The sequence below is a fragment of the Heloderma suspectum genome, chromosome 10, assembly GCF_057233095.1.
Source record: "Heloderma suspectum isolate Gila_16-S chromosome 10, 16-S_ref, whole genome shotgun sequence".
Classification (NCBI taxonomy): Eukaryota; Metazoa; Chordata; class Lepidosauria; order Squamata; family Helodermatidae; genus Heloderma; species Heloderma suspectum.
In genome coordinates this window covers 13,042,157-13,329,164 of record NC_139467.1, presented here as the reverse complement: position 1 = coordinate 13,329,164, position 287,008 = coordinate 13,042,157, and the positions used below count along the sequence as shown (strand labels likewise).

General features: G+C 47.8%; 5 protein-coding genes across 7 annotated transcripts; all 5 read left to right on the top strand.

Annotated features, from left to right (window-relative positions):
• The first annotated feature begins 19,109 nt into the window (after nt 1-19,109).
• Nucleotides 19,110-35,578, top strand: LOC146337728 (phospholipase A2 inhibitor and Ly6/PLAUR domain-containing protein-like). The gene is made up of 5 exons (XM_084815180.1): nt 19,110-19,367; nt 23,442-23,558; nt 29,025-29,177; nt 33,979-34,122; nt 35,270-35,578. The coding sequence occupies exons 1-5, from the start codon at nt 19,319-19,321 to the stop codon at nt 35,416-35,418; spliced, it is 612 nt and encodes a 203-aa protein (XP_084671306.1). The 5' UTR covers nt 19,110-19,318; the 3' UTR covers nt 35,419-35,578.
• Nucleotides 35,579-47,513: 11,935 nt separating this feature from the next.
• On the top strand, nt 47,514-94,267 carry LYPD8 (LY6/PLAUR domain containing 8). Of its 2 annotated transcripts, none has more exons than XM_084815178.1 (6): nt 47,514-47,646; nt 73,002-73,119; nt 78,967-79,086; nt 83,363-83,533; nt 90,390-90,530; nt 92,126-94,261. In XM_084815178.1, exons 2-6 carry the CDS (start codon nt 73,074-73,076, stop codon nt 92,344-92,346), a joined length of 699 nt encoding a protein of 232 aa, XP_084671304.1. In that variant the 5' UTR covers nt 47,514-47,646; nt 73,002-73,073; the 3' UTR covers nt 92,347-94,261. The 2 variants fall into 2 exon arrangements, with proteins under 2 accessions (XP_084671304.1, XP_084671305.1); XM_084815179.1 differs by lacking the exon at nt 47,514-47,646 and adding an exon at nt 64,188-64,295 and having other exon boundaries at nt 92,126-94,267.
• A 20,259-nt stretch (nt 94,268-114,526) lies between these two features.
• LOC146337726 (phospholipase A2 inhibitor NAI-like) lies at nt 114,527-123,707 on the top strand. Its single transcript, XM_084814349.1, has 5 exons — nt 114,527-115,289; nt 116,220-116,345; nt 118,658-118,810; nt 121,346-121,495; nt 123,280-123,707. Exons 1-5 carry the CDS (start codon nt 115,241-115,243, stop codon nt 123,447-123,449), a joined length of 648 nt encoding a protein of 215 aa, XP_084670475.1. The 5' UTR covers nt 114,527-115,240; the 3' UTR covers nt 123,450-123,707.
• Nucleotides 123,708-126,902: 3,195 nt separating this feature from the next.
• Nucleotides 126,903-145,422, top strand: LOC146337725 (phospholipase A2 inhibitor and Ly6/PLAUR domain-containing protein-like). 2 transcript variants are annotated; one of them, XM_084814348.1, is made up of 6 exons: nt 126,903-127,304; nt 135,233-135,358; nt 138,833-138,985; nt 143,552-143,701; nt 144,995-145,167; nt 145,293-145,422. In XM_084814348.1, the coding sequence occupies exons 2-5, from the start codon at nt 135,292-135,294 to the stop codon at nt 145,162-145,164; spliced, it is 540 nt and encodes a 179-aa protein (XP_084670474.1). In that variant the 5' UTR covers nt 126,903-127,304; nt 135,233-135,291; the 3' UTR covers nt 145,165-145,167; nt 145,293-145,422. The 2 variants fall into 2 exon arrangements, with proteins under 2 accessions (XP_084670474.1, XP_084670473.1); XM_084814347.1 differs by having other exon boundaries at nt 144,995-145,422.
• An 18,555-nt stretch (nt 145,423-163,977) lies between these two features.
• On the top strand, nt 163,978-194,923 carry LOC146337724 (phospholipase A2 inhibitor and Ly6/PLAUR domain-containing protein-like). The gene is made up of 5 exons (XM_084814346.1): nt 163,978-165,031; nt 184,274-184,399; nt 188,164-188,316; nt 191,986-192,135; nt 194,493-194,923. The coding sequence occupies exons 1-5, from the start codon at nt 164,983-164,985 to the stop codon at nt 194,660-194,662; spliced, it is 648 nt and encodes a 215-aa protein (XP_084670472.1). The 5' UTR covers nt 163,978-164,982; the 3' UTR covers nt 194,663-194,923.
• Nucleotides 194,924-287,008: the final 92,085 nt, after the last annotated feature.

Sequence of the window (287,008 nt, the reverse complement as noted above, 5' to 3'; positions counted from 1 at the left end):
CGAGTCTCGCCCCGCCCGCGGCGTTTTTCCAGCGCGTGCGCTCTGGCTGCTTCTCGGCCGCCGCTGCAGAGCTGCGAAGTTATGTTACGCTGTTGCGGCGCGAGGCTGGAAAGGCTTTTAAAATGGGCACTGCAACATACTGTTCCTGGAAAAGGAACAATAAAGAAGGAATGGATCGTTATTAAGTGAACAATAATAACAATACTAATAATAATAATAATACTTAAATTTATTAAGTATTAAATTTATTTTAAATAATAAATTATTTTATATATCTTATATATTTAAGAGCGCTTCGGCTATTGGGCGGTATAGAAATGAAATAAAATAAATTTATTAATCGCCCATCTGGCTGGTCACCCAGCCACTCTGGGCGATGTACAGCATACAATAAAACCATTTAAAACAATAAAATTCTACAATAAAAACATTTTCTAAAGCACCCTAACCCACCCCAATAATTAATTATCAATACGTTAATAATTTGTGTATTTGCATTTTATTTATAAAATAAATGTTGTTTATTCGGTCAGTCGCTTCCGACTCTTCGTGACTTCACGGACCAGCCCACGCCACAGCTTCCTGTCGGCCATCGCCACCCCCAGCTCCCCCAAGGTCGAGTCCTTCACCTCCAGAATATCATCCATCCACCTTCCCTTTGGTCGGCCCCTCTTCCTTTTGCCTTCCACTTTCCCTAGCATCAGCACCTTCTCCAGGGTGTCCTGTCTTCTCATGATGTGGCCAAAGTACTTCAGTTTTGCCTTTAATATCATTCCCTCAAGGGAGCAGTCTGGCTTGATTTCCTGGAGGATGGACTGGTTTGATCTTCTTGCAGTCCAAGGCACTCTCAGAATTTTCCTCCAACACCACAGTTCAAAAGCATCTATCTTCCTTCGCTCAGCCTTCCTTACGGTCCAGCTCTCGCAGCCATAGGTTACTACGGGGAATACCATTGCTTTCACTATGCGGACGTTTGTTGTCAGCGTGATGTCTCCGCTCTTCACTATTTGATCAAGATTTGTCATTGCCCTCCTCCCAAGAAGGAAACGTCTTCTGATTTCCTGGCCGCAGTCAGCGTCTGCAGTAATCTTTGCGCCTAGAGAGACAAAGTCTGTCACTGCCCCCACGTTTTCTCCCTCTATTTGCCAGTTCTCAATCAAGCTGGTTGCTTGATATATGGTTGTTTATTTAATAAATAAATAAATAAATAAATGCAATTAATTTGTTTTAAGTAACACCAATGTAATGCTTAATTTATTGTGAATGTATGCATTTATGGTACATTTATTCAATAAATAAAAATAATCATCTTTTAATGATGATGATGACAGGAAATGGCTTTTTATGATGTATTAAGCCATAGTTTCATACAAGCCTTCCCCAACCTGGTGCTGTCCAGATGTTTTGGACTACAGTGACCATCATGGCTGGCCATTGGCTATGTCGGCCGGGGCTTTTCTTGGTAGCAGCTATGTTGTCCAGGTACTACACCGATCGGACCTAAGAATCCCCGTATTTGTCTGCTGTCACAAAGTGTATATCCAAATTGGCTTTCTGGACTCGGTCAGCATCTAGGCTAATTTCCCTTGGCTCATCCACCCCTACGGTTATGCAGTTACTGTTGTAACAGGCTTCAGCTCAACTATTTGGCCAGGCTCCGTGCTTCTGCACTGGAGCCCTTTCAAAGTCTGACTCCAAGCTTGTCCCCCAGAAATAGCATTCCAGCGTTTGCCTCTTTGGCCATTACTTTTGCCAGAACTCCAATTAAGAACAGAAATTGGAAGCAATCCTTGCCATGACTCAGTAGCTGTGTGTCTAATTTCCATTTTCGGGCATGTTTGTGGAGCAGTGATGGCTTCTCAGATCCAGTGGTCTTGCAGGATACTTTTCATTTGGATCCATTCCAATCTGGGTTCAGGCCTGGTTTGGAGGACAGTAATAGGCTTGGTCACCCTGGTGGATGATTTATGCTGAGAAACGGACGTGGGGAGTGTGACCCTGTTAGTTCTGGATTGCACAACAACTTGTGAGGATGTGGAGTCGTGAGGATAATACTCCTCACAAAAGAATCTCATCATGAGAATCTTCACGTGACCCATTTTGTGGCCTTGTTCCAACCGCAAGGCATATTAAATTAGAGCATAATAAATATCACTTCAATTTGTCCAGTAATTCAAATCTCTTACAAAGGACAAAAGTGTTGTGGAATGTCTTATTCCCTCACTCTCTCAGGATTCTTCCTGGTGGTCACTTGAGAGGCATTTGGGTATTGTCTTTAGGAGCACATGTCCTCTTCTAAAAAAATGGCTTCCAGTGCCGAAAGAGGCCTGCCAGTAAGTTCCCTTGCTAGAATGTCACAATTAGTGTATTAAGTAGCATTGTAATTTTTCAAAGTCATTTAGGAAGTCAATAAACTCTGCCTGCGCAGACACACGTAACCACCAGACATAGGCTGTAGTGTTAGATAAAAAGTCCTTGCTTTTGGTTTAGAAGAAAAGAATGCCAGGCAGGCAGCAGTGGATCCAACACTATTTTATTGAACGTTTTGCAAAACGGGTGCAGAGCAGTCTGGACCCCGAGACACGTGTGCAAAAGCCTTTTATATCATATCGCTTCTATTGTTCTCACCAGTAACCAATGAAACAGTTAGTACATCGGCTCACTAAGTTAATATCCAATAAACAGTCACTATCAGCTTACCAAGCCGTTAGTCATGAGTGCGTCAGTATGATTCCCTTTTTGCTCCGCCTATATTTTCCCGCCACTCGGGCTCTTACGTAACTTGAGACGCCAATGGTTATGGAGTCTCCTTTTTCTAACAATTCCCTCCTTTAAGTCTTTATTCACGTCTTAAAGCATTTAAAACGGAGTTTCTTTATCAGCACAATAAAGCAAGAGCATCTGTTTTGACAGAGCGGTTTCAATTAACCGCTGGGATAAGCCTCTAGCGCAGGGGATAATGCAACAACCAAATAACACTAAAACTCCTATCATTACTACAAGCGAAATAAGGATTGAGGCTGCTAGGTGTTTCCATTTTCCAAACCATCTCTCCAACCAGTCAGTCACGGGGTTGTTAATCCCTGAATTCTCGGCTAATTCTTCAGACAAGGCGGTGAGACCCTGCAAAGCCCTTGTTACCGTGCCATCTGGGGCAGTGTTGTTAGGGATGAAGGTGCAACACCGTCCACCTAGCATGACACAAACCCCTCCTTTTTCTGCTAACATCATATCAAGAACACGCCGATTTTCCCAAGCCATTTGGCTGGTGGCATCTAGCTGCTCAGCCAATCCTTTTACAGCATCTCGAGTATAGTTTATAAACCTCTGCTGATTATAATAAACGTAATTGATCCAATCTACATTTTTGTTAATGGTCACCCACCAAAACAGGGTAGATTCAAATCCTGCAGAAATTTGATTTCTTCCTTTGAACTCATCTGGCACTCCCCTTGGTACTCCTATGGAGTCAATATATATTTGATCATCAAAAGGGGTTACTGATCGTTTCTGCCGGGGTTGGCCAGTCTTCTCTGCTGGATGGTATGCAATTGAAAAGGGGACTGCCAACTGAACTAACCCACAAGCTCCGGACCAATTGGAGGGCAATACCTCATACAACTCTAGGCCACCACAATACCACCAGAGATCAGCTCGTGGGATTGAAAGGGAATTATTCCTAAAGCGAGTAGAATTAACACATCTTACTTTACTCGTCAGGTTCCCTATACGCCCCTCTGTGTCTGCAAGGTTTCGGTGTATGCATCCGGTATGGTTTCTTCTTTGCAGGAAGACTGTGGAAGGTCTGACACGATCCTTTGATTTGAGTGGGGGGTATAATTTATTGAGGGTTTGGCATTCCTCCTCTCCCCATGCATCAGGGTGTTGGAACAAACGGATCACGCAGGTGAGGAGGGAAGGAGTGTCCCATCCCAGTGGAAAGGGCAGCACCTTTGCCACAGATCTCCCTGTGGCACAAACAAAACAGTCAGACTTATTTAAAGACTTGGCTGTATACTTTATCCACTCTAACCACACATTATCAGTTTCCTCTGTTATTGGGATCCCTAACCTGGTTCTCCAGGGACGCCTCTCTTTCTCAGGGATCTGTACCAGAAGTGGTCTGAGGGGTGTTGGTGTGACATTTCGGGGTTTTATCTTAAAGCTGTCAAGCCCAAGTCCTTGAGGTATCACCATCCACGTTAATATTTCTTTAACCAACATTACCAACACCACCCACAATACTTGCTTCATATTACAAGTTTTTTGTAATTCGAACCCGAGCTTTTCCCAGATGTTGTGACTTGTATATTACAGGCGATTGTGGCTCCTGGATGGCTTCTTCGCCTGTGTCCTTGGCAGCTTCCAGAGGGGTGCCAGGGAGCAAAGGACCGTTGCCTGTGTCCTCCTGTTCTTTCCAAGTGACAGAAGGAAGCGAGGGTCGCTTAAATGGCTTTATCCGGCTGCAATGTGTCCATTTACTAGAACCCACAAGCTTTACACACGAGTGGCTGGTTGGTCCCACCAAATAAGGCCCCTCCCACCCTTCCTTTAAAGCTTCTTTATTCCACTTTTTCAGCAACACCTCGTCTCCCGTCTGGAAGAGATGGATAGGTGCATCTAACGGCAGTCTCTGAAACGGAACGGAATAAGCTCGTAGCTGTGAAAGAACAGACTGTAGAGAAGTCAACTGATCCCTTAGCATCTGATCACCCACCTCCCACTTGACTTCCTCCCTCCTTCCGCAGTGTACCCGAGGCGGGAACCCAAACATCAGTTCAAAGGGGGACAATTTTATGTCCTTTCTTGGCATCCTTCGAAGCTTCGTTAAAGCTATTGGCAGAGCCTCAACCCAAGTGAGCTTCACCCCTCGTTGGAGTTTGGTTAAAGTCTCCTTGAGGCTCCGATTGATTCTTTCAACCTGCCCACTTGCCTGGGGCCTCCAGGGGCAATGTAAATGCCACTCTATTCCCAGAGCTTGTGCCAGCCCCCGTGTAATAACTGAGGTGAAATGTGAGCCCTGATCGGACTCTATAACTTCGGGCAGGGAGAACCGGGGCACCACCTCCTGTAACAATTTAGCAACAACAGTTTTAGCTTGGCAGTTCCTACATGGAAACGCCTCTACCCACCCTGTCATTTGACATACTATTACAAGCAAATACCTGTAACCCCTACATGGTGGCATCTCAGCAAAATCAATCTGCACCCTCTGGAAAGGATAGTAGGCCCATGGTCGCCCTCCTTTTGGAGGAGGGGGTGCCCTGGGAGGGTTGGTTTTCTGGCAAACTTCACAGGTTGCGGCTAGTCGGTGGGCGCATACAGTTAAGCCAGGGGAGACAAACAGCCTCTTGCAATAGTCGATCATGGCTGATGCTCCAGGGTGTCCAAGAGAATGGTGAACTTGCTCTAGAACAACCCTCTGCAGGGTCTGTGGAAGAAGCAGTCTTCCATCTGTCATCTGGATCCATCCGTCATCACAGGGACTTATTCCGTGTTCTTGTGCCATTCGTAACTCAGCAGGGGAGTATGTGGGGCGCTCTTTTCTTTTGGGTAGAATGAGGAATGTTCCTTGGATTCCCTCTCTGGCTGCTCTTTTTGCGGCCTCATCTGCCTTCTGATTTCCCTGTCTCCATTTTTCCTCTTTTTCTTTCCCATGGGCTCGGACGTGGACAACAGCTACTTGTGAGGGTAGCTGGAGGGCATCCAGAAGATCCACTATTAGGCCGCCATTAGCCACTGGAGATCCGTTTGCTGTAAGGAATCCCCTCTCTTTCCACAGTTGCCCATGAGCATGCACAACGGCGAAGGCATTTTTGCTATCGGTATAAATATTTACTCGCTTTCCCTTGCTGGCTTGCAGGGCTCTTGTCAGGGCTACCAGTTCAGCGGATTGGGCGGAGAAATGAGGAGGCAGCCTTTCCTCACGCACATTCTCCTCTAGAGTAACGACAGCCGCGCCTGTGTAGCGCCTTCCATCCAGCATATAGCTAGATCCATCTACAAACAGATCTCTGGCTCCCTCTATTGGTTCATCCTCAAGGTCCGGTCGGCCTTTGGTGTCCAGGTCTAATACTTCAAGGCAGTCATGATCTGGGAGTCCTGATCCGTTTGTGCCCAGTAATGTTGGCAGCAGTGTGGCGATATTAAAGCTGGAGCAAGCCTTAAAAGTGAGGTTTTCGTTTGTTAGTAAACCTATTTCATATCGGGAATGCCGGGCTGGGTTGAGAAATTTGCTTCCTCCTCCTGATCCCAAAATTTGTGGCACTCCATGCGGCACCCAAATTTCAATGGGTCCTCCCATTGTCAATTTCTCCGCTTCAGCGCAAACCAGAGCCGTTGCCGCTACTGCCCTCAGGCAACTTGGCCATCCTCGCGCTACGACATCTAGGACCTTGGAGTAATATCCCACTGGTCTCCAAGAGGGCCCTTTTCGCTGGCAAAGCACTCCCGAAGCTATGCCCTTATTTTCATGCACATAAAGTCTAAATGGCCGGCTGGGATTTGGTATGGCTAGAGCAGGTGGTGACACAAGAGCAGCTTTAAGACTGAGAAAAGACTTATTCATTTCCTTAGTCCATTTCCATTTATCCAGTCTATCTTTCTGCAGCGCCTCATACAGCGGCCGCGCTGTCTCCCCATAGTTTGCTATCCATAGTCGGCAGAATCCGGTCAGCCCCAGGTAGGCCCTCAATTCGCGGGGGGACTTAGGGACAGGAGTGTCACGGATGACTTCAACTCTTTCTTGCCCTAGGCTCCGAGTCCCCTTAGTTATGTGGTAGCCTAGGAATTTTACAGTTGGTTGGGCCAACTGTACTTTTTCTTTTGACACTTTATACCCCCCCCCGCTAGATAGTTGAGGAGGGAAACCGTCCCACTCAGGCACGCATTCTTGGCCTTGGCTGAAATCAGGAGGTCGTCACAGTACTGGAGGAGATGCACCTCTGAGTGCTGCTGGACCCAGGGTTCGAGATCCTTTTGGAGCTGCTGGCCAAAGACCACCGGTGAGAGATTCAGCCCCTGAGGGATGACTGTCCATGCTAATTGAACTTTTGACCCCCCCCCCCTGGGCTTTCCCATTCAAAGGCGAACAAAGGCCTTGAATCAGGGTGGAGGGGGATGCTGAAAAAGGCGTCTTTTAGGTCTATGACAGTGAACCAGGCGTGCTCTTCCGGAATTCCTACAAGGAGGGTGTGTGGGTTGGGGACCACAGGATGGGGGGCCTCGATCTGCTGATTAATGAGCCGGAGGTCTTGCACTAAGCGGTAGCCCTGGCCCCCCCCTCCCCTTTTTGGCACAGCGATGATGGGCGTGTTATAGGGAGACATTATCTCAATGAGCCGGCCTTCTTCTCGGAGCTTTGTTATTACTGGTTGTAGGCCCTCCTTTCCTTGGCGGGAAAGGGGATACTGTTTCACATGAACAGGCCTTGCTCCCTCCTTGAGGGGAATTTTGTATGGTGCTGCCGACTTGGCACGAGAGGCCCCTCCAATCCCGGCCCAAGCTAGAGGGTTGACTCTGTTTTCTATTAAGCTCCAGTCCTCGGTGGCCTCTGGGATGGACTCTTCTGCAACCTTCAAAAGGGCCATTTGGTAGTTACTACTCTGCTGTTTAGGGAGCCGTATCTCCATCCTTTCGTCAGGAGTAAAAGCAATCTCAATTTGGAGTTTAGTCAATAAGTCCCTCCCTAGCAATGCCACCGGACAGGAGGGGGTACAGACAAATGCATGTTCTAGGTGTGTTTTCCCAACCTTGGTAAACAGGGGACGAGAGAGGGGCACTTGAGTTGCCCTTCCCTCGACCCCCATTATGGTGGTGAACCCCCCACCTCCCGTTGGGGGCTCACTGAGGGGGAGGACGGACAGGGCGGCCCCTGTGTCCACAAGGGCTTTGTAGGAGTGGCCCCCAACCTTTATTTTGACCATGGGGTCCCGTCTTGCCTCAGAGACGGCTAAGAGGGGGCCGGGCCCTGGTCTGTCCTAATCTCTTTCCTGTTCATACAGAACTCTCTGCACTTCTCCCGTATTTTCCCCTCTCTCTTTCTGCTTCAAAGCCTCACAGTCACGCTTCCAGTGCCCCATTTTCTTACAAAAGGCACATTGATCTTTCCCCAGGGGAGATCCTTTCCTTCCCCCTTTCCTCCCCTTCCTAGCTCCCTCCTTGTCAGGTTTAAGAACCGCAGCAAGGAGCTTGGCCTGCCTCTTGTCTTTTTCTTTTCCTTCTTCTTCTTCTCGCCTCTCATAAACCTTTTGAGCTACTTCAACTAAAACTCCTAAGTCAGCTGCCAACCCTCCTTCAACTTTTTGCAACTTCTTTCTGATGTCCTGGCAGGTATTTCCCACGAACTGAGTCGTGAGGATCCTTAAATTATTTGGATCATTCAAGTCAATGTCAGTATATTTAGCGAAGGCTTCCCTCAGCCTTTGGAGGAACACAGCAGGAGGTTCGTTTTTGTCTTGCTTTAGAGTCAGGACTTTTTGCAAATTGGGGGCCCTTCTCGCGGCTTGCTTCATGCCTGCTAAAATGAGTCGAAAATAGTCAGCATGTAAGCGTCTATGTGCCGCTGTGGCCACCCCCCAATTGGGTTGCCCTGTGGGCAGAACCTCCACCGTCTCCTCCTCAGTTGCTTGGGGATTTTCCTCCCTATACTTGGCTCGTGCCCCTGCAAGGATGGTTGGCTTTTGGCTGAGAAAACAGGTGTTCAATAGCATTTGTGTATCGTCCCATGTGGGGTTGTGAGTAAGCCTCACATTCTCCATCAGAGACAGGAGTGGCCCGGGATCCTCTTCAAAGGAGGGGTTAAATTGTTTCCAATTATACAAATCAGATGTTGTGAATGGGACATAAACAAACATCGTCCCTTGAGGATGTTGGGCGGTAGGGTCGGGGACTTCTCTAATGGGGAAGGTGAACTTCACTGGTGGTTGGGGGTCCTTTCGCAGGTTGTAGTTAGGTCCCCCTTTTGCCTCTCTCTGTAGGACCTCCAATTTTTCCTCTAGGGAATATAGACGATCTTGGAGAGTGTCCTGGCGTTCAACTAGAGGGGTGGGGTCCTCTGGTACTATTTCATGAGAGGGGTCCTTCTCGGGGGCATCTAACCGCTGGGCGGGCCCCTCAGGAGAGGGTGGTGGTTGCAACGAGCGCCCTGCGACGGCTGTCCCGTAGGGAGGAGGAAGCAGTAGGTCCTCCGGTGCCGTGGCCACGACCCTGGGTGGTCCTTCTTTTGGTGGTTTCCTTTTGACCACCATGGGAAGGGCAAGGGACATGCATTTAACAACCCACGGAGCAGGCCTGCCGCCAAGGGGCACACAAGTTGCCCACGAATCAATATAAGGGAACTGGTCCCAACTTCCCCTCTGTGCTACTATTGTTCGCACATCAGATACCAAGGTTGGGTCAAAAGACCCCTCGGGTGGCCATTTGGGTTCTAATATTGGCCATTCCCGGGTGCAAAAAAAGACAAGACGATCCTTTGTCATCTTAGTTCCATAATCCTGCTTAAAATGTGACCAATTGCGCAAACAACACTCCAAGGGCGTATGGAACTTCTTCGCAGACTTAGATTGGGACCCGCCCATGACGGTGGGAATTTCAGTCAGCAATTCTTGCGCTTCGCCCTCCTCTGACCTAGCCCGTCTCCGGGGTAAGGAAATGCAGATCGGGGCTCCTCACTCGCTTCGCCCATAGGCGTCTCACACAATCACAAACACACCACCATCCTGCGTTTATCCCCTGATGTAAGCTGTTTCACTTACCCCAAAAGCCTCTTCTGTCCCGCCCACAGCTGCGTCCAGCTGCTTTATTGATCCACTGCCGGTGCCTAAAAGGAGTGATCACGTCTCCCTCTTCCTCTGGCGTTGGTCCCCAGGCACTTCTGCCGCCACCGTCGTGAGGAGAAGGCAGTATAAAACAACCGCCTGTGGCCACTTCTCCTCCGCGGCCCCTCGGCTCAGCGCGAAGGGGACGCGCCCCGAAGCAGGATCCGAGTCACGGCACCAAATTGTTAGATAAAAAGTCCTTGCTTTCGGTTTAGAAGAAAAGAATGCCAGGCAGGCAGCAGTGGATCCAACACTATTTTATTGAACGTTTTGCAAAACGGGTGCAGAGCAGTCTGGACCCCGAGACACGTGTGCAAAAGCCTTTTATATCATATCGCTTCTATTGTTCTCACCAGTAACCAATGAAACAGTTAGTACATCGGCTCACTAAGTTAATATCCAATAAACAGTCACTATCAGCTTACCAAGCCGTTAGTCATGAGTGCGTCAGTATGATTCCCTTTTTGCTCCGCCTATATTTTCCCGCCACTCGGGCTCTTACGTAACTTGAGACGCCAATGGTTATGGAGTCTCCTTTTTCTAACAGTAGGGCCCAGGCCTGTCAGAAAATCCCCTTGCTGTAAATTTTAATTCCCCACACCTCTTTCACCTCTAGCATGGCTACTGGAGTTTCTTGGGGGCGGGGGGCAGGATTTGAGCCGGGCACCTTCAGTTGCTGATCCCACTGTTAAGTCAGGATCCAGATTTGAGGACCTCCCCAGCAAAAGGCCCTATATGGTGGCCTCCCTCTTATATAGGTCCCTTCCCCAGTGGGCTCTCCCGCTGGTGGCAGCAAGCAGCTCTGCAATCTGTGTCAGGCAGCTGCAAGCCAGTCTCCATTTTAATTATCCCAAATGCCTCTGCCATAGCGTCGCCTTAGGGCCTTGTGGGTAATTAAAATGGTGGATGGCTCCCAGACTCAGCTGCTTGTTGTGGGTGCCTTGTTGAGGCCTTAGAAACTGCCCAAGGATATTGGATGCTGATTCCGACTGTGCCCCGTTGTAGGATTTATGGAATTCCTAACCACTAGTGTTTATTTATTTAAAAAAACCTCTTGGTTGCCTTTCAGGGCAGAAGCCTTCCCAAGATGGCTTACAGCAATAAAATACATAAAAACAGCTCAACTATTAAAAGCGATAAAAACATAAGCACAATAAAATAGCAATAAAACCCGACAATAAAACGAGCAACAACAATGGCAATAGCAGCAACAACAGCTATCTCTTCTATCAAGAAAAGGCCATGGTAAAAGTAATATGTTTTCAAGGCCTTCTTAAAAGCCTGCAATGATGGAGCATTGCGGACTGTCGATGGCAACTTGTTCCAACAGTGTGGGGCCACTGCAGAGAAGGCCCTCTCATGTGTGGTCACCAACCTGATTGTTCTCATGGGTGGGCAAATGGGAAGGGCCCCTCTTTCTGATCTTAAAGTGCAGGCAGGCTGATATGGGTGAAAACGGCCCTTCAAGTAACTTGGTCCCAAACTGTTTAAGGCTTTAAAGGTCAAAGCCAGCACTTTAAATTGGGCTCAGAAACCCTGGTAACGAGTGCAGCTGGTGCAGTATAGGCATTATGTGAGCGAATCACCTCACCCCCACCAATACTCGGGCTGCTGCATTCTGCACCAGCAGAAGTTTCTGAACCATCTTCAAAGGCAGCCCCACGTACCGTGCATTACAGTAGTCTAGCCTGGATGTGACTAGTGTGTGGATAACTGAGGCAAGGTCCATGCTGGTAAAATGCACCTGGGCTTCCCCAGTTAGCTCAGAGTCCAGGAGGACTCCCAAACTGCGCACTTGGTCTTTCAGGGGGAGTGCGACCCCATCTAAGACCAGTTGTAAACCTCCATCCGAAGTAGTTGGTTTCCCAACCCACAGTACCTCCATCTCGTCTGGGTTAAGTCTCCACTTGTTCACCGTCATCCATCCCCAGACAGCCTCCAGACACTGGTTCAAGTGTTTCAGATCTCCTTCAGGGATTCTTAAATCATGTTTGCATTAATACTCGGCTAACTTTCATGTTTGAAAGGGACATCGTCTTGTTTAGAGGAAGCCACCTCTTCTCTTGATGGCTGCCCGTGGTGATGCTTCATCGCCATCATTCGTCCTAAAACAAGCTATACCCTGACAGCTCAAGCCAGCCAGCCATTGGAACCTCTCCAGCTTCCATGCCTAACAACTGGGTTCTTTATACTTTTACCTGAGTGCATATATTTGCTGTGCCTGAGCCATTTCAAGATAAGTCAACACGCCAAGGTTTTACACAGCACAGCCACCACTATGAACCGGGCATCACCTTCCCTCGGAAAAAGGCTATTGGCTCCAACCGCCCTGTGAAGAGGAGGAGAAGCAGATGAGGTGAACTGTCTCCATCACCATCAGCTGGACAGGGCTACTCCCTCGCATAGCTTTTTAATTAACAGGTCTACGTTTTTTTAATCTTCTGTTTTATTGTATGTATCTTATGCATATTTTTATGATAATAAACTGATGCGGGGGGGGGGGCAGTTAAGTGCTGAAAAGCCTGGATGTTTTCAATGCTTTCATAGCAGGCTGCCCATGGCAAATGGCCATGGCAGAGAAATACTGAAAATAGCTCAAGGCAAAGTCAAAATTCCTGTTTTTGATAAACTATGGCAAGATTTTATTGTATATACAAATCAGGGACACATACAGCAATATTTGTCAAAGCCTTTCCTAAGATTATGGTAAAGAGATGAATCGGGCGCAATCCTATGCATGTTTAAACAGAAGAAAGTCCTACAACTCCCAGCATTCCCCAGCCAGCTGCTGGCTGGGGAATGCTGGGAGTCGTAGGACTTTCTTCTGTCTAAACATGCATAGGATTGTGCCCTAAGGGAGCAATCCTATGTCCCCCTAGACCTCGGAGCCCAGAAACCACGGTCCCTGCCCACTCGTATCTGGTGTGGCTCTCTCTACGTCTCTGCGCTCGGAAACAGAGTGCGGAGATGGGGAAAATGAGGCAGGTTGGGAAGGAGACCACTGAAGCTGTGTTATGCGGCTTCCTATGCACTGCGCAGCCTCCCCCCTCCCACTCTGAAGCTCCCTGGCTAGACAGGTGAAATTGTCTGTCCAGCCAAAAATTCAGGGTGGCCAGAGCACAGAGGAGACGATCGCCTCCATGCTGTGGCCACCCTGCATTGGATTAGTTGTCAGCCTCCAAACTGTCTCCATATGATTGTGCCCTAAATATAATTTGTTATTAAGAAGAATCATAAAGAAAACCTCCAAGTAGCCAATGGATTCCAGCTACATTTTTGTCTGTAAAGTAAAGGGGGGGATGTAAAATGTACTATCCTCGGTCAATAACCAGATTTAAATTCAATGTGTTTATTTGTCATTTTAATTTTAAAAGAAATAGCAGGCTATTTAAGGACTGTGTATGACCTCCAAAAAGTATGGGAGGGAAGGGAATTCCAGAATTCTTCCTCATTTACTTTTTGTTGTTGTTGTTGTTCAGTCGTTCAGTTGTGTCCGACTCTTCGTGACCCCATGGACCATAGCACGCCAGGCCTTCCTGTCCTGCGCTCTTTCCCGGAGCGTGCTCAAGTTCATATTCATTGCATCCGTGATGCTATCTAGCCATCTCATCCTCTGCCGTCCCCTTCTCCTTTTGCCTTCAATCTTTTCCAGCATCAGGGTCTTTTCCAGAGAGTTTTCTCTTCGCATTAGGTGGCCAAAATATTGGAGCTTCAGCTTCATTATCTGTCCTTCCAATGAGCACTCAGGGTTGATTTCCTTTAGGATGGACTGATTTGACCTCCTTGCAGTCCAGGGGACTTGTAAGAGTCTTCTCCAGCACCACAGCTCGAAAGCATCAATTCTTCGGCGCTCAGCCTTCCTTATAGTCCAGCTCTCACAGCCATACATTACTACTGGGAAAACCATAGCTTTGATTAGACGGACCTTTGTCGGAAAGGTGATGTCTCTGCTTCTTACTATGCTGTCTAGGTTTGCCATAGCTTTCCTCCCAAGGAGCAAGCGTCTTTTAATTTCATGGCTACAGTCACCATCTGCGGTGATCTTGGAGCCCAAGAAAGTAAAATCTGTCACTGCTTCCATTTCTTCCCCTTCTATATGCCAGGAACTGATAGGGCCAGATGACATGATCATAGTTTTTTTAATGTTGAGTTTCAAACCAGCTTTTGCACTCTCCTCTTTCACCCTCAACAAGAGGCTCTTGAGATCCTCTTCGCTTTCTGCCATTAGGGTGGTATCGTCTGCATATCGAAGGTTGTTGATAATTCTCCCGGCAATCTTAATTCCGACCTCTGATTCATCCAACCCGGCATTTCTCATGATGTACTCTGCATATAAGTTAAATAAGCAGGGTGACAATATGCAGCCTTGTCGTACTCCTTTCCCAATTTTGAACCAATCGGTTGTTCCATCTCTGGTTCTTACTGTTGCTTCTTGACCCTCATACAGGTTTCTCAGGAGACAGGTAAGGTGGTCTGGTACTCCCATCACTTTCAGAATTTGCCACAGTTTGTTGTGATCCACACAATCAAAGGCTTTAGCGTAGTCAATGAAGCAGAAATAGACGTTTTTCTGGAATTCTCTTGCTTTCTCCATGATGCAGCGAATGTTGGCGATTTGATCTCTAGTTCCTCTGCCTCTTCTAAACCCAGCTTGTACTTCCGGTAGTTCTTGGTTCGCATACTGCTGAAGCCTAGCTTGTAGGATTTTGAGCATCACCTTGCTGGCATGTGAAATGAGCGCAATTGTACGGTAGTTTGAACACTCTTTGGCGTTGCCCTTCTTTGGAAATGGAATGTAAACTGACCTTTTCCAGTCTTGTGGCCACTGTTGAGTGTTCCAGATTTGTTGGCATATTGAATGCAGCACTTTAACAGCATCATCTTTTAGGATTTTAAATAGCTCGGCTGGAATACTGTCATCTCCACTAGCTTTGTTGTTACTAATGCTTCCTAAGGCCCACTTGACTTCACTCTCTAGGATGTCCGGCTCAAGTGCAGTGACCGCACTATCATGGCCATCAGGGACATTCAGATCTTTCCTGTATAGTTCTTCTGTGTATTCTTGCCACCTCTTCTTAATCTCATCTGCTTCTGTTAGGTCCCTGCCTTCTTTGTCCTTTTTCATGCCCGTCTTTGCACAAAACGTTCCCTTGAGATCTCCAATTTTCTTGAAGAGATCTCTAGTCTTTCCCATTCTGTTGTTTTCCTCGATTTCTTTGCATTGTTCATTTAAGAAGGCCTTCTTGTCTCTCCTTGCTATTCTCTGGAACTCTGCATTCAGTTGGGTATATCTTCCCCTTTCTCCCTTGCTTTTCGCTTCCCTTCTTTCGTGAGCTACTTGTAAAGCCTCATCAGACAGCCACTTGGCTTTCTTGCATTTCTTTTTCTTTGGGACGGATTTCGTTGCTGCCTCCTGAACAATGTTACGGACCTCCGTCCATAGTTCCTCAGGCACTCTGTCTATCAGGTCTAATCCCTGAAATCTATTCCTCACCTCCACTGTATATTCATCAGGGATATGATTTAGGTCATACCTGAACGGTTTAGTGGTTTTCCCGACGTTCTTCAATTTAAGCCAAAATTTTGCAAGAAGCAGCTCATGATCTGAGCCACAGTCAGCTCCAGGTCTTGTTTTTATTGACCGTATGGAGCTTCTCCATCTTTGGCTGCAAAGGACATAATCAATCTGATTTCGATATTGACCATCTGGTGACGTCCATGTGTAGAGTCTTCTCTTGTGCTGTTGGAAAAGAGTGTTTGCTATGATCAGCATGTTCTCTTGGCAAAACTCTATTAGCTTTTGTCCTGCTTCATTTTGTACACCAAGGCCATGCCTGCCTGTTATCCCGGTGATTTCTTGACTTCCTACTTTAGCATTCCAATCCCCTATGATGAAGAGGACATCTTTTTTTGGTGTTAGTTCTAGAAGGTGTTGTAGGTCTTCATAGAACCGATCAGCCTCAGCTTCTTCAGCCTCAGTGGTTGGGGCATAGACTTGAATTACTGTGATGTTGAATGGTTTGCCTTGGATTCGTACTGAGATCATTCTATCATTTTTAAGATTGTACCCCAGTACTGCTTTTCCCACCCTTTTGTTGACTATGAGTGCTACTCCATTTCTTCTAAGGGATTCTTGGCCACAATAGTAGATATGATGGTCACCTGAATTAAATTCGCCCATGCCTGTCCATTTTAGTTCGCTGATTCCCAAGATGTCGATGTTCAATCTTGCCATCTCATGTTTGACCACCTCCAGCTTACCTTGATTCATTGATCTGACATTCCAGGTTCCTAAACAGTATTGTTCTTTACAGCATCGGATTTTCTTTTCACCGCCAGACACATCCACAGCTGAGTGTCCTTTCGGGTTTGGCCCAGCCGCTTCACTCTTTCTGGCGCTACTTGGAAATACCCTCTGCTCTTCCCCAGTAGCATATTGGACACCTTCCGACCTGAGGGGCTCATCTTCCGGCGTCATCTCTTTTAGCCTTGTGATACGTTCCATGGGGTTTTCTTGGCAAGAATACTGGAGTGGGTTGCCATTTCCTTCTCCAGTGGACCACATTTTGTCAGAACTCTCTGCCATGACCTGTCCGTCTTGGGTGGCCCTGCACGGCATAGCTTATGGCTTCACTGAGTTACGCAAGCCCCTTCGCCACAACAAGGCAGTGATCCATGAAGGGGCATTTACTTTTAGTATTTGTGTATTTGTGGTCTCAGGATTGGGGGGGGGATAGATTTATTTATGTATGTATTGCATTTATATCCCACCTTTTTTCCTCTTGCAAGGAACCCAAGGCGGCTTACATTATCCTCACAACAACAACCCTGTGAGGTAGGTTGTGCTGAGAGATGTAGAACAATGTGTTGTGACTGCTTTGTTTTGGGATAAGGGAATGACAGCAATAAAACAGATGTTAGTGACAGAAAAGAATAATTATTTTTTTTATCCCCCCTCCCCTTGTTCCTTCCAGCTATCCAAACTTAATACTTTGTGAGCCATTTAGAAACAGAGATGGATACCAATGGAAGTTCTGTAAGATGACTTGCAGCTATGGGATGAGGCAGGGCATAAATACAATAAGCAGATTAAAATAAACAAATTATGGACTTGATTCCCCCCTTCCAATGATTATTAGCAGGATGAAGCCATATCTTGAATATACTAGTGCAGTAAGGCCCAGCATCGTTCTAGGAGTTAAAGATAAAACCCTAGAACAAGCAGTTTGAGGTAAAATGGGTAGAGCTGAGCTGAAATTTCTCAGAAGGGATTTTTCTGAGAAACGTTCTCAGAATTTTCTGTTTCTCCCCCCTCCCCCCGCTAGAATATTGGCCAAATATTCTCCACCATTTTGTCTGGGGCAGCTGCCATCCCCCCCCCCCCCAGTGAAGCTGGGGGGAGGTTTCTCCAAGACAATGGAAGGAGAAGCGAATGGAGGACTACCTGGATTTTTTCCAGGAATTGGCTTTGGTGCACTTTGGTCCGTGCAGGGCTCCTCCAGTGAGTACACCGCACCGGTGTAAGTCGCTTCACAAAACATTCTTCCGAGTTGGGGGGTGGGGGATTGGAGTAAACATCATCAGACTGGCAGGGGCTGCTCAATGAATAAGAGAGTCTCCCCCACCCTTCCAGGTTTTCCCTTCTCCTTCCGCTGATACTCCCGTAATGCGATCGATCGAAGCTTAGCACTAGTTAATTCCTTGCACCAGCAAAGCAAACAGTAAAGAAACACAACTGCAGATCCTTTGTTACTCAATAAAATCCTGGGAGGTTTCCTCCCATGAAATGGCCTTGCAAAAAATCAATCTCTTTCTTTCTCCCCCCGCCCCCATTAATTACATCCTTTCAACAAAGCAAACAGAAAAGACACACAGCATGGATATTTATGGAACAAGCGTCATTGACCACAATGGGAGTTGCTTCTGAGAAGACGCCTGTTTCCCCAAGCTATGCCCGATTCTGCCAATTTCTTTCCCCCCCTTCCCCTCTAAAAGCCCTATCTCACTTTGTCACTAAGCGTGCATTTGTCCAGCAACACGTACACCCCCTATCTCGCTATGCCATTATCACGCATTTGCTCTATTGCACAATTGTGTGATAGAGCAAATGCGTGATAGAGGCTTAGTGAGATGGAAGAAATCATCCATCGTGAAAGGAAGTTCTTAAACAAATCACACCTACAAAAGGGTTTTGAATGTCACTGTGTCACTATCACGCATTTGCCCAGCAATACCTATACCCCCCATCTCATTATTTCGCATTTGCCAGCTATTCCTGTACCCCCTATCTCACTGTCTCACACTATCATAAAATAGTGTGATAATGAGATAGCTAGATAGTGAGATAGGGGGTATAGGTATTGCTGGACAAATGCACAATAGTGAGAGAGTGAGATGGGGGTGTACGTATTGCGGACAAAAGCGCTATTTTGCTTTAATGCTTTACTTTTTTTAAAAAAAAGTTACCAACTGCCTGGAGCATACCTATGCTTTTGAGGGGATAGCCACCAGAATTTAGTGGTAGGCAAGGTGAAGTAAATACCACGAGGTAGCTCAGCACTATGACAGCCAGCCGTGAAATGGTGGAAACATTGGGGAAACACCCCTTGACGGGGGTCAGTGAAGTCACAGCCAGGTGAAAGATGCACCCCTGGGCAGGGCTATCATGCTGGAGTAAATGAGGAGGGTGGTGCACATGACATCATGTATACCTAACAACCTCCAAATGCAGCCAGCTCAAAGTAAATAGCTCGTGGAGACACCCCCTAGGTCTTGGCATTGTGGAAGATACAAAATGGTGGCCAAACTGCCAACCCAGTTGCCAGTGTGCTGCTTGCAGCAGAAGCAAAACATAAACCTTGGGGGGCGGGGAGGTAAATCCACTCCCCAGACAACTGTTGGAGAAACCCCTGGACAATACTGGTTGAAATGGACCTCCCCATTTCACTGCCCATGAACAGGGTGGAGAATTTTGGGAGGTCATTTTTGCTGAATGCAGTCTTGGTGACAGAGCCTTCAACAGGCTGCTCTACAGTGCCAAAACTGTAATGAAAACGCAACTCACTGGGACATGACCCCACAGAAAAATGGGAAATGGCTGCCAGAAGGCCCTTTCTGTGGGGAAAAAAAAGCAAGCTGGCTTTTAGACAGGGAAGCATTCCTTTTTTCCCCCATGGTCTCTTTGCATTCCATGAGTTGAACTCAAAGCTCTCTGCTTCCTTGCCAAGAGCAAGAGAGGGATTTGGGAAAACAAAAAGTGGGTGTGTTCCCTGGTGCACAAAGGGACTCCTTGAGGCATTCAATAGACAAAGAGAATCAGCTATCAAGGTTACTCAGGGGCTGCCCAGGAGCCTGAGTGCCTCTCATCTAATGCCACAAGCCCAATGCCAGGTATTTACTTGCTCACTCTTACGTAAGTGGCCCGGCTTATAACTTCCACCAGGTCTGCTTGTCGCCTCAGAAGCTACAGCTCCCAGGAGATCTTGCCTCCCACCACTACGATGACTCTGGTCAACCTCTGCCTTCTCCTGGCTGCTTTTTTGGCTGGAGGTGAGTCCATATCAATCTTTTATGGGCAATTCTGTTTTCCCTATCCAAGAGAGATACTAGGGTTAAGGCGGGGGGGGGGGGATGTTGTAGTTGGGATCCAGAGACCAGTCCAGGCTGCTTGCTTATATGGTGGGTATATTGCAGCCTTCCCCAACATGGTGTCCTCTAGAGAAGAACATAATAATGCCCATGCTGGATCCGACCAAGGGTCCATCTCATCCTGCATTCCATTCGCTCAGTGGCCAACCAGCTGCCTGTGGGAGACCTACAAGTAGGATATGAGTGCAATAGCACCCAGTCATGTTGCCTAGCAACTGGTATACAGAGGTAGCTGATACTGGAGGTAGCATATGGCCATCAGGACTAGTAGCCACCGATAGTCTTCTCCTCCTTGAATTTTTCTAACCCCTTTTTAAAGCCTTCCAAATGGGTGGCCATCACTACATCTTGTGGTAGCGAATTCCACAGTTTAACCATGCGCTGTGTGTGAAGAAGGACTTCCTTTTATATGAATCTCCCACCAACAGCTTCATGGGAGGGCCCCAGGTTCTAGTATTATGAAACAGCTAGAAAAATGTCTCCCTATCCACGTTCTCCACATCGTACATAATTTTGTACACCTCTGCCACGCCTCACCTTCTTTTCAAAGTTAAACAGTCCCAGACGCTGTAACCTTTGCTCACTTGGGAGTTGCTCCAGCCTCTTAATCATTTTAGGGCGCAATCCTAGGGCCGCTAGACAGCGGCTAGACGGCCATAGGATTTTTCAGGTTTTGGGAACCGGCCTTGGAGCCCGCACTCCAAGGTCAGTTCCCAGACAACTGCCTCCCCACCCCACCACCTCGTAAGAGGCACGGCTTGTCCTGGGCTCCGCGCTTGTAAGAGCAGCACAGAGCAGGGGAAAAGGGGGCGTTCCTGGGGGCAGGGAGGGGCAGGGACAGTGGAAGCATCATTACAACGCTTCCTATTTGCCATCCTGACACCCCTGCCCCCCCCCCCGCTCCAAAGCGCTGTAGCTAGACAGCCAAAATTGGCTGTCTAGCCACTAATGCAGGGGGGCTGGAGCACCGAGAAGATCCCCTCCACCCACCCAGCATTGGATAGGCAGTCACATCCGAGTTCACCTATCCCCATAGGATTACTCCCTGCACTTTTTCCAACTCCATGGTATCCTTTTGGCTGGCTTGAGGATGCTGGGAGTTGTAGTCCAACACATCTGGAATGCACCAGTTTGGAGAAGGCTGGTGTATTGCATGGGGCCCTTTAATTGCAAGAGAAAATCTTCCTTGTTACAGATACTACCGGTTTCAGAGGCTGTTGACTCCAGGTTATTACCCTGGATCAACAACCCTCGTTTACAGGGGCAAGGAATTCCCATTTGGTTCAGCCAGCCCAACCATTTCTTCTCATGCTGCTACATCTCAGGTGAGCCAGAAGCCATTGTGTGTTGTTTGCAGGACAAAATCTTGCACTCTGCATGCCAGGGTTAACAGTCCTGCTATTCTTGTCTATCACTGTTATGCTCTACTTTGGTCTTCCCAGCGACATCTGGCTGGCCATTATTGGAGACAGAGAGCAGTATGCACACACTAACCAGAATGTACCCTCCAGATGATAGGCATGAAGGGGGAGTGTAAATGCTTGCATGTCCCCAGCATGCTTCCAGCATGACATATGACGTGGCCATATGTAAGGCTGCATGCTTGGTGTGCTCTTCCCTTCCTTTTTTTCAGGGGCAAAGATCATCCAACTTGGGCAGCTTTAAAAGGGGGGTAGATAAATTCGTGGAGGAGGAGAAGGCTATCAAGTGCTAGTAGTCATGACGGCTATATAATGCCTCCAGTGTCAGAGGCGGCATGCCTGTGTATGCCAGTTGCTGGGGGACATGAGCAACAGGATGCTATTTAGCTCATGTCCTGCTTGTAGACTTCCCGGGGGCCTCTGGTTTGCAACTATGGGAATAGAATGCTGACCTAGACACCTTTGGTCTAGCAGGGTTCCTCTTACGTGATTTATTTATTCATCTGCAACATTTATATACCACCCCACGTCTAAGCAGATTCCGGAGCGGTGAACAATAAAAGAGAAAAGGAATAAAGCACAATATTAAAAGTTTAAAAAACAAAACCAGAATACCAATAAAAACCGTGGCTGGTCAGTCGGGGAAGGCCTGTCGAAATAAAAATGTCTTCAGCAGGCTGCGGAAACAAAACAATGTTGGTGCCTCCCTGACATCCAGAGGCGGGGAGTTCCAATGAGAGGGAGCCACCACACTGAAGGCTCTACTCCAGGTGGATTCCAACTGGGCCATAGGTCCATGTGGAACCATCAGTAAAACCTCTTCTGATGACCTCAGTGACTGGGTAGGTTGGTAAGGGAGAAGGCACTCTCTCAAGTTGTTGTTGTTGTTATTTATTACATTTCTATACCACCCCATAGCTGAAGATCTCTGGGCGGTTTACAAAAGTTAAAACATTAAAATACAACACACAAGTTTAAAAGCCATTTACATAAAAGCATATACAAACAACATATAACTAAAAACAGCTTTGAACTAAAAAGCATTTAACCAAATAAATCCATCAATAAAACAACACAGCTTAAAACAACACAGCTTAAAACCAGTGTACAAGAGCCAGCAAAGGGAAGAAGAGTTCTCAAAAGGGAAGGCCTGCTGGAATAACAGAGTCATTAATTCCTGCTTAAAAACCTTCAAAGAGGTCAGCAGCAGGTGCATTTCAACTGGCAGGTTGTTCCACAACTGAGGGGCGGCAAAGGAGGAAAAGTTGTAGGCATGGTGGTGTTGCACAAGCAGTCACACTTCCCCAGCACGCCTACCACAGGCCAGTTCCAGTAACTGTGTGAACTGGCCCACGGGGCTGAATGAGATCTAGCAAGGCAACGATAACGATTGCACTGAAGTGATATGTACATGATGGAGAAAGCGCCTGTTTTTAACAAGACGTCTTATCCTTTAACTCACTTTAACCTCGGATTCACCCTGGTAAGGAGAGGTTGGATGTGCACCGGCAATGAAAGCAAATGGCAGAATGTGTCTAGCCCAGTTGATTTTAGATGAGATTTCGTTTTAAATTATTAACAAAGTAACTTAACGATGGATACAGAAAATAGGTTTGAGAAGATACAGTTAATTAATAGTAATAGAGGGTTAAAGGCAAACTTCTGTAGAAAGTTAATAAGACACAGAATTAATAAAGTTAATAAAAAATAATGGACAGAGCAATCATATATGCTACCTATGCAAAGAGGGTACGGTTATACATCCCTGCTACTCTAGGGGAATGGCTGCTGTATTCCTGCTTGCTATCACTAGGGGGCAGCAACAGTACAGGTCTTGTGATGTTTGTTTGTTTGATTGATTGATTGATTGATTGATTGATTGATTGCATTTCTATACCACCCAATAGCCAAAGCTCTGTCTGTTGGATCTGTCTGAAAGGGCATTAACTACATCCAACTAACCTCAGGTCAGGCGATGATGCCATCGGCTTGCACAAGGCCCTAAAGACCTCTGAACACGTCTCTTACACACTCTGTGACATTTCCCTCAGCCGTTGCACTGACCCGAACTATTCATATTTTCTGCATTAAAACATGTGCAGGTCATGCTCAGGCTTGATTACTGTAATCTGCTTTACATGGGGCTGTCCTTGAATACAGTCCAGAATCTATAACTGGTGCCAAATGCGGCAGCTAGAGTTCTGGTAGGAGCTAAGCATCACACCTATGCAGTTGACTCCAGGCCCAATTAAGAGTGCTGTTATTAGCTTTCAAAGCCCTAAAATGGTTTGGAATCAGATTATCTGAAGGAGTGCCTTCATTCATAGAAGCCTACCCAAGCTTTAAGATCAGGATCTGAGGCCCTGTTCACCACTGAAAGCTGTGAGATTGGAGAGTGGAAGGGACAGGGACTTTTCCGTGATGGCTTCAGCTCATCTTCCAGGTTAGGGAGGATGTGGCTACTACCAGGCAGACCTGACACCCACATACACCTTCATATGTAGAAATGTAGAACTCCAGTAAAATCCTTGTCTAATTTCATTCCCTTTCTCAGTCTCCTGCCTGATCTGTGAGACCTGTATCAGCCCCAGCGAAGGCTGCACTGGCTTGTCTCGTCCCTGTGGATCGAATGAAGACACCTGCCTTACGATGGTGGGAATGAACTCTTTGGGTGAGTGAAACAAAGATGAATCCACATGTCTTGTCTTGGCCCAGCAGCGGGAGAAAGGGAACCCAATTCCCATAGATTTCAAGCCTTTATGCAAGTGATCTTTTGCACATGGAAGGCGTATGTATTCCTTGGAGGTGCACCGTCCACAGATCTTCTCCCAAGGTTGCACACTTGTGGGTACACTGCATTTTCTAAGCATTGGAAGCGCGATATTTTGAACCTGGGAAAAAGATGATACTTTGAGAAAAGGGTCAGGTGTTCTAAATAAATATGGCACACTGTTTAAACTGCTTTATTGTTTTAGATTTTCTAATTGGTATTAGCTTGTTTAATGGTATTATAATAGCTTTAGCTGTTTAAATTATTTATTGTTTTATACTGTTTAAATTGATTTTATCTGTACACCACCCTGAGATCTTTTTTATTTTTTAAGTCAGTTTTATTGTGAATTTTAATAAAACAAACAGGAAATATAACAAAACAAAATAAAAAATAAAAATATAACAACATATTCTAAAATCCTCAGCTTCAAATATTACAATATTCTAGAAAGATAAAAAAGGAAGAAAAATGGGTTACACATAAACTTCGGTAAAAGCAGGCCAAATATCTACATACAAGTCCATTTGCAAGTTACGCCTATATACCACTCTTTCAAATGTTGGTAGCATTGTTAAGTCTTCAATCCATTGCATTATAGGCAGTGAGCTTTTACCCTTCCAGTATCGTAGTATCAGTGTTTTAGCAACCAAAAGGGCACAAAAGCTCCATTTACACTGACTATGTGTTACATTCCAAGAAGCAGGTAAAGTAATTTAAAAGAACATTTACATCAGTAAATATTAAAGAGCTTTCCAATACAAAATATATCAGTATAATAACTTCCTCCCCAAAGGCGGCAACCATTGGACATTTCCAAAACATATGAATAAGAGAAGCATTGACTGCATTACACCTCCAACAATTAGCCAAATTTGACAAACCTTTATTAAAAAGACGTTGTGGCGTCCAGTAGACCCGGAACAAAAGTTTTTGCTGAATAAGGTGTAACCGAAGATCCGTTGAAATACAGATGCCACGACGGTGGTGCATTGTTTAAACAAAATAGGATGTTCCAATTCCCTGTGCCATTCCTGCTGTAAACCACATGTATCATATTTATTCACTTATAATAAATATTTATAAACATGAATTGAAGGTCGATATATCTGATCAGCTTCAATGAGTATTTTCAGTAGGGAAGGAAATAGCAGGACCAAATCAAGCAGTAAAAGCAGCAGGACCAAATCAAGATACCAACAAATGTTTCAGTTGCAAGTACTGCCATTCCGCTGTAGCAGGCAAAACAAATTTATCTTGCAAAGTTGAAAATAACAAGAAATCATCATCAACCCCCACTAATTGATCCAGGGTAAAGATAATTTTATCTGTCTGGGTCCGCCACAAGAACATTCTCTTTCCAGTTCTTAAATTTGGATTTCCCCATAAAGTCAGTTTGGCATGGGAAAATGGGTCAAACTGTAACTGACATGACATTACACGCCACACTTCTCTAACTGCCAAGATTGTGGGAGGAGCTCTGTCTGCCTTAATATTGTTGTTGTTGTTCAGTTGTTCAGTCGTGTCCGACTCTTTGTGACCCCATGGACCATAGCACGCCAGGCCTTCCTGTCCTGCGCTCTCTCCCGGAGCGTGCTCAAGTTCATATTCATTGCATCCGTGATGCTATCTAGCCATCTCATCCTCTGCCGTCCCCTTCTCCTTTTGCCTTCAGTCTTTCCCAGCATCAGGGTCTTTTCCAGGGAGTTTTCTCTTCGCATTAGGTGGCCAAAATATTGGAGCTTCAGCTTCATTATCTGTCCTTCCAATGAGCACTCAGGGTTGATTTCCTTTAGGATGGACTGATTTGACCTCCTTGCAGTCCAGGGGACTCGTAAGAGTCTTCTCCAGCACCACAGCTCGAAAGCATCAATTCTTCGGCGCTCAGCCTTCCTTATAGTCCAGCTCTCACAGCCATACATTACTACTGGGAAAACCATAGCTTTGATTAGACGGACCTTTGTCGGCAAGGTGATGTCTCTGCTTCTTACTATGCTGTCTAGGTTTGCCATAGCTTTCCTCCCAAGGAGCAAGCGTCTTTTAATTTCATGGCTACAGTCACCGTCTGCGGTGATCTTGGAGCCCAAGAAAGTAAAATCTGTCACTGCTTCCATTTCTTCCCCTTCTATATGCCAGGAACTGATAGGGCCAGATGCCATTATCTTAGTTTTTTTAATGTTGAGTTTCAAACCAGCTTTTGCACTCTCCTCTTTCACCCTCAACAAGAGGCTCTTGAGATCCTCTTCGCTTTCTGCCATTAGGGTGGTATCGTCTGCATATCGGAGGTTGTTGATAATTCTCCCGGCAATCTTAATTCCGACCTGTGATTCATCCAACCCGGCATTTCTCATGATGTACTCTGCATATAAGTTAAATAAGCAGGGTGACAATATGCAGCCTTGTCGTACTCCTTTCCCAATTTTGAACCAATCGGTTGTTCCATGTCTGGTTCTTACTATTGCTTCTTGACCCTCGTACAGGTTTCTCAGGAGACAGGTAAGGTGGTCTGGTACTCCCATCACTTTAAGAATTTGCCACAGTTTGTTGTGATCCACACAATCAAAGGCTTTAGCGTAGTCAATGAAGCAGAAATAGATGTTTTTCTGGAATTCTCTTGCTTTCTCCATGATGCAGCGAATGTTGGCGATTTGATCTCTAGTTCCTCTGCCTCTCCTAACCCAGCTTGTACTTCCGGTAGTTCTCGGTTCGCATACTGCTGAAGCCTAGCTTGTAGGATTTTGAGCATCACCTTGCTGGCATGTGAAATGAGCGCAATTGTGCGGTAGTTTGAACACTCTTTGGCGTTGCCCTTCTTTGGAATTGGAATGTAAACTGACCTTTTCCAGTCTTGTGGCCACTGTTGAGTGTTCCAGATTTGTTGGCATATTGAATGCAGCACTTTAACAGCATCATCTTTTAGGATTTTAAATAGCTCGGCTGGAATACTGTCATCTCCGCTAGCTTTGTTGTTACTAATGCTTCCTAAGGCCCACTTGACTTCACTCTCTAGGATGTCCGGCTCAAGTTCAGTGACCACACTATCATGGCTATCAGGGACATTCAGATCTTTCCTGTATAGTTCTTCTGTGTATTCTTGCAACCTCTTCTTAATCTCATCTGCTTCTGTTAGGTCCCTGCCTTCTTTGTCCTTTATCATGCCCGTCTTTGCACAAAACGTTCCCTTGAGATCTCCAATTTTCTTGAAGAGATCTCTAGTCTTTCCCATTTTGTTGTTTTCCTCGATTTCTTTGCATTGTTCATTTAAGAAGGCCTTCTTGTCTCTCCTTGCTATTCTCTGGAACTCTGCATTCAGTCGGGTATATCTTCCCCATTCTCCCTTGCTTTTCGCTTCCCTTCTTTCGTGAGCTACTTGTAAAGCCTCATCAGACAGCCACTTGGCTTTCTTGTTTTTCTTTTTATAGAATCATAGAATCATAGAATAGTAGGGTTGGAAGGGGCCTACAAGGCCATCGAGTCCAACCCCCTGCTCAATGCAGGAATCCAAGTCAGAGCATCCCTGACAAATGGCTGTCCAGCCTCGTCTTAAAGGCCTCCAGTGTGGGAGAGCCCACCACCTCCCCAGGTAATTGGTTCCATTGCCGTATTGCTCTGACACTCAGGAAGTTTTTCCTGATGTTCAGCCGGAATCTGGCTTCCTGTAACTTGAGCCCATTATTCCGTGTCCTGCACTCTGGGTTGATCAAGAAGAGATCCTGGCCTTCTTCTCTGTGACAACCTTTCAAGTACTTGAAGAGTGCTATCATATCTCCCCTCAGTCTTCTCTTCTCAAGGCTAAACATGCCCAGTTCTTTCAGTCTCTCTTCATAGGGCTTTGTTTCCAGTCCCCTGATCATCTTTGTTGCCCTCCTTTGAACCCTCTCCAGCTTGTCTGCATCCTTCTTAAAGTGTGGTGCCCAGAACTGGACACAGTACTCCAGATGAGGCCTAACCAGCATTTTTCTTTGGGATGGATTTCGTTGCTGCCTCCTGAACAATGTTACGGACCTCCGTCCATAGTTCCTCAGGCACTCTGTCTATCAGGTCTAATCCCTGAAATCTATTCCTCACCTCCACTGTATATTCATCAGGGATATGATTTAGGTCATACCTGAACGGTTTAGTGGTTTTCCCGACGTTCTTCAATTTAAGCCGAAATTTTGCAAGAAGCAGCTCATGATCTGAGCCACAGTCAGCTCCAGGTCTTGTTTTTACTGACTGTATGGAGCTTCTCCATCTTTGGCTGCAAAGGACATAATCAATCTGATTTCGATATTGACCATCTGGTGACGTCCATGTGTAGAGTCTTCTCTTGTGCTGTTGGAAAAGAGTGTTTGCTATGATCAGCATGTTCTCTTGGCAAAACTCTATTAGCTTTTGTCCTGCTTCATTTTGTACACCAAGGCCATGCCTGCCTGTTATCCCGGTGATTTCTTGACTTCCTACTTTAGCATTCCAATCCCCTATGATGAAGAGGACATCTTTTTTTGGTGTTAGTTCTAGAAGGTGTTGTAGGTCTTCATAGAACCGATCAACCTCAGCTTCTTCGGCCTCAGTGGTTGGGGCATAGACTTGAATTACTGTGATGTTGAATGGTTTGCCTTAATATGCCGAGAACCTAACGCCATCCATTTAGAGAGAGGCTCCAAACAAGAAGATTCCAACACTGACCAAGGTGGAAAATCTAATATGAGTGGAAAAGACCAAAATTTAGTACAGGTCAGCAAATAGGCCCAATGGTACATAGCTAGATCTATAAAACCAAACCCTCCTTCATTAATTGAAAGTTGCATCCTTTTGAAAGATATTCTGGGCAGGATACAAATATTTTAAATAAATGACTGAAATGTTACCTCAAATTAGGGATGGCACTGGCGCCCAATTCCATCTGGGAATCCGGTGCCCCCCCCCCGCCGGCCTGCACCCCTGAGCCCCACTCGCCAAGCCTCTGCCCCCGTTCGACTCCTGCCCGCAAGCGATGAGCAGCCCACACTCACCCCAGTGGCCTCATCAAGCTCTGTGGCCATCATTTTTTAAAAAATAAAATAGCAACCGCAAAAATGTGCATATTTGCATATGCGCAAAAATGTGCATTTTCACGAATGCGCATATTTGTGTATGTGCAAAATGAGCATTTTTGCAAATGCATATATTCACGCATAAGCAAATATGCAGCGACCGGTGAGCAGGGGCAGGGGCTGGGTGGGCAGCCAGAGAACCTGAACCGGGGGGGGGGGGTTTAGCACATCCCTACCTCAGATTCAAAATGGCCTTCTCTTGCTGGTAGTGCTGAAAACGCTAGCAAATTCCTGTCCTTTGGAAAATGCCATTTCAAATCTGCCTCTCTGAACTGCTGTTTTCCTTCTCCAGGTGGTGGTGATACCATAGAGACCTTAAAGAGATGTATCGCTGCTGATGGCTGCTATCCCGGTTCCATCAGCATCACCACCAATGGTGGGCTACACCTACAGAGCATTTCCAGCTGCTGCCAGGAGGACAACTGCAACCGCTGGGAGCTGAATTGTACGGAACAATCTATGTCTCTCCTTTGAGCCCCTTGAGCCACCACTCCAGAAATTGTATACCCCACTCTTCACTTCCTCATGTTTTTCTCTAACTTTGCATATCCAGTTTGAGCAGCAGATGGGCCCAACATTGCTCAAAACCTCCTCGAAGCTCTGAAACAGGGGTACGGAACCTCTGGTCCACCTAGGGCCCCAATCTGGGGCTCCCTAGATGGCCACGCTCCCTTCCCCTTTCGTCCAACCACTAATCATTTGATGGTTTCCCAGTTCCCCCTGGGAAGTCCCCCACCCCCCATTCTAAAAGGTTCGCATGCCTCTCCTAAGGTTTACTTACTGGCACCAAGGACGAAACACTATGCATGTCTACAGACAAAAGTCCTACAACTCCCAGCATTCCCCAGCCAGCTCTGCAACCAGCAGAGCTGGCTGGGGAATGCTGGGAGTTGTAGGACTTTTGTCTTTCTAAACATGTATAGGATTGTGCCCTAAAAGGTTTAAGCTAAAATATGCTGGTATTTGGGGGATTTTGGCCCTGCCCCCTTTGCTTTTTGGCCCACCCTGCTTTGTCTTTGTCCCCACCCACCACTGGAATGCAGCCCCCGAGAGCTTCTGTGAAACAAAATTTGGCCCTTGGGCTGAAAGAGGGTGAACGCTCCTGCTGTTAAAAAAAAAAAAAAAATCTAGTCCCAGCTTCTTCACCAGCCTCCCTCAACCTGGTTCCTTCCAGATGTTTTGGACCCCAACTCCCAGCACTCCTAACTATTGGCCATGTTGGCTGGGACTGATGGCAGCTGAAGTCCAAAACATTTGGAGGGCACCAGGTTAGGGAAGGCTGTTCTAGCTGTTGATCCAGCAGTGTTCTTATGTATATGATTTATGACTCCCTCAGTCCCATGGGCTCAGAGTAGCTTACAGTAGTTTTCAAAATGTTAATGGTTCTGTCCCCAAGGGGCTCAGAGGGTAAGGAAAATCAAATTGTTTGGGGGACAAAGGAGGCCAAAGAAAATTACCCCCCCTCTGTGTGTGTGTGTGTGTGTGTGTGTGTACGTGTACGCACACCAGTCTGGGTTTTGAATGCTGATCACTTGACAAGCGATTGCCTGGAACTGCCCTTCAAGACAGTATGGGACCCAGGAATCGTGCAGCTCCCAGCATCCCCACTTCAACCACTAACAACCACTTCCCGCATTCCTCTTTCTGGTTCCCCATCAAAGGGCCACAGACAGGGATGTTGGAGAAATTTGCAGTGGAATCAAATGAGTCTGGATTTCTGTGAATCCCACCCCCAGATTCCTCAGCGGAAGGCTTTTCCTGAGTTGTATGGATTCTGCAGACTTGTGGACCTTTCTTTCTTTCTTTCTTTCTTTCTTTCTTTCTTTCTTTCTTTCTGGAATTTTGCACAAATTTAGTCATAGAAAAATAAGTAAACACACACAAAAAACACTGACCAAAAATCCGCATTTCCCCCATAGGGTAAAGTAGGGATGGCAGAAAATTCCTCCACGGACTCCAATGAGGCCAGATTCTTAGAATCCGTCCCCCCCCGAGTCTGTGGCGGAACGGATCACTCACCTCCACCACCCCGCGAAGTTCGCACCGGCCGGATCCTACCTGCTGCCGCTGGGTCTGGGTCCGGGTCTGTCTGCTGCCAGACTGCAGATGCAAATGGTGTCCGGCGTAGCGGACACCATTTGCTCCCCTTCTCTTTGCTGTGATAGGCTATGTAAATCTTTATGTAGCTAGGGGTGTATGAAACTCCACTTACCTAGCTCTGCCGGGTTCCGCAGGTGGGGGGAGGCGCTCCGTCCCTCCCCTTGGAATCCTCGACAGGGGGGGGAGGCACTCCATCCCTCCCCCCGGAATCCTGCCCGGCTGGCTCCGCTCCGCGGCCAAGCCACAGAGCCACCGGCCGGCTCCAGCCACCCACAGCCGGACATCCGACCGCTAGGCAGCCCTGCAGGGATGCAAATGGTGACTGTCGAAGCTGCCGCTATTTGCGTCCCTGTATTGCACCGTGATAGGCTATGTAAATATTTATGTAGCCTATCACGGCAGGGGGAAAAACCCCAGTGTACGCAAATGGCGATAGCCGCTAGGGATGTCAGAGAATTTCACCACGAATCTCGGGGAGGCCGAATGCCAGCGCATTTGGCCCCCTGAAATTGGTGGCGAAATGGTCTGCCCCCTCGCCTCCCCCCGGGACAGGACTTACCTTGTGCAAATGTCCCTGGCGGCGGCAGCTCCAGCGGCGGTTCGGCAGCCGTTCGGTGGCAGCGGCTGTGGCGGCCGGTCTTCCGACCGGCTGCCGCTGCCACCATTTCCAGTAAAAAAAAAGCAAAACAAAAAACGTGATAGGCTACGTAAACATTTACGTAGCCTATCATGGCTAGATTTTAAAAAAAATACCGTGACAGGCTACGTAAATGTTTACGTAGCCTATCACGGCTGAGTGAAAAAAAAACAAAACCCGCGTGTACGCAAATGGCGGCGCCCATGGGCATCGCCATTTGTGTACGCGCGGTTTTTTTTTTCACTCAGCCGTGATAGGCTACGTAAACATCTATGCAGCCTATCACGGCTGACTGCAGGGACGCAAACGGCGGCGGCTACGGCAGCCACCATTTGCGTCCCGGCCAGCAAGGATTCAAGGCAGGAGGGACGGGGTGCCTCCCCCCCAGCCAGAATTTCGGGGGGAGGGACGGAGCACCTCCCTCTCACCGCGAATCAAGTTTCGTGAAAGGTAAGGGACTTTCGTACATCCCTAGTAGCCGCCGCCATTTGCGTATGCTGGGTGTTTTTTCCCCTTGCCGTGTTAGGCTACGTAAATATTTATGTAGCCTATCACGGCAGAGGGAAAAACCCCAGCATACACAAATGGCGGTAGCCGTCGCCCACGTGCCTTTTGTGGGTTGGGGGGTGGGGGCTTCGTTCCGCGACGGTTTTTTGGGGGGCGAATGCACTGGCATTCGGCCTCACCGAGATCCGTCGCAGAATTCTCTGACATCCCTATATGTAGCCTATTGCGTGAAGGAACAGGGACGCAAATGGTGTATTTGCGTCCCTGTTCCTTCTCGCGATAGGCTATGTAAAGGCTTACGTAGCCTATCACAGCAAAGAGCAGGGACGCAAATGGCGTCCACTACACTGGATGCCATTTGCGTCTGCAATCCAGCAGCGGACGGACCTGGCTGGCGGCTCTGTGGACTTGCTGCAGAGCGGAGCCGGCCAGGGGGGATTCGGGGGGGGGGGGAGGAACAGATCACCTCCCCCCCTGCAGACCCCCCAGTGGACTTGGGTTGGTGGGTTTTGTACACCCCTAGGCTAAAGCATGAAAAACGTGCATTTGGCAGTGGGGTGTGGGTGTAGTTTGCACATTTTTGCAAGTGCGTATTAGTGCAAATGCACATTTGCACAAGTTCGGGAACTTGGGGAAAAAATCTGATTCCATCAATGAGCGGATGATGGAATGAAAGGCCCCTGACCATCTGCAAAATGAAGACAGAATAGATTATACAAAGTCAGCACATCCCTAGTCACAAGTCATGCTGGTCCATTCGAGCCCTAAACTTGGATTTAATCATGCCTTTGGCTACAGCTCCTCCTGCTAGTAGCGATTAGAAGACACCTTTGCTTGCTGTCAGTCCATGTAACTAATTAGGGATGTCAGAGAATTCCGTGATGGATCTCGGTGAGGCCGAATGCCAGTGCATTCGGCCCCCCGAAAACCGTCGCGGAACGAAGCCCCCACCCCCCAACCCACGAAAGGCACACGGGATGAAGTGCCTGCCGCCCCCGCCCCACAAAAGGCGCGCGAAACGGAGCACTTACCTGCTCCCGTCTGCGCTGCTGTGCGAATGGCGGCCATCCTGCGGCCACCATTCACGTCTTCCTCTTCAGCCGTGATAGGCTACATAAATACGTAGCCTATCACGGCTAACGCAGGGACGCCATTTGCGTCCCTGCGGAGGCCGTGATAGGCTACGTAAGTATTTACGTAGTCTATCACGGCGGGGGGAGGGGACCCCAGCATATACAAATGGCGGCAGCTACCGCCATTTGCATACACTGTTTTTTTTCCCCCCTGCCGTGATAGGCTATGTAAGTATTTACGTAGTATATCACGGCAAGGGGGAAAAAAAACCCAGTGTAAGCAAATGGCGGCGGCTACCACCATTTGCGTACGCTGGGGTTTTCCCCCTGCCATGATAGGCTATGTAAATTTTTACATAGCCTATCACAGCTCACTGCAGGGACGCAAATGAGGCGGCTACGACAGCCACCATTTGCATCCCTGCAGGGCTGCCCAGTGGCCGGATGTCCGGCTGTGGGGGGCCGGAGCCGGCCGGCGGCTCTGCGGCTTGGCCGCGGAGCTGGTTGGTCAGGATTCCGGGGGGAGGGATGGAGCGCCTCCCCCTGCAACGGAACCCGGCGGAGCCAGGTAAGCGGGGTTTCGTACACCCCTACAACTAATACCACAGCACTTCCCAAACATCTGATAACTGAAGTCTATCCACTTTCACCCACTGCTGTTTCTGTGTGAGTCACTGTTCTGAGCAAGGCACCTGATTGGAAGAAGTGACTCATGCAGAATCCTCATAGGCGGTCTCTTCTGTAGAGGGGTGTGGTTTTACCGCATCTTTGCACCAGGTGTGATTGGAAGGATGCAAGGATATAGCAGTCAATCATGCAGAGATGTACAGACAGGCATCTGCCTCTGTGGGTGGGTGCTTTGATTTCTATGTCATAGCACACAGTGTAAGAATTACTGTACCAAAGCCTCTGTGTGGCTTTCTCCACAGTGCCACCTATGAACCTCACTTCTAATGGATTTCAGTGCCCTGTTTGTTCTGCCTTTGGTTCTGATCACTGTGAGGGGACCGAGACTCTGAGCTGCACAGGAGTGGACAATCAGTGTTTCGCAGTGTCTGGGATGATGAACACAGGCAAGTTTCACCTGCCTAAGATATTTATTTCTGTACGACAACAACTACAATAGTCCTCTATCAGGTTATTCGTCTGCTTATGGATTTATAACCCGCAGAGTGTTAGGCGGCAGTATTGCAACTGAAACTCTCCCCACGACCTGAGTTCGATCCGAGCGGAAACTGAGTCCCAGATAGCCGGCTCAGGTCAACTCAGCCTTCCATCCTTCCGAGGTCAGTAAAATGAGTACCCAGCTTGCTGGGGGGAAAGGTAGTCACACGACTGGGGAAGGCAATGGCAAACCACCCCGCTATAGTCTGCCATGAAAATGCCAGCGTAAGCGGCGTCCCTCTAGGGGTCAGTAATGACCCGGTGCTTGCACAGGAGGAACCTTTCCTTTCCTTTCAGGGCACAGCTCTCCAAAAGCAGCTCAAAGAACTCAAAGAGCATAAAACAATTCAAATACATGTATACTAACAACATCTCCAATCTAAAAACAGCAGCAATTTAAAAACCCAATACACCATAATTCAACAAAAAGCAGACAGAAACAGAATTGTCTTCAGAGACAGTTTAAAGGCCAATAAATATGTACCTCTCTAGGGAAAGAAATCAATAGATGTGGGGTCATCACTGAAAAGTCCCTGGGTTGTTCACCCCTGAAATATATGATATTGCCCCTCTATTGCATACAGGGCTCTAAGGCTGGCCAATAGTGGTTTCCCTGAAGCTACTGGAGAGGGGAAATTTGAACCAGGGTCTTAATAACTTGGACCTAGGGATGTGTGAACCCACCCCTGTCCAGGTTCTCCAGGCGCTAGCCCTGCCCCCGCTCGCCAGTCGAGCAGCCCACACTCACCCTGGCAGCCTTGCTGAGCTCCACTGTCACCATTTTTTGAAAAATAAAATGGTGATCGCAAAAAAGCACAAATTTGCATATGCGCAAAATGTTCATTTCATATGTGCTTATGCGCATAAATGCGCATTTTTGCAGAAATGCGCATTTTCATGCTTATGCTCATTCACCCTTGCCTGGAATGTGGCCCTTGGGAACTCCTCCAAAACGGAATTCATCCTGCGAGCTGAAAGAGGTTCCACACCCCTGTTGTAACAACTACATTACATGATGCCCCGACAACCCCGACTGACGTCATTCTCTGCCCACAGGTGGTGCTCCCTCCCTATTCACAGCAAGAGGCTGCAGCACAGAGACTGCCTGTTCTCTGCCCCTGGGGATAGGCCTTTACACTGCAGGAGTCCTCTTTAAGCTTGACCAGCTTGCATGCAGCCCAGCGCCGAAGGCCAGCCATGCCTGAGGGGGAAGCTGGTTGAGGACCGAAAGCCCCATGAATGCCTGGCACTCACAGCTCTCCCTTTACACTGCTCTGCCGGCCCTGCAGAAGAAGAGCCGCTCTTTTCTCTCTCAGGCTTTTTGTCATATTCCCTTCAGGGAATGGCTTGAATAAACTGGCATGAAAAAAACAGGAGAAGTGCGTACATCATTTTCGACAGCGCTGCCTGTCAAGCCACAGGTAGCCTGGTCCAGGAAGCTGGCTTCTGAAACTTGCAAAGCAGTAGCAGCCAGCAGACTTCCTGCCTTTCTCTGATCAAATGGAGCAAAGCCAGGCTCCACTACAAAGGAAATGCAGGAAGCTGCTTTATACCAGGTCAGAATTGGTCCATCTAGCTCAGTATTATCTAAAAAAGGATGTTAAACGTTAGGCCCAGGGGCCATAGCTGGTCAACCTGCTGTTCCAATCTGGCCCTCCCCAGATGGCCACATACCCTCCCCTGGCCACTGAAAGGTTGGTTGGTTGGTTATTTATTTATTTATATTTATTTCATTCCTATACCACCCAATAGCCAAAGCTCTCTGGGCGGTTCCCAGAAAAATGGTTTCCTGGCTTTAAGCTAAAATATGCTGGTATTTGTGGCCCCACCCCTTTTGCCTTTGGCCTCGCCTACCACTGGAATATGGCCCCTGCAAGCTTCTTCAAAATAAAATTCAGGCCCTGGGCTGAAGATGTTCCAGCATCCCTGGTCTACAGTGTTGACTCTACCCTGATTGGCAGCAGCTCTCCAGGCTTTCAGGCAGGAGGGTGTTTTTGTTTTTTGGGTGTCCCCTGCGCGCCCCCCCCCCAAGCCTACCTGGAGTTTGTGGGGATTGAACCTCGGGTGTTTGCAAAGCAGGCACCCTACCACTAAGCTACAGACCTTCTCCAGTTGCTCGGGACAGACACTTACCAACTCACCAACAGCAGCTGGTATGGGGTGGGTGGCATTTCAGAAGAGGCCTCTACCCAAGTGGTGACTGAAGGGGAAAGGAGCTCTACATTTTTACTGGTTGGCACAGGTGCCATAACTGGAGGCAAGGTATGGCCATGCCAGCACTGTATGAGTAGAGCATTGGACTGGCCGGAAGCACCCACCATGGTCCATGCAGCCACGTCGAGCATTACTGCTTAGTCACCAGCCAGAACATAAACAGTCCTTACATCCTGCCCCACCCCACCCCACCCCACCCTGCCAAACTTCACAAATGAAATAAAGGCCATGCCTTTCCCTCGAGACTGCTGCATGTGCCAGAGTGATCCATGTTCCGTGGATCCGTGTTCCGTGTTTACCCAGGCTTGGATAAGATAAGATAAGATAAGATACGAAAGGAATCCCTCATGGTGTGGCAGGGTCAACCCTATCATTAGGCAGAGTGAGATGGCCACCTCAGGCGGCTGATTTCTTGATGCCAAGAAAGGGCAGCAGCCTCAGACAGTTGATATGGGTATCATGAAAGCATGTTGTTGTTGTTTGCCAGAGGAGGGGAAAGGTGTTCGTGGGTTTCTCTGGCTCAGGTGCCCAAATAACTTGGCTGGCCTTTGCTACTATGCATCTTCTGTGTCGGGGGTGCCATATTCAGAAGACAATTCCCTATCTCCCCTATTTGCCCAGTCCAAGTTCATTTTAAAGATAAAGAACCCTAAGAGGGAGCAGGCACAAAGATCACCTGGCCAGTCTTCTCTACTAGGGTGAGTCTTGCATGCACCCTTGCTGGACCACAAGTTGTGCAGGGCCATTCCAATCCGAATCGTGCTCTTTCAATTGTCCAGGCACTGGACAAAGGCACTGGTCAAAATCTGATTTTTAAAGTTGGCAACCCTTTCCAAGAGTTCTCTAAAAATCCCCCAAATAGCTGAGACCCAGTGCATGTGCTTGTAGCCAATGCAGACGAACCTTTGTTAGTTTTGTTGTTGTTCAGTCCTTCAGTTGTGTCCGACTCTTTGTGACCCCATGGACCATAGTACGCCAGGCCTTCCTGTCCTCTGCTCTCTCCCAGAGTGTGCTCAAGTCCATATTCATTGCATCAGTGATGCTATCTAGCCATCTCATCCTCTGCCGTCCCCTTCTCCTTTTGCCTTCAATCTTTCCCAGCATCAGGGTCTTTTCCAGTGACTTTTCTCTTCGCATTAGGTGGCCAAAATATTTGAGCTTCAACTTCAGTATCTGTCCTTCCAATGAGCACTCAGGGTTGATTTCCTTTAGGATGGACTGATTTGACCTCCTTGCAGTCCAGGGGACTCGTAAGAGTCTTCTCCAGCACCACAGTTCGAAAGCATCAATTCTTCGGCGCTCAGCCTTCCTTATAGTCCAGTTCTCACATCCATACGTTGCTACTGGGAAAACCATAGCTTTGATTTTACAAACCTTTGTCGGCAAGGTGATGTCTCTGCTTCTTACTATGCTGTCTAGGTTTGCTATAGCTTTCCACCCAAGGAGCAAGCGTCTTTTAATTTCATGGCTACAGCAAATTAGGTACTTCAAGGTATTTGCCTTTCCCTTGGGGTCAAAGATCTGTTTCTTTGAAGGCTAGATAATGCAGAGACAAATCAGTACTTTTCTATCCATCATGCATTTGAGTTGAAAACAGCTAACAAAATATATTAAAACATCAAAGCATATTAAAGCAGAAAACAATCGAACTAAATCATTATGTCCTGGTGTTTCCAGCTGCAGGGCAGCTTGTGCTACCAGTCAAAAGGTATGGTGCAACTATTTCACCTCTTCTTCCTTAATAGATTATTCTGGCAAGAAAAAAGACAGAAAAAGCAGTGAGAAAACACAGGACAGCTACAGCTGGAAGATAATGATGTCTGGACTGCATGTAAAACTCTGTGACTGAGGCAGGGCCATTGCACAATAAAAGCCTCATCTGGAAGTAGCAACATAGCAAAACAAAAGCGAACACAGCAAAATTGTCCCGAACAAGACCTTGATGGAAGATGGTTGGCAGAAACAATACTAGAAAAAGCCTACCTTAGCAAAGCTGTTTTCACTTGTCATTTAAATGCACAAACATTTTGCTTGCCACACCTGCCAGGGCAATGGGTTTGGTAGACCAGGGATGATGCACGCACTTTGGGCTCTGGCCTTCCATGCTACTGCCTTTAGCTGTGCCCACCACTGACATGCAGCCCTTGATGATTACCTGTGAGACAATGCAGCCCTCAACAGAAAAAAAGTTGCCCACCCTTGTACTTAATCATGAGCAGAGCCGAATCCAGGAGCATTCCCAAACTGCATGCTCATCCCCTTCTGGGGGAATACAGCCCCTTCCATAACAAGTTGAACAGCTCTAGTTGTGAGTTCCTAGCCACAGCAGCTCCTGACAGTGGCTTGCCTAAGGCCATATAGTCTGTTGGCCGAGCTAAGATTTTAACTGGGGACTTCCTGACGTATGCCTCGTTCTTACATAATAGGAAGCCACCGCAGACTGAGTCAGGACCTCGGTCCATTTAGCTCAGTATTGCCTACACCAACTGGCAGCAGCTCTCAGGGTTACCTTTCAGCCCTACGTGGAGATGCCAGTGATTGAACTTGGGGACCTTTTGCGTGCAATACGCATGCTCTACCATTGAGCTACGGCCCTTCTTGTAGGCTATGCTAGCTCCTTCCTGACATGACAGCCTATGAAGGAACACCCTTCAGGACATTCCAGTGCTGCTGCCACCACAATGTCAGGGAGCATACTGCCTTTCTTCCCTTTCTTCATACTTTGAGACTTGAATCTATGGAACTCCCCACCACAAGGCTGTCTCATATATATATATATATATATATATATATATATATATATTAACCGTAACACCCCTACTACCAAAACAAACATTTTGCATCTTATATACCTGGTAACTGAGGCATAGGCATGGGATTTGCAAGATGAACAAAACCAAAAGGTGTTGTAAGGAAATTATATATACAAGGGAAAAGAGATATTTTTCAAATAATAGGATGGGAATGCTTGAATGAACTTAAATTAAATATCATTGGATACCAAATCTAGTAGGAAAGTCTTCCCTGGTAATAAACTCTGTAGCTTTCCCCTCAGATCAGATTTCCTCAAATTCCACCCCAGCCAATCCCTCACAACCAGGAACATATGTTGTATGGCTGTCTTCCTCTGCTTTCAGCTTGTCTTACTGCCTCTGGCTTCTGGTAAATGATAGTAGGGATGGCAGGGAAATCCGCCACAGACTCCAATGAGGCCGGATTCTTTGGAATCCGGCCCCTCAGAGTCCGTGGCGGAACGGACTGCCCCCCCGCCACCCCCCAAAATCCCCCCGGGATGGAACCTACCTGGTGGCGGCTGGTCAGGGTCGCCATCTTCGTTCCGCAACTATCTGCTGCTGCCAGGCTGCTGAACAAAATGGCATCCGGTGTAGTGATGCCATTTGCGTCCCTGCCGTTGGCCGTGACTGGCTACGTAAATATTTACATAGCCCATCATGGCAAAGAGCAGGGATGCAAATGGCGCAGTGGACGCCATTTGTGTCCCTGCCGCTGGCCGTGATTGGCTACGTAAATATTTACATAGCCCATCATGGCAAAGAGCAGGGATGCAAATGGCGTAGTGGACGCCATTTGCGTCCCTGCCATTGGCCGTGATTGGCTACGTAAATATTTACATAGCCAATCACGGACTCCCCGCAGAGTGGAGCCGACTGGGGAGGATTCCGGGGGGAGGACCGGATCGCCTCGCCCTGCTTGCAGACCCCCCCACAGACCCCAGGTAAGGGGATCCATACATCCCTAGATGATACTGTTTTAGGGATCACTTACTGAAGTTCCCTCCGGTCAAACCTCTAACTGACCCCCCTTGTACTGGGCTCGGCTGCCTGCCTGAAGTTCCACCTACTCCTGACTGCGGATGACCCACAACCATTAACTCTAAGTCTCTGTCACCAGCTGACTCTAACTCTCCGTAGTGGTCTCTAACAGACTCCTCACTGACTTTTAAAGAATCTCCTGGCTAATAGGGATGTACAAAACACTTACCTGGTTTCGTCCAGGGACATCCAGAGTGGGGGGGAGGCGCTCCGTCCCTCCCCCTGAAATCCTCGACGGGGGGGAGGTGATCCGTTCCTCCCCCCCGGAATCCTGCCCGGCTAGCTCCACTCCACAGCCAGGCCGCGGAGCCACTGGCCAGGCCAACCCGCAGCGGGGCCTCCAGCCACTGCCGGGCTGCTGCAGATGCAAATGGCATCCTGAGTCCCTACTGTAGGGGATGGCTTCTGTAGGGGATGCCATTTGCGTCCCTACGCTAGCCTGTGATAGACTACATAAATATTATCCTCACAGAATTGGGGCTTCTGTAGGGGACGCCATTTGCGTTCCCTTTTTAGCCGTCATAGGCTACGTTTACGTTTTCTCCATGATAGGCTATGTAAATATTTACGTAGCCTACGATGGCTAAAAAGGGAACGCAAATGGCGTCCCCTACAGAAGCCCCAATTCTGCGAGGATAAGGCCTTCATTAAAAAACACACACATCCAGAACGGGGGATAGGAGGGGGTAAAACAATCTCATTTGAAGGGATAGAACAACCCCCTGCTCAGTGCAGGAAGCCTGATTCCCAGGCGGGTTGCCCATCCAACTACTGACCGGGATCGACCCTGCTTAGCATCAGAGATTAGACAAGCGCGTGCAGGAAAACAGCAGGAAAACAGCACAGCGCTCGAGTGTGAACCGAGCTTGCGCATTCGATGAAGCACTGCAACGGGGAAAATGGGTGGGTGTGGATAATCACGTTTTAATGCGAGAGAGTTTAACCCGATGGGACACTGAATTCATTGCGATGGCGGAAGCAATGTAGATCGGACCCCAAACATAAGCAAACAGGTGAAAGCTGGTTCAGACAGGTGAGATCACATACCTGCTAACCGATTTCATTTCCTGGCTGCCTGCAAAAGGTGATCCTTTCTCCACATTCACAGTAGCAGGCTATGGGGCAGACACTGCCTGCTCTTTCCCTGTCAGTATGGGTCTTTTCTTTGCAGATATGGCCTTTGCCCCCAACAAGATCACATGCAACCCATCCCTAAATGCAGCACGGGCTGGCAGAAGCTGGCAGCACTTTCTGAAGATGAGCTTTTCCTGCTTTTGCATGTTTGGTGTGATCCAGGAAGAGGATTCAGTCATGGAAAGGCATCATGAGGCTTCCACCTCCCCAGGACCCAGTTGTCCAAAAAGATCCTGGGGGTCAGCTCCCTGGTGTCCACTGGAAGTTGCCAAGCCATCTTTGCACTCTGAGGGTTTTGGCCATGACGACACTCACATGCCACAGCCACACCCGCATTGTCACAACTTGGGGCTGCTAAAACAGACCAGGCCCTTTAAGAGAAAAAGGCTCAGTCAGTGTGGAGGCAGTCAACCAGCCTAAAGTCAGCCAAACTCTTATTTAAGGCTCAATCTTGATCTGCTCCTTTTTGGAGCAACTTACATACAGGAAACCCTGTCTGATCCCCAGCACCACTTGGAATTTTCCATGATGCTGATCTCTTCCTGTCTTACTTCCCTGAGGTTTGCAAAACACACACACACACGCACGCACGTGCGCGCTTAAATCTATGCGGGAGGGGGTTATGCACACACACCCTGCCAAAGCCCAGCCTGAGGAGGACTGTGCATACTCATTAGGATGGAGTGCTGTCAGCTGGAAAAGAAAAAAATGGAAATGGAACAGACTGGAGCATGGCAGGTAGGATGGAATCCTGAGTAGGAGCACTCCTGTTAGAGGGTGAGGATACATTGCAACATTTTGTTGCAGATCACACTTCTTATTTATTGAAGAATTCATACTCTGCTTTCCCACTTTCTTAGGGACAAACTAGGTGAGACTGTCAGGTTAAATAAGGGTACCCAGTTTAATATTTCTTTGCTACAAAGGCTACTAAACCACTTATATCAGCCTTCCTCAGCCTGGTGCCCTCTGGATGGAATATGGCCAAATTCATGCTAACTGTCAGCTCCTTCACACTGAGCTTTCATCCCACGATTGAAATCACTCCTTGTGGGCTCTTTACATGATGCCGTGATCATCCAAGGCGTCTCCTGCACTAAATGGCCTTTGTTCCGTTTTTGAATAGATCGCAGATAATGAGCTCTCAAATTACCCCGCTGTGTTCCGCTTGAGTTCCCTCCGCGAAAAGAGGAAAAGCGGCAAGAAGAGGAGCGAGATCAATGAAGGCATTTGGGGTGGGTTAGGGTGTTTTAGAACATGTTTTTACTGTAGAATTTTATTATTTTAAGCTGTTTTATTGTATGCTGTACATCGCCCAGAGTGGCTAGGTGACCAGCCAGATGGGTGATTAATAAATTTAATAATAAATAAAATAAAAAATGAAAGATGATGGAAGACTCAGATGCGGGGAGAAGGAGGGGGAAAGGGGAGGGGGGAAAGGAAGTGTGTGAAAAAGGGAGTCGCTGTGATCCTGCATTTAAGACGGAAGCAGAGAGCCCTGCCTTAAATGCAGGATGTTAGGCTGATGTAGAGATGCCCTATGGCCGCTGTGGTACAGCTAGGAAATTTTAGATCCTGGTCTTAATAGTCTCATGGGGAGTTGGGGCTTGAGACCATCATATGCAGTACTTCAGTTGTGAAGCATATAATTAACATTTCTCTTCTCTTCGCAGCACACACCTCCACCAGCACACACATTCCACGCCGTACATCTGCTTCTAAATTCTCACGTGAGAGCAAAACACCTTTTCAGGAAATCCTATTTTTGCTGACCCTGATAAATAAAGGGAAATACACTCCAAGCCTGTGTAGTTTTGCATTTTAAACTCACTGAAATCATAGCATTATGATGACTATAAGAATAAAATGGTGTTTGCTTTTGCTGCCCTGACTCTCAACGCGCTACCTTGGGCATAAGCATCATTTCGTTGTAGAAACGGATAATATATATTTAGAAGTAAATAAAATGAGCGTCTGTAATCATATAGACGCCTGGTTGGGTGCCCCCTGAAAATAACGTGTTTTTTTTTAATAAGAGCAGTGACCCGTGTCAGCCCTGGTGGGCCCCGGCATGCCCATGGTGGCCCAGGTGCTGATGTCGTTGCATTCTGGGCGGTCATTCCCCCACCCCCACCCCATGGGCTGGAGTGCCCTGGACTTTGGCCCCCAAGGTTTAGCCCTAGCTGGACCACTGTGTGGGTGCTACCAGGCAGAGCACTCCTAGCAGACATCAAAAGACATTGTGCAACCACTCCATCTTTCCCTCCTTGACGGATTTTTTTTGTGGAAAGAAACAATATGGAAGAAGCAATGGGGAAATATGGGAGGGTTACAAATGGAACACCAAATCCGCCCCCCCACACACACACACCACCACTAAAATTCTGTGAACGAAGCAGGGTGATTGAACAGTGAAAGCCTCATCTGGAAGCATCCCAACAAACAGAGAAATAAAAAACTGTTTTGGAGAGCCATTTTTTTAAAAAAGTATATTCTAACCAATGCTTCTGGAGGAAGAAAATATCCACCTCCCCTTTTTGACATCATTTCAGTAAACATACTACACCTGGTCCAGCCTGTTCAAAGTTTGCATGAATCCAAAGTCCAAGGGGGGGAAGAAAGGGGCCTGCAGATGCAAATATTTACATCTCTGAGAGTACACAGGGCTGGCTTCAGCCTTCAGGAGGGGTAATTGCCAAGAAATCCATAATATTCCTCAGAGCATAAGAAGAGCCATGCTGGATGAGACCAAGGGTGCATCTAGTCTAGCATTCTGTTCACACGGTGGCCAACCAGCTGTCGACCAGGAACCCACAAGCAGGGCATGAGCATAACAGCACCCCCCACCCAAATTCCCCAGCAACTGGTGTACATAGGCTCATTGCCCCTGGTACTGGAGGTAGCACATAGCCATCAGGACTAGAAGCCATTGATAGCCTTCTCCTCCAGGAATTTGTCCAACCCCCTTTTAAAGCCATCCAAATTGGTGGCCATCACTACATCCTGTGGTACTGAATTCCACAGTTTAACTATGTGCTGTGGATAAAAGGATAAAAGTCCTTCTTTTTATCTGTCCTGAACTCCTAGAAAAGTCATAGAAAAACTGGAAGCCCCCAAGGTCTCAATCTGTTCCTCAAGAGCTTCCCATTTACATCCCCCCACCCCTCGCCACCCCTCAGTTGAGTCTCCAAACCTTCCCTTAATATGTTCCTCAGCTTCTCACTGTGAGACAGCCTTCCCCAACCTGGTGCCATCCAGATGTGTCAGGCCTCAGGCTACAGCCAAAGGCAATGCTGGCTGGGGATTATGGGAGTCTGACACATCTGATGGGCATGAGGTTGTGGAAGACTGCTGTAAGACATAGGCAAAAGAGCTCCTTAGCTCCCCAATGAGCAAAGGTTACAACAATGTTAGTTTAGAAAAAAGGAGAGTCAGAGGGGACATGATGATGGAGGTGTGTAAAATTGGGGGCATTGAGTGGAGAAAGGGAATAGGAAGATGTTTTTCTTCCTGTCTCGCCATATCAGAACTGAAGGCCATCCAATGAAACTAAATGGTGGGATATTCAGGACAAGAAAAGGAATTACTTCTTCATACAGCACACAGTTAAAGCTCAAACAGGAAAAGTATGCATTTGGGTGCACAATTTTTAAAAAAGTGCACACCAAAGTACATACTCTCCCCCATTGACTAAAGTGTGAAAATGTACATCCCCCCCCACACACACAAATGGGCATTTTAAAAGTGTGACTATTTCTACAGTATACATTTTGTGAATGAGCATTGCAAGCTTGGGAATAGGCAACCTTTTCTCACAAAATGCATTTGCATTTGGGAGTGAGGGGTGAATGGTGAAGTTCTTCTCTTAAATGAGCAGAAACAAAATTTTGTGTATCCCTTACAGCTTTTGGTGTTTGCCAACAACTAGGGATGTTGGAGAAATCTGCAACAGATTCAAATGAGTTCCGATTTCTATGAATCCAACCTGTAGATTCCACAGTGGACTGGCTTTTTCCAAGTCCTGTGGATTTGTGGACCAATTTTTCACTTTTCTGGGGGCTTTGCACTAATGTATATTAACGCTAATGCACATTAATGCTAATACGCAATAATGCATTTGAGCAAGTGCACAAGTATGCATTAGCACTAATGTGCATGAACACTAATGTGAATTAGCACAAGTAGAATGAAATTCTGGTTAAAAAAATAAATAAATCCAATTCTCTCAATGAACAGATGATGGAAAGAAAGACGCTTGAAAATCTGCACAACACAGATGGATTTAAGAAAATCCATACATCCCTACCAACAAACTAAAAAGTTTTTAAAAGGTGTGGCGGATGGACTGTAGCCTGCACCATGAGAGGGAAGGAAGATGAGCAAACCACCTTAACCCCCGGTTTGTCCTTCCCCTCCTGTGGCTCCTCACAATGCCACCAAGTGAATATCCTTTATTTCCTAGCTGCCTCCATTAAAACAGCCTTTTATATTCTATGACTTATCTTGTCTCCTTAGACTTCTTGAGTAAAGGGTGCAATCCTATGCATGTTTAGACAGAAAAAAGCCTACATGGCATGCTGGGAGTTGTAGGCCTTTTTCTGTCTAAACATGCATAGGATTGTGCCCTTATCTACACTATTTTAGCTCTCCCACTCAATGCCCCGGCCAGTCGGAAGGGCAGTGAAGTTTTGTTAAGTTTCTGTTTCTGTAAGTAAATTTTCATACTAAGTTTTGGTTTCCTAGGCTGAACTTTTGAACCACCTGGCACGAATAGCTTTTAAACGGGAAGCAGCCATTATATAACTGGAAGCAAACACAAAATGGCTGAACAGTTTTATTCCTTCACCAGGGGATTAGACAAATTCATGGAGGATATGGCTATCAGTATGGCTACTAGTCCTGATGGCAACATAAGCCTCCAGATCAGCCAGTATACCACACAATACCAAAGGATGGGGAACAGCAGCAGGAGAGAGAGAAAGAGAGAGCAAATGCCCTCATGTCCTGCTTATGGGTTTACAGGGGCATGTGGCTGGCCAGTATAGGAAACAGGTTGTGGAACCAGAGAGGCCTTTGGTCTGATCCAGCAGGGCACTTCTTATGTTCTTTTTGTGTTATGAATTTGTCTACTTTTCTTTTAAAGCCATCTAAATTAAATGACCACATCTTGCATCAAGAGATTGGGTGGGAGAGTTAAAATAGCGTATATAAGGATGCAATCCAACGCATGTTTGGACAGGGGAAAAAAAAACCCTCCTCCCTGGGGTACGCTGGGAGTTGCAGCAGGTTTTTTTTTTTTTTCTGCCTAAACATGGGATTCCTCCCTTATATACACTATTTTAACTCCCCCTCCCCCAACCTCTTGGCCAATCAGAAGGGCAATTGAGTTTTGTTATGTTTCTGTTTCTCAGAGAAACTAACTTCTCACAGTAACTAAATTTCAGTTTCCTAGGCTGAACTTTTGAACCATCTGGCATGAACAATCTTTAAACAGATACTAAATCATTTTTTGCAGTTCACCATTACAGTATTAAGGATATGTAAATAATATAGAAATACACATCCACCTAATCCTAGTCTTCTGACGCTGGTTGGGAAATGCTGGGAGTTGTAGGACTTTTTTTCTGTTTAAACATGCATAGGATTACGCCCTAAATTAATTACGCACTGTGTGCAGAACTTTCTTTTGCCTGTCCCGAATCTTCTGCCAATCAGTTTCCTTGGACTGACAGTAGATCCAGGACAGACAAAAGGTAGTATGTGTAAGGAAGTACGCCGCCTTGCTGGCTTTTAACAAATAAGGAGATATATAAATGTTAATAATAAATAATGGTAGATGTGCGAACAAATCAGTAACATTTTCCCACTCCACTCATGGAAGGCTGGTGCTACAATTACGTAAAAGCCAGAAAAAGCACAACCAACTCTTCCAGTAAGGGAGGTGTTCACCTCCTTCCAACAACTGGAGGGTAGGGAAAATACGCATAAACAAAGAATCCTTTTGAAGGGTAGAATTGACGGGCTGCCCTTTTCTATAAGAAGCCTCACCCAAATTTTGTGGATCTACTTCCTTATTCACCCCTCCTCAGAAGGCATCACTTTTGTTCTTTATCACACAGCGTCAGTGGTATTTGCTTGCCGTTCCCTAGAGAGTATATATAAGCACAACCAGCCCAACACCACCCAGTGGATCTCTTTGCCTGAAGACATCACGTCGACGGAGAACCTAAAGAATTAGTGGGGAGAAACCAGGTAAGAAAGGAATTTCACTATGGATATTAGTAAGCCTTCAAGTCAGGATGTGCTGGTGCACATCCTGGGTAGGGGTCCTTGCTTGTGACATAAAATGGCAAAGGTAAGGTATTTGGGCAGACCATCTAGGGATGCTGGAGAAATTCGAGATGGACTAAAATGGGTGTGGACCTGTGGAATCCGCTGTGGACTGACCCCCTTAGGCTGCGCGGAGTCTATGAACTTCCGGATCCTTTTTAAAAAATTTCCCAAAATTTACGCATATGTATTTGTAGGAAAATATGCAACTTTCTGTTGAGACTGGTAAATATATGCAGGGGAAAGTTGAATGGAATGGGGGACAATACGCAAATGTTACATACTAAGGAAAATTATGTAAATGGCTGTGAACCCTCTTACAGAATTATTTGCGTATTTTTCTGCACAATGTAAAAAATTCAAATCTGTCTCTGAATGGATGACGGAACCAAAGGCACCTGACAATCTGCAAAACACAGCCAGAGTGGATTTAACATCCTCAATGCTACCCCTCTACAGTTTGGTGCTTCTGCTTACAGCAAACCCTTCCCATGCTGACCCCTCTCAGATCCCTGTGTGTTTGGGAGCCTTGTGCGTCCCTTGGAAGCCCTGTGCATCTACTATGCCTATGTGACCCCCGTGTGTCTATGCCTTAGAAGCCCTGTGTGTCTGTGCCTATGTGATCCCTGTTTGTCTATGCCTATGTGATCCCTGTGCGTCTATGCCTTAGAAGCCCTGTGTGTCTGTGCCTATGTGACCCCTGTGTGTCTATGCCTATGTGACCCCCATGTGTCTATGCCTTAGAAGCCCTGTGTGTCTGTGCCTATGTGATCCCTGTGTGTCTATGCCTATGTGATCCCTGTGTGTCTATGCCTTATAAGCCCTGTGTGTCTGTGCCTATGTGATCCCTGTGTGTCTATGCCTATGTGACCCCTGTGCAGCTATGCCTTAGAAGCCCCGTGTGTCTATTCCTTTATGATCCTGTGTGTCTATGCCTATGTGATCCCTGTGTGTCTATGCCTATCTGACCCCTGTGCGTCTATGCTTTAGAATCCCTGTGTGCCTGTGCCTATGTGATCCCTGTGCATCTTTGCCATGCAGAAAATTCTGGTGCACGTTCTCAGATGCCAACTCAGGTTGTATGGTCTGCAGCCGAGCATGTTGTGCTACACTGTTATCCCACACGAACATATTAGAATGTACCCAACACTCCACTGCAGCTCTGCGTTGTGGGGGGCAATGAATAGTGGCAACAACTCTGGAGGACAGCATGGACACACAGTGTCGAAACCACAGCCCTAGCCTGCCAATTCAAAATTCCTCTGGCTTACCACATACAGCTGCCGTCTTCACTTCCTGTTAGCCATTTTAATCCTTTTTCCAGGTAGTGTAATGGGAGAGCAATGCAGCCACACTTAACCATCCCTTTTCACCAGATCCCACAAAATGTCTAAGCCTACAGGATGAAGTATACCACCGGGGGAGAGCCAGGCATTGGCGTATGACCTGGGGCAAAAGCTCCTGTTTGCAGATATCGTGAGCTGACATTGTTCAGCAGTCTGCAATGCTTGAAGGGAGCCTAAAGGGAATAGTGAGGTGTGCATGGCAGACAGCTGCTGGCGTGCACACATTTTTGGCTGTTGGCAAAATGAACGATGAAGCAGTGAGTCCAGATTTGGCTAGCAGGTGGCTGTGGAATGGATCTGCTTTGTGGTGGATGGATTGAGATAGCAGAGATGCTGGTTAAAAACACACAACCCCACCCCCGCTAAGGTAGAGGGGTTGTTGAACCGATAAACTTGGATTTGAAAACCATGCCGAGACAGTGAATGGGTCTGCCAGCTAGCACATAGAAACTGAGCAGGTGAAGATGCAGTGTGTGTGCGTGTGTGTGTGTGGGAAGCTTAGCTTGCTTTGCTTCTTTGTGTCCCAGCTGCTGCTAAAGGCAGAGGGACAAGGGTAGGGGAAAGGTTGCAAATGCAACCAGCAATTTACTGGCTGTGCCTTTCACAAATTGCTCTCCCTCTCCTCCCACCCCTGCAGTTCTATATATTTCTCAGAGGATAATGAGGGCAACCTACCTAAAGTGATTGTTGCAAAGAATGAACTAGAAGGTTTGTAAATGCTAGATATGCTAAAAATACGCAGAAGAAATGGAAGGGGGGAATACAAGGACCACGGTGATATCTGTCATGTCAACTGAAAGACAAACTCGACGCTTGCATCCAAAAAACTGGCTGATGAATTCAAGTCAATGTGAATTTCTGCCCTCCTTCTGCCCTTAGGGTTGCATATATGGTTTAGAGACGGGGGGGGGGGGGCAGAGGGGCTGTACACAGATCACAGTGCTGCAGTGACAGTATTTACTTATTTATTTATTTGTGGCATATACATACCACTGAATGTAATAAAATCTCTCAGTGGTTCACAACATTAAAAACCTGGCATTAAAAACCTGGCATTAGAAAAAACACTTCCAACTACAGTAAAAAAATAATAATCAAGGAGCAGTAACATGGAACAGCACAATTAAGTTACTTACAACCCAGGGAAAGCCTGGGTGAACAAGTGTGTTTTCAGGAGGTGTCTGAAAGATGTCCCACCCATAGGAAACTGGGAAAGATGTCCCAGTTGCTGGGGAACATGGGTGGGAGGGTGCTGTTGCACTCATGCCCTGCTCGTGGGTTCCTGGTCGACAGCTGGTTGGCCACAGTGTGAACAGAATGCTGGACTAGATGGACCCTTGGTCTGATCCAGCAGGGCTCTTCTTATGTTTTTATGGTCTTACGTTCTTATGTCATGTTTTCTGCCTCCCGAACGACACGAGGGAGGGTTTTCCAGATGGGGGTGCCACTACAGAAAAGGCCCGCCATCTGGGTATTTCATGGCGACATTCTGTTCATTTTGGAATGACCAGCAAAGACTCCTCTGCTGATCTTAAAGGTTCACCTTTTTTTTAATGCAATATAAGCTGCTACTGATAGGGTTCCATCATCAGGGCCTAAACCTGAACCTACCCAGACACTATGATAAACTTCCTCCAAGGGAGGCTTGGGAGATGGGAACAAGGGAGGGGACCTTCTCAGTAGTGCCCCACCCCCAATTATGGAATGACCTCCCCTCTGAGACCTGCCTGGTGCCAACATGGTGATCTTTTTGGTGCCAGGTTCTTCTGCTCCCAGGCATTTAATGGCTTATGATGGGGCATTTATCTCAGCTGTCTTCGTCAGGTGTAGTATCTTACTGAAATTGTTTTTAGCGGTTTAAATGGTTTTAAATTTTGTATGTTAAAATTTTTGTACCATGTTTTATTATCTTGTATTTGTGGTTTGCAATTTTTGTGAACTGCCCAGAGAGCGTCAGAAATTGGGTGGTACAGAAACGAAGTTGTTGTTGTTGTTGTTGTTGTTGTTGTTGTTATTCCAAGGATGGGGACCATGTGCTCCTCCAGATCCAGATATTGGATTATAATTTCCATCATCCCTGACCACTGACCATGCTGGCTGGGGCTGATTGGGCAGGGCCATTACTCAGTTTGTAGAGCACCTGTTTTGCATGTGGAAGGTTCAACTCCTGGCATCTCCAGGTAGGACTGGAAAAAATCCTGCCTGAAACCCTGGAAAGCTGCTGCCAGCCAGTTTCAAGGATGCTGAGTCAGACCCTAGGCTAGATGGACCAAGAATCTGACTCAGTATAAGGTAGCTTCCTGTGTCCTAAGTTGGAGTCCTCCCACATCTGGAGGGTCATGGGTTCTCCACCCGATATACCCCTAGCCACTACGTTCCTTCCCCCCCCAATCATCCTTGCCTGCCTTCTTCCTTCCTACAAGTAATGCACAATGTCTCTGTCCCCTCCCTAAAGCAGGGCTGGGGAACTGTTCTGGCCTGTGGGGGTTCCCCATCGGGCTGGTCACTTCTTCCCCTGGCCCTGCCTGAACTGCCCACAGAGCAAAGCTCTTATCTCCAATCAGTAGCTGATCAGAGTGAAGAGCTTTCCCCTGCCTAGCACTGAAAAAGGCTCCCCTTCTTGGTGCTTATCAGGGGAGAACTCTTATCTCTGATCAGCTGCCCATTGGAGATAAGAGCTTTTTCCTCGCGGGGCAGAGATGGTGGGGTCCGGGGAGGAAGCTGCTAAGTGATTCAGTCCTGCTTCCTTGTGAGTGGACATAATGCTCATGCTTTCTTCTAAGCACACCTGCAGAGGATTGGTGTCTGGAATGCTATTTGGAAGTGCTAGTGGGTGATTCATAGATTCATAGAATAGTAGGGCTGGAAGGGGCCTACAAGGCCATCGAGTCCAACCCCCTGCTCAATGCAGAAATCTAAGTCAAAGCATCCTTGACAAATGGCTGTCCAGCCTCCTCTTGAATGCCTCCAGTGAGGGAGAGCCCACCGTCTTCCTAGGTAATGGGTTCCATTGTTGTATTGCTCTAACAGTCAGGAAGTTTTTCCTGATGTTCAGCCGGAATCTGGCTTCCTGTCACTTGAGCCCATTATTCCGTGTCCTGCACTCTGGGATGATCGAGAAGAGATCCTGGCCTTCTTCTCCGTGACAACCTTTCAAGGACTTGAAGAGCGCTATCATGTCTCCCCTCAGTCTTCTCTTCTCAAGGCTAAACATGCCCAGTTCTTTCAGTCCCTCCTCACAGGGCTTTGTTTCCAGTCCCCTGATCATCTTTGTTGCCCTCCTCTGAACCCTCTCCAGTTTGTCTGCATCCTTCTTAAAGTGTGGTGCCCAGAACTGGACACAGTACTCCAGATGAGGCCTAACCAGGGCTGAGTAGAGGGGAACGAGTACTTCAATGGGGCGCCTGCCCTCAGTGCGTCTCCTTTCTTATCACTATCGCCACCAGCCGCTTTTGCTCTTTCTCCTCTTTCTCATCACTGCTATCACCTGGTTGACTGACAGGCAGAAAGGCAGGGAGCATGCAGGAAGTGGAATCTACTGTTTTTCCTTCTCACCACCATCATTGTCTGGGCCAGAGGCAGGTGAACAAGCAGGTTGCAATGGTGAAGGGGAGGAGGAGCAAGGTCCAGGGGACTCTTCTCAGTGGGACCTTGCTGGAGTGTGGGCCCTTGGCAGGTGCCCGACCAGCCTTACCTTTGATGCCAGTCCTGACAACACCATTCACACAATTAGCAAGTGCATGAATGGCTTTTTAAAGCAAAATTGCAGGTGGTGTGTGTATGTGTGTGTATCTGGATTGGGACCATTTCAGACACAGGGAAGGGTAAAGTCCACCGGACTCCCCCACTACGGTTGTGATCTGGATTGGGCCCTTTCCCCTGCAATTTGCTTCTAAAGATCAATTAATATAATAGCTAATGGTGTGCGCTGCACTGCTGTCTAGTTTTATCTTCTAGAAACTCAGGGGATGGAGCTAGACCTTCAAGCATTACAGCTTTAGGGACTCACAGGAGCAAAATTGTGAGCAGGCATTTCCCCAAAGGCAAAAATAGCAACAAAATGAGATGGATTAGTTTTATCGAGGGCAAAAACAAGCAAACAAAGACCGTTCCCAGAAAACAGGGACAGTTGGAGGGTATGGCATCTATGTGATTTGCACGTGCTTTCTCTGGATTGCTGTCGTTTAAGGAATAATCATAATACAGAGGCAGTTTGGAGAAACTAGATGAGATGACTGAGATACCTGTCTGTTACTGCACAGAGATACCTCTCTGTTACTGCACAGCTGCAAAGGAACAGGGGGGAACAGGGAGGAATGAAAAGGTGTCACAGAGTGACACAATCACTAAACACGCCTACCCCACGCCCACCGCAAATTGTGAAGTCACTTCGAGGAAGGGACGGACAGCTCAGCAACCGCAGTAAACTAGGGATGGCGGAGAATTCCACCACAGATTTCAGTGAGGCTGAATGCACTGGCATTCGGCCTCCTGAAACCCGTGGTGGAACGGCCTGCCACCCCGTGGAATCCCCCTGGAACGAAACTTACCTGGGGCTCCGGCAGCGGCGGCTCTGGAGGTGGCGGCAGTGGCAGCTGGTCTTTTGGCCGGCTGCTGTGGCCACCATTTGCGTCCTGCCAAGCTGCCATGATAGGCTACATATGTATTTATGTAGCCTATCATGGCAAAGAGCAGGGATGCAAACGGCGGCCGCTACGCCGTTTGCGCCACTGCTCTCTCCGTGATAGGCTACGTAAGTATTTACATAGCCTATCACGGTAAAGGCAGCCAGGCAAATGGCGGCCACTACGCCATTTGCGTGGCTGCCTTTACCGTGATAGGCTATGTAAATACTTACGTAGCCTATCACGGGGAGAGCAGCGGCGCAAATGGCATAGTGGCCGCCATTTGCATGGCTACCTTTACTGTGAGAGGGTACGTAAATACTTACATAGCCTATCATGGAGAGAGCAGTGGCACAAATGGCGTAGCGCCCGCCATTTGTGTCCCTGCTCTTTGCCGTGATAGGCTACGTAAATACTTATGTAGCCTATCATGGCAGCCTGGCAGGACACCAATGGCGGCCGCTATGGCGGCCACCATTTGTGTCCGCAGCAGCCCGGCCACGGCTGGAACTCCAGTTGCGGATGGCCCTGGCCTGCGGCTCCACTGCAGAGTGGAGCTGGCCAAGGAGGATTCCACAGGGAGGGACGGAGCGCCCCCCCCCACTGCGAATCACACCTGCGAAAAGGTAAGTGACTTTCATACATCCCTACAGTAAACCCGCAGCAAGCTAAGAAATTGCAGCAAAACACCTCTGTGGAAATCCACATTTTCCCTGTGAAAACCACAGTTAGGCTGTGAAGTGGCGACTGCGTCGTATGTCCTGAAGGTCCTCAGATTGCAGTAGGGATGCCAGAGAATTCCACCACGTATCTCAGGGAGGCTGAATGCCAGTGCATTCGGCCCCCCAAAATCGGTGGCGGAACGGCCTGCCCCCCATCCCCCCCCCCGGGACGAGACTTACCTGAGGTGGATCTTCCGGGTGGCGGCGGCTCCGGCGGTGGCTCCGCGGCTGCTGCCGCCATTTCCAGTTTAAAAAAAAAAAAGACGTGATAGGCTATGTAAAGATTTATGTAGCCTATCACGGCTAGGTTTAAAAAAAACAACTGTGATAGGCTACGTAAATCTTTACGTAGCCTATCACGTCTGACTTTAAAAAAACAAACAAACCGCGTGTACGCAAATGGCGGCGGCCACAGCCGCCGCCATTTGTGTTCCTTATTTTGGCACGTCTTAGTCTACGTCAAGATTTACGTAGACTAAGATGGCGAAAATAAGGGGAGTGCAAATAGCGTAGTGTAGCGTCCAAAATAAGGAACGCAAATGGCGGCGGCCGTGGCCGCCGCCATTTGCTTACGCACATTGTTTTTTTTTTTTTAAGTCAGACGTGATAGGCTACGTGAACATTTACGTAGCCTATCACGGCTGACTGCAAGGACGCAAATGGCGGCGGCTATGGCCGCCGCCATTTGTGTCCCTGCTAGCCAGTGGCTGGATGTCCGGCTGCTGGCGGAGCGGGCCAGCGGCTCCGCAGAATCCCTGCGGAGTGGAGCTGGCCAGCGAGGATTCCAGGGGGAGGGATGGAACGCCTCCCCCCCACCATCAACATAATTTGCGAACAGGTAAGTGACTTTCGTACATCCCGAGATTGCAGCAGCCCCAGAGTAAATGGCTCATGTAGATGGGGCCTAAATTCCATATCTCTACCACCCATCGTTCTCTCAGGTTTTGAGTTCTTGGGCCAGTAGTTACTTTCTCTCACTTCTTTTACTTACCCTGTCACTTGACCAACATTTCTAGCTCTGCTGTTTCCTTCCCAGCATAGCAGACAATCCCAATTCTTAAGCATTGTTAACTTTTTTCAGGCACCCCTCTATAATTCTCCCCTTCTTTCTGGAATCCCTTCTCACTTCTGCCTCAAGGTTCATTATCTCCCTAACCTTCCATCAGGTTCCTGTTTCTTGGTCCACTGTGCCTACTCAGCACCCTTCCGTCAGCACCCTTCCTTCTGGGTCCCTGTACGTCCTTTAGCTCCCCTACATCTTGGAATCTCTTCCCTGCCCTTAGCTATTCACTTGTATGAGGCTTTAATCCCAGCCAAACTGACAACTTCTCCTTACCACACAGAAGCTGACTTGCAAACTGTTTTGTTCCCTGAGCCACTGAACATTCTGAGCTGTCACACCAGCTCAGCCAACTAGAGGCCTCACTGCTGTGAGCACAATTCCTTAAAGACAAAATTCCCGCGGCACTTATCGCTGTCAGTCTGTATCATCAAGAGGACAAGGTATAATCCAGAGAAAGGTGTGTTTCGGGCTGATATTTTAAGTACACATATGTGGAAGTAAACTGCATTGAAAATGTATGGGATTTGCTTTCAAGACAATGTGTTTAGGGTTGTTAGGGCTGGCGTCAGCACCTAGAATTATTGGACACTTGTTGGGGACCCAGCACTCTGACTGGGCCCATCGCTGGTGTCTGTCCTGGGTAGGAGTGCACGAAAGCCACTTACCTGGTCTCGCAGCTTTTCGCGGTGGCGGGGAGGCGCTTCGCTGCTCTCCCCCCGAAGTTCAGGCCAGGGGGGGAGGCTTCCTGCCTCGCCTGGCCGAAATTCAGGCCGGGGAGGAGGCGCCTCGCCTTGCCCGGTCGCGAAATAAAAAGTTAAAAAAAAAACGCCCCCTGATAGGCTACGTGACGATTAACTTAGCCTATCATGGCTAGATCTGCAAAGTCAGCCGTGATAGGCTACGTAAATCGTCACGTAGCCTATCACAGGTGACTTAAAAAAAAAAAAAGCGTGTATGCAAATGGCAGCCCCCATAGGGAGCCGCCTTTCGCGTTCCTTATTTGGTCGCTGTAGTCTACGTAAATCTTTACGTAGACTACGGCAAAAATAAGGGCAACGCAAATAGCATTGCCCTTATTTTCGCCGTAGTCTACGTAATCTTTATGTAGACTACAGCGACCAAATAAGGAACGTGAATGCCGGCTCCCTATGGGGGCCGCCATTAGCCGTATGCGCTTTTTTTTTTTAAAGTCACCCGTGATAGGCTGCATGACGATTTACGTAGCCTATCACGACTGACTTTGCAAATCTAGCCATGATAGGCTACGGCTGCCGCCCCCGCCCCTGACGAAGACCCGACGAACCGCCGCTGGGACCCGCCGCCGGGAGGGACATTCGGGAAAGGTAAGTCCCATCCCGGGGGTGTGTGCGGGGGGCGGGGGGGGGTGCGGAGAATTTCTCCCCGAAACTTCTTCAGGGGGCCGAACACGTTGGCGCTCGGCCCCCCGAAGTTTCGGGGAGAAATTCTCCGCCAACCCTAGTCCTGGGTAGGAATGGACAAATTGTCAATTGCACTTTTTTCTCATTTTCCTCTTTCATAGAATCATAGAATAGTAGGGTTGGAAGGGGCCTATAAGACCATCGAGTCCAACCCCCTGCTCAATGCAGGAATCCAAGTTAAAGCATCCCTGACAGATGGCTGTCCAATTTCATCTTGAATGCCACCAGTGTGGGACAGCCCACCATCTCCCTAGGTAACTGGTTCCATTGTCGTATTGCTCTAACATGTCTGTACAATTTTTTTGACTGGAGAAATCGAGTGCACAATTGCAGAGAAGTGTGAATTTTCCCTGATAACGGAGTTTCAGTTTGTGGATGGGCTTGAAAGTGCAAAATTAGGTGCAAACTGAACAAATCCCACCCCATCCCTCACCCTAGCTCCCCCGTTATAAAAAACAAACCAACCCTGGCCTGGTGCTCCATGCAGGACCATGTGGCTGGTTCTACCTGCCATTTTAATTTCTGACAGTGTCCTTGTAAAGTTCCTCTCTCTCGGTTATTCTCCGTCCAGTTTCTACACACTTGAAAGTGGAAACCCCCAGGATGTCTGCCTCAGCTTTGACCAGTTGTCCACACTGAATCCCCAAATTTCAGCCCTTTTATCTTGTGTCAAGGAGACACCCAGTGGGTTAATGGATTCCTTCAACTGATATAGGGATAGTAACAGGCAAATAGATTTTGTTATTTGGCAGCATTAACAAACCAAGCTGACATGTGGAATTTATATAAATAATAACACAAATAACATTTTCTTATATACAAGAAGGTATATAGAGGTTATTATTTAATTATATTATTCTTTGTCCTAGCCTACCTACCTACCCCTTCTAAAACCACCACCCAATCTCCTATCCCTAGAAATTTATACGCTGAACCCCTAAACCCTATCTGACTATTCAGCCATGAAGACTTCCCATTTTAAACCCCTTCTCCCCACTCATGCATCCCTCTTACCTATCACTCACACACCAACATTCCACTATCCCTAACTTAAGTGGATACAATCCTACAACCCAAAACACAAAACTTTTACATATACACACATGCATATGTTACGGTCCTCAGTATACCAATGCTCCAGGGCCTTATGGGAAATTTAAATGGCAGTATACAACCCCCTGGTGCTGCTTGGAGCACTGCTGCCTCCCACCACCACTTCCAGGTAAGCAACAGTGGCTGGGGCTGTCGGAGAGCACTTTCCCCAGGGCCACCTCAAACCAGAAGCTGGGCCAGAGGACTGTACTGTCACTAGAAACTGTGCAGTGTTCTATTCCTATTGATTTCATACCTGACGACATTTCACAGATGAAATAGGGACACACCAGTAGCACCCTCAAAGAGGTTGCTGCCAGAACCTGACACCATGACTACTGACTTACAATGACGAAGGGGCTTATTTGCTTTTTTATGCAGAGCTGATTTTTACTGTGCCGAAACCTGTCCTGCAACCATTTCAAGCAAAGAGCATATTTGTTGTTCTTTCAGCATATACCAGAGCAAACATGGAGATATCAAAATATCCTTCAGCAGCTGGCTACGCTGCATGAAATAACCAGGGCATGCCCTTCATGGTACCGCCCACATGTATTTGTATGTTAAGTCCACAAGCATCAGGCTGAATCCCTATCTACCCTTTAAGGGCCAATCAAGACACGACATCCACTGCCAGCTCCAGGTTTTTGATGGCCTTTGGGCAAGACACCCTCTTAGAATCATAGAATAGTAGGGCTGGAAAGGGCCTATAAGTCCATCGAGTCCAACCCCCTGCTCAATGCAGAAATCTAAGTCAAAGCATCCTTGACAAATGGCTGTCCAGCCTCCTCTTGAATGCCTCCAGTGAGGGAGAGCCCACCGTCTTCCTAGGTAATGGGTTCCATTGTTGTATTGCTCTAACAGTCAGGAAGTTTTTCCTGATGTTCAGCCGGAATCTGGCTTCCTGTCACTTGAGCCCATTATTCCGTGTCCTGCACTCTGGGATGATCGAGAAGAGATCCTGGCCTTCTTCTCCGTGACAACCTTTCAAGGACTTGAAGAGCGCTATCATGTCTCCCCTCAGTCTTCTCTTCTCAAGGCTAAACATGCCCAGTTCTTTCAGTCCCTCCTCACAGGGCTTTGTTTCCAGTCCCCTGATCATCTTTGTTGCCCTCCTCTGAACCCTCTCCAGTTTGTCTGCATCCTTCTTAAAGTGTGGTGCCCAGAACTGGACACAGTACTCCAGATGAGGCCTAACCAGGGCTGAGTAGAGGGGAACGAGTACTTCAATGGGGCGCCTGCCCTCAGTGCGTCTCCTTTCTTATCACTATCGCCACCAGCCGCTTTTGCTCTTTCTCCTCTTTCTCATCACTGCTATCACCTGGTTGACTGACAGGCAGAAAGGCAGGGAGCATGCAGGAAGTGGAATCTACTGTTTTTCCTTCTCACCACCATCATTGTCTGGGCCAGAGGCAGGTGAACAAGCAGGTTGCAATGGTGAAGGGGAGGAGGAGCAAGGTCCAGGGGACTCTTCTCAGTGGGACCTTGCTGGAGTGTGGGCCCTTGGCAGGTGCCCGACCAGCCTTACCTTTGATGCCAGTCCTGACAACACCATTCACACAATTAGCAAGTGCATGAATGGCTTTTTAAAGCAAAATTGCAGGTGGTGTGTGTATGTGTGTGTATCTGGATTGGGACCATTTCAGACACAGGGAAGGGTAAAGTCCACCGGACTCCCCCACTACGGTTGTGATCTGGATTGGGCCCTTTCCCCTGCAATTTGCTTCTAAAGATCAATTAATATAATAGCTAATGGTGTGCGCTGCACTGCTGTCTAGTTTTATCTTCTAGAAACTCAGGGGATGGAGCTAGACCTTCAAGCATTACAGCTTTAGGGACTCACAGGAGCAAAATTGTGAGCAGGCATTTCCCCAAAGGCAAAAATAGCAACAAAATGAGATGGATTAGTTTTATCGAGGGCAAAAACAAGCAAACAAAGACCGTTCCCAGAAAACAGGGACAGTTGGAGGGTATGGCATCTATGTGATTTGCACGTGCTTTCTCTGGATTGCTGTCGTTTAAGGAATAATCATAATACAGAGGCAGTTTGGAGAAACTAGATGAGATGACTGAGATGGGCAACTGAATTTCTTATGTCTATGTCTTTATGTTTTTGTAAGAAGGAGCCATCACTGGGGTGGTGGGATTTTACTTGGAACTATGCCACTGGATGAGGGCAGGGGTGGGTGGGTTAACCCTTTCCCCTTTCCCCATTTTCCTGAAGGAAACCTCTCCTCAAACTGCTACTTGCCCTATTAGGGCAAAACATGCAGGTGCATATGCTGTTATTTGCCCCTTAAGCTTTCTCTAAAGGGGCAAATAACAGCTCTGTGAGGGCAGTGTATTAGGGAAAAGCCAGGAGGAAAGGAATACCCCCCCCCCCATAGCTGCTTTTAAACAAAATGTTAAAGACAATCATGGATCGCCCTTGTCTCATCCAGTCTGGCCCAGAGGTTTTTCATTCTTCAGATACTTTTAGGGATACATCTCTGTGTATCCCTATGATTGCCCCCTCTAACGTTGAACTCAGATGATGAGTGCCGATGACAATGTAGCCAAAACTGAAAAACTGAGAGGGAAGGTGCTATGCGCAAAAACCACCAAAAAGAAAAAAATCCAAAAGTGCCTCTGAGTATGTAATAGTTATATATTTGTTGTGCAGTACAGGTCTATAAAATATTCATGGACTATATACACATCTATAAAATATTCATGGACTATATAAGATCTATACATATTCATGGACTATATAAGTTCTATACAATATTCATGGACTATATAAGATCTATACAATATTCATGGACTATATTTGCACAACAGATAAGTAACTATTACAGTCCATAGTCAGTGGCACTTTTGGATTTTTTTTTCCTTTTTGGTGGTTTTTGAATATAGCCAAAATGCCACCACACCCCCAATAAACAAGGAGAATGTATCAGCATGGTTGGGGAACCCTGGGGTCTGCAGAAGAACAAAGATAATGGTTAATAAAAATAAAACCTAAGGGGGCAACCTCCCATGCGAGAAACAGCCCAACGAAGGCTGAAGATATGTCAGTGTGTGTGTGTGTGTGTGTGTGTTGAAGGGGAGGGCAATGCAGCATCTGTTGAAGGGAAGCATGGCTGGCTGGAAGTAAGTCTCAACAGGAGCACTCCTGCAAGGAGTGAACACACACTGTAACATTTTGTTGCAGGTCTCTTTGTCTTTTCAAATACAGAAAATCTGACAAACATAGGTACCATGATGGTGGCACGTGTTTATTTCACAATTCTTGGGAGAAGTCAGAGATGGAGTTTAAAAAACATGTCATGGACTTGAGGTCAACGTTTGTCCTTAGAGCAGTGCATAAATTCTGTAGGCCTGACATTGTTTTTGTTTGGGAAACTACGTCTTTCAACATCCTCATAGAGTTTCTTTGTCTAGGGCCTAGCCCCAAACGCCACCAAGTTGACTTCTGTGTCCATTAATCAGCATGGCACAGACGTCAGTCCTGATAAGGGCTGTGGCGTAAACACTGTGGTACCTTTCGCTCCCTTGCCCTGCTCTTTGGTTCCCTCCAGCAGTGCCACTACCCCTCAGATATCTATTCAGAGCTGCCCTACCCTGGCAGCTCTGAGAGTATCCCTTTCACCTTGGCTGCTTTCCCCAGCCTTGCCATCTCCCCTTTCCAAGATTCGGCAGAAATTTTTCATTTTCTCCAGCAGATTTGCTATGAGGGCATGAGCTCCTTTGGCACAGAGACATTGCTTGCCCTCCCAAAGGATTTTACACACACACACACACTGGGACAAGCCCCAAATTGTTTAGAGAAGAGGGTAGGGCAATCATTTGTATATTGGCCATGCCCAAATATTCACCTGGGTGGGTGCAAATGAGATTTCTATCAGAACTGTCATCACATAAACCACAGGTAGGAAGTAAATCCGGGTAGAGCTGACTACTCTCCAAACAGACATTTCTGATAAATGGTCAGAGCCTGGTAGCTGGGCTAGGGTGTAGCCCCCATGCAAAGCCCTTTGTTCACACAAGGCCTACAGTTACTCTCTCTCTCTCTCTCTCTCTCTCTCTCTCTATATATATATATATATAAATTCAAAGTCAGGAGTTAGTTGCTCATCCCTTTTTGACTGCCTTCCTTTGACCGATTCTCACGGAACACACTTCATTGGAAAGCTCTTGACACACAGATTCCACGAATAAAAACCATTTTCAATATAATTCAAAGTCGGGTGTTTATTTATGTCCACAAAGCTTCTTCTTCTTTTTTTTTTTTAAAGGATTGGGCGATCTTCTATAACAATGTACTATAAAGTTTTATTTGTAATATAAAAAAGTCAAGTATAACTATAATTATGTTATCAGTACGTTAATGTGAGGGTGTGGAAGGCTGAAGAAGCAGCCAAGCTGAAGAAGCAGCCAACTCCTCCTGTGCTTCACACCCCCTCAAATCCTCCTTGTATCTCATTCTCACACAATTGGGGCTGTCCCTGGGGGGATGCTGTCAGTATTCATGCCCTGGCCTCGGTAAGGCGCATCCCTCATCATTATCTGTGCAAGCCAGGCTCATTGGAGTCCAGCAGTGACTTGGAGACTGAGGAACCAGAGGTACCAAAAGAGGGGGCACCAGGCCTGAGCACCATTGCAGAACTAGAGACACCCCTCCCTCCACGGCCCTAGATGTCAGAAACCTCTGAGCTCAAGACCATCGACCTGGTCCAAGAGCTGCAGGTGCTGAGTGCAGCTGCAGCACTGGGCCAGCACACCCATCTCCAAGAGCCCCTGTATCCATGGTGCCAGTGTGCCAATGGAGGCAATGCTCCCAGCATGAGTCTTGGAGAGAGGAAAAAGGCCTAGGCTCCGTGCTGTCCTTGGTGCTGTGACATATGGCCTGCCTTGCTGCAAGAAGCCTTGTGGGCTCCTGCTCCACCCCTTAAGACAACAGCCGGTGTGATCCAGAGTGTGCTCTCTGCCATGTCTTGGCACCACATGGCACTTTAGCACAGGCCCTCGCTACTCCCTTGATACAGTCATGACCATCAGTGAGTTCTACCACCCTCTCCATGTTGCCGTTTCTTTCACCAAATGCAATTGGGTTGTAGCGGCACTATTGTCCACGTCCCTGGCATCACCCAGTTGAATTTGCTCCCAAGCGAAGGTACAATTCTATTCATGTTTACTCAGAAGTAAGTCCCAATGTATTCCATGGTGCTTACTCCCCAGATATGTGTGCATAGCATTTCAGCCCAGGTGAATATGGGATTTCAGCCTTACCCAGAGAGGTGGAGCACAGAGGTTTTGTGGCCAATGTTGGGTGAGATACCTGCTGCTCCTCTTGCATGTGGCACTGAGGGAGGATGGTGTGGGACCCATATGGGTTTGTCTGGGATGTGAGTTCTCTGCAGCCCCATGAGTGGAGGGATTGACGCTGCTTTCCCTATGTATGGCTCCTGTTGCTTTCATGAAGCCAGCTGTGGGGAGTTAGGGTTAGCCTCACTTGATGCAGACAGACACCATGCTCTGGCAGGTATGGCCAGCCCATTGAGTGCTCTGGTGAGCATGGACTCCTGGTCCCTAGTGTAGGCTCACCTAGGCACTTGGCTGTTTCATTTGGTGTGGTCTCTGGAGCTGAGTATTTGGAGCCAGTGTGGTGCCGAAACCCCACCTGCCTTTTCACAGCCTCTTTGTTTCCCGGCAAAAGAGGCAGTCATTTTTCTGCCTCTTTCATCGGGTTGCTGAGAATTTCAGAGACATTTCTCAGGGCACAGGGCTTCTGTGCTTCCCTTACTGCAAGGAGGTGGCTGAGAGGTTTGTGTGTGTGTGCTCTTTCTTTTACCATTTCCCCCTGTTCTGTCCTCACACCCTCTCTGACTGCTTGAGCTTCTTTGAAAGATCCCTATAAGACTTCATCAGGACTTCCTTCCTTGGGGCTTCCCTGTGCGGCTGTCTGCTGAGTGCCTGAAAGCTGAGTGAGGAGTTATTGTCATTTTTTCTTCCTCTTCTTCTTCTTCTTCTTCTTCTTCTTCTTCTTCTTCTTCTTCTTCTTCTTCTTTTTGTTGTTGTTGTTGTTGTTAAAAGGACTTTTAATAACAACAAAGCAAAACCAAAAATGCCTCTCTCAGCTTTCAGGCACTCCGCAGGCAGCAGCACAGGAAAGCCCCAAGGGAGGAAGTCTGGCTAAGTCCTCCAGGGGGCTTTCCAAGAAGCTCAAGCAGCCGAAGAAGCTGCAGGGAAGGGGGGGGATGGTAAAAGAAAGACCTCCCCCTTGGCCACCTCCTTAAAGTAAGGTAAGCACTGAAGCCCTGCACCCTGAGAAATGTGTCCGAAATTCTCACCCCTTCCCACAAATTTTCGGGTGCAATTTCTTTTCGCCTCTCCCCACAACGAATGATTGAAAAATTCAGCACAGTGCTACCTGGAGCCAGTGCGTGGCTCCTCTTGGTACATTCAGTGATGGAATTAACTGCTTGTAATTTTGTGGGAGCTCTTTTGGGGTGCCTGCATGTGTGGGTGTGTGGCTATGAAGCTCAATGCGCCTTCCTCTTATCTTCTGTGTTTGAGAAGTGTGGGTGCCCTTGGTGTGGAGAGACTCAGCCCCTGGCTGTTTGGCCTGTTATCGACAAAAGCAATAGCAACAAAGCTGGGGTGTCTGACCCCTTGAAATCAATGGGACTTAAGTTAGTCAGTACTAAGTCATGGGGAGAGTCCATGAAATCAATGGGTCTACTCCAGATATGACTATATCAGGATCCAACCCATTGCATATAGTATGGGGCGGAAGCTTATGCTTTGTATAATAAGGACATGACCTCCACAGTTGTAGCTGAAACTTATATGGGGAACTTTTTCAGCAAAAGTTCCTACTTCACTTGCAGTGCACATATTAAAATGTACATTATCTTAATCCAGAGGTAGGCAACCTGGAACCCTCCAGATGTTTTGGACTGCAACTCCTTAAACCCAACAGGGATCATGGATCATGGGAGTTGCAGTCCAAAACATCTGGAGGGCACCAGGTTGCCTATCCCTGTCCTAAACTCAACATGTTACAACAATGCCATATGTCTTTAACAATTCAGATTTCAAAAGCATAGACTCAAGTTGTAAACATTTACAAATATGAAACCTGGACAGGTTTTCTTTCCAGTTGAATAGGACAGGTGAATATTTTGCAGTAAATCTAGTCCTTCTCCATAGGGATATACGAAAAGACTTACTTGTTTCATCTCGTACATCCGCAGTGGGGGGGAGGCGCTCCATCCCTCCCCCTGAAATCCTTGACAGCCAGCTCCACTCCACGGCGACTCCATGGAGCCACCGGTCAGGGCAGCCCACAGTGACATTTGGCCTCTGCTGGGCTGCGCAGGGACACAAATGGCAGCTGCTGTAGCTGCCACCATTTGCATCCCTTTTTTTTGCTGTGATAGGCTACGTAAATATTTACGTAGCCTATTGTGGCAAAACAAAAACAAAAACGGGGAACGCAAATGGTGGTGGCTACGGCGGCCGCCATTTGTGTTCCCTTTTTTAGCCATGATAGGCTACATAAATATTTGCATAGCCTATCGTGGCTAAAAAGGGGAACGCAAATGGCGGCCGCCGTAGCCGCCACCATTTGCGTCCCCCCCTTTTTCTTTGCCGTGATAGGCTACGTAAATATTTAGTTAGCCTATCACCGCCTCCGCAGGGACACAAATGGCGTCCTTGCGTGAGCCATGATAGGCTACGCCATTTGCAGAGCAGCGTGAACAGCAGCAAGTGAGTGCTCCGTTTCGCACGCCTTTTGCGGGGTGGGAGGGTGGGGGGCTTCATTCCGCCACGGGTTTCGGGGGGCCGAATGCACTGGCATTCGGCCTCGCCGAGATCTGTGGCAGAATTCTCCGCCATCCCTACTTCTCTATGGCAAATGGTGGTCAGGAATACACACGTGATCTTTGGAGACTTACTACTTTTTCAACAGGAGGTGGATCTAAATCTAGGGTGAGCTGAAGGTAGATCAGGATCTACTGGTAGATTATTGGATGATCTGCAGTAGATCAGCATGGGTTTCTGACTGCCAATAGTTTAGCAATAGCAGCAACAAAAGGCTCCCCCTTCCTGTGGAGTTCTAATGAAAAAATGAAACAAAACAGATCTCTTGAGCCTGACGTCTATCCATGCCTGGTCTAGATCACTTGTTTGAGAGGGCCAGCTACAGATGGGGGGTGGGGAAGGCAACGCATCCTTTGCCCCCCCTGCCCTCTGTAGGTGGGGCCTAGTGGCCTACCTGGCAGTGATGGGCAGCAGCAACAGCAGCAATCCAAGCCATGTCAGGTGGCTGAGTCCAGCTGGCATTTTAATTTCCCACAGTGCCTCTGACATAGTGTCACTCCAAGGCATTATGGGGGATTAAAATGGCAGCCAGACTCAGCTACCTTGCTCTACTTGAAGTGCTGGGCTGAATTCCTTTTATTAAAAGGAGGGCAAGGCAGGTGTCAGCTGTAGGGATGTACGGACTGTGTAAAATCCACTCCGTCTGTGTTTCACGGATTGTCAGGTGCCTTTTGTTCCATTTGGCCCACAGACAGATGCAAAATTTCTTTTTTCATCATGCAGAAAAATGCATAAATGATCACGTAAGAATTTACCTAAGTATTTACATAATTTACCTTAGTACGTAACACAGGGATGTACGAATTGTGTACCTTCCATGCTGCTTGACTTCCACAGTTTGCAGCCAGCGCTCCATCTGTGAACCATCGTTCACAAGCCCCCAGAACTCTCCTTTTTGTTCCGCTCCAAAAATTATGAAGATAAATCCGTACAAACAGCTGTAATTCCGGTGCCCAGCCATCTCCGTGAGTCTGCATAACTTCCGTAAGAAAGGTTATTTTTCATAGATATTTTCATATTTTTTCCCCTGCCCTGAGACCTGCAGTAATTACTTTCAGCCAAAACACTTCCTCCTCCTAGGGGCTTCCCAAAACAAGGCTGTCCTAGGTGTGCTTGAGCGATACACTCTTTGTTTAAAGCAACGCTGTTTGAAAGAAAGAAAAAACCTTTTAAAATTACCACACTGGTCTGGAGCCCTGCACGAGGTATTATTCTCCCTGCTAAGCTCTATATTTCCACATCCAGTGTTGTTTTTGACGTTGTGAGGCTAAAATGGAGAGGAGAACCAACTCTGTGCATGTCTACTCAGAAGTAAGTCTTATTGAGTTCAGTGCGACTTACTTCTACAAATGTCAGCACCCCACTTGCCCTCAGCTCAGCTTTGTATTTCCACATCCAGCTCATTATCAAACCTGTTAGTTATCTCACTGGGTGACTTTGGGCTGGACTCTAACCACTACACCATACTTCTGTTATGAAATTCATGAAGAAAAAGAGACAGTATAATGGAAAGTTCTTTCTGAAGCAGTCACACTTGCACAAATGCAGATGTAGGGAAAGATCAGCAACCTTCTCTTTGTTTGAATAAAAAGCACAATCTGCACATGCTCAGGGAATGGACAAAATGCGGAATAAACATACCAGGGAATATGAAGAACTATATTCTGCCATTATGTGTGTATGGGGGTAATCTCCCTCAATCCAGCTGTTCCCTGGAACCCTCCCCCCCATTCACCCAAGGGTCTTCTGAGATAACTAACAGGAGGTTTGATAATGAACTGGATGTGGAAATACAAAGCTGAGCTGGGGGCAAGTGGGGTGCTGACATGTGTAGAAGTGCATTGAACTCAAAAATACTTACTTCTGAGTAGACATGCACAGAGTTGGTTCTCCTCTCCATTTTAGCTTCACAACGTCAACAACAACGCTGGATGTGGAAATATAAAGCTTGTTGTTGTTCAGTCGTTAAGTCGTGTCCGACTCTTCATGACCACATGGACAATAGCACGCCAGGCCTTCCTGTCCTCTGTTCTCTCCCGGAGCATGCTCAAGTTCATATTCATTGCATCAGTGATGCTATCTAGCCATCTCATGCTCTGCCGTCCCCTTCTCCTTTTGCCTTCAATCTTTTCCAGCATCAGGGTCTTTTCCAGAGAGTTTTCTCTTCGCATTAGGTGGCCAAAATATTTGGGCTTCAGCTTCAGTATCTGTCCTTCCAATGAGCACTCAGGGTTGATTTCCTTTAAGATTGACTGATTTGACCTCCTTGCAGTCCACGGGACTCGTAAGAGTCTTCTCCAGCACCACAGTTCGAAAGCATCAATTCTTCGGCACTCAGCCTTCCTTATAGTCCAGCTCTTACAGCCATACATTACTACTGGGAAAACCATAGCTTTGATTAGACGGACCTTTGTCGGCATGGTGATGTCTCTGCTTCTGACTATGCTGTCTAGGTTTGCCATAGCTTTCCTCCCAAGGAGCAAGCATCTTTTAATTTCATGGCTAAAGTCACCGTCTGCGGTGATCTTGGAGCCCAAGAAAATAAAATCTGTCACTGCTTCCATTTCTTCCCCTTCGATATGCCAGGAAGTGATGGGGCCAGATGCCATGATCTTCGTTTTTTTAATGTTGAGTTTCAAAACAGCTTTTGCACTCTCCTCTTTCATCCTCAACAAGAGGCTCTTTAGATCCTCTTCGCTTTCTGCCATTAGGGTGGTATCGTCTGCATATCGGAGGTTGTTGATAACTCTCCCAGCAATCTTAATTCTGACCTGTGATTCGACCTGTTTCTCATGATGTACTCTGCATATAAGTTAAATAAGCAGGGTGACAATATGCAGCCTTGTCATACTCCTTTCCCAATTTTGAACTAATCGGTTGTTCCATCTCTGGTTCTTACTGTTGCTTCTTGACCCTCATACAGGTTTCTCAGGAGACAGGTAAGGTGGTCTGGTACTCCCATCTCTTTAAGAATTTGCCACAGTTTGTTGTGATCCACACAATCAAAGGCTTTAGCATAGTCAATGAAGCAGAAATAGACGCTTTTCTGGAATTCTCTTGCTTTCTCCATGATGCAGCGAATGTTGGCGATTTGATCTCTAGTTCCTCTTCCTCTTCGGAACCCAGCTTGTACTTCCGGTAGTTCTCGGTTCACATACTGCTGAAGCCTAGCTTGTAGGATTTTGAGCATAACCTTGCTGGCATGTGAAATGAGCGCAATTGTACGGTAGTTTGAACATTCTTTGGCATTGCCCTTCTTTGGAATTGGAATGTAAACTGACCTTTTCCAGTCTTGTAGCCACTGTTGACGGTTCCAAATTTGTTGGCGTATTGAGTGCAGCACTTTAACAGCATCATCTTTTAGGATTTTAAATAGCTCAGCTGGAATACTGTCATCTCTGCTAGCTTTGTTGTTAGTAATGATTCCTAAGGCCCACTTGACTTCACTCTCTAGGATGTTGGGCTCAAGTTCAGTGACCACACTATCATGGCTATCAGGGACATTCAGATCTTTCCTGTATAGTTCTTCTGTGTATTCTTTCCACCTCCTCTTAATCTCATCTGCTTCTGTTAGGTCCCTGCCTTCTTTGTCCTTTATCATGCCCGTCTTTGCACAAAACGTTCCCTTGATATCTCCGATTTTCTTGAAAAGATCTCTAATCTTTCCCATTCTGTTGTTTTCCTCGATTTCTTTGCATTGTTCATTTAAGAAGGCCTTCTTGTCTCTCCTTGCTATTCTCTGGAACTCTGCATTCAGTTGGATATATCTTCCCCTTTCTCCCTTGCTTTTCACTTCCCTTCTTTCCTCAGCTACTGTAAAGCCTCATCAGACAGCCACTTTGCTTTCTTGCATTTCTTTTTCTTTGGGATGGATTGAGTTGCTGCCTCCTGAACAATGTTACGGACCTCCGTCCTTAGTTCCTCAGGCATTCTGTCTATCAGGTCTAAACCCTGAAATCTATTCCTCACCTCCACTGTATATTTAGAAGGGATATGATTTAGGTCATACCTGAACGGTTTAGTGGTTTTCCCGACGTTCTTCAATTTAAGCCAAAATTTTGCAAGAAGCAGCTCATGATTTGAGCTACAGTCAGCTCCAGGTCTTGTTTTTACTGTCTGTATAGAGCTTCTCCATCTTTGGCTGCAAAGGACATAATCAATCTGATTTCGATATTGACCATCTGGTGATGTCCATGTGTAGAGTCACCTGTTGTGCTGTTGGAAAAGAGTGTTTGCTATGATCAGCGTGTTCTCTTGGCAAAACTCTATTAGCTTTTGTCCTGCTTCATTTTGTACACCAAGGCCATGCTTGCCTGTTATCCCAGTTATTTCTTAACTTCCTACTTTAGCATTCCAATGATGAAAAGGACACCTTTTTTCGTGTTAGTTCTAGAAGGTGTTGTAGGTCTTCATAGAACTGATCAACCTCAGCTTCGTCGGCCTCAGTGGTTGGGGCATAGACTTGAATTACTGTCATGTTGAATGGTTTGCCTTGGATTCGTACTGAGATCATTCTATCATTTTTGAGATTGTACCCCAGTACTGCTTTTCCCACCCTTTTGTTGACTATGAGTGCTACTCCATTTCTTCTAAGGGATTCTTGCCCACAGTAGTAGATATAATGGTCACCTGAATTAAATTCGCCCATGCTTGTCCATTTTGGTTGGCTGATTCCCAAGATGTCGATGTTCAATCTTGACATCTCATGTTTGACCACCTCCAGCTTACCTTGATTCATTGATCTGACATTCCAGGTTCCTAAACAATATTGTTCTTTACAGCATCGGACTTTCTTTTCACCACCAGACACATCCACAGCTGAGTGTCTTTTTGGCTTTGGGCCAGCCACTTCACTCTTTCTGGTGCTACTTGGAAATGCTCTCTGCTCTTCCCCAGTAGTATATTGGACACCTTCCAACCTGAAGGTCTCATCTTCCGGCATCATCTCTTTTAGCCTTGTGATATGTTCCATGGGGTTTTCTTGGCAAGAATACTGGAGTGGGTTGCCACTTCCTTCTCCAGTGGACCACATTTTGTCAGAACTCTCTGCCATGTCCTGTCTAGGAGTGCTCGAAAGTCACTTACCTCGTCTCGCAGCTTGCTTCGTGGTGGGGGGGAGGCGCTTCGCTTCTCCCCCCGAAATTCAGGCCGGGGGGGGAGGGGCCTCGCCTCGCCTGGCCGAAATTCAGGCCGGGGGGGGAGGCGCCTCGCCTCGCCCGGCCGCGAAATAAAAAGTTAAAAAAAAATGCCCCCGTGATAGGCTACGTGACGATTTACGTAGCCTATCACGGCTAGATCTGCAAAGTCAGCCGTGATAGGCTACGTAAATCGTCACGTAGCCTATCACGGGTGACTTAAAAAAAAAAAAAAGCACGTACGCAAATGGCGGCCCCCATAGGGAGCCGCCATTCGTGTTCCTTATTTGGTCGCTGTAGCCTACGTAAATCTTTACATAGACTACGGCGAAAATAAGGGCAACGCTTCTTGCATTGTCCTTATTTTCGCCGTAGTCTACGTAAATCTTTACGTAGACTACAGCGACCAAATAAGGAACGCGAATGGCGGCTCCCTATGGGGGCCACCATTAGTGTACGCGCTTTCCCCCCCCCTAAAGTCACCCGTGATAGGGTACGTGACGATTTACGTAACCTATCACGGCTGACTTTGCAAATCTAGCTGTGATAGGCGACGTTAATCATCACGTAGCCTATCACGGGTTTTTTTTTTTTACTTTTCTTGGAATTGCGGCGGTGGCAGCCGGTCGAAAGACCGGCCGCCGCCCCCGCCCCTGTTGAAGCCCTGCCGAACCGCTGCTGGGACCCACCGCCGGGAGCGACATTTGGGAAAGGTAAGTCCCATCCCGGGGGGGGGCGGGGGGGTGGAGAATTTCTCCCCAAAACTATTTCGGGGGGCTGAATGTGTTGGCACTTGGCCCCCCGAAGTTTCGGCGAGAAATTCTCTGACACCCCTAGTCCTGTCTGTCTTGGGTGGCCCTGCCCCTTCTCCACAACAAGGCAGTGATCCATGAAGGGGAATATAAAGCTTAGCAGGGAGAATAATACCTCAGCCTTGTTTTGGGAAGCCCCTAGGAGGAGGAAGTGTTTCGGCTGAAATTAAACGGAGACAGAGAATTTCAATTGAAAAAGAACACCCACAAACAAGGCAGTGAGCACAATTCATTTTTTTTTAAAAAAAACCTTACGTATTTATTATCGGAATATACTACCTTGCGTTTTTATTTACGAAAATTTTGTGACTCTGTGCGGATGACAAAAAAAAAAAGCCACATGACGGCTGGCTCCTCAGGACCGCGTGGTGCCATTTTGCAGAGGATTCCGTGGCACGGACTGAAGGGAATTCGATCCCATTTCAGTCCGTGGCGGAATTCTCTGACATCCCTGACATAACATTTAGCGTATTGTCCCCCATTCCATTCAACGTTTCCTCAGCAGAAACCTAGGTATTTTCCTACGAATTTATATGCATAAATTTCGGGAAAGTAAAAAAATCATCCCAAAGTCCACAGACTCCACGTGGCCTGCAGAGGTTGCTCCGCAGAGGATTCGGCAGGTCGGATACTTAGAAATCTGAGCTCATATTAGTCCATCTTGAATTTCTCCAGCATCCCTAGTCAGCAGTGGGCCCCAGGGCTCCCAACAGCTATCCAATGATATTAGGTACTGGTGTCAGTCTGGGTTCCTAAACTGTGGTCTGGAGATCACTAGTAGTCCTTGGGGCACGTTTACGTGGTCTCAAAGCTACAGCGAACATAGTGATCAAAGCTATTTCATAAAAATGAAAATGGAGAAAAATGGCAACAAGGTGAAGAGCCAGGGAAGATGCTGACGCTTCCATTGCATCGTATGCTTAAGAAGCATCACTTTTTTTTCCAACTTACTATTTTAATTGGCTGTGAATGCTTCTCCCAGTTAGGCTCCTATAATCCCATTTCGACCTAAGCCACAGCACAGAGGGACTTCAGAGGGACAAAAACAAGACCTTGGAAACTCACTGCCACGTGACACTCTAGAGCAGCATTCAACTGTCCATACCTCTGAATTTTGTTGTATTCGCTTGCTGTGTTAATCCTGTCTAGCTCTTCTCATCTGCTGTCCTTTCAGTTCTGCAAGTGAAGAAACCTCCTGGTTGGAGCATTTGTCCTCCATTCAGACTAAACGTCAGTTCCCAAAATCATGAAGTTGCTTCTCCTCTGCCTTTTTGCTGCCTTGGTAGCTGGAGGTGAGTCAAGTGGAAGAGCTTGGAAAAAGCAGCAGGGACTCTAGTCCTAGGTACAACCTATTGTAGGAACGGGTGGATTTGTCCATTTTAGTTTCAGTTTTTCAGTTTTCCAGTCTGAAGTTCGGTTAGTCTCAAACATTAAGAATTTCTCCAGGCTTAAGTTTGGTTCATCATGAACATGTGAGTTTTTCTTTTTTTTTTAGTCTGCATGAAAATTCATAAGCGTTTTTGTGCAAATTTCTCCTAGTACGTGCATTTCTCTATACCCACTTTTTGCAAATTCTCCTCCTATAATTGATTTTGCATATTAGTTCCCTTATGTATGCATTTTTTTTGACTGGAGAACTCCATTGCAAAATTTGGAGAAGTGCAAATTTCATAGGAAGTCTGAGTTTCGGTTTGCATAGTAGCTTGAAAGTGTGAAAGTAGGTAAGTTTGCATTAAAATGTGAACTGAATGAATTTTCTGCCATCCCTGCAATTTGGAGAGGTGCGCAATGAGAGTGAGCCAGAATGATGTACTGAGGAAGTGGCTAGAGTCAGCAAGTTCTGGATTCAACTGTGTGGTCAGTCCTGAAGTTTAATGGCATGCTCACTGAACATTAGGGATGTACGAATTGCGTACCCTTGGTGCCGCTTGACTTCCGCAGTTTGTGGCCAGTCCTCCGTTCTGCCATTCACAAGCCCCCAGAATTCTCCTCTCTTTTTTCCGCTCCGAAAATTGTGAAGATAAATCCGTACTGACAACCGTAATTCCGGTGCCCAGCCATCTCCGTGAGTCTGCATGACTTCCGTAAAAATCGCTATTTTCGTAAATATTTACATTCCCTCCCCCGCCCTGACATGCAGTAATTACTTTCAGCCAAAACACTTCCTCTTCCTTGTAGGGGCTTCCCAAAAGAAGGCTGTCCTAGGTGTGCCTGAGCGATGCACTCTTTGTTTAAAGCAACGCTGTTTTAAAGGAAGTAAAAAACTTTTAAAATGACCATGCCGGTCCTGGAGCCCTGCATGAGGTATTAATCTCCCTGGGAAGCTTTATATTTCCACATCCAGCATTGTTGTTGATGTTGTGAGGCTAAAATTAGCGATGTACAAAAGTCACTTACCTTTCCGCAGATTATGTTGATGGTGTATGTGGGGGTGTTCCGTCCCTCCCCCCGGAATCCTCGACAGGGGGGGAGGCGATCCATTCCTCCCCCCTGGTATCATCCACGGCTGGCTGTGCTCCGCGGCAGCTCTGCGGAGCAGCCGGCCAGGCCCAGCCCAGGCCAGAGCCGTCCGCAGCTGGATTTCCGGCCGCGGAGGGCTCTGGGAGGGATGTACGAAAGTCCCCTTACCTGGCTCCACCAGGTTCCGCTGGTGGGGGGAGGCACTTCGTCCCTCCACCCGGAATCCTCGCTGGGGGGGGAGGCACTCTGTGCCTCCCCCCCGGAATCCTGGCCGGCCGGCTCCACTCCGCAGGGATTCTGCGGAGCCACCGTCCGGCTCCACCAGCAGCCGGACATCCGGCTGCTGGCTAGCAGGGACGCAAATGGTGGCAGCCGTAGCCACCGCCGTTTGCGTCCCTGTAGTCAGCCGTGATAGGCTATGTAAAGACTTACATAGCCTATCATGTCTGTCTTAAAAAAAACACGCCTACGCAAATGGCGGCAGCTACGGCCACCACAATTTGCATTCCTTATTTTTGGCCATCTTAGTCTACGTAAATATTTATGTAGACTAAGACGGCCAAAAATAAGGAACGCAAATGGCGGCGGCCATAGCTGCCACCATTTGCGTACACTTTTTTTTTTAAAATCCAGCCATGATAGGCTACGTAAATCTTTACGTAGCCTATCACGTCTTTTTTTTTTTAACAAGACTGCAAATGGCGGCGGCGGCAGCTGGTCGGAAGACCAGCCACCGCCGCCGCCCGGAAGATCCGCCTCAGGTAAGTCTCGTCCAGGGGGGGATCCGCAGGAGGGCGGGGGGGTGGCAGGCTGTTCCGCCACAGATTTTGTGGGGGCGAATGTACTGGCATTCGGCTTCACCGAGATCCGTGGCAGAATTCTCTGACATCCCTAGGCTCTGGGAAAGAAAACAAAAAAACAACCGTGTACACCGCTAAAACGGCGAATCAAAAAGGGATGCAAATAGCGCCCGCTACGCTATTTGCGTTCCCCTTATTTTCGCCGTAGTCTGCGTAAATGTTTATGTAGATTAGATGTGCCAAAATAAGGAACGCAAATGGTGGTGCCCATGGGCGCCGCCATTTGCGTACACGCGGGTTTTTTTTTTTACTCAGCCGTGACAGGCTACATAAACATTTACGTAGCCTATGACGGTATTTTTTTAAAAATCTAGCCGTGATAGGCTACGTAAATCTTTACGTAGCCTATCACTTTTTTTGTTTTGTTTGTTTTTTTTACTGGAAATGGTGGTGGTGGCAGCTGGTCGGGAGACTGGCCGCCGCAGCCGCCGCCGCCGAACCGCTGCCGAACTGCCGCCGGAGCCGCCACCACCTGGGAGATTCGCCCAAGGTAAGTCCCATCCCGGGGGGGGGGCACAGGGGGGTGGCAGGCTGTTTCGCCACCGATTTCGGGGGGCTGAATGCGCTGGCATTTGGCCTCCCCTAGATTCATGGCGAAATTCTCCGACATCCCTATCACACACACACACACGCACACACACACACACACACATAATGGCAGAATATAGTTCTTCGTATTCCCTGGTGTGTTTATTCCTCATTTTGTCCATTCCCTGAGCATGTGCAGAGTGTCCTTTTTATTCAAACAAAGAGAAGCTTGCTAATCTTTCTGCTCATGCTGCATTTGTACAAGTGTAACTACTTAAGAAAGAACTTTCCATTACACTCTCTCTTTTTCATGTTTCATAACAGCAGTGTGGTGTAGTGGTGAGACAGCCAATGTAGCCTAGTGGTTAGAGTGTTGGACTCTTGGGAGATAGGGGGTTCTAGTCCCCACTCAGCTATGGAAGCTCACTGGGTGACTTTGGGCCGGCCTCAACCACACACATTGTTTGTGTGTTCTTTCTGAAGCAGTTACACTTGTACAAATTTAGCATGAGCAGAAAGATTAGCAAGCTTCTCTTTCTTTGAATAAAAAGCGTACTCTGCACATGCTCAGGGAATGGCCAAAATGAGGAATAAACATACCAGGGAATATGAAGAACTATATTCTGCCATTATGTGTGTGTGTGTGTGTGTGTGTGTGTGTGTGAGGGGAGTGTCTCCCCCAATCCGGCTGTTTCCCTGGAAACCCCCTCTCCCCCATTCCCCCAAGGGTCTTCTGAGATAACTAACAGGAAGTTTGACAATGAGCTGGATGTGGAAATACAAAGCTGAGCTGGAGCAAGTGGGGTGCTGACATGGGTAGGAGTAAGTCGCATTGAACTCAGTAAGACTTACTTCTGAGTAGACATGCACAGAGTTGGTTCTCTTCTCCATTTTAGCCTCACAACGTCAACAACAATGCCAGATGTGGAAATATAAAGCTTACCAGGGAGAATAATACTTCGTGGAGGGCTCCAGACCGGTGTGGTCATTTTAAAAGGTTTTTTCTTTCTTTCAAACAGCGTTGCTTTAAACAAAGAGTGCATTGCTCAGGCACACCTAAGACACCCTTGTTTTGGGAAGCCCCTAGGAGGAGGAAGTATTTTGGCTGAAAGTAAAGGGAGATGGAGGATTTCAATTTTAAAAGAACACCCACAAACAAGGCAGTGAGCACAATTGATTTTTTTTTTTAAAACTTGCATATTTATTATCGGAATATACTACACTGCGTTTTTATTTACGAAAATTTCACAACTCGCGAACGACGGAAAAAAAGCCACATGACTGCTGGCTCTGCAGGACCTCGTGGTTCCGTTCCACAGAGGATTCCGTGGCATGGACTGAAGGGAATTGGATCCCATTTCAATTGGTGGCGGAATTCTCTGACATCCCTACTGAACATAGCCCCACAGGGCTATATCTTCTTGGGACAGTCACTGCTGTTGGATTAGTGACAGAGAAATCCATTGGGTTTGCATTTTAATGTGAACTTATCAAACTCTCAGAACCTGTACAGAAATCAGGATATGGTTATATGGTGATACTTGCTCTTTTCTGAATTTTGCAATGCAGTTTGCAGGTCAAAAATATGAGCACCAAAAATGTGTATAAAACGGGAAAGCGTGCACAAAATGTGTATATTAGGGAAAAGAGCACACACAAATGTTGTTTATAATAGGGGGGAAAGCTTGGGAAAAATGCACGTATTTGGAAAAGAGAGTACAAAATGCGAATACTAGAAAAGTGCATACACAAATGCATATATTGGGGGAATGCACGCGCGTGCGCACACACACAAATATATATGCATTTTCATGCTGATGGTTTAGAAAAGAATAGCAAACTGATGTGGAGATGGGATGAGACAGACTTGGGTTCAAAGTATATGTTATATTAATTATGCAGCATGTAGGTGAGCTTATCCTTTTTTTTTAATATACTTTATAAAGTAAAGCATGTATGGCCCCAATTTGGATTAGGACAAGCACATATCGGGAGGGGACAATAAAACCTCCCCTACCCATTTTCTTCCTGAAATTCATCCCCCACCTGATGTGGGGATTAAAAGGGGGGAGCCTCCATTGGAGTCAATGGAGGCTTTTCTTTTATAATCCCTGCACAAAGGGGAAGGATTGAACTTCACAGATTTGTCCACCCCAGTCACTGCATTGTTTCCATGCTAGGCAGAACAGCCACGCTTAATTCACTCCCATTTTTGCATCTTCATGATGCCATCATTAAATTGGTGCCCTCCTGGGTTTTCCGTGTCTTCTGTCTTTTTTACAGACCACAGAAAATCTGACTTTTTGGTAGGGGTGGGGTGGGGAGAATGGAACTGTAACACACTCTCCCCCGATGTAGATAATCTTAAGTATCACTTTTCCATCTCTTTTAAGAGGCATTGTTTTGACAAGGGCTGAACCATATTGAGGTCAGCCAATGGACTGCCACACATTCATACCTCAGCATACTGTCACTATTGCCTTTCAATTCGGTGTCCTTGTAGCTTGTATTTCATTTAAAAAAACAGTCTTTTAATTTGTGCTTTTTGCTTTAAAAAAGTGAAAGTGTGTTTTAGCACAATTACAAAAAAACACCAACAGGTGCTACCTTTCTGGTCTTTCCAGTCAGTGTCATTTATTCTCGTTGTGTGTTTTTTAATCATCTACTTTTTAATATTATTCAAGTAATTTTGCAATAGTGCTGAAACTGAAAAAGCATTTTATTCCTTTTTTTTTTTTACCATTAAAGAATTATCCAAAATTCTCTTTAAAAATGGCAGGTTCATTTAATTGTCCCTTCCTTGCTCATGGGGCTATGTCACGCCAACTAGGGTGGGTGGGACATAATGGGATGTACACTCAGAATATGTGCTACATCTCCCAAAGTGTGGAAAATCAATTGCAATCCCACATGTAGTTTACAGTAGACATGCCATGATTGGGTAGTGCTAGGACCAACCAGTGAAAAATGCTCCTCTCTCTCAGCCTGACATACCTCATAGGATTGTTATGAGGAAACAAGTGGAACCACATACACCAGAGATTGGAAAGCTGCAGTCTTCCAGATGTTGTTGGACTCCATCTCCTATCATCCCCAGACAGTATGGCCAGTGGTCAGGGATTATGGGATTTGTCGTCCAAGACAATTTGGGCAGCTGCCAATTCCCCACCCCAATTTACACTATTTCAAGCTCATTGAAGGGAAGGTGAGATTAGAAAGTGAAAAATAGAAAAAGGAAATAAACAATATTACTGCCATTATTAATTCTTGTTGTTGTTGTTGTTATTTCAGCCTTAGAAAAACCCCTCAAATGTGATTGTTCAATTGGCTCACCAAGATGCACTTCAGCAGATAAGACCTGTACGATTGAAAGCGGATCCTGTGTTACAATAGCAAGCGACAATAAAATAGGTAGCTAAGTGTGTGTCTGATTTTTGAATATCTCTGACTGAACTCTTGTGAGAAACTTACGCATTTTGAACAAAAAATGAAACAAAGGTTTTCATGAAACCAAATCACATGCCAGATATCAAACTCTCCATGTGAATAGTGCAAATGTGCCAGCATTTTAAAGGAGAAATCGGGGTGCTTTTGTAAAAGTGTAACAAAGCTGTTCATATACTAAGAATCACTGCCTGAGACTGTCAGGATTCCCTTTTGTCTCTGCTGAACTTCAAAAGCCAAATCAAAACACAAGAGGCTTCTATCCACAGCTCTTTAATCCTTCACTTCAATGGGTCATACAGATGCAAACTGTCAGTAACTCACAGACTACAAAGGAAAAGCCTTCAGGGAGATCAAGGGGAAGCTACAAAGGTTGAAAGTTGCCCACCATTTGAGAAAAGGTGGGCACTCTAATCTAACTTAAGGGGTGTGGGGGGGAATCTCCCTCTATCTCATGTGGTCTCTACACGTAGCTGTTCCTGCCGGGCCAATCAGGCAGATAGCCTAAGCTCCGCCCCTGCCATCTCTATCTTGGCTCTGCGTCTGCACCTGGCGTCTAAGAATTCAGGCTCTCCCAGCCCCACCTCTCCCTGTTCGCTATCTCTCACAGGGGTGTGTGAAGAGAGGCCCTCTCTGTCCAGCTGGGCCTTTGAAGCCTGAGGAGTCTGTCTCTCCATGTCTGGAAGAGTCTGGGAAAGTTCCTTCCCCACGTTTTGTGGTTCCTCTTCAGAATCTGAGCTACTATGCCACTGCCTATGCTCAGAGGCACCCCTGACAGAGACTCACCCCACTTCATGTCCCACACTCTTCAAGGCAGGCTCCAGAGTGCGGTGTTGTTGTTGTTTATTCGGTCAGTCGCTTCCAACTCTTCGTGACTTCATGGATCAGCCCACGCCACAGCTTCCTGTTGGCCGTCGCCACTCCCAGCTCCCCCAAGGTCGAGTACGTCACCTCCAGAATATCATCCATCCATCTTGCCCTTGGTCGGCCCCTCTTCCTTTTGCCTTCCACTTTCCCTAGCATCAGCATCTTCTCCAGGGTGTCCTGTCTTCTCATGATGTGGCCAAAGTACTTCAGTTTTGCCTTTAATATCATTCCCTCAAGGGAGCAGTCTGGCTTGATTTCCTGGAGTATGGACTGGTTTGATCTTCTTGCAGTCCAAGGCACTCTCAGAATTTTCCTCCAGCACCACAGTTCAAAAGCATCTATCTTCGCTCAGCCTTCCTTATGGCCTAGCTCTCGCAGCCATTGGTTACTACGGGGAATACCATTGCTTTAACTATGTGGGCCTTTGCCAGGGCTCCAAGACCAACAGAGGACCCACTGCCCTATCAATGCTACCATTTCCACTTTCCACACAGTATCCAAGGAAATCAGATCCAACCTAATACAATTCTCATTTGCACGTTCCTGTCAGGAATGAATCTGAGCACGTGGAGATGTCTGGCAGCTCAGATTCAGAATCAGAATGGGAACAGCAAGAACAGAGGGAGACACCCTCCCTAGCAAGCCCAGATACAATGAGACTTTCTTCCCAAGACTTTGACACACAGATGGCCCAGCCTGAATGGCTCCCCCATTCCTTCACCATGAGAACTCAAGTTTTGGAAGAGGAGGAGGAAGCGGAGGAGGAAGGCGAAAGGCATGACTTGAGGGATGCTAGAGTCCATCTCAGAGTGAAGTGGGAAAAGTTAGGGGCAGGGTTCAGACACTCTGTCAGGTTGGCCACTCGTGGAAGCCAACCTGAAGGGAGGGGCATCCCTGCCAAGCAAGTCTGGCTGTGAAGTTCATTCCAGGACTGCTGGCAACTTCTCTAACTTCCACTTCATCTCCTCTGTTGATATTCGTAGATGTGTGGATTAGCTGGTTCCATGCAGTCTGAGAGTTTCCTAGGATCTGCATTTGTAAAGCAGCTAGTCGTTTGCTAATAAAGTAGTGTTGGCCTGAGGCTCTGTTTCCTGGAGTGTGTTGATTGCGAAGGAGAGGATGAAGGAATGTGACAGCTCCATCTCTTGTAGGTTATCCACTGAGGGTGCTATGCCTAAGGACCCCAAAATACTGGAGTCAGCACTGCCCCTGCTGAAGGCACTTCTCTGCTTGTGGCATTTTGGCTATTTTCAGGGGCGAGGGTGAATTTCAAGGCTGTGGGCGCAATATTCACCAGCGCTCTATGCAGCCGCTGGCTGCCATTTTGGTTTCTTGAGAATTCCCTTGGAACAAGATTATGCTGTGACATAGCATCATTCCAGGGCATTCTACAGAAAACAAAATGGTAGCTGGTGGCAGCAATGACCTAGGAGAAGCACCAGTGAGCTCTCCACCAATATGCCTCTTGATCCTGAAAATGCAAAAGAGGAGAAGCAGTTTCCCCTTCTTTTTTACATGCAACCTCCACCCCACCGCCCCCCAAAAAACATGTCCAGAAGTTCTCAGATGAGAATATCTGGCTGGGTGCTAGGTGGAAGGGAAAGGATGCACCTGGATTTGTGTCTACATGCTTGCAATTGCATGCATGTGCATTAGATGTGTTGTGTTAACAAGATGCATCTGCCCTCCCTGTCTTCCCCTCAAAGATTTAACAAGTAGAGATCTGGGTGAAATGGCTGCAGTGAATGCATACTTGCAGAAGCAACCATTCAAAAAGACTTCCCTGCCTAAGATCACCCTCAAAGGCAAAGCAGGCACATTGTTGCCTGTATTTTTTGCTTTTGGTTCAGTTGTCAGAAAAGGAAAAGGACAACACCAGTATTTCTCCTCCTCCTCAACTGAGGCCTAGCCCAAGAAATGTTGCTGCCTGAAGCAAACAACAAGATGGAGCCCCTCCCGTTCCAAGATGGCTGGCGGTTTACTCTTACGTCAACACTGTCCTCCACCACACAAGTGGGCAGCTTAGGGGGCACAGTGCAGGCTGCCAAGCACACACAGCTCTATCCTCCACAATCTCATCTCTGCTCCCCACACCGCACCTCTCTCTCTCACTCTCTCTCTCTCCCCCCCCCTCCTTTCTGCCTAATTGTTGTGAGCCACCCAGAGAGCTTCAGCTATTGGGTGGTATAGAAATTAATTAATAAATAAATATTACATATTGCTTAGCTCGTCAGCCTCAAGTTCTGAACACCTGCCCTTGAGTCATGTCAAAAACTGCAAGGCTCTTCCCCCCTGCCGCCCCCATCTGCTTTAGCTCTGCCCCTGCCTTCATTCAGGTACCGTAGGTCTACGTTGGCAACCCTTAGTTACAGGTACCATAAAACAGAGACCGCCTTCGGTAAATATGGTTAGTTTCAGTGCATGCAGAAGGCAACACCCCTCCTTTATCTCTTCCTCTGCTGGAGTTCTCTATTACTTATCCCTTTGTCCTTAGCTCATAGGGATCCTATAGGGACAGTAATTTTCCAGGATGAGGTGCCCAAAATGGGAGCTGTCCCTAGGAAACAGGGGTAGTTGGAGCTAGAGATGTTGGAGAATTCCGCCACAGATCTCAGTGAGGCCAAATGACAGTGCATTCGGCCCCCCAAAATTCATGGTGGAACAAAGCCCCCCGCCCCACCACCCCACGAAAGGCGCACGAAACGGAGCATTTACCTGGTGCAGTTCGCGCTGCTTTGCCAATGGCGGCCGCATCTGCGGCCGTCATTTGCTTCTTCATTATTGCCGTGATAGGCTACATAAATACTTACGTAGCCTATCACGGCTAACGCAGGGACGCCATTTGCGTCCCTGCGGAGGCCGTGATAGGCTACGTAAGTATTTACATAGCCTATCACAGCAAAAAAGGGAACGCAAATGGCGGCTGCTGTAGCCGCCACCATTTGCGTTCCTGTTTTTTTGCCGTGATAGGCTACTTAAATATTTACGTAGCCTATTACGGCAAAAGACAGGGATGCAAATGGCGACGGCCCTGCGCAGCCCAGTGGCTGGATGTCCGGCTGCAGGCGGCCCCGGCCAGTGGCTCCACGGAGTTGCCGCGGAGCCAGTCAGGGAGAATTTCGGGGGGAGGGACGGAGCGCCTCCCCCCCACCGTGGATGTCCCTGGACAAAACCAGGTAAGTGTTTCGTACATCCCTAGTTGGAGCAAGTGATTCCATTGCAGACTGGCAGAATGAACACACAGATGCCTGACCACATGTCTTAATAGGACACTTTACTGGACAACGGTTTGGGGCCATGGGTTTCAAAATATGCTAGTATTTGAATGCCCTAGCTCCTTTGTGATTTTTCTTTCTTTTTCATTTTCTGGAAATAGAGGGATCCGAGACAATGAAAAGTGTATACAAAACCTGCCAGGATAGCAAGGCCAGTTTTGATATGTGCAAACTAGGAATCCTGTTCATCACAACTGATAAAGGATTTCTTCTGAACAGCGAGACCAAATGCTGCAACTCTACAGATCAATGCAATAACGATGAACTTGCAGGTATGTGTGTGTATGTGTGTGTGTGGGGGACCTGTTTAAGGTTGACTGGGGAGCCCAGCACCAGGTTAAGGTCATGATTATTTGGATCTGTTTTGTGTGTATATGGTTTTTGTCACCCCCCCCCCCGCATTTTCTTTTCATGTAAACCACCCTGGGGAGGATTTTTTTTTATTTTGTTTTTATTTCAGTTTTATTTTATGCTGTAATTTTAAACATTTATATGATGTTTTATCATGTTGCATTTTACGGTTTTAATTGCTGTGAACCACCCAAAGAGCTTCGACTATTGGGTGGTACAGATATATAATAAATAAATATTTATTTTAATAAATACTAAATATTAATAATATATTTATTATTTATTCATTTATTATTTAATAAATAAGAAATATTTATTTTAATTTCTGTGAACTGCCCAGAGAGCTTCAGCTATTGGGTGGTATAGAAATGTACTAAAGATATAAATAATAAAAAATACATTATTATTGAAGGGTTGTATAAATATTTTTATAACGCATAATGCATCAGTAGAATTAAGGCTGCAGAAACCATAAGGTATTATGAGTTTTCTTGTCTTGATTATTGTTAATGGACCTGTTGCTGTGGATTTGCATCTTTGCTCCCAAAATGTGATTGTGTTTGCATTCAGGGTCACTCACAAAGGACATGCTCTGCTGGTTTTTGAACTGAAAAAATATTCTTGTACATCTCTTGGGGTTTACCTGGAATTAGCTAGGATTCTGCTGCTGGACAGAGCTGCAACTTCCATTTTTGGGGATCTGGTACAGATAGGGTTGCCAGCTTCTCTGAGTTAGCCACTGAAGCTGTTCTTCTAAGAGCAATTTTATGAGCAACAATTAGCAGGTGATCATGTTTAGCCCTGGATCATGAAAAGCTTCACCTGATGATTCAGCGTCTCAGATAGGAATGTATGGATTGTGTAAAATCTTTTCCGTCTGTGTTTCTCAGAATGTCAGGTGCCTTTTGTTTCTTCATCTGTCCATCAATGGGATCGGATTTTTTTTTTGTTTCTGAATTTGCGCAAATGTGCACGTGCAAAATGCTCAATTTCCCCCCCAAATATGCATTTTCATGCTTTAGCTTATGGGGGAAATATGCATTTTTGGCCACTTTTTTTTAATTTTGTGTATTTGCCTATGAAGAAATTTGCACAAAATTCAGGAAAGTGAGATAACTGGTCTGCAAGTCTGTAGAATCCACTTGATGAGGGGAAGCCAGTCTGCTGCAGAATCTGTGGGTCGGATTCACAAAAATCCGAACTCATTTGGTTCCGTTGTGGATTTCTCTGACATCCCTAATCTCAGATCACAGCTGAAGAGACAGAAGTAGGCCAGGTCATTTTCTTTTCCGGACCAGTTGGACACCCTTGATGCAGGACCAGCTGTTGTGCTGCCTATGTTAGAGATCTCCTTGCTTCCAATATACTTTACCTGTACATTTGCAAATAAACCAATATTGCAACGATACCACAAGACTCCCATGCTTCCTTTCATTACAGGGAAACAAACCTTGTAATTAGCTCCCACCACCACCAGAATTTCCTTCCATCTGGGAAGTGGGGTGAACAAAACTCCTTTTAGTAGCAGTATAATGCTTGCTACCTTTTTGGTTTACAAAGGAGCAAGGAAAGGTCCAAAAAAGGTGTAAAGAGAGGTTCCACCCCTTCCCCTTATTTCTTGCTTCCACCAGGCCCTCTTCGTAATTTCCCAGGAATTTATTTTTACTGGGGCCTTGTCAGTGACTGGTTCGTTGCTCCAGAAAACACTCTCTCTTCAGTCTTCACACTTCTCACTTTTGACCCCACTGCTTTCTGAGATTGGGGACGGAGGATAGTGGGTTTTTTCTTTCTTTCTTTCAGAAGTGGCCTGATAGATTCTGATAGGGGTGCAGAATCTCAGGCCTGGGTGTCACATCCAGCTCACCTGGGGACCCAATCTACCCCTCCAGGGTTCTCAAGATGCCCTCCTTCCCCTGGCCTCAACCCATTTCCCCAACCACCTATCATTTGGTGGTTTCCCGGCCTTTGTGGAGACGTTCCCTCATTCTAAAATTTGAAATGTCTCTCCTGAGGCTTAGTTAGTGGCAGTAAGAACTTTAAGCTACAACATCCTGGTATTTTGGCCCCTCCCCTTTTCCTTTGACCCTCCCCTTGGGCTTCAGCTCCACCCACCATTAGAACAGAGCTCCTGAGGGCTTCTCCAAAACTGAATTTAGCCCTCAGGTTGAAAGAGGTTCTGCTTCCTTGTGACAGAGCCATCGTGGTCCATGATGGGCACCGCTATAGGCTCAGATGTTACTTTAAATCCTTGCTCAAATCCCATGCTTGGGATTTCCCATTTTTAAAAAACCAAAAGCAGCTGCAGGGCTTCCCCATGTGGATCTGTGTGTGTGTGTGTGTGTGTGTGTGTGTGTGAGTGTGATTTTCAGGAGGACAACGGTGCAGAGGGAAAGAATTGACCTCCTCCTCCCTCGGTCCTGATTTAGATTTCACCCACCCTACAGCTACATTTAAAAACATTTTTTAAAAGATGTGGAGAATCCCAAGCACAAGATTCAAAGAGATGCTTAGGCTCCAATCCTGTATCTACTTCCCTGGAAGTAAATCCCCTTGAACTCAATGGGACATAGGAACATAAGAAGCTGCCTTATACTGAGTCAGGCCCTTGCTCCATCTAGCCCAGGATTGTCAACACTGACTGGCAGCGGTTCTCCAGGGCTTCAGGCAGGAGTTTTTCCTGCATTACCTGGAGATGCCGGGGATTGAACCTGTGCTCTGTGCTCTGTCACACTGAGCTATAGCCCCTAGGGATGTCAGAGAATTCTGCCACGGATCTCGGTGAGGCCGAATGCCAGTGCATTCGGCCCCCGAAATCTGTGGCGGAACGGCCTGCCACACCCTGCCCCCCTGCAGATCCCCTCCCGGGACGAGACTTACCTGGGGCGTATCTTCCGGGCGGCGGCGGCGGCGACGGCGGCGACGGCCAGTCTTCCGACGGGCTGCCGCCGCCGCCATTTCCAGGCTTGTGAAAAAAAAAAAAAGAGTGATAGGCTACGTAAAGATTTACGTAGCCTATCATGGCTAGGTTTAAAAAAAAAGAAAAAAAGACGTGATAGTCTACGTAAATCTTTACGTAGCCTATCATAGTTGGGGGTGGGTTTAAAAAAAAAACGCGTACGCAAATGTTGGCGGCTATGGCCGCCGCCATTTGCGTTCCTTCTTTTTACCGTCTTAATCTACGTCAATATTTACGTAGACTATGACAGCGAAAATAAAGGGGAACGCAAATAGCGTAGCTGGCGCTATTTGTGTCCCCTTTTTATTTGCCGGTTTAGCCTGCGTAAAGATTTACGTAGGCTAAAACAGTGAATGAAAAAGGGATGCAAATAGCGCCCGCTACGCTATTTGCGTTCCCCTTTATTTTCGCCGTCATAGTCTACGTAAATATTTACGTAGATTAAGATGGCCAAAAAGAAGGAATGTAAATGGCAGCGGCTGTAGCCGCCGCCATTTGCATACGCTTTTTTTTTTTTACCCAGAGCCCTCCTCAGCCGGGAATCTGGCTGCAGACAGCTCTGGCCTGGCCGGGCCGGGCCTGGCCGGCTGCTCCATGGAGCTGCCGCGGAGCACAGCCGGCCATTCGAGGATTCCGGGGGGAGGAACGGACCGCCTCCCCCCCCAGCCAGGATTCCGGGGGGAGGGACAGAATGCCTCCCCCCCCACCATCAACATAATCCGCGAAAGGTAAGTCACTTTCGTACATCCCTAACCCCTCCAACATGCTTCTGAATAGACATGTATATTACTGTTAAAGTAATAGGGTGTCCTGGTAAAGGAATGTCTCTGATCAATTGGAACCTTTGATGAGCTTCCGCCAGGCTTTAAAAATCTGGCTGTTCAGGAGGGCATTTGGGGTGGCTTAAGGTTTTTTTAGAGCAGTGTTGTTTTGTTATGTTGTTTTGTTCAGCTGATTATGTAAATTTGTTATTAGTATTGTATGCCGCCTAGAGTGGCTGGGTAGCTGGCCAGATGGGTGGCTAATAAATCTAATCAATATATAAAATAAATAAACCTGCATGTTTCTGTAGTGTCAGCAGAGGGTGTACGTGCAAAGACATCTCTCAGGTTCAGCCTCAAGAATATCACATCCAGCAACCTTTCCCAACAAGGGACCCTCCAGATATTTTTGACTACAACTCCCAGCAGCCCCAGCCATTTGGATGGCATCAGGTTGGGGAAGGCTGACATACAGGGGGCATGCTAGGGCTGAACCAAAATGGCTTCCTCTGCTTCATCACCATCTTTGGGGTAGGGATGTTAGAGAATTCTGCCACGGATCCTGGGGAGGCCAAATTCCAGTGAATTTGGCTCCACAGTATCCGTGGCAGAATGGAGCAACCCGCCCCACCACCCCGCGAAAGCCCTGTGAAATGGAGCCTACCTGGCTGCAGCTCCAGCGGTGGCGGCTCCGGCGGCGGCTCCGGCGGCTCCGGCAGCTCCGGCAGCTCCGGCGGCTCCGGCGGCTGCTGGGCTGTGGCCACAAATGGCAGCCGCTACGCTGGCCGCCATTTGCGTCCCTGGCAAGCCATGATAGGCTACGTAAGTATCTACGTAGCCTATCATGGCTCAGAGCAGGGATGCAAATGGCGTAGCAGCCGCCATTTGTGTCCCCGCTTTTGCCGTGATAGGCTACGTAAATATTTACGTAGCCTATCACGGCTCAGCGAAGGGACGTAAATGGCGGCTGCTACGCCGGCCGCCATTTGCGTCCGCAGACCTGCAGATGTACCTGGCCAGCGGCTCCACAGAGTTGCTGCCGAGTGGAGCCGGCCGGAGTAGGATTTCGAAGGGAGGTACAGAGCGCCTCCCCCCCACTGCGAATGTCACCCTTTGAAAAGGTAAGTGACTTTCGTACATCCCTACTTTGGGGAGGGTTCCTGGGGTGTGGAGTCATCAAAACTGTTATTTCAAAGGGTGTCAGTTCTGTTGCCTTCTTTTTTCATGAGATAGAGAACACTACGATTGGTGGGGGTGGGGAAGTGTCAGAGAGAGAGAGAGAGAGCACTTGGGGGGAGAGATCACAGTGCTTTGGCCCCCTGAAGCATTTCATTCACCTCAACCCACTTTCTTCCCATTTTGACTGAGGACCGGAAGTATGCAGTAGCAGAGGGCCAGCAAACTGCAAGGGTCTGGTGGAACTCCAATAGCCTTTCCTACCCATTTTCTGCAGACACTGATGTTTGAGGGTTTTACATATTCCTCCTAACTCTGAGCTGATCTTTCTCTGAAGGGAACATTCAGCTACAAAATGTGGGTGGTATGTGAAAATGAGATAAAAATGAATTGGGGATTTTTCCAGACCCCTGCCTCTACATTTGGCAGCAACAGAATTTCCCCAGAATTTGGCTGGGGCATGCTGAGAGTTGTAGGACTTTTTTCTGTCTGAACAGGCATAGGATACTACCCTAAACCCTTTTTCTTTCTATGACCACTTATGGTATCAGCAGCATCACAGCTCTTCCTGGTTGCCAAAGGTCTCCAGCTGTTTGTTTGTTTTTTTAATAACCCTGAAAGTGCTTCTGGAATGATAGGAACATAGGAAGTTGCCTTATACTGAGTCAGATCCTTGGTCCATCTAGCCCAGTACTGTCAACACTGACTGGCAGCTGCAGGGATGTATGAGAATTTGTTTTGGTTTGCAAATCACTTGAAAATGCCCCGTTTGCAAACCCAAATGTGAGTGCATGTTCTCTGAAAATGTTTGCACGTTCCCGAACTTGCATTTGTACCCAGAAAATGCCCGACTTTAAGAAAAATGCACACGTTTCCTGTTTGGATAAACTGAAAAAGAGGTTGCAAATGAGAATGGGGGCAAGCCAAGCTAAGCTTAGAAGTAAAATTCAAAGAATTTCGGTGAGCTCGATCATCCCTGTTTCTCCCTTCCCTAGGCAGCAGCTCCTCAGGGTTTTAGGCAGGATTTTTTCTTTGCCCTACCTGGCAAGGAGATGAACCTGGGGATTGAATCTGGGACCTTCTGCATGCAAAGCAGGTGCTCTGCTACTGAGTCATGGCCCTTCCCTGATACTGTTAATGATACTTAATGATACTTAAGATCATCCTCAGTGGCCCTCCTCCGTGAGCCCCTGCCAAAGGAAGTGAGGTGGGTGGCTACTAGGAGGAGGGCCTTTTCTGCTGTGGCACCCCAGCTGTGGAATGAGCTCCCTAGTGAGGTTCGCCTGGCACCTACATTGTATTCCTTCCAGCACCAGGTGATGACCTTTATATTTTCCCAGGCATCTTAGCATTTTAGCTTTCTAGATTTTAAGCTTTCCTGTTTTAAATCTGTATTTTAAATCTCTGCTTTGCTGCTTTATTATTCTGGTTTTATTGTTATATTGTGGTTTTAATGTTTTATATTTTATATTGTTTTATTGTGTGCTTTTTGGTTTTAATTTTTGTGAACCACCCAGACAGCTTCGGCTATTGGGTGGTATAGAAATAAACAAAGAAACAAATAATACTGTGGCATGATGTAGCGTCATTCCAAGGTATCATCTGGACGGGAAGGATTGGGAGGGGTCACCTGTAGGGGAACCACAGGCAGAGGTGATGATAAGAAACTGCCACTGTCAAAGGTAAGGGAATGCCGGAAACCTCCAGAGGGGTGTGTGTGTGTGTGTGTGTATGTGTGTGTGTGCACACACGCACAACAAAAAAATCGATGAAATGACTTCCACCTTCCCACTTTCACTATCTGCAAATGGGGTGGTGAATTTTGGGGGACCATTTTGGCTCAGCTGGAAGTGAATTCATGCTGTCATTTCTTCATCCTTATAGTACCAAAGGAGGACACCAAACTGAGCAGACGGGAGTGCCCCTCATGTTTCAAGGCCAATTCTACAACCTGCAATACCACCATGATTAAGTGTGCTGAATCCCAGAAGAAATGCCTCACCGTGACTGGGAACTACACAATAGGTAAGTTAGGACACAGCACTCTGTTTGGGGATGATGATAATGATGAATTCAATTCCACTCTTCCTCGCAAGAGTTCTGGTTCTCTTCTCCCCTACCCCTTAGCAGCCCAGTGAGGTAGTTTATGCTGAGAGACAATAACTGGCCTACGATCACTCCTGGCTGAGTGAGAATTTGAACCTGAGTCCTAGACCAACAAGGCCGCGGTGGCTTAGTGGTTAAGATGCTGAACTGCAGACTGGAAGGTTGGCAGGTCAGCAGTTCGAGACCCGAGTGCTGCGTGACGGAGTGAGCTCCCGTCTTCAGTCCCAGCTTCTGCCAACCTAGCAGTTCGAAAGAAAGAAATTGCAAGTAGATAAATAGGCACCGCCTCGGCGGGAAAGGTAACAGCGTTCCGTGCACCTCGGTGTTCAGTCATGCTGGCCACATGACCACGGAAGCGTCTTCAGACAGCGCTGGCTCTTCGGCTTAGAAACGGGGATGAGCACCGCACCCTAGAGTCGGACACGACTGGTTGGGGACACCTTTACCTTTTTTACCTTACCTAGACCAACACACTCTAACTGCTATTTTACACTGAGGCAGTGGAGCTTGGTGGCTCCAATTTCGGTGAGGCAGTGATTCCATTCTGGGCTTTATTTAGAACCAGCCAGAACTCTAAGGAGCTATCCAAGCTGCTGAATACATTTTGGGAAAATGTAAGCACCTTGGAGAGCTCCTTTAGAGTTGTGACTGGTTCTGACTGAAACCCAGAGTAGATTCACTACCCCACTGACATTGGCGCAGCCAGCCTTCACTGCACTGGGAGTACTTCCAGATGGAGGACTCCTCCTGCCATTATGAATGAAAAGATATTGTCCTTAAACATTTTTTCTGGAAAGAAGAATGACTGAAGAAGGGGTGGAAAAACACGGGAGGGTTACAAACTGAAGGTGGTGTCATCTGGATCCCCCCATAACATTCCGCCAATGATGCAGTGCAATTGCACAACAAAAGCTTCATCTGGAAGCACCCCGGCTCTGCAGTGGGCTTTTCCTTCTGTGAACAAACTGGCACAAACTGAGCCCAGTTCTGCAGTGAAGGAGACCCTCCTAGAGAGAGCCAGGTTGGTGGAATGGTCGAGAGTACTGAGCTGGGAGATCCACGTTGTAATCCCCACTGGGCTGTGGAGCTCACTGGGTGACTGTGGGCCAGTCACTGACTCTCAGCCTAACCTACCCCACAGGGTTGTTGTGAGGATAAAATGGAGAGGAGGAAGATTATGTAAGCTGCCGTGGGTTCTTTGCAAGAGAAAAGGGCGGGATATAAATATAAGAAATAAATAAATAGTTCAAGTGAGATCTCTGACTGGTCCTGCAGGAACTCAGCCCAGTGATGGGTCCCTGTGAGATCAAGGAGTTTTCAAGGGTATTTCATTGAAAGGAAGGGGGTGTGCATGTATGGGGAAGGTGAAGCGCTCTCCCACTCACACCCAAGCCGTAATGATATTTTTTTCCTGAGGTGTAGCCAAGTCAAACTTGGCATAATAAGATAACTTTGCTCCTGTGAGGAAAAGGAACTATGATACCTTTTCTTTCCCCATTGTCCTTCTTCTGCAGATTCGAAAACTTCGAGCTTTATTGGGAAAGGCTGTGCTACTGCTACAGCAGCCTTCCTTAAAGGCCAGATGGACGTGGCCGTTGGAAATGTCACTTACTCTATTGAAACCGTTGCTGTAGTGGAAGCCAAAGACAGTGCCAGCCAAGCTCCAGGGAGTGTCATTTTTGCCATTCTCCTACCCAGTCTCCTTGGGTTCCTGCTGGACAAATTCCTTTACTAATCTCAGTGTGCCTTCTTGGCTCAAGACATCTTCTTTACCCGAGATTGCGGGGGGGGGGACATCCCCAAGAAAATAGAATGAAAGAAGGCATCAGTCCCAGAATTTCAGACTCTAGCATCTGCTAGTGTCCCTGTGTGTGTTGCAAAGGGCAAATTAGCAAAATAGAGGGGGCTCATAATGCAGTGTTGGTCCACCTGCGTGCATCTCAGTGCTGTGCCAAAAATTTCTCCCACATTTTTTCAACCGTTCTCATCTAATTTGAAAGAAAAGAAATTGCTTCCGAAAAGAAATTCAAAGGAGGAGGAATTTCGGAGAAATTCTCATGGGTTGGGTTGGAGGTTCTTCTGCTTACCTTACTTCGGAGGTGGCTGAGGGGTGTGCATGAGTGTCCTATCTGTCACTGAACAGTAACCTCTGTGGCAGCCTGTCGCCTCCTCGGCTTCCTGCACTACAGTTAAAGCCATCATGAGGAAGACATCATGAGGGAATTCCTCCCATGGGGCTTTTTCAGTTCAGAAAGTGCAGGTAGCCTGGGAGGCTGCAGAGTGATGGAAAGATGTGTAACGGAGAGAGAAAACACACACAGCGCCCTCGGCCACTTCACAGGGATTGTTGTTGTTCAGTCGTTCAGTCGTGTCCGACTCTTCATGACCCCATGGACCATAGCACGCCAGGCCTTCCTGTCCTGCGCTCTCTCCCGGAGTGTGCTCAAGTTCATATTCATTGCATCGGTGATGCTATCTAGCCATCTCATTCTCTGCCGTCCCCTTCTCTTAAGGACCTGTGCTACGACCCCTGCCAGTAGTGAGCCCTATTCTGTGAGAAACTATTGGATAATTTATCTTCCCCTAGGAGAAATACAGTGAAATTGTCCCCCCAATTTCTCTGCCCACAAATAGGATGGAGAATTCTGAGAGGCCCTTTGTGCACAGCTCTAATCTTACTGGTGGTAGGGAAAACTATTTCTGTTAGAGATGTCACACAATTAAAGAAATCAGTGCAAATCCTACACATGTCTACTCAGAAGAAGGAAGTCTCATTGAATTCAGTAGGACTTATTCCCAGGTATGTGCATATAGGATTGTGGCTTTAGTCAATTAAGCATATGAGTTTTAACTTATTAAGGGCGCAATCCTATGCATGTTTAGACAGAAAAATGTCCTACAACCCCAGCATCGCTCCAGCCAGCCATGCTGGCTGGGGCATGCTGGGTGTTGTGGGACTTTTTTTTTTTTTGTCTAAACATGCATAGGATTGCACTTTAAGCCAATAATTAATCAACTAAACCTGCATAGGCTTGCATATGGCTAGAACAATCATTTTGAAGGAGGGGGGAAGCATATTTTCCCTATTTTTGTGTGAGGGTATATGTATATGTCTCAGCAGGTCCCCATTTTAGAAGAGGCATTCCTTCCCATGTGAGAAAGTGGATGCCTCTTCAAAGGTGTTGTTTGCCATCTGCAGTTTTTATAGGTACTTGTGTTAAAAAAATTATTGATTTTTTTTAATGTGCTATCCCATTAATTGGGGATACCTTTTTAGTCAAATAACAAAGCAATCCTATGCATGTCTATTCTGATGTAAGACCTGCTGCTCCCAGGTAAATGGGTAATAGATTACACCCTAAAAAGCATTTAATCCATTAATTTTAATCCATGAAGCATTGCAGCCTTTTGATGTCTTGATTTGATTTATTGTGTAAGGACAAGTGAGTTGAGTGGTACAGCACGTGCAGTGCATGTGGAAGGCCTTAGATTCCATCTCCAGCTAACAGATCCTCCATACCAGTACTGGATGACACCCTGGAGAACCATTGCCATTCAGAGAAGACAGTCCTGGGCTAGGAGCGCTAGTGGCCTGACTTGGTATATTATAGCATTGTATGGATGTTTCTAGAATAAATCAGTCTCACTTGAATCTCCCCCTTCCCCATTTGTTTTAATATTGTCAAACATTACATACAATCTGAACTCATTTCATTCTGTGGCAGATTTCTCTGACATCCTTAGTGCCAACGAAGGCTTTTAAAAGCCTAATTGCAGCATGGGGGCATTTTGGAGGGGGTCAGGGCTGGGGGGGGAAGGGAAGGGTTAACCCTTCTCAGCCCCGTGATTCCCACAAAATTGACCCTCCTCCACTGCAACAAGACTTTAGAAATCCCTCCACTGGTGTTAATGGAACTTAAAAGCCATTGTAGGGTGGAGGATGGGGGGGTGTTGCTGTGGAAGGAAGGGCTGAACCCCCCTCCCCAATGCTGCTACCCCCTTGAAAAATCACCCCTCCTTTGCTGCAGTCAAGCTTTTAAAAAGCCCCCATTGGCACCAAAATAGGTTTTTTAAAAGCCTGATTGCAGGGGGTGGTGTGTGTGTGTGTGTGTGTGTGTGTGTGAGAGAGAGAGAGAGAGAGAGAGTCACACACACACGATCATGTTGGGGTCACATGCCAGCAGTGCATAATCCCTTGGCCTGGCATGCAGTCCTCATTATGCTTGCCCCAAACCCAAAGGTTCCTCATCCCTGCCCTAAACGTACACACACACACTCATTTGGCCCACTTGACTTTAGATCTGTGTTTCTCAAACTTTTCCTTCCCCCTCTTTGGCCACTTTCTAACCCCCCAGCATGGAGCTGCACTTGCTGAATTTATGTTTGTTGAACAGATGTTAAAAGCACAGGAAGCCTTCTGGCCGCAGGGAATTGGCAATGTTCACGGTAATTACAGGAGCTGCTTCTTTGTACAATGGAGTATTGCATTTTCTGCTCCATCCATGTTAGATTTGACCAACTGAACCCGTCTTGGCTCACATGCTGCTACTTTATCACAATGGGGTGACACAGAGAATGTTCCCTAGAGTGTCCCCCACCCAAAGGCTATGCCCCACCGTTATCTTTTCTCATTTATCAGCCGCTTTTGCGTTTCAAGCACCACTGCTTGGGGAACAGAATGGAGAAGTGTGTCAGCTTTCCTTCCCTCAGCTGAGCTCTTCTTTTGCCAAAACATACTAGTCCCTTGGAGAGGTTCTGTAAAGCTGGCTGCCAGGTCATAAACAACAGGAGTGACAGCCTGAATTGATCAAAAAGTTTTTGACAAAAACATATCTGGCAATATTGGGGGTTGGGGGGAGGACAAAATGAGGGTGTCATGTTCTCTGTCTTTGACGTCATCTCTGGCTCTGGGGTAGATCTGGATGGAGAGGAAGCTTCATCCAGTATCCCATCATGTGCTGCTCCAGGACCTGCTATGCTAGAAAATGTGGCTTTACCAGACTCCTTGGACTCAGAGGGCACCCTCCAATGCAGTCCCCACTGTCCCCATGGCATAGCAGCCAGAAGCTGAAGAATTGGGCAATGGTCTTTTAAGAAGCAGAGAGTTTCTCGGGGGTGGGGGGAGTTAACAGCAGGTCCAGACCTGTTAGCCTTCAGAAGGCTTCTGAATGTTGCTGAGACAACTGTTCTTCTTGAGTGAGTTCCAGCCCATACTGGCCACAGTGATCTTTCCAGGATCCTGACAGGCCTTGCCTTGCCTATAGGATGAGTGCTTGCCTGATTGGACATGAGCTGACTTTGCCCTTCCAGTACCACAGCTGCAACCCAGTCTTCCCTGGGGGCCCTAAGCCCAGCTAGGACAGGACACAGAGGAGAAAAACAACAACAACACTTTTTGATGGGCAGGAAAAAACTGAGCAGGTTGGGGGCTTATCAGAACATCTGATGAAGACAGTGGGGCTGCCATCAAGTGCTGTGCCGAAAATTTCTCCCACATTTTTTTGACCATTGAATTTGATAGAAAAGAAATGGCTTTCGAAAAGAAATTCAAAGGAGGAGGAATTTTGGACAAATTCTCATGGGTTGGGTTTGGGGTTCTTGTGCTTACCTTACTTGTGAGGTGACTGAGGAGTGTGCATGAGTGTCCTGTCTGTCATTGTACAGTAATCTCTGTGGCAGCTTGTAGCCTCCTCGCCTTCCCGCACTTCAATTAAAGCCATCAGGAGGAAGACACCGTGAGGCAATTCCTCCCATGGGGCTTTTTCAGTGCAGGTAGCCTGGTAGAACTGCAAAGCAATGGAAAGGTGTGTAACAGAGAGAGAAAACACACATAGACTCTTGGCCACCTCTCAGTGATTAGGTAAGCTCAAAAATACCACCAAAAGAAATTCAAAATTCTGCCTCAGGAAAGTGGACGCCTCAACACAGTTGATGCTGTTGCCACTTGCAGAAGCAGTGGCTCCAAAGAGCCAGTGTGGTGTAGTGGCAAGAGTGTTGGACTGGGAGCTGGGAGATCTGGGTTCTAGTCCCCACTCAGCCATGGAAGCTCACTGGGTGACTTTGGGCCAGTCACACACTCTCAGCCCAACCTACCTCACAGGGTTGTTGTTGTGAGGATAAAATGGAGAGGAGGAGGATAATGTAAGCTGCCTTGGGTTCCTTGCAAGAGGAAAAAAGGTGGGATATAAATGCAAAAATAATAAATAAATAAATAAGCCAAAAACCCTGAGGAAAAAAGAAAGGAGCTGTGCTACAACCCCTGCCAATAGTCAGCCCTATCTGTGAGAAACTGTTGGAGAATTCCTCCTCCCTTAGGAGAAATTTGGCGAAATTGTCCACCTGATTTCTCTGCCTGCAAATAGGCTGGAGAATTTTGAGAGGCCCTTTGTGCACAACTCTACTGCTATCTCTTTTGCCCAGCAATATCTCTGGAACAACGCTACATCATTCCAAGTAAATCACTGTGAAGAAACCAGTGCCCCATTGGGCCACCAATCACTGCTCTGCACTGCTTGAAGTGACCAGAAAACTTTGCTTAAAGCAAGAAAGGGAAGGGGAAGTTATAGGATTTTCTCTTGCCCCTCAGAGAGAATTGCCAGAAATGCCCTGTAACATTTGCAGACTGCAGATGGAGCTGCAACAGGAGGACGGGATTTTTTTTCCTCCCAGCTCTAGCAAATACAATGGGCAGGAGTGGCTGGGCCGATCTGAGTTCGAGCCAAAGAGCCTCCTACTGACCGGGAAATGTTGGATCTACACTAAATGGTGGAACTAGCAAATGATTAACACCTGCCACAATTAGGGATGTCAGAGAATTCCGCCACAGATCTCGGAGAAGCCAAATGCCAGTGCATCCGGCCCCCCGAAATCTGTGGTGGAACGGCCTGCCCCCCGGCCCCCCCACAGATCCCCCCCAGGACGAGACATACCTGGGGCGGATCTTCCGGGCGGTGGCGGCTCCGGCGGCAGCTCCGGTGGCGGCCGCGGTGGGCAGTCTTCCGACCGGCTGCCGCCGCCACCATTTCCAGGCTTGGGGGGGGGGGAAAGACGTGATAGGCTACATAAATCTTTACGTAGCCTATCATGGTTGGGGGTGGCTTTAAAAAAAACAACACGTACACAAATGGTGGCGGTTACGGCCGCTGCCATTTGCGTTCCTTCTTTTTGGCCATCTTAATCTACGTAAATATTTACGTAGACTATGACGGCGAAAATCAAGGGGAATGCAAATAGCGTAGCGGGCGCTATTTGCGTCCCCTTTTGATTCGCCATTTTAGCCTACGTAAAGATTTACGTAGGCTAAAACGGTGAATGAAAAAGGGACGCAAATAGCGCCCGCTACGCTATTTGCGTTCCCCTTGATTTTCGCCGTCATAGTCTACGTAAATATTTACGTAGATTAAGACGGCCAAAAAGAAGGAACGCAAATGGCGGCTGTAGCCGTTGCCATTTGCGTATGCGGTTGGTTTTTTTTTTGTTTTTTTTTACCCAGAGCCCTCCGTGGCCGGAAATCCAGCTGCTGATGGCTCTGGCCTGGCCGGACTGGGCCTGGCCAGCTGCTCCGCGGAGCTGCCACGGAGCACAGCCGGCCGTTGGAGGATTCCGGTGGGAGGAACGGAGCGCCTCCCCCCCCACCATCAACATAGTCCGTGAAAGGTAAGTCACTTTCGTACATCCACAATCAGCTTCTCAGATAACAACTGTTGGTTCACTCACTGCAATGTGACAAATGCTGACAGATTTACTGATCGCATATGAAATATTGCTTAACGTACATATGGTTGAAAACAGAAAAATACTTTTTAAAGCAGTGGGGCCACTTTAGATACACCCTCTATCCAAACGTCCCCCCGCCCTTTAATATAGACTCACCTTCCAATTGCCATTGGTGGAGCCATCAGAAAGAGAGGAAACACCACACCTTCCATACTGCTTAGATCCAGCTCCATGACCTGTTGAACTTTGTAGCTAAGAACTAGCACCTGAGTTTGATCTTTTCCTCCTCCCTCCCAATCCCTTTTCCTTTTGTGTTGTGTCTTTTAGATTGTAAGCCAGAGGGCAGGGGCTGCCTTGTTACTAATCTTTCTAAGCCACACTGGGAGTCTTTCTATTTTGGTGTGTGTGTGGGGGGTAAAAACACTTTAAATAAACAAATATTTCTTTCAATTTCATCGGGGCTGGGCAACATGTGGCTTACGGGCTGCATGTTGCCCCTCTGCCCCCCAAAGTGGTAAAAAAAGTTTTAAAAAAACAAAACAAAATGGTGCCCAGAGCAATGATTTTGAAGCCCTTTTGATCCTCTGAGTGCTCTGAGGAAAGAAATTAGTCTGAATGCAAGATAATTCTGAACCTTTGGTGCTCTGTAGCTGCTCCGGATACCATTTTTAATTTTTCAATGTTTTCAGTGCCATCGGGGTTGTGTGTGTGTGTGTGGGGAGAATGGTCCCCAGACCTCCTGAAGTTGCCCAACCATGCTATCCATGGTAAAGCTCTGAATAAACTGGTGCTGATTGGCTGGCACCAGTGTGACATCTGGAAATGCTTTCATCTACTTCATGTTGGTGTGTCAGGCTGCTGTTAAATGTGCAAGAAAAGGCCCAATATGAGAAGCTGGTTTCCTGAGCTGCTTCTCCTCCATGAATCTTAAGCTTATGGCTGGGAAAAAATTGCGCTCAGTTACAATACATGGCTTGCAACAGCTTCAGCCGGGTTCCGCCCTCCACTTGGATGGAAAGCAAATTTCAGACAAATTCAGGAAACTGTCAGAATTAGACTTAACGTTTTGAGTATTTTCAAAAATGGAGAGATACTTTCCTTCCCTCCCCTTCTAAAATCCTGAAATCCTACAGGATCCATAACTGGAAATCAAGAGAACAAAATCGATATTAAGAAGTATACATCTGAATTTTTGTCAGCAAGCAAAGGTCCCAGACCATGAGAGGGCTCACGTTCTTCTAAGTGTTGCATAGAATGGTGAATTCCACCTTTCCTGGGGAGGAACCATCTTGGATTTTCTATGTCTTAGAAAAGACAGAAGATCTGGGGGTGGGGGACACAGGAAGAGAACAATTGGATAATCGTTCCATGTAGGTACCCCATAAAAAGTGTATGAACAAAGCACGGCCATTCCACACTAAGCATCTAGTATGGAGGCTAGGGATGGCGGAGAATTTCTCCACGAATCTTCGGGAGGCCAAGCGCCGAGGCATTCGGCCCCCCGAAAGTGTTGGGGAAATTCTCCACTGCCCCCCCGCCCCCCCCGGGATGGGACTTACCGTGGCCAAATGTCCCTCTCAGCGGCGGGTCCCGGAGGCGTTTCGGCGGTGTTTCGTCGGGGGTGGGGGAGGCGGCCGGTCTCCTGACCATCTCTGCTGCCGCCATTACAAAATAAAAAAGTAAAACAAAAACAAAAACACACACCCGTGATAGGCTACGTGACGATTTACATAGCCTATCACGGCTAGATTTCCAAAGTCAGCCGTGATAGGCTACGTAAATCGTCACGTAGCCTATCACGGGTGACTTTGGGGAAAAAAAAACGCGTACGCAAATGGCGGCGGCCCATGGGCGCCGCCATTTGCGTTCCTTATTTTGGCCCGTCTAGTCTACATAAAGATTTACGTAGACTATGGCGAAAATAAGGGCAACGCAAATAGCGTTCCCCTTATTTTCGCCGTACTCTACATAAATCTTTACGTACACTAGATGTGCCAAAATAAGGAACGCAAATGGCGGCGCCCATGGGCCGCCGCCATTTGCGTACATGCTTTTTTTTCCCCCCAAAGACACCCGTGATAGGCTACGTGATGATTAACGTAGCCTATCACGGCTGACTTTGGAAATCTAGCCGTGATAGGCTACGTTAATTGTTACGTAGCCTATCACAGTTTTTTTCCCCACTTTTTCTTTCGCGGCCGGGGAGACAGGGCGCTTCTCCCCGGCCTGAATTTCGGCCGGGTGAGGTGGGGCGTCTCCCCCCCAGCCTGAATTTTGGCTGGGCAAGGTGGGGCGCCTCCCCCCCCTCGCCTGAACTTCGGGGGGAGAAGCGAAGCGCCTCCCCTCCACCGCGAATCACCCCTGCGAAAAGGTAAGTGACTTTCGTACATCCCTAGTGGAGGCACCCTCAGTGGGACCTATTCTTCTGAATAAGATTCTTTAGATGATCATAAAGGTGATCATCTTTCCCCCTTTAGTATTTCTTTGGTGTAAGCCAAATCGAACAGTTCCTTCAGCAGCAGGCCTGGCACAGCCTCTCTTGCTTCCCAAGGCAAGCTACCACCGCCACCTTCCTTCCCAGCTGTGGGGAGCTCAGCTGAAATCTTGTGAGACCCAGACAAAGTCTCATGATATTATTTCAGCCGACCCCTCGTGATGCTTCGGCTGGGTCTCATGAGACTCACAGCTTAACCTAGGGAGATACGGATCCCCTTACCTTGCATCCATGGGGGGGCCCACTGGGGGGGGAGGTGATCTGTTCCTCCACCCGGAATCCGAGCTGGCTGGCCCCTCTCTGCGGAGCCGCTGGCTGGCTCTGTCCCAGCTCCTACAGCGCTCTCCAGACGCAAATGGTGTCCGCTATGCCCTTTGCGTCCCCGTTTCTTCTCGCGATAGGCTATGCATCTCTATTTACATAGATACTTACATAGCCTATTGCATGAAAAACCAGGGATGCAAATGGCGTCCACTACGCCATTTGCATCCCTGTTTTTTCATGCAATAGGCTACGTAAGTATCTACGTAAATAGAGACGCGTAGCCTATTGCGAGGAAAAACAGGGACGCAAACGGCATAGCGGACGCCATTTGCATCCAATCACTTACTTCCAGGTTCCACACAGATGGCAGAATGGAACTGGCTGGGGGCAGATATTCGGTCCGGAGAGGCACAGGTAAGTGCGTTTGTTCCGCACAGACTTCAGGGGGCCGAATTCACTGGAATTCGGCTTCATTGGAGTCCGCAGTGGATTCCATGGACATCCCTACCTTAACGGCGGAAGGAGGCAGGGGGCAGACAGCGGCTCCAGAGAGCCCCACCAGCCACTCTCTTGCTACAACAAATGCCCTGGCAGGAGAGTGGCTGGGAAGGCCCATAAAAGCATCTGCTGCTGGTGATGGGGATGGCAGGCCCTCCTGGCAGGGGTGGAGGGGAGAGCAGTGCAATTCACCACTCTTCCCTCTCTGCTGCCTGAATAATTTGCCTCAGCCTGCTTAATGATTGTGGTTGGCCCTCTTCAGGAACTCCATCTTAGCAGTTCTCTTCATTATCTCAGTAACAGTTATAAAAATGCGGTAAGATACATCAGTATTTTATCTCCACTTTGCAGATGACAGAACTGAGGATATGAGATGGTGGCTCACTTAAGGCACCCTAGCAATGTTGAGGCTATAAGCCAGGGGTGTAGTACCATATATGGGGGCATATTATCCCCCACTAGGCCCACCATGGATTGGCCACTCTTCGCTTGACCAGTGTCGGAAGTGTCCACTCTTCCTGGTGCTGGCTCAGTTCCTGGCTTTGTGTGGCGCCTGCCACCCTCATGTGGGAGCCACACAAAATGACTTGACTGGCAGGGGAAAGAGCGGCTGCTCTTCTCAGTGCCAGCTGACTCACCTGCCACCCACATCTGCACTCAGTGGAGGCTGGTGACTGTGATGTTCGATCATTCCTTTAGAGTTCTGACTGGTTCTGATTGAAACCCAGAGCTGATTCACTGCCCCACTGACATTGGAGCCACCAGCCTCCACTGTCTGCACTGTTATCTCCGATCTGAGATTGGAGATAACAGTAAAGATTCCTCTGCAAGCTGCTTCCCCTCCCAGTGCTTCTTGTGCAGGAATTATTTATTCATTCATTTCATTTCATTTCGTTTCATTTCATTGCTAGACCGCCCAATAGCTGAAGCTCTCTGGGCAGTTCACAAAAATTAAAACAACAAGGTACAGCATAAAACAATATAAAATATGGAAGGTTAAAACTACAGTGTAAAAGTACAACCAGAATAAAATCTAGCAGCAATGCAGAGATTTAAAATACAGATTTAAAACAGCAGAGCTAAAAGGCTTGAATGCTAAAACGCTGGGAGAATAAAAAGGTCTTCACCTGGCACTGAAAGAGTATAGTGTAGGTACCAGGCGAACCTCTCTAGGGAGCTCATTCCACAGCTGGGGTACCACAGCAGAAAAGGCCCTCTTCCTGGTAGCCACCTGCCTCACTTCCTTTGGCAGGGGCTCACAAAGAAGAACCACTAAAGGTGATCTAAGGGTCCAGGCAGGTATGTATGGAAGGAAGCAATCCTTCAGACAACCTGGCCCCAAGCTGATTAGGGCTCTGAATGTTAATACCAGCACTTTGAATCAGGCCCGGGCATGGACTGGCAGCTAGTGCAGCTGGAAAATTACTGGTGTAATGTGATCTTGTTGGCTAGTCCCTGCTAACAACCTCACTGCCCTGTTTTGGACCAGACGAAGTTTCTGGACCATTTTCAAAGGCAGCAACACAATTAACACATTGCAGTAATGGTGAGAGGTTATCACAGCATAGATAACTGTAGCTAGTTGATCTCTGTCTAGGTAAGGGTGTAGTTGGTATATCAGCCTAAGCTGATAAAAGGTGCTCCATGCCACTGAGCCCACCTGTGCCTCAAGTGAAAGTTCTGGGGCCAAGAGCACTCCCAAACTATGAACCTGATCATTTAGGGGGAGTGCAACCCCCTCCAAAACAGGTTGAACATCACCTAGCTGGGCAGAAGAACTGCCCATTAACAGTACCTCCATCTTGTCTGGGTTGAGTTTCAATTTATTGCCCCTCATCCAGTCCATCACTGTGCCCAGGCACTGATTCAGAACAGCCACTGCCTCACCTGGGTTTGACGAGAGTAGAGCTGGGTGTCATCTGCATATTGATGGCACCTGAGCCCATACCTCCGGATAACATCCCCAGCAGTTTCATGTAGATGTTGAACAGCAAAAGGGATAAAATAGAGCCCTGTGGAACCCCATGGCATAGTTGCCAAGGCACAGAGCAATAAACCCCTAGCACCACCTTCTGGAATTGGCCATCCAAGTAGGAGCAGAACCACTGCAGAGCAGTGCCTCCAAATTCCAGCCCAGACAGCCTATCCAGAAGGATACCATGGTCGATGGTATTGAAAGCTGCTGAGAGGTAGGGATGTACGAACGTTTCGCCACGAATCTCGGGGAGGCCGAATGCCAGCGCATTCAGCCCCCTGAAATCGGTGGTGAAACAGCCTGCCGCCCACCCCTGCGTGCCCCCCGAGATGGGACTTACCTTGGGTGGATCTTCCTGGCGGCGGTGGCTCCGGCGGCGGCTCCGGCGGCGGTTCAGCGGCGGCGGCGGCTGTGGCGGCCAGTCTTCCGACCAAATGCCGCCACCGCCATTTCCAGTTAAAAAAACAAAAAACAAAAAAGTGATATGCTATGTAAAGATTTACGTAGCCTATCACGGCTAGATTTTAAAAAAACACCGTGATAGGTTACGTAAAGGTTTACGTAGCCTATCACGGCTGATTTAAAAGAAAAAAACCCCGCCCAAAAAAAGCCCATGGGCGCCGCCATTTGCGTTCCTTATTTTGGCACGTCTTAGTCTACATAAACATTTATGTAGACTAAGACGGCGAAAATAAGGGGAACACAAATAGCGTAGACGCTACACTATTTGTGTTCCCCTTATTTTCGCCGTCTTAGTCTACGTAAATGTTTACGTAGACTAAGACGTGCCAAAATAAGGAACGCAAATGGAGGCGCCCATGGGCGCCGCCGTTTGCGTACGCGTGTTTTTTTTCTTTTAAATCAGCCGTGATAGGCTACGTAAACATTTACGTAGCCTATCACGGCTGACTGCAGGGACACAAACGGCGGTGGCTACGGCCGCCACCATTTGCGTCCCTGCTAGCCAGTGGCTGGATGTCTGGCCGCTGGTGGAGCTGGCCGGCGGCTCCACAGAATCCCTGCGGAGTGGAGCCAGCTGGCTAGGATTCCAGGGGGGGGAGGAACGGAGCGCCTCCCCCCCACCATCAACATAATCCGCGGAAAGGTAAGTGACTTTCGTACATCCCTACTGAGAGGTCCAGGAAAATCAACAGGGGCGCAATCCCCCTGTCCCTCTCCTGGCAAAGGTCATCCCACATGGCGACCAAGGCAGTTTCTGTTCTAAAACCAGGCCTGAAACCCACTTGAAATGGATCTCGATAATCAGTTTAATTCATGCCTAACCCCATGGAGCTTGCTTGTCACACACATCTCCTGTTCCATCCACTCCAGATAACCTTCAAAATCACTTCACAGTGCAGCTACAAACCGGAACAATAAATCTCATAGGGACGTGAGAACTCACCCCCGTCTGGGTTCTCCGGATGCCCATCCAGCCCCTGCCCCTGCTCGCTGGTCCCCAGACCACACTCGAGCTCCTTCCATGCTCAGCAAGCAGTCCGCACTCACCCCAGCGGCCTCGATGAGCTCCGCGGTCATCATTTTCTTTAAAAAATAAAATGGCAATCACAAAAATGTGCATGTCTTTGTATGTGTGAAAATGTGCATTCTGAGAATGCACATATTCTCATGTGTGAAATGTGCATTTTTGTGAAGGTGCATATTTACGTGTGTGCAAAAATGCATTTCTTTTTAAAATATGCATTTTTGCACGTATGCAAAATGCGCATTTTCGCATGTGCGCAAATATGCACATTTTTGCAGTCACCATTTTATTTCTCAAAAGATGGTGACCACAAAGCTCGCTGAGGCTACCATGGTGAGTGCAGGCCATTCGCTGAGTGAGGGCAAGGGGTGAGCAAGGGCACAGGCTTGGCGAGTGGGGCTTGGGGGTGCGGGCAGGGGTGGTTCCGACAGATTCCTGGACTGAATTGGGCACCCATGCCATCCCTAAAAGCTCAGTAACACAGCAAGCAGGCAGCTGACCCACTCCGCAAACACAATGCTGGTGGATTTGTTGCCTTCTGCCTCTTCTCTGCTCTCTTAATGAGAGGTGAGCATGCCAGTTGCATGTTCCTGAGATGAGAGAGACTTGGAAAACTGAAGGCAGGATGGGTGGAGAAGGATAAGAAGACAGGGACTGCAGTTCAACAGGTGGACTTCTCTGCAGCTAGAGATCATCTTTAGCTTCTCTGAGAGGTTTTCAGGATTTTGGGAATCATAAGGACCAGAAAGTTGCTTGTGGCTGGTTCTTTGTGAGAAAGCTGCGATTCCTAAGGGTCTTGCCTCATACTCACAGACATTCCTATACCCTTCCTTGAAACTTTCAGAACACTGCTTCCTTCTAGATCCAAGGGTCCCTGACAGGTTGTGCAACCAGGATCTTAAAGAACTACTGCTGCATCAGTGGCGTGACTTTTGTGGGGTGATGTGAACACTGCTGGTATTGCTGAAGTTGTTCTTTATGCAGTTGCATGACTGTGCTGCATGCAAAAAAGTCCCCACATGGCTTGGATGTTTCCTACTGTCCCCATGCCAGCATGGTTTTGTAGACAACTGCTGCTGCTGTATCAATTTGCATTGATGTGAATGTTGTGGGATGGCTGGAAGGGGTTTCTGTTAGTTCAGCTCATTCATAGCATAATCCTATTCATGTTTACTCGGAATCAAGTTCAACGGGGTTATTTCAAGTAAGTGGGTGTTAAGGATCAGAGAGGAATTCGTCTGGTTTGCATTTTAATGCTCCCCAATGCTGGATGGGGAGGAATAAGCTGAAGCTGAACCCTGACAAGACCGAGGTACTTTTGGTGGGAGACAAGAGGAGGCTGGAGGATGTTGACCTGGTGTTGAATGGGGCACGGCTGCCCTTGAAAGACCAGGTCTGCAGCCTGGGGGTCATCTTAGACTCAGGTGTCAGCTGTGAGCCAGACAGCGCTGTACCAACTCCATCTGATATGGCGGCTGTGCCCCTATCTCCCGAACCATCTGCTCCCATCAGTATTTCATGCCTTGGTCTCGTCTAGACTACTGTAATGTGCTCTATGTGGGGTTACCCTTGAAGACAGTTTGGAAGCTGCAGCTGGTACAGAACGCAGCGGCTCGCCTGATTAAAGGCAGCTGCCGGCGTGATCACATCACTCCAGTGCTGAAGGAGTTGCACTGGTTACCAGTTGTTTTCTGGGCCAAATTTGAGGTGTTGGTTTTGACCTTTAAAACCCTATACGGTTCCAGCCCAGCCTATCTCAAGGAGCACCTCCATCAACTACAGACAGGCTGCTCAACAAAGATCAGCCTCAGATGGCCTTCTCTCTGTCCCATCAGCCAGGACAGCTAGGCTGGTGAGGGAGAGGGCCCCCACTCTGTGGAACTCCCTCCCTAGGGAACTCTGCCATGCCCCCTCTTTAATGAGCTTCCGCCACGCATTAAAAATCTGGTTGTTCAGGCAGGCATTTGGGGTGGGTTAGGGTAGTTTTAGGGGCCGCGGTGGCTTAGTGGTTAAGACGCTGAACTGCAGACTGGAAGGTCGGCAGGACAGCAGTTCGAGACCTGAGTGCCGCGTGACGGAGTGAGCTCCTGTCTTAAGTCCCAGCTTCTGCCAACCTAGCAGTTTGAAAGCAAGAAATTGCAAGTAGATAAATAGGTACCGCCTCGGCAGGAAAGGTAACAGCGTTCCGTGCATCTCGGTGTTCAGTCATACCGGCCACATGACCACGGAAGCGTCTTCAGACAGCGCTGGCTCTTTGGCTTAGAAACGGGGATGAGCACCGCACCCTAGAGTCGGACATGACTGGTTGGGGACACCTTTACCTTTACCTTTTTAGAGTAGTTTTAGAAATACGATGTTTTAATGTGGAATTTTACTGTTTTAAACCGGTTTTATTGTTGTACATCGCCCAGAGTGGACGGGTGACCGGCCAGATGGGCAGTTAAGAAATTTAATAAATAAACAAACAAAAAAATAAATAATAAAAACCTACCTAATTCATACTTCCAAATTAATACACGGACTGAAACAAAGTTTTCCTTCAATATTGGTGCTTCTTCAAATTTTGCGATGTAGTTCTCCAATCAAAAAATGTGTGCATTGGGAGAAAGTGTACAGAAAAATGGATATATTATTTAAATGAACGTACAAGAATGCATTATATTAGGGAAAATTGCTTGCAAAATGCATATGTTAGGTGAAATACATTTGAAAATGCATTCAAATGGTGTATACAATGTTCGTTCTACCTTTTTTTAAAAAAATAGGGATGGCCGTGAATTTCTCCCCGAATCTCGGGGAGGCCGAATGCCAACGCATTCGGCCCCCCAAAATTGGCGGTGAAATTCTCCGCCCCCCCCGGGATGGGACTTACCTTTGGCGAATGTCCCTCCCGGCGGTGGGTCTCGTTGCCCTTATTTTCGCCGTAGTCTACCAATAAGCGTTGCCATTATTTTCGCTGTAGTCTACGTAAATCTTTACGTAGACTAGCCGGGACCAAATAAGGAACTCAAATGGCGGTGCCCGTGGGTGCTGCCATTTGCCTACGCACTTTTTTTTTTTTCCAAAGTCACCCGTGATAGGCTACGTAACGATTAACGTAACCTATCACGGCTGACTTTGGAAATCTAGCCGTGATAGGCTGCGTAAATCGTTATGTAGCCTATCACGGGTTCCCCCCCCCCCACTTTGTATTTCGCAGCCGGGGAGACAAGGCGCTTCTCCCTGGCCTGAATTTCGGCTGGGTGAGGCGGGGCGCCTCCCCCCCCGGCCTGAATTTTGGGGGGAGAACCGAAGCGCTTCCCCCCCACCGCGAAGCAAGCTGCGGGACCAGGTAAGTCCCTTTCATACATCACTAAAAAAATTAAGAACGGATGAAGAAATGGGATAAAACAAAAATAGGAAAAATGAGAAACTGGGATAAATAAAAACTGACAGTTTCTACCATCCCCAGTGGCTGTAGCATTGGACCTCAGAACTTTACATTTTTAGCTTTAAAAGAAAAAAGAAAGTGCACAGCCACAGCTAGAGTTAATCCTCCCTGGTGGTGGAAAAGTTTGATGTTCATCCTCCAAGTTTTCCCCTTCATTCAGGGGACTGAATTCATTTTTCCCCTCCCCACCATGATGATTGCTCTGTCAATCCGCTCTGAAGATCCTTGTCCTAGCACAAGACTCCAGAAAACCAGTTAAAATAGACTCTAGCTGCACACACCACCTTTTGATACAAAAAATCAACCCCATTCCTCATTTTATACTTGAATGGGACAGACAAACATGGCTCCCCCCACCATATAGAATTTGTTCCTAAGGATGCTATAAGCTCAAGGAAATAAATTATTCCTACTGCAGGAAGATTATAACTTATCTCTCTCTTTTCCCAATGTCGGATTTTTACCTTTATTTCTGTACACACACCATTTCAGACCCCATAGCCCAGGGATGGAGAGCCTCAAGCTTGGGAGCCAAATCTGGCCCTTCAGGGCTCCTCAGGTGTCCATGCCCCCTTTCCCCAACCACAGTGCATTTTGTGCTTTCCTAACTTCCGTGCACTTTTTTCCATGCTAAAAGACTGAAATGCCTCTCCTAAGGGGTAGTGAATGGCAGTAAGAGGTTTAAGCAACAAGATGCCAGTATTTTGGGGGGTCCCACTTTTTGGTCCCCTTTTACCTTTGGCCCACCTGCTTTGTCTTCAATGTAGGGATGGTGGCGAATTCCGCCACGGACTCCAATGAGGCCGGATTCTAAAGAATCCAGCCCTCTGGAGTCCGTGGCGGAATGGAGCACTCACCTCTGCCTCCCCCCAGAATCTGCCCGGGTCAGATCTGTGTTGGAGTTGATCCTGCGGAACCAGCTGCCTGCTCCGCATCACTGACCAATGTCGACACGGCCGGCAGCCATTGCTGTGCCGTATCGCTGTAAGAAAGTCTCTGGATGCAAATGGCATAGTGGGTGCCATTTGCAGCTGTAAAGCTGGTAGATTAGCCTAAATGCAGCTGTAAATGGTGGCCACTATGCCATTTGCATCTGGAGACTTACTTATACAGCGATACGCCACGGCAATGGCTCCCAGCTGCCCGTATCAATGAAATTCGCCAGCAATGCGGAGCTGGTGGCCAGCTCTGCAGGATTGACATAGAGCAGAGCCGGCCTGGACGGATTCCAGGGGTAGGGATGGATTGCCTCTCCCTGTGGGCAGATTCCTCTGTGGAACAACAGGTAGGGAATCTGCCCATCCCTACTTTAACCCCACCTATCACTGGAATGCTGAGCATCTCTACACCAGCCTAAAATCCTGCATTAAAACAGGGCTTTCTGCTTCCATTTTAAATGCAGGAACATGATGGACTCCCTTTACATGTGCTTCCTTCCCCCCTCTTCCCCCCTCCTTTCCCCCTTATCCGAATCTTCCATATGTTTCATTATACAGCCGCTAGATGGCGCTGTGCTCTAGCTCCTCTTATTGTGGCTATTCCTTTTTCATGAGGGAATTCAAGTGCTGTCATTTGATAGCTCATTATCTCCGATCTTTTAAAAAATGGAATAAAGGTCATTTAGTGCAAGAGATGCCCTGGAAGTTGATGATGTCATCTAAAGGACCCCAAAACTTCCATGAGTGACCAATCTCAATAGCAGGATAGAGCTTTGTGTGAAGAAGCCCTTTGAGAGCTTCTCTGAAATGGAATTTGGTCCTCAGGCTGAGAGAGATTAACCACCCCTGCCTTAGCCTGACCATCTCATCTCCCTCCTCCAGAGAACTGGAACTTCAGCAACAGAGCTGCTGGCTGTGCATCTGCTGGGGTCTGCAAGGAAGAGGTCAGAATGACAAGGTTTTCCAAGAAGGTAGTGGATTACCTTGACAAAAGCCATGTGCTTCCCAGCAGCTTCCCAGTTGCAAATACCAGATCAGAGCTCTGATGGATCTGCCCATCCTGACTCCTTGGTTTGCCTTCCACTTACAGCATCATGCTGGCAGGGCACTGGTGTTGTTATATTTTACTGTTGGGGCAAGGCTCGTCATACAATCCTTTTTTTGTCTGATTTGGTAAGAAATCTTGGTGATATTTATTTGAGCTAAGAAAAAAACAAAAAGGAGGATTGTGTCTTTGTATGAGTTCATCTTCAGTCTCTCTTGCTTTGGAGCTTCCTGCACGCCTTTTTCGAGGGCACGCATGATTGCCCTGTTATGTACTTTCACATTGGAGATTTGCTCCTCCCCAAAAGGGACAGGTCCCAGAAAAGAGGATCTGCTGCCCCTGGTAAATGGGGCCATTTGAAGCACATGCATGGGGATGGTTCACAGGAATGGGCTTAGAGCAGGAATGGGCTTAGAGCATTCTTAGGAATGGGCTTAGAGCAGGAATGGGCTTAGAGCATTCTTAGGAATGGGCTTAGAGCAGGAATGGGCTTAGAGCATTCTTAGGAATGGGCTTAGAGAGGGAACAGGCTTAGAGCAGGCATACAGGAGGTGTGATAATCAGCTTGGCACAATTCAGAACAAGGTGGCCAGGGGGAAGCGTCATCTGGGAGATCAGATGACACCAAGGTGTGACCTACTCTTCCCAGCAATCTGGTGCAAATGGAAGAAACAGGTACAGATTTCCAGAAAGCATTTCATCAAGATGCATCGATGAGCTGGCAGTTTCAGAACAGCAACTGCAGTGCCAGTGAGATATGAAGTCTGCTGCTGCCATGATATTCCTGGCAGCTGTCTCTGCCCCCGGGACATATTTAGATTTGCCAGCTGAGCAGAATCTTCTGCTGGCTGTACTGCAGGCTCTGTCCTTTCTACGGAGGCTTGGGCTTGGGGAGGATCTAGGGTAGCGATCAACGGGCTGTGGCTGAAGGCTACCTGGTTCTCAGAATCCAGTGCAGCTAAGGAGCAGGCAGGTAACGCGATCAAAGCAGCCCAGGGTCAAGGCCGGCACAGTTCTCAGGGTACTGTGGCAGACAAGGATTCAGCAAGTTGAAGGTTTTCCAAGGTTACTTCCATGAGTTTGATCAGAGGGAGGTGCTAAGGGCGTGGAGAGCCACTGTGGTGTACTGGGTGAGAGTGTTGGACTGGGAGCCAGGAGATCCGGGTTCTAGTCCCCACTCGGCCACGAAAGCTCACCTGGTGACTTTGGGCCAGCCACAGACTCTCAGCCCAGCCTACCTCACAGGGTTGTTGTTGTGAGGATAAAATGGAGAGGAGGAGGATTCTGTACGCCCCCTTGAGTTCCTTAGAGGAAAAACGGCAGGCTATAAATGCAATAAATAAATAGCAAGGTTGGCTGACAAGCGTTCAGCAAGAGCAGTGGTCAAAGGCAGCCCAAGGTGATCTACAAGATTCTGTCAGTGCCAGGGAGGCAAAGGCAAGATATCCCAGCTCCAGAGCTGATGCAGAGGCTTTTTCTAGCAGCTCTCCCAGCCTGGAACTGGGGCTTTTAAGCAGGAGCTGCTAGAACCCCACCCAAGGTAGCTCATCAGGTGCTTTTGATAGATGTCTTCCTCATGAGGAGAACCCTTACACATCCAGAGATGGTTACTCATGAGGAGTCCTTTGCCACAACTGAGCACTTCAGGCGTTGTCACTACCAAGGGCTTGGCAGTTGCTCCGCCTCGGTCTTAGAAGCAGAGCTTCCTTCTTCCTTGGGGCAGGGGCTGGACCCTCAGCAGGGTATTCCTGCCTCCGAAAATAGCCTCTGACTCCCCAGGAGCTTCCATAGACCTCAAGGGATATACTTCTGGAAGCCTAGTTGCTTCTTTCCTAACTCATTGGAGGAATATAATGCATGCAGGGAAAGGAGAGGCTCCAATCAAAAACCCTGGAGTCAAAAGAGAAATTCCCACTTAGTAACACTTGACGAAAGTCTTCCGTCCATATGTGTCAGAACCCTCCAGATCAGCCTACACAATGCAGGCCATCCCGAAGGCCACAATAAATAGAAAAACTGGATGGCCTGAAACATGCAGCTACAGAGCAAGAGCTCCGGCTGACGCATTGAAAAATAACACCCTGGCCCATACACAATGCGTTGGGGTTTCAAAGAACTATTTAGCGTTCTTTGAAGAGTGGATGCCAGCTCGGGATTTGGCAGCAATCCTTTCAGGACTAGACATTCTGGGGCAGAAGATAATAGGCATTAAAAATGGGAGGGTTGTGGAACTGTGTGTGCCAACTCCAGGGGCTGGCTTTTGCAGCGCCAAGTCATGGCAACTTTCTCCCCATGGGCTGATATGTCCCAGCTGCTTCTTGTCAAGGGCTCCTTGGCGGCCTCTCTCAGTCTAATCCAGTAGCCAAGTCTAGACACAGACAAAGGGATTTCTTTCAAAGCTTTATTCTTCTTTTATAACTCAACAACTCTACCATTTGCAACTAGATCTGAGCAGCACAGTACCTATGCCCTAAGTTGGAACAGTTGGTCTCCATTTGAAAGGGAATTACTGGCAGACCCCTGAACTTAAGGACTAGGGAGAGTCCCTCCCCTTTTCCCTTGGATCCTCTGGGCGCAGCCGTTGTTTGCGCGCCAACCAGGCACTACGCCTCCTTTCTGCGCCTTCCATTTGGCGCCGCTCTTTGTGTCGGCGTCGCACGTCCACCAAGTCTGCTATCCACTCTCTGTCACTCCCTGGACTGCTATCTAAGCTAGGAATGCTGGTGGGAGGAATCTCTGTCAGCTGTTGGCCCTGGGAAAGAGGCGCGTGCTCCTCTCCCAGGAGCGACTGCTCTTCCTCAGAATCAGAACTACTCTGGGATTCTATGGGCTCAGTGTCCACCCTGACACTTCTCCACAAGTTCAGATAATTGCTACAGCCAGGAGCTCATCTCGTGCCTCAGCGATAAAAATCTATGGGTCTACAGTGTTGGTGACACCCATACACAGGAGTTGAATGACCCACTGGGAAGTGAGGAGAGAGCCTCTGTTGGTTCCTTCCTTCCTTCCTTCCTTCCTTCCTTCCTTCCTTCCTTCCTTCCTTCCTCTCTTTCTGGCTTGTTGTCTCTAAAACAGCAGTGGTGAAGGCTGATATTTGTTTTACTAGGCTGTTTCTTTTAAAACAGGGCCGCGGTGGCTTAGTGGTTAAGACGCTGAACTGCAGACTGGAAGGACAGCAGTTCGAGACCTGAGTGCCGCGTGACGGAGTGAGCTCCTGTCTTCAGTCCCAGCTCCTGCCAACCTAGCAGTTCGAAAGCAAGAAATTGCAAGTAGATAAATAGGTACCGCTTTGGCGGGAAAGGTAACAGTGTTCTGTGCACCTCGGTGTTCAGTCATGCTGGCCACGTGACCATGGAAGCGTCTTCAGACAGCGCTAGCTCTTCGGCTTAGAAATGGAGATGAGCACCACACCCTAGAGTCGGACACGACTGGTTGGGGACACCTTTCTTTTAATACCCTTCCTTTTAGAAATGTTTCATAACACTTCTAACCCAGTCATCTGAAGGGAGATACGATAGTGCTCTTCAAGTCCTTGAAAGGTTGTCACAGAGAGGAAGGCCAGGATCTCTTCTCAGTCATCCCAGAGTGCAGGACATGGATTAATGGGCTCAAGTGACAGGAAGCCAGATTCCGGCTGAACATCAGGAAAAACTTCCTGACTGTTAGAGCAATACGACAATGGAACCAATGGCCTAGGGAGGTAGTGGGATCTCCCACACTGGAGGCATTCAAGATGAGGCTGGACAGCCACTTGTCATGGATGCTCTGGCTTGGATTCCTGCATTGAGCAGGGGGTTGGACTCAATGGTCTTAGAGGCCCCTTCCAACCCTACTAATCTATGATTCTAAGATTCTATAAACATTATTTTCCTCTTTGTAAGGATGTATTCCTTTTGGGGGCCATGCAGAAACCATTGGAGTCTATGATGCAAGCACCATTTTTGAATGGCCCAAAGAGTCTTCAGTGGGTACTGATGAAACTATAAAACTAAGATGTGTACATCCAGTACTAATGAGTATAGTTTGTTAAAAATAAAGAAAAAGAAAAAGAAAACTTCTGTTCCATAATGGGGAACAGAAGCTGATTCATTAGCGGTCAATCAAGAGGCAATTCCTTGCTAATCCCACAGTTTTGCTGAACAGAGAGCTATTAAACAGAGTGAACCTGGACTCTCCATAAAATTTGTGTGAATAAATGATGACAATTAAAGAGAAATGTGACACAGAGGGAAGACAAAAACTGAGGGAAGCTACCAGCACTACAGCAAAGAGGGGGCAAGAGAGACAGGGGAAATTCAGCAGGATTCTTTTAACAAGGAAAAAGGTTTTCTTCATATCATGCCAGACTGACCCTCACTTGGTAGCAAGCACTTCTCTGGCAGACATCAGGCGTACCAGATTGCCAGAAAAAGATGATAATGTGCTGTACAATTAGGTTTCTTTGTGGACATGTTCTCCCACATCCAGAGTGGTGATGAAACCATGTTTAGGCTAGACTGACTTTGATGTCTGGCAACATTTGACAGAGTTCCAGAAAAACATCTCATCCACTTCCAACATTGAGGTGTTAATTCCTGGACAATGTGATGGCACTTCTGGGAAAATGCACAATCTCATCTAAAGTCAGTTCCTGCATCCTGCCAAACCAGTTGTTCCCAGCTTTTGCCCTTGGGCTCCTCTTCTTGGCCTATAAATTGTTCTGCATAAGCCCATTCTTACATCTTTTTCCTTGGTTGGTCCAGCTCTAACCCAAGTCTTCCTGCCTCTTAATCTTCCCATCACGATGAAGACACTTGTGAGCACATGCCTCCTTTTTGTCTTCCTTTCTCCAGGTGAGTATGAACCAGACGTTCTGGGTTCTTGTTCTTGTTTCTGGAAGGAATATGTAGGCCTGGCTAGAGAAAGGCCAACAACCTCAATGGTTCCTGGAGGCAAAATGGGAATCAGAGAGCCAGGAAAATAATGTTCTTATACACAATGGAAACTGGAAGAGTAGTAGACAACAGTTTGAAGGCAGGGAGCCAAGAATTATGGGTTGGAAATGGAGGTGGGGAAAGGACCCAGGAGTTCTTTGGAAATGAGGAGACAGTGGGGAATACTCCCTAGCAAAAGAGAGAGAGAGAGAGAGAGACAATGCATGGGTTACTTAGAGGCAGTAGGGTAAACTTTGTATTTTTAGGAATACAAATTTGCATTTGTATACCGAAGATAAATTATTAGCATTTGTCTGTTAGTGGCACAATATAAAGGATGACTATGCAGGACTAGCTAGAAGTGGAATGTGGTCTAGGTGTTTTGAGAATTAAACTGGCTTTCCATTCCTCCCAACAAGAAAGTTTGGAAATTGTACCTTTCTTACCATGCAAAAGTTCTAGGGAAGATTTATCATCCCTTTTAAGAATTGTTTTCTCTTGGGTGACTTGGCTGGAAATAATGGCAGTTTTTATCTACACTGTAATGGGATACCATATTGTTATACATCCATTGAATAACCTTGCTCTGACATTTGCAAAATGATGAAAGCAGAATTTTCTATTAGAAGTAGCAAAGTTTGTTTTGCATCACATTGGAAAACAACAACACCCTAACCCTTCTGAATCGCTTCAGGCTGCAGTTTGAAACACGCTTCCTAGGGTGTTATCAGTGGAATAATTACAGGAATATTTCTGTGGAAAAGGAAAGAAATGCTGGTTTTATCTGTGAAGTTTTGTGAGACCTGTGGAGGTGGCATTGAGGAATTTCAACCCTTTCCCTGTCTGCAGTGGCACCGTTGAGATGTAAGACATGTCTTGGCTGTGGAGAACAATGTAGACCTGAAGATGTGAGGACTGAGGAGTGCGAAGTGGGTCAAGATGCTTGCCTTGTCTTCATTCTCAATACAACATTAGGTGAGTGGGCTTTCAGTCCTTTTAACATATTTAAGCTCTTAGTTAAGGAAATTAAGAAAATCCAGTTGTCAGTGTGATGGATTGGCTACATAAGCACAAATTGTAAGCCTTTCTGTGGTTACATTACCAGATGTGAGAGAAAATGTAACATAAATCTGAGATTCACTAAAAGAAATGCAGTTGATGAAGCTGACACTAAAATGAGTAAGCAAGAGAGCTCACTGGACAGTCAGCATTGCTGTTTGAATAATATGACTCCTCCACAACACCCTCCTGTACTCTAGTTTTGTTTCAAAATCTAGACTAACACATGCTAAGGCTGCAATCCGATGCATGTTTAGACAGAAAAAGTTGTCTAACTCCCACAGTGCTGGCTGGAAAGATGGTGGGAACTGTGGGACTTTTTCTCCGTCTCAATAATCATGGGATTGCCGTCTAAATTAGGCCTGCGCACCACTTCAGATTCGGCAGTCGGAAGCATGGTGGCCATTTTTTGCACCATCTGCCGTTTTGTGTCACAGGCCTATGCAATAGGGATCCCGCTAGTGGTGGTAAATGGAACTTGCTTACAGTGCCCCAAGTGGTCATGGGAGACATCTCCATTCCTCTGCATGGGACTAAGCCTTGGCATGTCTCTCCGAATAACGTCTTGTGGATTACAACTTGCGCTGTGGTGTCATCACAGTCAGAGTCCCCCACCTCCCATCCTTGCCAGACAAAGAAGTGAACTTTGGGGCAGGGCAGCTCTGAGCATGGTGATGGCATCATACCTACATCTCCTTTTACAAGATGTTAGTGGGGAAGAGCCTGGGGTTGCTGCTCTCATTTACAGCACGAGTTCCTCATCAGGTCTGGCCCTGAATTCACAGAAGATGGACCAGAAAAGCTTCATGCTGTGGGTGCCACAATGGCTGCCAATCTCTGTGCAGCAACTTCCTGCTTTCTTAGTTGAGCACCTGCGTTCTAAGCCAAAAAGCTTTCCTCTTTCTGTGAATCTATGTACAGGTGTAGCAAAGTCAGTAGACGGACCTCTGTAGGTCCCTGTAACAGAAGAGTGAGTGGAGGGAAAGATTGACAACTGAGTTTAGAGGAGGATGTTGGGTGGAGTTAGGTGGTATTAGAGAAAGTCAAATGGAAGGAGGACAGGGTCTGGTAGGGAGAAGCCAGGGGAGGAAGAGGTTGGTTAGGATGGACAGAGATGATGAGAGGAATTAGGGTCCAGGGATCCTTTGATTAAGTAGAATAAGAGCCAGGGAGTGAATGAGAAGGGTGGGAGAGAAGGTATTGAAACCAGATATGTGGTGTTATTTTTTTGGAACTATATTATGATTATTGATCAGTTATTTGTTTTTAATTTATTTACTTATTTGTTTCATTTAAAATTACTTTTAGCCCACTTTAGGAGTAAAACCCTCTCAAGGAATGTTGACCTGTTAAATAAAGACATTAATGTCCAGTCTTTCAAATACCTGTGTTCTGGTCTTGGAAGAATGGAAGATCGGTACAACTCACCCCATGTGCTAAATACATTAAGAATAGAGTCCGATTGCTGTCTCTAAGGCCAGATCTACACCTTGTGTCACCTCATTACGATCCCATCATGGTAACACTACATCCCTTTTGAGCATTTATACCTCATAAGACACACAGTGACCTTTGTTGCAGTAAATTAGATAATGTGGAAGAAAAAGCAGGAAATAACACTGCGATAACGGCATACCCAATGTGCAATGCACCCCAACACTTATCAGCGCACTTCAGTTCCATTATAAAGCAGTAGCGTAGATCTAGCCTAAATCAGTAGTTGGTGGCAGCTGGTGTTTTGGGGGCGTCCTGGGAAAAGTCTGGAGCCAGTGATCTGTAGTGACCAGGGCCCTATAGGGGACCTCTCACTTACATCGCCTGATCATGTCTGGTACAAGATGAAGCTGAGGAATACGTGACCTATGAAGGGGCATTAACATGACTCAGTGAAGGTGGCATTGGGGGGCCTGTCAGCTGGATGGTGGGGTAATTATCCATCTTGCTGTGGTCAGGACTGGAAGGAGGTCTTGCATCTATTTGAACTTCAGTGAATTTTCATTCACTTTCAGAAGATGCTTTGACAAATCTGTTACCTGTGCTGATCAATTTTTAATCAATAACGTTAAGAAATAACTTGCCAGATTCGATTATTTACACAAAACAAAACCCTCCCAACTGGCTAACATACAAAGTTCAGAGCATCATAACGAAGAAATGTAAGTTAAGGGAAGATGGACTTTTTTGTTTTTTGCCAGTCTAGACATTTTTTTCCTGATTCTCTTTCACAGAGGCATTTCCAGCTGGTGTGGCTTACAAGGGATGTGTCAACCTCACAGAATGTTATCAAGGTTCTTATTCCTGGACATCAGTAGGAGATAAATACCTTCTGGCAGAAATCCGCTGCTGCCAGACTGATGAGTGTAATGTACAAGATTTCCACTGTAAGTATCTGCATCGTTTTTAGGGATGTCAGAGAATTCCGCCACGGATCCCAGGGAGGCCGAATTCTAGTGAATTCAGCCCCCTGAAATCTGTGGCAGTACGAAGCACGCCCCCCCCCCCCACGAAATGGGCCCGGAACGGAGCCTACCTTGTGTTGGCTGTCCGGTGCTCCGCGAATGGCAGCCATGTCTGTGGCCACCATTCACATTCCGTCGAATGGACATGACAGGTTACATAAGTATTTACATAGCCTACCACAGCTAATGCAAGGACGCCATTTGCGTCCTTGTGGAGGCTGTGATAGGATACGTAAATATATACGTAGCCTATCATGGCAAAAGACCGGCCGCCATTTGTGTCCCTGCGCAGCCCAGTGGCTGGATGCCTGGCTGCGGGCGGCCCCGGCCAGTGGCTCTGCAGAGTCACCATGGAGTGGAGCCGGCCAGGGAGAATTTTGGGGGGAAGAATGGAGCACCTCCCCCCACCGTGAATAACCCCACACGGAACGAGGTAAGGGATTCATAGATCCCTAATCTTTTTAGACTTTATCTAAATTTATATAAAAGACAGTTGCAAAAATTCCAGCACAAGAAAGAGAAGCCAGGATGAGGCTATGCTGAGAGGCACTTGCGTGATTCTCCATGGCTGAGTTCGGCAGGGGCAGGGAGCAGGATTGTCTGAACGAGACTCTGTGTGGGTCAGTGAATTTCTGCCATTCATTTCTATGGACAAATTAAAGAATTGCATTGGGGGACACTGTTGCAGTGAGTGCAGAACCTGCCTTTACTCCATGCACTGGGTAGCTCACCAACAGGAATATCATATGGAGGCTAAGGGTATCTCACCCCTTCTGGTCAGTGCAATATGGGAGCTCAAAGACACCCTTCACACAGAGAGATCCCATGAGAATGGTGGCTATTCTGCCTTTCGGAAATAGACAATTGGAATCCTGAGTTTAAGATTATTCTGTTTTTCCATTATTCCAAATCTTCATGTTAAAGTGAAAAACATTAAATGGAGGTGCTGGAGAACTGCTGTCAGTCAGACTAGAGAATAGTGGGCCAGTTGAATCAGTTGTCTTGGTCATTACAAGGCAGGTTAACCTAGGGCTGGAGGGACGGACTCCCGTCTGCCTCGTGTGCCACTTGTTGGGTCCCTGCTGGCTGTCCGTCTGGCCCTACTTGCCCTGCATGGCAGTCTGCAGGTGCCTGGGGAGTGGCACACCACCCCCAATCCCTCAGCGAGCCACCATTTTGCATAAAATGGCGGCTCATTCTTTTACGTAAAGGGCCTTTTCTAGAAATGGTGGCCATCAGGCGGCCATTTACTCAAGATTACAGGCGTGCATAGTCCACTTACGCCTGCAATCTTGTATAAATGACTGCTTTACAGCTGCTATTTGCATAAAAGGCCCTTTCCATAAACGAAAGAGCTGCTATTTTTATACATAGTGGTGGCTTGGTGGACCAGCGGGGCCTGCCATGCTTGCCCGACTCACTGTACCCTGACTTAGGTAAACATGGTGGTCCGTGGACTGGAGTCTGGGAGGCGGAGTGGGGGGCGGGAGTCTGCCAACTCCACCCTCCTCTCAGACTCCCGCGACATCCCTAGGTTCATATTATAGGGTCACTGTAGCGTAGTTGCGCAATTCCGCCACAGCACTTTACCACCTAGAGGTTATGTAGTGCAACATCTAGAAAGTCAGAGAAGGGAGAGAAAAAAACCAGGAAAAAATGTTCCTCCATTTGAGGGAATGAGCCCTTCATGGTAGGCCAGCTGCTGTAGAACTGGGAGTTGGAGTACTCATGTTCAAGACACTCACCTGGACCTGTCAGTGATTCTTGGGAGACAATGCATTAATGAAGGTAAAGAGAATTATACTTAGTCCTGGCCTTGACAGAATGATGGGCTCTTCTCTTCCACAGAGTCGGTAGAAAACCCCCCAAAAGAGCTACTATTGGATCAGCACATACTGCAAACAAAATAAAATAAAATAATTGCTGATCCCACATCCTCACTAAACTACGACCCCCAGGATGCTTAGTGGGGAGTCAGGACACTTAGGGTGCAAGTTCAGACCGAGCAAAGTCCTACAACTCCCCGTAGGAATGCCTTAAAGTATTATAGTGTGAAGGTAACTGTGCAGTGTAGATAAAACATCTGCCCCTTCAGGTCCCTTTAAAAAGAGTGAGAGACCAGGTGCTTAAAGCAACAGGAAGCCCTTGGGGCTACAAAGGGTCCAAATCCTGCCCTGTCTGGCCTCATCCTGGATGGCAGGACCTTCCAGATCAACCTGTCCAGTCATGACCACATTGTGTCTCACAAGCCGAAGATGGGTGGATGGCAAGAGGATTTTTATCGAGGAAGAACTCCAGGGGACCCATAGCGGGGAAAACACCACCACCACCTGGACACCGCAGAGCACGCTTGACACAACCCTCTTTAGGTCTAGGCAGTCTGGACCAGAAGGTACTAGACATGAAAGAAGAACAGGAAGGTCCTTTGTGCTGAGTCTAATGTTCATTTCTTTGCAGTGCCAAATCGTACCAGCCTTGAACCCAACGGGATGCAATGCGCAGGCCACTTCTCGCTGAGTTCGGATGATTGCGACAGCCAGGTGACCACCATCCAGTGCCGGGGCACTGAGAATCAATGTATCACAGCTAGTTTTAACTCCAGTTTATGTGAGTAGAGTTACCAGTCGGCATGGGGGCATGGGGAAGCCTGCATTGTTTCTCTCATTCTTTCTGACATCTTGTAGGCAGAAAAGTGATGGACAAGGCTGCTGTTCACTTGGCTCTATGTTTTTATACTCTCATTCACATATATATATATATGGGATGTCAGAGAATTCCACCACAGATCTCAGTGAGGCCGAATGCCAGTGCATTCGGCCCCCCGAAATCCATGGCGGAACAAAGCCCCCGCCCCAACCCTCAAAAGGCGCACGAAACGGAGCACTTACCTGCTGCCATCCACACTGATTTGCAAATGGTGGCCGCCCTGCAGCCGCCATTTGCTTCTTCATCATAGCCGTGATAGGCTACGTAAATACTTACGTAGCCTATCACGGCTAACTCAGGGACGCCTGTTGTGTCCCTGCGGAGGCTTTGATAGGCTACGTAAGTATTTACGTAGCCTATCACGGCAAAGCAAAAAAACCAAAAAAACCAAACCACGTACGCAAATGGCGGCGGCTACAGCGGCCGCCATTTGCATTCCCTTTTTTTCAACGTCATAGCTTACGTAAATATTTATGTAAGCTAAAACTGTGAAAAAAAGGGAACGCAAATGGTGGCCGCCGTAGCCGCCGCCATTTGCATACGTGGTTTGTTTGTTTGTTTTTTGCTTTGCTTTGATAGGCTACGTAAATATTTACGTAGCCTGTCACAGTTAAATACAGGGACGCAAACATCGGTGGCTACAGCAGCTACCATTTGCGTCCCTGCTGCCCAACCGCCGGATGTTCATCTGCGGGCGGAGCTGGCCGGCAGCTCCGCAGAATCCCCATGGAGCGGAGCCAGCCAGGCAGGATTCCTGGGGGAGGGACAGAGCACCTCCCCGCCCACCGCAAAGCAGATCAGCGAAATGGTAAGTGACTTTCGTACATCCCTAATTATATATATATATATATATATATTCATTTTATCCTAAGCTAAGTAACACAGTAGCTTTGCGTAGAATTGCAGTTTACATTGCCAGTCTTCTCCTCTGCATCTGATGATGGCAGGAAGGTGAAGACTCTCCGTTCTGTGTTTGGAACAGAAGAACTGCTGGTTTTCCTCCCTCCCTGTTTGTCCACATTCGTACATCAAGCCTTTGTTCCACAGGTCATTGGGCCTTTTATTAATTCTTTGGCTGGAAAACAACTGACCTGTCACACACCTAACTGAACTCTCAGATCTCTTGCTGTGTAGAGATCTAGGGGGAAGTGGCGTCAAGAATGACCCCATTTCCTATCAGTCTGCACAATTGTCCTCTTTATTGTGATGCTGGGACATCAAAGCAGGTCAATCTCACAAGCAAGGTCAGTAGACAGTCACGTGTCCAACACAGGGAGATCCAGAGAAGAGATGAGCTAGCAAAGAAATACAAGATAGACATCAGGGAGCTGGCGCTCAGATGTTGTTCCAGCACCTACCATCTGCAACAAAAGGCTTTTAAGCCTGACCCTTCAGAGTCCTGCCCAGAGCACAGTCCCAGAGGGCCAAACTGTGTTGGGAGGCTGAGAGTCACTGGTTGTCTCCCCTGGGGTCCTAGGGTCCCCCTGATCTGCCTCACGGTCTCCAGTCACAGGCAGCTCTTCTGTGATGTTTTGCTCAGCTCATCTTCCAAAGAGGTGTCCTCCAGAGGGAGCATGACAATGGTGCCTGGACCTGTCCTGGGAAATGGCTCCAGTATTTCTTTTGGGAGAGGTGGCTCTACAAGATCAAGCTCTCATGTGCTTATTCTCCTTTTTCTTCTCCAGTTGGATTACCCATGGAGAGTTATTTTTTCCAAGGCTGTGCAAACCCGGATGTATGTTCCTACCAGACTGGAAAGTCAGAACCAGGCAATGGCTTGATAAAATTAAATATCTCCCAACTGGAATGCCAATGTGCTAATAGAACATCCATGCAGCCTGAAGCTCTCCTGTAGGAAGTAGAAGAGAACAAAGCTCTCCTCCCTGTGTATTCTATCATTTGCAAAAATGGGGGAGTAGGTTGTGGCCCTTGAGGTGAGAGAAATAAGGTCTGGTACTAAGGGTCCTTTGGTTTTCTTCTCAGATCTCCTGGAGGCTGAGTTTCAGAGGGCCAGATCAAAAAGGGGCAAGATGTGTTGTGTTTGGGCTGGTTGCTCATGGTGTATGGGTAAATGTATACTGACATAAAATCATTCAAAATAAATTGATATGGCAAATAAAATCTGTTTTGTATTTATTATTTCATGAATGTTTGTTGAGGGAGAGATTGATGTTTCAAGAGGTCATCTTAGGGCATGCCTGATGATGTCCCTTAATTACAAATCTTGGTGGGATTTCTTTGAGGTCGGAATAAAAATAAAAATAATGGAGGATTGTTTTTTTGTGTGAGTTCATCTGTAGTCTTTCCAGAGTTGGTGCTTCCCATATTCCGTTTTTGTGAGCACTCGTACAAGAGTTTATTTGCCAAGAGCTTCATCTCCTCATAGACAATGCTATTTTTCCATCCTCAGTAACAAACCAAAACAGGACACAGGAATCTGCCTTCTCAAGACCCATCCAAGATGCTTACCCTTCTGCATGTTTACTCAGAAGCAAGAATGCAGAGAATCTTAGCTTATGCTGCCGGGTCCGGATCTGTCTGCTGCCAGACTGTGGACGCAAATGGAGTCCGGTGTAGCCTATCATGCGAGGGAACAGGGAAGCAAATGGTGTATTTGCGTCCCTGTTCCCTCCCGCGATAGACTACATAAAGATTTACGTAGCCTATCACGACTAAAGCAGGGACACAAATGGCATCCGCTACGCTGGACGCCATTTGCGGCCGCAGACCGGCAGTGGATGGACGTCCGGCTGCGGACGCGCCTGGCCGGCGGCTCTTCGGACTTGCCGCGGAGCAGAGGCAGCTGGGGAGGATTCCAGGGGGAGGGATGGATTGCCCCCCCCCACAGACGCTCCAAACTGGAACGGTGAGTGGGGTTCGTACACCCCTAGCAATGATGGATCTTCGAAGACCACCAGATTATGAACCTGATCTTTCAAAGGGAGTGCAGCCCCAACCCGAACAGGCAGTGAGCCTATCCCTCAGACAATTGTGGCCACAGCCTGGCAGCAGCCGGAAGATGACCAGGAGCTGCCACCAAGTAGGTCCGTTCCGGGGGGGATTTCGGGGGGTGGTGGGGGGATAGTCCATTCCACCACGGACTCCAGGGGGCCGGAGTCTTTAGAATCCAGCCTCACTGAATTCCGTGACAGAATTCTCCAACATCCCTACTCAGGAATTACTCACCCACAGGGCTTCTGCCTTGCCAGGATTCAGCTCCAGTTTATTGGTCCTCATTCAGCCCATTACCGAGTCTATGCATTGATCCAGGACTTGCACAGCGTCCTCTGATTCAGATGTCATGGAGGAGAGAGCTGTGTGTCATCAGCATACTGATGGTACTTGGCTCCAAATCCCCCAATGACCACACTCAGCTTTATAAAGGTGTTGAAGAACACTGAGGACAAGATGGTACCTTGTGGAACCCCATAGCTCAATTGTCAAGGGGCCAATCAATGCTCACCCAATCTAACTCTCTGAAATCGATCCCACAGGTAAGACCACAACCAGTGTAACACAGAGCCCTCTTGATCCTTGCCCTTCCTGGCTAAAAACAGCTAGCCAAGGGGATATGATCAGCTGTGTCCTCCAACACAGTGCCTGTGCCTCCAATGCCCAGTCCATGGAGCCAATCCAGGAGGATTGGCTCCAATGACTGGAAACAAAGCCCTGAAAGAACTGAAAGAACTGGGCATGTTTAGCCTTGAGAAGAGAAGACTGAGGGGAGACATGATAGCGCTCTTCAAGTACTTGAAAGGTTGTCACAGAGAAGAAGGCCAGGATCTCTTCTTGATCATCCCAGAGTGCAGGACACGGAATAATGGGCTCAAGTTACAGGAAGCCAGATTCCGGCTGAACATCAGGAAAAACTTCCTGACTGTAAGAGCAATACGACAATGGAACCAATTACCTGGGGAGGTGGTGGCTATCCCACACTGGAGGCATTCAAGAGGAGGCTGGACAGCCCCCTGTCAAAGATGCTCTGACTTGGATTCCTGCACTGAGCAGGGGGTTGGACTCAGTGGTCTTATAGGCCCCTTCCAACCCTACTAATCTATGATGCTATGATTCTGTGATTCAATCAAGGGGTGATTCCTCGCTAATTCCACAGCACTGCTGAAAAGAAATAAAAGAGATGGAACCTGGATTATCTATAAAATGTTAGTAGGGATGGATGGAGGGCCGTGGTGGCTTAGTGGTTAAGACGCTGAACTGCAGACCGGAAGGTCAGCAGGAGAGCAGTTCGAGACCCGAGTGCCGCATGACGGAATGAGCTCCCGTCTTCAGTCCCAGCTCCTGCCAACCTAGCAGTTCGAAAGCAAGAAATTGCAAGTAGATAAATAGGTACCGCTTCGGCGGGAAAGGTAACAGCGTTCCATGCACCTTGGTGTTCATTCATGCCGGCCACATGACCACGGAAGCGTCTTCGGACAGCGCTGGCTCTTCGGCTTAGAAACGGGGATGAGCACCGCACCCTAGAGTTGGACACGACTGGTTGGGGACACCTTTACCTTTACCTTTAGGGATGGATGGACTTACTCGATTCCGCGCTTGGTGGGTGCTCGAAGTGCTGCCACTGGAGGACTCGGTGAGCAGTCCAGGAGTGCCCTGAAGTTGCCTGCTGCTGCAAGCATGCTGCCATTTCTACAGAAGATGGGGGCTCTGGATTTTTGCATATCAAATGCTGTGCGCAATGGCGGCCGTAAAGGGCCATTTCTGCAACCTTAGATATGCACGAAGGGTGGAAATGGCCCTTTACAGCTACCGTCGTGCACAAAATCAGATACACAGAAATCAAGAACCCCCATCTTCCAAGGAAATAGTGCTTTGCATGGAGATCAGGCAGCTGCCATGCACGAGCGAATGGGTCTGGTTAGTCCCGGCCACTCGCACAGCTCGGCGGGGGTGGTGGTGGCTTGCTGAACCGGGTTTGTGGAGGTGAGCAGGGGGAAGTCCAGTTGCATGCTCACAACACCCCTAAATGTGAGTGAATACATGTGTTGCACAAAATGCTAGTTTCGCCCCCTGGAGGCTAGTCCAATTTGCCCCAAAGAGGAGAGTCAACTTCAGGCTGGGTCCAACTCGATTTTATTGTTTGCAAAAAGTTCGACAAAGGAGCTCACGCTCAAAAGCAGAGTCGACCCCAGGCTAACCCCACGCTAGAGTTTTATTGCTTAGCTTGCATTCCTCAGCCAGCATGTTACTTTTGATTGGTTGCCAGCGGTTTGCCTAGCAACCTTATCTTAGGGTTACTGTCTGCTCATTTCAGGCATGCACAGCTCTTTACAATGCTACGCCTGCTTAAGGCACATACAATGGCATCAGGTTACAATTCTTTACCACACATTGTTGCAGTTGCAAACCCAGAGAGGACACATAGTTTGAGGGCAATGCAAGAGGCTCAACAGCAAAGAGACAAGCAGAAGTGGCAAGGGAGTTCAGCAGGCTTCTTTTAACAGCTAGACAAGTTTTCTTCATAGAATTCCAGCCGAGCTTCACTTGGTAGCAAGCACTTCTGCGACAGATATTGGCTGCCAGATTGCCAGGAAGATAAGATGAAGTGCTCTACAAGTAGATCTCTTTGGAGCTGTTTGTGAACATGGGTTTCCCCATCCACAGTGGTGAAACAGGATCACAAGTTCACAACTAGACTGGATGGCAACATGAAAAGGAGTTTATGAAAATCATCTCAGGCACTTCAGACACTGAGGTATGAATTCCTGTATCATGTGCTACTGCTTCTGGGAAAATGCATAAAACTCATTAATAGTCATTTCGACCAAGCTACTTGTCCCTAACCTTTGCTCTTTGGCTCCTCCCCTCAGCATATAAATTCCACCACATCATTCCCCCTTCATATCAGTTGCCTTAGTTAGTCCAGCTTTGCTCCATGTCCTCTTGACTCTTGGTCTTCCTAGGGCCATGGAAGCACTCCAGAGCACAGGCCTCCTCTTGGCCTTGCTTTCACCAGGGAAGCATGATCCAGAAGTCCTGGATCCTTTTTCCTGTTTCTGGGAAAGGAAATATGCAGGTGGCTTTTTAGGAAGTGCAAGGACTTCTAGGGTTCTTGAAGCCAGAAATGGGGGAGTTGGGAAAATAAGTCTGTAGTACACCCAGAGACAACCGGAAGAGTAGTAGGCAATAGTCTGAAGGCAGGGAGCCAAGAATACTGGGCTGGAAGTGGAGGTGGGGAAAGGACCCAGGAATTCTCTGGAAGGGAGGAGAGAGTGGGAGCATTCTCAAACCAAAGAGAATGATGCACACAGTTCACTGGTTACTTCGAGGCAGTGGGGTCAATGTGTGCGTTTTCCGGTCAGCTTCAGCACCCGGCTATCAGTGGCTCAAGATAATCTACAGTCTTCCATTGGACTTACCATCCATCTGATCAAGTAATCTGTTGCTTATCAAAGCTGAAGTGTAACAATCCAGAGAATCACTAAGGTGCCGCAGTGTTCTATGTCTAATGCAACAGAGTCAAAGAATTAGGATGCAGGACGTCTCAGCAGTGCAGGGCAGCGCAGTTAAGTTGACATCTACCCAGTCTACCATTCCTTACTGTGCTTCTCCAGATTTCAGTAGGGAAGCGTAGCTGCTCCTGCAGGTGAGGTATTCCAGAATAAGACTGTGCCACAATTACTGTATGGCACAGCGATCTGGGGCTACCGCAAAGTCTCCCCTCTGGAAGTCGTGCAGAGCCCCTTCTTAAAAGCTCTGCTGGTTGTCTCTAACAGCACAGCAGCTCTTTTTTTAAAGGGCTGAAACAGGGCTACTCCCTTCACAGACTGGTGTGCATGTTCCTCTAGCCCCATACTGGCTGGAGCTGGTCAGTCTGAGTGACTCCTGTCTGCCCCAAAATGCTTCCAAGAACAACAGCAATCTTTGGCCCAAAACTCTTGGGCAGATTCAGTCAGTACGATTCTCCGTTCGTATGGGATCAGTGTGGGAGCCCCACCAAACTATGCCACTGAGAGAGTCAAACAACTCGTTAAAGAAAAAACCTTCCTCAATTCCAAACGTTGGGCCCAACATCTGATGTCTCAAATGGCGTACTCTTCTCGGTGCCTAATATATAAAACATCTTTCGGGCGGAAGCAGTATTTTACCAACCTCACTCTGGCGCCACTCCGAAGAGCATGTTCAGCTCTGTGCTTTCAGGGTCTGCCCTCAGCCCATTTGGAAGGATGACTGAACAAGATTCCCACGCAGCAAAGACTCTGCATCTGTGACTCGGGACTTCAGAGCCGTGGACTGTGATGTTGATGTAGGAGTTTTGCGTGGAGAAGAGGCGCTTGACACCACGTTAGTGGAGCCACTCTAAATTACAGTGTTAAACTGGCTTTACTGTCTTCCCAGGAAACCTTGGGCACTGTAGTTCTGTGGGAGGAGTCGGAGAGCTGTGGCACAGAATGTTCAGCCTTTACACCAAACTAAATTCCAAGGAAGCTTTGGAGGGAGCCTTGAGCACTAAACTGGTATAAAGCCAATGCAATGCTTCTGTGTATCCACTATTCTGAAATCTATCCATCAGCTCTCCCTAAAGAGGAGTATAGAGTACGGAAAGCAGTATACAAAAGTCCAAAATAAAAGAAGAAGCCTGGAAATGGTACCTTTCCTATCATGCAGAATATCTAGGTCAGACTGACTAATCCCTTTCAAGTACTATTCTTCTTAGGCTGACTTGGCTGGAAACAATGGCAGTTTCCATCTATACTGCAAAGGGATCCAATATTATTGTTGTTCAGTCGTTCAGTCGTGTCCGACTCTTAGTGACCCCATGGACCATAGCACGCCAGGCCTTCCTGTCCTCCGCTCTCTCCCGGATTGTGCTCAAGTAGTTCTGATATTTTCAAAATGATGAAAACAGAACTTCTTAGACAGGGATTTCCATCTGTACTGGTGAGTCACTCACATTCAAAAAGGGTTCCATTCTATAAACCTCAAGATTCAGGTACGGCAAGTTAGAAAGTGCTTTAAATTGACACATTCATACTTTTTTCTCCAAGCTGCAGCTTGACATCTCATATGTTTCTTCCAGATGTTGGTGAAAACTACTGATGTACTCTGTTCAGGTTTGTTGAGGAGATGTGCCATCCATTGGTTTGGTGATGTTCTGAACAGTGGTTCAAAGGCTATTAAGGTTTTTCTGTTCCATGAAAGCCCATGGCAGCAAGTGCTGGCAAAGTTATGTCGGGCATGCTCAGTTTCACTCTGAAGCTGGAATGCTGTCAGTACTCCAGTGGGAATTCCAGTGTTCCTTCCTGTCAGTATTCAGGGGTGGGGGGGGGGGAGGAAAACCACTGACTAGGTGTTTTCCGATCTTTTGATTGGCCTAATGAGGGCATTATTTCAGCACTATGGATTTTTGATTTTTGAAAAAAGCAGAAATGCCCCCTCCCAGCCCATTAAAGGATTTTTAAAAATATACAAGTATCCCTAGGTCCATGAAGTGATTTTTTAAAATATAAAAGTAAATCCAGCACCATATATAAATTGATTAAAAAAAAATGCCTACACCACAAACAGCAGACAAGGGCTTTCTGGAATTATCCTCAAAGCAGCAATATTAATATTAAGATTAATTTATTCCTCCCTCACCAATCAAATCAAGAAAAGAAATGTTTACATACAGTACGCTGGATTCTGGATTTTCCTCTCCGCAAACAAAGGTAAAAATGGAAACCTTGCTTTGTAATTTCATTTTCAAATGCAAAGCAACACAAAGAGAGGAATTCAGTCAAATACTGACAGACAGAGGGAGCAAAGGGGGACTTGAGACTGAGAGCACTTATTTATTTATTTATTTATTTATTTCTCTACCTCCCAATAGCCGAAGCACTTGAAAAGCTGATGGTGACTCACAGAATATGGCAGGTCTGAAAGTATGGTCATTCCAGGTCAAGGGGATGGGCTCCCCAATAAAATGGGAAGGGTACAGATGTTGATAAAAAAGGAGAATCTGGATGTTATCTTTTTACAATAAAGAACATCAGAAGCACAATCAGAAAGGCTTATTGTTAAGGGGGGCGGCATTAGGGAGTCATCTGCTGCAAAAGGAATCTCAAGACCACATGGGGCGCTGATCGTGATAACGAACTAATGTGAAATCACAATCTCAGATACTCTCTGTCAGGCACTGGAGGCAGTATGTATTTGCCAAAGGCACTCTAAGAGGTCACAGGTAGGGGTGGCGCAGATGCTGCGTGGGTCCGGGAGTCCAATGAACTCCCCTCCTGCGCGTGCCAGGGAGCCACGCTCCCTGAGCCCCTGCCCCTGCTCGCTGCCCCCCGTGCTCGCTGAGCTGCCTGTACTCATCCGGGAAACATCGGCGAGAGCTGCTAGTGCCATTTTACGAGGGGGGGTGGGGGAAGGATGGCACTTGCAAAATATGTGCACATCTAGTTGAGTGCAAATGGGAGCCGTGAATGGCTCATACACGCAAGAGTACAGGCAAAAGGTTTTCTCTTTCTTTTTGACTGCCACGAGAAATGGCGACAGGAGCAACTGTGTCAGCAGTCTGGCCACCGTTTTGCATTGTCTCCTGGACCAACCATCATCCCAGGACATGGGGTGATGGTTGTTGTTGGGGGAGAATGGCTGCAAATTGTGTCCCAGGTCAGCTGCCCCAGGCTCTAAAATGTGTGTGTGTGTTTAGAGGATCCTGTCTCTTAAGGACACCCCTGCTTGTAAAAAGGAATGTATGGACCAGGGAGGAGGACCTTTGATTTCAGAAAGAAACCTCAGTCAGAAAGATGCAAGGGAGGCAGCAGAATGGGAAGCAAATGTGGGCAAAACCCCAGATAATCCAAGGGGATGCGATGCAAGAGAGATCATCAGGGCCCCTGTAACTTTATTTTGTCAAATGCCATTTTTCTCATTACATGAAAAGCAACATCTTTCAAAATAACCTTCTGTACAGTGGACTCCTGTCCATGAAAACTTACTATGCCACAGTACATGTGTGAGTCTTTAAGGTGCCACAAGGCTTTGTAGCTTTTGAGCACAAAAGAGCAAGAGGCTCCCATCCTCCTCCCACACCGATTCAGATTTCTCTAGCCTAGCACAAGCCCTGATTCCAAGGAGAAATATGAACCCACCAGAATCTGGCCATGTGGATCACACAAAATACAGGTGCACTCCAGAAAGATGACTGCAGAGCCAAGGAGCTCCAAAAATACTCAAGCAAGCCAGAGCCAGCCATACACTCATACCTTAAAAAGGTAAAGGTAAAGGGGTCCCCAACCAGTCGTGTCCGACTCTAGGGTGTGGTGCTCATCTCCATTTCTAAGCCGAAGAGTCAGCACTGTCCGAAGACGCTTCCGTGGTCATGTGGCCGGCATGACTGAACACCGAGGTGCATGGAATGCTGTTACTTTTCCCACCGAAGCGGTACCTATTTATCTACTTGCAATTTCTTGCTTTCGAACTGCTAGGTTGGCAGGAGCTGGGACTGAAGACGGGAGCTCATTCCGTCACGCGGCACTCGGGTCTCAAACTGCTGCCCTGCCGACCTTCCGGTCTGCAGTTCAGCATCTTAACCACTAAGCCACCGCGGCCCCTATACACTCATACCTTTGTTGTTGTTCAGTCGTTCAGTCGTGTCCGACTCTTCGTGACCCCATGGACCATAGCACGCCAGGCCTTCCTGTCCTGCGCTCTCTCCCGGAGTGTGCTCAAGTTCATATTCATTGCATCGGTGATGCTATCTAACCATCTCATCCTCTGTCGTCCCCTTCTCCTTTTGCCTTCAGTCTTTCCCAGCATCAGGGTCTTTTCCAGAGAGTTTTCTCTTCGCATTAGGTGGCCAAAATATTTGAGCTTCAGCTTCAGTATCTGTCCTTCCAATGAGCACTCCGGGTTGATTTCCTTTAGGATGGACTGATTTGACCTCCTTGCAGTCCAGGGGACTCGTAAGAGTCTTCTCCAGCACCACAGTTGGAAAGCATCCATTCTTCGGTGCTCAGCCTTCCTTATAGTCCAGCTCTCTCACAGCCATACATTACTATTGGGAAAACCATAGCTTTGATTAGACGGACCTTTGTCGGCAAGGTGATGTCTCTGCTTCTTACTATGCTGTCTAGGTTTGCCATAGCTTTCCTCCCAAGGAGCAAGCGTCTTTTAATTTCATGGCTACAGTCACCGTCTGCGGTGATCTTGGAGCCCAAGAAAGTAAAATCTGTCACTGCTTCCATTTCTTCCCCTTCTATATGCCATGAAGTGATGGGGCCAGATGCCATGATCTTCGTTTTTTGAATGTTGAGTTTCAAACCAGCTTTTGCACTCTCCTCTTTCACCCTCAACAAGAGGCTCTTGAGATCCTCTTCGCTTTCTGCCATTAGGGTGGTATCATCTGCATATCAGAGGTTGTTGATAATTCTCCCAGCAATCTTAATTCCGACCTGTGATTCATCCAACCCGGCGTTTCTCATGATGTACTCTGCATATAAGTTAAATAAGCAGGGTGACAATATGCAGCCTTGTCGTACTCCTTTCCCAATTTTGAACCAATCGGTTGTTCCATGTCTGGTTCTTACTGTTGCTTCTTGATCCTCGTACAGGTTTCTCAGGAGACAGGTAAGGTGGTCTGGTATTCCCATCACTTTCAGAATTTGCCACAGTTTGTTGTGATCCACACAATCAAAGGCTTTAGCATAGTCAATGAAGCAGAAATAGACGTTTTTCTGGAATTCCCTTGCTTTCTCCATGATCCAGCGAACGTTGGCGATTTGATCTCCAGTTCCTCTGCCTCTTTGAAACCCAGCTTGTACTTCCGGTAGTTCTCGGTTCGCATACTGCTGAAGCCTTGCTTGTAGGATTTTGAGGATACACTCATACCTTACTTTCTCCCAAATTGAGACACTGTTGCTCATTCAAACCTTTTCCGAATAAATGCCACTCCTGTTCTCCCCCAGGGTAAGGGGCCTGGGCCCGCTCGGAGGAAGCAACAGACGTAGAAGGCTTCTCGCATGCCACATGACATGAGAGCAGCCAACATGCCTCGTGGCCTATAATGGCCCAAGCCACGAGTGCAATTGCCCTGGAGCAACTGGCTAGGCAGACCTCTGCAGAGTCAGGCACACTCTGAGATTCTGATGTTTGGTGCTGTTACTTAATTTTGGACTCTGGACTTAATGAAAATAATGAGCACACTGTGGAAGAGAAGCTGGCAGTCTCCCCTCTGGGTTAAAGAAGTGTCCGGAAGCACTTCCATGACAGATATCAGGGCCCTAGATTGCCAGAAGAGAAGTTCATGCATTTCCGAATTAGATTACTTTGGAGATTTGTATGGTCCTGTTTTCCTGCATCCAGAGTAGTGAGACAGGTTTTATGGTAAATTGGATCTGTAGTCTGACACCATTTATCAAGTTCCCCAAAACTTCTGAGACACTTCAAATGCTGACGTGTATTCAATTAAAGGCATTCCTGCTCCACACCAAAACAGTTGCTGTCAGCTTTTGCCTTTGGGCTCCTCGATTTGGCTATAAATTATTCTGCACAAGGCAGTGCTGACATCAGTTGCTGTGGCCGGTTCAGCTCTCATCCAAGTCATCCTGGCTCTTGAGCTTCCCATCACGATGAAGGCACTCGTGAGCACATGCCTCCTTTTTGTCTTCCTTTCTCCAGGTGAGTATGAACCAGACGTTCTGGGTTCTTGTTCTTGTTTCTGGAAGGAATATGTAGGCCTGGCTAGAGAAAGGCCAACAACCTCAATGGTTCCTGGAGGCAAAATGGGAATCAGAGAGCCAGGAAAATAATGTTCTTATACAATATGGAAACTGGAAGAGTAGTAGGAAACAGTTTGAAGGCAGGGAGCCAAGAATTATGGGTTGGAAATGGAGGTGGGGAAAGGACCCAGAAGTTCTTTGGAAATGAGGAGACAGTGGGGAATACTCCCTAGCAAAAGAGAGAGAGAGAGAGACAATGCATGGGTTACTTAGAGGCAGTAGGGTAAACTTTGTATTTTTAGGAATACAAATTTGCATTTGTATACCGAAGATAAATTATTAGCATTTGTCTGTTAGTGGCACAATATAATACCTAGCATTAAATTGCATGTACCATCCATCTGATGAAGCAGTCTGTTGCTTAGCAAAGATGGATAATAATCCATCTGAGTTAGAGTAAAAGGATGACTATGCAGGACTAGCTAGAAGTGGAATGTGGTCTAGGTGTTTTGAGAATTAAACTGGCTTTCCATTCCTCCCAACAAGAAAGTTTGGAAATTGTACCTTTCTTACCATGCAAAAGTTCTAGGGCAGATTTATCATCCCTTTTAAGAACTGTCTTCCCTTGGGTGACTTGGCTGGAAATAATGGCAGTTTTTATCTACACTGTAATGGGATACCATATTGTTATACATCCATTGAATAACCTTGCTCTGACATTTGCAAAATGATGAAAGCAGAATTTTCTATTAGAAGTAGCAAAGTTTGTTTTGCATCACATTGGAAAACAACAACACCCTAACCCTTCCGGATGACCTCAGGCTGCAGTTGGAAACATGCTTCCTAGGGCGTTATCAATGGAATAATTATGGGAATATTTCTGTGGAAAAGGAAAGAAATGCTGGTTTTATCTGTGAAGTTTTGTGAGACCTGTGGAGGTGGCATTGAGGAATTTCAACCCTTTCCCTGTCTGCAGTGGCACCGTTGAGATGTAAGACATGTCTTGGCTGTGGAGAACAATGTAGACCTGAAGACATGAGGACTGAGGTGTGCGAAGTGGGTCAAGATGCTTGCCTTGTCTTCGTTTTCAATTCAACAATACGTGAGTGGGCTTTCAGTCCTTTTAACATATTTAAGCTCTTAGTTAATGAAATTAAGAAAATCCAGTTGTCAGTGTGATGGATTGGCTACATAAGCACAAATTGTAAGCCTTTCTGTGGTTACATTACCGGAAGTGAGAGAAAATGTAACATAAATCTGAGATTCACTAAAAGAAATGCAGTTGATGAAGCTGACACTAAAATGAGTAAGCAAGAGAGCTCACTGGACAGTCAGCATTGCTGTTTGAATAATATGACTCCTCCACAACACCCTCCTGTACTCTAGTTTTGTTTCAAAATCTAGACTAACACATGCTAAGGCTGCAATCCGATGCATGTTTAGACAGAAAAAGTTGTCTAACTCCCACAGTGCTGGCTGGAAAGATGGTGGGAACTGTGGGACTTTTTCTCCGTCTCAATAATCATGGGATTGCCGTCTAAATTAGGCCTGCGCACCACTTCAGATTCGGCAGTCGGAAGCATGGTGGCCATTTTTTGCACCATCTGCCGTTTTGTGTCACAGGCCTATGCAATAGGGATCCCGCTAGTGGTGGTAAATGGAACTTGCTTACAGTGCCCCAAGTGGTCATGGGAGACATCTCCATTCCTCTGCATGGCACTAAGCCTTGGCATGTCTCTCCGAATAACGTCTTGTGGATTACAACTTGCGCTGTGGTGTCATCACAGTCAGAGTCCCCCACCTCCCATCCTTGCCAGACAAAGAAGTGAACGTGTGGGTAGGGCAACTCTGAGCATGGTGATGGCACCATACCTACATCTCCTTTTACAAGATGTTAGTGGGGAAGAGCCGGGGGTTGCCGCTCTCAGTCGCAGCACGAGTTCCTCATCAAGCCTGGCCCTGAATTCACAGAATATGGACCAAAAAAGCTTCATGCTGTGGGTGCCACAATGGCTGCCAATCTCTGTGCAGCAACTTCCTGCTTTCTTAGTTGAGCACCTGTGTTCTAAGCCAAGAAGCTTTCCTCTTTCTGTGAAACTATGCACAGGTGTAGCAAAGTCAGTAGACGGACCTCTGTAGGTCCCTGTTACAGAAGAGTGAGTGGAGGGAAAGATTGACAACTGAGTTTAGAGGAGGATGTTGGGTGGAGTTAGGTGGTATTAGAGAAAGTCAAATGGAAGGAGGACAGGGTCTGGTAGGGAGAAGCCAGGGAGGAAGAGGTTGGTTAGGACGGACAGAGATGATGAGAGGAATTAGGGTCCAGGGGTCCTTTGATTAAGTAGAATAAGAGCCAGGGAGTGAATGAGAAGGGCGGGAGAGAAGGTATTGAAACCAGATATGTGGTGTTATTTTTTTGGAACTATATTATGATTATTGATCAGTTATTTGTTTTTAATTTATTTACTTATTTGTTTCATTTAAAATTACTTTTAGCCCACTTTAGGAGTAAAACCCTCTCAAGGAATGTTGACCTGTTAAATAAAGACATTAATGTCCAGTCTTTCAAATACCTGTGTTCTGGTCTTGGAAGAATGGAAGATCGGTACAACTCACCCCATGTGCTAAATACATTAAGAACAGAGTCCGATTGCTATCTCTAAGGCCAGATCTACACCTTGTGTCACCTCATTACGATCCCATCATGGTAACACTACATCTCTTTTGAGCATTTATACCTCATAAGACACACAGTGACCTTTGTTGCAGTAAATTAGATAATGTGGAAGAAAAAGCAGGAAATAACACTGCGATAACGGCATACCCAATGTGCAATGCACCCCAACACTTATCAGCGCACTTCAGTTCTGTTATAAAGCAGTAGCGTAGATCTAGCCTAAATCAGTAGTTGGTGGCAGCTGGTGTTTTGGGGGTGTCCTGGGAAAAGTCTGGAGCCAGTGATCTTTATTTATTTATTAAATTATTTATTTATTAAATTTATTAATCACCCATCTGACTGGTCACCCAGCCACTCTGGGCGATGTACAACCCACCATAAAACAATTTAAAACAATAAAATTTTACCATAATTTTTTTTTAAAAAATACCCTAACCCACCCCAAATGCCTGCCTGAACAACCACGTTTTTAATGCACGACGGAAGCTCATTAAAGAGGGGGCATGACGGAGTTCCCTAGGGAGGGAGTTCCACAGAGTGGGGGCCACCACAGAGAAGGCCCTCTCCCTCGTCCCCACCAGTCTAGCTGTCCTGGCTGATGGGACAGAGAGAAGGCCATCTGAGGCTGATCTTGTTAAGCGGCCTGTCTGGTGTTGCTGGAGGCGCTCCTTAAGATAGGCTGGGCCGGAACCATATAGGGTTTTAAAGGTCAAAACCAACACCTTGAATTTGGCCCGGAAAACAACTGGTAACCAGTGCAACTCCTTCAGCACTGGAGTGATGTGATCTCGCCGGCGGCTGCCTTTAATCAGGCGAGCCGCCGCGTTCTGTACCAGCTGCAGCTTCCGAACCGTCTTCAAGGGTAACCCCACGGAGAGCGCATTACAGTAGTCTAAACGAGAGGAGACCAGGGCATGTACTACCAATGGGAGCAGATGGTCGGGAAGGAAGGGGCGCAGCCGCCGTATCAGATGGAGTTGATACAGCGCTGTCCGGCTCACAGCTGACACCTGAGCCTCCATGGACAGCTGGGAGTCCAAAATGACCCCCAGGCTGCGGACCTGGTCTTTCAAGGGTAGCCGTACCCCATTAGACACCAGGTCAACATTCCCCAGCCTCCTCTTGTCTCCCACCAAAAGTACCTCGGTCTTGTCAGGGTTCAGCTTCAGCTTATTCCTCCCCATCCAGCCACTCACCGTCTCCAGACATTTGGACAGGGATTCTACGGCCAACCTTGGTGAAGATTTGAATGAGAGGTAGAGCTGCGTGTCATCCGCATATTGATGACACTGCACCCCAAACCTCCTGATGATAGCCCCCAGTGGCTTCACATAGATGTTAAATAGCATCGGGGAGAGGATGGAACCCTGTGGCACCCCACAGGTAAGTGGCCACGGGTCCGAAACCTCCTCTCCCAGTGCTACCCTCTGGTACCTGCCAGAGTCTGTAGTGATTCTGGGCCCTATAGGGGACCTCTCACTTACATCGCCTGATCATGTCTGGTACAAGATGAAGCTGAGGAATACATAAAGTATGATGGGGCATTAACATGAATCAGTGAAGGTGGCATTGGGGGGCTGTCAGCTGGATGGTGGGGTAATTATCCATCTTGCTGTGGTCAGGACTGGAAGGACGTCTTCAATCTATTTGAACTTCAGTGAATTTTCATTCACTTTCAGAAGATGCTTTGACAAATCTGTTACCTGTGCTGATCAATTTTTAATCAATAACGTTAAGAAATAACTTGCCAGATTCGATTATTTACACAAAACAAAACCCTCCCAACTGGCTAACATACAAAGTTCAGAGCATCATTCATAACTAAGAAATGTCAGTTAAGGGAAGATGGGCTTTTTTGTTTTTTGCCAGTCTAGACATTTTTTTCCTGATTGTCTTTCACAGAGGCATTTCCAGCTGGTGTCGCTTACAAGGGATGTGTCAAGCTCACAGAATGTTATCAAGGTTCTTATTCCTGGACATCAGTAGGAGATAAATACTTCCTGGCAGAAGTCCGCTGCTGCCAGACTGATGAGTGTAATGTACAAGATTTCCACTGTAAGTATCTGCATCGTTTTTAGGGATGTCAGAGAATTCCGCCACGGATCCCCTGGAATTTGTGGCAGAATGAAGCAACCCCCCCCCCACGTGAAATGGGCTCGGAATGGAGCCTACCTTGTGTTGGCCATCCGGTGCTCCGCGAATGGCGGCCACGTCTGCGGCCACCATTCACATTCCATCGAATGGCCATGACAGGCTACATAAGTATTTACGTAGCCTATCATGGCTAACGCAGGGACACCATTTGCATCCCTGTGGAGGCCGTGATAGGCTACGTAAATATATTTATGTGTATATATGTAAATATACATATATATTTACGTAGCCTATCACGGCAAAAGACAGGGGTGCAAATGGCGTAGCAGCAGCATTTGCGTCCCTGCGCAGCCCAGTGGCGGGATGTCCATGGCGACTCTGTGGCGACTCTGCAGAGACGCCGGCCAGGAAGAGTTTCGGGAGGAAGAACGGAGTGCCTCCCCCCCATCGCGAATAACCCCATGCGGAATGAGGTAAGGGATTCATAGATCCCTAATCTTTTTAGACTTTATCTAAATTTATATAAAAGACAGTTGCAAAAATTCCAGCACAAGCAAGAGAAGCCAGGATGAGGCTATGCTGAGAGGCACTTGCGTGATTCTCCATGGCTGAGTTCGGCAGGGGCAGGGAGCAGGATTGTCTGAACGAGACTCTGTGTGGGTCAGTGAATTTCTGCCATTCATTTCTATGGACAAATTAAAGAATTGCATTGGGGGACACTGTTGCAGTGAGTGCAGAACCTGCCTTTACTCCATGCACTGGGTAGCTCACCAACAGGAATATCATATGGAGGCTAAGGGTATCTCACCCCTTCTGGTCAGTGCAATGTGGGAGCTCAAAGACACCCTTCACACAGAGAGATCCCATGAGAATGGTGTCTATTCTGCCTTTCGGAAATAGACAATTGGAATCCTGAGTTTAAGATTATTCTGTTTTTCCATTATTCCAAATCTTCATGTTAAAGTGAAAAACATTAAATGGAGGTGCTGGAGAACTGCTGTCAGTCAGACTAGATAATAGTGGGCCAGTTGAAACAGTTGTCTTGGTCATTATAAGGCAGGTTAACTTAGGGCTGGAGGGACGGACTCCCGTCTGCCTTGCGTGCCACTTGTTGGGTCCCTGCTGGCCGTCCGTCTGGCCCTACTTGCCCTGCATGGCAGTCTGCAGGTGCCTGGGGAGTGGCACACCACCCCCAATCCCTCAGCGAGCCACCATTTTGCATAAAATGGCGGCTCGTTCTTTTACGTAAAGGGCCTTTTCTAGAAATGGTGGCCATCAGGCGGCCATTTACTCAAGATTACAGGCGTGCATAGTCCACTTACGCCTGCAATCTTGTATAAATGACTGCTTTACAGCTGCTATTTGCATAAAAGGCCCTTTCCATAAACGAAAGAGCTGCTATTTTTATACATAGTGCTGTCTTGGTGGACCAGCGGGGCCTGCCATGCTTGCCCGACTCACTGTACCCTGACTTAGGTAAACATGGTGGTCCGTGGACTGGAGTCTGGGAGGCGGAGTGGGGGGCGGGAGTCTGCCAACTCCACCCTCCTCTCAGACTCCCGCGACATCCCTAGGTTCATATTATAGGGTCACTGTAGCGTAGTTGCGCAATTCCGCCACAGCACTTTACCACCTAGAGGTTATGTAGTGCAACATCTAGAAAGTCAGAGAAGGGAGAGAAAAAAACCAGGAAAAAATGTGTGTAGAGGATCCAGTCTTAATCGCACAGAGAATCCGGAAGCAGAAGCCACGGTAAAGAGGCAGGTTAAAAGCATCATCTAGAGAAGCTGTGGTGATGGACCTAGCTGGGCTCATGAGCAAAAGGACAGGCAGCCAGCAAGCTGCTTACTTCCCTGGAGACATCCAAGCCTAGGGGAGAGATTAAAAACAGCAGAGAAAAGTTGACTGGATTCCCCTGAAAAGTGGGGGTAAGGAAGGAGGGAAGAAGAGATCAGTCTGACAAACTAAAAGAGTTTCTGGGGAGAGGTTAGCAAAGGAGCATTGTGTTTTACCTATCCCTGCAGGAGGGTCAAGTCTGCCGAGCTTTTGGTAGCTCGGGCCCCCGGACACCAGCTCACTTCTCCTCAAGCTGGCCTGACCTGACCTGTGTGAGTCGGGCCAGCTCGCGGACGTCCGCCACCAGCCAAACCCCTCGCGCTCTCCTTTGCCGATGGTGACCCCGACAAGGAGAGCACACGGAGCTGTTCATGGCAACAGCAGCCACAGGGTGGGAGCCAGGAGAGCAGCATCTCCCACCTTGTTACTGACCCTGCTGCAGCACAACCGCCTCTCCCTCTGCTGGGCTCCGTCAGAGAGAGGGGTGCTTGCTCAGCAGCGGCAGCAGGGTGGGAGCCGGGAGGGGAGCACCATGGCACTTTCCTCCCAGTACCACCCTGTCACGCTGCTGCCGCCAACAATGCCCCCCCTCTGCCAGGCACGAGGAAAGCGGGGTGACAGTTGGAGGCACTGCTTGGACCTGGGTTGTCAGGGTACTTGTAACATGGAATGTCAGCTTCAGTCGCATAGAGGGGTCATAGGATCATAGGGTTGGGAGGGGCCTACAAGGCCATCGAGTCCCACTGCTCAGTGCAGGAAGCCCGATTCCCAGGTGTCTCCCATCCAAGAACTACCCAGGGCTGACCCTGCTTAGCTGACGAGATCGGGCGCATCCAGCCAGACGCCATGTGTCCATTGCAGCGAGCAGACACATCTGGGACTTCAGTCCACCACTCTGCCACTGACAGCCACCCAGTTCCAAGATAGTGGCGAAGCTGGAAATAAGTAACCAGAGCATAGGATATCATAACACTGTTGCCATTGGGGGTCTGCCACGCTCCATCATTGCAGTCTTTTTGAAGGCCGTGAAAAAGCAGTATTTTACTCTGGCTGTTCCTGATATCATCGCTGTTTTTGCTGTTTTCGTTGCTGTTGTTATTGCTGATCTTGTGGTTGGTTTTCATTGCCATTTTTACGATGTTCTTACTATTTTATTGTGGTTTTCTCACTCTTGAGAGAGTTTATCTGTTATAAACTTATATCTGTTTCATGTGTTTTATTGCGGCATGCTGCTTTGGGAAGGCTTCTGCCCTGAAAGGCGGCTAATTTTTTTTTTTTAAATAAAAATAACATATGCATATTGCCTAAATAACATGTCTGTTAAGGACATGGCCCCTAACAACTGTAATTTCCTGGCAGTTGGGAGCTTGAGTGAATATGGGAAGCCCTTAACACAAAATACCGAACCAAAAGATGTTGTGCATTCAATCTTCATACGTGTCCATGCATGCTCATATGATAATTTGCCAATGTGAAAGTGTCCCACTGAGCCAGCAAGGAACAAGCTACAGCTGCAGGACCAGGTCCCCCCTCGGGCAGTCTGGCCATGCTGCAGGCGTGTGCCGAGAAAGCCATGAGCAATTATTCCTTTGAAGCCAAGGACAGAGCAGCAGCTTTCCTGAAGTGAGAGGCCCCGGCACGCGACAGGAGAGCAGGCACCTGGCCAAGCTCGAGGGCCCTTGAGTGGAAAGCAACATGGCACCAGCAGCTTCTGTTGCTCAAGTGAAGGTGTAAATACCACCAGGGCACCAGGTATCTCCCAGCCTGGCCTGCAGAAGGCTAAAATAAAAAACAGGTTTCAGTTGTGGCAAAAAGCCCTGGAGGAGCAGGGAATGCCAGCTTTCTTGAGCAGGCAGATCCTGAGATGCAGAACGGGCCTTTCTCTACATTTGAGAGAAGGAGTCCTTCATGGTAGGCCAGCTGCTGTGGAACTGGGAGTTGGAGAAGTCATGTTCAAGACACTCACCTGGACCTATCTTGGGAGACAATGCATTAATGAAGGTAAAGAGAATTATAAATTATAAAGAGAATTGTCCTGGCCTTGACAGAATGATGGGCTCCTCTCTTCCACAGAGTAAGTAGAACCCCCCCGCCCCCAAAGAGCTACTATTGGATGAGCACATACTGCAAATAAAATAAAATAAAATAATTGCTGATCCCACATCCTCACTGAACTATGAACCCCAGGATGCTTAGTGGGGAGTCAGGACACTTAGGGTGCGAGTTCAGACTGACCAAAGTCCTACAACTCCCCATGGGAATGCCTTAAAGTATTATAGTGTGAATGTAACTGTGCAGTGTAGATAAAATCAACATCTGCCGCTTCAGGTCCCTTTAAAAAGAGTGAGAGGCCAGATGCTAAAAGCATCAGGAAGCCCTTGGGGCTAGAAAGGGTCCAAATCCTGCCCTGTCTGGCCTCATCCAGGATGGCAGGGCCTTCCAGATCAACCTGTCCAGTCATGACCACATTGTGTCCCACAAGCCAAAGATGGGTGGATGGCAAGAGGATTTTTATCGAGGAAGAACTCCAGGGGACCCATAGCGGGGAAAACACCACCACCATCCTGGACACCACAGAGCACGCTTGACACAACCCTCTTTAGGACTAGGCAGTCTGGACCAGAAGGTACTAGACATGAAAGAAGAACAGGAAGGTCCTTTGTGCTGAGTCTACTGTTCGTTTGTTTGCAGTGCCAAATCGTACCAGCCTTGAACCCAACGGGATGCAATGCGCAGGCCGCCTCTCACCGAGTTCGGATAATTGCGATAGCCAGGCGACCACCGTCCAGTGCCGTGGCACTGAGAATCAGTGTATCACAGCTAGTTTTAACCAATCTTTATGTGAGTAGAGTTACCACTCGACATGAGGGCATGGGGAAGCCTGCGTTGTTTCTCTCATTCTTTCTGACTTCTTGTAGGCAGAGAAGTAATAGACAAGGCTGCTGTTTACTTGCCTCTATGTTTTTATTCTCTCATTCACATATATATGTATATTCATTTTATCCTAAGCTAAGTAACACAATAGCTTTGCTTAGAATTGCAGTTTACATTGCCAGTCTTCTCCTCTGCATCTGATGATGGCAGGAAGGTGAAGACTCTCCGTTCTGTGTTTGGAACAGAAGAACTGCTGGTTTTCCTCCCTCCCTGTTTGTCCACATTCGTACATCAATCCTTCGTTCCACAGGTCATTGGGCCTTTTATTTATTCTTTGGCAGGAAAGCAAGTGACCTGTCACACACCTAACTGAACTCTCAGATCTCTTGCTGTGTAGAGATCTAGGGGGAAGTGGCGTCAAGAATGACCCCATTTCCTATCTGTCTGCACAATTGTCCTCTCTATTGTGATGCTGGGACATCGAAGCAGGTCAATCTCACAAGCAAGGCAGTCACATGTCCAACACAGGGAGATCCAGAGAAGAGATGAGCTAGCGAAGAAATACAAGATGGACATCAGGGAGCTGGCACTCAGACGTTGTTCCAGCACCTACCATCTGCAACAAAAGGCTTTTAAGCCTGACCCTTCAGAGTCCCGCCCAGAGCACAGCCGCAGGCCATAAGTGGCATGTAAGGAAAGATCTGCTCATTCTCAGGGCCTTGCTGTGAGTACACCTTTACTAATGAGGAGCTCTTATTCCTCATTATTGCATCTGGCAGCTGGCTCAGCCTCGGCCTTTAGACAACTTCACTTCCTGGGGCTAGGTGGCCATTTGGCCTCTGTGTCTGAGAGTGGGGTAACTATGATGTGAGAGGCAATGGCTATCGCCCAAAGGCCCGGAATAGCTCTGATCAGCCTCCAGGTTCCCAGTCACAGGCAGCTCTTCTGTGATATTTGGGCTAGGCGGCTGCTTGTCGTTTGCCTTTAAGTCCCAGAGGGGCAAACTGTGTTGGGAGGCTTAGAGTCACTGGCTGTCTCCCCTGGTGTCCCAGGGTCCCCCTGATCTGCCTCATGGTCTCCAGTCACAGGCAGCTCTTCTGTGATGTTTTGCTCGGCTCATCCTCCAAAGAGGTGTCCTCCAGAGGGAGCATGACAATGGTGCCTGGACCTGTCCTGGGAAATGGCTCCAGTATTTCTTTTGGGAGAGGTGGCTCTACAAGATCAAGCTCTCATGTGCTTATTCTCCTTTTTCTTTTCCAGTCGGATTACCCACGGAGAATTATTTTCTCCAAGGCTGTGCAAACCCAGCTATATGTTCCTTCCCAACTGGAAAGTCAGAACCAGGCAATGGCTTGTTAAAATTAAATGTCTCCCAGGTGGAATGCCAATGTGCTAATAGAACATCCACGCAGCCTGAAGCTCTCCTGTAGGAGGTAGAAGAGAACAAAGCTCTCCTCCCTGTGTATTCTATCATTTGCAAAAATGGGGGAGTAGGTTGTGGCCCTTGAGGTGAGAGAAATAAGGTCTGGTACTAAGGGTCCTTTGGTTTTCTTCTCAGATCTCCTGGAGGCTGAGTTTCAGAGGGCCAGATCAAAGAGGGGCAAGATGTGTTGTGTTTGGGCTGGTTGCTCATGGTGTATGAGTAAATGTATACTGACATAAAATCATTAATAATAAATTGATATGGCAAATAAAATCTCTGTTTTGTATATATTATTTCATGAATGTTTGTTGAGGGAGAGAGTGGTGTTTCAAGAGGTCATCTTAGGGCATGCCTGATGATGTCACCATGTCCCTTAATTACAAATCTTGGTGGGATTTCTTTGAGGTCGGAATAAAAATAAAAATAATGGAAGATTGTTTCTTTGTGTGAGTTCATCTGCAGCCTTTCCTGAGTTGGTGCTTCCCATATTCCTTTTTTGTGAGCACTTGTACAAGAGTTTATTTGCCAAGAGCTTCATCTCCTCATAGACAATGCTATTTTTCCACCCTCAGTAACAAACCAAAACAGGACACAGGAATCTGCCTTCTCAAGACCCATCCAAGATGCTTACCCTTCTGCATGTTTACTCAGAAGCCAGAATGCAGAGAATTGCAGCCACTGGAAAAGACAGGGGTTCTCTCACCATTCTATTGAGCTTCCATCTTCTGCACTTTTCCTTTGGAGTCAATCCCATTATGTGGTGTAGATTTGCTGCTCTTGAAAAAGGGGAAGGAACAGGTCCCAGAAATTAGGGTCCGCTGCCCCTGGTAAATGGGGCCATTTGGAGCATATGTATGGGGGCCGTTTTCAGGCATGGGCTTAGAGTATGCATCCCGAGGGTAGTATAATCAACTTGCTGGAATTCTGGCCAAAGACAAGCATCATCAAGGAGACCAGAGCACATGAAATCTAACCCACACTTCCAAGCCATCTGGTGCAAATGGAACAAAGCTGTACAGCATTCCAGAAGGCATTCCATTGAAATTGATCAAGGAGGCTGCAGTTTCAGAATAACACTATGGAATGCTAGTCTAACATGCTCTCCACCCCCAATCCTAGTTTTGGAACAAAATTGTTTTTGCTCGCCATTCGACCTTCCAAAGATTGCTACAAGTACAAGGAGCTGAGTGGAGCCATCTGCCTATGGGGTCTTTGCCCCCATTTTGAATTTTAACCAAACTCTGGGGAGATCAATGGATAGCCTTTGTCCTTTATGAGTGTCCATGTCCTTATTTACAACATTTATATACTGCTCCATTCCAGAGCAGTGAACAATACAAGGTAAAAAGAATACAACACTATATTAAAATGTTCTTAAAAAAAATCCCAATAGAAACCATGGCTTGTCAATCAAGGAAGCCTTCCTGAAAGAAAAAAGTTTTCAGCAGGTGCTGAAAACAAGGCAATGTTTGTGCCTGGCTGACCTCCGGGGCAGGGAGTTCCACAGAAAGGGACCACCACACTCACGCCTCTTCTCCAGGTGGATTCCAATTGGGCCATAGGTCCTCAGTGGCTTGGCAGTTTGATAAGGGAGAAGGGATCTCTTGGGTATCCTGATTGCAAGTCGTTTAGGGCTTTAAACTCTAGTAGCAAAACCATAAACCTGGCCCAGTAGCAAATGGACAGGCGGTGCAGTTCCCTCCGTGAAGGAGCTGCATGATGAAAAGGGGCAGCTCCGGACAACAGCTGAGCTGCTGCGTTCCGCACTAGCTCCAGTTCTGGAGGAGCCCAAAGGGCAGCCCTATGCACTAATCCAGTCTTCAGTTTACTAGTGTCCCGCTGTGGCCAAGCGTTCCCTGTCCAGGAGAGGCCATAACTGGTGAACCAGTTGAAGCTGGTAAAAGCACCCTTGAGGCTCCAGCAGCAATGATGGATCTTGGAAGACCACCAGATTATGAACTTGATCTTTCAGAGGGAGTGCAGCCCCAACCAGACCAGGCAGTGAGCCTATCTCTCAGACGTAGGAATCCCTCACCCACAGGGCTTCTGTCTTGCCAGGATTCAGCTTCAATTTGTTGGTCCTCATTCAGCCCATCACCGAGTCTATGCATTGATCGAGGACTTGCGCAGCCTCCTCTGATTCAGATGTCACTAGGGATGGTGGAGAATTCCACCACAGACTCCAATGAGGCTGGATTCTTAGAATCCGCCCCCCCCCCCGAGTTCATGGCAGAACGGACCACTCACCTACGCCACCCTGTGAAGTTCACTGGCTGGATCTTAGCTTATGCTGCCATGTCCGGATCCGTCCGCTGCCAGACTGTGGACACAAATGGCGTCCGGTGTAGCCTATGATTACGCGAGGGAATAGGGAAGCAAATGGCATCTGGTGTAGCCTATCACACGAGGGAACAGGGAAGCAAATGGCGTATTTGTGTCCCTGTTCCCTTGCGCGATAGACTACATAAAGATTTATGTAGCCTATCACGACTAAAGCAGGGACACAAATGGCATCCGCTACGCTGGACGCCATTTGCGGCCGCAGACCGGCAGTGGATGGAAGTCCGGCTGCAGATGGGCCGGGTCGGCGGCTCTGCGTAGTCCATTCTGCCACGGATTCCGTAGTCCATTCTGCCACGGATTCCAGGGGGCCGGATTCTTTAGAATCCGGCCTCACTGGAGTCCATGGCAGAATTCTCCAACATCCCTACTCAGGAATCACTCACCCTCAGGGATTCTATCTTGTCAGGATTCAGCTCCAGTTTATTGGTCCTCATTCAGCCCATCATCGAGTCTATGCATTGATCCAGGACTTGCACAGCGTCCTCTGATTCAGATGTCATGGAGGAGAGAGCTGTGTGTCATCAGCATACTGACGGCACTTGGCTCCAAATCCCCAATGACCACACTCAGCTTTATAAAGATGTTGAAGAACACTGAGGACAAGATGGTACGTTGTGGAACCCCACAGCTCAATTGTCAAGGGGCCGATCAATGGTCACCCAATGTAACTCTCTGAAATAGATCCCACAGGTAAGACCACAACCAGTGTAACACAGGGCCCTCTCGATCCTTACCCTTCCTGGCTAATAAAAGCTAGCCAAGAGGATATGATCAACTGTGTCCTCCAACACAGTGCCTGTGCCTCCAATGCCCAGTCCATGGAGCCAATCTAGGAGGACACCATGGTCGACGTTGTCAAAAGCCGATGAGAGATCAAGCAACATTTACGGGGTCACACTCCCTCTGTCCCCCTCCCGATGAAGGTCATCCATCAAAGGAACCAAGCCTGATTCGGTCCTGTAACCAGGACAAGACCCCAACCGGAATGGGTCTGGATAATCAGTATCCTCCAAGAGTGCCTGCAATTGCTCTGCCATGACCCTTCCCAATCCCTTCTCTAAGAAAGGGGTATTTGCGACTGGGTGGTAGTTGTCAAATACCATTGTGCCCAGAGGGGATTTCTCAGGAGTGGTTGGTCCCCTGAAGGACAGCAGGAACCACCCCTTCAGGCAAAGATGCATTTACCACGCCTTGGGCACACCGGATCACACCCCACTGGCTAGCTGTTATTATTAGCCAGGAAGGGCAAGGATCCAGAAGGCACATGGTCCGTGACTTTGCTGCAAGTCCACATCATCAGGCTGCAACAATTGCAACTGATCACCAACACTTGGCCAGATGGTGACATCAGACACCTTGACCAGAGCTGCACTAGCAACAGCATCACGTTCGCTGCAGAGTCGAGCGATTTCGTCCTCAAAGTGCAATGCACAAAGGCCACAGCAGGTCCTTGAAGGGACCAGGGCCCTGGATCACCCCAAAGAGCTCTGCTGGACGGTTACTCAAGGATGCAGTGTAGGCAGCAAAGGAAGTCTTCTCTTCTGCCTGCACCACTGCACAATAGGCATGATGATGTGCTCATTCCTCTTCACTTCAAGTCTTATGCCATTTGCACCCCAGCCACCATCTAGCCCAGTTCACAGACTGCAGCTCACCAGTATACCGAGGAGCAGAGCAAGCTCCCCAGGGCCAGAGAGGGCACTCAGGGATGATCTAGTCTTCCACAGTGAGACTAGGGCCTCAGCTGGATCACAGGCTCTCTCCACTGGAAAATACCCAACAGCATTCAGAAATCCATTGGATTCCATCAGGTTCCTGGGGCGGACCATCCGAATGAGTCCCCCACCCCTGCAGGAGGGAAGTAACACTGGGAGTTCAAGTCTCACCAGGAAATGGCCTGACTATGACAATGGGGCTACTTGGACCCCTCCCCCCCTTTTCGGGCTACTCATCTCACAGCTCTGAGCGCAGACAAAATCGAGCTGGTGCTTCATGTGTTGGGCCGATGACAAACTGAGACAACCCCATGGTGGCCAGGGAGGACAGGAAGTCCAGAGCTGAAGCTCCAGAGACAGCCTCGGGACGGAAATTAAAGTCACCCAGAATCACCATCCTGGATCCCTCCAACAGCTCACCTGAGACCACCTCTGCCAGGTCGGGTTCTGTGACAACTAGGAAATGAAGTCCATTGTGTTCCTTTTGCTCTTTGACACATTAAATGTAGCTGATTCAGCTCTCCTTCCTTCTCGTCTTTCTCCCAGTATGTCTCTGGTTATACCCATTCTGCCCCCTCATGTCCCACCCTATGTCACCCACATTCACGCTCTGCATGAACAGCTTCCCAAGCCCTGCCTCACCAGTTGGCTAGGACCCTCCCCACTGTTTATTTAGCAACTCTATTTCAACAAGTTCACTGTTTATTTAGCAACTCTATTTCAACAAGTTGCTCAGGGGGTCCAGGTCAGTGGTGGAACCCTGACAATCCCATTAAGCAAAGAAAAGGTTTGAATACCTCAAAGGGTCTTAGGTGGGTATAAGTCAGACTACAAAACTATGATGTCCACACCCAAGATGAAGTAATATAGTATAGTTCATTATAAAACAAGGACAAGTGGTGGTGGTGGGGGAACCAAATTGTTCACACCTTCCCCTCTCCTTGGTAGGGATGGGTAGGAATTTTCTTCCAGATTGTTTTCGATAAGGATTTGTCAAAATTTGCAAAGTTCTTCATATTCAGACCAAAATAAATTTGGAATTAAAAAATAATAATTATGTTGAAGAAACTGAAACAGATACATTCACCCATCCAGGGCTTTGATTTTTTAGTGCTTAGCCCTTAAAAATCTGGCTTTGATTCTCTGTGTATTCAACCACATTAGTGCTGATTTAGGGTTGTCATCTGTCTTTTCTCTGACAGTTTCCACACCTTTAACATCTCTATAGCAGGCAGAAACTCCCCTCCATGCAGGCAGATATTTCCCTCCATGCTGGGAATGTGCTGATTTTATTTGATCAATGTAGATGGGTGAGAAAATTGTTTCAATTTATTTTTTTCTAAGAATCTACTAAAATTCACAAATTTCGTCATATTCCGAATGGAAAGAACTTGAGACTTTCAACATTCAAATGCAGGCAAACTGAAACTGACGGATTCATCCATCCCTATGCCTTGCAGGAAACAAAAGCTGATTAGTTAGGGGCATGTTTAGCCTTGAGAAGAGAAGACTGAGGGGAGATATGATAGCACTCTTCAAGGACTTGAAAGGCTGTCACAGAGACGAAGGCCAGGATCTCTTCTCAATCATCCTCATCCCAGTGTGCAGGACATGGAATAATGGGCTCAAGTTACAGCAAGCTGGATTCCCGCTGAACATCAGGAAAAACTTCCTGACTGTTAGAGCAACATAACAATGGAACCAATGACCTAGGGAGGTGGTGGGCTATCCCACACTGGAGGCATTCAAGAAGAAGCTGGCCAGGCATCTCTCAGGGATGCTCTGACTTGGATTCCTGCACTGAGTAGGGGTTTGGACTCGATGGACGTATAGGCCCCTTCCAACCCTACTATTCTAGGATTCTTTGATTCTATGACAAGGATTGTATGATGAGCCTACTGGGTTGGAAACTGATGTGGGGAAAGGACCCAGGAGATCTCTGGAAGGGAAGAGAGAGTGGGGAGGGATCTCAAACCAAAGAGAGTGATGCCCACAGTTCACTGGTTACTTCAAGACAGTGGGGTCATTGTATGCATTTTCCGGTCAGGTTCAGCGCTCAAGATAACCTACAGTCTTCCATTGGACTTACCATCCATCTGATCAAGTAATCTGTTGCTTATCAAAGCTGAAGTGTAATAATCCAGAGAATCACTAAGGTGCCACAGCATTCTATGTCTAATGCAACGGAGTCAAAGAATTAGGATGCAGGACTTCACAGCAGTGCAGTACAGCCCAGTTAAGTTGAAATCTACCCAGTCTACCATTCCTTACTGGGTTTCTCCAGATTTCAGTGGGGAAGCTTAGTTGCTCCTGCAGGTGAGGTATTCCAGAATAAGACTGTGCCACAATTACTGTATGGCACAGAGATCTGGGGCTACCGCAAAGTCTCCCCTCTGGAAGTCGTGCAGAACCCCTTCTTAAAAGCGCTGCTGGTTGTCTCTAAAGGCACACCAGCTCCTTTTTAAAGGGCTGAAACAGGGCTACTCCCTTCACAACCTGGTGGGCATGTTGCTCTGGCCATGTACTGGCTGAAGCTGGTTAGTTTGAGTGATACCCATAAGGAAGTTGGAGAATTCCGCCACGGACTCCAGTAAGGCCAGATTCTTTAGAATCCAGCCCCCCGGAGTCTGTGGCAGAATGGACTACCCCCCCCCCGAAATCCCCGGAACGGACCTACCTGGCGGCGGCTCCGGCGGCAGCTCTGGGTCGACTTCCAGGCTGCTGCTGCCGCAAATGGCAGCCGTAGTAGTGGCTGCCATTTGCGCCCCTGCTTTAGCCGTAATAGGCTATGTAAATATATATGCAGGATGCCATTTGCGTCTGCACTAGCCCAGCAGTGGATGGAGGCCCTGCTGTGGATCAGCCCGGCCGGCAGCTCCGTGGATTGGCTGCAGAGTAGAGCCAGCCAGGCAGGATTCCGGGGGGGAGGACCAGATCGCCTCCCCCCCACGGAACCCAGCGGAGCCTGGTAAGTGAGGTTTCGTACACCCCTAGATACCCATCTCCCCAAAAAATCTTTCCAAGAAACATCTCCCCAATGTTACACTGCCACCAGAAATGGTGACAGAACCAACTGTTTCAGTAGTCTGGCCACCATTTTGCATTGTCTCCAATGCCCTGGACCAACCATCATCCCAGGACATGGGATGATGGCTGTTGTTGGGGGAGAATGGCTGCAAACGGAGTCCCAGGTCAGCTGCCCCAGGCTCTAAAATGTGTGTGTTTAGAGGATCCTGTCTCTTAAGGACACCCCTGCTGATAAAAAGGAATGGATGGACTGGGGAGGAGGACTTTTGATTTCAGAGAGAAACCTCAGTCAAAAAGATGCAAGGGAGGCAGCAAGAAGGGAAGCACATGTGGGCAAAAAGCCCGCTACTACAGGCGGATCCAATGCAATGGAGATCATCAGGGCCCCTGTAACTCTATTTCAGCAAATGCCATTTTTCTCGTTCCATGAAAAGCAACATCTTTCAAAATAACCTTCTGTACAGTGGACTCCTGTCCATGAAAACTTACTATGCCACAGTACATGTGTGAGTCTTTAAGGTGCCACAACGCTTAGTGGCCTTTCAGCACAAAAGAGCAAGAGGCCCCATCATTCTCCAACATCAATTCAGCTTTCTCTAGCCTAGCGCAAACCTTGATTCCGAGGAGACATATGAACCCACCAGAATCTGGCCACATGGATCACACAAAATGCAGGTGCACTCCACGTGACCTGAAAGCAGTCAATGTGCCTGTTTTTCCCCTCCTCAGGGCCTTGCAGCCTACAACGGCCCAAGGCACGAGTGCAATTGCCCAGGACCAACTGGCTAGGCAGGCCTTTGCAGAGTCAGGCACACTCTGAGACTCTGAGGTTTGGTGCTGTTACTTAATTTTGGACTCTGGATTTAATGAAAATAATGAGCACACTGTGGAAGAGAAGCTGGCAGCCTCCCCTCTGGGTTAAAGAAGTGTCCGGAAGCACTTCCATGACAAGTATCAGGGGTGCCAGATTGCCAGGAAGAGAAGTTCATGCGTTGTAAAATTAGATTACTCTGGAGCTTTGTATGGTCCTGTTTTCCTGCATCCAAAGTAGTGAAACTGGTTTTATGCTAAATTGGATCTGTAGTCAGGCTAGGGGTGTACGAAACCCACTTACCGGTCCAGGCATCCGCGGGGAGGGGGAGGCGATCCGCCCCTCCCCCTGGAATCCTCCCTGGCTGGCTCTGCTCCATGGCGAGTCTGCAGAGCTGCCGGGCTGCAGCTGCAAATGGTGTCCGGTGTAGGGGACGCCATTTGCGTCCCTGCTCTTTTCAGTGATAGGCTATGTAAATATTTATACGTAAATAGCAACACAATGCATTTCAGTGGGATTCAGCTGACGCACTCATACTTTGATAGGCCACACATCAGCACCTCCCCTTTTTATGCAAAGTGGGAATGGGCACTAGGGGATAGCAGGGGAGAGTAAGAGAACCGAGCCCAGTTCTCCCGGGATGCATGCTTAGTCCCATGCCAAGGAATGTGGGCCTTTGCCTCACAGTATTAATCGGACTGTGTATGGACTGCTCTGATCACAATGAGGCAAATTTGTCAAAGTAAAAAAAAAGGTGAATGGAGGTGCTGGAGGCTGGAGCGCTACATCCATTCAGGGAAGCCTTGGTTCTGGACTGGGACTTGGTCCTGGATAACCACAGTCAAGACCCCTATATGGACCTATCAGTTCTTTTTGAGAGACAATGCCTCCATGAATGAAAACAGAGTTAGACTTGGGCCTGGCCTTGACAGAATGGGGGCAGTTTTTCTCCACAGATTTCATAGGAACCCCTTCTCTTACTTGAGAAGCCTATACTGCAACATTACTACTGTTTGGGCAGATCCCACATCTTCACAAAATTACCATTCCCGCAATTCTTAGTGGGGCGTCATGAGACTTAAAAGTATTATACTAAGACTACAATTGTGCAGTGTAGCTACGATGCACATTAGCCCCTTTAGGCACTTTTAAAAGGAGCGTTGGGTGCTAAAATCAACCGGAAGCCCTCGGAGCTAGGAAGGATCAGAACACCTCCTTGTTTAACCTCCTCTGAGATAGCAGGACCTTGCAGATCAACGTAATCAATCCAGAGAACATTACACCCACAAGCAGAAGGCAGGAAGACTGCAAGAAGTGTTTGTAGAACCAGAGCTCCAGGTGACCCGCAGAAAAAGAATGTCCCAGACAAAAGGTTTCGGTGATTCAAAGAACAGTTGAAAAATATTTGTCATTTCACTGTATGGCTCAGTGTACGGGTGATGCAGCTGTCTTTATGACTGAACATTGTGGGAGAGACTGTAACAGAACAGATGTGGGGGGAAATAGGATGGTCATGGAAGCAAATACTCACTCTATGGGTTGGTTTTGCAGTGCCAGATTATGACACCCTTCCACCCAATGGGGTGCGGTGCCCAGCTTGCTTCGCAACAGATACAGGTTATTGCAACAGCCAGGAGACAACCATCCAGTGCCGGGGCTCTCAGAAGTACTGTGCCAGCGGTCTTTTTGATTCCTGTCTACGTGAGTAGAGTTACCAGTCAGCATGGGGGCATGAGAAGGTCCACACTGCTTCTCTCGTTGCTTGGTTTAACATTCTCTGTTTCGTTTTATTTATTGCATTACTAGACTGCACAATAGCTCCCTGCATGGTTGACACAGCTTAAACTACTAATATATATAAAAGCAATGTGCAGAAATACAACCATTTTAAAACAGTCGAGAGTAATACGTTTTATTTTAAACAAAGAAGTGCCTTTGCTTAGGACAAAAACTTACATTACCAGTCTTATCCTCTGCACTGGATGGCAGGAAGGTAAAGGCTCCCAGTTCTATGGGTGGAGTGGAGGAGCTGCTAGTTCTGCCTCTCCCTGTTTGTCCGCATTCATCATACATCAAGCCTTTGTTTCACAGCTCATTGGGCCTTTTATTCAGGATTTGACAGGAGAGTACCTGACCTGTCACACATCCGACAGACCTCCGAGAACGGCTACTGTTGTTGGTTCTTGTATTTAAATGACTGCCTTGTATGTGTGCTCATGGCCTTTGCTGCGGTGAGACCTGGGGTGGTGGTATCTTCCTGACGGACCCAGGGGCTGGTCCTTCAGCATGGTCGCCCTACTTATGATGGTCTTGGAACAGGTCTCCAGGGATCCAGTCATGCTCAGTTCAAATAGCAACATCAGTCGGCAGTCAAACATCCAGCACAGGGAGATCCAGGGAAGAGCTGAGTTCTCAGGGAAAGGAAGGCAGGGATCTCTAAGTCTGAAACATCTGCCATGAAGTCCAAGAGAGGGCTAAAACTATGTTGTGGACGTTAGGGTTGATGGCTGTCTCTCCTGAAGGCCCAGGACCCCCCGATCTGCCTTTGGGTCCCCTGGGTTCTCCATGTCATCCACCAAAGAGGAGTCCTCCAGAGGGAGAATGACAATGGTGCACAGGGGAATTCAAGGCAGGAGTCCGAGAGCTGGAACTCAGCTGTTGGGCCAGCACCCAGTGTCTGGACCTGAAAGCTTTTAAGCTTGAGGCTTCAGAGCCCTACCTAGAGCACAGCTGCAGGCCATTGATGCTTATGAGTATACCTTTACTCATGAGGAGTCGTTATTCCTTAAGCAGACCCTCTATCCCATTCCAGGTAGGTCAGACTCAGCATTAAGGTAACTGAGGAGGAAATTCAAGGGCAGCTCAATGAAGAAACAAAAGTCAAAAGCGCAGTTTCACCAGACTGTCTCTAAAAGCAAGATGTGACCAAGGTCAACATCCAGGAGATCGGCCAAGTGAAAGCAGTGCACAGTCCAAAAGCAGAGTCCAGCAGGATTGGAGTGATCTGTAGCCAGGAGCTCCAAATACAAGGCCAAGGCCAGTACTGGAAAACCTGGTGGAGCTACCCTGGAGGTGCCAGGCGTGCCGATGTCAGAATGATGCACAGGGCCATGGACTCCACAGTCTCAGACTCCTCCTCTTCCAATGACTCATCTTGGCCCGGATCAGGCCTGACAGCCAGGAGTGTGAGACATCCTACATTGTGCAGCTGACGGAGCCATGACAGCTGCACCCCATGCCTTTGCACCCCAGAGCTGGAGTCATTTGCCTCCAGGCCCCAGAGGGGGCAAACTGTGTTGTGAGGCGTAAGGCCCATGGTCGTCTCTCCTGAGGACCTAGGACTCCCCTGATCTCCTCCAGGTCTCCAGTCACAGGCAGCTCTTCTGTGATATTCCGCTTGGGTGGCTCCAGCTCATCCTCCAAAGAGGTGTCCTCCCGGGGAAGCATGACAATGGCGCACAAACCTGCCCTGGGAAATGGCTCCAGTGCTTGGGGGTGGGGGAGGTCTGTCAAGACCCCTCATTATTTCACAATATCTACATGATATCATTCTCATATGCATGTTCTCCTTTTTCTTTTCCAGTTGGATTACCTCCTCATGTCGTTGCTGCAAAAGGCTGTGCATACAAGGATGTATGTAACTTCCCCCTTGGACCTGCAATATTAGGTAATGGCATGATGCTATCCGCTGTCTATGACGTGCAATGTCCAGGTGTCAAGGGATCATCCCGGGAGCCCAAATATAAGGTGTAGATAGAAGACAGCAAAGGCACCCTCCTCCCTGTGTATCCCACCATTTGCAGAACTCGGGAGTAAGTTGTGGCCCTTGAGACGAGAGCAGTGAGGGTCTGGGAAATTTTTGGTTTTCTTCTTAGAGGCTGATGGAGGGTGAGTCGTATTTGCAGGGGGGGGGCAGATAATAGTGGGTTTAGTTTTGCTTTTTAGAGCCTGTATTTCAAGAAAATATGGTGCATGGGTTACTATACCCTGAGCCATGATCATTCGAAACACATTTATATGGCAAATAAAGTCTGTGTTTTGTATATTTTTCTCATTTATATTTGCTGATGGACAGAGTGGTGATTCAAAGGGCCACTTAGGGCTTGGGTTTGTGCAGGAGAAATGGTTCATTGACCCAAGATGCTTGAGGCTCTTGACTGTCCCTCACGAGGGGCAACTGATTCAATTCTTGGGAACCAAAACCATCTCCACACCACCTCTGGATGTTGCCATCATGGAGCACTACTCTGAGCCCAGATATCCTGGGCCAAGTCTGGCACTCCAGTCACTCCTCTGCACTGGCTGATGCAGGTGATCCATCAGTCTGTTCCCAGGCCATGTTTGGGCCTCTGCAGAACAGGATCCCCATATCATGGTTTGATTCCTGCACAATACGCCGTCTTCTCTGACACAGTGTGAACGGGGACCTGTGCATGTGGGCAACATCCAGAGTTCAGATCATTCTTGCTACTTACAGCAGTAGCTTACCTGGCAGCCAGAGCCCAACTGAACCTCTCACAGAATAGAGGGGATCAAAGAACAGATGTAAAGTTCGAGAAGGAAAAGGAAAAATCAGGACAATGGTAGAAGGGAAGCGCCTGCCCATTAATTTTAAGCGTATCTTATTTTCCCCAAGTTGACCCTTTCCATCAGACTGAGGATGTGCAGTTGTAGTCCATGCATTGTGTATCCCTGAACATTCAGAACCTTTCAGCCATTACAGCCCCTCAAGTAATCTAAATTTGGGATTCGTTTTGTTAGATGTATCCGCACTACACTAATCGAATACAGGGAATGGGAGACCTCTTAGTACACCTTCTAAACCCTCTTAACAGACTCTCGCTTAGAGCTATGTGTAAGCGGTCTCTTGAAAATTCCACTCTATGTGCAGGCAGAGAAAAGGCGGGGGAAGAGTACCAATTTCCTCCAGGGGAAAGAAATTCTCCAAACACTTCTCAGGGCTTGGGTTCTTCAGGAGCATTTGGAGTAGCAGTTTATTCATTTTTCCCAAATGTTTTTTTCTTTTCTTTTCTTTTTCATTGCCACCACAAATGGTGACAGGAGCAAGTGTGTCAGTAGTCTGGCCACCATTTTGCTTGTCTGCAATGCCCTGAACCAACCATAATTCCAGGACATTTTGTTGTTGGGGGAGAATGGTAGCAAATGGAGAACATTTGGAGAAACGTCTGTGAAGTGGCCTCATATTCTGCCAGGGATGAGAAAAAGAGAAATCTCAGACATTCCCCCCCACACACACACACACAAAAAAGATTGTGACGGAGCCCCTTTAGTACCTCTTCCCTTCCACAGCACAGATCAAATGGCTTGGTAGTGTTGCTCAGTGTTTAGGCCACATGGGGAGGGAAAACCCTCTGCCTAGGGTCTTGGGCAGAAACCTCAGGAACGAACACACAGAAAAAGTACATTTCATATATAAAAAAAGCTTTTATAAAGACAGAAAGAGAAGTGAGGGTACATGAAACAGAAAAAGAAGCATAAGCCTTTAAACCATCTAATCCTAAAATGGTCCAAACTTACTCCCGCATGACAGTCACCAGGGAATACCTCATGAACCCCCACGGAGTCCAAAACCATAAAATATCCAGCTACCAACAGATCCCTCAGTCCCAAAGGAGTAAGAGCTCCACATCCTGTTATTAGGTCTAGCCAAAAGAGGAGGGCAAAGGGGTCACACACACACACACACACACACACACACACACACTGTAAATCCTATTCTACAGTCTGGACTTGTAGGCATAAAGGAGAAGTCCCAGAAAACAAGGTCTGCTGCCGCTCATTTTATACTTCAAGGGGACAGACAAACATGGCTCCCCCCACCATACAGAATTTGCTCCTAAGGATACTATAAGCTCAAGGAAATTAATTATTCCAACTACAGGAAGATTATAACTTATCTCTGTCTTTTGCCCGATGTCAGATCTTTACCTTTATTTCTGTAAATTATTATTGTTATTGTTATTGTTATATTTATTTATACCCCACCTTTTCCCCAGTACTGGGACACAAGGCAGCTCACAAAACTTAAAACATATACAATTAAAGCATATGAAAATATATAAAAGTTAAAATATAAATTAAACAACAATACAATTAAAATTATATTAAAACATTAAAACAGCATTTTAAAACAGCATTTTAGCAGCTTACCCCCAGATTCCAACTATGTCCCAAAGAATGTTTTAGCCTGCCTCTGGAAACACATCAAGGAGGGAGCCATCCTAGACTCCCTGGGAAGGGTGTTCCACAGCCATGGGGCAGCCACCGAGAAGGCCTTCACTCGGGTTCCCACCAAACATGTCAGTGACAGTGGTGGGACTGAGAGAAGGGCCTCCCCGGAAGATCTCAGGACATGGGCAGGTTCATAAGGGAGGATACAGTCTTTCAGATAACCTGGACCAGAGCCGTATAGGGCTTTATAGGTCATAGCCAGCACTTTGCATTGTGCCCGGAAACAGACTGGAAGCCAGTGAAGCTGTTCTAACAAGGGAGTTGTATGCTCCCTGTAGCCAGCCCCAGACAACAGTCAGGCGGCAGCTCTTTGAACCAACTGCAGTTTACGAACATTCTTCATAGGCAGCCCCTTGTAGAGCACATTGCAGTAATCCAAACGGGATGTAACTAAGGCATGTGTCACCGTGGCCAGATCAGACAAGGAAAGGTGTAAACACACAATTTCAGACCCCATAGCCCAGGGATGGAGAGCCTCAAGCTCAGGAGCCAAATCTGGCCCTTCAGGGCTCCTCAGGTGTCCATGCCCCCTTTCCCCAACCACAGTACATTTTGTGCTTTCCTAATTTCCGTGCACTTTTTTCCATGCTAAAAGACTGAAATGCCTCTCCTAAGGGTTAGTGAATGGCAGTAAGAGGTTTAAACAACAAGATGCCGTTATTTTTTTTGGGGGGGTCCCACTTTTTGGTCCCCTTTTCCCTTTGGCCCACCTCCTTTGTCTTCAACCCCACCAATCACTGGAATGCAGCCGTCGAGCATCTCTGCACCAGCCTAAAATCCCACATTAAAACAGGGCTTTCTGTTTCCGTTTTAAATGCAGGAACATGATGGACTCCTTCTACATGTGCTTCCTTCCCCCCTCTTCCCCCCTCCTTTCCCCCTTATCTGAGTCTTCCATATGTTCCATTATACAGCCGCTAGATGGCGCTGTGCTCTAGCTCCTCTTATTGTGGCTATTCCTTTTTCATGAGGGAATTCAAATGCTGTCATTTGATAGCTCATTATCTCTGATCTTTTAAAGGTCATTTAGTGCGGGAGACGCCCTGGAAGTTGATGATGTCATCTAAAGGATCCCAAAACTTCCATGAGTGACCAATCTCAATAGCAGGATAGAGCTTTGTGTGAAGAAGCCCTCTGAGATCTTCTCTGAAATGAAATTTGGTCCTCAGGCTGAGAGAGGTTAGCCACCCCTGCCTTAGCCTGACTGTCTCATCTCCCTCCTCCAGAGAACTGGAACTTCAGCAACAGAGCTGCTGGCTGTGCATCTGCTGGGGTCTGCATGAAAGAGGTCAGAATGACAAGGTTTTCCAAGAAGATAGTGGATACCTTGACAAAAGCCATGTGCTTCCCAGCAGCTGCCCAACTGCAAATACGAGATCAGAGCTCTGATGGATCTGCCCATCCTGATTCCCTGGTTTGCCTTCCACTTACAGCATCATGCTGGCAGGGCACTGGTGTTGTTATATTTTATTGTTTGGGTAAGGCTCATCATACAATCCTTATCATAGAATCATAGAATCCTAGAATAGTAGGGTTGGAAGGGGCCCACAAGACCATTGAGTCCAACCCCCTGCTCAATGCAGGAATTCAAGTCAAAGCATCCCTGACAGTTGGCTGTCCAGCCTTGTCTTGAATGCCTCCAGTGTGGGAGAGCCCACTACCTCCATAGGTCATTGGTTCCATTGTCGTATTGCTCTAACAGTCAGGAAGTTTCTGCTGATGTTCAGCTGGAATCTGGCTGCCTGTAATTTGAGCCCATTACTTCGTGTCCTGCACTATGGGATGATCGAGAAGAAATCCTGGACTTCCTCTCTGTGACAACCTTTCAAGTCCCTGAAGAGCGCTATCATATCTCCCCTCAATCTTCTCTTCTCAAGGCTAAGCATGCCCAGTTCTTTCAGTCTCTCCTCATAGGGCTTTGTTTCCAGTCCCCTGATCTGTGCTTTCAGTGTCTGCCCTCAGCCCGTTTGGAAGGAAGACTGAACAAGATTCCCACGCAGCAAAGACTCTGCATCTGTGACTCGGGACTTCAGAGCTGTGGACTGTGATGTAGGAGTTTTGTGTGGAGAAGAGGCGCTTGACACCACATTAGTGGAGCCTCTCTAAATTACAGTGTTAAACTGGCTTTACTGTCTTCCCAGGAAACCTTGGGCACTGTAGTTCTCTGGGAGGAGTCAGAGAGCTGTGGCACAGAACGTTCAGCCTTTACACCAAACTACAATTCCCAGGAAGCTTTGGAGGGAGCCTTGATCACTAAACTGGCATAAAGCCAATGTAAATCGATAGTACAGATATTCCTTGAGAGGTAATGAAGTTTAACATCTCACAGACATGTATGTTGTATGTGCCAGCTGTTCTGAAATCTATTAGTCTGCTCCACAAAGAGGAAGATAGAGTATGAATGGTGATACAGAAGGGCGCAATCCTATGGGGAGAGTTGACCGCCTCTGAACTCGGAGGTGGCTGACTGTCCAATGCAAGGTGGGTGGAGCATGGAGGAGATCCTCTCCTGAGCGCTCTGCCCTCCTTGCATTTGGGCTTGTTAGAGTAGGGTGGGGGGAGGCTGGATGGCACATAGGATCCAGGGATGAACTGTGGCAGGGGAGGGGACGGGGAGTAAGGTTTCTGGGTACCGAGCTCGTAGCCCTGGCTTCGACCTTCATTCCCAGAAACCAAAAAAATACTATGGCCTCCTAGTCACTGTCTAGCACGCTGTCTAGCCTCATTTGTGTGGCTGCCTTTACCGTGATAGGCTATGCAAATACTTACGTAGCCTATCACGGCAAAGGGCCGGGGCGCAAATGGCATAGTGCCCACCATTTGCATACCTGCTCTTTGCCATGATAGACTACGTAAATACTTACATAGCCTATCATGGCTGACTGCAAGGAGGCAAATGGAGGCCACTACGACGGCCACCATTTGCGGACACAGCAGCCTGGCTGCGGCCAGAATTCCGGCTGCGGCCGGCCCCGGTCGGCAGCTCCGTGGAGCCACCGCGGAGTGGAGCCGGTCCAGGAAGGATTCCGGGGGGGACGTAGCGCCTTCCCTCCACCGCCAATGCCCCAGAACGGACAGGTGAGTAGGATTCGTACATCCCTAGTTCCTGAAGGCAAAATGGGACTCAGAGAGCCAGGAAAATGATGTTCTTAAGTTATATCCAAGGGAAACTGGAAGAGTAGTAGGCAACAGTTCGAAGTCAGGGAGCCAAGAATTATGGGTTGGAAATGGAGGTGGGGAAAGGATCCAGGAGTTCTTTGGAAATGAGGAAGAGGGTGGGGAGTGCTTTCAATCAAAGATCAGGTATAAGAATTGATCTGAGTTGGAGTAACGGAACGACTATGCAAGACTACATAGAAGTGGAATGCCATCTAGGTGTTTTGAGAATTAAACTGGCTTTCAATTCCTCCCAGGAAAATTTGGGCATTGTGGTTCTGTGGGAGGGTTCGAATATCTTTGCGCAGAATGCTTAGACTTTGCACCAAACTACAATTCCCAGGAAGATTTGGAGGGAGCTTTGATCAGCAAACTGGCATAGAACCAATGTAAATTAATAGTACAGATATGCCCTGAGAGGTGAATGTCAACATCTCTTTTCAGGCACAGGCAAGTTACTTATATGTTGCAGCTGTTCCGAACTTTATTAATCTGCTCTACAAAGAGGAATATAGAGTATGAATGGTGATATTCCATGCTGTGGAACCCCATAGCTCAATTGCCAAGGGGCCGATCAGTGATCACCCAATGTAACTTTCTGAAATGGATCCCACAGTTAAGACCACAACCAGTGTAACACAGTGCCCTCTCGATCCTTGCCCTTCCTGGCTAATAAAAGCTAGCCTAGGGGATATGATCGGCTGTGTCCTCCAACACAGTGCCTCCAATGCCCACCCCATGGAGCCAATCCAGGAGGACACCATGGTCGACAGTGTCAAAAGCCGATGAGAGATCAAGCAACATTTACAGGGTCACACTCCCTCTGTCCCTCTCCTGATGAAGGTCATCCATCAAAGCAACCAAGCCTGATTCAGTCCTGTAACTAGGACAAGCCCCCAACTGGGGGTCCAGGTCAATGGTGGAACCTTGACAATCCCATTAAGCAAAGAAAAGGTTTGAATACCTCAAAAGGTCTTACGTCACGTGGGTATAAGTCAAACTACAAAACTATGATGTCCACACGCAAGATGAAGTAATATAGTATAGTTCATTATAAAACATGGACAAGTGGTGGTGGTGGGAGGGAACCAAATTGTTCACGCCTTCCCCTCTCCTTGGTGGGGATGGGTAGGAATTTTGTTCCAGATTGTTTTCGATAAGGATTTGTCAAAATTTGCAAGCTTCTTCATATTCCGGCCAAAATGAACTTGAGATTAAAAAAAAAAAATCAGTGTTGGAGAAACAGAAAGAGATACACTCATCCATCCAGGCCTTTGATTGTTTAGTGCTTAGCTCTTAAAAGCTGGCTTTGATTCTCTGGGTATTCAACCATGTTAGTGTTGATTTAGGGCTGCCATCTCTCTTTTCTCTGACAGGCTCCTCACCTTTAACATCTATATAGCAGGCAGAACACCGATGCAATGAATATGAACTTGAGCACGCTCCGGGAGAGAGCGCAGGACAGGAAGGCCTGGCGTGCTATGGTCCATGGGGTCACGAAGAGTCGGACACGACTGAACGACTGAACAAACAAAGCAGGCAGAAACTGCCCTCCATGCTGGGAATGTGCCAGTTTTATTTCATCAGTGTAGATGGGTGAGAAAATGGTTTCAGTTTATTTTTTTCTAAGAATCTACTAAAATTCACAAATTTCGTCATGGATCACACAAAATGCAGGTGCACTCCAGAAAGACGCCTGAATAACCAAGGAGCTCCAGCAATACTAAAACAAGCCAGGGACAGCCATACACTCATACCTTACTTTCTCCCAAATTGAGACACTGTTGCTCATTCAAACCCTTTTCTGAAGAAATCCCACTTCTGCTCTCCCCCAGGGCAAGGGGCCTGGGCCCGCTCGGAGGAAGCAACAGACGAAGAAGCCCTCTCGCATGCCACGCGATATGACAGCAGCCGACGCGCCTGCTCTTCCCCTCCTCAGGGCCTCGCGGCCTACAAGGCCCAAGCCACGAGTGCAATTGCCCAGGACCAACTGGCTAGGCAGGCCTCTGCAGAGTCAGGCACACTCCGAGACTCTGAGGTTTGGTGCTGTTAGCTAATTTTGGAGTCTGGACTTAATGAAAATAATGAGCACACTGTGGAAGAGAAGCTGGCAGTCTCCCCTCTGGGTTAAAGAAGTGTCCGGAAGCATTGCCGTGACAGATATCAGGGGCCCCAGATTGCCAGAAGAGAAGTTCATGCGATGTAAAATTAGATTACTCTGGAGCTTTGTATGGTCCTGTTTTCCTGCATCTGAAGTAGTGAAACAGGTTTTATGCTAAATTGGATTTGTAATCTGGCACCATTTATCAAGTTCCCCAAAACTTCTGAGACACTTCAAATGCTGAGGTGTATTCAATTGCAGTCATTCCTGCACTACCCGAAACCAGTTGTTCCCAGCTTTTGCCTTTGGGCTCCTCTCTTCGATCTATAAATCATTCTGCGTCAGGCACTTCTGACATCAGTTGCTGTGGTCGGTCCAGCTCTGATCCAAGTTGTCCTGGCTCTTGAGCTTCCCATCACGATGAAGGCGCTCGTGAGCGTGTGCCTCCTTTTTGTCTTACTTTCTCCAGGTGAGTATTTCATTGCATTTATTGTATTTCTATACCGCCCCATAGACGAAGCTCTTTATGAACCAGATGTTCTGTGTTCTTCTTCTTGTTTCTGGAAGGAATATATAGGGCTGGCTAGAGATAAGCCAAGAACTTGTATGGTTCCTGAAGGCAAAATGGGAATCAGAGAGCCAGGAAAATATACTCAAGGGAAACTGGAAGAGTAGTAGGCAACTGTTTGAAGGCAGGGAGCCAAGAATTATGGGTTGGAAATGGAGGTGTGGAAAGGACCCAGGAGTTCTTTGGAAATGAGGAGACAGTGGGGAGTGCTTTCTAGCAGGAGAGAGAGAGAGAGAGAGAATGGATGTGTTACTTAGAGGCAGTTGGGTAAATTTCGTAGTTTTAGGTCAGCTTCAGCATTTGTCTATTAGTGGCACAATATAATATACAGCATTAAATTGCATGTACCATCCATTTGATGAAACAATCTGCTGCTTATCAAAGATCAGGTATAAGAATTAGTCTGAGTTGGAGTAAAGGAATGACAATGCAGGACTACCTAGAAGTGGAATGCCATCTAGGTGTTTTGAGAATTAAACTGGCTTTCCATTCATAGAATCATAGAATAGTAGGGTTGGAAGGGGCCTACAAGGCCATCAAGTCCAACCCCCTGCTCAATCCAGGAATCCAAATCAGAGCATCCCTGACAAATGGCTGTCCAGCCTTGACTTGAATGCCTCCAGTGTGGGAGAGCCCACCACCTCCCTAGGTAATTGGTTCCATTGTTGTGTTGCTCTAACAGTCAGGAATTTTTTCCTGATGATCAGCCAGAATCTGGCTTCCTGTAACTTGAGCCTGTTATTCCGTGTCCTGTACTCTGGGATGATCGAGAAGAGATCCTGGCCTTCCTCTCTGTGACAACCTTTCAAGGACTTGAAGAGCGCTATCATGTCTCCCCTCAGTCTTCTCTTCTCAAGGCTAAACATGCCCAGTTCTTTCAGTCTCTCCTCATGGGGCTTTGTTTCCAGTCCCCTGATCATCTTTGTTGCCCTCCTCTGAACCCTCTCCATCTTGTCTGCATCCTTCTTGAAGTGCTGTGCCCAGAACTGGACACAGTACTCCAGATGAGGCCTAACCAGTGCTGAGTAGAGGGGAACCAGTACTTCCTGGGATTTGGAAGTGATGCTTCTATGAATGCAGCCCAAAATAGCATTTGCCTTTTTTGCAGCCACATCACACTGTTGGCTCATATTCAGCTTGTGATCGACAACAATTCCAAGATCTTTCTCGCTTGTAGTGTGGTTGAGCCACGTATCCCCCATCTTGTAAGTGTGCATTTGGTTTCTTTTTCCTAGGTGCAGAACTTGGCATTTATCCCTATTACATGTCATTCTGTTGTTTTCTGCCCAGCGCTCCAGTCTATCTAGATCACTTTGAATTTTGTTTCTGTCTTCCAAAGTATTAGCTATCCCTCCCAATTTTGTGTCATCTGCAAATTTTATCAGCATTCCCTGCACCTCCTCCTCCAAGTCATTAATACAAATGTTGAAGAGCACTGGGCCCTGGACTGAGCCTTGCGGTACCCCACTCATTACCTCTCCCCAGCTTGAGAAGGTCCCATTGATAAGCAGTCTTTGAGTCCGATTCTCTAGCCAACTGTGGTTCCACATGATCATTGTTTCATCTAGCTCACTTTGAGCTAGTTTGCTCATCAGGATATCATGGGGCACTTTGTTGAAAGCTTTGCTGAAGTCGAGGTATATTATGTCCACAGCATTCTCACAGTCCACAAGGGAGGTTACTTGATCAAAAAATGAGATCAGATTCATCTGGCAGGATTTGTTCTTGACAAATCCATGTTGGCTTCACGTTTTCAATTTGCTTACAGATGGATTGCTTTATAACCTGCTCCCGAATTTTCCCAGGGACTGATGTCAGACTGACTGGTCTGTAGTTCCCAGGTTCCTCCTTTTTACCCTTTTTGAAGATAGGGACAACATTAGCCCTCCTCCAGTCATCTGGCACTTCACCCAACCTCCATGATTGCTCAAAGAGAATAGACAGTGGTTCCAAGAGTTCTTCTGCCAGTTCCTTTATTAGTCTAGGGTGCAGTTCATCTGGCCATGGAGATATGAACTCATTCAAAGTAACTAGGAGTTCCTTGACCATATGCCTATAGATCTCAAGCTGCAATCCTGCCCCTTCAGCCTGTACTTTGCCTTTGCCAGGGGGGTCATAAACCCTCTTTGGAGAGAAGACTGAGCCAAAGTAGGAATTGAGCACCTCTGCCTTTTCTTTGTCATCTGTTATCATTTTGCCATCCTTATTTAATAGCTGAACCACCATTTCTTTCCTCTGTCTTTTACTATGCATGTAGCTGAAGAAAGCCTTTTTGTTGCTTTTAGTCTCCCTCACTAACCTCAGCTCATTCTTTGCTTCAGCCTTCCTGACGCCATCCCTGCAATTCTGTGCTACCTGCCTGTACTCTTCCTTTGTAGCTTGGCCTTCCTTCCACTTCCTGTATGTGTCCTTTTTTGTTTTCAGGTCATCCCTAAGTTTTTTGTGAAGCCACATTGGCTTCTTCTGTTGTCTTCTACCTTTTTTTCCTGATGGAATTGTTTGTAATTGTGCCTTGAGAATTTCCTTTTTTAAAAGCTCCCACCCATCTTGGACTCCTTTTCTTGTTAGAGTCGCTTGCCATGAGACCTTACTGAACATTGTTCTGAGTTGATTAAAATCAGCTTTCCTGAAATCCAGGGTACGCATTTGACTACACTCAGCTTTTGCTTCCCTTAGAACTAGGGGTGCACGAAAGTCACTTACCTGGTCTCGCAGCTTTTCGCGGTGGGGAGGAGGCGCCTCGCCTCGCCCGGCCGCGAAATTAAAAGTTAAAAAAAAAAAATGCCCCCGTGATAGGCTACGTGATGATTAACGTAGCCTATCACGGCTAGATCTGCAAAGTCAGCCGTGATAGGCTACGTAAATTGTCACGTAGCCTATCACGGGTGACTTAAAAAAAAAAAAAAAAGCGCGTACGCAAATGGCGGCCCCCATAGGGAGCCGCCATTCGCGTTCCTTATTTGGTCGCTGTAGTCTACGTAAATCTTTACGTAGACTACAGCGACCAAGTAAGGAACGTGAATGGCGGCTCCCTTTGGGGGCCGCCATTATCCGTACGCACTTTTTTTTTTTAAAGTCACCCGTGATAGGCTACGTGACGATTTACGTAGCCTATCACGGCTGACTTTGCAAATCTAGCCGTGATAGGCTACGTTAATCGTCACGTAGCCTATCACGGGGGCGTTTTTTTTTTCTTTTATTGGAATGGCGGCGGCGGCAGCTGGTCGAAATACCGGCTGCCGCTCCCGCCCCAGACGAACACCCGACGAACCGCCGGCCGGACCCGCCGCCGGGAGGGACATTCGCCAAAGGTAAGTCCCGTCCTGGGGGGGTGCGGGGTGCAGGGGTGTGTGGAGAATTTCTCCCCAAAACTTGTTCGGGGGGCCGAACACGTTGGCGCTCGGCCCCCCGAAGTTTCGGGGAGAAATTCTCCGCCATCCCTACTTAGAACCAAGAACTCAAGTATAACATGGTCACTTTCCCCAGAGTTCTTGTAACTGCTACTTCATCCACTAAGTCATCTCTGATGGTTAGGAGCAAGTCAAGGATAGCCAATCCTCTAGTTCCTTCCCCTACTTTCTGTAGGAGGAAGTTATCTGCCATACAACTCAGGAATTTCCTGGAGGGGCCATGTTTTGCAGAATTTGTCTCCCAACAAATATCGGGGAAATTGAAGTCCTCCATTACTACTACATCATGCTCCCTTGAAACATTGGCTATTTACTTTTCAAAAGTTTTATCCTTGTCTTCTCCTTGATTGGGTGGCCGGTAGTAGACTCCGACCACCAGGTTCCTTTTCTTCTTTGCACCATTTATTTCAACCCAGATGCTCTCGATGGGGCTACCAAGCTCATCCTCCTGTATTTCTGTGCAGAGATACGTATTTTTCACATATAGTGCAACCCCACCTCCCTTTCTGTTCCTCCTGTTCTTTTTGAAGAAGTTACAGTCAGGGCCAGAAATATTGGAACACAGATAACTGTTTTGGCAGTTGGCCTCTGTACATTACCACATTGTAGTTGAAAGGAAACACACCCAGATGGGAGCGAAGTCAGGACTGTCAGCCGTAATTCAAGGGGTTTGACAAAAGTGGGGCACTAACCATTCAGGAAGGACAGCCAGTGGCATACACACACACCCATCATTGGTGGCTCATAAATAATGGAAGGAATGGCTGACAAGCAGCTGCATGGCCAGGTGTGGCCTGTTCCCTGGGTACCCCATGACCGACCAAGCAGATAAAAGGCCTGGAGGTGGTTCTGAGTGTTACTTTTGCATTTGGTAGCTGTTCACTGGAACTCCCAACATGAGGCCCAAAGAGGTGTCCATGCAAGTTAAGGAGGCCATTGTTAGGCTGAGGAAACCAAATAAACCCATCAGAGAGATAGTAAAAACAGTGCGAATGACCAACACAACAGTTTGGAACATCCTGAAAAAGAAGGAATTATCTGGCAAGCTCAGCAACAGCAAAAAGTCTGGAAGACCATGGAAGACAACTAAAGTAGATGACCGCAGAATGCTGCTCATGGTGAAGAGGAACCCTTCCACAACATCTAGCCAGGTCAAGAACGCTCTTGAGGAGGTAGGCATGTCATTGTCAACATCTACAGTCAAGAGACGGCTTCATGAATGTAAATACAGATGCTTCACAACAAGGTGCAACCCACTGGTAACAGTCAAGAACAGACAGGCCAGATTAGCCTTTGCCAGCAAACACCTAAAAAAGCCTGCCCAGTTCTGGAATAAGATTGTTTGGACTGATGAAACCAAGATTAACTTGTACCAGAATGATGGAAAGAGAAAAGTATGGAGAAGGAAAGGAACAGATCATGATCCAAAGCATACCATGTCATCTGTCAAGCATGATGGAGGCAGTGTTATGGCATGGGCATGTATGGCTGCCAATGGAACCGGGTCACTGGTGTTTATTGATGACCTGACTGCTGATAAAAGCAGCAGGATGAATTCTGAAGTGTATAGGGCTATACTTCCTGCTCACATTCAGCTGAATGCTGCCAAACTGATAGGACACCAGATGGATGGATGACCCAAAACATACAGCAAAAGCTATCCAAGAGTTTCTCAAGGCAAAGAAGTGGGATGTTCTTCAATGGCCAAGTCAGTCACCTGATCTCAACCCAATAGAGCATGATTCTCACTTACTGAAGACAAGACTGAAGGCAGAAAGACCCGCAAACAAGCAGCACCTGAAGGCAGCTGCAGTAAAGGCCTGGCAAAGCATCTCAAGGGAGGAAACTCACCATGTGGTCATGTCAATGGGTTCCAGACTTCAGCAGTCATTGACTGCAAAGGATTTTCATCCAGGTATTAAAGGCCATCCTTAATTTTCAAATGATGTTGGTTTGTTCCATTACTTATGAGCCACCAATGATGGATGTATGTGTATGCCACTGGCTGTCCTTCCTGAATGGGGTGCCCTACTTTTGTCAAACCCCTTGAATTACAGCTGACAGTCCTGACTTCGCTCCCATCTGGGTGTGTTTCCTTTCAACTACAATGTGGTAGTGTACAGAGGGCAACTGCCAAAACAATTATCCTTGTTTCAATATTTCTGGCCCTGACTGTATATCTTTCAATTGCTGTATTCTAGTCATGGGAGTCATCCCACCAAGTCTCAGTTTCACCTATCAAGTCATAATTTCCCTCTGCCATTCGCTTCATCATAGTCATGATAGGCTATGTAAGTATTTATGTAGCCTATCATGGCAAGCCCCCCCCCCCAAAAAAAAACAGCATACGCAAATGGCGGTGGCTACGGCGGCCTCCATTTGCGTTCCCTATTTTTAGCCATTTTAGCCTACGAAAAAAAGGAACGCAAATAGCGCCCACTACGCTATTTGCGTTCCCCTTTTTTTCACCATAATAGCCTACGTAAATATTTTGTTTAAGTAGCGCCTATGTATGCTGTTTGTTTGTTTTTGTTTTTTTGGCTTGCCATGATAGGCTTCATAAGTATTTACGTAGCCTATCATGGCAGCTTCACTGGATGCAAATGGCGGCTGCTACAGCCGCTGCCATTTGCATCCGCAGCAGCCCATCCGCGGCTGGAACTCCGGCTGCGGATGGCCCTGGCCGGCGGCTTGGAGCCTCCGTGGAGCGGAACCGGCCCAGGGAGGATTCCGGGGGGGGGGGACGGAGCGCCTCCCCCTCACCGCGAATCCAAGCTGCGAAAAGGTAAGTGACTTTCGTACATCCCTAGTTCCTTGACCATATGCCTATCGATCTCAAGCTGCAATTCTGCCCCTTCAGCCTGTACTTTGCCTTTGCCAGGGGGGTCATAGACCCTCTTTTGGGAGTAGACTGAGCCAAAGTAGGAACTGACCACCTCTGCCTTTTCTTTGTCATCCGTTATCGTTTCGCCATCCTTATTTAATAGCTGAACAACCATGTCTTTCTTCTGCCTTTTACTATGCACGTAGCTGAAGAAAGCCTTTTTGTTGCTTGGCCTTCTTTCCACTTCCTATATGTGTCCTTTTTTGTTTTCAGGTCATCCCTAAGCTTTTTGTGAAGCCACATTGGCTTCTTCTGTTGTCTTCCACCTTTTCTTCATGTTGGAATTGTTTGTAATTGTGCCTTGAGAATTTCCTTTTTTAAAAGCTCCCACCCATCTTGGACTCCTTCTCTCATTAGCGGTGCTTGCCATGGGACCTTACTTAGCATTGTTCTGAGTTTATTAAAATCAGCTTTCCTAAAATCAAGGGTACGTGTTTGACTACACTCGGCTTTTGCTTCACTTAGAACCAAGAACTCAAGTACAACATGGTCGCTTTCCCCCAGAGTTCCTGTAACTGCTACATTATCCACTAAGTCATCTCTGTTGGTTAGGATCAAATCAAGGATAGCCGATCCTCTAGTTTCTTCCTCTACTTTCTGTAGGAGGAAGTTATCCACCAAACAAGTCAGGAATTTCCTGGAGGGGCCATGTTTTCCAGAATTTGTCTCCCAACAAATATCAGGGAAATTGAATTCCCCCATTACTAATACAGCATGCTTCCTTAAAACATTGGCTATTTGCTTATCAAGTTTCATCCTCGTCTTCTCCTTGATTGGGTGGCCGGTAGTAGACTCCGACCGTCAGGTTCCTTTTATTCTTTGCTCCGCCTCCCTTTCTGTTCCTCCTGTTCTTTTTGAACAAGTTATATCCTTCAATTGCTGTATTCCAGTCATGAGAATCATCCCACCAAGTCTCAGTTATACCTATCAAGTCATAATTTCCCTCCTGTATTAAGAGTTCAAGTTCATTCTGTTTGTTTCCCATACTCTGGGCATTAGTATATAGACAATGAAGACCATGTGCTTCATAGTCTGGCTTTCTTCCTACATGTGTCTGAAGACTATTATTGGGTGCTGTTACAGCTGTTCTCTCCGTTGCAGTGCATGAGCCTACGTCTATTGTTACCCCCAACTTTACATCTCCATTCCCCGTAGGATTCAGTTTAAAGCCCTCCTGATGAAGTTCTTCATGCTGTGGCCAAACACATTCTTCCCATCCTTTGTGAGGTGCAACCCATCCCTTGCCAACAGCCCATCTTCCAGGAAGTATAGCCCATGGTCCCAGAATCCAAATCTCTCTCGTCGGCACCACCTTCGTAGCCAGTCATTCACCTGGAGTATATTTTGTTCCCTTTCTATCCCTCTTCTAACTACTGGAAGTATGAATGAGAAAACTATCTGGGTTCTTGAGTTTCCTTCCCAAAGCTTCAAAGTCTGACATGATTTCTTTGTAGCTCTGCTTGGCGGTATCATTTGTTCCCACATGGATGAGAAGAATGGGATACCGCCACCATTTGCGTATGCTGGGTTTTTTCCCCCTGCCGTGATAGGCTACGTAAATACTTACGTAGCCTATCATGGCCTCCGCAAATGGCCTATCATGGCCTCCGCAAATGGCATCCCTGCGTTAGCAGTGATAGGCTATGTAATTAGTTACGTAGCCTATCATGGCTATGAAGAGGAGGAAGCGAATGGCAGCCGCAGGATGGCCGCCATTCGCAAAGCAGTGCAGACGGGAACAGGTAAGTGCTCTGTTTCACGTGCCTTTTGTGGGGTGGGGGTGGAGAGGACTTCGTCCCTCATGCCTTTCCTGGGTTGGGGGGGTGGGGGCTTCGTCCCGCGATGGATTTCGGGGGGCCGAATGCACTGGCATTCAGCCTCACCAAGATCCGTCGCGGAATTCTCTGACATCCCTAGTGCAGGTAACCTTTCAGTCATGTCCCTAATCCATCCTCCTGGGAGACAACACACCTGGTGAGTCCATGGGTCTTCGCAACATACTTGGGTCTCGATCCCATGCAGCAAGGGGTCTCCCACTACTACCACTCTTCTCTTCTTCTTGTTGTAGGCCTGGGTTTCATCGCCTCTGTTTGACTGATCTTCACCCTCTTGCTCACTCTCATGTAGGTTCCCCTGTGATTCTTCCTCTGCAGGCTGTCTTCCAGTCTCATCCGCAAGTACCTGGAATCGGTTCCACAGCTCCACTGTTTCCAGTGGTGCAGAGTGGCGTCTGGTTCTTCTTCTCCTGTCACCCTTTTCCAAGGAGTATATCCTACTCCATTTTTCTTCAACTCAGCATTTCCTACTTCTGCCTCATCTTGCTGTTGCTCTTCAAGCTTCTGGTCTTCACTTTGCTGCTGTAGTTCCACCATTCTGTCCAAGAACTCTTTGTGTTCTCTTATTCCCTGGAGGGTTGACAGTCGCCACTCCAGTCCACTTACTTTTTCTTCCAGCAGCATGATCAACTTGCACTTGTTGCAGGTGTAGGCCACGCTGTTCTCAGGCAAGAAAACAAACATTGCACACACCTTGCAGGTCACCATCACTGGAGAGTCTTTTCCTTCCATAGCCTCTTTTCCATTTTTGTGTCTAGCTTTGTGATTGTTCTAGACTAGCTTGTGCCTGCTCCTCTACTCAGTAGAGGTTAAAAGCAGAGTCCCACTAGTGTGGAAGTGTGTGTTACAAGACAAATAAATGGAAACACAAGACAGTTAAAAAAGAAAAAAAATGTTAGGGGCCTCCCCCTTGACCTCCCCTGCCGAACTCCCCTGGCCAACTCCTGTTTGCTCCCCGTTTGCTCACTCTGGTCGCTCGCTCTTTGGGAGCTTGCTTGCTTCTGTAGTCCCTGGACTAGCTGGAGCAGCTTGCTCTGCTCTGCTCAGCCGGGAGGCGGGAAACAGACTGAAGCTTCCCGCCCACTCAGCTGCTGGGAGTACTCAGGCCACCCCCCGCCGAATTCAGTTGGAGCTCTCAGAAGCACCTGGTGAGCTCAAAGCCACTCGGAAGGATAAAGGGCGGCCCCCTGGGCTTCCTGGAGCCCACTTACCTCTTAGCCTCTGTCTCCTTTGTGTCCTTTGTCTCTTCTCCCACTGCAACTCCCCTGGCCAACTCCTATTTGCTCCCCCTGTTTGCTCCTGTTTGTGTTCCCCTTTTTTTCGCTGTAATAGCCTACGTAAATGTTTACGTAGGTTAGAACGGCAAAAAATAGGGAACGTAGCCGCCATTTGCCTACGCTGGGTTTTTTTTGGGGGGGGGGGTTAGCTGTGATAGGCTATGTAAACACTTATGTAGCCTATCACAGCTGCAAGGGCGCCAATGGTGGCTGTAGCAGCCTGGCTGTGGCTGGCCAGGAGACCAGCCGCCAGAGCCGCTGCCGCTGGAGCTGATGCTGCTGGAACCGCCACCGCCGCTGAATCCGCTGCATCCGCCCCAGGTAAGTTCCGTCCCAGGGGGATTCCACAGGGGGGCGGGGGGCAGGAGGCCGTCCTGCCATGGATTCCGGGGCGGAATTCTCTGCCATCCCTAGAAACAGACTGAAGCTTCCTCTCCCACTACTACTGCTTTTTCCTTCTTCTTCTTGTAGGCCTTGGTTTCATCACTTCTGCTTGACTGACCTTCAGCCTCTTGCTCTCTCTTGCGCACATTCCCCTGTAATTCTTCTCTGCAGGCTGTCCTCCAGTCTCATCCTCAAGTACCTGGAAACGGTTCCCTAGTTCCAATGCCTCCACTGGTGCAGAGTGGCTTCTAATTCTTCTGCTCCTAACTGTCACCCTTTTCCAAGGAGTCTCCTCTGCTTCATTTTTCCTCACCACAGCATTTGTCAGGGTGGAAACTGAGCTGATCAGAGCAGTTCTGATTCTGAGGAGGATCAGCAATCCGTGGAAGAGGAGCCAGCTCATCCCTCACAGGCAATGCAGCTGGCAGAGATTCCTCCTGCCAGCATTCCTGAGATAGATAGTGATCCTAGCAGTGAGAAAGTGCGGGAATGGGGCTTGCTAGATGCTCGACACGGACGCAGGGAGCGACGAGCGATGGAGGGCACAGAAAGGAGGCGTAGCGCCCGTTTGGTGCGCAAGCAATGGCCGCCTCCCATGGACCCAAGGGAAAGAGGGAGGATCTCTCTCTAGCCCATAAGTTCAGGGTAGGGATGGCAGGGAATTCCACCACGGATCTCGGTGAGGCCGAATGCCAGTGCATTCGGCCCCCCGAAATCTGTGGCGGAATGGCCTGCCACCCCCCCGCCACCTACGTAAATATTTACATAGACTAAGACGTCGAAAATAAGGGGAAAGCAAATAGCATAGCATACGTGCATTTTTTTTTTTTAAGCCAGACGTGATAGGCTACATAAGTCTTTACATAGCCTATCACGGCTGACTACAGGGACGCAAATGGTGGTGGCTATGGCCGCTGCCATTTGTGTCCCTGCTAGCCAGCAGCCGGATGTCCGGCTGCTGGCGGAGCTGGCCGGCGGCTCCGCAGAATCCCTGCAGAGCATAGCCGGCTGGCCAGGATTCCGGAGGGAGGGACGGAGCATCTCCCCCCTCCAGCGGAACCCAGCAGAGCCAGGTAAGGGGACTTTTGTACATCCCTAGTTCAGGGTCCTCAAGTGATTCCCCTTCAAACGGGGATCAGCTGCCTACTCCGAGCATAGGCTACTCCACTGTTCATTGCTTAGTCGCTGGTGATTAGCATCTGAAAGAGTCATTAAGTTGTAAAAGGATTAAAGCCTTGAAAAGAATCCTTCCGTCTGTGTCTTGAGTTGGCTATTGGAGTGTATTGAAAGAGGCAGTTAGGGCGCTCCTGACAGCATTTCCCTCTTCTGCCTCAGTTTGCTGTTGCTCTTCTAGCTCCTGTACTTCGCTTTGCTGCTGTAGTTCCACCGTTCTGTCCAAGAACTCTCTGTGTTCTCTTATTCCCTGGAGGGTCGACAGTCGCCGCTCCAGTCCTCTTACTTTTCCTTCCAGCAGTGTGATCAACTTGCACTTCTTGAATGTGTTGGCCATGTTGTTCTCAGGTGAGAAAACAAACATTGGACACACCTTGTAGGTAGGGATGGCAGAAAATTCTGCCACAGATTCCAGTGAGGCTGGATTCTTTAGAATCCCCCCCCCCCGAAATCTGTGGCGGAACGGCTTCCTGCCCCCCGCCCCCCCACGGAATCCCCCCAGAACGGAACTTACTTAGGGCGGATGCGGTGGATGCGGTGGCGGTGGCGGCGGCTCCCGCGGCTCCGGTGGCTGGTCTCCTGGCCAGCCACGGCCGGGCTGCTGCGGCCGCCATTGGCAACTTTGCAGCTGTGATAGGCTACGTAAGTATTTACGTAGCCTATCATGGCTACCCCCACAAGAAAAACCCAGCATACGCAAATGGCGGTGACCATGGCGGCTGCCATTTGCATTCCCTATTTTTCGCCGTTCTAGCCTATGTAAATATTTACGTAGGCTATTACGTCGAAAAAAAGGGGAACGCAAATAGTGTAGTGGGTGGTATTTGCATTCCTTTTTTTCCCCACCATTCTAGCCTACATAAATATTTATGTAAATATCCATGGAGCAGCCAGCCAGGATTCTGGGGGGGAGGACTGGATCGCCTCCTCCCCATCGAGGATTCTGGAGGGAGGGATGGAGCACCTCCCCCCCCACCGCAAATCACATCCGCGAACAGGTAAGTCGCTTTCGTACATCCCTACTTGCAGGTCACCACCACTGGAGAGTCTTGTCCTTCCATAGTCTGTTTTCCTTTTTGTGTCTAGTTTTCTGATTGTTCTAGAGTAGCCTGTGCCCGGCCCTTACTCACTGGAGGTTAAAAACGGAGTCCCACTGGTATGGAAGTTTGTGATACAAGACAAATAAATGAAATTATTATTATTTTTTTTAAATGTTAGGAGTCTCCCCCTTGACCTCCCCTGCCGAACTCCCCTGGCCAACTCCTGTTTGCTCCCTGTTTGCTCACTCTGGTCGCTCGCTCTTTGGGAGCTTGCTTGCTTCTGTAGTCCCTGGACTAGCTGGAGCAGCTTGCTCTGCTCTGCTCTGCTCAGCCGGGAGGTGGGAAACAGATTGAAGCTTCCCGCCCACTCAGCTGCTGGGAGTACTCAGGCCACCCCCCGCCGAATTCAGTTGGAGCTCTCAGAAGCACCTGGTGAGCTCAAAGCCACTCGGAAGGATAAAGGGCAGCCCCCTGGGCTTCCTGGAGCCCACTTACCTCTTAGCCTCTGTCTCCTTTGTGTCCTTTGTCTCTTCTCCCACTGCAACTCCCCTGGCCAACTCCTATTTGCTCCCCCTGTTTGCTCCTGTTTGCGTTCCCCTTTTTTCCGCTGTAATAGCCTACGTAAATGTTTACGTAGGTTAGAACGGCAAAAAATAGGGAACGTAGCCTCCATTTGCCTATGCTGGGTTTTTTTTTGGGGGGGGGGGTTAGCTGTATTCCCCAGACCAGCTGGAGCAGCTTCCTCTGCTCTGTTCTGCTCAGCTGGGAGGTGGGAAACAGACTCTGAAGACCTTTTTTGTCTTTGATTCAGCAAGAAATCTTGGTAATATTTGAGCTAAGAATTAAAAAAAGGAGGATTGTGTCTTTGTATGAGTTCATCTTCAGTCTCTCTTGCTTTGGAGCTTCCTGCTTGCCTTTTTTGAGGGCACTCATGATTGCCATCTTATGCACTTTTACATTGGAGATGTAGACCTCAAGGGATATCCTTCTGGAAGCCTAGTTGCTTCTTTCCTAACTCGTTGGAGGAATATAATGCATGCAGGGAAAGGAGAGGCTCCAATCAAAAACCCTGGAGTCAAAAGAGAAATTCCCACTTAGTAACACTTGTCGAAAGTCTTCCGTCCATATGTGTCAGAACCCTCCAGATCAGCCTACACAATGCAGGCCATCCCGAAGGCCACAGTAAATAGAAAAACTGGATGGCCTGAAACATGCAGCTACAGAGTAAGAGCTCCGGCTGACGCATTGAAAAATAACACCCTGGCCCATACACAATGTGTTGGCGTTACAAAGAGCTATTTAGAACTATATGACCTGGACCCCCTGAGCAACTCCTTCAGGATCTCTTGCCTCCTTAAGAGTCCCACCTTCCCTCTTTTACCTGCCCCTTTCCAATAACATGGGGTTTAGGCTGTAGTCCTGGGGTGATTAGCACTTCAGGCACTTGGGTTTTGACCACAGCACTTTACTGGTAAACTAAAGCAAGCAAATCACAACTAAAGGTATTTTCACAATAGAGCTAAGTGATACATAAGGCATTAAGAGAAAATAAAAGTTGCAAAACACAAGCTCCTTTACCCTTAGCTGCACTTAGACTTCTCCAGGCTGCTTCTTCCTGCTCCCTCTTCAGGCTCTGGTGTCCCCACTCTGCTCGCATTGGCTCTCTCACTCTCTTTATATACTCTCCTACCTCAGAACAAACCTGAAGAAATGAAACCTAACCGGGGAAATGAAGCCACTCCTCTCAGGGATACCACCTCCCAACAACACCCCTGCCCCAGGCCTCTAAGCCTGACCTTTCCCCTTTGCCTCTGTCTGTAGGACTCAAACCTTCCCACTCTGCAACTGAGAAAGTTTATGATCTCCCTGAAGGAGAGGCTAAGAGAAACATAGAAGTAGCTAATACATTGATGCAACTGGATATCCCCCAACTAGAATTCTATCATGCTCAGTAAACATTCTGCCCAACTGAGGTTGAGGAGTGAAAAGAGAAAACAAAGCCCTCCTTCCTGTGTATTTCCACTGAAGCATGATAAAATAAATAAATAAATAAATTTATATACATACTAATCTGAGTCCAGCTCTCCTGGGCCAAGTCCAGCACTCTATTCAGTGCTCTGCAGTGGCTGATCCAGGTGATCTGTCAACCTTTACCACAGTCACATTTGGGCCTTTGCAGAACAGGATCAGAGATAACCGTGGGGATTCTTCTCCCCACTAGCCTTCTGGGAGAAGAGCTTCAAGGAGGGGAGGAGACCTGAAGGCTTGATTGGGTGTCCTGAAGGAGCCAATGTTGACCCATGGGACTGAGGTTCCCCATCCCTCGGATATATCATCCATTTGGTTGCTTCAAGATAACTTGGTATCCAAGAGTGTGCAAGAGGTCAGGTTGATTGCCACATATTGTATTTCTGATCAGGAACTGTGAGATCAGAGAATAGCCTTTGCCCCCTGTGAGTTTTCAAGTATCTGTGACCAACCAGGAGAGGAGGTCTGTTGTGTCCCCCTTGCTCTTTTACAAGAGACATATGGCTGCTAGGGCTCTATTTCCTTCTCTTTCCCCTCGTATTTCTCTTAATATATCCATCCCCCGCCCCCCAGGTGGCCCATCTGAATTAACCCACGTTGAAGCTTCCCACACACAGCTTCCCAAGCTCTGCCTCACATTTGCCTTGCACCTTCCCTACACCTTATCTGGAAAACACTAATTCCAGCCTCAGTCAGTCTCTATGATTAGCATTAGGAATAGAATCTTGGTCAGGGGAGGCTGGTAGCTCTGATTTCGGTGGGACTAGAAATCTGTTCTGGGTTTCAGTCAGAACCTCTCAGAACTCTAAAGGAGCTTTCTAAGGTGCTGAACCAATTTTGGGGATAGGGTTCAGCACCTTGGATAGTTCCTTTAGAGTTCTGGCTGGTTCTGACTGAAACCATGATGGATTCACATCCCCACCAGAATTGGAGCCACCAGTGTCTCATATGTGACTCAACTACACTACAAGCGAGAAGGATCTCGGATTTCTTGTAGATCACAAGCTGAATCTGAGCCAACAATGTGATGTGGCTGCAAAAAAGGCAAATGCTCTTTTGGGCTGTATTAATAGAAGCATCGCTTCCAAATCTTGGGAAGTACTAGTTGCCCTCTACTCAGCACTGATTAGGCTTCATCTGGAGTACTGTGTCCAGTTCTGGGCACCACACTTCAGGAAGGATGCAGACAAGCTGGAGAGGGTTCAAAGGAGAGCAACAAAGATGATCAAGGGACCGGAAACAAAACCCCATGAAGAGAGGCTAAAAGAACTGAACATGTTTAGCCTTGAGCAGAGAAGACTGAGGGGAGATATGATAGCGCTCTTCAAGCCCTTGAAAGGTTGTCACAGAGAGGAAGGCTAGGATCTCTTCTCAATCATCCCAGAGTGCAGGACATGGAAAAATGGGCTCAAGTGACAGGAAGCCAGATTCCGGCTGAACATCAGGAGAAAACTTCCCGACTGTTAGAGCAATACGACAATGGAACCAATGACCTAGGGAGGGAGTGGGCTCTCCCGCACCGGAGACATTCAAGATGAGGCTGGACAGCCCCCTGTCAGGGATGCTCTGACTTGGATTCCTGCACTGAGCAGGGGGGTGGACTCGATGGTCTTACAGGCCCCATCCAACTCTACTATTCTATGATTCTAAGATTCTGTAAACATTCTTTTCCTCTTTGTAAGGATGTATTCCTTTTGGGGGCCATGCAGAAATCATTGGAACCCATGATGCAAGCACCATTTTTGAATGGCCCAAAGAGTCTTCAGTGGGTACTGATGAAACTATACATCTAAGATGTGTACATCCAGTGCTAATGAGTATAGTTTGTTAAAAATAAAGAAAAAGAAGAAGAAAACTTCTGTTCCATAATGGGGAACAGAAGTTGATTAGTTAGAGGCAATCGAGGGGCAAATTCTTGCTTATCCCACAGTAGTGCTGAAAAGAGAGCAATTAAATAGACTGAACCTGGATTCTCCATAAAATTTGTGTGAATAAGTGATGACAATTAAAGAGAAATGTGACACAGAGGGAAGACAAAGTCTGAGGGAACAGGAACCAGAACTACAGCAAAGAGGGGGCAAGAGAGACAGGGGAAACTCAGCAGGCTTCCTTTAACAAGGAAAAAGGTTTTCTTTGTATCATGCCAGACTGACCCTCACTTAGTAGCAAGCACTTCTCTGACAGATATCAGGGGTACCAGATTTCCACAAAAAGAAGATCATGTGCTGTATAATTAGATCTCTTTGTGGACATGTTCTCCCACATCCAGAGTGGTGATGAAACCATGTTTAGGCTAGACTGAATTGGATGTCTGGCAACATTTGACAGAGTTCCAGAAAAACTTCTCATCCACTTCCAACACTGAGGTGTTAATTCCTGTACAACGTGATGGCACTTCTGGGAAAATGCACAATCTCATCTAAAGTCAGTTCCTGCATCCCGCCAAACCAGTTGTTCCCAGCTTTTGCCCTTGGGCTCCTCTTCTTGGCCTATAAATTGTTCTGCATAAGCCCATTCTTACATCTTTTCCCTTGGTTGGTCCAGCTCTGACCCAAGTCTTCCTGCCTTTTAATCTTCCCATCATGATGAAGACACTTGTGAGCACATGCCTCCTTTTGGTCTTCCTTTCTCCAGGTGAGTATGAACCAGACGTTCTGGTTCTTGTTTCTGGAAGGAATATGTAGGCCTGGCTAGAGAAAGGCCAACAACCTCAATGGTTCCTGGAGGCAAAATGGGAATCAGAGAGCCAGGGAAATAATGTTCTTATAACAGCGTTCTGTGCACCTTGGTGTTCAGTCATGCCGGCCACATGACCACGGAAGTGTTTTCGGACAGCGCTTAGAAACGGGGATGAGCACCGCACCCTAGAGTCGGACACGACTGGTTGGGGACACCTTTACCTTTTTACCCAAGGCAAACTGGAAGAGTAGTAGGCAACAGTTTGAAGGCAGGGAGCCAAGAATTATGGGTTGGAAATGGAGGTGGGGAAAGGACCCAGGAGTTCTTTGGAAATGAGGAGACGGTGGGGAGCACTCTTGAGCAAAAGAGAGAGAGACAATGCATGGGTTACTTAGAGGCAGAAGGGTAAACTTTGTATTTTTAGGTATACAAATTTGCATTTGTATACCGAGGACAAAGTATTAGCATTTGTCTGTTAGTGGCACAATATAATATCCAGCATTATATTGCATGTAGCATCCATCTGATGAAGCAGTCTGTTGTTTATCAAAGATGGATAATAATCCATTTGAGTTCGAGTAAAAGGATGACTGTGCAGGACTACCTAAAAGTGGCATGTGGTCCAGGTGTTTTGAGAATTAAACTGGCTTTCCATTCCTCCCAGGAAAACTTGGCCACTGTAGTTCTGTGGGAGGGGGAGGGGATCTCTTGCACAGAATGCTCAGCTTTCGCCCCAAACTACAATTCTCAGGAAGCTTTGGAGGGAGCCTTGATCACTAAACTGGCATAGAGCCAATGTAAATCGCTAGTACAGATACTCCTTGAGTGGTAATGAGGTTTAACATCTCACAGACATGCATGTCGTGTGTGCCAGCTGTTCTGAAATCTATTAGTCTGCTCCACAAAGAGGAAGATAGAGTATGAATGGTGACACAGAAGGGCGCAATCTGATGGGGAGAGTTGACCACCTCTGAACTCGGAGGTGGCTGACTGTCCAATGCAAGGTGGGTGGATCACGGAGGGGATCCTCTCCTCTGCGCTCTGCCCTCCTTGCATTTGGGCTTGTCAGAGTGGGGTGGGGGGAGGCTGGACGGCATGTAGGAGCCAGGGATGAGCTGCGGCAGGGGAGGGGACAGGGAGTGATGTTTCTGGGTACCCAGCTCGGAGCCCTGGCTCGGAACCCAGAAACCAAAAAAATACTATGGCCTTCTAGACACTGTCTAGCACCTAGAGGATTGCACCCTAAATGTCCGAAATAAACAAGAAGTTTGGAAATTGTACCTTTCTTACCATGCAAAAGTTCTAGGCCAGACTCATCATCCCCTTCAACAACTGTTCTCCCTTGGGTGACTTGGCTGGAAATAATGGCAGGTTTTTTCCACACTGTAATGGTATTCAATATTGTTATACATCCATTCAATAACTTTGCTCTGACATTTGCAAAATGATGAAAGCAGAAAATTTCTATTAGAAGTAGGGATGTCGGAGAATTTCTCCACGAATCTCTGGGAGGCCGAATGCCAATGCATTCGGCCCCCCAAAATTGGTGGGGAAACGGTCTGCCACCCCCCCGCCACCCCCCCCCCCCGGGATGGGACTTACCTTTGTTGAATGTCCCTGGCGCTGGCGGCTCCCAGCGGTGGTGCGGTGGCAGTGGCCGGTCTTTCAACCAACTGCTGCCACCGCCATTTCCAAGTTGGAAAACAACAACAACAACAAACGTGATAGGCTACGTAAAGATTTACGTAGCCTATCATGGCTAGATTTTCAAAAAACACCGTGATAGGCTACGTAAATAGGCTTATCGCTATTTGCATTGCCCTTATTTTCGCCGTAGTCTACGTAAATGTTTATGTAGACTACACGTGCCCAAATAAGGAACGCAAATGGCGGCGCCCATGGGCACCGCCATTTGCGTACGCGTTTTTCCTTTTTTTCCCAAAGTCAGCCGTGATAGGCTACATAAGGATTTAAGTAGCCTATCACGGCTGACTGCAGGGATGCAAACAGCGGCGGCTATGGCCGCCGCCATTTGCATCCTGGCAGGAGACGAGATACGCGGCCAGGGAGACGGGGCGCTCCCCCCCGGCCAGAATTTCAGCGGGGAGGGACGGGGCGCCTCCCCCCCTGCAAAGAATTTCGGGGGAAGAAACGGAGCGCCTCCCCCCCACCGCGAAGCAAGCTGCAGGACCAGGTAAGGGACTTTCGTCCATCCCTAAAATTTGTTTTGCATCACATTGGAAAACAACAACACCCTAACCCTTCTAGATGACCTCAGGCTGCAGTTGGAAACATGCTTCCTAGAGCATTATCAATGGAATAATGATGGGAATATTTCTGTGGAAAAGGAAATAAATGCTGGTTTTATCTGTGAAGTTTTGTGAGACCTATGGAGGCGGCACTGTGGAATTTCAACCCTTTCCCTGTCTGCAGTGGCACCGTTGAGATGTAAAACATGTTTTGGCTGTGGAGAACAATGTAGACCTGAAGACGTGAGGACTGAGGTGTGCAAAGTGGGTCAAGATGCTTGCCTTGTCTATGTTTTCAATACAACAATACGTGAGTGGGCTTTCAGTCCCTTTAACATATTTAAGGTCTTAGTTAAGGAAATTAAGAAAATCCAGGAATCAGCATGATGGCTGCATAAACATTTCTTACCAGATGTGAGAGAAAGATGAAAGAGAAAGATTCTTACCAGATGTGAGCTTTTCTTACCAGATGTGAGAGAAAATGTAACATAAATTCGAGATTCACTAAAAGAAATGCAGTTGATGAAGCTGACACTAAAATGAGTAAGCAAGAGAGCTCACTGGACAGTCAGCATTGCTGTTTGAATAATATGACTCCTCCACAACACCCTCCTGTACTCTAGTTTTGTTTCAAAATCTAGACTAACACATCCTAAGGCTGCAATCCGATGCATGTTTAGACAGAAAGAGTCATATAACTCCCATAGTGCTGGCTGGAAAGATGGTGGGAATTGTAAAACTTTTTTCCGTCTCAATATACATAGGATTACACTCTGAATTAGGCCTGTGCAGCACGTCAGATTCGGCAGTCCGAAGCATGGTGGCCATTTTTTGCACCATCTGCTGTTTTGTGTTACAGGCCTACGCAATAGGGCTCCCCCTAGTGGTGATAAATGGAACTTGCTTACAGTGCCCCAAGTGGTCATGGGAGACATCTCCATTCCTTTGCATGGGACTAAGCCTTGGCATGTCGTTGATAAAGGACTCTGGCATTGCTATAAATATTGAGGCCCTAGTAACCTCAAGACTGGACTACTGCAATGCACTCTATGTGGGGCTGCTCTTAAGGCTGGTCTGGAAGCTGGAGCTAGTGCAGAACGCAGCAGCCCGGCTGTTGTCGGGAGCTGCCCCCTTTCAGCGTGTAGCTCCTCTGCTGAGGGAACTGCACTGGCTGCCTATTCACTACTGGGCCAGGTTTAAGGTATTAGTACTAGCGTACAAAGCCCTAAACAACTTGGGACCAGGAGAACTGAGAGAGCGCCTCCTTCTTTACCAACCTGCCCGGTCACTGAGGTCATCGGGAGCATGTTCCTGCTGGTTCCACACGGACCTATGGCCCGGTTGGAGTCCACCAGGAAAAGAGCCTTCAGTGCGGTGGCCCTCTTCCTGTGGAATTCCCTGCCTTAAGAGGTCAGGCAGGCGCCAACATAGTGTTCCTTCTGGCACCTCCTGAAGACGTTCTTTTGACAGGCCTTCCTTGCATGACCAGCCATGGTTTGTTAAATTCCACTATAGGCATTTGTCTTTTTAAAAGTGCTGTTTTATTCTTTTACTGTGTTGTTAACTGCTCTGAAATCTTCTGATGTGGAGTAGTATAAAAATATTGTAAATAAATAAAATAAAGAATAAAGAGCAACACAAAGCATTTCAATAGGATTCAGCTGACACACTCACACTTTGATAGGCCCCCTTTTTATGCAAAGCAGAAAAGGGGCAGGGGAGATGTGGGGTGGGAACTAGGGGAGAGCAGGGCTAGGGTAAGAGAACTGAGACCAACTCTCCCGGCATGCATGCTTAGTGCCATGCCAAGGAACGCAGGCCTTTGCCTCACAGTATAGATCAGACCACGTATGGACTGCTCTGGCCACACACTGTTGGCTTGTGGACAATAATAATGTGCATGCTGTCCTCGCAGACACATGTGCGCACACACGCACACATGACCAAAGAAAAGCAGATACAGGATGAAAAACCTACCCACACAAGCTAAGGGGTGAGGGGAAGGTAAATAACGTCAACACTACCTATCTATCTAAAGTCTGACAGAAGAGAAGGGGGGGTTCTTTAATACAGGAATACAGATGAGTTGAAAAATGGGAAGGGAAGGAATCGTGACTGAGAAGGGTTGGCCAAAAACAGGCAGTTAAAAGAGCATAGAAAGAAATGGAAGCCTAACAGCTAGAAGAGAAAGGTATGTCTCTCTGTCTCTGTCTCCGTCTCCGTCTCTGTCTGGAAAGGGAAGACTGAGACATGGAATTGAGAAGGGCTGGGTAGGTCCTGGGAACTGCTGCACAAGCACAATCCAGAAATAAAGAACTCTCCTCCTTCTACCAACTCCCTCCAGGAACAACTGAGTGTCACCAAGAACAGCAACTCCAGAACTCCTCCACGCATGTCTCTCCAGCTAACACCTTGTGGATCACAACTTGCGCTGTGGTGTCATCACAGTCAGAGTGCCCCACCTCCCATCCTTGGCAGACAAAGAAGTGAACTTGGGGGCAGGGCCACTCTGAGCATGGCGATGACATCATACCTACATCTCCTTTTACAAGATGTTAGTGGGGAAGAGCCTGGGGTTGCTGCTCTCAGTCGCAGCACGAGTTCCTCATCAGGTCTTGGTCCTGAATTCACAGAAGATGGACCAGAAAAGCTTCATGCTGTGGGTGCCACAATGGCTGCCAATCTCTGTGCAGCAACTTCCTGCTTTCTTAGTTGAGCACTTCCGTGCTAAGACAAGAAGCTTTCCTCTTTCTATGAATCTATGCACAGGTGTAGCAAAGTCAGTAGTACAGATGGACCTCTGTAGTCCCTGCAACAGAAGAGTGGAGGGAAAGATTGACAAGTTGAGTCCAGAACAGAATGTTGGGTTAGTTGGTGTTAGAGAAAGTCAAATGGAAGGAGGACAGGGTCAAGGAGGGAGAGGCCAGGGAGGAAGAGGTTGGTTAGGATGGACAGAGATGATGAGAGGAATTAGGGTCCAGGGGTCCATTGATTAAGTAGAATAAGAGCCAGGGAGTGAATGAGAAGGGCGGGAGAGAAGGTATTGAAACCAGATATGTGGTGTTATTTTTTTGGAACTATATTATGATTATTGATCAGTTATTTGTTTTTCATTTATTTACTTATTTGTTTCATTTAAAATTACTTTTAGCCCACTTTAGGAGTAAAACCCTCTCAAGGAATGTTGACCTGTTAAATAAAGACATTAATGTCCAGTCTTTCAAATACCTGTGTTCTGGTCTTGGAAGAATGGAAGATCGGTACAACTCACCCCATGTGCTAAATACATTAAGAACAGAGTCTGATTGCTGTCTCTAAGGCCAGATCTACACCTCGTGTCACATCATTACGATCCCATCATGGTAACACTACATCCCTTTTGAGCATTTATACCTCATAAGACACACAGTGACCTTTGTTGCAGTAAATCAGATAATGTGGAAGAAAAAGCAGGAAATAACACTGCGATAACGGCATACCCAATGTGCAATGCGCCCCAACACTTATCAGCGCACTTCAGTTCTGTTATAAAGCAGTAGCGTAGATCTAGCCTAAATCAGTAGTTGGTGGCAGCTGGTGTTTTGGGGGTGTCCTGGGAAAAGTCTGGAGCCAGTGATCTGTAGGGACCAGGGCCCTATAGGGGACCTCTCACTTACATCGCCTGATCATGTCTGGTACAAGATGAAGCTGAGGAATACGTGACCTATGATGGGGCATTAACATGACTCAGTGAAGGTGGCATTGGGGGGCCTGTCATCTGGATGGTGGGGTAATTATCCATCTTGCTGTGGTCAGGACTGGAAGGATGTCTTGCATCTATTTGAACTTCAGTGAATTTTTATTCACTTTCAGAAGTCACTTTGACAAAACTGTAACCTGTGCTGCTGATCAATTTTTAATCAATAACCTTAAGAAATAACTTGCCAGATTCGATTATTTACACAAAACAAAACCCTCCCAACTGGCTAACATACAAAGTTCAGTGCGTCATAAGTAAGAAATGTAAGTTAAGGGAAGATGGACTTTTTTGTTTTTTGCCAGTCTAGACATTATTTTCCTGATTCTCTTTCACAGAGGCATTTCCAGCTGGTGTGGCTTACAAGGGATGTGTCAAGCTCACAGAATGTTATCCAGGTTCTTATTCCTGGACATCAGTAGGAGATAAATACACCCTGGTAGAACTCCACTGCTGCCAGACTGATGAGTGTAATGTACAAGATTTCCATTGTAAGTAACTGCATCTTTTTAGACTTTATCTAAATTTATATAAAAGCCAGTTGCAAAAATTCCAGCACAAGAAAGAGAAGCCAGGATGAGGCTATGCTGAGAGGCACTTGCGTGATTCTCCATGGCTGAGTTCGGCAGGGGCAGGGAGCAGGATTGTCTGAACGAGACTCTGTGTGGGTCAGTGAATTTCTGCCATTCATTTCTATGGACAAATTAAAGAATTGCATTGGGGGACACTGTTGCAGTGAGTGCAGAACCTGCCTTTACTCCATGCACTGGGTAGCTCACCAACAGGAATATCATATGGAGGCTAAGGGTATCTCACCCCTTCTGGTCAGTGCAATATGGGAGCTCAAAGACACCCTTCACACAGAGAGATCCCATGAGAATGGTGGCTATTCTGCCTTTTGAAAATAGACAATTGGAATCCTGAGTTTAAGATTATTCTGTTTTTCCATTATTCCAAATCTTCATGTTAAAGTGAAAAACATTAAATGGAGGTGCTGGAGAACTGCTGTCAGTCAGACTAGAGAATAGTGGGCCAGTTGAATCAGTTGTCTTGGTCATTACAAGGCAGGTTAACCTAGGGCTGGAGGGACGGACTCCCGTCTGCCTCGCGTGCCACTTGTTGGATCCCAGCTGGCCGTCCGGCCCTACTTGACCTGCATGACAGTCTGCAGATGCCTGGGGAGTGGCACACTGCCCCCAATCCCTCAGCGAGCCACCATTTTGCATAAAATGGCGGCTCATTCTTTTATGTAAAGGGCCTTTTCTACAAATGGTGGCCATCAGGCGGCCATTTACTCAAGATTACAGGCGCACATAGTCCACTTACACCTGCAATCTTGTATAAATGACTGCTTTACAGAGGCTATTTGCATAAAAGGCCCTTTCCATAAAAGAATGAGCTGCTATTTTTATACATAGTGGTGGCTTGGTGGACCAGCGGGGCCTGCCATGCTTGCCCGGCTCAGTGTACCCTGACTCAGGTAAACATGGCGGGCCATGGATAGAGTCTGGGAGGCGGAGTGGGGGGTGGGAGTCTGCCAACTCCACCCCCCTCTCAGACTCCCGCGACATCCCTAGGTTCATATTATAGGGTCAGTGTAGTGGCCCTGTGTGGCACCAAGTGTACTTTTCCACGTGCCTTTCGGACATGCAGCCTTGACATTTGAAGGGAATTTGTAGAACATTGAATACTGAGCATCCCAAAGCTTGGCACCTTAAGTGTTGGGGGGATTTGGAGATTAAAGGCTCATTTGCTTGCCCCAGGAGGAATTTATTGAAAATGATTAAAGGGTTCAGACACAAGGCATTGAGCATTCTGTAGGGTTATGTTTTATTCATATAACTGATGGTTCTCCTTACTGACACGTGAAAAGCAATGGTTTAGCATAATTGACTAGCAGGTTGTGCGGGGGGCGGATAGAAATTCTGGCAGTAGGGAGAAAGAGGAGGGAGATGGATATGGGGAATAGTGTCAGGGGAAGGAGACTGGGAGCTTTTCTACACAAGGCATTTCTTGTATAGGATCATAGAATCATAGGGTTGGAAGGGGCCTACAAGGCCATCGAGTCCAACCCCTGCTCAGTGCAGGGAGCTTGATTCCCAGGCATCTCCCATCCAAGTACTAACCAGGGCTGACCCTGCTTAGCTTCCGAGATCAGACGAGATTGGGCAAATCCAGCCCTTTGCTCGACCTCATAGAATTGTAGGGTTGGGAGGGGCCTACAAGATCATCAGGTCCAACCTCCTGCTCATTGCAGGAAGCCTGATTCCCAGGCGTCTCCCATCCAAGCACTAACCCTGGCTGACCCTGCTTAGCTTCCGAGATCAGACAAGATTGGGCGCATCCAGCCAGATGCCATGTGTCCTTTGCAGCGAAGAGACAAATCTGGGACTTCAATCCACCATTCTGCCACTGACAGCCACCCAGTTCCGAGATAGTGGCGAAGCAGGAAATAACCAGAGCATAGGATATCATATCACTGTTGCCACCGGGGGTCTGCTACGCTCCATCATTGCAGGATTTTAAGAAGGCTTTGAAAACACAGTATTTTACTCTGGCCTGTTCCTGATATGATCACTTTTTTTGCTGTTTTCATTGCTGTTTTGATTGCTGATCTTGTGGTTGGTTTTCCTTGCTGCTTTTATGATGTTCTTACTATTTTATTGTGGTTTTATCTCTCTTAATATTATATCTGTTTTATTGTGGCATGCGGCCTTGGGAAGGCTTCTGCCTTGAAGGGAGGCCAAGAATTATTATTTTTTAAATAAAAATACCATATGCATATTGCCTAAATAACATGTCTGTTATGGGCATGGCCCTTAACAGCCCCAATTTCCTGGCAGGTGGGAGCTTGAGTGAACATGGGAAGCCCTTAACGCAAAATATTGAACCAAAAGATGTTGTGCATTTAATCTTCATATGTGTCCATGCATGCTCATATGATAATTTACCAGTGTGAAAGTGACCCACTGAGCCAGCGAGGAACAGGCTACAGCTGCAGGACCAGGTGCCCCCTCGGGCAGTCTGGCCATGCTGCAGGCGTGTGCCGAGAAAGCCATGAGCAATTATTCCTTTGAAGCCAAGGACAGAGCAGCAGCTTTCCTGAAGTGTGATGCCCCGGCATGCGACAGGAGAGCAGGCAACTGGCCAAGCTCGAGGGCCCTTGAGTGGAAAGCAACCTGGCACCAGCAGCTTCTGTTGCTCAAATGAAGGTGTAAATACCATCGGGGCACCAGGTATCTCCCAGCCTGGCCTGCAGAAGGCTAAAATGGAAACAGGTTTCAGTTGTGGCAAAAAGCCCTGGAGGAGCAGGGAATGCCAGCTTTCTTGAGCAGGCAGATCCTGAGATGCAGAATGGGCCTTTCTCTACATTTGAGGGAAGGAGCCCTTCATGGTAGGCCAGCTGCTGTGGAACTGGGAGTTGGAGAAGTCATGTTCAAGACACTCACCTGGACCTGTCAGTGATTCTTGGGAGACAATGCATTAATGAAGGTAAAGAGAATTATACTTCGTCCTGGCCTTGACAGAATGATGGGCTCTTCTCTTCCACAGAGTAGGTAGAAACCCCCCAAAAGAGCTACTATTGGATGAGCACATACTGCAAATAAAATAAAATAATTGCTAATCCCACATCCTCACCAAACTATGACCCCCAGGATGCTTAGTGGGGAGTCAGGACACTTAGGGTGCAAATTCAGACCGAACAAAGTCCTACAACTCCCTGTGGGAATGCCTTAAAGTATTATAGTGTGAATGTAACTGTGCAGTGTAGATAAAATCAACATCTGCCGCTTCAGGTCCCTTTAAAAAGAGTGAGAGGCCAGGTGCTAAAAGCAACAGGAAGCCCTTGGGGCTAGAAAGGGTCCAAATCCTGCCCTGTCTGGCCTCATCCTGGATGGCAGGGCCTTCCAGATCAACCTGCCCAGTCATGACCACATTGTGTCCCACAAGCCGAAGATGGGTGGATGGCAAGAGGATTTTTATCGAGGAAGAACTCCAGGGGACCCATAGCGGGGAAAACACCACCACCATCCTGGACACCACAGAGCATGCTTGACACAACCCTCTTTAGGACTAGGCAGTCTGGACCAGAAGGTACTAGACATGAAAGAAGAACAGGAAGGTCCTTTGTGCTGAGTCTACTGTTCGTTTGTTTGCAGTGCCAAATCGCACCAGCCTTGAACCCAACGGGATGCAATGCCCAGGCCGCTACTCGCTGAGTTCGGATAATTGCGACAGCCAAGCGACCACCGTCCAGTGCCGTGGCACTGAGAATCAATGTGTCACAGCTAATTTTACCTACAATTTATGTGAGTAGAGTTACCAATCTGCATGAGAGCATGGGGAAGCCTGCTTTGTTTCTCTCATTCTTTCTGACTTCTTGTAGGCAGAGAAGTAATGGACAAGGCTGCTGTTTACTTGCCTCTATGTTTTTATTGTCTCTAATTTCTATATCTATATCCATCTGACTATATATATTCTTCATTTTATCCTAAGCTAAGTAACACAATAGCTTTGCTTAGTATTGCAGTTTACATTGCCAGTCTTCTCCTCTGCATCTGATGATGGCAGGAAGGTAAAGACTCTCCGTTCTGTGTTTGGAACAGAAGAACTGCTGGTTTTCCTCCCTCCCTGTTTGTCCACATTCATACATCAAGCCTTTGTCCCACAGGTCATTGGGCCTTTTATTATTTCTTTGGCTGGAAAACAACTGACCTGTCACACACCTAACTGAACTCTCAGATCTCTTGCTGCTTTTTTTTTTAATATTTAAATGATAGGCTTTTGATGTGCGCAGACAGTCTTGATGTGTCGAGATCTGGAGGGAAGTGGCGTCATGAATGACCCCAGGGCCTGTCAGTCTGCACAACTGTCCTGTTTACTGTGATGCTGGGACATCGAAGCAGGGTCAATCCCACAAGCAAGGTCAATAGGCAGTCACATGTCCAACACAGGGAGATCCAGAGAAGAGAGGAGCTAGCAAGATAGACATCAGGGAGCTGGAACTCAGATGTTGTTCCAGTACCTACCGTCTGCAACAAAAGGCTTTTAAGCCTGAACCTTCAGAGTCCCGCCCAGAGCACAGCTGCAGGCCGTAAGTGCCATGTAAGGAAAGATCTGCTCATTCTCAGGGCCTTGCTATGAGTTGTTGTTCAGTCGTTCAGTCATGTCCGACTCTTCGTGACCCCATGGACCATAGCACGCTAGGACTTCGTGTCCTGCGCTCTCTCCCGGAGTGTGCTCAAGTCCATATTCATTGCATCGGTGATGCTATCTAGCCATCTCATCCTCTGCTGTCCCCTTCTCCTTTTGCCTTCCATCTTTCCCCGCATCAGGGTCTTTTCCAGTGACTTTACTCTTCGCATTAGGTGGCCAACATATTTGAGCTTCAGCTTCAGTATCTGTCCTTCCAATGAGCACTCAGGGTTGATTTCCTTTAGGATTGACTGATTGGACCTCCTTGCAGTCCAGGGGACTTGTAAGAGTCTTCTCCAGCACCACAGTTCGAAAGCATCGATTCTTCGGCTCTCAGCCTTCCTTATAGTCCAGCTCTCGCAGCCATACGTTGCTACTGGGAAAACCACAGTTTTGATTAGACAAAGCTTTGTCGGCAAGGTGATGTCTCTGCTTCTGACTATGCTGTCTAGGTTTGCCATAGCTTTCCTCCCAAGGAGCAAGCGTCTTTTAATTTCATGGCTACAGTCACTGTCTGTGGTGATCTTGGAGCCCAAGAAAATAACATCTGTCACTGCTTCCATTTCTTCCCCTTCTATATGCCAGGAAGTGATGGGGCCAGATGCCATGATCTTTGTTTTTTGAATGTTGAGTTTCAAACCAGCTTTTGCACTCTTCATTTTCACCCTCAACAAGAGGCTCTTGAGATCCTCTTCACTTTCTGCCATTAGGGTGGTATCGTCTGCGTAGCTGAGGTTGTTGATAATTCTCCTGGCAATCTTAATTCTGACCTGTGATTCATCGAACCCGGCGGCGTTTCTCATGATGTACTCTGCATATAAGTTAAATAAGCAGGGCGACAATATGCAGCCTTGTCGTACTCCTTTCCCAATTTTGAACCAATCGGTTGTTCCATGTCTGGTTCTTACTGTTGCTTCTTGACCCTTGCTATGAGTACACCTTTACTGGGAACCCTTATTTCTCATTACTGCATCTGGCAGCTGGCTCAGCCTCGGCCTTTAGACAACTTCACTTCCTGGGGCTAGGTGGCCATTTAGCCTCTGTGTCTGAGAGTGGGGCAACTATGTTGTGAGAGGCAATGGCTATGGCCCAAGGGCCCAGAATAGCTCTGATCAGCCTCCATGTTCCCAGTCACAGGCAGCTCTTCTGTGATATTTGGGCTAGGCGGCTGCTTGTCATTTGCCTTTAAGTCCCAGAGGGGCAAACTGTGTTGTGAGGCTTAGAGTCACTGGCTGTTTCCCCTGGGGTCCCAGGGTCCCCCTGATCTGCCTCACAGTTTCTAGTCACAGGCAGCTCTTCTGTGATATTTTGCTCATTTGGCTCCAGCTCACCCTCCAAAGAGGTGTCCTCCGGAGGGAGCATGACAATGGTGCCTGGACCTGTCCTGGGAAATGGCTCCAGTATTTCTTTTGGGAGAGGTGGCTCTACAAGATCAAGCTCTCATGTGCTTATTCTCCTTTTTCTTTTCCAGTCGGATTACCCACGGAGAATTATTTTCTCCAAGGCTGTGCAAACCCAGCTATATGTTCCTTCCCAACTGGAAAGTCAGAACCAGGCAATGGCTTGGTAAAACTCAACTTCTTCCAACTGGAATGCCAATGTGCCAATAGAACATCCACACAGCCTGAAGCTCTCCTGTAGGTCGAAGAGAACAAAGCCTCCTCCCTGTGTATTCTATCATTTGCAAAAATGGGGGAGTAAGTTGTGGCCCTAGAGGTGAGAGCAATAAGGTCTGGTACTAAGGATCCTTTGGTTTTCTTCTCAGAGTCACCTGGAGGCTGAGTTTTAGAGGGCCAGATCAAAGAGGGATAAGATGTGTTTTATTTGGGCCGGTTGCTCATGGTGTATGGGTAAATGTATACTGAGATAAGATCATTCAAAATAAATTGATATGGCAAATCAAATCTCTGTTTTGTATATCTTGTTTCATGAATGTTGTTGAGGGAGAGAGTGGTGTTTAAAGAGGTCATCTTAGGGCATGACTTTGTCCAGGAAGAGTGGTTCATTGACCCAATGTGCTTGAGTCTCTTCTCTTCATCGCGGAGCAACTGATTTAATTCTTTCCAATGGGAACTGAGTCCATCACAGTACCATCTCTGGATGTCGGTATCTTGGAGCACGAATCATGGGGTCATCCCATGAAGCTAAATGGTGGGAGATTCAGGACAGATCAAAGGAAGTACTTCTTCACACAGTACATAGTTAAACTATGGAATTCACTACCTCAAGATGTAGTGATGGCCACCAATTTCGATGGCTTTTAAAGACTGTTAGATAAATCCCTGGAGGAGAAGGCTATCAATGCTACTAGTCCCGATGGTCATGTGCTGCCTCCAGTACCAGAGGCAGTGAGCCTATCTGCACCAGTTGCTGGGGAACATGGGCAGGAGGGTGCTGTTGCACTCATGTCCTCTTTGTGGGTTTCTGGTCCACAGCTGGTTGGCCACTGTGTGAACGGAGTGCTGGACTGGATGGACCCTTGGTCTGATCCAGCAGGGCTCTTCTTATGTTCTTATGAATCTGAGCCCAGGACTCGTGGGCCAATCTGGCACTCCATTCACTACTCTGCACTGGCTGATGCTGGTGATCAGTCAATCTGGTCCCTAGCCATGTTTGGGCCTTTGCAGAACAGGATCCCCATATCATGGTTTAATGACAATGTGCAATATGTCATCTTCTCCTATACGTTATGAATTGGCAGCTATTTGTGTGGGCAGTGTCAGTAGTTCAAATGATTTACGACGTGCCACAAAAGTAGCTTTCTGGGCAGCCAATGCCAAATTGGGCATTGCACACAACTGGGGTGGGGGGAGAAGTAAAAGGGCAAAATGAAAAGAACAAAACAAGGCAATTCCAGAGGTTAATTATTTGCCTATTAATTTTAAGAATATCTCTTTTGTTCTTATTCAGCTGATCCTTTCCATCAGACTAACTATATGCGTTGTGCATTCCTGAACCTTTTGAAAACTGGAAGCCATTACAGTCTCTCAAGTAATCTAAATGAAAGATTACTATTGTTAGAAGGACTAATACTGTTCTTGTCAAATACAGGAAACTGGTTATCTCTTATCTCTCTTGTTCATTATTTCAAAATACTGACAGACACCCACTTAGACCTCTTCATCAATGACCTTTTGAAATTTTCCACCATCCTTGTGGGCAGAGAAATTGGTATTACAAGTCTTCTCCAGGGGGAGAATAAATTCTCCAGTCGCTTGTGAGGGCTTGGGTTCCACATTCGCAGAGGGAGTAGCACAGCTTCTTCTTCCATTTTTTGGAGGAGTTTTTCTTTTTCGCTGCCAGAACAAGGAGCAACAGGAGCAATGGTGTCAGTAGCATGGCCGCCATTTTGTGTGCTCTGCAATGCCCTGGACCTACCATCATTCTGTGGCATTTTGTTGTTGGGAGTGGGGGAGAATGGTAGCAGAAAATGCTGGGAAATCTCTGAAGAAAATTCTGCAAAGAGGCCTTATTTGTTTGGAGGGGATGAGAAAAAGAAAAATCTCAAGAGGTTTTCTCAGCAAAAAATATCTTCTGAGAAAGTTTGGCTGAGTTCCACTCTCTCTCTCGCACACCTTCATTCCCTTCATATCACACATTAAAAGCTTGTATAATTTTACTCAGGATCACAATTTCTGTATTACATTCTGTTAACTGGGAAAATTCCTTCCTTTCTTAGTGCTTAGCATATAAAAGATATCCTGCCACTACCACATACAAAAGTAGCTTGCCTTTTCTTTGTCTTTATGAACACTTCCCTTTAAAGTAGAGTTGAGATGAATTATTTTTTCTGGCAGTGGCTGAGTTCCTTCCTCCATTCCTTTCCCGGTTTTTCAGTTTTCAAACTCTACTCTTTATTTTAACCACTATTAATCTCCGTTTTGGTGGGTTAGGGTGGGAAGAGAACATATCATCCCATCACCTTGGATAAGTGATGTCACCACGTCCCTTAATAACAAATCTTGGTGGGATTTTTTTGAGGTCGGAATAAAAATAAAAATAATAGAGGATTGTTGCTTTGTGTGAGTTCATCTGTAGTCTTTCCTGAGTTGGTGCTTCCCATATTCCTTTTTTGTGAGCACACATACAAGAGTTAATTTGCCAAGAGCTTCATCTCCTCATAGACAATGCTATTTTTCCATCCTCAGTAACAAACCAAAACAGGACACAGGAATCTGCCTTCTCAGGTCCCATCCCAAATGCTTAGCCTTCTGCATGTTTACTCAGAAGCCAGAATGCAGAGAATTGCAGCCACTGGAAAAGACAGGGGTTCTCTCACCATTCGATTGGCCAAACCTAAGTAAGCAGAGCTTCCATCTTCTGCACTTTTCCTTTGGAGTCAATCCCATTATGTGGTGTAGATTTGCTGCTCTTGAAAAAGGGAAAGGAACAGGTCTGCTGCCCCTGGCAAATGGGGCCATTTGAAGCATATGTATGGGGATCATTTTCAGGCATGGGCTTAGAGTATGCAGACCAAGGGTAGTATAATCAGCTTGCTGGAATTCTCTTATTCTGGCCAAAGATGAGCATTATCAAGGAGATCAGAGCACATGAAGTGTAAGCCACACTGTGGAACCCCATAGCTCAATTGCCAAGGGGCTGATCAATGCTCACCCAATGTAACTCTCTGAAATGGATCCCACAGGTAAGACCACAACTGGTGCAAACTTAGATAAGCACAAAGGGTGGAAATGGCCCTTTACAGCCACCATTGTGCACAAAACCAGATACACGAAAACCAGATATACGATATTTCTTCCAGGGAAATAGTGGTCTGCATGGAGATCAGGCAGCTGCCAGGCGCGAGCAATGAGGTCTGGTTAGCCCCGGCCACTGACGTGGCTTGGCGGCGGGGGCGGGTGGCTTGCTGAACTGGGCTCAGGGGGGTGAGCAGGGGGAAGTCCAGTGGACCTCCAGACCCAGTTGCATGCTCACAATGTCCCTAAATGTGAGTGAATACATTATTGCAGTTGCAAACCCAGAGAGGAGACTCCGACTGAGGGCCTGGCAACAGGCACAACAGCAAAGAGGCAGAACAGAAGTGACAGGGAAGTTCAGCAGGTTTCTTTTAACAACTAGACAGGTTATAATTCATATAATTCATATAATTCCAGCCAAGCCTCACTTGGTAGCAAGCACTTCTGTGGCAGATATTGGCTGCCAGATTGCCAGGAAGATAAGATGAAGTGCTATACAATTAGATCCCTTTGCAGCTTTTTGTGAACATGGTTTTCCCCATCCACAGTGGTGAAACAGGGTTTCAACTAGACCGGATGGCAACATGAAAAGGAGTTTCAGAAAATCATCTCAGGCTCTTCAGACACTGAGGTACGAATTCCTGTATCATGTGCTAGTGCTTCTGGAAAATGCATAAAACTCATTAATAGTCATTTCCACCAAACTACTTGTTCCTGACCTTTGCTCTTTGGCTCCTCCCCTCAGCATATAAACCCCCCCCCCAATCGTTCCCCCTTCATATCAGTTGCCTTAGTTGGACCAGCTTCGCTCCATGTCCTCTTGGCTCTTGGTCTTCCTAGGGCTATGGAAGCACTCCAGAGCACGTGCCTCCTCCTGGCTTTGCTTTCACCGGGGAAGCATTATCCAGAAGCCGCAGATTCTTTTTCCTGTTTCTGGGAAAGCAAATATGCAGATGGCTTTTTAAGAAGTGCAAGGACTTCTAGGGTTCTTGAAGCCAGAAATGGGGGAGTTGGGAAAATAAGTCTGTACACCCAGCGACAACCGGAAGAGTAGTAGGCAATAGTTTGAAGGCAGGGAGCCAAGAACACTGGGCTGGAAGTGGAGGGGGGAAAGGACCCAGGAGTCCCCTGGAAGGGAGGAGAGAGTGGGGAGGGATCTCAAACCAAAGAGTGTGATGCCCACAGTTCACTGGTTACTTCGAGGCAGTGGGGTCAATGTATGCGTTTTCTGGTCAGCTTCAGCACTCAGCTATGAGTGGGTCAAGATAACCTACAGTCTTCCATTGGACTTACCATCCATCTGATCAAGTCATCTGTTGCTTATCAATGCTGATGCATAATAATCCTGAATCACTAAGGTGCCACAGCATTCTACATCTAATGCAATGGAGTCAGCGCAGTTAAGTTACCCCGTCTACCCATACCTTACTGTGCTTCTCCAGATTTCAGTGGGGAAGCTTAGTTGCTCCTACAGGTGAGGTATTCCAGAATACGATTGTGCCACAATTGCTGTATGGGACAGAGATCTGGGGCTACCGCAAAGTCTCCCCTCTGGAAGTCGTGCAGAACCCCTTCTCACAAGCTCTGCTGGTTGTCTCTAACGGCACAGCAGCTCCTTTTTAAAGGGCTGCAACAGGGCTACTCCCTTCACAACCTGGTGGGCATGTTGCCCTGGCCGTGTACTGGCTCTGGCTGGAGCTGGTCAGTCTGAGTGACACCCATCTGCCCCAAAATGCTTCCAAGAACAACAGCAAAACTCTTGGGCAGATTCAGTCAGCACGATTCTCCGTTCGTATGGGATCAGTGTGGGAGCCCCACCAAACTATGCCTCTAAGAGAGTCAAACAACTTGTTAAGGAAAAAACCTACCTCGATTCCAAACTTGGGCCCTACATCTGAGGTCTCAAATGGCGTACTCTTCCTGGTGCCCAATATATAAAACATCTTTCGGGCTGAAGCTGTATTTCACCAACCTCACTCTGGCGCCACTCTGAAGAGCATGTACAGCTCTGTGCTTTCAGGGTCTGCCCTCAGCCCATTTGGAAGGAAGATTGAACAAGATTCCCATGCAGCAAAGACTCTGCATCTGTGACTCGGGACTTCAGAGCCGTGGACTGTGACGTAGGAGTTTTGCGTGGAGAAGAGGCGCTTGACACCACATTAGTGGAGCCTCTCTAAATTACAGTGTTAAACTGGCTTTACTGTCTTCCCAGGAAACCTTGGGCACTGTAGTTCTGTGGGAGGAGTCGGAGAGCTGTGGCACAGAACGTTCAGCCTTTACACCGAAATACAATTCCCAGGAAGCTTTGGAGGGAGCCTTGATCAGTAAACTGGCATAAAGCCAATGTAAATCGATAGTACAGATATTCCTTGAGAGGTAATGAAGTTTAACATCTCACAGACATGTATGTTGTATGTGCCAGCTGTTCTGAAATCTATTAGTCTGCTCCACAAAGAGGAAGATAGAGTATGAATGGTGATACATAAGGGCGCAATCCTATGGGGAGAGTTGACCGCCTCTGAACTCGGAGGTGGCTGACTGTCCAATGCAAGGTGGGTGGGGCACGGAGGGGATCCTCTCCTGAGTGCTCTGCCCTCCTGGCATTTGGGCTTGTTAGAGTAGGGTGGGGGGAGGCTGGACGGCACGTAGGATCCAGGGATGAACTGCGGCAGGGGAAGGGATGGGGAGTAAGGTTTCTGGGTACCGAGCTCGTAGCCCTGGCTTCGACCTTGGTTCCCAGAAACCAAAAAAATACTATGGCCTCCTAGTCACTGTCTAGCACCTTGAGGATTGCACCCTCATTTGCATGGCTGCCTTTACCGTGATAGGCTATGTAAATACGTACATAGCCTATCACGGCAAAGGGCCGGGGCACAATTGGCATAGTGGCCACCTGTCAGGGTGGACACTGAGCCCATAGAATCCCAGAGTAGTTCTGATTCTGAGGAAGAGCAGTCGCCCCTGGGAGAGGAGCGCGCTCCTCTTTCCCAGGGCCCACAGCTGACAGAGATTCCTCCCACCAGCATTCCTAGCTTAGATAGCAGTCCAGGGAGTGACCAGGCACAGATAGCAGACTTGATGGACACGTGACGCCGACGCAGAGAGCGGCGCCTGATGGAGGGTGCGGAAAGGAGGCCTAGTGCCCAGTTGGTGCGCAAACAACGGCTGCGCCCAGAGGATCCAAGGGAAAAGGGGAGGGACTCTCCCTAGTCCTTAAGTTCAGGGGTCTGCCAGTAATTCCCTTTCAAACGGGGACCAACTGTTCCAACTTAGGGCATAGGTACCATGCTGCTCGATCTAGTTGCAAACGGTAGAGTTGTTAAGTTGTAAAAGAAGAATAAAGCTTTGAAAGGAATCCCTTTGTCTGTGTCTGGACTTGGCTACTGGATTAGACTAAGAGAGGCCTCCCAGGAGCCCTTGACACCACCATTTGCATACCTGCTCTTTGCCGTGATAGACTATGTAAATACTTACACAGCCTATCACAGCTGACTGCAAGGACGCACATGGAGGCCACTACGACGGCCACCATTTGCAGCTGCAGCAGCCCGGCTGCGGCCGGAACTCCAGCTGCAGCCGGCCCCGGTCGGCAGGTCCGTGGAGCTGCCGTGGAGCGGGTCCAGGGAGAATTCCAGGGGGAGGGATGGAGCGCCTCCCCACCACCGCTGATGCCCCGGAACAGATGGGTGAGTAGTATTCGTACATCCCTAGTTCCTGAAGGCAAAATGGGAATCAGAGAGCCAGGAAAATGATGTTCTTAGAGTATGAATGGTGATATTCCGTGCTGTGGAACCCCATAGCTCAATTGCCAAGGGGCCGATAAGTGATCACTAGGGATGTACAAAAGTCCCCTTACCTGGCTCCGCTGGGTTCCGCTGGGGGGGAGGCGCTCCGTCCCTCCCCCCAGAATCCTTGCTGGGGGGGGGAGGCACTCTGTGCCTCCTGCCCGGAATCCTGGCCGGCCGTCTCCGCTCCGCGGGGATTCCGCGGAGCTGCCGGCCAGCTCCGCCAGCAGTTGGACATCCGGCTACTGGCTAGCAGGGACGCAAATGGTGGTGGCCGTAGCCGCCGCCATTTGTGTACGCGTTTTGTTTTGTTTCTTTTTAAGCCAGACGTGATAGGCTATGTAAGTCTTTACGTAGCCTATCACGTCTTGTTAAAAACAACAACAACAAAGCGACAAGACTGCAAATGGAGGCGGCAGCAGCCGGTCGGAACACCAGCCGCCGCCACCACCGCCGCAGCCACCGCCAGAGCCGCCGCCACCCGGAATATCTGCCCCAGGTAAGTCTCGTTCAGGGGGGGATCCGTGGGGTGGCAGGGGGTTAACAGGCCATTCCGCCACAGATTTCGGTGGAATGCACTGGCATTCAGCCTCACTGAGATCTGTGGCGGAATTCTCTGCCATCGCTAGTGATCACCCAATGTAACTTTCTGAAATGGATTCCATAGTTAAGACCACAACCAGTGTAACACAGTGCCCTCTCGATCCTTGCCCTTCCTGGCTAATAAAAGCTAGCCTAGGGGATATGATCGGCTGTGTCCTCCAACACAGTGCCTCCAATGCCCAGCCCATGGAGCCAATCCAGGAGGACACCATGGTTGACAGTGTCAAAAGCCGATGAGAGATGAAGCAACATTTACAGGGTCACACTCCCTCTGTCCCTCTCCTGATGAAGGTCATCCATCAAAGCAACCAAGCCTGATTCAGTCCTGTAACTAGGACAAGCCCCCAACTGGGGGTCCAGGTCAATGGTGGAACCTTGACAATCCCATTAAGCAAAGAAAAGGTTTGAATACCTCAAAAGGTCTTACGTCACGTGGGTATAAGTCAAACTACAAAACTATGATGTCCACACCCAAGATGAAGTAATATAGTATAGTTCATTATAAAACAAGGACAAGTGGTGGTGGTGGGAGGGAACCAAATTGTTCACACCTTCCCCTCTCCTTGGTGGGGATGGGTAGGAATTTTGTTCCAGATTGTTTTCGATAAGGATTTGTCAAAATTTGCAAGGTTCTTCATATTCCGGCCAAAATGAACTTGAGATTAAAAAAAAAAAAATCAGTGTTGGAGAAACAGAAAGAGATACACTCATCCATCCAGGCCTTTGATTGTTTAGTGCTTAGCTCTTAAAAGTCTGGCTTTGATTCTCTGGGTATTCAACCATGTTGGTGTTGATTTAGGGCTGCCATCTCTCTTTTCTCTGACAGGCTCCTCACCTTTAACATCTATATAGCAGGCAGAAACTCCCCTCCATGCTGGGAATGTGCTGATTTTACTTCATCAGTGTAGATGGGTGAGAAAATGGTTTCAGTTTATTTTTTTCTAAGAATCTACTAAAATTCACAAATTTCGTCATAATCACAATGGAAAGAACTTGAGACTTTCAAAATTCAAATGCAGGCAAACTGAAACTGACAGATTTATCCATTCCTATGCCTTGCAGGAAACAAAAGCTGATTCCCCCTTCATATCAGTTGCCTTAGTTGGTCCAGCTTTGCTCCATGTCCTCTTGACTCTTGGTCTTTCTAGGGCTATGGAAGCATTCCAGAGCATGTGCCTCCTCCTGGCCTTGCTTTCACCAGGGAAGCACGATCCAGAAGTGCCGGATTCTTTTTCCTGTTTCCATGGCACAGAGATCTGGGGCTACCGCTAACTCTCCCCTCTGGAAGTCATACAGAACTACTTCTTAGAAACTCTGTTGGCTGTCTCTAATGGCACAGCAGCTCCTTTTTAAAGGGCTGAAACAGGGCTATTCCCTTTACAACCTGGTGTGCATGTTGCTCTAGCCCTGTACTAGCTGGGCTGGTTAGTTTGAGTGATACCCATCTCCCCAAAAATGTTTCCAAGAAACATCTCCCCAGTGTTTCACTAGGGATGTACGAAAGGTACTTACCTTTCGTGGATTATGTTTATGGTTGGGGGGGAGGCGTTCCGTCCCTCCCCCCGGAATCCTCGCCAGGGGAGAGGCGCTCCATTCCTCCCCCCCCCCCCGGAATCCTGGCCAGCCAACTGTGCTCCACAGGGATTCTACGGAGTTACCAGCCAGCTCCACCAGCAGCCGGACATCCGTAGCCGCCGCTGTTTGCGTCCCTGCAGTCAGCCATGATAGGCTATGTAAATGTTTATGTAGCCTATCACGGCTGACTAAAAAGAAAAAAAAAATGCACATGCGCAAATTTGCGTTCCTTATTTTGGCACGTTAAGATTAGTTTGGCACGACTAAGATGGCGAAAATAAGGGGAACGCAAATAGCGTAGACGCTACGCTATTTGAGTTCCCCTTATTTTCGCCGTCTTAGTCTACGTAAATGTTTACTCAGACTAAGACATGCCAAAATAAGGAACGCAAATGGCGGCGGCCATGGCCGCCACCATTTGCGTACGCGTCTGGTTTTTTTTTTTTTTTTTTAAGTCAGCCGTGATAGGCTACGTAAAGATTTACGTAGCCTATCACGGGTTATTTTTTAAAATGTAGCCGTGATAGGCTACATAAATCTTTACGTAGCCTATCACTTTTTTTAAAAAACTGGAAATGGCGGCAGTGGCAGCCGGTCGGAAGACTGGCCGCCGCTGAACCGCCGCCAGAGCCGCCGCTGGAGCTGCTGCCACCAGGAAGATCCGCCCAAGGTAAGTCTCATCCCGGAGGGTGGCGGGGGAGCAGTCCATTTTGCCACCGATTTCGGGGGGGCGAATGCGCTGGCATTCGGCCTCCCCGAGATCTGTGGCGAAATTTTCATACATCCCTATGTTTCACTGCGACCAGAAATGGCGACAGGAGAAACTGTCAGCAGTCTGGCCACCATTTTGCATTGTTTTCAATGCCCTGGACCAACCATCATCCCAGGACATGGGATGATGGTTGTTGTTGGAGGAGAATGACTGCAAATGGCATCCCATGTTAGCTGCCCCAGGCTCTAAAAGGTGTGTGTTTAGAGGATCCTGTCTCTTAAGCACACTCTTGCTTGTAAAAAGGAACGTATGGACTGGGGAGGTGGACCTTTGATTTCAGAGAGAAACCTCAGACAGAAAGATGCAAGGGAGGCAGCGGAAGGGAAAGCACATTTAGGCAAAAAGCCAGATAATCCAAGGGGATCTGATGCAAGAGAGATCATCAGGGCCCCTGTAACTGTATTTTCTGAAATGCCAGTTTTCTCGTTCCATGAAAAGAAACATCTTTCAAAATAACTTTCTGTACAGTGGACTCCTGTCCATGAAAGGTTATTATGCCACAGTACATTTGTGTTTTGTGAGTCTTTAAGGTGCCACAAGGCTTTGTGGCCTTTGAGCACAAAACAGCAAGAGGCCCATCCTCCTCCCACAGCAATTCAGCTTTCTCTAGCATAGCGCAAACCTTGATTCTGAGGAGACATATGAACCCACCAGAATCTGGCCACATGGATCACACAAAATGCAGGTGCACTCCACGTGACCTGGGAGCAGCCGACGCGCCTGCTCTTCCCCTCCTCAGGGCCTCGCGGCCTACAAGGCCCAAGCCACGAGTGCAATTGCCCAGGACCAATTGGCTAGGCAGGCCTCTGCAGAGTCAGGCACACTCCGAGACTCTGAGGTTTGGTGCTGTTAGCTAATTGTGGACTCTGGACTTAATGAAAATAATGAGCACACTGTGGAAGGGAAGCTGGCAGTCTCCCCTCTGGGTTAGAGAAATGTCCGGAAGCACTTCCATGACAGATATCAGGGGCCCCAGATTGCCAGAAGAGAAGTTCATGCGATGTAAAATTAGATTACTCTGGAGCTTTGTATGGTCCTGTTTTCCTGCATCTGAAGTAGTGAAACAGGTTTTATGCTAAATTGGATTTGTAGTCTGGCACCATTTATCAAGTTCCCCAAAACTTCTGAGACACTTCAAATGCTGAGGTGTATTCAATTGCAGTCATTCCTGCACTACCCGAAACCAGTTGTTCCCAGCTTTTGCCTTTGGGCTCCTCCCTTCGACCTATAAATCATTCTGCGTCAGGCACTTCTGACATCAGTTGCTGTGGTCGGTCCAGCTCTGATCCAAGTCGTCCTGGCTCTTGAGCTTCCCATCACGATAAAGGCGCTCGTGAGCGTGTGCCTCCTTTTTGTCTTACTTTCTCCAGGTGAGTATTTCATTGCATTTATTATATTTCTATACTGCTCCATAGACGAAGCTCTTTATGAACCAGATGTTCTGTGTTCTTCTTGTTTCTGGAAGAAATATTTAGGGCTGGCTAGAGATAAGCCAAGAACTTGTATGGTTCCTGAAGGCAAAATGGGAATCAGAGAGCCAGGAAAATAGTGTTCTTATACCCAAGGGAAACTGGAAGAGTAGTAGGCAACAGTTTGAGGGCAGGGAGCCAAGAATTATGGGTTGGAAATGGAGGTGGGGAAAGGATCCAGGAGTTCTTTGGAAATAAGGAAGAGGGTGGGGAGTGCTTCCTAGCAGGAGAGAGAAAGAGAGAGAGAGAGAGAGAGAGAATGGATGTGTTACTTAGAGGTAGTAGGTAAATTTCGTAGTTTTAGGTCAGCTTCAGCATTTGTCTATTAGTGGCACAATATAATATACAGCATTAAATTGCATGTACCATCCATCTGATGAAGAAGTCTGTTGCTTAGCAAAGGTCAGGTATAAGAATTGATCTGAGTTGGAGTAAAGGAATGACAATGCAGGACTACCTAGAAGTGGAATGCCATCTAGGTGTTTTGAGAATTAAACTGGCTTTCCATTCATAGAATCATAGAATAGTAGGGTTGGAAGGGGCCTACAAGGCCATCAAGTCCAACCCCCTGCTCAATCCAGGAATCCAAATCAGAGCATCCCTGACAAATGGCTGTCCAGCCTTGTCTTGAATGCCTCCAGCGTGGGAGAGCCCACCTCCTCCCTAGGTCATGGGTTCCACTGTTGTGTTGCTCTAACAGTCAGGAAGTCCTGATGATCAGCTGGAATCTGGCTTCCTGTCTCTTGAGCCCATTATGCCATGTCCTGCACCCTGGGATGATCAAGAAGAGATCCTGGCCTTCCTCTCTGTGACAACCTTTCAAGTACTTGAAGAGCACTATCATGTGTCCCCTCAGTCTTCTCTTCTCAAGGCTAAACATGCCCAGTTCTTTCAGTCTCTCCTCATAGGGCTTTGTTTTCAGTCCACTGATCATCTTTGTTGCCCTCCTCTGAACCCTCTCCAGTTTGTCTGCATCCTTCTTAAAATGTGGTGCCCAGAACTGGACACAGTACTCCAGATGAGGCCTAACCAGTGCTGAGTAGAGGTGAACTAGGACTTCCCGGGATTTGGAAGCTATGCTGCTATTAATGCAGCTCAAAAGAGCACTGGCCTTTTTTGCAGCCACATCACATTGTTGGCTCATATTCAGCTTGTGATCAACAACAATTCCAAGATCTTTCTCGCTTGTAGTGTTGTTGAGCCACATATCCCCCGTCTTGAAACTGTGCGTTTGGTTTCTTTTTCCTAGGTGCAGAACTTGGCATTTATCCCTATTAAATGTCATTCTGTTGTTTTCTGCCCAGCACTCCAGTCTATCAAAATCACTTTGAATTTTGTTTCTGTCTTCCAAAGTATTGGCTATCCCTCCCAATTTTGTGTCATCTGCAAATTTGATCAGCATTCCCTGCACCTCCTCCTCCAAGTCATTAATAAAAATGTTGGAGAGCACTGGGCCCAGGACTGAGCCTTGCAGTACCCCACTCGTTACCTCTCCCCAGTTTGAGAAGATCCCATTGATAAGCACTCTTTGAGTCCGATTCTGTAGCCAACTGTGGATCCACTGGAATGTTGTTTCATCTAGCCTACTTTGAGCTAGTTTGCTCATCAGGATATCATGGGGCACTGTGTCGAAAGCTTTGCTGAAGTCGAGGTATATTCCCACAGTCCACAATAGAGGTTACTTGATCAAAACATGAGATCAGATTCGTCTGGCAGTATTTGTTCTTGACAAATCCATGTTGGCTTCAAGTAATCACTGCATTGTTTTCATGGTGCTTCCAGATGGATTGCTTTATAATATGCTCCTGAATTTTCCCAGGGATTGATGTCAGACTGACTGGTCTGTAGTTCCCAGGTTCCTCCTTTTTACCCTTTTTGAAGATAGGGACAACATTAGCCCTCCTCCAGTCATCTGGCCCTTCACCTGTCCTCCATGATTTCTCAAAGAGAATAGACAGCAGTTCTGAGAGTTCTTCTGCCAGTTCCTTTCTTACTCTAGGATGCAGTTCATCTGGCCCTGGAGATCTGAACTCATTCAAAGTAATTAGGTGTTCCTTGACCATATGCCTATCGATCTCAAGCTGCAATCCTGCCCCTTCAGCCTGTACTTTGCCTTTGTCAGGGGGCTCATAGACCCTCTTTGGGGACAAGACTGAGCCAAAGTAGGAATTGAGCACCTCTGCCTTTTCTTTGTCATCTGTTATCATTTTGCCATCCTTATTTAATAGCTGAACCACCATTTCTTTCCTCTGTCTTTTTGTTGCTTTTAGCCTCCCTCGCTAGTGGTGTACGAAACTCCACTTACCTGGCTCCACTGGGGTCCGCAGGTGGGGGGAGGTGATCCATTCCTCCCACCGGAATCCTCGACGGGGGGGAGGCGATCCATTCCTCCCCCCCCAGAATCCTGCCTGGCCGACTCCGATCTGAAGGCAGTCCACGGAGCTGCTGACCAGGCCAACCCTCAGCGGGACCTCCACCCACTGCTGGGTTGCTGCGGACGAAAATGGCATCCTGCATAGGGGATGCCATTTGCCTCCCTATGCTAGCCCGTGATAGCAGGGGCACAAATGGTGTTGTTGTTGTTCAGTCGTTCAGTCATGTCCGACTCTTCGTGACCCCATGGACCATAGCACGCCAGGCCTTCCTGTCCTGCACTCTCTTCCCGAGTGTGCTCAAGTTCATATTCATTGCATTGGTGATGCTATCTAGCCATCTCATCCTCTGCCGTCCCCTTCTCCTTTTGCCTTCAGTCTTTCCCAGCATCAGGGTCTTTTCCAGAGAGTTTTCTCTTCGCATTAGGTGGCCAAAATACTGGAGCTTCAGCTTCAGTATCTGTCCTTCCAATGAGCACTCGGCGTTGATTTCCTTTAGGATGGACTGATTTGACCTCCTTGCAGTCCAGGGGACTCATAAGAGTCTTCTCCAGCACCACAGATCGAAAGCATCAATTCCTCGTCGCTCAGCCTTCCTTATAGTCCAGCTCTCACAGCCATACATTACTACTGGGAAAACCATAGCTTTGATTAGACGGACCTTTGTCGGCAAGGTGATGTCTCTGCTTCTTACTATGCTGTCTAGGTTTGCCATAGCTTTCCTCCCAAGGAGCAAGCGTCCTTTAATTTCATGGCTACAGTCACCGTCTGCGGTGATCTTGGAGCCCAAGAAAATAACATCTGTCACTGCTTCCATTTCTTCCCCTTCTATATGCCAGGAAGTGATGGGGCCAGATGCCATGATCTTCGTTTTTTTAATGTTGAGTTTCAAACCAGCTTTTGCACTCTCCTCTTTCACCCTCAACAAGAGGCTCTTGAGATCCTCTTCGCTTTCTGCCATTATGGTGGTATCGTCTGCATATCGGAGGTTGTTGATAATTCTCCTGGCAATCTTAATTCCGACCTGTGATTCATCCAACCCGGCGTTTCTCATGATGTATTCTGCATATAAGTTAAATAAGCAGGGCGACAATATGCAGCCTTGTCGTACTCCTTTCCCAATTTTGAACCAATCGGTTGTTCCATGTCTGGTTCTTACTGTTGCTTCTTGACCCTCGTACAGGTTTCTCAGGAGACAGGTAAAGTGGTCTGGTATTCCCATCACTTTCAGAATTTGCCACAGTTTGTTGTGATCCACACAATCAAAGGCTTTAGCGTAGTCAATGAAGCAGAAATAGACGTTTTTCTGGAATTTTGCTTTCTCCATGATCCAGTGAACCTTGGCGATTTGATCTCTAGTTCCTCTGCCTCTTCAAAACCCAGCTTGTACTTCCGGTAGTTCTCGGTTCGCATACTGCTGAAGCCTAGCTTGTATAGGGGTGGACGAAAGTCACTTACCGGTCCTCGAAGCTTTTCGCGGTGGGGGGGAGGCGCTTCGTTGCTCCCCCCGCGAAGTTCAGGACGGGGGGGAGGCTTCCTGCCTCACCCCGGCTGAAATTCAGGCTGGGGGGGAGGCTTCCCACCTCGCCTGGCTGAAATTCAGGCCGGGGAGGAGGCGCCTCGCCTCGCCTGGCCGCGAACTAAACAGTTAAAAAAAACAACAACAAAAAAATGCCCCCGTGATAGGCTACGTGATGATTAACGTAGCCTATCACGGCTAGATCTGCAACGTCAGCCCTGATAGGCTACGTAAATCGCCACGTAGCCTATCACGGGTGACTTAAAAAAAACAAAAAAGCGTGTACGCAAATGGCGGCCCCCATAGGGAGCCGCCATTCGCGTTCCTTATTTGGTCGCTGTAGTCTACGTAAATCTTTACGTAGACTACAGCGACCCAATAAGGAACGGGAATGGCGGCTCCCTATGGGGGCCGCCATTATCCGTAAGCGCTTTTTTTTTTTTTTTTAAAGTCACCTGTGATAGGCTACGTGATGATTTATGTAGCCTATCACGGCTGACTTTGCAAATCTAGCCGTGATAGGCTACGTTAGTCGTCACGTAGCCTATCATGGAGGCGTTTTTTTTTCCTTTTATTGGAACGGCAGCGGCGGCAGCCGGTCGAAAGATCGGCTGCTGCCCCCACCCCTGACGAAGACCCGACGAACCGCCGGCCGGACCCGCCGCCGGGAGGGACATTCGGCAAAGGTAAGTCCCGTCCGGGGGGGGGGGTGCGGGGGGCGGGGTGTGTGTGGAGAATTTCTCCCTGAAACTTGTTCGGGGGGCCGAACACGTTGGCACTCGGCCCCCCGAAGTTTCGGGGAGAAATTCTCCGCGATCCCTAAGCTTGTAGGATTTTGAGCATCACCTTGCTGGCATGTGAAATGAGTGCAATTGCGCGGTAGTTTGAACACTCTTTGGCATTGCCCTTCTTTGGAATTGGAATGTAAACTGACCTTTTCCAGTCTTGTGGCCATTGTTGATTGTTCCAAATTTGTTGGCATATTGAGTGCAGCACTTTAACAGCATCATCTTTTAGGATTTTAAATAGCTCAGCTGGAATACTGTCATCTCTGCTAGCTTTGTTGTTAGTAATGCTTCCTAAGGCCCACTTGACTTCACTCTCGAGGATGTCCAGCTCAAGTTCAGTGGCCGCACTATCATGGCTATCAGGGACATTCAGATCTTTCCTGTATAGTTCTTCTGTGTATTCTTGCCATCTCTTCTTAATCTCATCTGCTTCTGTTAGGTCCCTGCCTTCTTTGTCCTTTATCATGCCCATCTTTGAACAAAACGTTCCCTTGAGATCTCCAATTTTCTTGAAGAGATCTCTAGTCTTTCCCATTCTGTTGTTTTCCTCGATTTCTTTGCATTGTTCATTTCAGAAGGCCTTCTTGTCTCTCCTTGCTGTTCTCTGGAACTCTGCATTCAGTTGGATATATCTTCCCCTTTCTCCTTGCTTTTCGCTTCCCTTCTTTCCTCAGCTACTTGTAAAGCCTCATCAGCCAGCCACTTGGCTTTCTTGCATTTCTTTTTCTTTGGGATGGATTGAGTTGCTGCCTCCTGAACAATGGTACGGACCTCCGTCCATAGTTCCTCAGGCACTCTGTCTATCAGGTCTAATCCCTTAAATCTATTCCTCACCTCCACTGTATATTCAGAAGGGATATGATTGAGGTCATACCTGAATGGTTTAGTGGTTTCCCCTACGTTCTTCAATTTCAGCTGAAATTTTGCAAGAAGCAGCTCATGATCTGAGCCACAGTCAGCTCCAGGTCTTGTTTTTACTGACTGTATAGAACTTCTCCATCTTTGACTGCAAAGGACATAATCAATCTGTTTTCGATACTGACCATCTGGTGATGTCCATGTGTAGAGTTGCCTCTTGTGCTGTTGGAAAAGAGTGTTTGCTATGATCAGCGTGTTCTCTTGGCAAAACTCTATTAGCTTTTGTCCTGCTTCATTTTGTGCACCAAGGCCATGCCTGCCTGTTATCCCAGTGATTTCTTGACTTCCTACTTTAGCATTCCAATCCCCTATGATGAAGAGGACATCTTTTTTTGGTGTTAGTTTCAGAAGATGTTGTAGGTCTTCATAGAGCTGTTCAACCTCAGCTTCTTCAGCCTCAGCGGTTGGGGCATAGACTTGAATTACTGTGATGTTGAATGGTTTGCCTTGGATTCGTACTGAGATCATTCTATCGTTTTTAAGATTGTACCCCAGTACTGCTTTTCCCACCCTTTTGTTGACTATGAGTGCTACTCCATTTCTTCTAAGGGATTCTTGCCCACAGTAGAAGATATGATGGTCACCTGAATTAAATTCACCCATGCCTGTCCGTTTTAGTTCGCTGATTCCCAAGATGTCTATGTTCAGTCTTGCCATCTCATGTTTGACCACCTCTAGCTTACCTTAATTCATTGATCTGACATTCCAGGTTCCTAAACAGCATCGGATTTTCTTTCTACAAATGGTGTAGGGGACACCATATGCGTCCCTACTTTAGCCATGGTTAGGGATGGCAGAGAATTCTGCCACAGATTTCAGTGAGGCTGAATGCACTGTCATTTGACCCCCCAAAACCCATGGCGGAATGTCCCCCCACCCCTGCCCCCCGCAGAATCCCCCCCAGGATGAAAGCTTACCTGGGGCGGATGTTCCAGTGGCGGCAGCTCCGGGAGTGGCTCCGGTGGCGGCTCCGGCAGCGGCAGCTGGTCTCTTGGCCGGCTGCTGCAGACTCAAATGGTGGCCACCACACCATTTGCATAGCTGCCTTTGCTGTGATAGGCTACGTAAAAACTTACGTAGCCTATCACGGCAAGCAAAAAATAGCGTTGCCCTTATTTTCGCCGTAGTCTATGTAAACATTGACGTAGACTACAGCGACCAAATAAGGAAGGGGAATGGCGGCTCCCTATGGGGGCCGCCATTATCCGTACACACTTTTTTTTTTTTTTTAAGTCACCCGTGATAGGCTACATGACGATTCACGTAGCCTATCACGGCTGACTTTGCAAATCTTGCCGTGATAGGCTACGTGAATCGTCATGTGGCCTATAAGGGGACGTTTTTTTTTTTTCTTTCATTGCAATGGCGGGGGCGGCAGCCGGTCGAAAGACCGGCTGCCGCTCCCGCCCCGCTCGAACACCGGACGAACCGCCAGCTGGACCCGCCGCCGGGAGGGACATTCAGGGAAGGTAAGTCCCGTCCCGGGGGGGGGCGGGGGGCGGGGGGGCGGAGGATTTCTCCCCGAAACTTGTTCGGGGGGCCGAACACATTGGCGCTCGGCCCCCCGAAGTTTCGGGGAGAAATTCTCCGCCATCCCTAAGCTTACGTAAATATTTACGTAGGCTAAAACAGCAAAAAAAAGGAATGCAAACGGCGGCCGCTGTAGCTGCTGCCATTTCCGTAAGTGGGGTTTTTTTTGCGGAAGGCTGCCCAGCAGCTGGCTGTCCAGCTGCGGGCGGCCCCGGCCAGTGGGTCTGTGGAATCTCCGCGGAGTGGAGGTGGCCGAATCAGGGTTTCAGGGGCAGGAGCAGAGTGCCTCTCCCCCACTGCGACTCACCCCGTCAAAAAGGTAAGTGACTTTCGTACATCCCTAGTCGTGATGGGCTATGTAAATATATACGTAGCCTATCATGGGCTAGTGTAGGGATGCAAATGGCGGCCACTACAACGGCTGTCATGTGCAGCCGCAGAAGCCCGGCAGCGGCCGGAGCCGCCGCCGCCCCTTCAATTGCCGCCAGAGGCACCACCGGAGCCGCCACCGCATCTGCCACCAGGTAGGTCCATCCTGGGGGGATTCCATGGGGTGGCAGTGGGGAGGGAGGCTGTTCTGCCACAGACTCCGGGGGCCCGGATTCTAAAGAATCTGGCCTCACTGAAGTCCGTGGCAGAATTTTCCATCATCCCTACCCCCGCTAACCTCAGCTAGGGATGTATGAAACTCACTTACCTTTACGCAGATTGATTCGCAGCAGGGGGGGAGGCACTCCATCCCTCCCCCCGGAATCCTCAACGGTGGGGAGGTGATCCGGTCCTTTCCCCCAGAATCCTGCCTGGCCGGCTCCACTCCACGGTGGCTCCGTGGAGCAGCCGGCCAGGGCCGTCCGCAGCCAGATTTCCATCCGGAGACGGGCTGGTGCTGGCCGTAGTGGCCACCATTTGCATCCAGCCAGGCTGCCTTGAAAGGCTACGTAAGTATTTACGTAGCCTATCATGGCTAACCCCCCCCCCCCAAAAAACAACCAGCATACACAAATGGCGACGTCTACGGCGACCCCTATTTGCATTCCCTATTTTTCACCGTTCTAGCCTATGTAAATATTTATGTAGGCTATTATGGCGAAAAAAATGGGAATGCAAATAGCGTAGTGGGCACTATTTGCGTTCCTTTTTTCCCCACATTCCAGCCTACGTAAATATTTATGTAGGCTAGCACAGCAGGAAAAAAAGGAACACAAATAGCGCCCACTACGCTATTTGCGTTCCCCTTTTTTCACCTTAATAGCCTACGTAAATATTTATGTAGGCTGGAATGGTGAAAAATAGGGAACGCAAATGGCGGCCGCCGTAGCTGCCGCCATTTGCGTATGTTGGTTTTTTTTTTGGGGGGGTAGCCATGATAGGCTACGTAAATACTTACATAGCCTACCACAGCTGCAAGGACGGCAATGGCGGCTGCAGCAGCCCGGCTGCAGCTGGCCAGGAGACCAGCCGCCAGAGCCTCCGCATCCACCCCAGGTAAGTTCCGTCCTGGGGGGATTCCATGGGGGGGGGCGGGGGGGCAGGAGGCTGTTCTGCCACGGATTCCAGGGGGCTGGATTCTTTACAGGTTAAATCCGGGGGGCCGGATTCTTTAGAGGATGGCAGAGAATTCTGCCATGGATTCCAGTGAGGCCAGATTCTTTAGAATCCGGCCTCACTGGAATCCCTGGTGGAATTCTCTGCCATCCCTAACCTCTGCTTGTTCTCAGCTTTAGCCTTCCTGATGCCATCCCTGCAATTCTGTGCTACCTGCCTGTACTCTTCCTTCGTTGCTTGACCGTCTTTCCACTTCCTATATGTGTCCTTGTTGTTGTTGTTGTTGTTGTTGTTGTTGTTGTTGTTGTTGTTGTTTTGCAGGTCATCTCTAAGCTTTTTGTGAAGCCACATTGGCTTCTTCTGCTGTCTTCCACCTTTTCTTCTTGTTGGAATTGTTTGTAATCCTGCCTTGAGAATTTCCTTTTTTAAAAGCTCCCACCCATCTTGGACTCCTTTTCTCATTAGAGTCGCTTGCCATGGGACCTTACTTAGCATTGTTCTGAGTTGATTAAAATCAGCTTTCCTAAAATCCAGGGTACGCATTTGACTACACTTGGCTTTTGCTTCCTTTAGAACCAAGAACTGAAGTATAACATGGTTGCTTTCCCACAGAGTTCCTGTAACTGCTACTTTATCCACTAAGTCATCTCTGATGGTTAGGAGCAAGTCAAGGATAGCCAATCCTCTAGTTCCTTCCTCTACTTTCTGTAGGAGGAAGTTATCTGGCACACAAGTCAGGAATTTCCTGGAGGGGCCATGGTTTGCAGAATTTGTCTCCCAACAAATTTTGGGGAAATTGAAGTCCCCCATTACTACTACATCATGCTCCCTTGAAACATGGGCTATTTGCTTTTCAAAAGTTTCATCCTTGTCTTCTCCATGATTGGGTGGCCGGTAGTAGACTCCGACCACCAGGTTCCTTTTATTCTTTGCTCCATTTATTTTGATCCAGATGCTCTTGATGGGGCTACCAAGCTCATCCTCCTGTATTTCTGTGTGGAGATATGTATTTTTCACATACAGTGCAACCCCACCTCCCTTTCTGTTCCTCCTGTTCTTTTTGAACAAGTTATATCCTTCAATTGCTGTATTCCAGTCATGAGAGTCATCCCACCAAGTCTCAGTTATACCTATCAAGTCATAATTAGGGGTGCATGAAAGTCACTTACCTGGTCTCGCTGCTTTTCGCGGTGGGGGGGAGGCGCTTCGCTGCTCCCCCCACGACGTTCAGGCCGGGGGGGAGGCTTCCTGCCTCGTCCGGCTGAAATTCAGGCTGGGGGGGAGGCTTCCCGCCTCGCCCGGCTGAAATTCAGGCCGGGGAGGAGGCACCTCGCCTCGCCCGGCCGCGAAATTAAAAGTAAAAAAAACAAACAAAAACGCCCCCGTGATAGGCTACGTGACGATTAATGTAGCCTATCACGGCTAGATCTGCAAAGTCAGCCGTGATAGGCTACGTTAATCGTCACGTAGCCTATCACGGGTGACTTTAAAAAAAAAAAAAGCGCGTACGCAAATGGCGGCCCCCATAGGGAGCCACCATTTGCGTTCCTTATTTGGTCGCTGTAGTCTACGTAAATCTTTACGTAGACTACGGTGAAAATAAGGGCAACACAAATAGCATTGCCCTTATTTTCGCCGTAGTCTACGTAATCTTTACGTAGACTTCAGCGACCAAATAAGGAACGGGAATGGCGGCTCCATATGGGGGCCGCCATTATCCGTACGCGCTTTTTTTTTTTAAGTCACCCGTGATAGGCTACATGATGATTTACGTAGCCTATCACGGCTGACTTTGGAAATCTAGCTGTGATAGGCTACATTAATCGTCACGTAGCCTATCATGGGGGCGTTTTTTTTCTTTTATTGGAATGGCGGCGGCGGCAGCCTGTCGAAAGACCATCTGCCGCTCCCGCCCCGGACGAAGACCCGACGAACCACCAGCCGGACCAGCCCCCGGGAGGGACATTCGGCAAAGGTAAGTCCCATCCTGGGGGGGGGGGGTGCAGGGGGCGGTGGGGTGCGGAGAATTTCTCCCTGAAACTTGTTCGGGGGGCCGAACACGTTGGCGCTCGGCCCCCCAAAGTTTCGGGGAGAAATTCCCCGCCATACCTAGTCATAATTTCCCTCCTGTATTAAGAGTTCAAGCTCATTCTGTTTGTTTCCCATACTCTGAGCATTAGTATATAGACATCAAAGACCAGGTGCTTCATAGTCTGGCTTTCTTCCTACATTTGACTGAAGACCATTATTGGGTGCTATTAGAGCTGTTCTCTCCGTTGCAGTGTATGAGCCTTTGTCCACTGTTACCCCCAACTTTACATCTCCCTTCCCCGTAGGATTCAGGTTAAAGCCCTCCTGATGAAGTTCTTCATGCTGTGTCCAAACACATCCTTCCCAGGTTTTGTGAGGTGAAACCCATCCCTTGCCAACAGCCCATCTTCCAGGAAGTGTAGCCCGTAGTCCCAGAATCCAAATGTCTCACGCCGGCACCACCTTTGTAGCCAGTCATTCACCCGGACTATTTTTCTTTCCCTTTCTATCCCTCTTCTACCTACTGGAAGGATGGATGAGAGAACTATCTGTGCCCCAAAGTTCTTGAGTTTCCTTCACAAAGCTTCAAAGCTTTCTTCGTAGCTCCGCTTGGCAGTATCATTTGTTCCCAACAGATGAGAAGAAAGGGATACCTGTCAGTGGGCTTCATGAGTGCAGGCAACCTGCAAAAAAATTTCCTGACTGAAAAACTTCCTGACGGTTAGAGCAATACGGCAATGGAACCAATGACCTTGGGAGGTGGTGGGCTCTCCCACACTGGAGGCATTCAAGACGAGGCTGGACAGCCATCTGTCAGGGGTGCTCTGACTTGGATTCCTGCATTGAGCAGGGGGTTGGATTCGATGGCCTTGTAGGCCCCTTCCAACCCTACTATTCTATGATTCTATGATTCTAACCTTTCAGTCATGTCTCTAATCTGTCCTCCTGGGAGACAACATACCTGCAAAGTCCACAGGTCTTCGCAACGTACTTGGGTCTTGATCCCACACAGCAAGGAGTCTCCCACTACTACCACTCTTCTCTTCTTGTTGTTGTAGGCCTGGGTTTCATCACCTCTGCTTGACTGACCTTCAGCCTAGGGATGGCGGAGAATTCCACCACGGATCTCGGTGAGGCTGAATGCCAGTGCATTCAGCCCCCCAAAACCTGTGGCAGAATGAAGCCCGCTGCCCCCCCACCCCGCGAAAGGCGCGCAAAACAAAGCACTCACCTGCTGCCGTTCGCCCTGCTCTGCGAATGGCGGGTGCGTCTGCGGCCACCATTTGCTTCACAATTTTAGCCGTGATAGGCTATGTAAATACTAGGGATGTACGAAAGTCACTTACCTGGTCTCACAGCTTGCTTTGTGGTGGGGGTGAGGCGCTTCGCTTCTCCCCCCGAAGTTCAGCCCGGGGGGGGAGGCTTCCTGCCTCGCCCGGCCGAAATTCAGGCTGGGGAGAAGCGCCCCGTCTCCCCGGCCGCGAACTTCAAAAGAAAAGTAAAAAAAAAAAGCCCCGTGATAGGCTACGTAACGATTAACGTAGCCTATCACGGCTGACTTTGCAAATCTAGCCATGATAGGCTACGTTAATCGTTACGTAGCCTATCACAGGTTTTTTTTTTTTTTTTAACTTTTCTTGTAATGGCGATGGCGGCAGCCGGTCGAAAGACCGGCTGCCGCCCCTGCCCCTAACGAAGACCTGCCGAACCGCCGCTGGGACCCGCCGCTGGGAGGGACATTCATGAAAGGTAAGTCCCATCCCGGGGGGGGCGGGGGGGGCAGAGAATTTCTCCCCGAACAACCTTCGGAGGACCGAATGCGTTGGCGCTCGGCCCCCCAAAGTTTCTGGGAGAAATTCTCCCCCATCTCTAGTAAATACTTACATAGCCTATCACAGCTAATGCAGGGACGTCATTTGCGTCCCTGTGGAGGCGGTGATAGGATACATAAATCTTTACGTAGCCTATCACGGAAAAAAAAAAAAAAGGAATGCAAATGGCGGTGGCTACAATGGCCGCCATTTGCGTTCCTTTTTTTAGCCGTATCAGGCTATGTAAATATTTATGTAGCCTGTCACAGCAAAAGCGGGGACGCAAATGGCGGATGCTACGGCATTTGCGTCCCTTCGCTGAGCCGTGATTAGGGATGGCGGAGAATTTCTCCCCGAAACTTCGGGGGGCCGAGCGCCAATGTGTTTGGCCCCCTGAACAAGTTTCGGGGAGAAATCCTCCGCACCCCCCCCCGGGACGGGACTTACCTTCGCCGAATGTCCCTCCTGGTGGCGGGTCCGGCCAGCGGTTTGGCGGGTGTTCGAGCGGGCAATGCTATTTACGTAGACTACGGCGAAAATAAGGGCAATGCTATTTGCATTGACCTTATTTTTGCCGTAGTCTACGTAAAGATTTATGTAGACTACAGCGACTAAATAAGGAACGCAAATGGCGGCTCCCTATGGGGGCCGCCATTAGCGTACGCACTTTTTTTTTTTTAAAGTCACCCGTGATAGGCTACGTGACGATTAACGTAGCCTATCACGGCTGACTTTGCAGATCAAGCCGTGATAGGCTACGTTAATCGTCACGTAGCTTATCACGGGGGCGGGTTTTTTTTTTAAAAAAATAACAATGGAGTTCGCGGCCGGGTGAGGCGGGAAGCCTCCTCTCCGGCCTGAATTTCGGCCGGGCGAGGCGGGAAGCCTCCCCCGCGGTCTGAATTTCGGCCGGGGCGAGGCGGGAAGCCTCCCCCCCTGGCCTGAACTTCGCGGGGGGAGCCGCGAAGCGCCTCCCCCCACCGTGAACAAGCTTCGACGAAAGGTAAGTGCCTTTCGTCCACCCCTAGCCGTGATAGGCTACATAAATATTTACATCCAGATTGACTAATCCCATTCAAGAACTGTTCTTTCTAGGGTGACTCGAGTGGAAATAATGGTAGATTTTATCTACACTGTAATGATTTACAATATTGTTATACATCCTTTAAATAACCTTGCTTGGACATTTGCAAAATGATGACAGCAGAATTCGCAATTAGGAGTAGCAAAAATTAGTGCTGTATCACATTGGAAAATAACAAAGTCTAACACTTCCAAATGACTTCAGGCTGCAATCTGAAACAGACTTCCTAGGGAGTTTTCAGTGGAATACTTATAGGTATATTTCTGGGGAAAAGGAAAGAAATGCTGGTCGTATTTGTGAAGATTTTGGAGACCTATGTAGGTGGCCCTGAGGAATTTCAACCCTTTCCCTGTCTGCAGTGGCACTTTTGAGATGTAAAACGTGTTTTGGCTGTGGCAAAAAATGCAGACCTCAAGATGTGAGGACCGAGCAGTGCAAACCGGGTCAAGATGCTTGCCTTACCTTCGTTCTTCATACAACAACAGGTGAGTGGGAAGTGCTTTCAGTCCATTTCACATATGTAAGATCTTATTTAAGGAAACTGAGAAAACGTAATAATCAGCATGATGGCCACGTAAGCATAAATCATAAGCTTTTCTGTGGTTACATTCCTAGATGTGAGAGGAAATGTAACGTAAATTTGAGATTAGCTAAAAGAAATGCCGTTGATGAAGCTGACATTAAAATGGCACAAGCAAGAGAGCTCACTGGATGGTGAGCATTGCCGCTTGAATAATATGACTCTTCCACAACATCCTCCAGTACTCTACTTTTGTTTCATAATCTAAACTAAAACATTCTAAGGCTAAAATCCTGTGCATGTTTAGAGAGAAAAAAGTCCTATAACTCCCAGTACTCCAAGCCTGGGTTCAACACAGTTCTTATTTGGAAATGGTTTTAAGACCCAGCTGCAGAAATGCGTCTTAGACCTATCTTCAGAACTGAGATTAAGGTTTGATCCGGTATATGCTTACCTGAGAGCAAGCACAATGGACCTCAATGGTGCTTATAGCTGAGCAGACACGTGTAGCTCTGCATGGTAAGTAAGGAGGGGTGAATCTGACCGTTCCACTTGCTCATGGATTCGATTTTTAAAAAATCTTTCTCTCTCTCCTGAATATGAAGGACTTCACGCATTTTAGTAAATGCTTATCAAAAATGACCCAAACCAAGACTCTCATCCCTCTGCAACAGCCACATTCAATAGGGACAGCTCTTCCCATCATGGAGAGGTCCATGCTGTGGCTGTCTGCCATGTAGCTGTTAAAGAAGAGAAACCTGTCAGGAAAAAAAAGCAGGCTACCCCAATTCAGCACCATAAATATGGTTGAATATACAGGTATTCGAAGGCAGACTTCTAAGAGGTAAGCTCTCAGAGCCCTCTGCCATGGATGGCCCTGTCAGTTTTGCTTCCTCCCACATTCATTTATTTTTAATTGCAAGTTCTTTTCATCCCATTTCTATGGGTGTACAAAACCCACTTTCCTTTCCGTCCGGGTGTCTGGAGGTGGGGGCAGGCGATCTGTCCCTCCCCCTGGAATCCTGCCCAGCCAGCTCTGCTCCACGGCGAGTCCACAGAGCCACTGGCCAGGGCTGCCCACAGCTGGACTTCTCTCTGCTGCCGGGCTGCGGCCGCAAATGGCATCCTGAGTAGGGGATGCCATTTGCGTCCCTGCCCTTGGCCGTCATTGGCTATGTAAATATTTACGTAGCCTATCACGGCAAAGAGCAGGGACGCAAATGGCGTAGCGGGGAGATTAGCCAAAGAATGAACAGTAAAGAAAGTGAGGACACAAACTGAAACCTAACAACTGGAAGAGAGAGGTAAGAATCTAGGAGAAGGATTTGAGGGAAAGGGAAGACTAAGAAATGTAAGGGTGCAATCCTATGCATGTTTAAACAGAAAAAAGTCCTACAGCTCCCAGCATTGCCCAGCCAGCTTTGCATAGGATTGTGTCGTAACAAAATTTTGCTAGAAATTTAAAGAATCTAGCAAAAGGATATAAGGGAAAGGGAAGACTAAGACATGGAATTGAGGAGTGCTGGGTAGTTACTGGGAAATGGACTTGTGGGGGTACAGCAACTCTAAGCATGGTGATGACTTCATACCTACATCTCCTTTTACAAGACGTTACTGGGTAAGAGACTGGGGTTGCTGCTCTCAGTTGCAGCACAAGTTCCTCATCATGTCTGGCCCTGAATTCACAGAAGATAGACCAGAAAAGCTTCATGCTGTAGGTGCCACAATGGCTGCCAATCTCTGTGCAGCAACTTCCTGCTTTCTTAGTTGAGCACTTGCGTTCTAAGCCAAGAAGTTTTCCTCTTTTCGTGAATCGATGCACAGGCAGAGCAAAGTCAGTAGTACAGATGGACCTCTGTAAGCCCCTGTAACAGAAGAGTGAGTAGAGGGAAAGATTGACAGCTGCTGAGTCTAGAAGAGGATGTTGGGTGGAGTTAGTTGGTGTTAGAGAAAGTCAAATGGAAGGAGGACAAGGTCATTTAGGGAGTGGCCAGGGAAGGAAGAGGTTGGTTAGGATGGACAGAGATAATGAGAGGAAATAGGGTTGAGCGGTCATTCAGTTAAGTAGAATAAGAGCCAGGGAGTGAATGAGAAGGGTGAGAGAGAAGGTACTGAAACCAGATATGTGGTGTTAGTTTTTTTTAGAACATTATTATGATTATTTATCAATTATTGTTTGTTCTTAATCTATTTGTTTAGTTTTTTAAAAAAACTTCATTTAGTTTTGACAATATACATAGAACACCATATACAATAATCAACAAGTTCCATCATATAAAATAAGACAAATAAACAAAAAAGAGGGAAAAGAAGAAAAAGAGAAAAAGAAAAGAAAAAGAAAACACATCTCACCCCATGTACTAAGTATATTAAGAGTAGAGTCCTACTGCGGTCTCTAACACCAGTCCTACACCTTGTGCCACATCGTTAGGATCCCATCATGGTAACACTACGTCCCTCTTGCACATTTATACCTTGGAAGACACACAATGACCTTTGTTGCAGTAAATTAGATAATGTGGAATAAAAAGCAGGAAATACCACGATAACGGCATACAGAATGTGCAATGTGCCCCAACACTTATCAGTGCACTTCAGTACCGTTATACAGCAGTAGCGTAGATCTAGCCTAAATCACAGTAGTTGGTGGCAGGTGGTGTTTTGGGGGCATCCTGGGAAAAGTCTGGAGCCAGTGATCTGTTCAGGCCAGGGCCCTATGGGGGTCCCCTCGATTACATGGCATGATCATGTCTGTTACAAGATGAAGCTGGAGAATATGTGACCTATGATGGGGCGTTAACATGACTCAGTGAAGGTGGTGTTGGGGAGCATGTCAGCTAGATGGTGGGGCAATTATCCATCTTGCTGTGGTCAGGACTGTAAGGACGACTTGCATCTATTTGAACTTCAGTTAATTTTCGCTCACTTTCAGAAGATGCTGTGAAAAAACTGTAACTTGTGCTGATTAATTTTTAATCAATAACCTTAAGAAATAACTTGCCAGATTCAATTATTTACACAAAACTAAACCTTCCGAACTGGCTAACATACAAAGCTCAGAGCATTCATAACTGACAAATATAAGTTAAGGGCAGATGGACTTCTTTGTTTTTTGCCGGTCTAGACATTTTTTCCTGATTCTCTTTCACAGAGGCATTTCCAGTCAGTGTGGCTTACAAAGGGTGTACTAGCCAGGACAGCTAGACTGGTTGGGACGAGGGAGAGGGCCTTCTCTGTGGTGGCCCCCACTCTGTGGAACTCCCTCCCTAGGGAACTCCGCCATGCCCCCTCTTTAATGAGCTTCCACCACGCATTAAAAACATGGTTGTTCAGGCAGGCATTTGGGGTGGGCTAGGGTAATTTTAGAAATGTAATGTTTTTAATGTTGAATTTTATTGTATGAACTGTTTTTATTGTTGTACATTGCCCAGAGTGGCTGGGTGACCAGCCAGATGGGCGATTAATAAATTTAATATATAAATAAATAAAATTTCTGTAAAAAGCCAGTTGCAAAAATTCCAGCACAAAAAAGAGAAGCCAGGATGAGACTACGCAGAGAGGTGGTTGCTTGGTTCTCGATGGTTGAGAGCACTAGGGCCTGGGAGCAGGATTGTCTGAACTTGATTCTCTCCTGTATGAGTTTCCGCCATTCATTTCTATGTGCAAAAGCAAAGACTTGCATTTGGAGACACTGTTGCAGTGAGTGCAGAACCTGCCCTTTAATCCCTGCACTGTGTGTCTCACCAACAGGAATATCATATGGGGTGCTATTGTCGTGCTAAGGGTATCTTACCCCTTCTGGTCAGTGCAATATGGAAACTCAAGTACCCCCCCCCCACACACACACACATACACATGCACACAGATCCCAAGATAATGATGGCTATGATGCCAGTTAGAAATAGACAACTGGAATCCTGGAACTAAGACAATTGTTTTCCATTATTAATTTTTAATCAGAATCTTTCGTTCTTTCATGAAGAAGATTTTGTTTAATATTTGGGATAATTACAGAGAAGAACCAAGACATTTCTGCATAACTGACAATCTTCTTGCAGATTTCTATGCAGTAATGCTGAAATCTTTTTAATGGTGTCTTAGGCCCATTCTATTAAAAGAGGAAAGTTACCCCAGATCTATACGGTCCCAGCTGCAGGATTAGGAAAGTTCAAAACTGTCACAATGAGGCAAATTTGTTAAAGTAAAAAAAAAAAGATGAATGGAGGTGCTGGAGTGCCACATCCATTCAGGGAAGCCTTGGTTCTGGACTGGGACTTGTTCCTGGATAACCACAGTCAAGACCCCTATATGGACCAATCTGTTCTTCTTGAGAGACAGTGACTTCATGAATGAAAAGAGAGTTAGACTTGGGCCTGGCCTTGACAGATGGTGGGCTGTTTTTCTCCACAGATTGCATAGGAACCCCAAAGAACCGCACTCCTCTTACTTGAGAAGCCTCAAGTATTACTACTTTTTACATTACTACTGTTTGGGCAGATCCCACATCCTCACAAAATTACTATTCCCACAATTCTTAGTGGGGCGTCATGAGACTTAAAAGTATTATACTAAGACTACAATTGTGCAGTGTAGATAGGATACACATTAGCCCCTTTAGGCACTTTTAAAAGGAGCGTTCGGTGCTAAAATCAACCGGAAGCCCTTGGAGCTAGGAAGGAACACCACCTTGTTTAACCTCCTCTGAGATAGCAGGACCTTCCAGATCAAAGTAATCAATCCAGAGAACATTACACCCACAAGCAGAAGGCAGGAAGACTGCAAGAAGTGTTTGTAGAACCAGAGCTCCAGGTGACCCACAGAAAAAGAATGTCCCAGACAAAAGGTTTCTGTGATTCAAAGAACAGTTGAAAAATATTTGTCATTTCACTGTATGGCTCAGTGTATGGGTGATGCAGCTGTCTTTATGACTGAACATTGTGGGAGAGACTGTAACAGAACAGATATGGGGGGAAATAGGATGGTCATGGAAGCAAATACTCACTCTATGGGTTGGTTTTGCAGTGCCAGATTATGACACCCTTCCACTCAATGGGGTGCGGTGCCCAGCTTGCTTCGCAACAGATACAGATTACTGCGACAGCCAGGAGACAACCATCCAGTGCCGGGGCTCTCAGAAGCACTATGCCAGCGGTCTTCTTGATTTCCGTCTATGTGAGTAGAGTTACCAGTCAGCATGGGGGCATGAGAAAGTCCACACTGCTTCTCTCGTTCTGTCTGGCTTGCTTGGTTTAACATTCTGTTTTGTTTTATTTATTGCATTACTAGACTGCACAATAGCTCCCTGCATGGTTGACACAGCTTAAACTACTAATATATATAAAAGCAATGTGCAGAAATATAACCATTTTAAAACAGTCGAGAGTAATACGTTTTATTTTAAGCAAAGAAGTGCCTTTGCTTAGGACAAAACTTACATTACCAGTCTTATCCTCTGCACTGGATGGCAGGAAGGTGAAGGCTCCCAGTTCTATGGATGGAGCAGAGGAACTGCTAGTTGTACTCCTCCCTGCTTGTCCGCATTCATACATCAAGCCTTTGTTTCACAGCTCATTGGGCCTTTTATTCAGGATTTGGCAGCAGAGTACCTGACCTGTCACACATCTGACAGACCTCTGAGAACGGCTACTGTTGTTGGTTCTTGTATTTAAATGACTGCCTTGTATGTGCGCTCATGGCCTTTGCTGCGGTGAGACCTGGGGTGGTGGTATCTTCCTGACGGACCCAGGGGCCAGTCCTTCAGCATGGTTGTCCTACTTATGATGGTCTTGGAACAAGTCTCCAGGGATCCCGTCATGCTCAGTTCAAATAGCAACATCAGTCGGCAGTCAAACGTCCAGCACAGGGAGATCCAGGGAAGAGCTAAGTTCACAGGAAAAACAAGGCGGGGATCTCTGAGTCTGAAACATCTGCCATGAAGTCCAAGAGAGAGCTAAAACTATGTTGTGGATGTTAGGGTTGATGGCTGTCTCCCCTGATGGCCCAGGCCCCCCCGATCTGCCTTCGGGTCCCCTGGGTTCTCCATGTCATCCACCAAAGAGGAGTCCTCCAGAGGCAGAATGACAATGGTGCACAGGGGAATTCAAGGCAGGAGTCCGAGAGCTGGAACTCAGCTGTTGTGCCAGCACCCAGTGTCTGGACCTGAAAGCTTTTAAGCCTGAGCCTTCAGATCCCTACCTAGAGCACAGCTGCAGGCCATTGATGCTCATGAGTATACCTTTACTCATGAGGAGTCATTATTCCTTAAGCAGACACTCTGTCCTATTCCAGGTAGGTCAGACTTACCATTAAGGTAACTGGGGGGCAAATTCAAGGGCAGCTCAATGAACAAACAAAAGCCAAAGGCACAGTTTTACCAGACAGTCTCTAAAAGCAAGGTGTGACCAAGGTCAACATCCAGGAGATCAGTCAAGTGAAAGCACAGTCCAAAAGCAGAATCAAGCAGGATTGAGGTGATCAGTAGCAAGGAAGTCCAAATTCAAGGTGGGGTCAAGGAACCAAGAGCAAAAGGCACTGGAAGCTGAGGTAAAGTGTTGTTTTCAACAGCTCTCAAGTTCCAGCTGAGAGCCGATATATCCAGAGCACCCAGAGCCCCACCCAGGGCTCAGCTGAAGTTCATCACTGGCTTGTGAAAAGAGTCCTCCTCATGAAAAAGGCCTTACTCATGAGGACTCCAGTTGCTGTGGTTCTTGAGGCATGTGCTTTGCCTCTGGATGGTGTCCTTCTGGTGCTGGAGTGTTCTCGGATGAGGTGGATGCTCAGCCTCTTCCTTAGAGTCTATGGGGGATGGATGGTCCTTAGGGGCCTGATCCAGGGATTCCTCAGTGTTCACCAGTACTGGAGAACATGGCGTGTAGTTTCCTTGGAGGTGCCAGGTGTGCCAATGTCAGAATGACACACAGGGCCATGGGACTCCACCGTCTCAGACTCCTCCTCATCCAATGACATCCATGGCAATGGTGCACAAACCTGCCCTGGGAAATGGCTCCAGTGCTTGGGGGTGGGGGAGGTCTGTCAAGACCCCTCATTGTTTTACAATATCTACATGATATCATTCTCACATGCATGTTCTCCTTTTTTCCTTTCCAGTTGGATTACCTTATAGGACCATTGCTGCAAAAGGCTGTGCAAACAAGGCTGTATGTTCCTTACCCCTTGGAGAGGGAAAATTAGCTAATGGCTTAGTGGCATTCAATCACTACGAACTGCAATGCCAAGATTTGGAAGGATCGCCCAAGCAGCCCAAAGAGGAGGTGTAGATAGAAGACAGCAAAGCCACCTTCCTCCCTGTGTATTCCACCATTTGCAGAACTCAGGAGTACATTGTGGCCCTAGAGGCGAGAGCAGTGAGGGTCTGGGAAGTTTTTAGTTTTGTTCTTAGACCCTGGTTGAGGGTCAGTCATATTTGGGGGGGGGAGATTATAGAACTTTTAGATATGCTTTTTTAGAGCCTCCGTCCCAAGAAAATCTGGTTCATGGGTTAGTTTACACTGAGTCATGATCATTCAAAATAAATTTATATGGCAAATGAAGTCTGTGTTTTGTATATTTTGCTCATTTATATTTGCTGACGGAGAGAGTGGTGATTCAAGGTGCCATTTAGGGCTTGGGTTTGCGCAGGAGAAATGGTTCATTGACCTAAGATGCTTGAGGCTCTTGACTGTCCCCCATGAGGGGCAACTGATCCAATTCTTGGGAACCCAAACCATCTCCACACCATCTCTGGATGCTGCCATCATGGAGCACTACTCTGAGCCCAGCTATCCTGGGCCAAGTCTGGCACTCCAGTCACTCCTCTGCACTGGTTGATGCAGGTGACCCGTCAATCTGTTCCCAGGCCATGTTTGGGCCTCTGCAGAACAGGATCCCTGTATCATGGTTTGATGATGGCACAATACGCCGTCTTCTCTGACACAGTGTGAATGGGGACCTGTGTGTGTGGGCAACATCCAGAGTTCAGATTATTCTTGCTGCTCAGTCTCAAAGAGGAAGAGCTCCACATCCTGTTATTAGGTCTAGCCAAAAGAGGAGGGCAAAGGGGTCACACACATACTGTAAATCCTATTCTACAGTCTGGACTTGTAGGCATAAAGGAGAAGTCCCAGAAAACAGGGTCTGCTGCTGCTGGTGAACGGGGCCATTTGGAGCATGTGCGTGGGGATGCTCCTGAGGAATAGGTTTAGAGAATGCATACAGATGGGGGGGGGGGATAATCCACTTGGTGGAATTCTGGGAGATGTGGCCAATGTTCAATAATCCTAGTTTGAATGGTACCAGAGGTTTTTCCTACATACAATAATCCACATGGGCAAATAATAACATAAATAACTCGCTTGGTTGCACAATTGGAAAAATGATGTAATTCAAAATGTCGATGATCCATGGGATGTTCAAAGACTTTGATTGGTAAGGAAAGATCACATACAGAGCAGCCCCCTCATTTATAATGCCCACAAGGTGATGCTACATGTTGTACAGATGGGTCACTATCCGAGTGTACTAGAAAGTCTCTAAGGTTTTTTGTCCATCTAAATTAGGGATGGCGGAGAATTCCGCCACAGATTTCAGTGAGGCCGAATGCACTGGCATTCGGCCCCCCAAAACCCATGGCGGAATGGCCTCCCACTCCCCACGGAATCCCCCCCGGGACGAAGCTTACCTGGGGCGGATGTTCCGGCGGCGGCGGCGGCTCCAGCAGCGGCTCCAGTGGCAGCAGCTGGCCTCTTGGCCAGCTGCTGTGGACTCAAATGTCAGTTTTGAGTCCTATCACGGCAGCCTGGCTGGACGGAAATGGCAGCCGCTATGGCGGCTGACATTTGAGTCCGCAGCAGCTGGCCGAGAGGCCAGCTGCTGCCTCTGGAGCTGCTGCTGGAGCCGCTGATAAGCATGTATAGCCGCATGTGTAGCCGCATGTGTAGCCGCATGTGTAGCCGCATGTGTAGCCGATGTGTAGCCGTAAAGGCAGCTACACAAATGGCGTGGTGGCCGCCATTTGTGTGGTTGCCTTTGCCATGATAGGCTAAGTAAATACTTACGTAGCCTATCATGGCAAAGGCAACCACACAAATGGCGGCCACCACGCCATTTGTGTAGCTGCCTTTGCCGTGATAGGCTATGTAAAGACTTATGTAGCCTATGACAGCAAGCTAAAAAAAACAGCGTATGCAAATGGCGGCAGCTACGGCAGTAACCATTTGTGTTCCCTTTTTTTTGCTGTTTTAGCCTACGTAAATATTTACGTAAGCTATTACGGCAAAAAAAAGGGGAACACAAATAGCATAGTGGGCGCTATTTGCATTCCTTCCCCCCCCCCGCCGTAATAGCTTACGTAAATATTTACGTAGACTAAAACAGTGAAAAAAAGGGAACGCAAATGGCGGCCACTGTAACCACTGCCATTTGCTTACGCTGTTTTTTTTGTTTTTTTCCAGAAGGCTGCCCAGCGGCCAGATGTCCGTCTGCGGGCAGCCCCAGCTGGCAGCTCTGCAGAATCTCTGCGGAGCGGAGCCATCCGGATTAGGATTTCGGGGGGAGGTGCAGAGTGCCTCCCCCCCACCGCGAATCACCCCGTCGAAAAGGTAAGTGACTTTCGTACATCCCTAGTCTAAATCCTATATGTGGAACATTGCCACATCCAGGTATATGGCTCACTATATGCCAATATTTATATATTGCTTTTTTGATAGAGAAGGACAAATTGGAATACTCCAGAGAGATTGTAATCTTATTATTAGATCCCCTATCAGGTGAATTTAATAACTTAGGTCTAGAGACTGCATCTGCTTGTGTTTCAGCATCCCTTATTATATTCCTTGGGTAACACCTATCCACCAATTGTTGCCTAAATAGTATTTTTTGATTCACATACTCATGATATTGTGAGTACGGATGGCAGAGAATTCCGCCACGGACTCCAATGAGGCCAGATTCTTAGAATCTGCCCCCCCCCCCGGAGTCCGTGGTGGAACGGACCAACCAACCCTGCCACCCCGCGAAGTCTGCCCCATCTGGATCCTACCTGGCACCACCAGGTCCAGGTCTGGCCGGGTTCATCCGCTGGCGGTCTTCGGATGCATATTGTGTCCGGCATTGCGGACACCATTTCCTTCCGTGCTCTTTGCCATGATAGGCTACGTAAATCTTTACATAGCCTATCATGGCAAACAGCACCGACACAAATGGCATCCGCTACACCAGATGTCATTTGCGTCCGCAGACCGGCAGCGGATGGAAGTCCACCAGCGGCCAGCAAGGATTCTGGGGGGAGGGAAGGATCGCCTCCCCCCCCCTGCAGACCCCAGGTAAGGGGGTTTTGCACATCCCTAATTGTGAGGAGTTCCTCTTAAGACATAAATATTGTCTATAGGGTAAATTCCTATGCAGATACACAGAATGAAAAGATTCAAAATGCAAAAGAGAATTCCTGTCAATAGGTTTTCTGAATCCTCTAATGTATAGATGATTTTGTCTGCAGTATGCCTCTGTATCTAAAAATGAAACACTCAGTGCATCAGAATGAGAAGAAAAATTTATAGTGATCCAGGTCAAAAGCTGATGTATCTTGAAAATATTATAAAGATATCATCAATATAACATTTATAAAAAAGAAAATACTTACAAAACGGATTGAAATTAACGTTACATATTGCGGTGTCCTCTAGGGATGCCATGAATAAATTTGCCACACTAGGGGCAAAAGGACACCTATTGTTACTCCTCTAACTTGAAAATAAAATTGTTGAGAGGACCTGAAATAATTTTTCTCAAGAATGATGTCCACTAATTCCATAAGGAAATATGTGGGGGGAGAAAGATCATCTTTAGTATCTAGGGATGGACAAAAGTCCCTTACCTGATCCTGATGCTTGCTTCGCAGTGGGGGGGAGGTGCTCCGTCCCTCCCCCCCAAATTCTGGCCGGGGGAGAGGCGCCCCATCCCTCCCTGCCGAAATTCTGGCCAGGGGGGAGATGCCCCATCCCTCCGGCTGCAAAACCTCATCTCCTGCCAGGACGCAAATGGCGGCGGCCATAGCCACTGCCGTTTGCGTCCCTGCAGTCAGCCGTGATAGGCTACGTAAATGTTTACATAGCCTATCACGGCTGACTTAAAAAAAAAAAAAAAAGCGCGTACGCAAACGTTTATGTAGACTACACGTGCCAAAATAAGGAATGCAAATGGTGGCGCCCATGGGCACCGCCATTTGCGTATGCACTTTTTTTTTTCAAGTCAGCTGTGATAGGCTACGTAAACATTTACGTAGCCTATCACGGTGTTTTTAAAAAATCTAGCTGTGATCGGCTACGTAAATCTTTATGTAGCCTATCACGTTTGTTTGTTTGTTTCTTTGTTTCACTTGGAAATGGCAGCGGCGGCAGCCGGTTGGAAGACTGGCCGCTGCCACCACCAGAGCCGCCTCCTCCAGGGACATTCGAGCAAGGTAAGTCCCGTCCCGGGGTGGGGAGGCAGACCGTTTCTCCACCAATTTCGGGGGGCCGAATGCGCTGGCATTCTGCCTCCCCGAGATTCGTGGAGAAATTCTCTGACATCCCTACTTCTGTATTGATACAGCACCAGGCGCACAAACACATGCAGAGAGTGCGGTGTCTTGTGGTCCTGAAGAGCGGTCAATGGCCGTGGACTCAAATGGCAAGTTCTTTCTCAGAGCATCCCTCTGCAAGCTTACGTTGTCCAAGCAGCCAGATTTATCTGCATTTCAACTGCAAAATATGCGAGCACAGCTGCAACACGCCACCTCAGCGCCAAGGCGATGTGCTTGGCAACGGGTGATCAGAAACCCAAGGCAGCAATGCCGCTCATCAATCCACTGTTTCATAGGACATGTTGTGTTGCATGCAGGGTCCTTACTGAGATACAGAACTTCACACTTCTTTGGACTGTATGTGTCAATGTCACTACACATCAAAGAACCAAGAATCAGGTTCTGTATACACTACTAGAATAACAGCAGATAAGGACACCTAAGCATGGGATGCAGCATATGCTGGCATGCTTTTGAAATTCTTAAGTTGTAATTGTAACAATACATGCTGTCTTTCAGCTATGGAGTCTCCAGACAACTCTATAACAGAGAATGCTTTGGATGAAGAAGGCAGAGATCCAGGTAGATCCAGGTTGGTCTTTGAAGAGACAAAGGAGACAAAGGAGACAAAGGAGGCAGAGGCTAAGAGGTAAGTGGGCTGCAGGAAGCCCAGGGGGCTGCCATTTATCCTTCTGAGTGGCTGTGAGCTCACCAGGTGCTTCTGAGAGCTCCAACTGAATTGGGTGTGTGTGGCCTGAGTACTCCCAGCAGCTGAGTGGGCGGGAAGCTTCAGTCTGTTTCCTGCCTCCCAGCTGAGCAGAGCAGAGCAGAGTAAGCTGCTCCAGCTAGTCCGACTACAGAAGCAAGCAAGCTCCCAGAGAGCAAGTGACCAGAGTGAGCAAACGGGGAGCAAACAGGAGTTGGCCAGGGGAGTTCGGCAGGGGAGGTCAAGGGGGAGGCCCCTAACATTTTTTTTCTTTTTTAACTGACTTGTGTTTCCATTTATTTGTTTTGTAACACACACTTCCACACCAGTGGGACTCTGCTTTTAACCTCTACTGAGTAGAGGAGCAGGCACAGGCTAGTCTAGAACAATCACAAAGCTAGACACAAAAAGGGAAAAGAGGCTATGGAAGGAAAAGACTCTCCAGTGGTGGTGACCTGCAAGGTGTGTGCAATGTTTGTTTTCTTGCCTGAGAACAGCATGGCCTACACCTGCAACAAGTGCAAGTTGATCACACTGCTGGAAGAAAAAGTAAGTGAGAGGTTCGGCTATTGGTTGGTATAGAAATAAATAAATAAATAAATAAATAAATAAATAAATAGGTGGACTGGAGCAGTGACTGTCAACCCTCCAGGGAATAAGAGAACATGAAGAGTTCTTGGACAGAATGGTGGAACTACAGCAGCAAAGTGAAGACCAGAAGCTTGAAAAGCAACAGCAAGATGAGGCAGAAGTGGGAAATGCTGAGCTGAAGAAAAATGGAGTAGGCGATGCTCCTTGGAAAAGGGTGACAGGAGAAGAAGAACTAGATGCCACTCTGCACCACTGGAAACAGTGGAGCTGTGGAACCGATTCCAGGTACTTGCGGATGAGACTGGAAGACAGCCTGCAGAGGAAGAATCACAGGGGAACCTACCTGAGAGTGAGCAAGAGGCTGAAGATCAGTCAAACAGAGGCGATGAAACCCAGGCCTACAACAAGAAGAAGAGAAGAGTGGTAGTAGTGGGAGACTCCTTGCTGCGTGGGATCGAGACCTAAGTATGTTGCGAAGACCCGTGGACTTGCCAGGTATGTTGTCTCCCAGGAGGATGGATTAGAGACATGACTGAAAGGTTACCTGCACAAGGGATGTCAGAGAATTCCGCGACGGATCTTGGTGAGGCTGAATGCCAGTGCATTCGGCCCCCCGAAATCCATCGCAGGACGAAGCCCCCACCCCCCCAACCCAGGAAAGGCATGCGGGACGAAGTCCTCTCCACCCCCACCCCACAAAAGGCATGCGAAACAGAGCACTTACCTGCTCCCATCCGCGCTGCTTTGCAAATGGCGGCCATCCTGCGGCCGCCATCCGATTCCTCCTCTTCATAGCCATGACAGGCTACATAAATACTTACGTAGCCTATCACGGCTAACGCAGGGATGCCATTTGCGTCCCTGCGGAGGCCATGATAGGCTACGTAAGTATTTACGTAGCCTATCACGGCAGGGGAAAAAAACCAAGCGTATAGAAATGCCGATGGCTACCGCCATTTGCATACGCTGGGATTTTTCCCCCTGCCGTGATAGGTTTTGTAAATATTTACGTAGCCTATCACGGCTCAATACAGGGACACAAATGACGGTGGCTACGACAGCTGCCCTTTGTGTCCCTGCAGGGCTGCCCAGCGGCCGGATGTCTGGCTGTGGGAGGCCAGAGCCGGCCTGTGGCTCCACGGCTTGGCCGCGGAGCAGACCTAGCCGGGCAGGATTCCAGGGGGAGGGACGGAGCGCATCCCCCCCGTTGAGGATTCCGGGGGGAGGGACAGAGCACCTCCCCCCGACCGCGGATTGCCCGGCACGGAGCCAGGTAGGTGTTTCGTACATCCCTAGCCTGCACTCATAAAGCCCACTGACAGGTATCCCTTTCTTCTCATCCATGTGGCAACAAATGATACTGCCAAGCAGAGCTACAAAGAAATCACATCAGACTTTGAAGCTTTGGGAAGGAAACTCAAGAACTTTGGGGCCCAGATAGTTTTCTCATCCATACTTCCAGTAGTTATAAGAGGGATAGAAAGGGAACAAAATATACTCTGGGTGAATGACTGGCTACGAAGGTGGTGCCGACGAGAGAGATTTGGATTCTGGGACCATGGGCTATACTTCCTGGAAGATGGGCTGTTGGCAAGGGATGGGTTGCACCTCACAAAGGAAGGGAAGAATGCGTTTGGCCACAGCATGAAGAACTTCATCAGGAGGGCTTTAAACTGAATCCTATGGAGAAGGGAGATGTAAAGTTGGGGGTAACAATGGATGTAGGCGCATGCATTGCAATGGAGAGAACAGCTCTAATAGCGCCCAATAATAGTCTTCAGACACATGTAGGAAGAAAGCCAGACTATGAGGCACATGGTCTTTGATGTCTATATACTAATGTCCAGAGTATGGGAAACAAAGAGAACAAACTTGAACTCTTAATACAGGAGGGAAATTATGTCTTGATCACTGCCTTGTTGTGGCGAAGGGGCTTGCGTAACTCAGTGAAGCCATAAGCTATGCCGTGCAGGGCCACCCAAGACGGACAGGTCATGGCAGAGAGTTCTGACAAAATGTGGTCCACTGGAGAAGGAAATGGCAACCCACTCCAGTATTCTTGCCAAGAAAACCCCATGGAAAGTATCACAAGGCTAAAAGAGATGACGCCGGAAGATGAGCCCCTCAGGTCGGAAGGTGTCCAATATGCTACTGGGGAAGAGCAGAGGGTATCTCCAAGTAGCGCCAGAAAGAGTGAAGCGGCTGGGCCAAACCCGAAAGGACACTCAGCTGTGGATGTGTCTGGTGGTGAAAAGAAAATCCGATGCTGTAAAGAACAATATTGTTTAGGAACATGGAATGTCAGATCAATGAATCAAGGTAAGCTGGAGGTGGTCAAACATGAGATGGCAAGATTGAACATCGATATCTTGGGAATCAGCGAACTAAAATGGACAGGCATGGGCGAATTTAATTCAGGTGACCATCATATCTACTATTGTGGGCAAGAATCCCTTAGAAGAAATGGAGTAGCACTCATAGTCAACAAAAGGGTGGGAAAAGCAGTATTGGGGTACAATCTTAAAAACGATAGAATGATCTCAGTACGAATCCAAGGCAAACCATTCAACATCACAGTAATTCAAGTCTATGCCCCAACCACTGAGGCCGAAGAAGCTGAGGTTGATCGGTTCTATGAAGACCTACAACACCTTCTAGAACTAACACCAAAAAAAGATGTCCTCTTCATCATAGGGGATTGGAATGCTAAAGTAGGAAGTCAAGAAATCACCGGGATAACAGGCAGGCATGGCCTTGGTGTACAAAATGAAGCAGGACAAAAGCTAATAGAGTTTTGCCAAGAGAACATGCTGATCATAGCAAACACTCTTTTCCAACAGCACAAGAGGCGACTCTACACATGGACGTCACCAGATGGTCAATATCGAAATCAGATTGATTATGTCCTTTGCAGCCAAAGATGGAGAAGCTCCATACAGTCAGTAAAAACAAGACCTGGAGCTGACTGTGGCTCAGATCATGAGCTGCTTCTTGCAAAATTTCGGCTTAAATTGAAGAACGTCGGGAAAACCACTAAACCGTTCAGGTATGACCTAAATCATATCCCTGATGAATATACAGTGGAGGTGAGGAATAGATTTCAGGGATTAGACCTGATAGACAGAGTGCCTGAGGAACTATGGACGGAGGTCCGTAACATTGTTCAGGAGGCAGCAACTCAATCCATCCCAAAGAAAAAGAAATGCAAGAAAGCCAAGTGGCTGTCTGATGAGGCTTTACAAGTAGCTCACGAAAGAAGGGAAGCAAAAAGCAAGGGAGAAAGGGGAAGATATACCCAACTGAATGCAGAGTTCCAGAGAATAGCAAGGAGAGACAAGAAGGCCTTCTTAACTGAACAATGCAAAGAAATCGAGGAAAACAACAGAATGGGAAAGACTAGAGATCTCTTCAAGAAAATTGGAGATCTCAAGGGAACGTTTTGTGCAAAGACGGGCATGATAAAGGACAAAGAAGGCAGGGACCTAACAGAAGCAGATGAGATTAAGAAGAGGTGGCAAGAATACACACAAGAACTATACAGGAAAGATCTGAATGTCCCTGATAGCCATGATAGTGCGGTCACTGAACTTGAGCCGGACATCCTCGAGAGTGAAGTCAAGTGGGCCTTAGGAAGCATTAGTAACAAGAAAGCTAGCAGAGATGACAGTATTCCAGCCGAGCTATTTAAAATCCTAAAAGATGATGCTGTTAAATTGCTGCATTCAATATGCCAACAAATCTGGAACACTCAACAGTGGCCACAAGACTGGAAAAGGTCAGTTTACATTCCAATTCCAAAGAAGGGCAACGCCAAAGAGTGTTCAAACTACCGCACAATTGCGCTCATTTCACATGCCAGCAAGGTGATGCTCAAAATCCTACAAGTTAGGCTTCAGCAGTATGTGAACCAAGAACTACCGGAAGTGCAAGCTGGGTTTAGAAGAGGCAGAGGAACTAGAGATCAAATCGCCAACATTCGCTGCATCATGGAGAAAGCAAGAGAATTCCAGAAAAACGTCTATTTCTGCTTCATTGACTACGCTAAAGCCTTTGATTGTGTGGATCACAACAAACTGTGGCAAATTCTGAAAGTGATGGGAGTACCAGACCACCTTACCTGTCTCCTGAGAAACCTGTACGAGGGTCAAGAAGCAACAGTCAGAACCAGACATGGAACAACCGATTGGTTCAAAATTGGGAAAGGAGTACGACAAGGCTGCATATTGTCACCCTGCTTATTTAACTTATATGCAGAGTACATCATGAGAAATGCCGGGTTGGATGAATCAGAGGTTGGAATTAAGATTGCTGGGAGAATTATCAACAACCTCCGATATGCAGACGATACCACCCTAATGGCAGAAAGCGAAGAGGATCTCAAGAGCCTCTTGTTGAGGGTGAAAGAGGAGAGTGCAAAAGCTGGTTTGAAACTCAACATTCAAAAAACGAAGATCATGGCATCTGGCCCCATCACTTCCTGGCATATAGAAGGGGAAGAAATGGAAGCAATGACAGATTTTACTTTCTTGGGCTCCAAGATCACCGCAGACGGTGACTGTAGCCATGAAATTAAAAGACGCTTGCTCCTTGGCAGGAAAGCTATGGCAAACCGAGACAGCATAGTAAGAAGCAGAGACATCACCTTGCCGACAAAGGTCCGTCTAATCAAAGCTATGGTTTTCCCAGTAGTAATGTATGGCTGTGAGAGCTGGACTATAAGGAAGGCTGAGCGCCGAAGAATCGATGCTTTCGAACTGTGGTGCTGGAGAAGACTCTTACGAGTCCCCTGGACTGCAAGGAGGTCAAATCAGTCTATCCTAAAGGAAATCAACCCTGACCGCTCATTGGAAGGACAGATAATGAAGCTGAAGCTCCAATATTTTGGCCACCTAATGCGAAGAGAAAACTCCCTGGAAAAGACCCTGATGTTGGGAAAGACTGAAGGCAAAAGGAGAAGGGGACGGCAGAGGATGAGATGGCTAGATAGCATCACGGATGCAATGAATATGAACTTGAGCACACTCCGGGAGAGAGCGCAGGACAGGAAGGCCTGGCGTGCTATGGTCCATGGGGTCACGAAGAGTCGGACACGACTGAACGACTGAACAACAACAACAAGGTATAACTGAGACTTGGTGGAATGACTCTCATGACTGGAATACAGCAATTGAAGGATATCACTTGTTCAAAAAGAACAGGAGGAACAGAAAGGGAGGTAGGGTTGCACTGTATGTGAAAAATACATATCTCTGCACAGAAATACAGGAGGAGGAGCTTGGTAGCCCCATCGAGAGCATCTGGGTTCAAATAAATGGAGCAAAGAATAAAAGGAACCTGATGGTCGGAGTCTACTACCAGCCACCCAATCAAGGAGAAGACGAGGATGAAACTTTTGATAAGCAAATAGCCCATGTTTCAAGGGAGCATGATGTAGTAGTAATGGGGGACTTCAATTTCCCCGATATTTGTTGGGAGACAAATTCTGCAAAACATGGCCCCTCCAGGAAACTCCTGACTTTTTTGGCAGATAACTTCATCCTATAGAAAGTAGGGGAAGGAACTAGAGGATCAGCTATCCTTGATTTGATCCTAACCATCAGAGATGACTTAGTGGATAAAGTAGCAGTTACAGGAACTCTGGGGGAAAGCGACCATGTTGTACTTGAGTTCTTGGTTCTAAGGGAAGCAAAAGCCGAGTGTAGTCAGACATGTACCCTGGATTTTAGGAAAGCTGATTTTAATAAACTCAGAACAATGATCAGTAAGGTCCCATGGCAAGCGACGCTAATGAGAAAAGGAGTCCAAGATGGGTGGGAGCTTTTAAAAAAGGAAATTCTCAAGGCACAATTACAAACAATTCCAACATGAAGAAAAGGTGGAAGACAACAGAAGAAGCCAATGTGGCTTCACAAAAAGCTTAGAGAAAATTACCTGAAAACAAAAAAGGACACATATAGGAAGTGGAAAGAAGGCCAAGCAACAAAAAGGCTTTCTTCAGCTACGTGCATAGTAAAAGGCAGAAGAAAGACATGGTTGTTCAGCTATTAAATAAGAATGGCAAAATGATAACAGATGACAAAGAAAAGGCAGAGGTGGTCAGTTCCTACTTTGGCTCAGCGAAGAGGATCTCAAGAGCCTCTTGTTGAGGGTGAAAGAGGAGAGTGCAAAAGCTGGTTTGAAACTCAACATTAAAAAAACGAAGATCATGGCATCTGGCCCCATCACTTCCTGGCATATAGAAGGGGAAGAAATGGAAGCAGTGACAGATTTTACTTTCTTGGGCTCCAAGATCACCGCAGACGGTGACTGTAGCCATGAAATTAAAAGACGCTTGCTCCTTGGGAGGAAAGCTATGGCCAACCTAGACAGCATAGTAAGAAGCAGAGACATCACCTTGCCGACAAAGGTCCGTCTAATCAAAGCTATGGTTTTCCCAGTAGTAATGTATGGCTGTGAGAGCTGGACTATAAGGAAGGCTGAGCGCCGAAGAATCGATGCTTTCGAACTGTGGTGCTGGAGAAGACTCTTACGAGTCCCCTGGACTGCAAGGAGGTCAAATCAGTCCATCCTAAAGGAAATCAACCCTGAGTGCTCATTGGAAGGACAGATACTGAAGCTGAAGTTCCAATATTTTGGCCACCTAATGCGAAGAGAAAACTCCCTGGAAAAGACCCTGATGCTGGGAAAGACTGAAGGCAAAAGGAGAAGGGGACGGCAGAGGATGAGATGGCTAGATAGCATCACGGATGCAATGAATATGAACTTGAGCATGCTCCGGGAGAGAGCGCAGGACAGGAAGGCCTGGCGTGCTATGGTCCATGGGGTCACGAAGAGTCGGACACGACTGAACGACTGAACAACAACAACAACAACAACACCCAAAAGAGGGTCTATGACTCCCCTGGCAAAGGTGAAGTACAGGAAGAAGGGGCAGAATTGCAGCTTGAGATCAATAGGCATATGGTCATGGAACTAGGGATGTATGAAAGTCACTTACCTTTTCACAGCTTGATTAGCGGTGAGGGGGAGGGGGAATCCTCCCTGGGCCGGCTCTGATCCAGAAATTCCGGCCACAGATGGGTCTGCTGCAGATGCAAATGGCTGCCGCTGTAGTGGCCGCCATTTGCATCCAGCGAAGCTGCCATGATAGGCTACATAAGTACTTACGTAGCCTATCATGGCAAGCCCAAAAAACAAACAAAACAAACAAACAGCGTACGTAGGCGCTACGTAAACAAAATATTTACGTAGGCTATTACGGCAAAAAAAGGGGAACGCAAATAGTGTAGTGGGCGCTATTTGCGTTCCTTTTTTTTCATAGGCTCCGCTAGCTTTGTTGTTAGTAATGCTTCCTAAGGCCCACTTGACTTCACTCTCGAGGATGTCTGGCTCAAGTTCAGTGAGCTCACTATCATGGCTATCAGGGACATTCAGATTTTTCCTGTATAGTTCTTCTGTGTATTCTTTCCACCTCTCCTTAATCTCATCTGCTTCTGTTAGGTCCCTGCCCTCTTTGTCCTTTATCATGCCTGTCTTTGCACAAAACATTCCCTTGAGATCTCCGATTTTCTTGAAGAGATCTCTAGTCTTTCCCATTCTGTTGTTTTCCTCGATTTCTTTGCATTGTTCATTTAAGAACAATGTTCTTAAATCTTCTTCTCTCTCCTTGCTATTCTCTGGAACTCTGCATTCAGTTGGATATATCTTCCCCTTTCTCCCTTGCTTTTCGCTTCCCTTCTTTCCTCAGCTACTTGTAAAGCCTCATCAGACAGCCACTTGGCTTTCTTGCATTTCTTTTTCTTTGGGATGGATTGAGTTGCTGCCTCCTGAACTATGTTATGGACCTCTGTCCATAGTTCCTCAGGCACTCTGTCTATCAGGTCCAATCCCTTAAATCTATTCCTCACCTCCGCTGTATATTCATCAGGGATATGATTTAGGTCATACCTGAACGGTTTAGTGGTTTCCCCTACGTTCTTCAATTTCAGCTGAAATTTTGCAAGAAGCAGTTCATGATCTGAGCCACAGTCAGCTCCAGGTCTTGTTTTGACTGACTGTATAGAGTTTCTCCATCTTTGACTGCAAAGGACATAATCAATCTGATTTTGATATTGACCATCGTTGGTGGCTCATAAGTAATGGAACAAACCAACATCATTTCAAACTGAAGGATCGCCTTTAATACTTGGATGAAAATCCTTTGCAGTCAATGACTGCTGAAGTCTGGAACCCATTGACATGACCACATGCTGAGTTCCCTCCCTCGAGATGCTTTGCCAGGCCTTGACTGCAGCTGTCTTCAGCTGCTGCTTGTTTGTGGGTCTTTCTGCCTTCAGTCTTGTCTTCAGTAAGTGAAAAGCATACTCTATTGGGTTGAGATCAGGTGACTGACTTGGCCATTGAAGAACATCGCACTTTTTTGCCTTGAGAAACTCTCGGGTAGCTTTTGCTATATGTTTTGGGTCATCCATCCATCTGATGTCCTATCAGTTTGGCAGCATTCAGCTGAATCTGAGCAGAAACTAGTATAGCCCTATACACTTCAGAATTCATCCTGCTGCTTTTATCAGCAGTCAGGTCATCAATAAACACCAGTGACCCAGTTCCATTGGCAGCCATACATGCCCATGCCATAACACTGCCTCCACCATGTTTGACAGATGACGTGGTATGCTTTGGATCATGAGCTGTTCCTTTCCTTCTCCATACTTTTCTCTTCCCATCATTCTGGTACAAGTTAATTTTGGTTTCACCAGTCCAAAGAATTTTATTCCAGAACTGGGCAGGCTTTTTTAGGTGTTTGCTGGCAAGGACTAATCTGGCCTGTCTGTTCTTGACTGTTACCAGTGGGTTGCACCTTGTTGTGAAGCATCTGTATTTACATTCATGAAGCCATCTCTTGACTGTAGATGTTGACAATGACATGCCTACCTCCTCAAGAGCATTCTTGACCTGGCTAGATGTTGTGGAAGGGTTCCTCTTCACCATGAGCAGCATTCTGCGGTCATCTACTTTAGTTGTCTTCCGTGGTCTTCCAGGCCTTTTGCTGTTGCTGAGCTTGCCAGTTAATTCCTTCTTTTTCAGGATGTTCCAAACTGTTGTGTTGGTCACTCGCACTGTTTTTGCTATCTCTCTGATGGGTTTATTTGGTTTCCTCAGCCTAACAATGGCCTCCTTAACTTGCATGGACACCTCTTTGGGCCTCATGTTGGGAGTTCCAGTGAACAGCTACCAAATGCCAATGTAACACTCAGAACCACCTCCAGGCCTTTTATCTGCTTGGTCGGTCATGGGGTACCCAGGAAACAGGCCACACCTGGCCATGCAGCTGCTTGTCAGCCATTCCTTCCATTATTTTTGAGCCACCAATGATGGGTGTGTGTGTATGCACTGGCTGTCCTTCCTGGATGGTTAGTGCCCCACTTTTGTCAAACCCCTTGAATTATGGCTGACAGTCCTGACTTTGCTCCCATCTGGGTGTGTTTCCTTTCAACTTCAATGTGGTGGTGTACATAGCCTATCACGTTGTGTGTTTTTTTTAAAAAAACCTAACCATGATAGGCTACATAAATCTTTACATAGCCTATCATGTCTTTTTTCTTTTTTTACAAGACTGGAAATGGTGGCGGCAGCAGCCGGTCGGAAGACCAGCTGCCGGAGCCACCACTGCTGAAGCCACTGCCAGAGCCCCCGCCACCCAGAAGATCTGCCCCAGGTATGTCTCGTCCCAGGGGGGATCTGCAGGGGGGTGGGAGGCCGTTCTGCCACGGAGTTTGGAGGGCCGAATGCACTGGCATTCGGCCTCACCGAGATCTGTGGTGGAATTCTCTGACATCCCTAAGAGAGACTGAAAGAACTGGGCATGTTTAGCCTTGAGAAGAGAAGACTGAGGGGAGATTGGATAGCGCTCTTCAAGTTCTTGAAAGGTTGTCACAGAGAGGAAGGCCAGGATCTCTTCTCCATCATCCCAGAATGCAGGACACGGCATAATGGGCTCAAGTGACAGGAAGCCAGATTCTGGCTGATCATCAGGAAAAACTTCCTGACTGTTAGAGCAACACAACAGTGGAACCAAAGACCTAGGGAGGTGATGGGCTCTCCCACACTGGAGGCATTCAAGACAAGGCTGGACAGCCATCTCTCAGGGATGCTCTGATTTGGATTCCTGCAGTGAGCAGGGGGTTGGACTTGATGGCCTTGTGGGCCCCTTCCAACCCTACTATTCTATGATTCTATGAATGGAAAGCCAGTTTAATTCTCAAAACACCTAGATGGCATTCCACTTCTAGGTAGTCCTGCATTGTCATTCCTTTACTCCAAATTTACGCCATTTTTTGTCATTGTCATTCCTTTACGCCATTTGCATTCCTTATTTTCGTTGTCTTAGTCGACGTAAATATTTACGTAGACTAAGACGGCCAAAAATAAGGAACGCAAATGGCGGCGGCCGTAGCCGCCGCAATTTGCGTATGCGCTTTTTGTTTTTGTTTTTTTAAGCCAGATGTGATAGGCTACGTAAGTCTTTACGTAGCCTATCACGGCTGACTACAGGGACACAATCGGCCGCAGCAGCAGCCACCGCCATTTGCGTCCCTGCTAGCCAGCGGCCAGATTTCCGGCTGCTGGCGGAGCTGGCTGGCAGCTCTGCGGAATCCCTGCGGAGCGGAGCCGGCCGGCGAGCATTCCGGGGGGAGGGATGGAGTGCCTCCACCCCACAGCAGAAACTGGCGGAGCCAGGTAAGGGGAGTTTCGTACATCCCTAAGAATCTGGCCCCCTTGAATCTGTGATGGAATGGACTATCCCCCCGCCACCCCCCGAAATCCCCTGCAGAAGGGACCTACTTGGTGGCAGCTCCTGGTTGTCTTCCGGCTGCTGCCAGGCTGTGGCCACAAATTTCTGAGGAATAGGCTCACTGCCTGTTCGGGTTGGCGCTGCACTCCCTTTGAAAGATCAGGTTCATAATCTGGTGGTCTTCGAAGATCCATCATTGCTAGGGGTGTATGAAGCCCACTCACCATTCCAGCTTGGGGCATCCATGGGGGGGGCAATCCATCCCTCCCCCTGGAATCCTCTCCAGCTGGCTCTGCTCCGCAGCGAGTCCGCAGAGCCGCTGGCTGGGACCGTCCGCAGCTGGACGTCCATCCACTGCCTATCTGCGGCCGCAAGTGGAATTTCCTGCCGCGGAGGTCAGCCAGGCACAAACATTGCCTTGTTTTCAGCACCTGCTGAAAACTTTTTTCTTTCAGGAAGGCTTCCTTGATTGACAAGCCATGGTTTCTATTGGGATTTTTTTTTTAAAGAACATTTTAATATAGTGTTGTATTCTTTTTACTTTGTATTGTTCACTACTCTGGAATGGAGCAGTATATAAATGTTGTAAATAAGGACATGGACACTCATAAAGGACAAAGGCTATCCATTGATCTCCCCAGAGTTTGGTTAAAATTCAAAATGGGGGCAAAGACCCCATAGGCAGATGGCTCCACTCGGCTCCTTGTACTTGTAGCAATCTTCGGAAGGTCGAATGGCGAGCAAAAACAATTTTGTTCCAAAACTAGGATTGGGGGTGGAGAGCATGTTAGACTGGCATTCCATAGTGTTATTCCGAAACTGCAACCTCCTTAAGAATTTCAATGGAATGCCTTCTGGAATGCTGTACAGCTTTGTTCCATTTGCACCAGATGGCTTGGAAGTGTGGGTTAGATTTCATGTGCTCTGGTCTCCTTGATGATGCTTGTCTTTGGCCAGAATTCCAGCAAGTTGATTATACTACCCTCAGGACGCATACTCTAAGCCCATGCCTGAAAACGGCCCCCATACATATGCTCCAAATGGCCCCATTTACCAGGGGCAGCGGACCCTAATTTCTGGGACCTGTTCCTTCCCCTTTTTCAAGAGCAGCAAATCTACACCACATAATGGGATTGACTCCAAAGGAAAAGTGCAGAAGATGGAAGCTCAATAGAATGGTGAGAGAACCCCTGTCTTTTCCAGTGGCTGCAATTCTCTGCATTCTGGCTTCTGGGTAAACATGCAGAAGGGTAAGCATCTTGGATGGGTCTTGAGAAGGCAGATTCCTGTGTCCTGTTTTGGTTTGTTACTGAGGGTGGAAAAATAGCATTGTCTATGAGGAGATGAAGCTCTTGGTGAATACGCTCCTGTATGAGTGCTCACAAAAAAAGGAATATGGGAAGCACCAACTCAGGAAAGACTACAGATGAACTCACACAAAGAAACAATCCTCCATTATTTTTTATTTTTATTCTGACCTCAAAGAAATCCCACCAAGGTTTGTAATTAAGGGACATGGTGACATCATCAGGCATGCCCTAAGATGACCTCTTGAAACACCACTCTCTCCCTCAACAAACATTCATGAAATAATATATACAAAACAGAGATTTTATTTGCCATATCAATTTATTTTGAATGATTTTATGTCAGTATACATTTACCCATACAACATGAGCAACCAGCCCAAACACAACACATCTTGCCCCTCTTTGATCTGGCCCTCTGAAACTCAGCCTCCAGGAGATCTGAGAAGAAAACCAAAGGACCCTTAGTACCAGACCTTATTTCTCTCACCTCAAGGGCCACAACCTACTCCCCCATTTTTGCAAATGATAGAATACACAGTGAGGAGAGCTTTGTAAGACCCTGATGCTGGGAAAGACTGAAGGCAAAAGGAGAAGGGGACGGCAGAGGATGAGATGGCTAGATAGCATCACCGATGCAATGAATATGAACTTGAGCACGCTCCGGGAGAGAGCGCAGGACAGGAAGGCCTGGCGTGCTATGGTCCATGGGGTCACGAAGAGTCGGACACGACTGAACGACTGAACAACAACAACAACCTACCTGAGATCTTCAGGCTGCATGGATGTTCTATTAGCACATTGGCATTCCAGTTGGGAGACGTTTAATTTCATCAAGCCATTACCTGGTTCTGACTTTCCAGTCAGGTAGGAACATAGATCTGGGTTTGCACAGCCTTGGAGAAAATAACTCTCCGTGGGTAATCCAACTGGAAAAGAAAAAGGAGAATAAGCACATGAGAGCTTGATCTTGTAGAGCCACCTCTCCCAAAAGAAATACTGGAGCCATTTCCCAGGACAGGTCCAGGTACCATTGTCATGCTCCCTCTGGAGGACACCTCTTTGGAGGATGAGCTGAGCAAAACATCACAGAAGAGCTGCCTGTGACTGGAGACCATGAGGCAGATCAGGGGGACCCTGGGACACCAGGGGAGACAGCCAGTGACTCTAAGCCTCCCAACACAGTTTGCCCCTCTGGGACTTAAAGGCAAACGACAAGCAGCCACCTAGCCCAAATATCACAGAAGAGCTGCCTGTGACTGGAGACCATGAGGCAGATCAGGGGGACCCTGGGACACCAGGGGAGACAGCCAGTGACTCTAAGCCTCCCAACACAGTTTACCCCTCTTGGACTTAAAGGCAAACGACAAGCAGCCACCTAGCCCAAATATCACAGAAGAGCTGCCTGTGACTGGGAACCTGGAGGCGGATCAGAGCTATTCTGGGCCCTTGGGCGATAGCCATTGCCTCTCACAACATAGTTGCCCCACTCTCAGACACAGATTCCAAATGGCCACCTAGCCCCAGGAAGTGAAGTTCTCTAAAGGCCGAGGCTGAGCCAGCTGCCAGATGCAATAATGAGGAATAAGAGCTCCTCATTAGTAAAGGTGTACTCATAGCAAGGCCCTGAGAATGAGCAGATCTTTCCTTACATGGCACTTACGGCCTGCAGCTGTGCTCTGGGCAGGACTCTGAAGGGTCAGGCTTAAAAGCCTTTTGTTGCAGATGGTAGGTGCTGGAACAACATCTGAGTGCCAGCTCCCTGATGTCCATCTTGTATTTCTTCGCTAGCTCATCTCTTCTCTGGATCTCCCTGTGTTGGACATGTGACTGCCTTGCTTGTGAGATTGACCTGCTTCGATGTCCCAGCATCACAATAAAGAGGACAATTGTGCAGACTGATAGGAAATGGGGTCATTCTTGACGCCACTTCCCCCTAGATCTCTACACAGCAAGAGATCTGAGAGTTCAGTCAGGTGTGTGACAGGTCAGTTGCTTTCCAGCCAAAGAATAAATAAAAGGCCCAATGACCTGTGGAACGAAGGCTTGATGTATGAATGTGGACAAACAGGGAGGGAGGAAAACCAGCAGTTCTTCTGTTCCAAACACAGAACGGAGAGTCTTCACCTTCCTGCCATCATCAGATGCAGAGGAGAAGACTGGCAATGTAAACTGCAATTCTAAGCAAAGCTACTGTGTTACTTAGCTTAGGATAAAATGAATATACATATATATGTGAATGAGAGAATAAATATGCGACTGAAGCTGACATTCCATGTTACAAGTACCCTGACAACCCAGGTCCAAGCAGTGCCTCCAACTGTCACCCCGCTTTCCTTGTACCTGGCAGAGGGGGGGCATTGTTGGCGGCAGCGGTGTGACAGGGTGGTACTGGGAGGAAAGCGCCATGGCACTCCCCTCCTGGCTCCCACCCTGCTGCCACTGCTGAGCAAGCACCCCTCTCTCTGACGGAGCCCAGCAGAGGGAGAGGCGGCTGTGCTGCAGCAGGGTCAGTAACAGGGTGGGAGATGCTGCTCGCCTGGCTCCCGCCCTGTGGCTGCAGTTGCCATGAACAGCCCCATGTGCTCTCCTTGTCGGGGTCTCCATCGGCAAAGGAGAGCACGAGGGGTTTGGCTGGTGGCGGACGTCCGCGAGCTGGCCCGACTCACACAGGTCAGGTCAAGCCAGTTGAGGAGAAGTGAGCTGGTGTCCGGGGGCCCGAGCTACCAAAAGCTCGGCAGACTTGACCCTCCTGCAGGGATAGGTAAAACACAATGCTCCTTTGCTAACCTCTCCCCAGAAACTCTTTTAGTTTGTCAGACTGATCTCTTCTTCCCTCCTTCCGTACCCCCACTTTTCAGGGGAATCCAGTCATCTTTTCTCTGCTCCTCTTTTTAATCTCTCCCCTAGGCTTGGATGTCTCCAGGGAAGTAAGCAGCTTGCTGGCTGCCTGTCCTTTTGCTCATGAGCCCAGCTAGGGCCATCACCACAGCTTCTCTAGATGATGCTTTTAACCTGCCGCTTTACCGTGGCTTCTGCTTCCGGATTCTCTGTGGGATTAAGATTGGATCCTCTACACACATTTTTTCCTAGTTTTTTTTTCTCTCTCCCTTCTCTGACTTTCTAGATGTTGCACTACATAACCTCTAGGTGGTAAAGTGCTGTGGCGGAATTGCGCAACTACGCTACAGTGACCCTATAATATGAACCTGGTGATGTCACGGGAGTCTGAGAGGAGGGTGGAGTTGGCAGACTCCCGCCCCCCACTCCGCCTCCCAGACTCCAGTCCACGGACCACCATGTTTACCGTACACTGAGCCGGGCAAGCATGGCAGGCCCCGCTGGTCCACCAAGACAGCACTATGTGCAAAAATAGCAGCTCTCTCGTTTATGGAAAGGGCCTTTTATGCAAATAGCGGCAGTAAAGCAGTCATTTATACAAGACTGCAGGCGTAAGTGGACTATGTACGCCTGTAATCTTGAGTAAATGGCTGCCTGATGGCCACCATTTGTAGAAAAGGCCCTTTACGTAAAAGAACGAGCCGCCATTTTATGCAAAATGGTGGCTCGCTGAGGGATTGGGGGCAGTGTGCCACTCCCCAGGCACCTGCAGACTGCCATGCAGGGCAAGTAGGGCCGGCTGGCCAGCCAGCAGGGATCCAACAAGTAGCAGGCGAGGCAGGCTGGAGCCCATCTGTCCAGCCCTAGGTTAACCAGCCTTAGAATGACCAAGACAATTATTCAGCTGGCCCACTATTCTCTAGTCTGACTGACAGCAGTTCTCCAGCACCTCCATGTAATGTTTTTCACCTTAACATGAAGATTTCGAATAATGGAAAAACAGAATAATCTTAAACTCAGGATTCCAGTTGTCTATTTCCGAATGGTAGAATAGCCACCATTCTCATGGGATCTCTCTGTGTGAAGGGTGTATTTGAGCTCCCATTTTGCACTGACTAGAAGGGATGAGATACCCTTAGCCACCCATATGATATTCCTGTTGGTGAGATACCCAGTGCATGGAGTAAAGGCAGGTTCTGCACTCACTGCAACAGTGTCCCCCAATGCAGTTCTTTACATTTTTCCATAGAAATGAATGGCAGAAATTCACTGACCCACACAGGGTCTCGTTCAGACAATCCTGCTCCCTGCCCCTGCCGAACTCAGCCATGGAGAATCATGCAAGTGCCTCTCAGGATAGCCTCATCCTGGCTTCTCTTTCTTGTGCTAGAATTTTTGCAACTGTCTTTTATATACATTTAGATAAAGTCTCAAAAGAGTAGGGATCTATGAATCCCTTGCCTCATTCCACGTGGGGTTATTCGTGGTGGGGGGAGGCGCTCCGTTCTTCCCCCCAAAATTCTCCACAGAGCCCGTGGCCGGGGCCGCCTGCAGCCGGGCATCCAGCCACTGGGCTGTGCAGGGACGCAAATGGCGGCCGCTGTAGCTGCCGCCATTTGTGTCCCTGTCTTTTGCCGTGATAGGCTACGTATATATTTATACGTATATACGTATATATTTATATGCAAATTTGTGTCCCTGCATTAGCCATGAAAGGCTACGTAAATACTCATGTAGCCTGTCATGTCCATTCGACGGAATGTGAATGGTGGCCGCAGATGCGGCCGCCATTCATGGAGCACTGGACGGCTAACACAAGGTAGGCTCCGTTCTGGGCCCATTTTGCGGGGTGGCGGGGGGGGGGTTGCTTCGTTCTGCCACAGGTACCAGGGGGCTGAATTCTCTAGAAGTTGTCCTCCCAGGGATCCGTGGCGGAATTCTCTGACAGCCCTAAAAAAGATGCAGATACTTACAGTGGATAAACAAGATATACAAAACAGAGATTTGATTTGCCATATCAATTTATTTTGAATGATTTTATCTCAGTATACATTTACCCATACACCATGAGCAACCGGCCCAAATAAAACACATCTTATCCCTCTTTGATCTGGCCCTCTAAATCTCAGCCTCCAGGTGACTCTGAGAAGAAAACCAAAGGATCCTTAGTACCAGACCTTATTGCTCACACCTCTAGGGCCACAACTTACTCCCCCATTTTTGCAAACAGGGAGGAGGGCTTTGTTCTCTTTGACCTACAGGACGGCTTCAGGCTGTGTGGATGTTCTATTGGCACATTGGCATTCCAGTTGGAAGAAGTTGAGTTTTACCAAGCCATTGCCTGGTTCTGACTTTCCAGTCAGGTAGGAACATAGATCCGGGTTTGCACAGCCTTGGAAAAATGTACTCTCCGTGGGTAATCCAACTGGAAAAGAAAAAGGAGAATTTGCATATGAGAGCTTTATCTTGTAGAACCACCCCTCCCAAAAGAAATACTGGGGCCATTTCCCAGGACAGGTCTTTACACCAATGTCATGCTCCCTCTGGAGGACACCTCTTTGGAGGGTGAGCTGGAGCCAAATGAGCAAAATATCACAGAACAGCTGCCTGTGACTGGAGACCGTGAGGCAGATCGGGGGACCCTGGGACCCCAGGGGAGACTGCCAGTGACTCTAAGCCTCACAACACAGTTTGCCCCTCTGGGACTTAAAGGCAAATGACAAGCAGCCACCTAGCCCAAATATCACAGAAGAGCTGACTGTGAATCCGGCTGCCAGCAGCCCCGGCCAGTGGCTCAGTGGAGGTGCTGTGAAGCGGAGCCAGCCGGGAAGAATTTTGGGGGGAGGGATGGAGCACCTCCCCCCCCCCACGAATGTCACCCTTCGAAAAGGTAAGTGGCTTTCGTACAGCCCTACTGGGAACCTGGCGGCTGATCAGAGCTATTCTGGGCCCTTGTGCGATAGCCACTGCCTCTCACAACATAGTTGCCCCAATCTCAGACACAGAGGCCAAATGGCCACCTAGCCCCAGGAAGTGAAGTTGTCTAAAGGCCGAGGCTGAGCCAGCTGCTGGATGCAATAATGAGGAATAAGGGCTCCCAGTAAAGGTGTACTCATAGCAATGGTCAAGAAGCAACAGTAAGAACCGGACATGGAACAACCGGTTGGTTCAAAATTGGGAAAGGAGTACGACAAGGCTACATATTGTCGCCCTGCTTATTTAACTTTTATGCAGAGTACATCATTAGAAACACCAGGTTGAATGAATCACAGGTCAGAATTAAGATTGCCGGGAGAATTCTCAACAACCTCAGCTACGCAGACGATACCACCCTAATGGCAGAAAGCGAAGAGGATCTCAAGAGCCTCTTGTTGAGGGTGAAAGTGGAGAGTGCAAAAGCTGGTTTGAAACTCAACATTCAAAAAATGAAGATCATGGCATCTGGCCCCATCACTTCCTGGCATATAGAAGGGGAAGAAATGGAAGCAGTGACAGATGTTATTTTCTTGGGCTCCAAGATCACCACAGACAGTGACTGCAGCCATGAAATTAAAAGACGTTTGCTCCTTGGGAGGAAAGCTATGGCAAACCTAGACAGCATAGTCAGAAGCAGAGACATCACCTTGCCGACAAAGCTTCGTCTAACCAAAGCTATGGTTTTCCCAGTAGCAACATATGGCTTTGAGAGAGCTGGACTATAAGGAAGGCTGAGCGCTGAAGGATCGATGATTTCCAACTGTGGTGCTGGAGAAGACTCTTACGAGTCCCCTGGACTGCAAGGAGGTCAAATCAGTCCATCCTAAAGGAAATCAACCCTGAGTGCTCATTGGAAGGACAGATAGTGAAGCTGAAGTAGGGATGGGGGAGAATTTCTCCCCGAAACTTCGGGGGGCCGAGTGCCAACGTGTTCGGCCCCCCGAAGTAGTTTCGGGGAGAAATTCTCCATACCCCCCTGCCCCCCGCACCCCCCCCCGGGACGGGACTTACCTTTCCCGAATGTCCCTCCCGGCGGCGGGTCCCGGCGGTGGTTTGTCAGGTCTTTGACAGGGGCAGACCGGCTGCCGCTGCCGCCATTCCAATAAAAGTAAAAAAAAAAAAAACGACCCCGTGGTAGGTTACGTGACGATTAACGTAGCCTATCACGGCTAGATCTGCAAAGCCAGCCGTGATAGGCTACGTAAATCGTCACATAGCCTATCACGGGTGACTTAAAAAAAAAAGCGCGTACGGCTAATGGCGGCCCCATAGGGAGCCGCGATTCACGTTCCTTATTTGGTCACTGTAGTCTATGTAAAGATTACATAGACTATGGTGAAAATAAGGGCAACGCTATTTGTGTTTCCCTTATTTTCACCGTAGTCTACGTAAAGACCGCCATTTGCGTACGCGCTTTTTTTTTTTAAAGTCACCCGTGATAGGCTACGTGACGATTTACGTAGCCTATCACGGCTGACTTTGCAGATCTAGCCGTGATAGGCTACGTTAATCGTCACGTAGCCTATCACGGGGGCGTTTTTTTTTTTTAACTTTTTATATCACAGCCGGGCGAGGTGAGGCGCCTCCTCCCCGGCCTGAATTTCGGCCGGGCGAGGCGGGAAGCCTCCCCAACCCGGCCTGAACTTCGGGGGGAGCAGCAAAGCGCCTCCCCCCCACTGCGAAGCAAGCTGCGAGACCAGGTAAGTGGCTTTCGTGCACTCCTAAGCTGAAGCTCAAATATTTTGGCCACCTAATGAGAAGAGAAAACTCCCTGGAAAAGACCCTGATGCGGGGAAAGATGGAAGGCAAAAGGAGAAGGGGATGGCAGAGGATGAGATGGCTAGATAGCATCACCGCTGCAATGAATATGGACTTGAGCACACTCTGGGAGAGAGCGGAGGACAGGAAGGCCTGGCGTGCTATGGTCGATGGGGTCACAAAGAGTCGGACATGACTGAACGACTGAACAACAACTCATAGCAAGGCCCTGAGAATGAGCAGATCTTTCTTTACATGCCACTTATGGCCTGCAGCTGTGCTCTGGCCTGGGCGGGACTCTGAAGGGTCAGGCTTAAAAGCCTTTTGTTGCAGACGGTAGGTGCTGGAACAACGTCTGAGTGCCAGCTCCCTGATGTCCATCTTGTATTTCTTCGCTAGCTCATCTCTTCTCTGGATCTCCCTGTGTTGGACACGTGACTGCCTACTGACCTTGCTTGTGAGATTGACCTGCTTCGATGTCCCAGCATCACAATAGAGAGGACAGTTGTGCAGACAGATAGGAAATGGGGTCATTCTTGACGCCACTTCCCCCTAGATCTCTACACAGCAAGAGATCTGAGAGTTCAGTCAGGTGTGTCAGTTGTTTTCCTGCCAAAGAATTAATAAAAGGCCCAATGACCTGTGGGACAAAGGCTTGATGTACGAATGTGGACAAACAGGGAGGGAGGAAAACCAGCAGTTCTTCTGTTCCAAACACAGAACGGAGAGTCTTCAGCTTCCTGCCATCATCAGATGCAGAGGAGAAGACTGGCAATGTAAACTGCAATTCTAAGCAAAGCTATTGTGTTACTTAGCTTAGGATAAAATGAAGCATATATATAGTCAGATGGATAAAGATATAGAAATTAGAGACAATAAAAACATAGAGGCAAATAAACAGCAGCCTTGTCCATTACTTCTCTGCCTACAAGAAGTCAGAAAGAATGAGAGAAACAAAGCAGGCTTCCCCATGCTCTCATGCAGATTGGTAACTCTACTCACGTAAACTGTAGGTAAAATTAGCTGTGACACATTGATTCTCAGTGCCACGGCACTGGACGGTGGTCGCCTGGCTGTCGTAATTATCCGAACTCAGCGAGTAGCGGCCTGGGCATTGCATCCCGTTGGGTTCAAGGCTGGTGCGATTTGGCACTGCAAACAAATGAACAGTAGACTTAGCACAAAGGACCTTCCTGTTCTTCTTTCATGTCTAGTACCTTCTGCTCCAGACTGCCTAGTCCTAAAGAGGGTTGTGTCAAGCGTGCTCTGTGGTGTCCAGGATGGTGGTGGTGTTTTCCCCCCTATGGGTCCCCTGGAGTTCTTCCTCGATAAAAATCCTCTTGCCATCCACCCATCTTCGGCTTGTGAGACACAATGTGATCAAGACTGGGCAGGTTGATCTGGAAGGTCCTGCCATCCAGGATGAGGCCAGTCAGGGCAGGATTTGGACCCTTTCTAGCCCCAAGGGCTTCCTGTTGCTTTTAGCACCTGGCCTCTCACTCTTTTTAAAGGGACCTGAAGCGGCAGATGTTGATTTTATCTACACTGCACAGTTACATTCACACTATAATACTTTAAGGCAGCAATCCTATGCATGTGTAGACAGAAAAAAAGTTCTACAGCTCCCAGCATTCCCACGGGGAGTTGTAGGACTTTGCTCGGTCTGAACTTGCACCCTAAGTGTCCTGACTCCCCACTAAGCATCCTGGGGGTCATAGTTTAGTGAGGATGTGGGATCAGCAATTATTTTATTTTATTTTATTTTATTTGCAGTATGTGCTCATCCAATAGTAGCTCTTTGGGGGGGGTTTCTACCTACTCTGTGGAAGAGAAGAACCCATCATTCTGTCAAGGCCAGGACGAAGTATAATTATCTTCACCTCATTAATGCATTGTCTCCCAAGAATCACTGACAGGTCCAGGTGAGTGTCTTGAACATGACTTCTCCAACTCCCAGTTCCACAGCAGCTGGCCTACCATGAAGGACTCCTTCCCTCAAATGTAGAGAAAGGCCCATTCTGCATCTCAGGATCTGCCTGCTCAAGAAAGCTGGCATTCCCTGCTCCTCCAGGGCTTTTTGCCACAACTGAAACCTGTTTTTTTATTTTAGCCTTCTGCAGGCCAGGCTGGGAGATACCTGGTGCCCTGGTGGTATTTACACCTTCACTTGAGCTACAGAAGCTGCTGGTGCCATGTTGCTTTCCACTCAAGGGCCCTCGAGCTTGGCCAGGTGCCTGCTCTCCTGTCGCGTGCCAGGGCATCTCACTTCAGGGAAGCTGCTGCTCTGTCCTTGGCTTCAAAGGAGTAATTGCTCATGGCTTTCTCGGCACACGCCTGCAGCATGGCCAGACTGAGAGAGGGGGCACCTTGTCCTGCAGCTGTAGCCTGTTCCTCGCTGGCTCAGTGGGTCACTTTCACATTGGCAAATTATCATATGAGCATGCATGGACGCGTATGAAGATTGAATGCACAACATCTTTTGGTTCGGTATTTTGCGTTAAGGGCTTCCCATATTCACTCAAGCTCCCAACTGCCAGGAAATTAGGGTTATTTAGGCAATATGCATATGGTATTTTTATTTAAAAAATAATAATTCTTGGCCTCCCTTCAAGGCAGAAGCCTTCCCAAGGCAGCATGCCACAATAAAACAGATATAATATTAAGAGTGAGAAAACCACAATAAAATAGTAAGAACATCATAAAAGCAGCAAGGAAAACCAACCACAAGATCAGCAATAAAAACAGCAACGAAAACAGCAAAAACAGTGATCATATCAGGAACAGGCCAGAGTAAAATACTGTGTTTTCAAGGCCTTCTTAAAATCCTGCAATGATGGAGCGTGGCAGACCCCCGGTGGCAACAGTGATATGATATCTTATGCTCTCGTTATTTCCAGCTTTGCCACTATCTCGGAACTGGGTGGCTGTCAGTGGCAGAATGGTGGATTGAAGTCCCAGATTTGTCTCTTCGCTGCAAAGGACACATGGCATCTGGCTGGATGCGCCCAATCTCATCTGATCTCGGAAGCTAAGCAGGGTCAGCCCTGGTTAGTGCTTGGATGGGAGATGCCTGGGAATCAAGCTCCCTGCACTGAGCAGGGGTTGGACTCGATGGCCTTGTAGGCCCCTTCCAACCCTATGATTCTATGATTCTATACAAGAAATGCCTTGTGTAGAAAAGCTCCCAGTCTCCTTCCCCTGACACTATTCCCCATATCCATCTCCCTCCTCTTTCTCCCTACTGCCAGAATTTTTATCCGCCCCCGCACAACCTGCTAGTCAATTATGCTAAACCATTGCTTTTCACGTGTCAGTAAGGAGAACCATCAGTTATATGAATAAAACGTAACCCTACAGAATGCTCAATGCCTTGTGTCTGAACCCTTTAATCATTTTCAATAAATTCCTCCTGGGGCAAGCAAATGAGCCTTTAATCTCCAAATCCCCCCAACACTTAAGGTGCCAAGCTTTGGGATGCTCAGTATTCAATGTTCTACAAATTCCCTTCAAATGTCAAGGCTGCATGTCCGAAAGGCACGTGGAAGAGTACACTTGGTGCCACACAGGGCCACTACACTGACCCTATAATATGAACCTAGGGATGTCGCAGGAGTCTGAGAGGGGGGTGGAGTTGGCAGACTCCCACCCCCCACTCCACCTCCCAGACTCCAGTCCATGGCCCGCCATGTTTACCTGAGTCAGGGTACACTGAGCCGAGCAAGCATGGCAGGCCCCGCTGGTCCACCAAGCCACCACTATGTATAAAAATAGCAGCTCTTTCGTTTATGGAAAGGGCCTTTTATGCAAATAGCAGCTGTAAAGCAGTCATTTATACAAGATTGCAGGCGTAAGTGGACTATGTGCGCCTGTAATCTTGAGTAAATGGCCGCCTGATGGCCACCATTTGTAGAAAAGGCCCTTTACATAAAAGAATGAGCCGCCATTTTATGCAAAATGGTGGCTCGCTGAGGGATTGGGGGCAGTGTGCCATTCCCCAGGCACCTGCAGACTGCCATGCAGGGCAACTACGGCCGGCCGGCCAGCATGGATCCAACAAGTGGCAGGCGAGGCAGGCTGGCTGGAGGGGTGTATTTCTGTAAGGGGTGTATTTGAGCTCCCATATTGCACTGACCAGAAGGGGTGAGATACCCTTAGCTCCCCATATGATATTCCTGTTGGTGAGATACCCAGTGCATGGAGTAAAGGCAGGTTCTGCACTCACTGCAACAGTATCTCCCAATTAGGGATGTACAAATCCCTTACCTTGCTCCGCTGAAGGGCATTCACGGTGGGGGGGAGGCGCTCTGTCCCTCCCCCTGGAATCCTGCCCAGCCTGCTCCGCTCCGCGGGCCAAGCCACAGAGCCGCCGGCGGGCTCTGGCCTCCCGCAGCCGGACATCCGGCCACTGGGCAGCCCTGCAGGGACGCAAATGGTGGCTGTCATCACTGCCGCCATTTTCATCCCTGTATTGAGCCATGATAGGCGACGTAAATATTTACGTAGCCTATCACGGCAGGGGGAAAAACCCCAGTGTACCCAAATGGCGGCGGCTACTGCCATTTGCGTACGCTGGGGTTTTTTTCCCCCTGCCATGATCAAAGACGTAAATACTTATGTAGCCTATCACGGCCTCCGCAGGGATGCAAATGGCTTCCCTGCGTTAGCCGTGATAGGCTACATAAGTACTTACGTAGCCTATCATGGCTTGAAGAGGAGGAAGCGAATGGCGGCCGCAGGATGGCCGCCATTCACAAAGCAGCGCGGATGGGAGCAGGTAAGTGCTCCATTTTGCACACTTTTTGTGGGGTGGGGGCGGCAGGGGCTTCATTCCGCGTCGGATTTCGGGGGGCCGAATGCACTGGCATTCGGCCTCACTGAGATCCGTCGTGGAATTCTCTGACTTCCCTACCCCCAATGCAGTTCTTTACATTTGCCCATAGAAATGAATGGCAGAAATTCACTCACACAGGGGAGAGACTTGTTCAGGCAATCCTGCTCCCTGCCCCTGCCGAACTCAGCCATGGAGAATCACGCAAGTGCCTCTCAGCATAGCCTCATCCTGGCTTCTCTTGCTTGTGCTGGAATTTTTGCAACTGGCTTTTATATAAATTTAGATAAAGTCTAAAAAGATGCAGTTACTTACAATGGAAATCTTGTACATTACACTCATCAGTCTGGCAGCAGTGGAGTTCTACCAGGGTGTATTTATCTCCTACTGATGTCCAGGAATAAGAACCTGGATAACATTCTGTGAGGTTGACACATCCCTTGTAAGCCACACCAGCTGGAAATGCCTCTGTGAAAGAGAATCAGGAAAATAATGTCTAGACTGGCAAAAAACAAAAAAGTCCATCTTCCCTTAACTTACATTTCTTACTTATGACGCGCTGAACTTTGTATGTTAGCCAGTTGGGAGGGTTTTGTTTTGTGTAAATAATCGAATCTGGCAAGTTATTTCTTAAGGTTATTGATTAAAAATTGATCAGCAGCACAGGTTACAGTTTTGTCAAAGCGTCTTCTGAAAGTGAATGAAAATTCACTGAAGTTCAAATAGATGCAAGACATCCTTCCAGTCCTGACCACAGCAAGATGGATAATTACCCCACCATCCAGCTGACAGGCCCCCCAATGCCACCTTCACTGATTCATGTTAATGCCCCATCATACTTTATGTATTCTCCAGCTTTAGCTGGTTACAGACATGATCATGCGATGTAATCGAGTGGTCCCCCATAGGGCTCTGGTCCCTACAGATCACTGGCTCCAGACTTTTCCCAGGATACCCCCAAAACACTAACCTCCACCAACTACTGATTTAGGCTAGCTCTACGCTACTGCTTTATAAGAGTACTCAAGTGCACGAATAAGTGTTGGGGCACACTGGACTTTCTGTATGCCGTTACTGTAGTGTTATTTCCTGCTTTTTATTCCACATTCCCTAATTTACTGCAACAAAGGTCATTGTGTGTCTTACAAGATATAATTGCACAAAAGAGATATTGTGTTACCATGATGGGATCATAATGATGTGACACAAGGTGTAGATCTGGCCTTAGAGACAGCAATCGGACTCGATTCTTAATTTATTTAGCACATGGGGTGAGTTATTCAATCTTCCATTCTTCCAAGACCAGAACACAGGTATTTGATAGACTGGACATTAATGTCTTTATTTAACAGGTCAACATTCCTTGAGAGGATGTTACTCTTAAAGTGGGCTAAAAATAATTTTAAATGAAACAGATAATTAAATACATTAAAAACAAATAACTAATACATAATTATAATAATGTTCTATAAAACTAACACCATATATCTGGTTTCAATACCTTCTCTGTCTCCCTTCTCATTCACTCCCTGGCACTTATTCTACTTAATAGAATGACCGCTGGACCCTAATTCCTCCCATTATCTCTGTCCATCCTAACCAACCTCTTCCTTCCCTGGCCTCTCCCTCCTTGACCCTGTCCTCCTTCCATTTGACTTTCTCTAACACCAACTAACCCAACATTCTGTTCTGGACTCAACTTGTCAATCTTTCCTTCCACTCTTCTGTTACAGGGACTACAGAGGTCCATCTGTACTACTGACTTTGCTACACCTGTGCATAGATTCACAGAAAGAGGAAAGCTTCTTGTCTTAGCACAGAAGTGCTCAACTAAGAAAGCAGGAAGTTGCTGCACAGAGATTGGCAGCCATTGTGGCACCCACAGCATGAAGCTTTTCTGGTCATCTTCTGTGAATTCAGGACCAAGACCTGATGAGGAACTCGTGCTGCGACTGAGAGCAGCAACCCCAGGCTCTTCCCCACTAACATCTTGTAAAAGGAGATGTAGGTATGGTGTCATCACCATGCTCAGAGTGGCCCTGCCCCCAAGTTCACTTCTTTGTCTGCCAAGGATGGGAGGTGGGGCACTCTGACTGTGATGACACCACAGCGCAAGTTGTGATCTACAAGATATTAGTTGGCGAGACATGCGTGGAGGAGTTGTGGAGTTGCTGTTCTTGGTGACACTCAGTTGTTCCTGGAGGGAGTTGGTAGAAGGAGGAGAGTTCTTTATTTCTGGATTGTGCTTGTGCAGCAGTTCCCAGGACCTACCCAGCCCTTCTCAATTCCATGTCTTAGTCTTCCCTTTCCAGACAGAGACAGAGACAGAGACAGAGACAGAGACAGAGAGACATACCTTTCTCTTCTATCTGTTAGGTTTCCATTTCTTTCTATGCTCTTTTAACTGCCTGTTTTTGGCCAACCCTGCCCCCTTCTCAGTCACGATTCCTTCCCTTCCCATTTTTCAACTCATCTGTATTCCTGTATTAAATAAGAACCCCCCCTTCTCTTCTGTCAGATTTTAGATAGATAGGTAGTGTTGACGTTATTTACCTTCCCATCAACCCTTAGCTTGTGTGGGTAGGTTTTTCATCCTGTATCTGCTTTTCTTTGGTCGTGTGTGTGTGTGTGCACACGTGTGTGTGCGAGTGCAGCATACACATTATTATTGTCCACAAGCCAACAGTGTGTGGCCAGAGCAGTCCATACGTGGTCCAATCTACACTGTGAGGCAAAGGCCTGCATTCCTTGGCATGGCACTAAGCATGCATGCCGGGAGAATTGGTCTCAGTTCTCTTACCCTAGCCCTGCTCTCCCCTATTGCCCGCCCCACATCTCCCCTGCCCCTTTTCCACTTTGCATAAAAAGGGGGCCTTTCAAAGTGTGAGTGTGTCAGCTGAATCCCATTGAAATGCTTTGTGTTGCTGTTTATTCTTTCTTTATTTTATTTATTTACAATATTTTTATACTGCTCCACATCAGCAGATTTCGGAGCAGTTAACAACACAGTAAAAGAATAAAACAGCAGGTCAAAAGAGTTCAAACATTTTTAAAAAGACAAATGCCTATAGTGGAATTTAACAAACCATGGCTGGTCATGCAAGGAAGGCCTGTCAAAAGAACGTCTTCAGGAGGTGCCGGAAGGAACACAATGTTGGCGCCTGCCTGACCTCTTAAGGCAGGGAATTCCACAGGAAGAGGGCCACCACACTGAAGGCTCTTTTCCTGGTGGACTCCAACCGGGCCATAGGTCTGTGTGGAACTGTTATAGAAATTTCAGTTGTAGTATGTCTGTTATCCCATGATTTTATAAGCTAGGCTATGTCTATTTTACCTCAGTGTGAGATTGCCATGCTAAACAAAGACACAGCGCCTTATCAGAGACTCAAGAATGCCAAGAATGTGTTTACTAGAGTACAAGGCTACCTCTCTGCACATGCCTAGATATGTAAAAGGTGCTGCCTGTTTTTTGTTTCCCTCTCAGCTAGACAAAGAGATTAGTACAGCGCAAGCGTAAGACAGCCCCCAAAGGTCTTGCCTATATAAACTTTTGGATCACATCACTTAATTGTGACCTTTGTTGGAGGGTTAGCCCCAAGGGTTGCCTTATTCTGCAGAATAAAATCGTGTTGGACCAGATCTCTGCCTCCTCTCATTCTTGGTAAACAAATTGGAAAGTCTACCAGGGAAAAGAACACAATTTTTGTAACAGAACCAGCAAGAACATGCTCCCGATGACCTCAGTGACCGGGCAGGTTGGTAAAGAAGGAGGCGCTCTCTCAGGTCTCCTGGTCCCAAGTTGTTTAGGGCTTTGTACGCTAGTACTAATACCTTAAACCTGGCCCGGTAGTGAATAGGCAGCCAGTGCGGTTCCCTCAGCAGAGGAGCTACATGCTGAAAGGGGGCAGCTCCAGACAACAGCCAAGCTGCTGCGTTCTGCACTAGCTCCAGCTTCCAGACCAGCCTTAAGGGAAGCCCCACATAGAGTGCATTGCAGTAATCCAGTCTTGAGGTTACTAAGGCCTCAATATTGCTATCATAGCAATGCCAGAGTCCTTTATCAACGACATGCCAAGGCTGAGTCCCATGCAAAGGAATGGAGATTCTCCCATGACCACTTGGGGCACTGTAAGCAAGTTCCATTTATCACCACTAGGGGGAGCCCTATTGTGTAGGCCTGTAACACAAAACAGCAGATGGTGCAAAAAATGGCCACCATGCTTCGGACTGCCGAATCTGAAGTGGTGTACAGGTCTAATTCAGAGCATAATCCTATGTATATCGAGACAGAAAAAAGTCTTACAATTCCCACCATCTTTCCAGCCAGCACTATGGGAGTTGTACGACTCTTTCTGTCTAAACATGCATAGGATTGCAGCCTTAGCATGTGTTAGTTTAGGTTTTGAAACAAGTAGAGTACAGGAGGGTGTTGTGAAGGAGTCATATTATTCAAACAGCAATGCTGACTGTCCAGTGAGCTCTCTTGCTTACTCATTTTAGTGTCAGCTTCATCAACTGCATTTCTTTGAGTGACTCTCTTAAATATGTTAAATGGACTGAAAGCCCACTCACGTATTGTTGAATTGAAAACGAAGACAAGGCAAGCATCTTGACCCGCTTTGCACACCTCAGTCCTCACGTCTTCAGGTCTACATTGTTCTCCACAGCCAAAACATGTTTTACATCTCAATGGTGCCACTGCAGACAGGGAAAGGGTCGAAATTCCTCAGTGCCACCTCCATAGGTCTCACAAAACTTCACAGATAAAACTAGCATTTCTTTCCTTTTCCACAGAAATATTCCCATCATTATTCCATTGATAACGCCCTAGGAAGCATGTTTCCAACTGCAGCCTGAGGTCATCCAGAAGGGTTAGGGTGTTGTTGTTTTCCAATGTGATGCAAAATAAATTCTTGCTACTTCTAATAGAAAATTCTGCTTTCATCATTTTGCAAATGACAGAGCAAAGTTATTGAATGGATGTATAACAATATTGAATACCATTACAGTGTGGAAAAAACCTGCCATTATTTCCAGCCAAGTCACCCAAGGGAGAACAGTTGTTGAAGGGGATGATGAGTCTGGCCTAGAACTTTTGCATGGTAAGAAAGGTATAATTTCCAAACTTCTTGTTTATTTCAGACATTTAGGGTGCAATCCTCTAGGTGCTAGACAGTGTCTAGAAGGCCATAGTATTTTTTTGGTTTCTGGGTTCCGAGCCAGGGCTCCGAGCTGGGTACCCAGAAACATCACTCCCTGTCCCCTCCCCTGCCGCAGTTCATCCCTGGCTCCTACATGCCGTCCAGCCTCCCCCCACCCCACTCTGACAAGCCCAAATGCAAGGAGGGCAGAGTGCAGAGGAGAGGATCCCCTCCGTGCCCCACCCACCTTGCATTGGACAGTCACCCACCTCCGAGTTCAGAGGCGGTCAACTCTCCCCATAGGATTGTGCCCTTATGTATCACCATTCATACTCTATCTTCCTCTTTGTGGAGCAGACGAATAGATTTCAGAACAGCTGGCACATACAACATGCATGTCTGTGAGATGTTAAACCTCATTACCACTCAAGGAATGTGATTTACTAGTGATTTACATTGGCTCTATGCCAGTTTAGTGATCAAGGCTCCCTCCAAAGCTTCCTGAGAATTGTAGTTTGGGGCGAAAGCTGAGCATTCTGTGCAAGAGATCCCCTCCCCCTCCCACAGAACTACAATGGCCAAGTTTTCCTGGGAGGAATGGAAAGCCAGTTTAATTCTCAAAACACCTGGACCACATTCCACTTTTAGGTAGTCCTGCAGAGTCATCCTTTTACTCGAACTCAAATGGATTATTATCCATCTTTGATAAACAACAGACTGCTTCATCAGATGGATGCTACATGCAATATAATGCTGGATATTATATTGTGCCACTAACAGACAAATGCTAATACTTTGTCCTCGGTATACAAATGCAAATTTGTATACCTAAAAATATAACGTTTACCCTTTTGCCTCTAAGTAACCCATGCATTGTCTCTCTCTCTCTCTTGCTTGGGAGTGCTGCTCCCCACCGTCTCCTCATTTCCAAAGAACTCCTGGGTCCTTTCCCCACCTCCATTTCCAACCCATAATTCTTGGCTCCCTGCCTTCAAACTGTTGCCTACTACTCTTCCAGTTTCCATTGGGTATAAGAACATTATTTCCCTGGCTCTCTGGTTCCCATTTTGCCTCCAGGAACCATTGAGTTTGTTGTCCTTTCTCTAGCCAGGCCTACATATTCCTTCCAGAAACAAGAGCCAGAACCCAGAAGTTCTGGTTCATACTCACCTGGAGAAAGGAAGACCAAAAGGAGGCATGTGCTCATGAGTGCCTTCATAGTGATGAGAAGGTTAAGAGGCAGGATGACTTGGATCAGAGCTGGACCAACGAAGGATTGTAAGAATGGGCTTATGCAGAACAATTTATAGGCCAAGAAGAGGAGCCCTAGGGCAAAAGCAGGGAACAACTGGTTTGGAGGGATGCAGGAAGTGACTTTAAATGAGATTGTACAGTTTCCCAGAAGTGCCATCATGTTGTACAGGAATTAACACCTCAATGTTGGAAGTGGATGAGATGTTTTTCTGGAACTCTGTCAAATGTTGCCAGCCAGACATCAAATTCAGTCTAGCCTAAACATGGTTTCATCACCACTCTGGATGTGGGAGAACATGTCCACAGAGATCTAATTGTACAGCACATGATCTTCTTTTTCTGGAAATCCGGTACCCCTGATATCTGTCAGAGAAGTGCTTGCTACTAAGTGAGGGTCAGTCTGGCATGATACGAAGAAAACCTTTTTCCTTGTTAAAAGAAGCCTGCTGAATTTCCCCAGTCTCTCTTGCCCCCTCTTTGCTGTAGTTCTGGTTCCTGTTCCCTCAGACTTTGTCTTCCCTCTGTGTCACATTTCTCTGTAATTGTCATCACTTACAAAGAGGAAAAGAATGTTTATAGAATCATAGAACAGTAGAGTTGGACGGGGCCTGTAAGACCATGGAGTCCACCCCCCTGCTCAGTGCAGGAATCCAAGTCAGAGCATCCCTGACAGGGGGCTGTTAAGCCTCATCTTGAACGCCTCCAGTGTGGGAGAGCCCACCGCCTCCCTAGGTCATTGGTTCCATTGTCGTATTGCTCTAACAGTCAGGAAGTTTTCTCCTGATGTTCAGCCGGAATCTGGCTTCCTGTCACTTGAGCCCATTATTCCATGTCCTGCACTCTGGGATGATTGAAAAGAGATCCTGGCCTTCCTCTCTGTGACAACCTTTCAAGGGCTTGAAGAGTGCTATCATATCTCCCCTCAGTCTTCTCTGCTCAAGGCTAAACATGTTCAGTTCTTTTAGCCTCTCTTCATGGGGTTTTGTTTCCAGTCCCCTGATCATCTTTGTTGCCCTCCTCTGAACCCTCTCCAGCTTGTCTGCATCTTTCCTGAAGTGTGGTGCCCAGAACTGGACACAGTACTCCAGATGAGGCCTAATCAGTGCTGAGTAGAGGGCAACTGGTACTTCCCAAGATTTGGAAGCGATGCTTCTATTAATACAGCCCAAAAGAGCATTTGCCTTTTTTGCAGCCACATCACATTGTTGGCTCAGATTCAGCTTGTGATCTACAAGAAATCCAAGATCCTTCTCGCTTGTAGTGTTGTTGAGTCACGTATGAGACACTGGTGGCTCCAATTCTGGTGGGGATGTGAATCCATCATGGTTTCAGTCAGAACCAGCCAGAATTCTAAAGGAACTATCCAAGGTGCTGAACCCTATCCCCAAAATTGGTTCAGCACCTTAGAAAGCTCCTTTAGAGTTCTGAGAGGTTCTGACTGAAACCCAGAACAGATTTCTAGTCCCACCGAAATCAGAGCTACCAGCCTCCCCTGACCAAGATGCTATTCCTAATGCTAATCATAGAGACTGACTGAGGCTGGAATTAGTGTTTTCCAGATAAGGTGTAGGGAAGGTGCAAGGCAAATGTGAGGCAGAGCTTGGGAAGCTGTGTGTGGGAAGCTTCAACGTGGGTTAATTCAGATGGGCCACCTGGGGGGCGGGGGATGGATATATTAAGAGAAATACGAGGGGAAAGAGAAGGAAATAGAGCCCTAGCAGCCATATGTCTCTTGTAAAAGAGCAAGGGGGACACAACAGACCTCCTCTCCTGGTTGGTCACAGATACTTGAAAACTCACAGGGGGCAAAGGCTATTCTCTGATCTCACAGCTCCTGATCAGAAATACAAAATGAGGCAATCAACCTGACCTCTTGCACACTCTTGGATACCAAGTTATCTTGAAGCAACCAAATGGATGATATATCCGAGGGATGGGGAACCTCAGTCCCATGGGTCAACATTGGCTCCTTCAGGACACCCAATCAAGCCTTCAGGTCTCCTCCCCTCCTTGAAGCTCTTCTCCCAGAAGGCTAGTGGGGAGAAGAATCCCCACGGTTATCTCTGATCCTGTTCTGCAAAGGCCCAAATGTGACTGTGGTAAAGGTTGACAGATCACCTGGATCAGCCACTGCAGAGCACTGAATAGAGTGCTGGACTTGGCCCAGGAGAGCTGGACTCAGTTTAGTATGTATATAAATGTATGTATTTATTTTATCATACTTCAGTGAAAATACATGGGGAGGAGGGCTTTGTTTTCTCTTTTCACTCCTCAACCTCAGTTGGGCAGAATGTTTACTGAGCATGATAGAATTCTAGTTGGGGGATATCCAGTTGCATCAATGTATTAGCTACTTCTATGTTTCTCTTAGCCTCTCCTTCAGGGAGATCATAAACTTTCTCAGTTGCAGAGTGGGAAGGTTTGAGTCCTACAGACAGAGGCAAAGGGGAAAGGTCAGGCTTAGAGGCCTGGGGCAGGGGTGTTGTTGGGAGGTGGTATCCCTGAGAGGAGTGGCTTCATTTCCCCGGTTAGGTTTCATTTCTTCAGGTTTGAAGCAGTACTTTTTGTTTTGAGGTAGGAGAGTATATAAAGAGAGTGAGAGAGCCAATGCGAGCAGAGTGGGGACACCAGAGCCTGAAGAGGGAGCAGGAAGAAGCAGCCTGGAGAAGTCTAAGTGCAGCTAAGGGTAAAGGAGCTTGCATTTTGCAGTTTTTATTTTCTCTTAATGCCTTTTGTATCACTCAGCTCTATTGTGGAAATACCTTTAGTTGTGATTTGCTTGCTTTAGTTTACCAGTAAAGTGCTGTGGTCAAAACTGAAGTGCCTGAAGTGCTAATCACCCCAGGACTACAGCCTAAACCCATTTTATTGGAAAGGGGCAGGTAAAAGAAGGAAGGTGGGACTCTTAAGGAGGCAAGAGATCCTGAAGGAGTTGCTCTAGGGATGGCGGAGAATTTCTCCCCGAAACTTCAGGGGGCCGAGCGCCAACACGTTTCGGGGAGAAATTCTCCGCACCCCCCCGCCCCCCGCACCCCCCCCGGGATGGGACTTACCTTTCCCGAATGTCCCTCCCGGCGGCGGGTCCCGGCGGCGGTTCATCGGGTCTTCGTCAGGGGCGTGGGCGGCAGCCGGTCTTTTGACCAGCTGCCGCCGCCGCCATTCCAATAAAAGTAAAAAAAAAACAAAAACGCCCCCGTGATAGGCTACGTGACGATTAACGTAGCCTATCACGGCTAGATCTGCAAAGTCAGCCGTGATAGGCTACGTAAATCGTCACGTAGCCTATCACGGGTGACTTAAAAAAAAAAAAAAAGCACGTACGGCTAATGGCGGCCCCCATAGGGAGCCGCCATTCGCGTTCCTTATTTGGTCGCTGTAGTCTACGTAAAGATTTACGTAGACTACAGGGACCAAATAAGGAACGTGAATGGCGGCTCCCTATGGGGGCCGCCATTTGCGTATGTGCTTTTTTTTTTTAAAGTCACCCATGATAGGCTACGTGACAATTTACGTAGCCTATCACGGCTGACTTTGCAGATCTAGCCGTGATAGGCTACGTTAATCGTCACGTAGCCTATCACAGGGGCGTGTTTTTTTTTTTAACTTTTTATTTCGCGGCCGGGCGAGGCAAGGAGCCTTCTCCCCGGCCTGAATTTTGGCCGGGCGAGGCAGGAAGCCTCCCCCCCGGCCTGAATTTTGGCCGGGCGAGGCGGGAAGCCTCCCCTCCCAGCCTGAACTTCGGGGGGAGAGCAGCGAAGCGCCTCCCCCCCACCGCGAAAAGCTGCGAGACCAGGTAAGTGGCTTTCGTGCACTCCTAAGTTGCTCAGGGGGTCCAGGTCATATAGTTCTAAATAGCTCTTTGTAACGCCAACACATTGTGTATGGGCCAGGGTGTTATTTTTCAATGCGTCAGCCGGAGCTCTTGCTCTGTAGCTGCATGTTTCAGGCCATCCAGTTTTTCTATTTATTGTGGCCTTCGGGATGGCCTGCATTGTGTAGGCTGATCTGGAGGGTTCTGACACATATGGACGGAAGACTTTCGACAAGTGTTACTAAGTGGGAATTTCTCTTTTGACTCCAGGGTTTTTGATTGGAGCCTCTCCTTTCCCTGCATGTATTATATTCCTCCAACAAGTTAGGAAAGAAGCAACTAGGCTTCCATAAGGATATCCCTTGAGGTCTATGGAAGCTGCTGGGGTGTCAAAGGCTATTTTCGGGGGCAGGAATACCCTGCTGAGGGTCCAGCCCCTGCCCCAAGGAAGAAGGAAGCTCTGCTTCTAAGACCGAGGTGGAGCGACTGCCAAGCCCCTGGTAGTGACAACGCCCGAAGTGCTCAGTTGTGGCAAAGGACTCCTCATGAGTAACCATCTCCGGATGTGTAAGGGTTCTCCTCATGAGGAAGACATCTATCAAAAGCACCTGATGTGCTACCTTGGGTGGGGTTCTAGCAGCTCCTGCTTAAAAGCCCCAGTTCCAGGCTGGGAGAGCTGCTAGAAAAAGCCTCTGCATCAGCTCTGGAGCTGGGGTATCATATCTTGCCTTTGCCTCCCTGGCACTGACAGAATCTTGTAGATCACCTTGGGCTGCCTTTAACCACTGCTCTTGCTGAATGCTTGTCAGCCAACCTTGTTATTTATTTATTGCATTTATAGCCTGCCGTTTTTCCTCTAAGGAACTCAAGGGGGCGTACAGAATCCTCCTCCTCTCCATTTTATCCTCATAACAACAACCCTGTGAGGTAGGCTGGGCTGAGAGTCTGTGGCTGGCCCAAAGTCACCCGGTGAGCTTTTGTGGCCGGGTGGGGACTAGAACCCGGATCTCCTGGCTCCCAGTCCAGCACTCTCACCCAGTACACCGCACTGGCTCTCCACACCCGTAGCACCTCCCTCCGATCGAACTCATGGAAGTAGTCTTGGAAAACCTTCAACTTGCTGAATCCTTGTCTGCCACAGTGCTCTGAGAACTGTGCCGGCCTTGACCCTGGGCTGCTTCGATCGTGTTACCTGCCTGCTCCTTAGCTGTACTGGATTCTGAGAACCAGGTAGCCTTCAGCCACAGCCCGTTGATCGCTACCCTAGATCCTGCCCAAGCCTCTGTAGAAAGGACAGAGCCTGCAGTACAGCCAGCAGAAGATTCTGCTCAGCTGGCAAATCTAAATATGTCCCGGGGGCAGAGATAGCTGCCAGGAATATCATGGCAGCAGCAGACTTCATATCTCACTGGCACTCCAGTTGCTGTTCTGAAACTGCCAGCTCATCGATGCATCTTGATGAAATGTTTTCTGGAAATCTGTACCTGTTTGTTCCATTTGCACCAGATTGCTGGGAAGATTAGGTCACACCTTGGTGTCATCTGATCTCACTGGTGATGCTTCCCCCTGGCCACCTTGTCCTGAATTGCGCCAAGCTGATTATCACACCTCCTGTATGCCTGCTCTAAGCCTGTTCCCACTCTAAGCCCATTCCTAAGAATACTGTAAGCCCATTCCTGTGAACCATCCCCATGCATGTGCTCCAAATTAGGGATGTACGAAAGTCACTTACTTGTTCGCAGATTATGCTGATGCTGGGGGGGAGGCGCTCCGTCCCTCCGCGCCCCCCCCCCGGAATCCTGGCTGGCTGGCTCCGCTCTGCAGGGATTCTGCGGAACTGCCGGCCGGCTCCGCCAGTGGCTGGACATCCGGCCGCTGGCTAGCAGGGACACAAATGGTGGTGGCCGTAGCCGCCGCCATTTGCGTCCCTGCAGTCAGCCGTGATAGGCTCCGTAAATGTTTACGTAGCCTATCACGCCTGATTAAAAAACAACAACACGCGTACGCAAATTTGCGTTCCCCTTATTTTCACCGTAGTCTACGTAAATGTTTACGTAGACTAAGACCTGCCAAAATAAGGAAAGCAAATGGCGGCACCCATGGGCGCCGCCATTTCCTTATGCGCGTTTTTGTTTTTTTAATCAGCCGTGATAGGCTACGTAAACATTTACATAGCCTATCATGGTGTTTTTTAAAATTTAACCATGATAGCCTACATAAATCTTTACATAGCCTATCACTTTTTTTTTCTTTTTTTTTAAACTTGGAAATGGCGGTGGCGGCAGCCAGTCGGAAGACCGGCTGCTGCAGCTGCCGCCGCCGTGCTGCTGCGCCGCCGCCGGAGCCGCCGCCGGAGCTTCCGCCGGAGCCGCCATCGCCAGGAAGATTCACCCCGGGTAAGTCCCGTCCCGGGGGGGGGGCAGGGGGCTGTTCCGCCACCGATTTCGGGTGGCCGAATGCCCTGGCTTTCGGCCTCCCCGAGATCCGTGGCGGATCTTTTGTACATCCCTACTCCAAATTGCCCCATTTACCAGGGGCAGCAGATCCTCTTTTCTGGGACCTGTCCCTTTTGGGGAGGAGCAAATCTCCAATGTAAAAGTGCATAAGATGGCAATCATGAGTGCCCTCAAAAAAGTCGTGCAGGAAGCTCCAAAGCAAGAGAGACTGAAGATGAACTCATACAATCCTCCTTTTTTTTAATTCTTAGCTCAAATATCACCAAGAATTCTTACTGAATCAAAGACAAAAAAGGTCTTCGGAGTCTGTTTCCCACCTCCCAGCTGAGCAGAGCAGAGCAGAGCAAGCTGCTCCAGCTGGTCCAGGGAATACAGAAGCAAGCAAGCTCCCAGAGAGCGAGTGATCAGAGCGAGCAAACAGGGGGAGCAAACAGGAGTTGGCCAGGGGAGTTCGGCAGGGGAGGTCAAGGGGGAGGCTCCTAACATTTTAAAAAAAAACATTTTTTTCCATTTATTTGTATTGTATCACAAACTTCCGTACCAGTGGGACTCTGTTTTTAACTTCCAGTGAGTAAGGGCCGGGCACAGGCTACTCTAGAACAATCAGAAAACTAGACACAAAAAGGAAAACAGACTATGGAAGGACAAGACTTTCCAGTGGTGGTGACCTGCAAGTAGGGATGTATGAAAGTGACTTACCTGTTCATGGATGTGATTCACGGTGGGGGGGAGGCGCTCCATCCCTCCCCCCCAGAATCCTCGACGGCTGCTCCATGGATATTTATGTCAAGGGCTCCTTGGAGGCCTCTCTCAGTCTAATCCAGTAGCCAAGTCCAGACACAAACAAAGGGATTCCTTTCAAAGCTTTATTCCTCTTTCACAACTTAACAACTCTACCGTTAGCAACTAGATCTGAGTAGCAGAGTACCTATGCCCTAAGTTGGAACAGTTGGTCCCCATTTGAAAGGGAATTACTGGCAGAGCCCTGAACTTAAGGACTAGGGAGAGTCCCTCCCCTTTTCCCTTGGATCCTCTGGGCGCAGCCGTTGTTAGCGCGCCAACCGGGCTATTTGCGTTGCCCTTATTTTTGCTGTAGTCCACGTAAATCTTTACGTAGACTACCTGTGCCTAAATAAGGAACGCAAATGGCGGCGCCCATGGGCATCACCATTTGCGTACATGCTTTCCCCCCCCCAAAGTCACCCATGATAGGCTATGTAACGATTTATGTAGCCTATCATGGCTGACTTTGAAAATCTAGCCGTGATAGGCTATGTAAATCGTTACGTAGCCTATCACGTGTTTTTTTTCCCCCCCCATTACTTTTTTATTTCGCGGCTGGGGAGACGGGGCGCTCCCCCCCAGCCAGAATTTCGGCGGTGAGGGATGGGGCGCCTCCCCCCCGGCCTGAATTTCGGCGGCGAGGGATGGGGTGCCTCCCCCCGCAAGAATTTCAGGGGGAGAACTGAAGCTCCTTCCTCCCACCACGAAGCAAGGTGCGGGACCAGGTAAGGGACTTAGGTCCATCCTTAGGGTCAAGGCAGGCCAGCCCCCATTTTCGCAGAGGCATATGCCTGGTAAGTTATAGTTATCCCATCACATCATCAAGCTTAACTAAATATGATGACAAGGATGTATACCGAAAATGAAGCTCTCTCTTTGTGGTCTCATGTGGAAACAAACAAATCCTGACACTTAGCCTGCAATCCTATGCTTGTTGAACTTGGACAGAAAAAGGTTCCATCATCTTCCGACCACTTTGGCTGGTTGAAGGGATGCTGGGAACTGCATTGCTTTTTCCTGTACAACCACATGCATAGGATTATGCTGGCCTGGCTACAACTCATATTACACTCTGACACGCTGTCCATTTCCAGGGAAATGCTGCTGCTGCCGGTCTCTGCACAGTGCACACAGGGGGACTGGCACCAGCCCAGCAGCAACAGGACCAGCCTCTCGGTGTGTGCACGTCATCCTTCTTCATGTAGCGATTGCTGAATTTTTGCACCCCACCCACCCCACCTTTCTACCACGACATTGGCACTCATGTCAACTCATGAGCAAGTGTTCATCTGAGAGCTTGGAGATCTGGGTATAGTCCACTCAGCCATGGAAGCTCGCTGGGTGACTTTGGCCCAGTCAGAAAGCCCCAGCCTACTACCTCAGTGTTGTTGTTGTCAGCATTAATGGAGAGGAAGAGGCTAATGTGAGCCGCCTTGGGTTCCTTGCGCTAGGAAAAAAGGTGGCATTTATGCAATGCATCAATAGAATAAATAAATACCATGGCATTGCAAATGTAGAAATGGGGTGACTAGAAGTGCAATCCTGTGCATGTTTACAGAAGTCCAACAGTCCCCATCACACCAGAACTGTCAGTACTGTATGATCTGCCTCCCTAATTATCCCCTCATCATTAGAACTTGTGGTGGGAGGACAGAATCAGTGGTTCTTATGGTAGTGGGGATGGTGATAGACAGATCAATCAATGACTGTGGTTTTGTTCACTCACCACATATATAAATGCATTCATTCTGTTACTGTGACATCCCACAGCTGCGCATCATGCCTTGCTGGCGGAGGAGGCACTGAGGGCCGCAGAGAGGGAGAGGAGAGAGGAGGAGGAGGAGGAAGAGGAGGAGGAAGAGGAGGAGAAGGAGATCGAAGAGCCAGCAGCAAGAGAAGCAGCATCTGTGGAGGAAGGCCACCCTTCTTCCACAGATGAAGCCCCTCCTCTTGTGCTCCTGATGCATCGGATGAGAGACGTCCAGAGGCTCAGCAGGACCTGTAAGTAGTACTCCAGAATGGCACCTGAGCTAACAACTCTGCCTGCAAGATGCATATTACCATTGAGCTTTATTCTTCTCTTTCTACACACAGGTGATGACCTTCAAAGAAGGGTGGAGGCCATTGAGCGGGAACTGCATCCTCCTACAAACTGACACCTGCAGCCAGCCAGTGCCCAGCCCAACGTTACAATTATTTCTGTGTTTTGTTTTGATCTGTTCTGTTTGTATATAAAGTTCTTTCTAAAAAAAAGTTAACAATTCCTTGGTTCAAGTTGACAGATACAATTTTTTAAATCTAGACCATTGTACACAATGATCTCTGTGTTTGCTTACTGTTAACCGCAACAAGAATGCTTTCCCAGCCAAACAAGCCCAGCTGCTGTAAGCTTCCCTCATAGGGAGATGGTCAGTCAGAATCCCTGATGTTATGAATGAATGCATTCAAAACGAGGCTGGACATCCATCTGTCAGGGATGTTCTGACTTGGATTCCTGCATTGAGCAGGGGGTTGAACTCGATGGCCTTGTAGGCCCCTTCCAACCCTATGATTCTATGATTCTATGATTCTATGAGTATATGAAGTATGCTTTATTTTACGTGGAGGTGCATATCACAGACATGTAAACTAAACACATACCAGAGGGATCTTTTCACATAGAACTCTCGGTGCTTAGGAAAACCCAAAAGCTGAGGGAGTCCAGAGAGAGACTACAACAAGGTCTTTGAAAGCAATTCCTTGATTTATGAAAGAATTTAAAATGAATTAAAAGCACACATCCAGAGAATTATAAGTATACACACATTTGGGGAATCAGAATCATACTAACATTCAGAGGGGTAAAGATACACATATACAGTCGATAGCGAAGTACACTGGGATGCATAGAAAACTCTCTGTGTGTGTAGTAGGGATGTACGCTGTTGCATAGTCCGCCACACACAGTCGGGCAGTGCAACTGGACTCTGCATGTGAGTTATTATAAAGCTCCGCCACGTATCGCCAGTGCTTTGGGCTCTGCCCAGGCCAGACAGGGACTGCTTGTTTGGACAAAGTTCTGAGGGACACCTCAGTGTGACCACACTCACAATTATATCATTCTGTCTCATTGTCCCTCAGAACTTTGGCTCACATTAGCAGCAGTATCATCATCCCAGGGGTAGGGATGGGGGAGAATTTCTCCCCGAAACTTTGGGGGGCCGAGTGCCAACGCATTCGGTCCTCCGAAGGTTGTTCGGGGAGAAATTCTCTGCCCCCCCGTCCCCCCCGGGATGGGACTTACCTTTCACGAATGTCGCTCCTGGCGGCGGGTCCCGGCGGCGGTTTGGCAGGTCTTGGTCAGGGGCGGGGGCGGCAGCCGGTCTTTCGACCAGCTGCCGCCACCGCCATTACAAGAAAAGTAAAAAAAAACACAACGCCTCTGTGATAGGCTACGTAACAATTAACGTAGCCTATCACGGCTGACTTTGCAGATCTAGCCGTGATAGGCTACGTAAATCGTTACGTAGCCTATCACAGAGCTTTTTTTCTTTTTTTTTCTTTTGAAGTTCGTGGCCGGGGAGACGGGGCGCTTCTCCCCGGCCTGAATTTCGGCCGGGCGAGGCGGGAAGCCTCCCCCCCCGGGCTGAACTTCGGGGGGAGAAGCGAAGCGCCTCCCCCCCACCGCGAAGCAAGTTGCGAGACCAGGTAAGTGACTTTCGTACATCCCTACCCAGGGGTCCTCCTCGTCAATTGATGACTGCTCTACTAGGGGTGGACGAAAGTCACTTACCTGTCCTCGAATCTTGTTCGCGGTGGGGGGGAGGCGCTTCGCTGCTCCCCCTGCGAAGTTCAGGCCAGGGGGGAGGCTTCCCACCTCGCCCGGCCGAAATTCAGGCCGGGGAGGAGGCGCCTCGCCTCGCCCGGCTGCGAAATAAAAAGTTTTTTAAAAAAACGCCCCCGTGATAGGCTACGTGACGATTAACGTAGCCTATCACGGCTAGATCTGCAAAGTCAGCCGTGATAGGCTACGTTAATCGTCACGTAGCCTATCACGGGGGCGTTTTTTTTTTCTTTGATTGGAATGGCGGAGGTGGCAGCTGGTCGAAAGACCGGCTGCCGCTCCCGCCCCGCATGAACACCCGCCGAACCGCTGGCCGGAATCGCCGCTGGGAGGGACATTTGGCAAAGGTAAGTCCTGTCCTGGGGGGGGCGGGGGGGAAATTTCTCCCTGAAACTTGTTCGGGGGGCTGAACACGTTGGCGCTCGGCCCCCCGAAGTTTCGGGGAGAAATTCTCCGCCAGCCCTATGCTCTACTCTGCTGACAGCTGGTGGTGGAGGAGGGAGGTGCTGCTCGGGAATCCATTCCCTGTTGGAGCGTATGAAGGCAAGGGTGGAGACATGTTGTGTTTGTGGTGCAGCTGCTGTGGCATCATCATCGCCCCTCCTGCTGGTGATGATGCTACTGCTGCAGATATTATCTTCAGGGGAGGTAGTAGTCCTACTAGCCTCACTCTTCCCCAGCTCCTTCTCATCCAGCACATCTCTCTGGCAGCACTCCATGACTTTCTCTGTCAAATAGGTTTTTACACTTTGAAAGTCAGGGTTCTGGTTTGGCAGCACCGCCCTTGTTGTGCTATCCCGGAACCGTGGTTCAAGGAATGCCACAGCAACGTATTTCATGTCCCCCCTCATCCAAGTGACGTGTTCGTTGGTGCCCAGCTCCTGCAGAAGGAATTCAGCATGCCTAACTGCAGGATTGGGGACTTGACTGCCTACAGCACTGGTGTGCTCACAAAGCTCAGCATGGCGTTTTCTCAGCACCCCCTCTATAATCTTCAGCACAGGTAGAACTTGGCCCAGTGTGGCATAGTCTGCACTCAGTAGTTTTGTGCATTCATTGAATATGTTTAAAATGTCCACCAGGTCTTGCATCCAGAGCCACTGATGTGGTGTGACAAAAAATTTGGAGTGGTGTTGTTTCTCAGTAATGTAGTCGTTTATAGCTGATCTCTGCTCACAGGGTCTCTGAAGCATATGCAATGTGCTGTTCCAGCGTGTGCACACATCCAAGATTAATTTGTGTTCTGGAAGGCCACGGCTACGTTGGATGGTGCAGATTGCCTCCATTGCTGAGCAGGACTGCCTGAAGTGGGTGCAAATGGATTGGGCCACCTTAAGTAGCTTGCCTACTTTAGGAGATGCGTTGCTCAATCTATAACGCACCACAAGGTTCAAACAGTGTGCAACGCACTGAACGTGGTTTAGCCGTGCGATGCGGGCCGCTTTTAGGTAGTTGGAGGCATTGTCAGTTGCTACACAGCCCACTGTTAGATTTAAGCGGGCCAACCAGGACTGAACAACACCACTGATGCTACTGCTGATGTTTTCTGTTGTGTGTGTCCCTGAGAGCATTGTGAGGGCCAATGTCGCTGTTCTATGAGTCAGTCGGCTGCTCGCACTGATGGATACCCATTGCGCGGTGACACACAGATAAGACTTTGTTTGGTTACTTGTCCATGTGTCACTCGTTAAATGTACACTTCCTCCAACTGCACATTTCAAATCCTGTTGGAGTACCCTTCTGATTTCAGAAGCCAGGGCTGGAATGGCTACGCCACTAATGTAGTGACGAGAGGGGACATCCCACCGAGGGCACAATCTCTTCATGAAGCGCACAGAGTCTTCATCTTCCACCAGGGAGAAGGCAAGCATACATTTTGCAATGATCACTGTCAGGTCCTGATACAACCTTCGTGCCTGGACGCTGTCAGAGGGGAATTTCTGTGTCAGCGTGAGGCATTTCTCCAGTGACGCCTGCCTCTTAGCGAAGCTGCCTTCTGTGCCCTTCTCACCCGGACCACTTTGCGTGAGGTCTTTGGAAGATGAGGCAAAGAAGGCGGTACTGTTCTTTTTGGATGGTTGTGGCTTCCCATTGCTATCTTTGGGCACAAGAAGCGAATGATGCACCTCCATGTGTCGCCTCATGGCAGACGTGCCCACTTGTCCACAGCCCCCTTCTTTTCCTAGCCGCACACGGCTTCTACAAATATCACAAAGCATGACATAGTGGTCATTCTCTGCATATTTGAAGAAGCGCCACACATAGAAACTCACTGTGCCACCACCATTTCTTCTTTGGGGAATGGGGGTATCGGTTCCAGATGAGGTGGCATTGGGAGCTGCACGTTTCTGCTCATCTGTGCATGGTCTTGTTGTTGGTGTTGTTGATGGCACTGACCAGTGCTTAGCAGGGGATGTTTGTTCCTGAGGTTTGGGATTGCTCCCAAAGAACCCAGAAGGCTGGAAGTGGAAAACAGAGTCTGACCCAGTCTCAGCAGGGATATTGATATGGAAGGGCTCATCATTATCTTCGCTGTCCGGATCACTGATGACACTAAGTCCTCCGGCCTTTTTTTCCAAATCACATGAGCCGCCGCCCACGAGGTGATTATCAGCAGGCAGCTGTGGACCTGGTTCACCTGTCCCACTTCCGCTGTCTGATGCAGGGAGGACGGTTGTGGGCGTCTCTGTAAAGATTCAAAATAGATAGAAGCAGAGTTTCATGAGAAATGCACCTCTTACACATGAGTAATAGCCAAGAGAATAAAACTGTGTAGTTGTAGAAATCTATGAAACATAGCTTGGAATTGTGATCAATCAACATGACACAAGGTGCAGATGTAAGCTACTACTGCACTAGCTAGCACTGCGAAAACACATGACACAAGATGCAAAAAAAAAGTACTGTACAGTCTTCAAAACTCCACGAGAGTTATCTAAACGTTAGGGTTGGCGGAGAATTTCTCCCCGAAACTTCGGGGGGCCGAGTGCCAACGTGTTCGGCCCCCCGAACAAGTTTTGGGGAGAAATTCTCCGCCCCCCCGCCCCCGCACCCCTCCCCGGGACGGGACTTACCTTTGGCGAATGTCCCTCCCAGCGGCGGGTCCGGCCGGCGGTTCGTCGGGTCTTCGTCAGGGGCGGGGGCGGCATCCGATCTTTCGACTGGCTGCCGCCGCCGCCATTCCAATCAAAGAAAAAAAAAAACGCCCCCGTGATAGGCTACGTAACGATTAACGTAGCCTATCACGGCTAGATCTGCAAAGTCAACCGTGATAGGCTACGTAAATCATCACATAGCCTATCACGGGTGACTTTAAAAAAAAAAAGCGCGTACGCAAATGGCGGCCCCCATAGGGAGCCGCCATTCACGTTCCTTATTTGGTCGCTGTAGTCTACGTAAAGGTTTACGTAGACTACGGCGAAAATAAGGGCAACGCTATTTGTCAGGCCCTCTTTTAAAAACCATCCTCAGAAATGTAATTGCTTAATCAATTCACATTGCAGCTCTAGTTAAAAGAGATCAAGGCCAAACAAGACAGCAAACTATGATGAATGGCTTTGGAAACAAAGCAAGAACAAAACACTGAAGTGTTTTCCCACCAAAAAGGTGTATCGTTTGAGAAAGTATTGCAGTTCTTTTAAAGAGTTGGGGTTTTCTTTAGTACTTGAGTACCACATAACATTTTAATAATATGAAATATGTTCACAGCAATGAATATGAATGAATGTAAAACAGTTGTGTATGTTTTGTCGTGTTGAAGAAGAAGATCCTTTCCCCAAATGGTTCCCTCCTAAGGTTTTGGACTTCAACTCCCATCAGGCCCAGCCAGCATGACCAATGGTCAAGAATGCTGGGAGTTGTAGCCCAAAACATCTGGAAGGCTGCAGGTCGCAGAAGGCTAATGTAGGGACTATTCAAATATTTGAAGATATTTATTTGTATCCAGATATTTACAAGCACCTGTGATGACAGAGTCTTACCAGATTCATCCTTTGGAATGACGTAGATATCTTGACTTTCATTCCACCGCTGTAGAGTCTCCTTGGGAACATTTTCATCCACTTTGGGTTTGGAGACACAGCCCTTCCGCTCACCATCCATGAACTTTCTTCCTCTTCCTCTGGAGTTGTGGCCGGCTGTGCCTGTGCCACTTTCTGTAGCGGAAATTGGTGGTGTGCGCTGCTTACGGGTGCGGGGTGGACTGGGGCTGGGGCTGCTGGTCACACCTTGGGCTTCCTCCTCTTCCATCTCATTCTTAAAATACCACTGAAATGCAACCTCAGCGGTGTATGTTCTCGCTGGGCGCCCACGCCTCTTTTGAGTGCTGGATTGACCACGGGTTCCTCTTTTCTCCATGTTCACATCTCTGGGCAGAAGGAGACATAAATGCATGTGGCAAAGCTGAAATCATGTGAACAGCCTACAATCGCAGATAGAGTGCAGTGTAGAAGTAGTTACCCACCAATCCAGCCATCCAATGCTAACTAAATAGGGGCATATTGTACAGCAGATTAGGCTGAAAAGCCCAGGATGGAGGATGTAGTTCATCCATGTGGCCTGAAAAACACAAGCCTACAGTACACACAGGATGCTGGAGGATGCAGTCCTTCCTGGCAGACCTAACAAAGGCTGCTGGAGGATGCCTCCCCAGTTCCCCCCGCCCCAACCCACTCAGAAACACTAAGTACATAGGGGCACATGGAGTTGAAAAGCACATGGATTAATCCTGGAAGCCCAGGAGGATGGAGGATGGAGTCCTTCCCGGCAGGCCTAACAAAGGCTGCTGGAGGATGCCTTCCCAGTTCCCCCTGCTCCTCCAACCCACCCCAAAATCACTAAGCTAGGGGCACATTCAGGTAAAGTAAACATATGAAAGAACATACCTTCACTGTAATAAAAGTTGAACTGCAGTGCCGTAGAACGGGGGGACACAGAAACACACTCCTTGCAGCTGCTGGAGACGGACACTTTGTCTGCAGCAGTGGCGCCTCTGGTCTCTAGTCTGGACTAGAGCAAGTGAGGCTGCTGGACACTCACTCACCGCTGTCCTATGTGTGAAGGCGGGATAAATGTTCCCTCCCGTCAATGACGTTATCTTCCTGGTGGGGGTGTGGCCTGGAGGGATCTCGCTCACCTGACCTCACCTGAACCTGACCTCACCTTCACAGACAATAAAAAAAAAAGATGAGGCTACATGCAGTTCGTGACTCAGCCTCAGGCAGGCTTCATGCACTTCGTGACCCCGTCCCTCCCAGCGAAAGAAAGCCGCGTTGTCACAGGAAACTACATATTTATTAAATAGTTCTGTAAAATTCCTTTTGCCATCTTTCATCCCTATTTGCGAAGTTTCCTTCGTAAATACCTTCATAAAATTTTCGGCAGAGAAAAAAAAAAAAGGTCCGTGTGAGCTCCGGTTCGAGTAGACCGGGGTGCCCTGTTCTGGGGTAGGATTCCGCAGATGTGTCTGAATTCGGCCCCATTTGACTTTCGGATGGATTTCTCTGACATCCCTAGGAGCAACAGCAAGCTGGGGCAGAAGAGGGAAATGTTGTCAGGAGTGCCCTAGCGGCCTCTTTCAGTACACTACAGTAGCCAACTCGAGACACAGACGGAAGGATTCTTTTCAAGGCTTTAATCCTTTTACAACTTAATGACTCTTTCAGATGCTAATCACCAGTGACTAAGCAATGAACAGCGGAGTAGCCTATGCTCCGAGTAGGCAGTTGATCCCCGTTTGAAGGGGAATCACTTGAGGACCCTGAACTTATGGGCTAGGGAGAGATCCTCCCTCTTTTTCTTGGGTCCACGGGAGGTGGCCGTTGCTTGCGTGCCAAACGGGCGCTACACCTCCTTTCCGCGCCCTCCATCGCTCATCTCTTCCTGCATCGAGCATCTAGCAAGCCCCGTTCCCGCACTTTCTCACTGCTAGGATCACTATCTATCTCAGGAATGCCGGCAGGAGGAATCTCTGCCAGCTGCATTGCCTGTGAGTGATGAGCTTGCTCCTCTCCTACGGATTGCTGATCCTCCTCAGAATCAGAACTGCTCTGGGGTTCTATCGGCTCAGTTTCCACCCTGATAAATGCTGTGGTGAGGAAAAATGAAGCAGAGGAGACTCTTTGGGAAAGGGTGACAGTTAGGAGCAAAAGAATTAGAAGCCACTCTGCACCAGTGGAGGAGGCAGTGGAACTAGGGAACCATTTCCAGGTACTTGAGGATGAGACTGGAGGACAGCCTGCAGAGAAGAATTACAGGGGAACGTGTGTGAGAGAGAGCAAGAGGCTGAAGGTCAGTCAAGCAGAGGTGATGAAACCAAGGCCTACAAGAAGAAGAAGAGAAGAGTAGTAATAGTGGGAGAGGAAGCTTCAGTCTGTTTCTAGGGATGGCAGAGCATTCCGCCCCGGAATCCGTGGCAGAACGGCCTCCTGCCCCCACGCCCCCCTGTGGAATCCCCCCGGGACTGAACTTACCTGGGGCAGATACAGCGGATTCGGTGGAGGCAGTGGCTCCGGCGGTGGCTCTGGCGGCGGCTCCAGTTGCATGCTTCTTTTGAGGCCTTAAGAGGTTACATGCCTCTTAAGGTAGAAACTTCATTACTCAAATGTGGTGCATTCATTGACTAAATATTCAGTTAGCCCTTGTTTGTTGCTTAGCTCCAGATTGGCCCAATGCTACAAAAGGCCCACTGAGGCAACGGTGATACAGTGTCAGCCAGGCCCAAGCCTAAGCCTGCTGTCTTATATCCTAAACCAAATGGTTAAACATGACAGAACAAAGATAGCTGTGCCCTACCTAAGCCCTGGGCAGAAAATCCTTTCCCTGAATTTTACCCAACACATACTCACCACAACGCTATCAAGCACTTGGCCAGAGCACTCAATGCATGTCCCGTCTATCGAGGGTACTGTTGGTATGTGCACATACAATGATCCAGATGCAACCACGCCCCTCCTGAACAATGTCAGATTCGGGGGTTTTATACTCTTTTCCCTCGTTGGGCCTCAAGAGATCAAAGAGGGGTTCCGTGTGTTCTTTGTTGATAATGCCTCATGTTCCTAATTCCCATGATTGATATTTGTTGTAGACAGCCAGGCACCTCCTTCTGACTCCCCAACATCTTTGTTATCAGAACATCTGCAGATACCCCTCTTTTATTGGCCCATGTCCACCTTTTGTAACTGATACTTTGGCAATCCTCAGCACATACCAGAGCACCCTCATCTGGCCCTCCTGAATTAAAACCATTCATACCTCCCCTTCCTGATCTGGGCTATTCACTAGGGATGGCGGAGAGTTCTGCCACGAACCCCAATGAGGCCAGATTCAAAAGAATCTGGCCTCAGAAATCTGTGGCGGAAAGGATCCCTTACCTCTGCCTCCTTGCGGAATCTTCCCCGCTCAGATTCTCTCTGCCAGCGGCTCTGGAGCACCCATGATACGGCTGCCATTGCCATGCTCTATCGCTGGCTGAGGCTGACTCCAGACACAAATGGCATCCACTATGCCATTTGCGGCCATAAAGCTCTTAGATTAAGCTAAATGCAGCCATTAATGGCTTTTTAGTTGGGAATAAATGGCTGCATTTAGCTTAATCTAAGAGCTTTATGGCCACAAATGGCATAGTGGATGCCATTTGCGTCTGGAGTCAGCCTCAGACAGTGATACAGCGCGCCAATGGTGGCCATATCATTGGCACTCAGGAGCTGGCCGGAAGCTCTGCAGAATTGCCGTGAAGCGGAGCCAGTGAGGATTCCGGGGGGAGGGATGGATCGCCTCCCCCAAGGGCAGATTCCATATCAGAGAAGTAGGTACAGAATCCTCCCATCCCTACTATTCACATGACATGGACTGGTTTAGAACATTGACCTTTTCACATTTCATCATGTTCTGAATTAACACCCAGACACAGAGTCCATCTCAGGATGTTTACAATTCAGGCTTGTGTTCAGGGTCAAACTCTGCAGTCGATTTCTTTTCGCACCACATTTGTTACACTGCAGAAGAAAATAAGAGTACATCAGGCACCAGAAGTCTACAAGATTATCTACTATGAGCAGGGAGAGAAGTTATAGAGGGAAGCTATCTTTATTGACAGAAATCAAGTAAGGGTGAATTTAAGGAATGAGAGAAATTAATAAAAGTGATAGAAGTAAATATTTAAGGGAAATATAAGTGTATATAAGGAGAAATCAGAAAGACAACTTGAAAGAATAATAGGAAGAATAAAATCACACTGCATCACGGGTGCCCCCAAAACACTCCTCTTCCCTTGTTGGTAGGTGCCATTGTGGCAGATGGGGACAATACTGACAGATACTGTAATGGAGCAGTGAAGTTCTCTGTGGAGGAGGGAGCAGCATGAACCACTGGACCCCTGCAGCAGGATAAGAGTTAGACAGAAATGTTGGCCATTGAGGTAGAGAAGAGCGAATGCATGCAGGAAAAACGTAACTGGTTAGCAAAGCTGCTCCATACATAAGCACGGAGAGGGAGACTGGTTTCAGAGTGAGGTACAGCCAACAAGTGAAGCATCGCACTGTTACGACCTGGCACTGGTGACTGACTGCACTCATGTCTTGCTCTTGCAATGCCATTTTTTTATGCCAAAGGGTTATAAACAAGAATGTGTTTTGCACTGTGCACGTGCCCTTAAGCATTTTGGGGAACTGACAGGTGCCCGAACGCCCGCAGATGAGAAGTGCTGATGTGAGAAACATAAGGCGGTATTGGAGTATTCGGTTAAAGAGAGGCAACGGACAGGACAGATTTGTGTCAGTCGGGAATGTGCAGGGCTGGGCGAGCAGCACAGCAGCAGCAAGGCTGGGTCTGCGTTGCAAGTAGGGATGGGGGAGAATTTCTCCCCGAAACTTCGGGGGGCCAAGTGCCAACGTATTCGGCCCCCCCAAGTAGTTTCGGGGAGAAATTCTCCGCGCCCCCCGCCCCCCCCGGGATGGGACTTACCTTTCCCGAATGTTGCTCCCGGTGGCGGGTCGCAGCGGCGGTTCAGCAGGGCTTCGACAGGGGCAGGGGCGGCAGCTGGTCTTTCGACCGGCTGCTGCCGCCGCCATTCCAAGAAAAGTTTAAAAAAAAAAAACGCCCCCGTGATAGGCTATGTGACGATTAACATAGCCTATCATGGCTAGATTTGCAAAGTCAGCCGTGATAGGCTACGTAAATCGTCACGTAGCCTATCACGGGTGACTTAAAAAAAAAAAACGCGTACGGCTAATGGCGGCCCCCATAGGGAGCCGCCATTCGCGTTCCTTATTTGGTCGCTGTAGTGTACGTAAAGATTACGTAGACTACGGCGAAAATAAGGGCAACGCTATTTGCGTTGCCCTTATTTTCGCCGTAGTCTATGTAAAGATTTACGTAGACTACAGCGACCAAATAAGGAACGCGAATGGCGGCTCCCTATGGGGGCCGCCATTTGCGTACGCGCTTTTTTTTTTTTTAAGTCACCCGTGATAGGCTACGTGACGATTAACGTAGCCTATCACGGCTGACTTTGCAGATCTAGCCGTGATAGGCTATGTTAATCGTCACGTAGCCTATCACGGGGGCGTTTTTTTAAAAAACTTTTTATTTCGCAGCCGGGCGAGGCGAGGCGCCTCCTCCCCGGCCTGAATTTCGGCCGGGCGAGGCAGGAAGCCTCCCCCCCGGCCTGAATTTTGGCCGGGTGAGGCGGGAAGCCTCCTCCCCAGCCTGAACTTCGGGGGGAGCAGCGAAGCGCCTCCCCCCCACCGCGAAGCAACCTGCGAGACCAGGCAAGTGACTTTCGTGCACCCCTAGTTGCAAGAAAGCAAGGCAGAAGTCTTTTCTTTCATGGGTTGCTCGCTCGAGGGAGAAAGGATTTCAGGTGTGGAAAGGCTCCTTTCAGGGATCAAAAGGTCGGTTGCTTTGCTTCCTCTGTGGCTGAGTCCTGTGAAGTGTCCCTTTGACATATTATGAAATCCAGCTGGGCTTGCACGGAAGGAGGACACCATTTCTAGTTCCCGCCGTCACCATTTAAAAGAGCAGCTGAGCTGAACTCTCCCATCAAAAAGAAGAAATAAAACTCAACTCCTTTGGAAGCACCATCGAGTTGGTACAAAAAAAAAACATTGGAGTCCTGTGTGATTTTTGGGAAAGTCCACATTAATGTGAGCAATCGCATAAACTAATGTGGGGGAGTTTTTTTTAGCAAACAAGAACAAAACAAAAACAGTGAGATTGAGCCCACAGTTAGATGTTGAGGCACAGAGAATGTCTTCGGGGGACTTCTTTGTGGACCACCAATTTTGGAAAGAGGAATTTCTCAAGGAGCTACAAGAGAGAGGGTGCAGAAAAATATGGGAGTGCATAAAGCCATGCACGGGAGAACAACACGTGGAAATCACAGGGACAGAAAATAAAAGCATGAAGCAAATGTTGTTGTTGTTTTTAAACAAGGCTTTTTAATAAGAGTTAACATAGAGAGGGAGGGGCAAGAAATATGAAAATAAAATAAATCAGATTCGGAAGAGGGTCACTGACAGGAGTAGTGGGAGGGAGTGGAGGTAGAAACATTGAATCGACCCAGTTACTGCAGGGAAATAGTTGGGCAGTGTGGGACATTCCGCTCAAAAATGCGGAGAGAGTCATTACCTTCAATGCTGGAAATTCTGGCAATCAGAAGAAGAGTCCCTTGCTTTCGCAGACCACTTTTTGTTCGGGGAGCTGATCCTCCTTATTGGCCATGTCCAGGGCTGGGCTCAAGACATTTTGCTGCCTGAGGCAAAGCAGCAAATTGCCCCACCCTCCCAGCCCAGTCAGGGTGCATGGGAGCACTCAAAGACGGCCCCATTGCTCTTGTCCCTGAGGCAGAAAATCCCACCAGCCACCTCTCCCCTTTCCTGGCAGTGAAAACATCATATTAATTAATTCATTCATTTGCTGCTTTCTCATCATGACATCCCAAGTCAGTTGTGTGAGGCAGTTGCCTTAGGCTCTAAAATGTGCGTGTGTGTCTTTAGAGGATCCTGTCTCTTAAGGACATCCTTGCTAACAAAAAGGAATGTACAGACAGGCAAGAGGAGGTCTTTGATTTCAGGAAGACACCTCAGTCAGAACGATGCAAGGGAGGCAGCAAGAGGGGAAGCACATGTGGGCAAAAAGCCAGCTAACCAGGGGGATCCGATGCAACGGAGATCATCAGGGCCCCTGTAACTCTATTTCAGCAAGTGCCATTTTTCTCGTTACATGAAAAGCAACATCTTTCAAAATAACTTTCTGTACAGTGGACTCCTGTCCATGAAAACTTACTATGCCACAGTACATTTGTGAGTTTTTAAGGTGCCACAAGGCTTTGTGGCTTTTGAGCACAAAAGAGCAAGAGGCCCCATCCTCCTCCCACATCGATTCAACTTTCTCTAGCCTAGCCCAAACCCTGATTCCAAGGAGAAATATGAACCCACCAGAATCTGGCCACCTGGATCACACAAAAGGCAGGTGCACTCCAGAAAGACGAGTGCAGAGCCAAGGAGCTCCAGAAATACTCAAGCAAGCCAGGGCCAGCCGTACACTCACACCTTACGTTCTCCCAAATTGAGACACTGTTGCTCATTCAAACCTTTTCCGAAGAAATACGACTCCTGTTCTCCCCCAGGGCAAGGGGCCTGGGCCTGCTCGGAGGAAGCAACAGACGAAGAAGCCCTCTCGCATGCCACGCGATATGACAGCAGCCGACGCGCCTCGCGGCCTATAATGGCCCAAGACACAAGTGCAATTGCCCAGTAGCCATTGGCTAGGCAGGCCTCTGCAGAGTCAGGTACACCTTGAGACTCTGCTCTTGGGTGCTGTTAGTTAATTTTGGAGTCTGGACTTAATGAAAATAACGAGCACACTGTGGAAGAAAAACTCGCAGTCTCCCCTCTCGTTTAAAGAAGTGGCTGGAAGAACTTCTGTGGCAGGTATATATCGACCTGTTTTCCCACATCTGGAGTACTGAAACAGGTTTTACACTCTATTGGATCCATAGTCTGGAATCATTCATCAAGTGCTCAAAACCTCTGAAACACTTCAGATACTGAGGTGTGTTCAATTAAAGTCATTCCTCCTTCCCATCAAACCTGTTGTTCGGCTCCTCTCCTTGGCCGATAAATCATTCTGCATCAGGCACTTCTGACATCAGTTGCCGTGGCTGGTCTAGCTCTGATCCAGGCCCTCCTGGCTCTTGATCTTCTCATCACGATGAAGGCGCTCCTGAGTCCATTCCTCCTTTTTGTCTTACTTCCTCCAGGTGAGTATGAATCCATTCTATATTCTTTTTTTTTCTGGGAGGGAATATATCAGGCTGGATGGAGAAAGACCAAGAACGTCTACAG

Bases quoted from the DNA above. Each gene is read 5' to 3' on its own strand.
- LOC146337726 (XM_084814349.1), top strand. From the start codon at position 115,241: ATGAAGACACTTGTGAGCACATGCCTCCTTTTTGTCTTCCTTTCTCCA. The intron at 115,290-116,219 runs GTGAGTATGAAC...CCCTGTCTGCAG, and splicing joins TTTTGTCTTCCTTTCTCCAG to TGGCACCGTTGAGATGTAAG. The intron at 118,811-121,345 runs GTAAGTATCTGC...ATTTCTTTGCAG, and splicing joins TAATGTACAAGATTTCCACT to TGCCAAATCGTACCAGCCTT.
- LOC146337728 (XM_084815180.1), top strand. From the start codon at position 19,319: ATGACTCTGGTCAACCTCTGCCTTCTCCTGGCTGCTTTTTTGGCTGGA. The intron at 29,178-33,978 runs GTACGGAACAAT...CTTTCTCCACAG, and splicing joins CAACCGCTGGGAGCTGAATT to TGCCACCTATGAACCTCACT. The intron at 34,123-35,269 runs GCAAGTTTCACC...CTCTGCCCACAG, and splicing joins GTCTGGGATGATGAACACAG to GTGGTGCTCCCTCCCTATTC.
- LYPD8 (XM_084815179.1), top strand. From the start codon at position 73,074: ATGAAGTTGCTTCTCCTCTGCCTTTTTGCTGCCTTGGTAGCTGGAG. The intron at 73,120-78,966 runs GTGAGTCAAGTG...TTGTTATTTCAG, and splicing joins TGCTGCCTTGGTAGCTGGAG to CCTTAGAAAAACCCCTCAAA. The intron at 83,534-90,389 runs GTATGTGTGTGT...TCATCCTTATAG, and splicing joins CAATAACGATGAACTTGCAG to TACCAAAGGAGGACACCAAA.
- LOC146337725 (XM_084814348.1), top strand. From the start codon at position 135,292: ATGAGGACTGAGGTGTGCGAAGTGGGTCAAGATGCTTGCCTTGTCTTC. The intron at 138,986-143,551 runs GTAAGTATCTGC...GTTTGTTTGCAG, and splicing joins TAATGTACAAGATTTCCACT to TGCCAAATCGTACCAGCCTT. The intron at 143,702-144,994 runs GTGAGTAGAGTT...TTTCTTTTCCAG, and splicing joins TAGTTTTAACCAATCTTTAT to TCGGATTACCCACGGAGAAT.
- LOC146337724 (XM_084814346.1), top strand. From the start codon at position 164,983: ATGAAGGCGCTCGTGAGCGTGTGCCTCCTTTTTGTCTTACTTTCTCCA. The intron at 184,400-188,163 runs GTGAGTGGGCTT...TCTCTTTCACAG, and splicing joins TGTTTTCAATACAACAATAC to AGGCATTTCCAGCTGGTGTG. The intron at 188,317-191,985 runs GTAAGTAACTGC...GTTTGTTTGCAG, and splicing joins TAATGTACAAGATTTCCATT to TGCCAAATCGCACCAGCCTT.